The sequence below is a fragment of the Narcine bancroftii genome, chromosome 3 (assembly GCF_036971445.1).
Source record: "Narcine bancroftii isolate sNarBan1 chromosome 3, sNarBan1.hap1, whole genome shotgun sequence".
NCBI classification, from domain to species: domain Eukaryota; kingdom Metazoa; phylum Chordata; class Chondrichthyes; order Torpediniformes; family Narcinidae; genus Narcine; species Narcine bancroftii.
Window position 1 is genome coordinate 172,260,289 of NC_091471.1, and position 234,783 is coordinate 172,495,071.

The 234,783-nt window shown below is 40.5% G+C and overlaps 5 protein-coding genes across 9 annotated transcripts; 1 reads left to right on the top strand and 4 right to left on the bottom strand.

The window, feature by feature from the left end:
- Positions 1-10,414: 10,414 nt before the first annotated feature.
- On the bottom strand, positions 10,415-31,730 carry fnta (farnesyltransferase, CAAX box, subunit alpha). The gene is made up of 9 exons (XM_069925856.1): positions 31,164-31,730; positions 23,959-24,044; positions 21,261-21,375; positions 19,416-19,520; positions 19,195-19,321; positions 16,857-17,005; positions 15,387-15,449; positions 14,212-14,383; positions 10,415-13,068 (listed from the first exon to the last, which is right to left on the bottom strand). Exons 1-9 carry the CDS (start codon positions 31,352-31,354, stop codon positions 12,916-12,918), a joined length of 1,161 nt encoding a protein of 386 aa, XP_069781957.1. The 5' UTR covers positions 31,355-31,730; the 3' UTR covers positions 10,415-12,915.
- A 4,086-nt stretch (positions 31,731-35,816) lies between these two features.
- hpse (heparanase) lies at positions 35,817-77,816 on the bottom strand. Of its 2 annotated transcripts, XM_069925853.1 has the most exons (12): positions 76,774-77,806; positions 72,770-72,909; positions 55,041-55,127; positions 54,631-54,801; positions 53,415-53,589; positions 50,731-50,778; positions 50,423-50,516; positions 42,751-42,857; positions 40,746-40,860; positions 40,014-40,141; positions 37,226-37,369; positions 35,817-37,117 (listed from the first exon to the last, which is right to left on the bottom strand). In XM_069925853.1, exons 1-12 carry the CDS (start codon positions 76,962-76,964, stop codon positions 36,958-36,960), a joined length of 1,560 nt encoding a protein of 519 aa, XP_069781954.1. In that variant the 5' UTR covers positions 76,965-77,806; the 3' UTR covers positions 35,817-36,957. The 2 variants fall into 2 exon arrangements, with proteins under 2 accessions (XP_069781954.1, XP_069781955.1); XM_069925854.1 differs by lacking the exons at positions 35,817-37,117; positions 37,226-37,369 and adding an exon at positions 37,376-39,111 and having other exon boundaries at positions 76,774-77,816.
- Positions 77,817-78,786: 970 nt separating this feature from the next.
- helq (helicase, POLQ like) lies at positions 78,787-159,190 on the bottom strand. Of its 3 annotated transcripts, XM_069925852.1 has the most exons (20): positions 159,034-159,190; positions 158,147-158,338; positions 153,330-154,047; positions 150,991-151,169; positions 132,861-133,061; positions 129,216-129,251; positions 128,377-128,449; positions 118,086-118,183; positions 116,149-116,247; positions 115,682-115,827; positions 114,787-115,026; positions 110,468-110,609; positions 108,075-108,179; positions 106,455-106,680; positions 106,130-106,287; positions 104,085-104,183; positions 93,390-93,563; positions 91,715-91,828; positions 90,607-90,741; positions 78,787-79,148 (listed from the first exon to the last, which is right to left on the bottom strand). In XM_069925852.1, exons 2-20 carry the CDS (start codon positions 158,285-158,287, stop codon positions 79,071-79,073), a joined length of 3,162 nt encoding a protein of 1,053 aa, XP_069781953.1. In that variant the 5' UTR covers positions 158,288-158,338; positions 159,034-159,190; the 3' UTR covers positions 78,787-79,070. The 3 variants fall into 3 exon arrangements, with proteins under 3 accessions (XP_069781953.1, XP_069781950.1, XP_069781952.1); XM_069925849.1 differs by having other exon boundaries at positions 158,147-159,190; XM_069925851.1 differs by lacking the exon at positions 129,216-129,251 and having other exon boundaries at positions 158,147-159,190.
- Positions 159,191-159,290: 100 nt separating this feature from the next.
- On the top strand, positions 159,291-177,096 carry mrps18c (mitochondrial ribosomal protein S18C). Of its 2 annotated transcripts, none has more exons than XM_069925858.1 (6): positions 159,291-159,398; positions 162,908-162,957; positions 164,960-165,043; positions 171,388-171,445; positions 172,580-172,639; positions 176,948-177,096. In XM_069925858.1, the coding sequence occupies exons 1-6, from the start codon at positions 159,356-159,358 to the stop codon at positions 177,022-177,024; spliced, it is 372 nt and encodes a 123-aa protein (XP_069781959.1). In that variant the 5' UTR covers positions 159,291-159,355; the 3' UTR covers positions 177,025-177,096. The 2 variants fall into 2 exon arrangements, with proteins under 2 accessions (XP_069781959.1, XP_069781958.1); XM_069925857.1 differs by having other exon boundaries at positions 159,312-159,407.
- Positions 177,097-183,817: 6,721 nt separating this feature from the next.
- On the bottom strand, positions 183,818-212,318 carry abraxas1 (abraxas 1, BRCA1 A complex subunit). The gene is made up of 9 exons (XM_069925855.1): positions 212,162-212,318; positions 199,654-199,744; positions 197,585-197,621; positions 196,109-196,175; positions 194,162-194,355; positions 193,925-194,044; positions 190,094-190,178; positions 185,384-185,498; positions 183,818-184,519 (listed from the first exon to the last, which is right to left on the bottom strand). The coding sequence occupies exons 1-9, from the start codon at positions 212,264-212,266 to the stop codon at positions 184,077-184,079; spliced, it is 1,257 nt and encodes a 418-aa protein (XP_069781956.1). The 5' UTR covers positions 212,267-212,318; the 3' UTR covers positions 183,818-184,076.
- Positions 212,319-234,783: the final 22,465 nt, after the last annotated feature.

Genomic DNA, 234,783 nt, shown 5'->3' on the forward strand with positions numbered 1-234,783 from the left:
GTGCCTTGTGTTGGACTCTGGCTTTAATTTATTTACTCTTAATTTAGTCTATGTGTGAACTGAGTCCAGCGCGTTCGTTGAATGAAGTGATAGGAGAAGGTATTCGGTTCAACAGTCAGTTTATTACACCACACAGCACAGCACAGCACAAGAATAAAACTTAACAGAGCTCTGGGTCAGTCTGTTAGTTCATAGGTCACCTGCCAGTGAGCTACTCCCCGAGACTGACCCCTATTGTCCAGTTGGCACAGTTTATATAGGTCAATCTTATCACACAGAACAAAAGTTGTTTTCCCTGCTAGATCTTTTTGCATAAGGGTTATCACAAGTCATCTCCTGTTTTGCAGATTTCTGGGGTGTAGCATTCCCATGTTAATCCTCCAGGCCAGACTATCCTGTTGTTTAGATCTGAAATTAATTCATCCCCAGATATTTCTAATCACCATTCGGTCCCTGTCTGGCCAATTTCTGCTGTTCTCTTTAACACCTCCTCGTGCCTTAATCTTCCTCCTAGACTGGTTTTCCATTCCCTTTGATTCTTGCGGGCCATTCTTTGTTCTGATCTGGCCTGTGTCTCCTGTGCTACTTCCCACCTCCTTCAGTTGAGCATTCCTCCTAAATCGTTTTATGCATATCCTCTCCCTGTATCTTGGGAGCAGCCAATTTTGTTCAGCCAACTTTGCTCCATGCTGTGACAGCCACTTAGCCACATTCCTCTTTCCCTGACTCATGCAGTACAAATAAACTTATTGATTAATCATTTATTTCATACTGTTTTAACCCCTAGATTCCAACAGTCCCCCTTTTGGTCTCATGAAAATGAGACCAACCACCAGTTAACTTATTAGATAGAGAAATCCGGGTTACATGCCAGGGTTGGCATTTCTGATCCCTTGTAATCATTACACTCTTGAGAGGGCAGGAGGGACAAATACATGCCTTGGGGTCTGGGGATGTCTCTCTGTGACAGCGCTCGTTGAATGAGGCACTGGAGGCAGGGAAGGATGCATGGGATCAGAATCAACGCCAAAACCACAAATCCAGCAACTAGCACTATAGTATGTATCCATCCCCAGTCTCCAGAGAACAAATTTCCCAGCCATGCGCTGCCCAAGGGTCGCCAGGTCTGAACCGGGACGTGAGCTAATTTGCGAATACCTGAAGAAATCTCCTTTACTGCTTGCCCATTGTCATCGATTTTTAAACAACAATAGATTCTACCATCAACAGTCCCCGGAGTCCAATATGTTCTTTAAAGGGACCCGTTCAGAAAGTTCTGAGTCCGTAGTTGCTCACAGGTTCTCAGTCGCCGCCGTACGAATCTGTTCTAGTGTCCGTGCTGGTGGGTCCGTGGCTGCACACTGACTCCAATGATACCACGTCTCGCCTTTTCCCTGTAGTCGAACCGCGTGGGACGTCCTCTCCACCCCTCGGTAGGGTCCTGTCCACCTGGGCTCCGACCACTTTCTCTTGATGACCTTTAGCAGAATCCACTCCGCGACTGAAGGTATCGGTGTTTCCCCTTCTCTGTTGGGACTTGTGACCTGTTGTGAAAAATCTGACACCAGAGCCGTTAGTTTATCATAATACAGCTTGCATCCCATTGAACTTACCTCATTCTTCGTAGTCTGACTTCCGGCTCCCGGTCCCGGGAACTGGTGCCCCGTTCGTAGTTCATATGGAGTGAATCCTGTCACAGAACTTACCGAACTCCTTATTGACATTAATGCCAGAGGCAACGCATCCACCCAATTTAGTTTGGTCCGTGCCTGTACTTTCCCGATCTTACCTTTTATTGTTTGGTTCATCCTCTCCACTATTTTCTGCCATGTTAATGCCTTCATGGGTAAACGTAACATTTGGAGCATTCAGGATCTTTTCTAGTCTCGTCTGCCTTAACGAAGTCATTGTAAATGCTGTGGAGCTCACAAATGCTACGTGTTGTTAATACTGTCAGGCCATGTCCCATTACTATGTGTGCCACCTTTTGTAGAATCTTTGCTACTCCTGCTGCATGTCTTGTACATGGTGGGTGTCTGTCTTCCGTTGGGTCTAGTGTGATACTCCCATACATGAGCACACATCTTCCACCCCCTTTTTTCTGAAAAAGAACACCATCAATTGTGTGTGCTTTTTCAGAAACATCCAAAAAGAAAGGTAGTTTATAATTTGGAATCGCCAAATCTATAGCTGTTGTAAGAGCTTGCTTCAATAGAATAAAACTCATCTCAGCCTGTGCAGTCCAATCAAGTGTAGCTCCCAGATTCCTCATCCCCTGCTCATTCACCAAAGTTCGCAGTGGATGTGTCAACTCACCATACGATGGGATAAACTGCCTACTATAACCTGACAAACCCAAAAACAAAAGCATCTCCTTTACTGTCTTTGGTTTTGAATGATGTAGTATTAGTGTTTGATGTGCCGGGGAAATCCCTGTGCCTTTCGCTGAGACCATTCTCCCTAAAAAGGTGACCACCTGCCTGCAGCATTGCAGCTTTGAGCGAGAGACTTTAAAGCCTGCCTTAAACAGCTGCACTAGCAGGAGACAGGTGGCCTCCAAACAGGAAGCATGATCAGGTGCTGCTAATAGGATGTCATCTACATACTGGATCAGAACTACCCCACCTGGCAGTGCTAGCCCCCCCAGCTGTTCTTTCAATACCTGATTAAAAATTCCTGGAGATAAGATAAAGCCCTGCGGAAGCCTAGTATACCGCAACTTTCTTCCTCTATACGTGAATGAAAACACATCTCTTAATGGTTCTGCCAGCGGCAAGCAAAAGAAAGCATTCGCTAAATCAATGCAAGAGAACCACTTGTGGTTAGGGGTTAAAGCAGTCATGGCAGTATATGGGTTTGGTACTGGAACTGTGGGTGTTCTCACAATACCATTGATGCGCCTTAAGTCATGGGCCATCCGATATTTGCCCGTGTCTTGTTTAGGAACCGGTAAAATGGGTGTATTCCAACTAGAACGCGAATGTTCCAACACCCCTGAATACATAAGGCCATCAATGGTCTTTGCCAAACCTTCCTCAGCTTCAGGTTTGTGGGGATACTGCATCTGCCAAATAGGGGTGTAATCTGACAGTTCAAAGGTTATGGGATCAACCTGCTGACAAAAACCCACATCTGCTGATCCCACTGACCACAGGTTCTCAGGGAGAGAGTCTAGCATAGGGGCTGAGTCGGGGTGATCCATCTTCTCCCTACCATGAAATCGTTCAATCTGTCTATGCTCAAGGAGGACTTGATCATATGTAATGGACCAAATTCTGTATGCCTGAGCAGATGAGGAGAACTGCACTGTCGGTATTTGGGTGTCAGACCAGTCCCTTAGGGACTTCAAGTTCCGACACATCGGTCCCAAATCTTTTGCCTGATGAGTAGTGCCAATTGCAAGGGTGACATGAGGAATGGCCTCACCTGCCATCTCATACCATTCCAGCTGTTCAGATGTCAGTGCCACCGCAGCGGCCACTCCCTCCTTTCCTATCACTATGTAGTCCGAATTAATTTCCCATTGCCTGCCCTCTACCTCTTCATAAAAGGCATGCTGATACATTTCATCCCCATCCCTATCGTAAAAGAGGGTCATATGGGGAGGGTCCGAGGGAGGGGTATACGGGTGTAACGTCTGGATCCACGGCTTCCATTGATTATAAAGCTTTAGCAGCCCTCCCTTCTGTGGGTCCTCTGGTTGCAACAGCCCCCAGTAAATGTCAGCCCATAGTCCCTCCGATGCGGATCCTCCAGCTGCCGCCAACAACATCTGAGAACCGGAATGCAGTGTAGTTACTGAACAGTTCATAGAATATCCATTTGGAAAGGTGACCTCTATTCCGCTGGGTCCACAAAGGATCGATGCTCCGCACTTGACCAACAGGTCTCTGCCCAAGAGATTGGTAGGGCACCTGGCTGACAAAATGTACTGATGTGTAAAAGTCTGTCCTGCCACAGAAGTGACTAGTGGTGTAGAAAACGGCAGATGTTCTGGTGTACCCGAGAACCCTATCAGCTGGACGCTAGAGGATGATGTTTTATCTTGAAACTCAGCGCCAGTGAGTGTTGAAAACCTGGCTCCTGTATCCACTAAAAACGATACTTTCATGTCCATGACTTTCATCTGCAGGAAAGGGTCTGCCAACCTAGCCTGCTCGTGGGTACTCGGGCTCCGTCACTGTGGGCAATATTGCTCCTCCTCTGTCAGCAAAGGGAATTGTCTCCTCAGAGCTAGAGCCGCATAGGGTGCCTGATGTACCGGGGGTGGCACTGACGATCTCTGGGGCTGGACCCAAGGCTCCTGTTGTGGTGGTCCATAGCCCCTTGCCCCCGGGTCCCGAGGCTCCCAAACTAGGGGACAGTCTCTCTTCAAGTGTCCTGGCTGACCGCATCCAAAACATACGGCTGGCTGCCTTCGTGGAGCACTCCGAACTCTCCCTCTTACTCGGAATCCCCCCATTGGACCTCCCATTCTGCCCCCATCGGTGGGACCCGGTGCCCAATATGGGGCCGGGTGGCAATTAGTATCATTCCCTTGTGGTGGCTGCGGTGGCTGCTGAATCATCTGGTTCGCACCCTTTGAGGAAATCTTTTTTTCCTCATTTGCCTTTTGCCTAGCCTCTGCCAATTGAAGCTTAAGGAGTTGCCAGACTCCGTAGTTTGTTTGTCCTCCTTTTGCTTAGCCCTGTAACGTTTCAGGTGATGGGTCAAATATTTTTCCCATTGCTCATTCGAGCAGCCAGGAATATCAGGGTTATTATCTAACGTCTCCCTCACAACAGCTGGCAGTCCGCTTGTTACTGCAGCCCTAAAGAGATTAGTCTGCAAGGGATCTGCGGCCGGGTGTACTCCTGCTTTATTGGTCCAATTCTCCTTACACTGACTCAAAAAAGTAGAGATCTCCTCATCATCCTTTATGGAAAAAGTCAGGGACTGCATGACACCGGGGGGAACGGGAAACTTATCCCGCATTGCCCCTCCTATTGCCGTAGCATGGTTGGCAAATGGCTCAGCATCGAGGCACCTAGTGATTCCTGCGATCATTTCTACCTGCTGAATCTCCCACAGCCCAAGCTGTTTCCCCAATAATGCTCTCCAATCCCCTATGGCTATCTTATGTCCCATCGTAAATTGGCAGAACTTTCCCATCCACGCTCCACCTCCCTCAGTCGGAGGTGGCATTTTGTCCAAAATACAATTCATGTCAGTGAATGAGAAGGGTTGATACCTTTCCCCAATTTGCGGACCCTCATAAATTAGCGGCATCTGTCTATATCTTTCTGGAAGCCGTACTTCCCCCCTTTCCCGCAACGCATATCCCAAAGGGAAGCGAGGGTTCTCCTGACCCTGTCTTCTGTGTGTGATCATGCTTCCCTCTCTGCTTCTCCTAAGTACAGTAACAGCCGGATTTTTTCAAACCCTCGTGGTACCTTCCCCTGACTCTGCAGCTCTTTCCAAATCTGTTCGTACCGTTCCCTAGCCTGTCCTTCCTCTCCCTTCGGTCATCCTCCCAGTAATTGATTCCTTGTATTTTCCCACTGTCTGTCTACAGATGGGGGAACTCCTCTGTCTTCCCCGAACTCTTGCCCTACATCCCTTATTACTCCTTCCATCTCTGTTCCGATTTTTATCCCTTTAGACCTCGTACTCCCTGGCTCTCTCTCCTGGTAGGATTTTGACACCCTGCACTCTACTTCGCCCCTTTCCACGTTATATAACCACCAGATGACCAGCAGCTCCCTGAAAACAGGTGTTCCCCTTCAGGGATGATCAGAGAGAGAGAGCCAGGTGGGGGATTATGTGTCTCGTGGTTGTGTGAAGTGTCTATTGTTTGTTTTGCGGTTAGTCTGTGTACACTGATGCCTCACTGTGTGACTGCCTATCCCCACTGTGTTTCCCTGATCCATATTCTAAATACCTTGCCTCTATGCCCTCTCTACCCTGTAAAACAGTAAAATCTGTAACCTCTGCTACCCCTTTTTCAGAAGTACTTAAAACATCGAGAGTAATACAGTGATATACACAGCAACAATACCAGCGTGCATGAAAAAACAGTTAAATGCCGAACACCTTATACAGATACTTATTACTATTATGGTACACGATTCTTAAACAAATACTTATTACACACTATAGAAACAAATAACTATAACACAATACACCTTATACAGATACTTATTATACACTACTATGGTACACGATTCTTAAACAAATACTTATTACACACTATAGAAACAAATAACTATCACCCCATACACCTTATACTACTTGGCCAAGTGTCTAAATCTACCTCTCGAGATTGCTACAAGGGGCTCCAACCCCGTTCTACTAGAGGGACCTCAACCTCCTTAGAGGGATTCCAACCGGACCTCAACCTCCTTAGAGGGATTCCAACCTTTTCCTAGAGGGACCTCAACCTCCGTAGAGGGATTCCAACCTCCTTTTCCTAGAGGGACCTCAACCTCCGTAGAGGGATTCCAACCTCCTTTTCCTCGAGGGACCTCAACCTCCGTAGAGGGATTCCAACCTCCTTTTCCTAGAGGGACCTCAACCTCCGTAGAGGGATTCCAACCTCCTTTTCCTAGAGGGACCTCAACCTCCGTAGAGGGATTCCAACCTCCTTTTCCTAGAGGGACCTCAACCTCCGTAGAGGGATTCCAACCTCCTTTTCCTAGAGGGACCTCAACCTCCGTAGAGGGATTCCAACCTCCTTTTCCTAGAGGGACCTCAACCTCCGTAGAGGGATTCCAACCTCCTTTTGTTTTATTCTTGTCTTTAACTAGGTCTTTTGCAGAGTAGTGACAACACACAATTTTATCTTTGCCAATAGCAGAACTTCGTTTGAACAGGCGTCTGCTTACCTCACTCTGTTGAATGGTCACTTGTTGTTATCATCACACCACAATCGACCGGTGTTTCGTATCTTTTCTTCCGTCACTTCTCCATCTTCATCACGTCGGGGTCACCAAATAGTTGGACTCTGGCTTTAATTTATTTACTCTTAATTTAGTCTATGTGTGAACTGAGTCCAGCGCGTTCGTTGAATGAAGTGATAGGAGAAGGTATTCGGTTCAACAGTCAGTTTATTACACCACACAGCACAGCACAGCACAAGAATAAAACTTAACAGAGCTCTGGGTCAGTCTGTTAGTTCATAGGTCACCTGCCAGTGAGCTACTCCCCGAGACTGACCCCTATTGTCCAGTTGGCACAGTTTATATAGGTCAATCTTATCACACAGAACAAAAGTTGTTTTCCCTGCTAGATCTTTTTGCATAAGGGTTATCACAAGTCATCTCCTGTTTTGCAGATTTCTGGGGTGTAGCATTCCCATGTTAATCCTCCAGGCCAGACTATCCTGTTGTTTAGATCTGAAATTAATTCATCCCCAGATATTTCTAATCACCATTCGGTCCCTGTCTGGCCAATTTCTGCTGTTCTCTTTAACACCTCCTCGTGCCTTAATCTTCCTCCTAGACTGGTTTTCCATTCCCTTTGATTCTTGCGGGCCATTCTTTGTTCTGATCTGGCCTGTGTCTCCTGTGCTACTTCCCACCTCCTTCAGTTGAGCATTCCTCCTAAATCGTTTTATGCATATCCTCTCCCTGTATCTTGGGAGCAGCCAATTTTGTTCAGCCAACTTTGCTCCATGCTGTGACAGCCACTTAGCCACATTCCTCTTTCCCTGACTCATGCAGTACAAATAAACTTATTGATTAATCATTTATTTCATACTGTTTTAACCCCTAGATTCCAACACTTGCTATGTCCTCATTTTGCGACTTCAGATACTGAGCCTTCAAAGCCTCTGGCAGCGTCATATGTAGAGCAGTCCCTGATGACTGCATACCCTTTTGTTCCTACCGTCGAAACAAGTGCAGACTTCCCGAGTTCATCGGTGTGGAAGACGTCTCTGGTCACGTTTAGGTAGGCCTGGAAGCAATCTCCCAGTATGCGAACTCCTCAGTCACATCATGGGATAGAGGGTTATACTTGGCTTGAGTAGCACTTCCATCTTGTTAGAAATTAAAGTACCTTTAAAGAAATTGCTCGAGACAAAAATTGAGAACAAAGAACATTTATTACTACAACAATGCAAAGTTGGGTGCTTCCCCTTACCCTGGGAATACACACAGACACTGGGGCTCACCCAACTTTTATACAGTCGATTTCAGTGTAGGAATACCCTCCCCCTTACATTCTTCTGCCCCCTGGATGGGTTTGGCATAGGTAATCCTTCCTGCCTACGTGCAGTTTCAGTACACTTGGAGGACCAGGGGGTATCCTGTGGGTGCCCCATCATGTCATTGTCCTTATTCACACCTTCCTGATTCTCTGGGCTACAGTCTCTTGATATGCAGAGTTGACTCATTCTATCTAGGGTTGGCTAATTTCATATGTATAAATCTGTGTATGGTTAGCTAATTAGAAATGTATGACTTGGTACTTCTGTCCAGGGCTAGGAGACCCTTATCTGATCCAGACTACCTCAACTTCCTACATTCTATTGTACCTTACCATTCCTTATCTTAGTCCTATGGTCTTGTCACAAAGACTAGAAGATTCTTATGTTAATCGTGCTGACTCTGTTTTCCTGCATCCTAACCCCCAAGCTTATCCTGTTTGAACTGGTTACAGCCATTTTACTGATGAACTTTAGTTTCTTCCATGTTCATAATTTTAGATCAATTTTCCCATCTCTCACAATCTGAATAAACTAATAAAATTAAAGCATGAATAAAAGCTCTCAGAACTGGAGGGAGAACAAATGCTTTTATTAGCTTATAACGATGGGTAGGGTCTCACAGTAGTCATCAGAAGGGTTCTGGGTTTAGACGGGAAACCAGGGTATATGTGAGCAGATGGGGATGGAGCCAGGACGTGGGGTCATCCATCAGCACAACACACTACCGATGAATCCTTGTTCACTGCAGGATGAAAGTGTTAGCCATAAAATAATTGAAACATGAACGTCTGCTGACGTTGTGATTGCAGTAAAAAAAATCAGAAATGCTGGAGAAACTCAGCTGGTCATAAAATAAGCTGCAGCAATAGTGGGTGAGTGAAGTTCAATAAACCATGTGTTTATAAGCATGTGTTACAAGGATAAGGGATTACCTGTCCACAGTTAAAGACAAGAATCATACCATCAATAGCAAATACAGAAACTCCAATATTGAAATATTTAATTGAGCTTTGGAATAAGGTTGATAAGGAGATTGGAGGAGGAGCTTGTAATGGAAGATTCTAACCGTGTTTCTTACTTTTGCAGCCTTTGCTTCTGCAAGGCTGAGAACCTGCTTGTTTTTTAGAATCAGCAGATATAAGCTAAATTTCACCGAGGGGCCAGAGATGCAATTATCTGACGAAAGGACATCTATGTACCAAGAACATTTAATCTTCCTGCTTGTTTTGGTCACAGACTGTCAGAGGCCTAGCCTTGATGCAAAATAAACCATTGCATTCAAAGTGATAAGCTGAAAATTATGTTATTCGATAGAAGCCTAGCATGCTAGCTTGCTTGCTTATCTTTCTTGCTGTGCTGGGAATAGGTGCTTGGGTAAGCAGCTTTTGGGTATTATAAGCCATGGTCCCGCTGCTGAAGTTTGAGACTCTCCGAGAGGTGGCAACATCTCTCAGCAAGACGAACTACAAGAGTCCAGCCAACGTCCCGGTCGGGGGAGGTGGAGAAGCTGCTACCGGCGCCCTGACAACCTACTACAAGTGTGCAGTCGTTGCCTCGCTTCGGCAGTTGGGACCAGTCCAGGCGTTGATAAGTATAGTTGGGAAGGGCTTGCATATTGTAGTTTGAAATTAGCTTTTGAATTTGTAATAAACATTTGTATAAACTGAACTGCTCTCGGTGTGTGTGTCTATTTTCTTTCGGTAGCTCAAACACTGTGACCAATCTAAAATGAACAAAATGAGAGGTATAAGTTTACCCAAGACAGAGGTTTAATGTCTAGAAGAACACTCTTATTTCAAAACAGATTTCTTCCATTTTCTATGGGAAATAAATTTTTAAAGGTGTGGAAACATCATGGTATTAAGATGATTGAAGATTGTTTTGAAGTGGGGAAATTTATTACCTTTGATAGAATGAAAGAAGTTGAAACATGAAAATATAAGTATCTGAAAATACAAGGTTTTGTAATTACCAAGTTATGAACTTATTGTGTGAAAACTTTGGTCAAGATCCATTATTGCCAGAAGACAGAGGTGGAGTTATTGTGTAACGGAGACACAAATAAATTTATTTCATTAATGTATAAGTTGTTACAAAAGCTCGAAAAGTAGGGGAACATAAATCAAGACAAAGATGGGAAGAAGATTTGAATAAACAAATAAATGAATGTGATTGATGGAATTATGTAGAGAAAATAAGAAAAGTACACAATAAATGCGAGGTATATGTTAGTACAATATAATTTTATTCAACCTTTATATTTGACACCACAAAAGTTAAATAAATTGAACTATACTTCAGATTTATGTTTTAGATGTGGACAGGAAGTCGATACTTCTTTTGCATTCTACTTGGCAGCATCCTATCTTTTTGAATGGAAATTGGTAGTTTATTGGAAAGAATAATTCGAGTTAAATTCCCAAAGGATCCAATATTGGGTAATATTAAGGGGATTAAACCCAAATTGAAAATGAATATGTATCAAGTGAATAGCTAGAAAATGTATTGGAATAACTTGGAAGTCAGATATAAATTTGGGAATGGAGACATGGCATGCAGAAGTTTGGAGTTGCATACCACTTAAAATTACTTATAATTTAAGAGATAAATATTACATATTTTGCAAAATATGGAGCCTATATTTACAAAGTGTGGGTATGAATATTTAAATGAAACTCCGATGTTCTATTCCCTTTCTCCTAAAATAGATATTCGTATACTATAAGTTTTACAATATGGGATAGTTCTATTGAGGGCTTCTTGTCCTATATCTTCTTTTTCTTCTCTCTTTTTCTTTTGTAGGGGGTTAGAGGGAGGGAGGGGGAACTAATAGGAGGTCTTTTTTCTTTTTCTTCTCTTACATGTATTTGTAATGGATCTGTAATATTATAAAAATAATAAATAATTTTTTGTGGTTTTAAAATTTATAAATAAAATTTTTAAAACTCATATCATCAGGGGTCAAAATCACCAATATACAAGGGTTTAATCATTGCAAGAGGACTGGAGGATGCAAAATGTAAAATAATGTATGGAAACAATAGGCTCAGAAAGTGAATGAAACAATGAGGAGCACCGTACTTGCCCAAATTAACAGTCTGCAAGACCAAATCACAATCTGTAATCTCTTTCCAGTTAGCCCTTCTCTGCTTTGTCCTGCAAATAATTATTTTACAATTTAATACCTTCCTTTTTTGACAAGTTGCTGTTCAAAGGAAATTGGATATATTCATAAAGCAAATATTTGAAGATAATGGGAGGAAATGGGCGAGGGGGATGGTTTCAAACAGGCAGCACATCTTTATTGTATACAAGTTTTAATTTTTGCTCTTCCATTGATTCAAGTTCAATCCTGGCCTTCTGGGCTGTCTACAGTTTGCATATACTCCATTTGATGCTTTTTTCCCCTCTCATTACCCAAATACATGTGGTTTGGTAGCTTAATTGGCCAGTGCAAATTGACCCTTGCATTTAGCTGAATGGTAGAATCTGGGGACTGGTAATGGGAATGTGGAGTTTTGCCAGCTCCACAACACATTCTTCAGACCTCAGCCTCTTGGTTGCCATTGATGTTTCCTTATCATCACTGTACGTACTATTACCAAACAAACACAATTCACTGGAATTTATTCCTGAAATGCCTCGATAAGTTCCCATGAACTCTTCTCATAAAACAGGCTTTTGAACAAATGTTTTATCATTCCTCTTAAGATTTTTGGGAACTTTAACTTGGTATCCATTTTTGTTCGATTTCATGTATACAAAATTACTTCCTCCATTAAATGGAAATTTTGTTTTAAACAGTAATGTGTTTGGGTGTCCTGGTGGGCTGCATCATAGTGTGGTCATGGTAGGTGCAAATAATCAGATCAGAGTCCAGAGTGGAGGGTGATGAAAACTGCTGAGATCACTGGTGGATTTCCCTTTCCTCTACTGACAATATCCATATGGAGCAATGCTTAAAGAGGGCTCAGAGAATCATTGAGAATTCTTACTATTTATCCCGTATCCCTTTGAGACACTACCTTCAAGGAAGGTGTCCAGGAGCATAAAAAAAGAATGTCAAGTTGGGAATCAGCTTCTTCTTGCAGGTGGTGAGAATGTTGAATAAACTTAGAAACCTATGAATTATTTTTATATCTTTATTATGGATGACTATATATGTTGTTTGTGTGTAAGGGGTACTGTGTGTTTGTGCATGTGCACTATGGTCTAGAGATGTGCGTTTCATCAGATAACAATGAACTTGAACACAAGAATAAAAGTGAAAAAGAATATCTTTTTTTATCCAAAATGGAAATGCAGTCATGGCAGACTAAAATTTGCTGGGGTTTTTTTTTGTGCATTTTAATGAACAAGACTAATTAAACATTTAATACTTTCACAGAAGTTATTATTTCCAACAACTATATAATAGTGGCACAGCAGCTTTGAAATTGTATCTCCAGTTATGGCAGCTAAAAAAAGTAACATTTTAAATTAATTCCCTTACTTCCCTATTCTGTCCCCATGTGAGTAAAACTGACAGTTTCAATGGAATTCACCTGAATTATATTTTTGTAAGTATTGAAGTCCCAAGGGACTTTTGGATTTATTTCTAGTTTAACTTCAAATAATACATACATGTACAAAGAAATTGTATTATACATAAATACATGAGCTGAATGTTAACAGAAATTATTAATCACTATATTTTGTCCTGAATGCTAAAGAATATTATCCAGCCTTTAGTTATTACAGGATTCCTGTAGAGAATCTTCACCTCCTGTATGTGCCGATTCTTTCTGATCTGCACCATACTTGGCTTTCAAGCATCTTGAAAAGTATTTCCAGTATTCCTGGCGTATTGTATCTTGCTTCACAGCCAGTTGCTCACACAGCTGAATGAAAAGGAAAACCAATCTATCAACAACTAAATTGTGTCTTATTTTCTTTCCCCAATTTTTCCAAACTGATTTCAATAACGTATGCTAACACATCACTTTTATTAGAGAGAGAAAAAAATTAATGTACTTCACAAAAGATATTAGCAAAATAGTCATTGAACCAAAGGAGACATTGTGGGCAATGAAAAAAGGTGTTCTAAATCTATTTGGTTCACAAATGGCATCCTTCCTTAATCTTGTTTCCATTCGACTCCTAATTCAAAGAGATTGACTCTTACCTAGGCTCCATAGTGGGCTAGCAAGACAATGGGGGCCATTGGGGATGGACCACAAAAACTTGCTTTGCCAGCACTGTCTGCTGCATGAATAGAAATCCTATTAATTTGTTGGTCTGGACTACAATCCGTCATGGGAAATCCAGCATTGTCTGTAAAGAATTTGTAAGTTCTCTCCATGTCTGCATGGGTTTCCTCCCACTTTCCAAAAACATATGGGAGTAGAAGGTTAATTGATCACATGGGTATTGAGTGGTGTGGGCTCACATCTCGAAATTTTTTAAAAATTGAAGTGGATAACTTAAGGATTTCATATTGCTCCCAAGTTTCTTTCTCTTTTTGCCCTCTTCCTGAATCTTTTGTTCAAGGGAAATATTCAATCATGGATATAGGAGCACAGACAAAGAAGAATGTCCCTATCATCCCAAAGGCAAGAGGCTGGGAGAAACTTGATAGAAGGGAACAAAGGTAAATTTATAAATGATTACAATAACAATAGAGTAAATGTATACACCAAGCACTCCATTAAACTAAATCATTACAGTTGAGCCATGTCCAAATATGTGGAACATAAATTTAGGACTTGCATGGGAAAACTTTGTTTATAGATTGACCAACACATGAAATCAACTTCTGCTGAGATGGTGGGAAAAAAAAAGCCTAGATTAATTTTACGCATAGACAACATGATGGGGAAAATCGCAGTACTGTATTGTGAAAGGATGAATTGAAGTGGACTGAAATATATAGTGTATATATATTCACCTTATAATCAGATCTTATCTATTAATAAATTAGTTTCTGCTCCAGTGAACACCAAATTACAACATTGTGGAGACTTTAACCTGTTGCTGTGACTGACCTCCAAAGCTTTTTTTAAGATTTCTTCCTTCTCTTCACAGTTGTTTTCCAAGAAGTCTTCATACATGTCAATCAGGAAAGCAATCAAGTAGGGGGAACTAGATTTTTCCATCAACTGCAAAAGCTGCTCGAAAAGGTTAGGATGCTTGGAGAAACACTGATCCTGCAGTATTCTTGTGAAGGGAAAAGAATGTTGTGGGATAACTTTTTGAGCTTCAAATTAATACAGCACCTACTGATGTCAGATTTTCCTTCATTATCTAAACTTACATCAAGTTATCACATGTTTGCAGAAAAGAGTACATTCAAACCAAGAAGACACAATTTCCAGTCCATGGGAGGTAAATTCAAAAATAATTTCAATGAGCAAGTGACCAACTCTGAAACAAACTGTGGAGATGATGGAAGCTAATGATTAATTTCTCTCAAAAAGTATCATTTTGGGCTACATAAATAAATCACGAAACAATGTGCTGCGGTTCTTCTCAGGGCAGGATAAATGAACCAACTTCACCAACCTCTCCCAGGCCAATTGATGACTACATTCATTCCTACTCCTGATTCCAGCACTCCACTCAAAAAGTTCTCATTCAAAAGAATTACCAGAAAGAAAAAGGAATCTTAAAAAAAAATGTGTAATTCTCACCTATTAGTTAAAATCCCTGGCCTATGACCAATCAAAATAGAGCTTTGGGAACCTTGAGCCTCTTTAATAGCACCACTTGCCCACTTTTGACATGAGTCTGCACATTCCACATACAACTCTTTACCCACATCAGAATCCAGAGAAATGGAGAGTCATCCTCAACCCAAAGGGACTTCCCAAGAAGAAGGAGGATGATGTGTGATAAATGTGCAGTCTTCAGATTCCAAAAGGTGGTGTGTTCCTTGCCTCATGTCTGGATCTGGTGTAGTGTTTAATTACTTCGAGAATCTATGAATCCATCATCACTTTTTTTCAGCCAGGATAATTATGGAAAAGTTGGATGGATTTTAGTCTCTCTGTTAACTATTCTTGTGCTTTCGTTCAGAGTCACAATTACTTTTAAGACCACTTCTATCTTAATTGAATACAAACATTAAATTTATTCAAAACACAGAATCTTCAATTTGCAGTATATCTCGTTTTAAAATAATTTAATGTACGATTCTGGAAAACAGAAAACTGTACATTACCCTTTCAAGTAATTCCATGCACTTTCATTATGAGGAGCCTTTTTAATCAATTTCAGAGTATACCTGTAAAGTGATACATAATGTTGTTAGAGATGACTATGCCTGTATAGTATACCTGTATAGTAAAGATCAGGAAGGTGAGCAATCGGAGATCCGTATGCAGTTAGGGTTTAATAACCTGTTATTTCTGGAGTAATTAGCAGAATTAATTGATGGGATTGCTGGCAAAAGTAGGCTTTTAATATACGTAAATGATTTGGTTTATTTGGCTAAAAAATGCAAAATTTAAAATGGAGGCATAGCTTGGTCAGTGGTGATTGTTACATCAAACTAAAGGAAATGCTGTCAATCATCATTATATTGCTACTTTTCTGGGATGCATAATTAGTGTGTAACATCTTACAGGGAAAGCTTGGTGTATAAACAGTTTCAATATTTTCAATACTCATGTCTGAGCATTAATTACTAGTTAGAATCAGTTAATTATAGGTGTGATGATGCTCTCATGATCAATGTTTTTCATTCTCCAACATTTACAAGAATACACAGATTACACCTATTACTATGGAATCAAATTTGATGCAAACTACTGTCGCATTATCAGTCACTTGAAATGTCTAACTTTTTTTTGTCTTTCGTAAATATTTTAAAGAGAGTGAATTTACAATGGTGCATCCAGTTATCAGGATATGATACAGTAAGATCCCGGTTATTCAAGCAACCAGCAAAAAATTTGTGGAACATAAATAGATTAAAAAAATACAAATTGGCGCCTCCTAGTGGTTAATTCACCAATTTGGTAACATGCAGTTTCAAGCCAACCAGAAAATTCACTTATCCATCATCTACCAATCCCCATAGATGCCGCATACCAAGGGTTTTTACATCTGGGAACAGGAAATTCTGCTGCTGAGAATAGGCTACTGAGAATAGAGGTATAAGAGCTCTAATCCTAAATTTGATATATCCTCTCAAAGGAACTCTGCTCGGTGTTTAAGTATGTTGAATATACAAGAGTCCAAATCACAAAAGGAGAAGACATATTCAGGATTACATTTTGTCTTCCATGAATCACTTGCAAAACATTTTTGGGAGCTTGCTGAGCATTAATTAATTAATTGCCACTATAGTGATTTATGTCCATCCCGAGAGGGAGGATCACGTCTCCTTTACAGATCATGGTAGGTCAAGATCACTCTTCAAACATCTGTCCACTTCAGAGTTCTTTAGGGTGTGAAAATTATTTAATAAATGCAAGTTTTTTTTCCGGCATGAAGGTAAACTTTCTGACATCAGAAGTAATTCATTCCCTTATCTTTCTGAAAATATCATCAGAAATTCTGTTCAGTGTAAAGACAGAGTGAACAGCAGCTGTGCAATCATTTTAGTGAAACAGCTCTGAGCTACAGCAAGAAACTCAAAGAATTAAATGGATATGGCTAGAATTGAAATAAGTGGAGGAAAACTAACTCGACTTCACGACTGAGCAATGCAGGATCATCATATCCGGTGGTGTTTGAGATGACAAAATATCGCTGGTTCCATGCTGAGTTGTTTCGTACATCCTCTTCCAGCAGTTGATCCACATATTCGAGTTCATTGTTCCAAAGATTAAACTCCTGTTCCAAAAAGTTACAAAACTCAGCACTATTCACGGCAAAATCACCATCTTACATATGAAGCAATGTAAAATAACTTAGGCTTTACTGCCAACATCAAAGCTTATGACCAGCTGGTTCTCCAATGGTGACATGCTGAGGCCAACTATTGTAGATGTCCTCTCAGCACGGTATTTTAGAACCTCGAATATGAGCATCCTCCAGCTGTCATGGGACATACAGAGGACACTGATTCCAAATCATATGCACATATGTATATGGTTCTTGAATACATTTTAATTTCATCTCAGGGAGTTGTGCTCTGATATGAGGCAGGTGTTTATCCTTCCTCCAAAACCTTTCTCTTTTTAATTCATTTTTCAAGATTTCAGCATTTATTGCCCATCCCTAAATCGCTTTGAACCAAGTCATCTTTTCAGTCATTTCAGAAGACATTAAAGCCCACTGGTGGGTTTGGGATCACCTATTGACTGGACAGTGCAAGGGCATTGGTGAACTAAACTGGTTTTAACAGAATAGTTGTAAGACCACAAATCAAAGGAGCAGAATTAGACCATTCAGCCCATTGTGTTCTATCATCTGAATCATAACTGATGTATACTTTTACTCTCAACCCCATTCTCCTGCCTTCTACCTATAACCTTTGTCACTCTTACCAAAAAAAAAACCCATCAACCTCTGCTTTAAATATACTCAATGACTTGGTCTCCACAGCTATCTGTGACAACGAATTCCACAGATTCACCACCATCTGGCTGAAGAAATTTCTCATCTGTTCTAAAGGGGCATCATTTCAGTGAGGCTGTGCCCACTGACCCTTGACTATCCTACTCCTGAAAACATCTTCTCCACAACCATTCTATCCAGCCCCTTCAATATTCAGTAGATTTCAATGAGACTCCCCCTCATTCTTCTAATTTCAATGAGTAGATCCAGAGCCATCAAACTCTCCAAAGAACCATAGAACAAGGCCTTGGACCCTTCTAATCTGTGCCAAACTATTATTCTGCCTAGTTCCACTGACCTGCACCCAGACTATACCCCTCCATACACCTCCTATCCAGGTAACCTATTCAAATTTTAAATGTTAAAATTGAACCCACATTCACCAATTAAGCATGCAGCTCATTCCTCACTCCCACCACTCTTTGCATGAAGAAGTTCCCCATATGTTTCCTTTAAACTTTTCCCCTTAACCCACGTCCTCTAGTTTTTAGCTCATCTAACATCAGTGGAAAAAGTATTGTATTTACTCTATGAATAGCTATCATAATACCCCTCCTCATGCGTTAACTCTCCCATTCCCAGGGACATTCTCATAAACCTCCTATGGATCCTCTCCAATGCCAGCACATCCTTCCTTACATAAACCACTCACAATAATCCAAGTGTGGTGTGACCAACACATTATAAAGTCTCAACATTGAATCCTTGCTTTTATGTCTGGTCCTCTCAAAATCAATCAACCCTAACATTGCATTTACCTTCTTCAAACAACTCAACCGCAAGTAACCTTTAGGAAATCTTGCACTAGGAAATCCCAAGAACCTTTGGATCTCCACTTTATGAATTGTCTCCCCATTTAGAAAATAGTCTACCTCTATTCCTTCTACCAAAGTTCATGGCCAAGCACTTCCCACCACTGCACTCCATTTGTTACTTCATTGCCCATTTTCCCAACACGTCCAAGACTCTTTGCAGACTCTGTATTCTCAACACTAACTGTCCCTCCACCTATATGTATCATCTGCAAAGCCATCAATTCCTTTGTCCAAATTATCTACATATGTAACTTGAAAAGCAGCGGACACAACACTCTGTCAACACCGCTAGTCACTGGCAGCTAGCCAGAAAAGGCTTCATTCATTCCCACTCTTGGCCTTCTGCCAGTCAGCTAATCTATCCATACGATTATCTTTCCTATAATACCACACACTCCCATCTTGTTGAGAAGTCTCACATTGTCAAAGATTTCCAATGGATTTGTCAGGCAAGATCTCGCCTGAAGGAAACATGCTGACTTTGACCTGTACTTTGTACTGATCATTATGATTTACTTAAATTCCAGCTTATTATGTAATTAATTTCTATGCCAAGATTTGATCTGGGATCTCTGGGTTGCTTGCTATTTCCCAAAATTTCCATTTTTTATATTAGGTTTCCAGTATCCAGAATATTTTTCTTTTTACCTTAATCACCCATTGTCTGTGTTGCCAGGCATGGTAGTTTTTTGCATCTTGTTCAAGGATCCCAGAAATAAATCCTAGTTCCTGTGAGGGGTCTTTTAACCATTCTACAATCTTCTGTCTGTGATACCTAGAAGCCAAGAGTTGCAAAGACTAGTTATTTTAATTTCTCAGTTCCATCATCTAGTTTTATTAAATTGGTAAGCAACTATGTTTTTATATACCAAACTTGATAATTCTTTGGTTGGTCCTCAATAATTTCTGAAATATAAGCTAATTCTTCATTGAGGTCCTTGTTCAAAGACTGTAAAACTACTCTGCGGAAATGCCTAAAAAGAAGAAAAAAAACAAAAATACACAGATCAGATGAGGAAAATGCTTTAAATGGAACAAAAACAGGGCTTTTAATTCCTCAAGACTGTTCAAACAATTCATTGGAACTCAGCTTGTCTGCACTTCAATTGCATTTATTAGCCTTTCTCCCATATCCTTGGATACATTTTGTTGGTAAAAATGCTTCTATCTCATTCATAAGCCTTCAATTTGTTTTGGCATTCACCCTCAGTCTTTTGAGGGAAAATGAAGTCCAGGGTTGACTGGAGCATTAACAAACATTTCACAGAAATTACTTGCAAAATGAAATCATGACTGTAAATAGGTTTTACACTTGTGCACAACAGGATCTCACCAACTAATGATATTGCATATATTAGAGACACAAGAGACTGCAGATGCTGCCATGTAGAACAACAAAGTGTGATGTAAGAACTCAGTAGATCGAGCAGCATCAGTGGGAGAAAAAAAATGTTGAGGAAAATTGAGAGTCAAGACTGAATGCAAGTGAGATATCAGCCAGTAGAACAGATGAACTAAGGAGGGTTGAAAGATGATAGAGAGAAGAAATTGTAGGCCAGTGAGCCTGATTTCAATAATAAGTAAATTTTTGGAAGGTGTTCTAAGAGATTGGATGTACAATTATTTGGATAGCCATGGACTGATTAGGGATAGTCAATACGGCTTTGTGTGTGGTAGGTCGTGTTTAACCAATCTTTGAGTTTTTCGGGAGTGCGGTAGGACAGAGGGATCTGGGAATACAGATACATAATTCCCTGAAAGTGGCGTCACAGGCAGAGAGGGTTGTAAAAAAAGCTTTTGGCATATTGGCCATCATAAATCAAAGTATTGAGTACAGAAGTTGGGATGTTATGTAAAGCTGTATAAGACATTGGTGAGGCCAAATTTGGAGTATGTATGCAGTTTTGGTCACCTAACTACAGGAAGGATATCAATAAGATAGAAAGAGTGCAGAGAAGATTTACTAGGATGTTGCCCTGACTTAAGGAACTGAGTTACAGGGAAAGGTTAAACAGGTTAGGACTTTATTCCCTGGAGCGTAGAGAATGAAGGGAGATTTGATAGAGGAATTTAAAATTATGAGGGTGATAGACAGCGAAAATGTAGATAGGCTTTTTCTACTGAGAGTAGGTGAGATACAAACCAGAGGGCACGGGTTAAGAGTGAAAGACAAAAAGTTTAGGGGGAACATCTTCATACAGCGAGTAGTGGAGGTGTGGAACAAGCTTCTAGCTGAAGATCGGCTCAATTTTAACTTATAAGGGGAATTTGGACAGGTACATGGAAGGGAGAGGTACAGAGGGCCATGGACTGGGTGCAAATCAGTGATCTTCTGAATAAAAAGTCACCTACTAAGCAACTCAGACTAAATGACATCTCAATGCACACTGCATTATTGTTAACATTCCTTACTTTCTCCTAACAAGGACAATCAAATGCTCTGTGATATTAATTGCCTTTTATGCTTAAAATTAAACTGAGCAAACCAACATAAATCTAAAAGAGACATAACTGAACACAAAAGCTGAAATGCAGAGGTTGGTTTACTTTTCTCATGTGTGGCAGTTTAATACAAAAGACAATCACAAAAGGCACTCATCAGTTAGGTAATGATATAAAAATCAAAATGGGCCAAATTCAATTGAAAAATATTACTGAAAAATTTGCTGCTACTTTTCACAATAGGAAAAGTTTACCAACTTGAATTGCCCTACCATACAGTATAATTCGCAGCATTGAGCTCTATTGCATCTGTTGTCAGATTGAGTGCCCGTTCACTCCGTTCATCAAGCTTCAGGATGGCTCTGAAGTAGTCGTATACATCCTTAACTGGAAGAAGAAAAAAAGAACTTTAGCCATCTGGAAATCACAGCTCACATTTAACTTATTTGCAACAACCGACTTTATCCAGATTTATAAAAGTATTGCAAGCATTAAATAAAAAAAACATTTTTAAGCTAATATCCTGAGTAGCACTTCTACTGTTATTTATTCTTTGATATTATAGGCAGTCCCTAGTTCCCACAAGGGATCAATTCCTGAGATCTGTCCACAAAACTATTTTCTACAAGTCAGCAAATAGCTATTTCAATGAGGGTCTGTTAACATGAACATTTATTTAATGGTTTCCCATGTAGTTAGAATGGTACAGTATAAGAATGTCTTGGATCCAATGTTTAGATTCAATGGCTGTTACATTGCTTGATTATTCTACAAGGGTCAAAAGAAGAAAATGACATGAGTTTTCAAAGCAAAATCTCAAGTGGCTTCTGAGTATGTACTGGCAGTTGTGTTTTTAAAAACAATGATGCTGGTTTTATTTCTGTGGAGAGATTAATTTTTTTAAATAAATTGATTGTCTTTTCAAATAATTATTACCAATTGCATAACTCCTGAAGGTGTTGGGATTCGCGAAACTAACTTTCTTATTTTGAAAAGCACTTTAAAACTTAATGAGAGAATTTCAATAGTTGAATTTCCACAAATAAGGCCACCCATAACCTGGGGAGACCATTTACACATTTGTTTTAGGATAAAAGTGTCAATGGCAAGGTTAATATTTAATTTCCATCCCTAATTAGCCAAGAGTCTTCTTGAACCACTTAAGACTTCTTGGTGAAAGTATTTCCACAGTGCCAATAAACCCAGTGATGATGAAGGAATGATGATGTGATCCCAAAACAGAATGGTGTCTGACTTGGAGGGAAAAATAGAAGATGGTAAAGCTGCCATGCACCTGAGGTCTTCTTGGTGGCAGACGTTGGCTTAGCAGGTGCTATCAGGTAACTCCACTTGAAAACAGCATACTCTACACCCATTACGAGCCGAAAAATCAAAGACCTGATTTTTAAAGTGGTTGAGTAATGGATGTACAGGACAACTCCGATTATCCGAAATCGGATTCTCTGAAATCCTGTGTTTTCCAAATTAAAAAAAAAATTCAGATAAATTAGGATATCCAAAACAAATCAGAAATCTGAATATTTTCGGAGCCAAAGTGATCAGGGAGGTCAGGCCCTGTCACCCGCGGCAGTGGATCTCGGGCTCCCAGGCAGGAGAAGGACTCTCAGGCTCCCGGCACGAGCGAGGCCTCTGTGGGGAAGTGTCGATGATCACAGGTGGCCAGCATTTTTTTTGTGAGAATTAAAATGATTTTAATGCTTAAAAATCCTTACCTTGTTTTGGTTGATACAAATGATTTGCTGCGGCTACTGGACTGTTTTTAAAAAATGATCAGTTCTCCGAAAAAATGTTTATCCGACATAGGCCCAGTCCCAGCCATTTTTGATAATCGGAGTTGTACTGTGCCTTTAATCAATGACTGGTTAATTTTGTGATTGTAAAAAACTTTCTCATGATTTAAAATCCAAGTTTTCAAAGGCCATAATACTTGCAATGAAATGTAATGGCAGCAGCAACTATCCATGATAACATTTTCAAATGTGGAAAAAATCCACACATGCTTCAGAAAGTGGAAAGAATGGAAATGATAAGCAAGAGCTTTACCAAAGAGATCTTTAAAGAAAGACTCAATGGAATAAAGGAAGCTGGGGGAATATATGGAAGTAATTCCAGAATGTAAAATAAATGCTGATGCAATCACAATAAAACTGGGACTTGAGCAGAAAGGTCAGCATGGTTGTGGTGAGCTGTAGGACCTGCTTATGCTATGTACAAAAACTGAGTCATGGAGGTTATGTACAATGCAGGATAATACAGTAAAGGAGTTAAACAAGGCCTGGTCAGAGTGAATGTGGCAAAGTTGTTTCCCATGGTAAGGGAGTCTAGGACACAGGATTGAATGGTACCCATTTAAAACAGAGATGCGGAGGAATTTCTTTAGGCAGAGAATGGCGAACCTCTGGAATCTGCCATGGATGGGTCTGGAGGCCAGGTCGTTGGGTGCATCTAAGGAAGAGATTGATAGGGATCAGAAGAGTCAGGGTATCAAAGGTTATGGGGAGATGTGTGGGGTAGAGTGGGAGAATGGATCAGCTCATGATGTAATGGTGGAGCAGACTCAATGGGGCAAATGGTCTATTTATGCACCTCTTTCTTTTGGTCTCAAAGTCTGCAGATGCTGGGGTCGAGAGCAGTACACAAATGTGCTTGAGAAACCTGGTAGGTCACACAGCATCCTTAAGAAGTGAAAGGTAACCAGTGATTCAGAGTTGGGTCCTTTGTCAAGTACTTCCTATAGATATGTGAGTTTTTCCAGCATATTTGTATACTGTAATACAGTGAAGGAAATTGCATACAAGAATTTAAATTATTTTTAAACTGAAAGATGAGGATTGGAGTATTGTATGCCAGTTAAAGTATGGACTGTAACTTTTTGATGGAACAATAAGCTACCAAACTTCAGAATAAATTAAGCCACAAAACTAATTCCACCCATAATTAAATACTTACAGTTCTCAGAATAAGCTATCTGAACAACTGGATGAGGCCCATCATCCTGCGAGACCGGTTTAATATCAGCCCACTCCTTCCGGTCTCTAAAAAAAAAATGATGCCATTAATGCGCCTCACCACTACCTACGAAAAATGTTCCTAACATTCATTCATGTCACTATTCTAGTAAAATGTGTTTCGTGAATGATGTTTCACCTTTTAAACAGTCATACACAAGCTTTTCACAGTCTTTTACACCAGATATCTACATGGATATTTCTTGATAGAATTCATTAGATAGCTTTTCATAACCCATATCTTGAGGTTAAGTAAGATGTTATCTATGCCACATTTGTCCCGGTCCCCAGATGGTTCCCCATGTCCTTGCCTACCAGTCCATCAGCTTCTGCAATTTCTGCCATCTACAACAGGATCCAAAAACCAAACACATCTGTCCCTCCCTCCCCATCAATCGTCCCCCTGGTACCTTCCCCTGTGATCACAAGTAGAGCTACACATACATCTCCTCAGGACCCCAAACAGTGCTTCTCTTTCCCAACACCTCTGTCTTCCTTCCTCCAGCTCCCCACCCCTTTCCCTCCCTTCTCCTATCTCTCACATTATTTCTCAGCTTCTTTCTCTTCCATTCTCTCACCTGTACCATTTATTACCTCTTTCTCTTCCATCCTCTCACCTGTACCATTTATTACCTCTTTCTCTTCCATTCTCTCACCTGTACCATTTATTACCTCTTTCTCTTCCATCCTCTCACCTGTACCATTTATTACCTCTTTCTCTTCCATCCTCTCACCTGTACCATTTATTACCTCTTTCTCTTCCATCCTCTCACCTGTACCATTTATTGCCTGTTGGCTGTGCTCCTTCCCCTTTCTCCTATCCTCCCACACCTTTTTATTTCGGCGACTGCCTGGTTTTCCATATTCCTGAAAGAGTTCCTGCCCAAGGTGATTGCCTTTTACTTTCTAGTGATGCTGCGTGGCCTATTGAGATTGTCAAGCACATTTGTGCACCACTGTCTATACCAGTCAGTTTTTGAGGTCTTTCCTGCTAAACAAATTTGATTTCTATGGTCATATTGTATTTGAAGTAAAACTCAACAAAAATGAAGGGCACAGGCAGCACGATTAAATTTGGATTTTTCTAGCAAAGGGTTCCATTAAGAACGTGTTGAAACAACAACATCTTCTATGCTGTAAAATTCATAATTTGTGAACATTACATAATCTATTTTAAAAAAAACTACCTAAATTCACTGATTAGATCATGTGTCTAATAACAGTTAAAGTGAAAATGAAAGTTAGACATTCTGCTGAATATACTGAGCATTGGATTAGTCTAGAAAGAAAGGATAAATCAGGTTCCTCTTCACTGACAATGGAATATCTTAGTGTTGAAACTTTATCCTGATACTTGCAAGGGTTGTGAATGCCAAGCAATGCAAAAATGACCTCAGAATATCATCATATGAAAGAGAATATTGATTCTCAGGCAGGTATTAATTTGTAAATTATGTACATAACTTGATATGACCATGTTGCCAGGCATTGGAGAGTTTCAAAATTTATGGATTTTGAATTTCTATAACAGTATCAGTATAATTCACAAAGTTGTGGGGTTCTAATTACAAAATGCTGAACAGCAAAAAAATTCCATTACATCATACACAGTAACATAACTCTGTTTAATGGCATGACCCTGAAGAAGTCTGACAAACTACTACCAGCATGTCACCTGTGAGACTAGAGTAGCCAACACACTCGACCACTGCGACACCACCATGAAGGATGCCCACCAAGCCAACCCATGAGCGCACTCAGCAATTCTGATCACCTGCTGTACTTCTACACCTGACTTACAAGCAGCCACTGAGGACTACAGCACCAGTGGATTGCTTTGAATCAGTGGAGTGAACCATACTTAAGGATTCATCTTTAGACTTGAATGAATATGCAACATGTGTCACCAACTTGATCAAGACCTATATGGATGAATGTGTGCCCACACGCACATATTGGAAATTCCCCAATCAAAAGATTAGCAACCTGCTGAGGGAGAGATCAAGGGCATTTCAGGCTAGTGATCCTGATCTATACAAGAAGTCTAGGTATGACCAAGTATGACCTGCGGAAGGCTATTTCAGCCACAAGAAGCAGTTCTGGAGGAAGTTAGAGACAGAGATACTCGCCAGCTATGGCAGGTGTTGCAGGCCATTATATCCTACAAAGTGAGGGAAAATACCATAGATGGGTGTGATGCTTCATTACCAATGAGCTGAACACCTTCTATTCCCACTTTGAAAATGAGAAGTCAAACAATGTCTAGGACAGGGGTGTCAAACTCAAATTCACGGAGGGCCAAAATCAAAAACTTGGACTAAGTCGAGGGCCGAACTAAATATTTATTGAAAATTTTCAACAACATCTGCATGTTTTCTCTTCTTTCAACATATGTAATGTTAAACTTTTTCTTATTAAAATAAATGTTTAATAATAGTTTTGGATAAACTCTTTCCAGAAGCATTAACAAATGAGAAATAAAATATTCAATAAATTATATTTCTCTATAGAGGATTTGTCAAATGTTGCTAGTGTGCTGTCGAATAGTAAAATCTGAGGGCTATTGAGAATGTGGGAGAATAACATGATTCCTGAAACAATCAAATGGGTGACTGATTGTGGGCATGAACTCAAGCAGGGTTATTTGCCATGCCCTTTTTCCATTGGTACAGATATCCTTTGATTTACACACTTTTCAAGTTTTATGCCTAATGAGCTTGTATCCAGGCGCAGGACCATTTTTAACCAGGAATATATTTATCACTATGACATGAAACTATTGGAAGATCGTTTTATCCTGAGATTAAAGTTCATAATCCTTACTCAGGCCTGTGTGCGGGAGGGCGGGGTTTGCGGGCGATCGGGTTGGACAACGACAGTGCGGGGGCATCTGCTCTCGCTGCAGGGCGGCATCTCGGCAGATCAGCGGCCCCATCACCGTGAGTCGTGGGTCGGCCTGCGGCAGGGAGGGGGAGTGGGCAACGGTCCTGGCGAGGTCAGGCCCGAGGCCTCCGGTTCCGGGCGCTGGGAAGCGGCCTTGGCTTCCCCTGACACCGGCCAGGCCTCAAAACCAGAGTCCACGGTGAGCCCCTGCAACGTAAACAGAGGAGGTGGGGGCGATTAGCAGGCTGACGCCAATGCATTCTGGGATTTATAGTATTAGCTGTGCATGCGCTATACTGCCGCCGCGGCCAGCGGGCCACTTCTAATACATTTTTGAAATGATCTTGCGGGCCAAATATAATTATATTGCAGGCCAAATTTGGCCCGCGGGCCAGAGTTTGACATGTGTGGTCTAGGAGAATTCCCGCAAAGCCTGTGAACCCTGTGGTATCTGTCTCTAAGGATGTCGTCAAAACATCATTTAAAAGGGTGAACCCTCACAAGGTGTCAGGCCCTGATGGCATTCCAGACAAGGTACTGAATATGTGCCATTCAACTAGCCAGGGTGTTCATGTACATTTTCAACCTCTCACTGCTGTAATTTGGAGGTTTCCACCTGCTTCAATAGAGCATCAATCATCCCAGTTCCAAAGAAGAGTAGTGTGAGCTGTCTCAATGATTATCACCCAGTAGCACATCAACTGGGATGAAATGCTTTGAGAGGTTGATCGTGGCCAGAATTAACACGCACCTAAGGATTGAACACTGCAACTCACTTACCAGCACAATCGCTCCATAGCAGATGCAATATCACTGGCTCTCTCTCCACTTAGCTCTGGAACAGGCAGACAAAAATTCATACATAGAGCTGCTCTTCATCAACTACAGCTCAGCCTTCAACACCATTATTCCTTCAGTGTTGATCAGCAAGCTACAATCTCTAGGCCTTTGCATCCCCTTCTGGAACTGGATCTTTGACTTCCTTATCAGAAGACCACAGTCAGTATGAATCGGAAACATCGTTTCCTCAATAACTATCAACACAGGCATACCTCGAGGACGTATGCTTAGCTCACTAATTTACTCACTCTACACTAATGCTGCCACCCCCCCCCACCCCCGTGTGGAGTGGAAAGATCCAAGGGGGCATTCCGAACCTTCCGTCTTGTTATTATTCAGTCTGCTGCAAAGTTTAATGAAGAAGCCAGTGCAGTAATTTTCTAGCCAGACTCGGGGTGGCTGAAATGAGTACAATAAACGGCGACAAGGCGTACTCACGAGAGCAGGTCCAAGTGGCCCCCATGATGTACAGGTGTCACTACCCCCCACCTGGCATAACACTGCTACACAGCCCCCAGCAGCTACCCCACTCTTGCCGCCACCAACTCCCAGAATCAGCACCGCCACCAACTCCTACTCTCAGCACTGCTGCAACTAAACCCCCCAAGTGCCACCACTAACCTCCCAACTCAGCGCCGTCACTACACCCCCCCGCTCAGCGCCATCACTACACCCCCCCGCTCAGCGCCGTCACTACACCCCCCCGCTCAGCGCCGTCACTACACCCCCCCACCGCTCAGCGCCGTCTCTACACCCCCCCGCTCAGCGCCGTCACTACACCCCCCCACCGCTCAGCGCCGTCTCTACACCCCCCCGCTCAGCGCCGTCACTACACCCCCCCGCTCAGCGCCGTCACTACACCCCCCCGCTCAGCGCCGTCACTACACCCCCCCGCTCAGCGCCGTCACTACACCCCCCCGCTCAGCGCCGTCACTACACCCCCCCACCGCTCAGCGCCGTCTCTACACCCCCCCGCTCAGCGCCGTCACTACACCCCCCCGCTCAGCGCCGTCACTACACCCCCCCGCTCAGCGCTGTCACTACACCCCCCCGCTCAGCGCCGTCACTACACCCCCCCGCTCAGCGCCGTCACTACACCCCCCCGCTCAGCGCCGTCACTACACCCCCCCGCTCAGCACCGTCACTACACCCCCCCAACTCAGCACCGTCACAACACCCACCGCTCAGCGCCGTCACAACACCCCCCGCTCAGCGCCGTCACAACACCCCCCCGCTCAGCGCCATCACAACACCCCCCCACTCAGCGCCGTCACTACACCCCCCCCACTCAGTGCCGTCACTACACCCCCCGCTCAGCGCTGTCACTACACCCCCCCACTCAGCGCCGTCACTACACCCCCCCGCTCAGTGCCGTCACTACACCCCCCCGCTCAGTGCCGTCACTACACCCCCCCGCTCAGCGCTGTCACTACACCCCCCGCTCAGTGCCGCCACTACACCCCCCGCTCAGCGCCACCACTACATCCCCCGCTGCTCAGCACCGCCAGTAGCCCCCCGCTCAGTGCAGTCACTACTCCCCTTCCCTATTGCCATTGTATGGAGGGGGGAAACTCCGGATGTGGCCTGGAGGCCACGGGGGGAGCAGCCCTAAAAGGTTTGGGAACCACTGCTCTACACCCAAAACTGTGTGGCTAGGCACAATTCAATTTTGCTGATGACACTACAGTTGTCAGCAGATTCACAGGCAGCAGTGAAGAAGAGTAGAGGAGGGAGATAGATCAGCTAGTCAAGTGAAGTAACAACAACCTGGCACTCAACGTTAGCAAAACCAAGGAGATTATTGTGGACTTTATGAGGAAATTAGAACATTGAGGGGTCAGCAGTGGAGAGGGTCCAGAACTTCAAATCCCTGTGCGTCAACATCTGAGAATCTGATCATGTTAATGCAATCACAAATAATGCTTGCTAACAGCTATACTTTGAATGGAGTTTGAGGAGATTCAGTATGTCACTGAAGACTCTTGGGAAGTTCTACAGGTGCACCATGGAGAGCATTCTGATTGGTTGCATCACTGTCTGGTAATGGAAGTAACAATGTTCAGGACAAGAAAAATGTCCAGAGGGTTGTTAACTCAGCCTGCAACATCACAGGCACCAGTCTTCACGCCATCAAACATATCTACAAGAGCCAATGTCTTAAGAAAGCAGCCTCTATCCTCAAGGACCCCCACTATCCACGCCATGCCCGCTTCACTCTGCTACCATCGGGAAAAAGGTACAGGAGCCTGAAGACCAGCACTCAGAATCACAAGGACAGCTTCTTCTTCTCTGCCATCAGATTCCTGAATGAACAATGAACCACAGACACTAACTTTCTTTTTTCTTTTACTTGCACTATTTTATTTTTCTAAGGTGGTTTATTTAAATGTTTGCACTATTGATCCTGCTGCAAAACAACGAATTTTGTGTCATGTTTATGACAATAAATTCTGAAAACAAGAAATATAACAGGAACCCATGGACTAAAGGTAATGATTGCCTACTTTCCACAGCAAATCAAGATATATCCAATCCAAGTGACAAAATATATCAATATACAGGCCATTCTAGTAAAAGGCAACTGCTTCACTCCTTGAACTCCACAGACACAATCCAAAGTTGTGCTGGACTCACAACACTGTACAAACTTAACAATAAAACCAATACAAGTCACAACGATGAGTGCAAAGGATTCAGTCCCAGTTTTGTAAATTTTCTGAATTGATCAATGAGGGCAGCCGATAAACTGTCCTCATGTACATGGCAATAGCCTACAAATCAAACACATGCGCAAGGAATCTTCAGCTTCTCTAGTTATAGTGATTGCTCCAAGTTTTACAATCCCTCCAAATAAACACCCAACATATCCTTGAAACAGTAGTCACATGCAAATAATTTGATAAATCAGATGTGCCTCAAAGATAAACTTTGAGCTTCAAGCAGGTGCACTCAATAGGAATGGAAAGTCAACGAACTAGGCTGAGCAAGCCCAAAGTTGTCCATCCATTGGCCCAGTCATCCCTTGGTTTCTCCTCAGAATTAATTAAATGTCGGTTGTTGATGGGGTTACTCTAATATCCAGTTTCAAACAATTCCACGCCGTGCATAAGTATCAATATTGCAAGGACCAAATATAAAAACGCCTCCCCAAAATAGGAACTCACGAACCATTAAAACCTGCGCCCTGTGGAGGTGGGAAAGGGTTAAGGACCGATTTCACCTCCTGACAGTGTTGACAGGTGCAGAGCGGAACAGGGCCACCGGGCAACACCCGACCAAGACTCCGGGTCCTGGCTCAACTCGGGATCAAAGGTCGAAGCCAGGGCTCCGAGTTCACTGCCTCGAACCGGCTCCAGGTTCCTTGGCCCTGGCTCACGTCCCCACCCCCCCCACCCCACCCCCCGCCGGCTCCAGGTTGCCCACCTGTAGAAGGTGAAGCCATCGCTTCTCTTGCCGCCTCCCGAATCTCCGGAGGCCCGCCGCACCCCGTCCGGCTTCAGCTCCTCGGCTTCGGGCGGCACCCCTTCCCCGGACGTGTCGCCACCCTCCGTCTCCATGCCCACACCCGGCAAAGTCTGTCCGCGGGCCGCGCGCTCGGCCTCCCGCTCGCCCATCACTCGCCTCCGAGGACGTCACTTCCCGCGTCCGCCTGGCCCGCGGAGCCTCGCTGGATCCGGATCCGTTCTCCATCATGCTCCGGATCGCATCTCCCTCCATAATCCGGGCCTCGACCTGTGTCACCGGACCTGGAGTACCCTCAGGATGGGGGCATTAGTGTGCTCCTCCTGTTGGACATGGGGAACTGGTGACTGTACCTGTGGGAAGGGTGTGAGCTCTGCTTCTGATTGACCATAATCTCAGCTGCAATTGGACACTGGGAGCATTGGAGACCACCAAAGAAGCGGACCACCAAAGAGGCAGAGGGGAGTAGGGAGAGCGCGCAGGATTCCCCGTGTGCCCTCTCTCTTCATCAACACGTGTTGCATTCTGGATAATGAACACCTTTCAGGAGAGGGGTGTAGCAGCCAGGACACCACAGGTGCACAGCAGGGAAGGGTGGAAACAGGTAGAGCTTGTGACATCATAGAAGTAGTTAGAGGTTGTGATAGTACAGATCTATCACCAATGTATATAGTTACTGTATCTAGACTGTGCTTACAGCGATTGGCTGAGAGCTAAGCCACGCCCACTGTCTGGGCCTTAAAGGGTTGTGTCCTGAGCCAGGTTGGATCATTCCGGACTGGTCGGCCACCTGTGAAGAGCTCCTGTCTTTTGCTAATAAAAGCCTTGGTTTGGATCAACAAGTCTTTGGTTCTTTCGACGAGCTCTACAGAGGTACAGTCAGGAGATTCTGGAGTTTGCAAACAAGACTTCAGGAAGTTATTTTACCGCAGGGCAAAAGATGCCTTTGAGCAATTGCAGAACATTTTCAACAGGGAGGGTGAGCTCGCTGTACCCATTGGTACTGTCGCGCGATCAATAGCCACATGTAGACGAAGCGAGTGATTAAAGACTTTAATAACCTAAAACACAGTGCAGACCCGGTTCTAAGGCTGGTATGAAGGGAGGAGAGTAGGGCAGTTCAACCTTATTTGGGGAATCTTCTAGGGAGGAGTTGGAGTCGGAGGCAGGCCAACCTGTACAGTATTCAAGGCAATGCTGTATTCCACCACATTCTCCCCCTTCTTTTTAGATAAAGTCCGGTGGGGTGAAGTGCCACAGAGTCCATTGTAACAGTCCTTTTACAGTTCACAGATCCAGCCGGTCCGGTGGCTTTATTCGCCACTATTATCGCCACAGCATCGGTCAAATAGTTGTCTGCTCCTGCAGGGCAGTGACCTGTATAGCCGGATAAGTGTATGGGGGCTGCACTGTATTAGTCCGAACCAGTTCAGGGGGGTATGGGGGTTCAGTTCGTGGTGGTGGGGCCGGAGGCCTGAGGACTGGTGGTGGTGGGTTTGAAAACTCATTTGTTGGCAAGATACAAGGGACCAGCTGGTTGGTGGCTAGGGCTCCTGGGTGCACCTCCACTGATGGAGCCCCTGCATGAGCCAGGTCCCAGACGGACACTGTGTCTTCCCACCCATTCTGGGACTGCATATGGGTGTATTGGGGGTTTGCATGTAGGAGGTGCACCTCCTCAACCAGCAGGTCTGCCTTGTGATTCCTAATATGTCTGTGGAGTAGCACCGGCCCTGGGGTCATCAGCCAGACTGGCAGAGTGGTTCCCGATGCTGACCTCCTGGGGAAGGAGAACAGTTTTCATGTGGGGTGGCATAGGTTCGTAGCTGTACACAGTAGGGACCTGGTGGTAATGTAGTGCTTCCAGAAGGATCTCTTGCCACTGGGAGAAGGGGATCTCTTTTGATTTGAGGGCCAAGAGTATTGCCCTCCAGATCATGCCATTCTCCCTTTCCACCTTCCCATTCCTGCGGGGGTTGTAGCTGGTTGCCCTGCTTGTGGTTATGCCCTTGGTCAGGAAATATTGGCAGAACTCCTCACTCATGAATGGCTTCCTTGTTGGTAGAGTCTATAGTCCCCTGTAGTCAAAGGCATAATCTAATTTTTGTCCAAATTTACTTTATATCCTGAGTCCTTCCCATAATCCTTCACTGTGGTTCTCAGTTTGGCCAATGACCCCCTAGGGTCCATCAAATATACTAACACATCGCCAGGTGGATTTTATGTTCCACCTGGCCCACCTGGAACACCTTTATGTCTGGATCCTGCTGATTGGTTTCCGCCAGTGGCACAATGGCCAATATAAACAGATCTGGTGATAAATGATAGCCCTGGCTACAAGATCTACTTAGTGAGAACATCTGCCCGTTTTGATAATTTTGGCCTGGGGTTTGTGATACAACGTTCTCACCCAGTTTCTAAATGTTTGTCCCAGTCTAAATTTCCCCAGTACCTTAAACAGGAAACACCCCTCCAATATGTTGAAGGCCTTCTCTGCATCCAGAGATTCAGCCACCCCTGGGTCCAGCACTGACTGTGCCAGATGTATTATATTAAGCAATCCGGCTACATTATCTGCAGTTTGCCTTTTTCAAATTAATTCATCTGATTTGGATTTGTCAATTTTGGCAAATGTTTCTCCAACCTATTGGCCAATGCTTTTGCTATAATTTTATAATATGCATTCAATACTGATACAGGCATGTAGGAGGTGAGCTTCAATGGATCATATCTTTTTTTTGTGATCACTGCAATAATTGCTGCCGCAAAAGACTCCGGGAGGGTATGTGTTATTGCTGTTGGGTCCACCACCTTCATAAGAAGGGGCATTAAAAGGTCCTTAAAATCGCTATAAAATTCGATGGGAAACCCATCCTCTCCTAGGTATTTCCCCACCTGTAGAATACTTGGAGTGTGTTCAATCTCTTCTTTCAAGAAGGGGGCATCCAGCCCCTCTCTTTCTTCCTGATTCTGATTTATACAGTTCTTTATAGAACTGACTAAATTTATCATTTATTTCTTTTGATTTAATGCCTTCCCCCATTTGAATTGCATTAAATGTCCTCAAGGCCTCTTCTGCCCTCTCCTGCCTTTTACCCCAGCTCATAATACTGTTGCCTTGATCTTAGAATCAACCTTTCTGTTTTGTATATTTGCAATGTATTGTATCTGAGCTTTTTATTCACCAAATCCCTGTATTTGTCTTCAGATCCTGATCATTTATATTCTTTTCCATTTGACCTAGATCCTGTTCTAAATTATTAATTTCCTTCATTTACCACATTTTAAAAAATCCTTGCAATATATCCAATTACCTTGCCCCTTAAATAACCCTTCAATGTGTCCCAAAGTTTAAAAAAAATTGTCAATAATGGGGAAGGTCGTCTCGCAGTACTGTTCTATCTGAGTTCTAACAAAGCTACAAAATTCCGGTTTTCACAACAGCAATGAATTTTGGTGCCATATATACACAATATCCTGCTTATCTAGGATTATAATGGACAAATTCAGTGACGAATGGTCCGCCAGCAGTCCTGCCTTGTACTTGGACTCCACAATCCTACCTTCCAACTAGGCTGATGTCAAGGGAAAAAAAAACAATTTTAGTGTAGAAATTGTGTGGCCTTGAGTAGAAGGAGTAATTCCGTTCCCTTGGATTCAGCCTTCTCCAAGCATCTATAAGGTTTAGGTCTCTCCTTATAGAAAAGTGTGAACTTAGCCACCCTGGCTGATTTATCCATTGCTGGAGCCAGGCAAAAATTGAAACCCTCTCCAATCAATATATTCTCACTCCATTCAGCTACTTTCAAAAATATCTCCTGTATAAATTTATCATTATCGAAATTCGGGGCATATATATTTATGAGTGTCCAGGGCTCTAAGTTTATTTGACAAAGCATCATTACAAAACTCCTTGCTGGGTTAATGACCACCTTCTGAACTGACAATGGAACATTCTTTCCTATCAAGCTTGTCACTCCCCTGGCTCTGGAATTAAAGGAGGACACTACTACCTGGCCCACCCACCCCTCTTCAATTTGGCATGTTCCTGACTTGTAAGTTGGGTTTCTTGCAAGAATACTACATCGGTCTGAAGCTTCTTAAGGTGTGCCAAGACCCTTTTTCTTTTAATCTACCCATTTAGCCCAATGAGGTTAAAGCTTATAAACTTAACTGATTTATCCATTACCCCAGTGTCTTTCCATTCTCCTCTCTCCCTGTCCTTCCACACTTACCTTCCGTCCTTTTTGCCTTGTCGCGACTCTCCGCACAGACTTATGTGTGCAAAGCAAAACCTTAACAAATTAACAAAACCTAAACCAATAATTTGAAAAAATGTATAAAAAGCCCCAAAATTAACATAATTTACAAAATCAACCAGAAAAATTTGATAAGATTTGGAAACCTTGTATGGATTTTATTGCAATGATTTTACCTTCAGCGACCGCCATTTCCCCACCCAACCCACCCTAATTAGTTCATGGTTTAAGATTATTATGTAAATTTGCAATGAATCAATTTAAAAGATATATGTTCATTAGACAGGTTTTTCCTTTTTTTCTTTTTTCCTACTATTTTGGGGAGGGAGGGTGGGGCAAAAATGTGAAAAATGTATTCTTTTTGTGTCGTACTTTTTATTATTCTTATGATATGGATATAAATACTCTACAAGTATTAATACAAATGAAAAATAAAATTTGAAAAATTTGAAGGAGCTAGACCAGGACTAAGCAGGGCTTTTGGCCCAGAGCCATGTGGGGGGGGGGGTTGCTGGAGACCAGTGGGCCCCTCTCAATTTCCAAATGATCAATCTTGTTCCCTCCCAGCCCCTCTGGAATCCATTTTTTAAAGAAATCCACTGGATCTCCCCCTCTACACTCTCCCTCACCCCCACCATCTTTATATTAATGCATCTGTTATAATTTTCCAAAGTATCCTTCTTTTCCAAGATTATTTTCTTCTCTTTCTCCTCTCACTCACTCTCCTCTCCATACTCTCCTGCATTCTGTCCTCCACCATGGAAACTTGTGGTTAGTGTACTGACAATAACCACACCAGCAGTGCGAGTATAAGACAGCTTTCATAAACTAATATGTACACTAAGAGGTCTTGTCTCTCTGCAAGACAAACCTGGAAGGCTAGACTGTAGCTCTGGACTGTTTTATATACAAGGTCACTGGGATGACCCCTGGTGACCTAGTGGTGTAATTACATATTCACAGTTAGCCTATCCAAAAGTGGAAAGACTTTTAAACTAACAGCCCACTTAAAAGGTTTTCTAAAGGACTGCTTATTGAAGGGTCTTACATTCAACTTCTTTCAAAGCAAGAAGAAAAATGGTAAAATAAAACACAGAAAAATCAGAAGACAAGCGACATCAGCAACTTTCAGATTTCAACATCCAAAGACATCCCCCGAAATATCTTCCTTCATTCATAAAAATGTAGCTAGATGAACATAACACATGGGAACTTTTGATCTCAGATCATTTCAATCACATGATTATAAATTTTTTTAAAAGCAAAAAAAAATGCATGTGCTGGAAATATTAAAAAAAGAAACAAGAAATACTGGATATAAAAACTGGTCCACAGTATTTGTGGGGAGACAAATAGAATGAACATTTCCGTTACAAGGATCTCTCATTAGAACCAGTAAAGTATAATGCAGCTTTGAGAATCCACGAGGTTTTGCATAATTTGGTTACCACTCAAGACAAACCCAATGGTTTTTGTACTATTGTGTTGATGTTGTTTCATAGACATGCTGGAGCATTGGCATCTTGAATCACATAGAATGCATAAGAGTATGTTGGGAGAATTATTGGACTTCCTGCCTGAAGTGCTATACCCTTGATAACAGGCAAGGTCATGTTATCTTTCATCTTGAGAAGTTGATTGTTCAGTTTAACAGACCTGTAAAACAGACAGTATTTAGAATGCAGAAAGAACTGAAAAAGATGTTAAAATACAAACTGGACGATTCAGCTACTGTTGCTGTGGAAAGAAAAAAAGTTTTCTTACTGTGAATATAATCCTTTCTCACTGTCAGCAGGTTGCATCAAGAACTGGATAGTTTTGTTGAACAGACCCCAAAGATGAATCTTCATGTCTTGGGGACTCAAGTTTAAAGCAAACATTGTCACAGCTCCCTTTTGATAGATTTCACTGAAATGAGAAAAAGACCATTTGAAAAAAAGAAACACAAATGTGTAGATGCTGAAATCTTGAGCAAACAATGAGGGTCTTAGTGAGTCAGGCATTATCCATGGAGAGTAATGGTCAGTTAACATTTTGGATTGGGACCCTTTATCAAAACTAAAGTAGGAAGAAGTGATTTCAAAAAGGAAAGAAAGAAGAGGGGAAGAAACTTGGAAGGGCCAAAGAGGGTACTGGACAGAAAGTGGGAGAGGTGGAGAGACTGGTAGAGGGAGAGACCTCTGGGAAGGGGTAAAGTTAGAGAGAAAAGTAGAAAAGGGAATAGGAAAAGATGAGGTGCAAGCAATGGAACCAGAGAAGATGTGGGAATAACCTAGAACTGGAAGAATAAATGTTCATGACATTGTGTTTAAGGCTGTCGAGGAAGAATATGAGGTGTTGATCCTCAAGTTTCTGTTTGGTCTCAACCTGCGAATGGATGAGGCATAGCACAGACATGTCTGTGAGGGAATGGTTAGGGGAATTAAAATGGTTAGCAACTGGGAGTTGTAACCTGAACCTTCAGACAGAGCATTGATGTTCAATGAAACAGTTGGCCAATGTATTTTTAGCTTCAGCAATGTAGAGAAAGCTATGATGAATAGACTGAATGCAGTAGATTAAGTTGGATGCTCCGTATGTGAAGCTCTGACTCACGCAGAAGCTGTGTTTGTGTGGCTAGATGGAGGTGAGGGAGGAGATTTAGGGACAAAATTTGCACTTTCTTTGATAAGATTGGGAAGTACCTAAGGGGTAGATGGGGAGCAAAGAGTTTTGGAGAGGAAGGTGTGGCTGGTAGTGGGATTGTGCTCAATTTGGTGGAAGTGTCGATTGATAATGTGTCAGATCTGGATGTTGGTGGGGTAGAAAGTGAGAACCAGTGAGATCTGCCTGGGGGAGATTTGGTGAGGATGGAAGTATGAGAAGATGTAGGCATGTGCTTTATCATTGACAGCTGGGAGAATCCATGTTTTTTAGAAAAAAAGCACATTTTGGATGTTCTGGAGTGAAAGGTCTCATTCTGAAAACGTGGAATTTGGAGAAAAGCAGAGGGTCCTTAAAGAGACAAAATAGGAAAAGGGATAATGCAGGTAGTTTTTGGAGTCCGTTAGTTTGCATAGACGTGCAGGGATAGTTTGTCTTCTGAGATGGAGGCAGAGGTCTAAGAGAGGGAGAAAGGTAAATTTAAGGGCAGGGTGAAAGTTAGCAGTGAAATTTGAGAAATTGTCGAGTTCTGCGTGGATGCAAGAAGTAGCATCAATGCAGCCATTGAAGCAATGGAAGAAAAGTTGGGGAGTGGTACTCAAGTAGGATTGGAACAGGGATCATGCATTTGAGACTGCTTTCCCAAATTCTGCCGACCTACAGACACCATGATTCTCAGAGAGCACCAATAATTCATTAAGAAGAAACACACTAAGGCTCAATCTTTCATTCAAAGTTATACATCCATACAAGAAAAATGAAGCTTTCCTGTAAACTAAACATAAAAAAATAGTACTTAGTCATGGTTGCAAGCTATGTTCTTCAACAGTGAGAAGTTTGCAAAATATAATTTTCAGCCTGACTGAGTTCTTCTTTCCTGGAATCCTGGAGCACCTGAATAATACACTTGGCCTCGCCTCCTCAGTTGCAAAGACATGGAATAATCCAGCATCATTTGTGGTCATTTGGCAGTTTTGCTGGTTTTCACTTTTTAATCTCAGGTAGGCCTAGAAGATTCCAGGAATAACATGTTGTGAAAACAACAAAGGGCATTCTTGCAAGAGTTTGAACCATTTGTCCAACACCTAAATAGAAATGATCTTGTGACATTGCTGTTTGTGGGAGATTGCTGTGTACAGATTAGCTGCTGAATTTCCCACACTGTTGGGCCAAACTTCAAAATTATAATGACTCTAAATCCAAAAATAAAGGTGTTATAGAAGTGGATTGTTTTCCTTTTGGCATAGGCTTTTATAAATCTAGTTCTTCATAATTTGCTTTGAGCTTCACATCGCTCTGCATTCACAGAAACTGCCTGATCCAATAATATCTTTCAGTGGGGTTTTTTTTGCTCCAGATTGCAACATCAGTAGTCTCTGTTCATATTAGAGGTTTTTATGTGGAGCTCAGATCGCTGATGGTTAGACTGAAGACTGTGTGACTGTGGCTGGAGGCGAATCCATGAACACTCAATAACTCTTTTGCTTCTCTTTAACTGTTAGGGCTGCTGGGAAATTTCTGCTGATAGCAAATCTTTGTCGGCCTTTTGGTAAACTAAAGGAAATTTTGTTTAGCATAGAACCATAGAACATTACAGCTCAGAAACACCTCTTTGGCCCTTCTAGTCTGCACCAAACCATTTTTCTTTTGCCTAGTCCCACTGACCTGCACCCAGTCCTCCATACCTCTCTCATCCAGGTACCTGTCCAAATTCCTCTTAAATGTTAAAATTGATCGTAATATCACATTTTCTGTTTTATTACAGGACAATGATATTACTCCCTGATATTGATAATTTTGAACTTCAATGTGACAAGAGCATTACGAATTTAACATAATTGAAGTATGTCGTATCAATATCTAACAAAAAACCCAGGGCAGTAGAATTGTGCTCAGCTTCCTTCCTTACCTACTGGGGTTGGTACAATGCATGTACACACGCAGAGTTGTCTTGTTTTGTCCACCACCATGTGCTGCAGATGCATTCAGCACTTTGGTGCCCACCAGTTTTTTATAAATTAGGGAAAGCCAATAATCCTGCAGAAAAAAAGTAAACAAGAATTACACTATGCCTTAGTTGTGAATTTATAAAGGTTAGGATTAACTCTAAAATGCAACATGGGTTGTCAGTAGCTTTTGTTCCCATTTATTATTCTCCACCAGCTGTTTCCACCTTCATTCTCTCCTGTTCCATCTTGCTCACCTGCCTTTTCCCCCACTTTGGGAGCAATCAATCACCTGCCTCTGTTCATCAGCTCCAAACCAATCCCTCCCGACACCATCTGTTGCCCATTCTTCACTGCTCCCTGGTTCACCGATCCCCAACTAGCCCCGTTTCACCCCTCCTACCATCTGGTCTTTACATCAGCTATCTCCCCTCTCCACTGTCAGTCATAATGAAAAGTTTTGACCTGAAATATCATTAATTCCTTCCTCTTCCCCTGTCCCAAAAATCCATAGCTCCTTCAGCAGATTCTCTTTTTTGTTATAAAATGTAACACTGCATTAAATTCAGGGGAAAAATAAGTACAATCTCAAATCACTGGACTACAAAATCCAGTAAATGTTCGATTAAGTGGGATTTTAAGAACTTTATCCTTATGCAATGCCACCTCTTCATTAAGTACAGACCCATACGTACTGGCAAAGGATCAAGATGCCAATCCACCAGCTGGTAGTATGATGCACCAACCAAAACCTGTCTGATGACAACATCAATACCCAATTTTGCCGACAGTCCAAGTTTGTCCAACCATCTGTAAAAGAATACAGAGTAGCTAAGGATCACAACACCTACATTTGCAAAGATTTTTTTTAACTCTTTGGGAATTCAGCATACATTTTTTAAGTGTGAACAAAGAGGAACAATTTGAAGAACTATTTCAATTTAATTTTCTGTAGCTCTTTCTTCATTGGGTGCCACTCTGTGCAGCAAAGAGCCCAAATAGTTGTCCTTAATGTACTGAGGCCAAACTCTTTCCACAATTTGCTATGGGTTTGATGAGATCAAGATCATCATGTGATTGAAGGTCACACCCTCCAAATAGTGGTTTGACTGTTAGTACAATTCATCTCCTTTGAACAAGAATCATGGTTTAACAACCTTGAGCAGCCCCAATCTGTTCAATCAACTAGCAACCAGTACCTTGTTAATGGTAGTCATCAATTGCTAGTTATGACTACAGGAAATTATATCTATGACTCTCTAATGAGGGGAAATGGCTGCAAGTATCCTGGGTTGCAATTACTGATCACTAATTCAAGTTCAGGTTTATTTATCATCCAATTGCACAAGTACAACCTAATGAAACAGTGTTCTCCAGTCCTCAGTGCAAAACATGCAAACAACCAACCAGACATAACACATATACAGACAAGCAATATATATTCAGGACAAATACATATATAAAAATAAATAAATATTGTTCAATAATATAGAGGAGCCTCGGATGGTTAGTGTAAGCAGTTCAGCATTCTCACTAGCCAGCCACATCCTTGGATCTGGATTTTGGGGAAATGATAGATTGAGTTGCGATGTTTTGCTTTCCTGAGTGGAATAAATGTCCAACCCATTCAAGGTTTACACACAAGTAGTTTGCAGTAAACAAAACCCTAAAGATGAAACAGGACTTCAGCATTAAGCCAGGGACTGGAACCCTATAAATTAACTTCCAAAATCCCTTTGACAGTAGTTCAATTGAACTTTACTCTCAGTGAGGGAAAGAAATGACAACTATATATTAGAAGGATTTTGTTCAACATGGTGTGCTGTATAGTTATTTTGATGCTATTTCAAAAATAGTAATTTTGAAAATATTTAATGGAACTGAAGGGAGCAGAAACTTAAAATGATGACTTTATGAATTGGAAAAGCAACATTACACAAGTCTAATACAGTACTAATTAGTGAAGGAATGAATACATGTACAGATAAAATTAGAGTCTTACTTGGTGCAGATTCCCTGTTACATAAAGCACACTAACAACAATCTGGGTATAATTAACACATCAGATGTCACAAAAAGAAGAAAAAAAGATAAAGAAAAAATAACAAATATTCATAGTTGGCCAGTAATCCAAAAATAATTTTTTGTGTTTCTCTAATGCAAAAAAGGTGTTATGTCAGGAGAGCAGGAAGTCTTTTGTGGTTTGACTTTAGTGAAAAGGGGAGATCCAAGATCTAATAGGTGTTGGAAAAGAACTGTTCTTTAGCTGAGGGGCACTTCTGTACTCACTGCCTGAAGTTGGCAGTGAGAAAAGACCACACCACCTTGGCTGTGCTCTATTCATGACCAAGGTGATGGGGGTCTTTTATGAGTGTTAAAAATATTTCTGGTGATGGTGTGAAATTCACGCTGAACATCTGGAGCTTACAAAATCTGTAATTCGGTCCTCTGTTGGTTAGACTGGCACAATCCAGAGTCACTCGATGACAATTTGCTGGCCACTGCTCCTCCCTTTCTTGAATTTAGTCTTGGGGTCTGGACAAATGGAGGATTTGACTATTGCAGTGCAAAAGTACGCAAATGTTGCAAGGGAGATAGCATTATCTGAGGATGGTCAACAGTTATTGATCAGATTTAACTGCATCTGCTGTTTGATGTAAATGTGCTAAGTATTATACACAATGAATGTTTCCTACTCACAGAAAACCAGCCACAAAGGTGTCTGATAGATCAGGTGCTCCTCCTCCAAATGCTGAACTGGTCTCACCCAACCATACCTTCTTACCAGGTACAGTTTTAGCCACAACCTGTAGTGAGAGATAAAGTTCAACAATAAAGGGAAGATGGGAGGAGTCACGTGATGGAGTAGTGGCCGGACGGTGAACTCCAGCCCTCTCCAGAAAAGTCGGAAAAAACAAAGGAAAACACAAAGGCACAGAAATAAAAGTTAAAGAAAAGTGAGTATAAAGGTGGAAAGAAGATGGCGACAAAAAAAGAAAAATCGAAATCAACGGTAAGAAGAGAGGAAGAGAAGACAACGGAGGAAGAAGGAAAAGGCCTTACCTGTTCAAAGAGGCCGGCGGTGGAGAGAGAAACCCGCTCCCTCAGGTCGGTAGAAATTGGACTACAAAAATGAGCCGAGTAAAAGTGCGCAACCGCGCATGAAAAAAAACACACCGACGGGAGGGGTGACCAGCTGGGGAGTCGATCTCCACAGCCGGCAACGACAGCTGCAGAACACCTGCAGCAAGAAGAGAACACAGAAGACAATGGAAACAAGAAAGAAGAGAAGAAAAGGGCAACAAAGAAACAACAGATGGCCAACCCAGAGGAAGAAGAAGAGGAAGAGGAAGAGTAGAGTGAAATAGAAGAAGAAGGGAAAGGCAAGATAAAGGATTTACTTTCTCTTATTAAAGAATACATGGAGTCATTTAAAGAATGGCAAACACAGGAATTTAATGATTTAAGAAGAAGAATAAACAACACAGAAGAGAAAATGAATAAAATAGATATGACCTTAACAGAAATGGGAAAGAAAATGGACAAGATGGAAGAGCGGGCAGTAGCAGCAGAAATGGAGGTAGAGGACTTAAAAAAGAAATTAGAGGAATCTAATAAAAAAGTTATAGAGACACAAGAACTGTTAGCTCAGAAAATAGATATAATGGAAAATTATAACAGAAGAAATAACATAAAGATAGTGGGCCTTAAGGAAGATGAAGAAGGCAAGAATATGAGAGAGTTTATAAAAGATTGGATCCCTAGGATCCTAGGATGCCCAGAACTACAGCAAGAAATGGAAATAGAAAGGGCACATAGAGCATTGGCCTTTAAACCACAACCACAACAAAAACCAAGATCTATTTTAGTAAAATTCCTAAGATATACTACAAGAGAAAAGGTACTGGAGAAGACAATGGAAAAAGTAAGAGTGGGCAACAAGCCACTGGAGTATAAAGGGCAAAAAATCTTCATTTATCCAGATATAAGTTTTGAACTCCTAAAGAAGAGAAAGGAGTTCAATACAGCAAAGGCGATTTTATGGAAGAAAGGGTATAAATTTATACTAAAGCATCCAGCGGTATTGAAAATATTTATTCCAGGACAACAAAACAGACTATTCTCGGATTCAGAAGAAGCACGAAAATTTGCAGAACAATTACAAAATAGACTGAGGGATGAAGACGTGTAATGAGAGTAAAAATGATCACGATTGATATGTATGTGGGTAAAGAGGTATAAGAGTGTATAGGTATAATGTGCATACGTGAATGTATCTGTATTTAGAGGAAAATATAGATAGTATAGACAAGAATTAATAAGGGAAGGTAATGGAATAGAGAGAATAAGGAGGGAATTAAAAGAGTGACCTTTGTTACATATGAAAAGTGAAATCTTTTCTGGGAGGGGCTGGGTGGGGGGGAGTTGCGGTCACTGCAAAATCAGTTGACGCTTGCGAGTGAATTCGCAAACCCAAATGGAGAGGGGAGATGTGGTTGTCCGACAAGGGATAAAGGACAACTCAGGAGGAGAAGGGGAGATTGGGGCTAAAGAAGTTATAAATAGGAGAATAAGGAAAATGTTTGATGTTTTAGGAATGTTGTCTTATAAAGGGTTTAAAATAAGAAAACAGAAATGGAAAAGGAGGAAAGGTAATGATGGAAAAACGGAAAGGGAAGATAAACAAAGTATAAAATGGCTACGTTGAACTATATGACTTTAAATATTAATGGAATACATAACCAAATTAAAAAGAAGAAACTGCTAAATTTACTAAAAAAAAGAAAAAATTGATATAGCATTTGTCCAAGAAACACACTTAACTGAATTGGAGCACAAGAAATTAAAGAGAGATTGGGTAGGACATGTAACAGCAGCATCGTATAATTCAAAAGCAAGAGGAGTGGCTATATTAATTAGTAAAAATGTGCCATTTAAAATAGAAGAGGAAATAATAGATCCAGCAGGGAGATATGTAATGATAAAATGTCAGATATATTCGGAGTTTTGGAATTTTCTTCTTTGGCTTGGCTTCGCGGACGAAGATTTATGGAGGGGGTAAAAAGTCCACGTCAGCTGCAGGCTCGTTTGTGGCTGACAAGTCCGATGCGGGACAGGCAGACACGATTGCAGCGGTTGCAGGGGAAAATTGGTTGGTTGGGGTTGGGTGTTGGGTTTTTCCTCCTTTGCCTTTTGTCAAATAAAATGTCAGATATATTCGGAGTTTTGGAATCTACTCAATGTATATTCACCTAACGAAGAAGATCAAAAGTTTATGCAAGATATCTTTTTGAAGGTAGCTAATACGCAAGGGAACATACTAATAGGAGGGGATTTCAACCTGAATTTGGATTCAAATATGGATAAAACTGGGAAAAAAATTAACAGAAAGAACAAAGTAACCAAATTTATAATTAATCAATGCAAGAAATGCAACTTTTGGATATATGGAGGAAACAAAACCCAAAAGAAAAGGAATATTCATATTACTCGGCTAGACATAAAACATACTTGTTATCAGCTAGTATGCAAGATAGAGTAAGAAAAACAGAATATAAAGCTAGAATACTATCGGACCATTCACCCTTAATATTGACAGTAAAGCTAGAGGACATCCCTCCAAGAATGTATAGATGGAGATTAAACCCCATGCTACTTAAAAGGCAGGATTTTAGAGAATTTATTGAAAAACAATTAAAAATGTATTTTGAAATAAATACGGAATCAGTGGAAGATAAGTTTATACTATGGGATACAATGAAAGCATTCATTAGAGGGCAAATAATAAGTTATGTAACCAAGATGAAGAAGGACTATAATCAGGAAACAGAGCAGTTGGAAAGGGAAATAGTAAATATAGAAAAAAAAATAGCAATTTTAGCAACTAAAAGAAGAGAATTGGCGGATAAAAAAATAAAATATGAAACATTACAAACATATAAGGTAGAGAAGAATATAATGAAGACAAAACAGAAATATTATGAACTAGGTGAAAAAACGCACAAAATCCTAGCATGGCAGCTTAAGACAGAACAAGCTAAGAAAATGGTATTGGCATCAAGGAAAAAAGACAAACAAATTACATATAATCCAAAAGAAATTAAGGAAAACTTTAGAGAATTCTATGAACAATTATACCGAACTGAAAACGAAGAGAAAGAAGGGAAAATAGATGAATTTTTGACTAAAATTGAACTACCAAAACTACAAATAGAGGAACAAAATAAATTAACAGAACCATTTGGAACAGTAGAAATACAAGAGATAATAAAAAAATTACCAAATAATAAGACACCAGGAGAGGATGGATTTCCAATAGAATTCTACAAAACATTTAAAGACTTATTAATTCTGCCCCTCCTGGATGTAATCAACCAGATTGATGAAACACAAAGCTTACCAGATTCATGTAAAACAGCAATAATTACAGTAATACTAAAACAAGGGAAAGATCCACTCTCACCAGCGTCATATAGACCAATATCTTTACTAAACACAGATTATAAGATAATAGCTAAACTATTAGCAAACAGATTAGCAGAGCAGGTACCGAAAATGGTAAATTTAGACCAAACTGGATTTATCAAAAAAAGACTCACAACAGACAATATTTGTAAATTTATTAACTTAATTCATGCAGTAGAAGGAAATAAAGCACCTGCAGTAGCAGTTGCTTTAGACGCAGAGAAGGCCTTCGACAGAGTAGAATGGAATTATTTGTTCAAAGTATTGCAAAAATTCAGTTTACCGGAGAAGTATATTAATTGGATTAAAGCATTATATAAGGGACCGTTAGCGAAAGTGACAGTAAATGGACATGTATCAAAGCAATTTAACTTAAGCAGGTCAACGCGGCAGGGATGCCCACTATCACCTTTATTGTTCGCGTTAGCTATAGAACCACTAGCAGAATTGATAAGAATAGATAATAATATAAAAGGAATAAAAATAAAAGACAAGGAATATAAAATCAGTCTATTTGCGGATGATGTTATAGTGTACTTAACAGAACCAGAACTATCAATAAAAGAATTATATAAGAAATTGAAGGAATATGGAGAAGTGTCGGGTTACAAGATAAACGTAAATAAAAGTGAAGCAATGCCTATGAATAATGCGGATTTCTCAAAATTTAAGAAGGAATCTCCATTTAGATGGCAAATGCAGGCAATAAGATACCTAGGTGTACAAATAAACAAAAATCTCGGCCAATTATACAAACTCAATTATTATCCACTAATGAAAAAATTACAGGACGATTTAGAGCATTGGAAAGATTTACCACTAACACTAATAGGAAGGATAAACTGTATTAAAATGAACATTTTTCCAAGGATATTATACTTATTTCAGGCATTGCCAATACAACTGACAGAAAAATTCTTCAAAGAGTTAAAGAAAATAATAAGGAAATTTTTATGGAGAGGGGGGAAACCGAGGATAGCACTAGATAAATTAACAGAATGGTATAAACAAGGAGGCTTACAATTGCCAAACTTTAAAAATTATTATAGAGCCGCACAATTAAGATACCTATCAGATTTTTATCAAACAAGGGAAAAACCAGACTGGACGAGATTAGAATTAGATAAAATAGGGGAAAAGATACCTGAACACATATTATATAAATGGGATGAAAAATTGGTACAACATAGAACTTCTCCAGTATTACATCATCTCCTCAATATTTGGAAGAAGATTCATGTAGAAAGAAATAAAACAAATTATCAATTACCAAAACTAATATTGACGCAAAATAAGTTACTCCCTTTTACAATAGATAACCTTTCCTTTAGAGAATGGGAAAAAAAAGGGATTAAAAGAATAGAAAATTGTTTTTCAGGAAGTAGATTCTTATCCTTTGAACAAATGAGAGATAAGTACAATATAACTGGAGATACAGCGCTGGCATATTACCAATTGAGATCCTACTTGAAGGATAAATTAGGAAGCAGTTTGAGTTTGCCAGAGGGAAGTAACCTTGAATATGTGATTACAGATACAATGTTAATCAAAAGATTTATAACAAATATGTATATTAAACTGCAAGAAAAGGAGAATGAGGAAACAAATGGTAAAACTAAACAAAAGTGGGAACAAGATTTAAATATAAAGATAAAAAAGGAAACATGGGAGAAATTATGTTCTGGATCGATGAGAAATACAATAAATATGAGGCTACGTATGATACAATATAACTGGTTACACAGACTATACATTACACCTCAAAAGTTAAATAAATGGGACCCAACAGTATCTGATAGATGTTTTCGATGTAAAAAAAGAAATGGGAACAACAATTCATGCAATCTGGACATGTGAGAAAGTAGAAAAATTTTGGGAAGATCTAAATCAGATATTAAATAAAATAACAGAAAACAATATACCAAAGAATCCAGAGATCTTCCACCTAAGTAACATAAAAAACAAAGAATTTGGAATTGATTTGGAATGCACAAAAAAGATTTGTTAAGATAGCTCTAGCCGTAGCAAAAAAATGTATTATGTCAACCTGGAAATTGGAAGATAATTTGAAAATACAACAGTGGTATATAGAAATGAATAAATGTATTCCATTAGAAAAAATTACATATAGTTTAAGAAATAATATTGAAATATTCAAACAAATATGGGAGCCTTACATTAAATACAATAGCGAAAACCTACCAGGGACAATCATTACCTAAGTTGATGGAAGGAGAAGGAAAGAAAAGAATGGACTCAGTAGAATTTCTGGTGTATTTTTGTTGAATGACAACATTGTCTGACTGGTTTAATGTAACCTAGATTGTATATCTAAAATGGATGGGAGGGGGTGGGTGGAGGGGTGGCTTGGGAGGAGGGAGGGTGGGGGGATAAAAAGTCACTGTATATGTGTGAAAAAGAAAAGGTGTGTATCATGGCTAATGTGATTTATGGTGTGAAAAATAAAAAATTAAAAAAACAATAAAGGGAAGATTATGAGTAGCTCAGCAATATCTTGTCAGAAATGGTGAATCACGTGTCCCAAGGCTCAGTATCTCTGAAGCTGACAGGGTTAATCGTGGGAATTCTTCAGTGCAAGAAATTTTCCACAAAGACGTTTCATCTCTTCAGTCTCCTATTGGGGAATAAGTGGATCATGGAAATATCCCAGAGGAGGGCTGGAGTTCACTGTTAGGAAGGAGGGACAGGACCATCAAAATCAGGATTGCCAGATTGGGAAATAGCTTCTTCCCCCAGGCTGTGAGATTGAATAGTATCCTGTAATGGAGTAAATTATTCCTCTATCTTTATTTCATATTATATTTTTCTGCATATTTGTGATTATTATGTGTTGTGTATGTGTGCACTGTTGTCCGGAGGAATACTGTTTGGCCTGGTTGAATATAAACGATCAGGTGATGATAAACATGAACTTGAAGTTGGTCAGGATCTTGAGGGGCATGGGCCATCAAATGGGTTGAGGTAACTGTTGCATCAAGGTTAAGAGGATGGGTTAGTGGTATAATTGTATGGAAGAGCAATGGTGTAGAGGTCATGGTCCAAGGGAGTCCTACAACAGTCAAATGAATGTTTAAAAGAAGAGAATGACAGAACTCCACAAGCTTGGATCTGGCTAGAGTCCATTTTAAATATAGCTGCAGCAAGTGTCATGTGAATTGTGAATGCCTGCTTCTGCATGAATGCTTTGCATCTTCTCAGGCCTTGCATGGGTGACTGAATTTTCTCAAGTGGTATACAAGAAACATTGCATGGCTTTGCCTGCCACTAAGCATGCACAGATGCCTCAATGCATCAAATGTGAAAGACTTGAAAGCAGCTTTGCTAAGCAACCCAGTCACAAATATTGTTCTTATAAAATCCTATCACATGGCATATGTAAATATGATCACTACACTATTTATCTAGACTTAGGATTTGTAAACCATCCAGGCCACAATAGGCATGGAGCTACTGTTAACACTTGAGGAGCAATGAACACTTCCATCAGGTTCAATTATAATCTGGTATACAGTAATAGCAATGATGAGAACTCATTTCATGTAGTACCGTACAGGGGTTTATCTTAATTCCGATCAGTGGCCTTCAACCTGAAGTGTGAATTATTTTCTTTTCCCACATATTCTATCCAATCTGCAAAATGGTCCCAGCATTTTTCATGTTCATTTTGGATTTAAAGCATCTGCAGTTTAAAAAAAAATGTTCAGCCTACATTTTCCAGGTTTCCCCTGATTAGCTGTGGTGACAATTGGAAAAGAAAAGCCACTGCAAATTTTATGTCATTTACTTATTATCTGGAACTAATTTTATAAGTGGTTTCCATCATTAACCTCTGCCTAAAGATTTTCTCTGTTTGTGTTCAGTTATTGAATATGAATGTTTAACTTACTTTCAGAACTTGATTAATTTTCCTTGCAAGGCTGTTTAGCACCTGGGGGCTCAAGAAGTCCTTCAGGGAAGTATTCCTCCCATTCACATAGTAACTGAAAATAGAGAGATGCTTTATTGAAACAGTGTTCAATTCACTGTGCAGAGGTGAAGCTCAATAGGCCATACAGCAGCTATAGTAAGTAGAGGTAAACTAACATTTTGGGCCTGAGCCCCTTGCCAAGGCCACATGTGTTACCTTCTGCTTTTCTGAATCTTTTTTCAGGTGGTGACATCCAAGATATATCATTGTCAAAGATGAGTACTCACTGGTGCCAGGTGACTGCGTCAAGGACTTTTCCACCAGTATCCAGGAACCTAGGATAAGTGGGGGGGGGGGGGAAACATTTAATATCATTAGAAATAAATGATAAGTTAGGAAGCAAAACGTATAATTGCTAAATTTAAAAAAATCATGGATAATAAAGCAGGTTGAACTGATGAGGTGACTAAAATGCTGAATGTTTAAACTATTACAAATTAACAAATAAAAGGTTGGCTTTGAAATTTGTGCATTGGGTGGTGGTGGGGGCGGGGGGGGGGTGGTTTCAGGGATACAACTTTTTCCCAATAGACATGCAAAATAGACAATGGTAGAGAAAAAAGTAACTCAAAGAGAATCAGTGCACCATTTGAAAGTGCATTGTATCGACAGCACTGTAGATATAGACTGTTTGGTTCAATTGTATAGAGTATAATGGTGGTGTAGACAAGGATACATCCACCCCTCGTAATTCAACCCAAGTGGCATCTTCTTCTATTCTTTTCTCTCTCCCCTTCACTGCTGAAATGCATTTGTTATTCACTTCAGTGAGTTCTCAGTAGTCATGGATCAACAACATCTACCGATCTTTGGGAAAAAAAATTCTCTTCTATATTACACACTGCTCCTTACCTAATTGTGCATTCACATGTGGGTCGCAGAAGTTCTGGAAGACAGCATCCCACCACCATTTTCTCTGGGGAAATGGGAAAGGATAATAAACGTAGGCCTTGCCAGTGGTGTCCCCGAGTCACAAAAACAATAGAGAAAGAACAAAAGATCAGGATTTTAAGAGAAAGAGACACAGTCAAGGAAAGTGAATCAAGAAAATGAGAAGCGACAAGGAGCGAGAATTTCTGTTCCTGCAAGAATGGATCTGAGCTGTATTAACTTTATAGAGTGAGGTAGAGCCTTCTCCACCATACTGTTTAGTTTAAACATTCTGCAATAGAGAGAAATGGACATAAAAAGCTAATCTTTGAACACTGACTCCACTCTATCAGTTCAATGTGCTGCCAATCTAACTTGTCAGCTCATCTCCACACCCTAACACACAATCCTTACATCCTGGCAATGTTTTGTCTACCGCCTGTAACGCGCGTCAAAAGAACCAAAGACTTGTTGATCCAAACCAAAGCTTTTATTAACTAAAAGACTGGAACATATCACAAGTAGGTCGACCAGTCCAGAATGACCTGGTCTGGCTAGGAGCAATCCTTTAAGACTTGCCAGTAGGTGTGGCTACACTCTCAGCCAATCACAGTCATCCTACACTACCATCTGTACATATGTACATATACACATTCGTGATAGAATCCGTACTATCACACTGCCTGTATGCCCTATTGCATTGGTAGTGGAAACCATTCTAACATAACATGACCAAACATATCTACGATGTACCTTCTGTATTAAATAGAAATAACATGCAAGAAACCCACTACAGTGTTAGTCAGCTGGTTGTAAATGATGGATAAAAATTATTCCCTTCCCACCTTACATGCCTTCTCAGGTGGACATAAACAATTCTAGGGCACTCTTTGGAGCAGACCAGTTGTTTCCTCCAAAGAACTGGCCAGTCTGTTATCTTAGCTGGGCCTTGCTGTGTTACTGCATTTACATTACACCAGCAGGAATGCACGGATAACCTACAAGCATTTTGGCTGCTTTCTCATGCTTTCAGACCAACTGAACTGTAAACATTGTGGGAAACCCGTAACCAGTGGAGCATTTCAATGCAATAATAGCTAGCTTTGTCAATCTCTTGCATCTGTGCCTCCTGATTGCCATTCTCCCCATTCCCACACAAACCCATCTGGGTGTTCGGCCTAATCCATTGGTAGGGTGAGGCACACAGCCAACTTGAAGAACAGTAATTAATATCCTGCCTTGGAAATCTAATGGCATGAACAATGAAGTTTCCAATTTCAGGTAAACTACCCCTACTCTGATCTGGCTCCATTGTTTCCATCTGTCCTTTACCTGTTTCTATTTTTCAAGCCCATTCCAGGACTTAATTTAGACTCAACCTCTTACCTTGTCCCCACTGTCCTTTGTCATCTCCTTCCTTATCTGTCTTCCCATTTTTCCAGTTTCCTATCATTCCCTCCTTCAGCTTTCCACCCACTCCACCACGTTTTATGCTTTTTATCTCCCTATCCCACCTTAGACTCAACAAAAGGTCCTGACTAGAGACGTTGACTCTCCATTTTCTCTTTGTTTGCTCAAGATCTCAGCATTTCCAGCTTCCTGAGTCAGTAGCAATGGCAAGCAATGTTCACACAGTTGCAACCCAGACAATTTCATAAAATCTTTTTTTTGTTCACTCAAAGTCCTGAAACATATTGTCTTTGTTCACCCCCCACCCCCCACCCCAGTTATTGTGATCACTAAAGGTGTGCAGTATTTCGAAGAAGACTCAATGCAGTGGAGGATAAAGGGGATGAAAATGTGTTGCAAGTCAAAATGGCAAGCCCCTCAACATGACAATCAGGTGTTGCTTTTCCATGAAGAGAAGTAACACAGCACCTTGGAGGAACAATTTGTAAAGATGATGCTGGGCAACCTTCATGATTGGAGGCTGGAGTCCACACCTGGCAGCGGTGTACATCTACTTGGTAACTGGTCAAGATTTCCTCACCTTGTTGGTCAGGGCTCTACTTGATGTTGGCAAGACGGACAGCATACTCACCCTTTTAGCATGGAAATAATTGGGCGATTCCGGGGTTGTCCAATATCAGGCCCGTACAGCCCTGTATGGTTGAATGTCTTGTACTTGTGCAGCAGAATACTCAGGTGCTGGAAGTCCTTCCCAAGCTGGGTGCCAGAAATTTTTATACCTGCTTTCTTTCTAAAACTGTTGGGTTCTGTGATTGCAAGAGGGAGAAAGGGGGGGGGGGGGGAAAGACATTAAACACTTCCCATCTGACTGCTGCTTCTTCCTACTATCTGCTCACAGGTAGTGTCGATCTATGGTCCTCTCAATACACCCAACCTATTTCAGAGTTTCAGTCAAAGAACTATGGGTGCTCTTGAGCGTACGTTTGTCGGTCAACTCTGGATTTACTTTGTACAGAAATACTAACGTCCTGAGTGTTGTCAGGAGCAACAGTACTGATCCAGAGCAGCAGTGAGGAGCTGCTTTTAGAATTTATGGCTAGATGTCTTTTATTGTTTCAACTGAAGCGGAGGTGCTGACTGGTGTGATGCAAAGGAAACATTAAGTCACACAGCATAAGAACAGGCCCATCGACTCAGTGAAACATGCAAAGAAAACGTTAAGTCACACAGCATAAGAACAGGCCCATCGACTCAGTGAAACATGCAAAGGAAACATTAAGTCACACAGCATAAGAACAGGCCCATCGACTCAGTGAAACATGCAAAGGAAACATTAAGTCACACAGCATAAGAACAGGCCCATCGACTCAGTGAAACATGCAAAGAAAACATTAAGTCACACAGCATAAGAACAGGCCCATCGACTCAGTGAAACATGCAAAGGAAACATTAAGTCACACAGCATAAGAACAGGCCCATCGACTCAGTGAAACATGCAAAGGAAACATTAAGTCACACAGCATAAGAACAGGCCCATCGACTCAGTGAAACATGCAAAGAAAACATTAAGTCACACAGCATAAGAACAGGCCCATCGACTCAGTGAAACATGCAAAGAAAACATTAAGTCACACAGCATAAGAACAGGCCCATCGACTCAGTGAAACATTCATCAAGCACCCATTTACACTCATCTTACATTAATCTCCCCCATGTATTTTAATACATTGAATTACCGTGGTAAAATAGACTTTTACAGTTTATTCAAATAGATTTTAATTAAGTCATTCCCAATATAATTCCCAAAATAACTCTCACCTTCCCAATATAAGTCAGCTTTAACTTACCATTGCCAAGTTCCCAGGACATGTTATATTGTTTGGATGCACAGTACTGAAGGAGCATTTGAGCATTTGAACTGTCCCACGCATTATTTTTCCTTAATAAGGCGTTAAGACTATAGATTAAATGAAGCCCAGAACTATTTGCAAAATTGTACAGCATGTCCAAGGATCCTCCTGTGAGTAGACAAAAAGTTCTAGGTCAAATTAGATACTTAAGCATGTATACGTGAATGTGGGCACAGAAAACACCTGGATGATGGTATTTGCACAGTGTAACTATCAATTCCACCAGCAGGATGTGTCCAGTAACATTCTGGAGCTCAATAAAAAAGCTTAAAATATTAGGGAAATAAATTTTATACTATGAAAGTGATCATATTATTTTTAGATATAGTGGAAACCCCACCCATTACCTGAAATTGTAATATTCTTCAAGTTCTTTTTGAATTTATTCTTCAGCATGAGAGCTGCTTTCACACTCCAAAGATGTATCAGGTGCTCTTCCAGTTCCAAAAAAAAGGTAAAAATGCAAAAGTTCCATTATTGTCACGAAATACTACATTTTAGAATGTAACATACATGAAATTCTTTGTCTACCGTAAGGAAGACAGAGAGTCACCACTTTGTCAAATGCCCCTGGTAAGAAATTGGGGGTAAAGAGTTTTAATCTGATAGTACAGAATTTTGATTTGCAAGAGATCAATCTGTTTGCATCTCGTTTAAATGCCCAAGTACGGAGGTTGCCAGACCCCCAGCCAGAAGCCATAGACGCCTTTACGATTGATTGGGCAAAACTGAATTTCTATGCTTCCCCCCACCCCCCCCACCCCCCTTCTCATTAGTAGCTAAACTCCTGCACAAAATTTAGGAGGATGGGGCCATTGGACTCCTGGTGGTACCAAATTGGCCTTCCCAGTCTTGGTTCCTAATGCTGAATTGGATGCTGCTAGAATGGCCTTTATTGTTGAGAAGGAGCAAGGAACTGATAGTTCAACCAGTATCTCTCCTTCCCCAACATCTCACTCATCTCGATCTCTTATGTTGCAGAATTGGTGTGAAAAGTTCAGCGTAAAAAGATTGCAGCTGAAAACGGTGGACATTATTTGTACTTCATGGAGGAAGTCAACTCAGAAGCAAATGGCAACTGTTCTGTTTTAATTAGAGTTTAAATGTTAATTAAATTTCAATTTCAGATGATTTGCATTTCCTCATTGATTTGTTTTATGTTCACGTATCCAGTTATAGTGCTAACAATATGGCCAAGAATGCTTTGGTGGCTTTCCCGAGTCTATGAGACACCGAGCACTCTGTCAGGAATTATCCCCTGAGTTCAAGATTCATGAGGGGAGTATTACACTTATGTCTGCCTAGGCCATGTTATCACACTATCTGGGATGTTAAAGTTGTGTTGGGCTTGTTCCGACATTTGTCGCAGTGTACACTTTGGACTTATGTGACTTATCACGGAAATTACTCATGCTTGTGGCCTTGACTTTGGCTGAAAGAATACAGACTTTAACTTGTTTACACTTGGAATATTTAGGAAAATGATTTTGTTGAATTTCATGTTCATGACCTGTTGAAACATAATAAACATGGCAGTGTGGAACAAAGTTTAAATTGGACGCTTATCAAGAGGATGAAAGATTATGTATGGTGTGGTATCTGAGACAATATATTGAATATACTTGCAATATCAGAAGGGAAGAGAAATTCTTGTTTGTATGTTACAGGAAATCCCATCAGTGGGCATCCTTTCAGACCTTGGACAGATGGCGAAAGAGGACCATGAGGTTGGCTGGAGTTTGGGACTTACTCAACCAGAGCAGCAGCTACGTCTATTGCTAGTAGAGCAGAAGTCCCCATTTGGGATATCCTCCATCAGGTGGAGGATGAAAGAACATATAACAGGTTTTACAATAAACCCCTGAGGACAGAGGGGAAAATTTCGCTGCAGCCATTTTACAGTCTGCCGAATGAATTGTGCCACATACTGGAGGTCTATGGATCCACCCTATGGTCTTTCGGACCATGCAAAAAAGAGACCACTGACCTTTGAAATCTCATATTAGCGAACCAACAAACATTATGAAAAAATAATGGAGCATTAAACGAGAACTTACTAGTTCGAAGTTTGATAATGATTATTTGAGTAACGGGAGAGGTAAGATAATATGCCCTCTTCGCCCTCCCAAGATTACTTCGATCGATGTTAAGGTAGTTTCTAGTGTTGCATGGATGCCTCACATTAAAATGCTCTTTTGACAGAATGATGCCAGTGGTTGTCTTTTTCGAGATTCAAAGATTGGCTGCACATGTGCAGATGGGATCTCATATTATCTCATTACTCCCATTACTCAAATAATTATCATCAAACTTCGAACTGGTAAGCTCTTGTTTAATGCTCCACTATAACACGTGATTCTTTCATAATATACTTTCCAGACAATGAAATACTTTTGAAATTGTGGTTAAAATAACCACATATTCTGTTATGGAAATGTTGATTGAAGGATAAATATTTGTCAGTTCAGAGGGAGAATGCCAAAGTTCTTATTTGAAAAATTGTGATGGAATCTTTTACCAAGAGCATAGAGAGAACTTCAGTTTAACACCTTATTGCCCGTCTAGAATTTTTCTGCTCAGAAAGTGACCCCAAATATAAGTGTGCAAACAACTATCGGCTGAAGGAACTTATCAGGTTGAACAGCATCAGTGTGTGTCAATATTTCAAATAGGAATGGTTCATCAAGACTGAGAGTGTACAGGGGAAGTAGCTAGTATATTAATAAAACAAATGATATGGTTGTTAACTTCAGGAGGCCCCGGGGGATCACTGACCATTGATGGCTCGACTATTGAGGTCATCAAGAGCATCAAGTTCCTTGGAGTGTACTTGGCAGAGAATCTCACCTGGTCCCTTAACACCAGCTCCATAGCCAAGAAAGCCCAGCAGTGCCTTTACTTCCTGCGAAGTATGAGGAAAGTTTATCTGCCACCCTCCATCCTCACGACATTCTGCAGAGGATGTATTGAGAACATCCTGTGTAACTTCATCTCCGCCTGGTTTGGAAGCTGTAGCACCTCAGACCATAAGACCCTGAAGTCAGTGGAAAAGATCATTGGGGGCTCTATTCCTACCACGATGGACATCTACAACACTTAATGCACGTGGAAAGCAATAATCATTGTGAAGGACTTCTCACTCCCTCATTTAACTTTTCTCCCTTCTGTCATCTGGTAGGAGGTACTGTAACACTTGGGTCCTTAAGTCCAGATTGGGAAATAGTTTTCTCCCCCCAAGCCATCAGGCTCCTGAATCCCCAGAACTTATGTGGATAGTGTCTCATGGTCTTACTGTATACGTCTTAAAATTTTAACTTCAAACTTATAATTATGTAAATCTGCTCCATGGTCCTGGAGAAACACTATCTCATCTTTACTGTGCATGCATTGGTATGAATGACAAATAAAGGTGACTTGCCTTGAGTACTTTTTCATTTTAATGATACAGCACAGTAGAAAGCCATTCCAGCATATGAAACCCTTGCTTCCCAATAAACCTATCAACCCTGTATGTTTTGGAGGGTAGGAGGAAACCAAACCATCCAGAGAAAACATTCAGAGGACAGAGGGAGAATGTACAAATGCCTTACAGGTAGCGCTGGATTCAAACCCAAGTGGTGCTGAAATAGCGTGTCACTAACTGTATCTCTAACCGTACTGTCCTTGATGAGAACATGATGGGAGGAGCCAGATGGGGCCAGGAGAATATTGGGGAACTAGGAAGGGATAAAGGATGATGGTGAGATGGGGAGGTGCAGGCAGATGATTGGCAGGTGCCAGAAAAATGGAGAGAGAGGCAAAAGGAAAAAAAAAACAGGGATCAGGGAGGAAGACGAATCCTCCAGGGTGAAGTAGGAGACAGCTGCGGAGGTGCTGGAATCTGATGTGGAGACAGTTATAATGGGTGCTTTAAGGGGAGAAATAAAAGTCAAATTGGATCAGATAGAACTGAAAGGGTGGTGGGAGGAAACCCTGTAGATGAAAGTATACTGGATTTCTCCCACTGATGCTGCTCCAGACGCTGAGTTCTTCCAGCAAGTTGTTTTATTTTGCTGCAGATTCAAGCATCTGCAGTGACCTATGTGTCTTCAAAGGTGAGGGTGCAATGATTCCCCTGGGATAAACAAACAGGATACACATCTGAATACATGGTTTCCCCATCTTGTCTGTAAAACAACAACAAAGTGGAAGAGGAAAGATAGATTTTATTTTAAAACTCCTGGAGATTAAATTTAAACAATGGGAGCATTGTTCAGTCACACTCCAGTCACACACACCAGAAGTATGTCAAGTTCACACATTCCATCCAAATTACATATAAAGCTGAACATTCTGACTCCTCATCTATATTTATATTAGCCAGTTGTACTAACAACAGGACAATATTAATAAGTGGCAAGCAGATTTTCATGGTTGAATGTCCTATAATCTTAAACTAGTAAATGCCACTTAGTTAAATCATGATTTGCAGGTAATGAAATTTTCAAATCAAGGAAGCCATTATTTGTTGTTGTGAAATATATTTCTGAAATTGTGCTTCTGAGAAAATCTGCAGCATGTAGGAGTGTTCACCCTGCACCATCACTTATCACCAAGTGTCTTCAAAGATCTCCCATCTCACCACTCGATATACCATTTTATTTCCCTCCATTCACTTCCTTGGTTGCCATGGTCCTTTCAATAATTGGATGTAGCCATGACTGGGAATGCCTGGCATTTAAAGTTCACCACTGATTATCCTTGAGAAGGTCGAGGGAAGTCAGATGGATCAGGATCAAGAGTCCTGAATCCCTGATCCAATGTCACACATTCCATTCTAACAAGTGAATGCAGGTAATGAAACTTGTGATCAAATCAAAGAAGGCACAAGGAATGGTTTGTAAATTATTGGTGACATTATGCTTCAGTGAAAACTGGCAGAGCACAGCAGGGAATTTAAAACCAGTCAATAAAATTGATATTGTAGCAGTGGCTACACTGCTAACTGAAGGATCGCACAACCAAACGGGTTGAGTTCAGTGAGCAAAAACTGATTTTTTGCAGGCTGTCTGGCTGGTCTTATACTCCCAGCCCGGACCTGGCTGAGAACCACACTGGGGCCCCCCAACGTCACCGTGGAGTCACATGGGACCCCAACCGCGAGCTTCTGAGCCCAGTGTCGAGGTCGGGAGGAAACCCCCGACGGCGCCCTTTTGGCCGGCTGCCCCACCGCGTGCGTGACAAGCGGGGCCAGTTCACCTGCCTAATGGCGTACCGCCACATAGCCGCCCCCCCAGAAAAGGCGCCAATTTCCTTTTTTGCTGGGCAGCCTCACTTCTTGGGTTAGGCCACAACTACTAGTTCGGTGGGGTCAAGGTGGGCTGGCTTTAACCTGTCCACTGTAAGCAGTTCCCTCTTACCACCAATGGCCAGTGTGAAAGTGGATCCTGAATACTGGACAACTTTTTACGGCCCTTCGTATGGTCTTTGTAGAGGTGCTGAGGATGGGCCCCGCCTGATAAAAACGTACTCTGCAGAGTACAGCTCGCTGGGGATGTAAAAGGCCCTTGTGCCGTGTCTGGGCGGCAGTGGGGGTGTGAAGGAGTCCAACTGGGCCCGGAGGCAGGGAAGTAGACCGTGCAGTGACTGCTGGGGGTTGTGAGGTACATTGACGAACTCACCGGGTAGGGCTAGCGGAGCACAGTAGACCAGCTCGGCTGATGACGTCTGGGGTGTCGAGGCAGCTCGTCCACCCAGTTGGTGGACCATAAGTGCTGACTTAAGGTGGCGGTGTGATCGCTCGACTAGCCCATTGGCCTGTGGGTGATAGGCAGTGGTGAGATGTAGCTTGATCCCCAGCCTGTTGGCGAGCTGTGCTCAACAGTTCAAAAGCGCTCGGGAGCAGGAGTCCACGGAGGCATCTGGCATCAGGATCGCCTCGGGCCAATGAGTGGTGCAGTCTACCACTGTGAAAAGGTAATGGTTATCTCAGGAAATGGGTAAGGGTCCTTCACATGTATGTGGCTGAACTATTCACGGACGTGTTTGAAAATTTGTATGGGTGCTCTGGTGTAGCTGTGTATCTTAGAAAGCTGGCAATGGGTGCAGGTTCTGGCCCAGTCCACAATCTGCTTCCGAAGCCCGTGCCAGACGAAACGTTCTGCCACCATACGGACCGTGAACCTGATGAAAGGGTGGGAAAGGTCAAGGATATGGTGGAAGACTTGCCTGTACCACTGCTGGGGAACCACTGGTTGAGGGGTGCCCAATGAGACATCGCACAGGATGGTGCCCTCACCGTGAGCAGTAAGGAGGTCCTGGAACCGCAGTCCCATGATGGCAGTCCTGAAGGCCCGCGTCTCCTCGTTACACTTCTGGTCCCGGGTGAGCTGGTCGAAGTTGAGGCCGGGTGTCAGCGTGCAAATGGCTGGTCGTGAGAGTGCGTCGGCGACCACATTGTCTTTCCCCGCTTTGTGCCAAATGTCGGTGGTGAACTCCGACACGAAGGAGAGGTGTTGCTGTTGGTGGGCCGACCAGGGATCTCTTGCCATAGCAAGCACCTGAGTGAGGGGTTTGTGGTTGGTAAAAATGGTGAAAGGCCTCCCCTCCAAGAAATAGCGGAAATTACGCACAGCCAGGTACATGCCCAGCAACTCACGATCGAAAGCGTTATACTTGCACTCTGTTGGGCAAAGAAGTCGGCTAAAGAATGCCAGTGGTTTCCACTGTCCGTTCCCCTGCTGCTCCAGGACAGGACCGACGGCTGTTGCAGAGGCATTGACAGAGAGCACCATATGCAGGTCAGTGTGTGGGTGGATGAGCAGGGTAGCCTTCGTGAGGGCATCTTTCATGGCTTTGAATGTCCTACTGGCCTCTGGAGTCCACGCGAATGTCTTGTCTTTGGCCGTGATGAGGGCGAATAGTGGCTGCATGATGCGCGCAGCACCTGGAATGAAGCAGTTATAGAAATTGACCATACCCGTGAACTCCTGTAGCCCCTTGAGTTTGTCTGGGCGTGGGAACTCCCTGATAGCAGCGACCTTTGTAGCACCAAGTGTGGCTCCTTTGGCTGTGATGGTATGGCCCAGGAACTGCATGGACTTTTTCCCGAACTGGCACTTGGCTGAATTGATTGTTAGGCCAAAGTCGGCCAGTCAGGAGAAGAGGGTGTGCAGGTGAGACTTGTGCTGTGCCCAGTCTCTTCTGGAGACAAGGATGTCATTCAGGTAAATGAATATGAAATTCAAATCCCTGCCCACTGTGTCCATAGACGCTGGAAGGTCTGGGCGGCGTTCTTGAACCTGAACGGCATGCGTAGGAACTTGAATAAGCTGAAGGGGATGATGATGGCCGTTTTGGGTATGTTCTTGGGGTGCACCAGGATTTGGTGATACCTGTGCACCAGGATGACCTTGGAGAATAACCTTGTGCCATGCAGGTTGGCCGTAAAGTCCTGGATGTGAGGGATCGGGTAACAGTCAGGTACTGTTGCGTCATTAAGCCATCGATAATCTCTACAGGGGCACCAGCCGCCGGAGGCTTTCAGGACCAGGTGGAGTGGTGAGGCCCAAGGACTGTCGGAGCGTTGATTGATCCCCAGCTCCTGCAGATGCAAGAACTCTTCCTTCACTATCTGGAGCTTATTTGGCGGGAGCTGGCATGCCTTGGTGTGGACTGGAGGGCCTTGGGTGGGGATGTAATGAAACACCCCATGGTGTGGTGAGACGTCGGAGAACTGTGGCTTGAGGAGGGACGGGAACTCGCCCAGGATACGCTGAAACTCGTCCTTGGGCATGCTGACCTTGGCCATCTGTGGATGCTCTGTGTGGGAGGGATTGAGGTGAATGGATTGGAAGGTATGGGCATCTACCAGTCACCTACCTCGAATGTCGACCAGGAGTCTGTGGGCGAGGAGGAAGTCGACACCCAGGATGGCGGTTGGAAGGGACGAAACGGTGAACCTCCACGAGAACTTCTGCTGGCCGATTTGGAAGTGGATAAAATTGTTTCTGTATGTTCAGATCTCCGTCGAATTGGCTGCAGGGAGGGAAGATCCTCGAAGCCTGTTCTGGGACTCAATGGCTGTGGCCGGGATGATGCTGATCTGGGCCCCAGTGTCGAAGAAGAAGCGTCGACCGCTGACTGAATCCCACATGTAGAGAAGGCTGTATTCTTGGCCAGCCACCGCAGCCATTAACAGCGGCTGGCCTGCTCATTTCCCTGGAACGAGCAGGGCTGACGACACTTCCAAGCCTTGGCTCCCTAGCGCTGGTGGAAGAAGCAGAGGCCTGAAATGGATAACATGCTTCTGGCTGTGCACTTCGAGGCCCCTGCAGGGGAAAAATGTTCCTCCGCAGCACTAGAGGAAGGCTTGGCGTGGTCATGCCCATGACTCATAACCTGCTGGATTGCTGAGCCCTTCAGGAATCATTTGAGCCATAGCTCCTGAGCCTTTTGAGCGACCTTCCTAGGGTCAACAAAGCTTTCCTGGGACAGTAACGGCCGGATGTCTTCAGGCAGATGGTCGCAGAAGATGCGCTCGAAGAGTGGGCAGTTGGTGTGATCACCCATGAGCATGAGCATCTTGTCCATCAACTGGAGTTCTATCCCCCAAGGCGTCGAGACGCAGCATCCGAGCAGCATGCTGGTGCCTGGAGAGGCTGAGGGAGCCGGTGAGCACCCGCTTGATGGTCTCGTACTTATCTTCCGCGGGTGGGTGCTGAACGAGGTGCAGCACTCGTTTGGCAGTGCCCTGGTCCAGGGTGGCGACCACATGGTAAAACTTGGTCAAATCCAATGAAATCTGGCAGAGGTGAAACTGAGCCTCTGCGTGGCTGAATCAGGTCTCCGGCTCCTGAACCCAGAAGTCAGGAAGCTTGATGGCTATAGCGTTGATCAAAGGGTCGTTCTTGTTGGGTTCAAAGACGTTTGAACCTGTCGGGGTCACCAATTGTAGCAGCGGTTGCGCTGTTAACTGAAGGATCGCACAACCAGACGGGTTGAATTCAGTGAGCAAAAACTGATTTACTGCAGGCTGCCTGACTGGTCTTATACTCCCAGCCCGGACCTGGCTGAGAACCGCGCTGGGGGGCCCCGATGTCACCGGGGAGTCACGTGGGTCCCCAAGCGCGGGCTTCTGAGCCCAGTGCCGAGGTCAGGAGGAAACACCTGATGGCACCATTTTGTCCGGCTGCCCCACCGCGTGCGTGACAAGTGGGGCCGGTTCGCCTGCCTAATGGCGTATCGCCACAATATAAAATTAACAAGCTTGACACAATTATATCTTTTCAGTAAACTCATCTGATTTACTGATATCTTCTGGGAAGGAACTTTGATCTCCTTCAACACTCTGATGTAGAATTGTAGCAGCAATCCATTCAGTTCTGGGACCAATCGTGGATGAAGAATGCATGGCAATTACATCCATAGCTTGTGAAAGAATAAAAATTAAATCAGAAGGTGCTGTTCCACAGGGAGTGGCAATGATCTACATTGAAGGAATGTAATATCTTTCCACGTTGACATGGTGTGATTTAGAGATAGTCCCTGGTTCCTCCTAAACAATTAATTTATAGTTAGAGTTGAACATTCGAGAGGCAAAAATCAAATAATCCTTGTTGAGTTGTTGCTGTACTCTGAAGTTTGATTTATTAGGACCATCCAAGGTTAGTATTGCATAAGGTCCTTTATGGCATTTTTAAAATTTCAATTAAGCCTGCAGATTGAATAATCAAAATACAATATAGTTTAATTTAATCCATCCCAATATTATCAGTATTGTCAATGTTCCTGCATGGCTGCATCAAGCAAGAATTTTTTTTTAAATTTTATTTTTAATTTACATCAATAACAAACACAGGGCTTATTTGTAATCATACAGAATAATAAAAAATATGATGCAAGAAGAATACATCATTTTATATTTTCTCTCCCCTCCCTCCCCAAAAGAGTAAGAAAAAAAAGCCTGGCTAATTTAATCCTTCATTAATTAATTGAATTTCAAATTTACAAATATAATCTTAGAACTTAAATTAACTAGGGTGAGTTGGAGCGGGAGTAGTGGATGCCGTAGATAACTCTTTCCAATGTAATCCACACAATGTTTCCAAATCTTATAAAATTTTTCTGGTTGATTCTGTAAATTATACATTATTTTCTCTAACAGTACAAATTCTGTAATTCCATTTGCCATCTATTCAACCTCACATTATTATTTAGTTTCCACATTATGGCTACATATTTCTTTGCTATTGCTACATTTAAAAACTTCCTCTGATAAATATCTAATGATATAAATATCCCCTAACAAAAATATTTTTGGATCTTTCAAAACTTGCATTTTCATAACGTCCCAATAAAATACTTTTATCTTCCCAAAAGTTTTACTACCTTTTCACATTGCCAAACTGTATATAAAAATGTTCCTACCTCATTGTTACTTCTAAAACATTGATCAGAGCAATTTGAATTAAGTCTGTGTAATATAATTGATGTAAAAAATTAAATTATATCATTAGATATCTAACAATAATTGTGTTGGTTACACTTTCATAACATAGTTTTGACCTTATTCTTCCTGAATTTGTACATTTAAATCTCTTTCGCATCTCAATTTAGATTTAAATAGATTTTTTAAGCATAGTCCCTTGCAATTTTATATACATATTAGTAATAAATCTTTTGCTAAATGTATCAGTTATTAAATATTCAAATTGACTTTGTTCAGGTATCTAAAATTCTGTCCTAACTTTTTTTAAGTATGATTTAAGTTGATAAAATGAAAATAATAGTATTATTTGGTACATTTCAATTGGTCAAAGGATAAAAAAAATATCTAAAAAACAATCCTTTATCCTACAGTTATACCAAATATGAAAAAATGAATGATTAACTGTAAAGGGAATTAGGATTTTGCTTTAACAACATTCTAGCTAATTGATAATTCTTCATTCCTCTTTCTATATGGATTTCATTCCATACTTTAAGTATATGTTTCAAAATTTGTGTATCTCTTTTCCCTTTCAGCAGTTCTTCATGCCATTTATACAAAATGTGTTCAGAATTATTTCCCCCTATTTTACTCATTTCAATTTGTACCCATGCTGACTTTTCACAATCTGATAACAGGAGGGAGGACAAGAATCTAAGTTCAGTTGCTTTATAATAGTTTTTAAAATTAGGCATTTGTAGTCCCCCCCCAATCATATTTCCATGTAAAATTTTCCATTGCCACCCTAGGCATTTTGTCTTGCCAAATACATTTTCTTACATTTTTATTTAAATCTTGAAAAAACATTGTTGGTACAAAAATTGGTATGATTGAAATAGGTATTGTATTTTAGGAAAAATATTCATCTTCACACAATATATCCTTCCTATTACAGAAATTGATAAATCCTTCCATCTTATTAAATCTTCTTTAATTTTCTTCAGTAAAGATATATAATTTAAATAAATTATTCAAATTATTATCAATATTGATTCCTAAATATTTAACTGCATCCTTCTGTCATTTAAATTTTGGCATTTTCTTAGCTTGAGTATATTCAGTCTCTATCATTGGTGTCACTTTGCTTTTATCAATATTTACTTTATAACCTGATATTAACCCATACTCCACCAATTGAAAATTTACTTTTTTTAATGAAATTTCAGAGTTTGTAAGATATAATATTACATCATTTGCAAGAAGACTAATTTTATGTTCTTTATTTTTTTAAATCTTAAAGCTCTTAATCTCATTATCTCTTCTTATCATGTCTGCTAAAGGTTCTATAGCCAATGCAAATAAAAAGGGTGATAAAGGACAACCTTGTCCAGATGATCTTTCTGATTAAAAAAAAGTTCTGATATTTGTCTATTTGTAACTACTTTAGCCTTTGGGTCATTATATAATGCCCTTACCCAATTTATAAAATTTATTGGAATTCCACAAACCTTCAATAAATAAATAGTCCCATTCTAATCTGTCAAATGCTTTTTCTGCATCTAAAGCCAAAGCTACTGATGGTATTTTTCTTTTTTGAGCCACATTTAATAATTTTTTTTTTAAATTTAGCAATATTATCAGCTGATCTTCTATTCCTGATAAAACCTGTTTGGTACATATTAATCAATTTAGGTAAACTTTTAGCTAATCTATTAGATATTAATTTAGACCAAAATTTATAATCTGTATTCAATAATGATATTGGTGTGAATGAAGATGGAAGCAAAGGATCCTTCCTTTTTGTGGAATAAGTTATTAAATGCTGTTTTAAATGACTCTGGTAAATCACAGAAGTCATTCATTTGATCAAGCAATCCCATAAATATAGGAATGAATAACTTTAAATTCTTTGTAAAACTCTGGAGAGAAACCATTTTCTCCTGGAGCCCTATTATTTGGCAAAGTCATCAATAAGTCATCTAATTCTGTAATAGTAATAGAATTTATTAATTCAGTCTTTTCTTCAGTATTTAATTCCAGCAATATAATTTGTGACAAATATTCATTTATTTTATCTCCATCCTTCAAGGATTCTGATTGATATAATTTCTTATAAAATTTAATTAAAACATCATTAATACACTGTGCTTTATAAGTAAAATGACCTAATTCATCTTTTATAGCTATTATTGTTCTCAATAATTGTTCTGTCTTCAATTTCCATGCTAAAACTTTATGGGCTCGATCACCCAACTCGTAATATTTTTGTCGAGTTTCATTAAATTTCAATTTTTAAAAAATTTCAATATTCTTTGCTTCTCATCATTCAATTGATTCTGTAATTCCTTTTCCAACTTTGTTATTTCATTTCCCAAATTATTAACTTCAAACATTTTTTTTAAATCTTAGCTGTACAACGTATTATTTGCCCTCTTAAATAAGCCTTCACTGAGTCCCAAATCACAATTTTATTGGTTAGAGTGTTTATTGGAGTCTAAAAAAATTTGTCTGCTGTCTTATAAATTCACAAAAATCTTGCCTTTTTAACAATCCTTCATCTATTTTGCTCTTCTTACAATAAAACTGACATAACTAAAGGTGATTAATCTGACAATATTCTAGCTTGATATTCAATCTTTTGAACTTTTACTTGTAGTTGAGAGGAGATTAAAAACATATCTATACATGAATATGTCTTATGGCTAAAAGAATAAAATTAATAATCCCTAATACCAGAATGCATCTTCCTCCAACTATCAACAAGTTTCATTTCATTCATAAAATTAATCATAGTTTTAACTACCTTATTTTTAACCATAATTCCACCTGATCCATCCAACTTTGAATCAAAAGTAATATTAAAATCTCCTCCCATGATTATTTTGCCCTTTGCATTGACTAATAGCATAAAAGCATCTTTTATAAATTTTACATCATCTATATTTGGTGCATATATATTCAATGTCCAATATTCTGAATAAATTTTACAATCTCCCATCACATATATTGCCACTTTATCAATAAATATATCCAATATTTTAATTGGTAAACTTGTGGCAGATGTAAGTTGTGGACAAATGCCATCAAGTTGGAATAATATGAATAACGAGACCACACCTCAGGTTTCAGCCAGAGAAGAGTAAAAGAGTAATTTATTGACGTGCTGTCAGGCTAGATATAGACAAACAACAGGTGATCTGGCGTCATGACACTTGGAGTATGTACCACCTCATGACATTCACGTTGAGTAGGCCAGGGCTTCTCAGCAGACCTATGGGTGCTGCTGAGTCACTATGCTGTAGTGGCAAGTTGCCAACCTGTTATGTCTAGCTGTCATGAGTTTGGAGCTGTTAGTGCTGGTTCCGTCCATTCCACCCCCCACCAGCGAACTGCTACAAACTCTTATTTATTAATATCGCTACCCCTCTGGCTTTAGAGTTAAATGAATAAGACAATACCGTTCCTACCAAATCTCTCTTTAATTTTGCAGGTTCTATTTCCATTAAGTGAATTTCTTGTAAAAAAAAGCTACATCCACTTTAATTTATTTTCACATAACATTAATTTTTTTCTCTTTATCTGAATTCCGTTAACATTAATACTAATAAAAATTAAATACCAGTATTAAACCATATGTCCATCCAGCATCCTCACCCCAATACTCCTTGAGTAACATACTACATTCATAAACAATCCAAGCCTTGAACAAAAAAAGATAATGAAAAGAAGAAAGAAGAAGGTGAAGAAAAACTCCAGAGGCACGTGATGGTAAAACGACTCTAATCCTCTGATCTATTTAGGATGAAAAAAATATCACATTTGTGCCCATGAACTCACTCGATATACCATACCATTCCTTACTATAGTTTTTCCAATAAATCTAATAATCCATTGATCTTATCAAAGTATAATAAATCACATGCATTACAATTAAACCTTCCTCCCCATTAAACTCTCTAGAAACACAATGTAATTTCAATTACAGCAAAATTCTTTCAGTTATGTAATTAATTCAAATATCAACAGCCACCTGTTGTTCTTTATCTAAAAATAAGCATATACCTTTGCTTCATTAGGCTCAGTAAAAAAGCTATTTCTGGGACAAATACTTCCAGTATAGCTGGATATCTCAAAACAAAGGCATAGCCTTTTTTCCATAACACATCTTTAATCAGATTAAGCTCTTTTTCTTTTTTAAATAATCAAAACTTATGTCTGGATAAAAGAAAATCTTATTTCCATTATTAATCAAAGGTGATTGTCTTTCTTTGGCCAACTCCAATAACCTCTCTTACTTCATGTCAAAGGAACCTGACAAGTATTGGATGGGACCTCTGGTCAAGCTGAGGTTTAGGTCTCAGTGTCCTATGGACTCACTCAATCTCCAAATCTCCTTGAAATTCAATCTGACCCAAAGATTCTGGTATCAATCATTGCAAAATAATTTTCAAATCTTGACCTTCATCACCTTCTTTAAGTCCAACAATCTTGATATTATTCAGTCTACTAACATTTTCCAAAATATCTGTTTTTTGCATTAACTGATCATTCTTGGCAGCAGCTTCTGCTTGTGCTTTCTTCATTTGGTCTTTAATATTTTGAATCTCAAATTCATTTTCTTTAATTTTTCCCATCCACTATTTCAAATCTTGTGTCAACCTGTTGCATTAATCTTTCAATTTTATCACCATTCTTCCTTACCTCTTCAGTTAATACTTCCATATATTGTTGAAAAGAAGTCTAAAAATTGCTTAATTTCTCCACATGATAAAGAAGCTTCTGTGGCTTTCTCTGCTTTTTTCTTGATTGTAGATCGGTCTTGATCTTTCCTTTGCTTTTCCAGATTCTCTTCTTGATTGCTGGAGCTGAGTATCTTGCATCTTTTAAAAAATTTCCTCCATTTTTTTGTGTGCTCTGTGCATGCACAAGAAGTTACGCATGAGCCGAGTCACTTCTTCACTCAGTCTCAGTGCCCATTACCGGAGGAGACCTTGTGCAGCAGTATCCAAGGTTTCCCCAGCTTCTAGCCTCTCTCCTTTGGATATTACCTTGTGGACTGCTCCAGGATCCTTTCTCAAGGTAGGCCTCTCTTCTTTTTCTTGCTTCATTTCTGGTATTGCAGTAAAGCCTTTATCTTTCTTTGGTGGCATTATTAATGTCTTCTATACATCTTCAGGCAGTTCTTCTTATAGTTTCTGTAACTTTTATAGTCTTTTTTTTTAAATCACTTTTTCTCAACTTTTTCGAGGAGAAAAAGGATTACCAGTTTAACCCCACGCCACGTGGCACACCCCCCCCCCCCATCAAGTAAGAATGTTGATGCATTTGTACATTGAACTTACATATATGACAATAAACTCTCACACTCATATTCAGTTCTTCCAAAGTAATGGAATTAAAAATAGAAACTTGCAGTATTTTGAAATCCAAAATAAAAACAGAAAATACTAGAAATACTCAGCAGGTCAGGCATCTTATGTGGAAAGAGAAATAGTTAATATTTTAGATCAATAATCCTTCATCAGAACTCCTTGCCTTTTATGAGAATGAAGGTGGAGCTGCTTAAGGATAAAGGAGGCAACATGTGCCTGGAGGCAGAGGCAGAGGAGATGGGGGTGGGGGTGGGGGGGGGCGGTCCTAAATGAATACTTTGCTTCAGTATTCACCAGAGAAAAGGACCTGGTTCAGGGCAGGATCGGAATAGAACAGGTTTGTGTACTGTATGCTATTGAGATTAAGGAAGAGATAGTGCTTGATTTTCTTAAAAACATTAAGATTGATAATTCCCTGGAGTTGGACGTGATATACCCCAGTTTGCTATGGAAGGGAGGGAAGAGTAGTTTAGATGGGGTTTTAATAACAATTTTTTTTTTCTCTTTTTTGAATATTCCAAATTGAGTAGAAAGGGATAATATTGTTCAATATATTATAATGTTATACATTGTATTAAGTATTGCAATATATTGATGTTTCAGTTTTTGCTATTCGATTCTGTATTCTATTCTCCTCATGTATTGTTTACTTATAATATGTTTAATAAAAAGATTGAAAAAGAAAGGAAGGGAGGGAAGAGATAGATGGGGCATTGGCTATGATCTTTGAGTCTTCCTTGACCACAGGGGAGGTGCCAGAAGATTGGAGAATGGCAAATGTGGTGCCCTTTTTAAAAAAAGTTAATAGGGAGAATCATAGACCAGTGAGTTTTAGGATACTGATGTGCAAAGTATTGGAGAAGATTCTTAAGGATAGGATCTATGAGCATTTGGAGAAGTACAGTCTACTCAAGGATAGTCAGCATTGCTTTGTGATGGGAAGGTCATGTGTCACGAGCCTCTGAGTGTTTTGAGGAGGTATCAAAATAAGTTGATGAAGGTAGGGGAATAGATGTAGGGGAATAGATGTGGTCTATATGGATTTTAGCAAGGCATTTGACAAGGGCTCCCATGAGAAACTCGTTCAGAAAGTCATGAGGCATGGGATCATTAGAACCTTGGATTAAAAATTGACTTGTAGGTAGAAAACAGATTGATAGTTGATGGACAGTATTCTGCCTGGAGTTCAGTGACTAGTGAAATTTCACAATTTCGCAAGTTGTGGGACTCCTGCTCTTTGTGATTTTTATAAATGACCTGGATGAACAGGTGGAAGGATGGGTCAGTAACTTTGTGGATGATACAAAGGTTGGAGGAATTGTGAATGGAGCTGAAGATTGTAGTAGGTTACAAAATGATATAGACAGGCTGGAGATTTGAGCAGAAAAGTGGCAGATAGAGTTCAATCCGGATAAGTGTGAGGTAATACATTTTGGAAACTGAAGGCTGAGTACAGGGTTAATGGCCAGATACTTAACAGTGTGGAAGAACAGAGGGACCTTGGGGTCCAAATCCATGCACCTCTCAAGGTTGCTGCACAAGTTAATAGGATAGATTAGAAGGCCTATGGGATGCTAGGCTTCATTAGTTGAGGGAGAGTTCAAGAACCAAGAGGTGATGTTGTAGCTCTATAAATCTATGGTGAGACCACACTTCAAGTATTATGTTCAGTTTTGGTCACCTCATTATAGGAAGGGTGTGGAAGCTATGGACAGGGTGCAGAGATTTACCAGGATGTTGCCTGGATTGGAAAATGTTTTATGAGGCAAGGTTAGCAGAGCTGGGACTTTTCTCTTTGAAGCCAAGAAGAAGGAGAGGAGACTTAATTGAGATCTACAAAATTCTGAGATGCATAGATAAGGTGGACCGAGGGTAGGAATAATAAACACCAGGGGACATCACTACAAAAATGAAGGGTGGAAAGTATAGTGGAGATATCAGGGGCATTTTCTTTTCACAAAGAGAATTATGGGTGCCTAGAATGCCTTGCCAGAGATGGTGCTGGAGGCTGAAATATTAGGGGCATTTAAGAGACTCTTTGAAAGGCACATGGCTGGAAGAAAAATAGAGGGTTATGAGGTAGGAAGGGTTTAATATTTCTTTTGGTAGGTATAGGTCAGCACAACATCAAGGGCTGAAGGGCCTGTACTGTGCTGTAATGTTCTATGTACCACCTATATGTTTCCAGCAGTTCTGTTTGTATTACATTTCTTCCAAGGCCACAAACATCACACTTTCAATGCTGGGTTTACTTGGAACATAATTTGATTTATTTTTTAATCAAGCTGGACTTTACCTTCTGCATTTGGAGACTTCAAGCCATGTTTATATGATAAAAATAGGTTTGGATCAAATAGAATAAAATCAGCTTCAGTTCCGCCAAACCTCAGATATCCAGGTGACAAAGCACTCGCTAAAGTGATCAACTTCTGTGATCTATGTATAGAAGCAAACAGAATTACAAAACAAAGCAGACAATTTCACATTCTTTTCAGTTTACACAGGTCCATCCCAATTTAGCATCAGAATCAACATTCTGCAATAGATACATTTTCACACACTCCTGGTTGAAGTTACATAACAGGAGTAGGTGTGGGAGGGGTGTGGTGAAGTGTAGGGCATCTTTGCTTTACAACAAATTGTGAAAAGGACCCAAGTAGCACTAAATTTATAATGAGGACATCATTTAATGATTACTTATGGATGTGAATAGTACAAGGGTGGCATGAGGGTTGAGACATCAGCTATGTGCTCTACAAATTTAGATTCATATCAAATATTGATATTGCATTTTCATGACAAGTTGGCTAACATGGATAGAAGTTGGCCTTGACTCAATAGGCAAAATAGTTTTCTTTTGCATTGTTATGATTCTAAAGCAGTGGTTTTCAAACTTTTTCTTTACACACACATTGCACCTAAAGTAATCCCTATGCCATAGGTGCTGTGTGATTAATAGGGGATTATTTAAGGTGGTATGCCAGTGGGGAATAAAAAGGTTGAGAACCACTGCTCTAGACCCAATTGTTACTGAAATATTTTGCTCGAGAACAATAGACATGGGGGCGTGGCAAGATGGCGTAGAGGGAAGACGTGTGGTTCCACCTTCCCCCAGTTAGACTTCTAAATACCCGACTTTAAAATTTGTAAAAGTGGTTAAAAATAGTATCTACAGATTTTGGAATAGTGAAGGATTGGTATTAAGATAGTTCAGGACTGTTTTGAAGAAGGCCAGTTTCTTTCCTTAATCAACTGAGGGGAAATTTGATATATCTGTAAACTCTTTATTTGTGTATTATCAACTTAAAGCTTTGATAAAAAGATAATTATGGTAAAGAGACGAATCTACCCATGTTGACGAAATTTGAGTCTTTGATTTCCTCTGTACCTAAGAAAGGTTATATTTTGGGTATGTACCAATTGTTACTAGAAGCGATGGATAAACTGGATTGGGAGAAATCTAGACTTAAATGGGAAAGTGATTTAACTTATATTTTTCCCGAAGATAATTGGGAGGCTATGTGCCATGATAGTGTAACTAAAGTGACAAATGTAGGATATGGAATGGTTAATTATAATTTTTTGCATCAGTTATATTTGACTCCAGAAAAATTAAAACAATATGGGTTTAGTAATTTGGATTCTTGTTTTAGATGTGGATTATGTATTGGAACTTTTTTTACACGCTGTCTGGTCTTGTGTTAATGTACAATCATTTTGGGAAGGAATTAGATTGGGTTTGGAAAAATTATTTAACATTAAATTGCCATTAGACCCGTCGATTTTTTTGTTGGGATATATGGTTTCTTTGAAAGGACTAGGGTTGGGTAAATTTCAAATTGCTGATGTCTAGTGCTGTCTGTTGCACGAAAATGTGTAACTAGTACTTGGAAAGATAATGTGGAGATTAATATAACACCCTGGCATAATGAATTGAGAACTTATATTATTATGGAAAAGATTACATGTAATTTACATGATAATTATTTGTTTTTTGTTAAAATGTGGTCTCCTTATTTGGAGTATATGAATTTGGAAATACTTTGAAATATTTTTTTATATTAATTGTATTGTTTTATATTTGACTCCCCTCAAGGGAGCTGGGTGGGAAGGTGGGTGGGTTATTTTCTTATATATAAAAATTTGTACTTCACTTTTCTTTGTTATGTTTAAATCTATTTTGATTAAAGTCTTTAAATAAAGTTTTCAAAACAAAAGAACAGTAGTTATTGGGGCCCATTTAAAAAAAAATCTCTTGGACGTATAGCACAGTAACAATACATTTCAAACATGAGTCTGTGCCGCTCAATTTATATGCAATTAACCTACACCCCTAGCACATTTTAATGGTGGGAGGAAGCAGGAGCCCTTGGGGAAAACCTACACAGACATGGAAAATGAACAAACTCCTTACAGACAGCATGGAATTTGAACCCCAGTCCCAATCGCTGGCACTGTAAAAGTGTTACGCTAACAGCTACGCTAACCATGCTGCCCCATTCCTTTGGAGTTATGACAGGTTATATATTTTATATTATATATAAATACATCTTTAAAAGAGATAGATTGTGGGGGTTTAGAGAGTAGGTCACTTCACCCACGGACATTAACACTTCACAAAAGAGAACTCATTTAAAATGCAAGAGCTTTGCTCAAGGTGGACATTCAGGCACCAGTATCTTTGCAGACAATGAGACTTTGCTAAAGAATTTCAAAAGCAGGTGCAAATGGAAGAGTCCGGGCTCAAGAGGCTGATAAGATCTTTCAAAGATTGGGGGTCATGTGGTTTTGCAAGCAAAGAGGGAGAAAAACATGTGATTCTTTGAAGAGAGAAAATTCAGTTCTGCAGTGGTTTTTGAGTTTGCAACATGACAAGCTGGTAAGCTTGGTTGAAATCCCCATTTTGAAGGCGGGTTGTGAGTTCTGAGTTCAGCGTGTTTAAAGAGGAAATGGCTGGCTAGAGTGTTTCACCTGAAATAGGGGAAACAAGAGGAACTCTGTGGTGATGTGGAAGATGAGGTAATCATTTGCAAAAGCTTGATGGAGCAAATTTCTTTGGCAAGTCACTGAAGTGACTGATGGAAGTCAATCAGTTTGTGTGTGTCCAACCAGCAATAAATAACTCTCTGAAACCAACAAGAACCTTCCTGAGCAGAAACCATTTAACTTTAAGCTCTAGAACTTGGTGAAAATTCACAAATGTTAAATTCTGTGCAGTCTAAGAGTTGCCTGATACCGGTGAACTTGGAGGAGTGAGAAGTGAGATTGGACTGTGAATCAAAGAACTTTCCTGAACAGATACACATTATATATATATACATGTGCTTACAATTAGAAGGGGGTTGTTAATAGTAATAAGTTAGTTTGATCCTGTTTTTATGTTTGAAGAAAATTAAAAGTAACTTTTGTCTTGGTGAATTTCTATTGCTGCTGGGTTTTGGGGTCCTCTGGATCTGTAACTATACACATTAACAAGTCAATCAGGTACGATTAAAACAGTGGTTTTCACAGTTTTTCTTTCCATCCCACACTCCACCTTAAGCAATCTCTTACTAATCACACAGCACTTATGACAAAGGCATTATTTAAGGTGAGTGGAAAGAATTGGTGGTCGGTGCTGTGCAATTACTCAGCAAAAGGAGGTGTAAAGCATCCATTCTGTTTGATAGCCTAAAGGACACCCTTGGACAAGTTTTAGAACCTGTTTACCATCCCCCCCCCCCCGCCCCAATCTGTTCACGTGAAGCCATGCATTGCAGATGGTAGATGGTTTTTACAAGGTTCTAGAAATTGGAATTTATGGCTATGAAACTAAAAATGACCTCACATCTTAGTCATTTTGTTTACCCGATAAGTACTGAGTGGAAGAGCATCATGAGAATATACAGGAAACACTCTATGGCCAATCTTTACCAGGAGTTGAACGATTTGAGACAGTCCCAGAGGAATTGCACACCCATTCCCGCAATGAGAAATCGCTTCCCACTCCTCCCCTCCCCTCATCACCCTGATGAGGTTAACACAGCAGGCCTAAATGCCACAAAAAGAAACAAGTCGATGGAGAGGAAGCACAGACCCGGGAGGTTGTATAAATCCCTAAGGGAGGACAGACCGGGGATTTGTTTAAACCTCTCAGTGAGTACAGACCGGATGCTTGTTTAAACCCCTCAGTGAGTACAGACCTGGGGGTTGGATAAACCCCTCAGTGAGAACAGACTGGCGGGATTATATCAAACCTCATTGAGGACACTTATCCGGCAGTGCCCGCTTCTGAGCTGCCGCGACCATTGATCCCCTTACCGCAGTACGTCCAGGGCACGTTGCCGGAGAAGAGACGCGTCCAGCGCCACTGACAGGAACCGAGGGCTGACGGTGCGGACGGAGCGACAGAGCTCGGCTCCAACTTTCACCGAGAGCGGGGCAGAGGTGCAGAGTGCGGCCAGCAGGATGCAGCTGGTGACCCAGCGGAGCAGCAGGAGCGTGCAGCGCATCGTCTGGTTTCGGATCAGCCGACGACGTGCTCTCTCTCTCCCTGCCCGCTCTCTGTCATCCGCGCCTCCTCTCTCCTGCTCGCCCTTTTCCTGAGTGTCTACGAAGTACCCAATCAGCTTTCTATCGACACAGTGAAGCGAGGCACCTCCTGCGCGCAAACTCTTTCAAAGAACCTTTCGACTTTCAAAACACTTCTGCAAGGCGGCCGAGAGTTTGCGAACTTCATTTCCTTGTTGCCCCTCAGGTGAGTTGGACCTAACTACTGTGGCAAAAAGCCGGCAGTAAAATCGACCCTTGTCCTCCACTGCAAATCTGAAGCCGTTTCCAACAGCCTCGGGGCGAGGGAGCGTCTCGACCCACCATTTCGCAAGCAAGTCCGCAGAGACGCTGGGGTCCATCAGCAGCCGTAACCAGGAGAGAAGTCCATCAGTTGCGGTCTCCAGAGCTTCGGTGGCAAATCAACAGATCAAGAAAACAACAGCGGATCATTTTATTGTGAGAGCATCAAGTGAAATGAGACTGAAGAAGTTTCGGGCAATGCAGAAAGAGGCTGGAGAAACTCAGCAGATCTCGCAGCTTCTCGTCTCTAGGCAGTAAAGAGTTTCGGGCCTGAGCCCTTCGTCAGGCTACGAGAATTCCTTCGGGATAGGTATTCCTCTAAGAGACTTTGCAGAGTTTAGGGGAGCGCAGGAGGCACTGGCATCGGAGGAGGCGGTGGGATCCATGCCTTCGAAAAGGCTCTTCTTGGGAGGAGCCTGGGCTAGTGGTGCCCTTTGTGTGCATTTACAGGCAAACAAAAGTGGACTGACAATCACCACACCAGCAGTGCGAGTAGAAGACTGCTTTAATAAACTAATATGTGCTCTAAGAGGTCTTGTCTCTCTGCAAGACCAACCTGGAAGGCGAGACTGGAGCTCTGGACTCCTTTATAGACAAGGTCACCGGGATGCCCCCTCGTGACCTAGAGGTGTAATGACACATCACCCCAAAAAGTAAACACGTTTTGTGTCATTATGTATGACAATAAAATGATGGTGGCTTCCTAAAGGTTTGTCTCTCTGACAATGGAGGTTTCCTGGTGGTCTTTGAAAAGATTGGCTATTCTGGATCATATCATTCTAGAGCAGTGCACTCCATCATTCCAGTATTGAATCGCTATTCTTCTTTGGCTTGGCTTCGCGGACGAAGATTTATGGAGGGGGTAAAAGTCCACGTCAGCTGCAGGCTCGTTTGTGGCTGACAAGTCCGATGCGGGACAGGCTATTATGGCACCCTCAGACACAGGAGACTGCAGATGCTGGGGTCAGAGGAACTCAGCTGAACGAGCAGCATCAGTGGGAGAAAAATGGTGAAGGTTTTGGGTCTGAACCCTTCATCAAGGCAAACACTCCATTATCAAACAAAAGTCAGTTACAAACATTTCAAGCAAAATTAAATTATGTAAAAACTTTTAGCTAATCCCCTTTTGACTAAAATCTTTATCCTTGCTAGTTTCTTAGACCATTGAATTATTCAACTTTCTTTACAATCCACCTCCATGATGTTGCAATCATGAAGACGGCTCGCCAGTGGCTAAACTTTGTGAGGTGTTTGAGGAAATTTGGTATGCCACCAAAGACTCTCGAACACCTCTACAGGCGGAGGGCATTCTTGCTGGTTGGCTCGCTGTCTGATACAAAGGTGCCAACGTTCATGGACCGGAGGAATCATCTGCTTTAATTTCACATCACATGTATTTTCTCCCTTGGAACCTCATTCCAAAACCACTCATGGAAAATTTCAAGAAGCAATTACAGAAATTTCTAACATTTTATTGCACTTGCTTTTATGTACATTTATTTAAAAAGGCATGAATGCAGAAGTTTAAAATAATAACAAAATTGAATTTACTTCAACATTTTTATGTCTATAACTATATATACATTATAGTTAGAGGTTGCATTATAGTTAGAGGTTGCATTTTGTGCATTATATTCTAAAACAATGCAACAAAATAACAACCCCCATTTACTTCACAATATGTATAGTAGAGACATATCTATGTTCACTAGTAAGGGTGCCCATTATTAGCTGGAGATGGTAAGTTGAAGGCAAGACCCACGACTTTACGGAAAATTGGAAGGTTGTCTCATTAACTCTTCTAATTCTTCCAGTAAAGCTTCGGCTTTTTCATTCAGCAGCATCTGTAAACATACAAAAAAAAGAGTAATTTTAAAATAAAAAGAGATATGGGTTAGTCTGTATTTTGCAAAAAGGCTGATGTCTGAAGTCTTCTCTCCACATCACATTGCTGTGACTCATACTGTTTTTTTAAAAATTGTCTTTTTCAACCAGTGTGGAAGTGATTGTAAACTGGCCATTTCATAATCATACTTACACAATCAGACAGAAGCAAAGATCATTTTCTGAACAGGGAATAAAATAATTCTCTGTATATGCCACTGGGAATTCCTCCATTACAGTTCAGAAAACTGCGTGAATGAGTGAGTACAGATGTATATATTTTATTTTTAAAAATCATCCATTCATAAATGTCAATTCAGAGAATAGTTAAGAGTACATTGTTGGAGCTGGAGTTGCATCTGTCAGTGAATCTTAATCTTTTTCATTCCACTCACATACTCACAAGAGTATTCCCTAAGCCATTGGTACTCTGTGATTAGTAAGGGATTGCTTAAGGTGGTATGTGGGTGGAAAGAAAAAGTTTGAAAACACTGTTTTTATCGTACCTAATTGACTTATGTGCACAGTTTCGGAACTCCAAAGGAAATGGGCCAATGACAAATTTTCTCAAGCAAAATATTTCAGTAACAATTGGGTCTAGAGCAGTGATTCTCAACCTTCCCTTCCCACTCACATCCCACCTTAAACAATCCCTTACTAATCACAGAGCACTGATGGCATAGGGATTACTTAAAGTGGGATGTGAGTGGGAAGGAAAAAGGTTGAGAACCATTACTTTAGTCCAACTTTGATTAAGCAAAGGAAGTTGTTTGATGATGTAAAACAACAATTGCGGGCAAAGAGTTTAAAATACCATGATGATATACCCTGTGACCCTGAAGGTAGAAATAGTGGATGGCAACTGACATTTTATCAAGACTAAGGATGAAGTGGAAGAATTTCTATGAAGATTATGAAAAGATTGAAGATACTAAACAAGAAGAATGTTTACAATGGGACCAAGTAAAAAGTGTAGTTTTCTTTTTGAACCATCTTGTATTTACTGTTAAATTTTATTGGAATTTGCACCAAGAGCTCAAGAAAGAGCGAGAACTTGGTAAAAATAGTAGAGGGGTGGAGACTCCAGACTAAGGTGAATAATGGCGCCAGGAGAGGAGCAGCTTTGCAAGATGGTGCTAAAGGGAGTGTTCTTCTTCCTCGGACTATTCTGCAGGCTTTTGGGATTTTTTTTGTTTCCATCACCATCGGAGCTGGGGCACTATACATTATTTCTAAAGGGGAAAGATCACTATTACTTGAATAATCATAAAGGTTTTATGGCTGAACAATATTTGTTTAAGAAATGGTATGGATGGGGGGGAGTCACGTGATGAAGTAGTGGCCGGTAGGGGAACTCCAGCCCTCTCCAGAAAAGTTAAAAAAAGATAGAGAAAAAGCAAAGGCACAAACTTAAAAACCAAAACGAAGTGAAAGTAAAAGTGTGAAGAAAATGGCAGTGAAGAAATAAAAACCAAAAACAACGGGAAGAAAAGAAGGAAAGACGTCGGAAGAAGAAGGTGAAGGCCTTACCTGTCCAAAGAGGCCCGCCGCAGAGAGAGAGGCCCGCTCCCACAGGTCGGTGGAGGTCCCGGGCTCGGGACTACAAAAATGGCTCGCAGAGCCGAGTAAAAGTGCGCAACCGCGCATGCGCATGAAAAAAAACACACTGACGGGAGGGGGGAACAGCTGCGGAGTCGATCTCCACAGCTGAGAGAGACACCTGCAGCACAGCAGCAGGTGCAGAACACAGACAATAACGACAACAAGAAAGAAGAGGGTAAAAAGAAAACAAGGAAACAACAGATGGTAAACCCAGAGGAAGAAGAAGAAGAAGAAGAACAGAAAGAAGTGGAAGAAGAAGAGAAAAGCAAGACAATGGATGTATCTTTTTTTAAAGAATATATGGAATCAGTGAAAGAATGGCAATTACAAGAATTTGATGAGATAAAAAGAAGAATTAAGAATGCAGAAGAAAGAATGAATAAAATGGAAGTGGCCATATCAGAATTGGCAAAAAGAGTGGAAAATATGGAAAAATGAGAAACATTTGTAGATATGGAAGTAAAAGACTTAAAAGAGAAATTAAAAGAATCTAATAAAAAAGCTAAAGAAGCACAGGAGCTGTTAGCTCAGAAAATAGATATAATAGAAAACTATAATAGAAGAAATAATATAAAGATAGTGGGCCTTAAGGAAGATGAAGAAGGCAAGAATATGAGAGAATTTATAAAAGATTGGATCCCCAGGGTCCTGGGAAGACCAGAATTACAGGAAGAAATGGAAATAGAGAGGACACATAGAACTTTAGCCCTGAAACCACAACCGCAGCAAAAACCAAGATCCATTTTAGTAAAATTCTTAAGATATACAACAAGAGAAAATATATTGGAGAAAGCAATGAAGAAAGTAAGAGAGGACAAAAATCCACTGGAATATAAAGGTCAAAACATTTTTTTCTATTCAGACATAAGTTTTGAACTCCTGAAGAAGAGGAAGGAGTTCAATACAGCGAAAACGATCTTATGGAAAAAAGGATATAAATTTATGTTAAGGTACCCAGCGGTACTTAAAATAATTATTCCAGGGCAACAAAACAGACTATTCTCGGATCCAGAGGAAGCAAGGAAATTTGCAGAACAACTACAAAACAAGCAGAGAGATGAAGACATGTAATAAGAGTAAAAATGACCACGATCTATATGTATGTGTGTAAAGGGGTATATGTGTGTATATATTATATATATATAGTGTGCATACATGAATGTAGACAACAGACTCGCCAAGGCAAATAGCGCCTTTGGAAGACTACACAAAAGAGTCTGGAAAAACAACCAACTGAAAAACCTCACAAAGATAAGCGTATATAGAGCCGTTGTCATACCCACACTCCTGTTCGGCTCCGAATCATGGGTCCTCTACCGGCATCACCTACGGCTCCTAGAACGCTTCCACCAGCGTTGTCTCCGCTCCATCCTCAACATCCATTGGAGCGCTTTCATCCCTAACGTCGAAGTACTCGAGATGGCAGAGGTCGACAGCATTGAGTCCACGCTGCTGAAGATCCAGCTGCGCTGGGTGGGTCACGTCTCCAGAATGGAGGACCATCGCCTTCCCAAGATCGTGTTATATGGCGAGCTCTCCACTGGCCACCGTGACAGAGGTGCACCAAAGAAAAGGTACAAGGACTGCCTAAAGAAATCTCTTGGTGCCTGCCACATTGACCACCGCCAGTGGGCTGATATCGCCTCAAACTGTGCATCTTGGCGCCTCACAGTTTGGCGGGCAGCAACCTCCTTTGAAGAAGACCGCAGAGCCCACCTCACTGACAAAAGGCAAAGGAGGAAAAACCCAACACCCAAACCCAACCAACCAATTTTCCCCTGCAGCCGCTGCAACCGTGTCTGCCTGTCCCGCATCGGACTTGTCAGCCACAAACAAGCCTGCAGCTGACGTGGACTTTTACCCCCTCCATAAATCTTCGTCCGCAAAGCCAAGCCAAAGAAAAAAAAAGAACATGAATGTATCCGTATTTAGAGGAAAATATAGAGTATAGACAAGAATTAATAAGGGAGGGAAATGGAATAGAGGGAATAAGGAGGGAATTAAAAGAGTGACCTTTGTTACATATGAAAATTGAAATCTTTTCTGGGGGGGCTGGGTGGGGAGGAGTTACGGTCACTGCAAAATCAGCTGACGTTTGCGACTGAATTCGCAAATCCAAATGGAGGGGGAGATGTGGTTGTCCGACAAGGGATAAAGGACAACTCAGGAAGGGGAGGGGAGAATGGGGTTAAAGAAGTTTTAAATAGGAGAATAGGGAAAATGTTTGATGTTTTAGAAATGTCTTATAAAGTGTTCAAAACAAGAAAGGAGAAATGGATAAGAAGGAAAGGTAATGATGGAGAAACGGAAAGGGAAGATAAACAAAGTATAAAATGGCTACGCTGAACTATATGACTTTAAATATTAACGGAATACATAACCAAATTAAAAGGAAGAAACTGCTAAATTTACTGAAAAAAGAAAAAATTGATATAGCATTTGTGCAAGAAACACATTTAACTGAATTGGAGCACAAGAAATTAAAGAGAGATTGGGTAGGACACGTAACAGCAGCGTCGTATAATTCAAAAGCAAGAGGAGTAGCTATATTAATTAGTAAAAATGTGCCAATTAAAATAGAAGAGGAAATAATAGATCCAGCAGGGAGATATGTAATGATAAAATGTCAGATATATTCGGAGTTTTGGAATCTAATCAATGTATATTCACCTAACGAAGAAGATCAAAAGTTTATGCAAGATATTTTTTTGAAGATAGCAGCTACGCAAGGGAACATATTAATAAGAGGGGATTTCAACCTGAATTTGGATTCAAATATGGACAAAACTGGGAAAAAAATTAACAGAAAGAACAAAGTAACCAAATTTATAATTAAATTGATGGAAGAAATGCAACTTTTAGATATATGGAGAAAATAACACCCAAAGGAAAAGGAATATTCATATTACTCGGCTAGACATAAAACATACTCAAGAATAGACCTATTTTTGTTATCAGCTCGTATGCAAGATAGAGTAAGAAAAACAGAATATAAAGCTAGAATATTATCGGACCATTCACCCTTAATATTGACAATAAAGTTAGAGGACATCCCTCCAAGAATGTATAGATGGAGATTAAACTCCATGTTACTCAAAAGGCAGGATTGTAGAGAATTCATTGAAAGACAAATTAAAATGTATTTTGAAATAAATACGGAATCAGTGAAAGATAAGTTTATACTATGGGATGCAATGAAAGCATTCATTAGAGGGCAAATAATAAGTTATGTAACCAAGATGAAGAAGGACTATAATCAGGAAACAGAGCAGTTGGAAAGGGAAATAGTAAATATAGAAAAAGAATTAGCAATGAAGGAAGATACAATTAAAAGAAGAGAATTGGCAGATAAAAAAATAAAATATGAAACACTACAAACATATAAGGTGGAGAAGAATATAATGAAGACAAAACAGGAATATTGTGAACTAGGGGAAAAAACGCACAAAATTCTAGCATGGCAGCTTAACACAGAACAAGCTAAGAAAATGGTATTGGCATCAAGGAAAAAAGACAAACAAATCACATATAATTGAAAGGAGATCAAGGAAAACTTTAGAGAATTCTATGAACAATTATACCAAACTGAAAACAAAGGGAAAGAAGGGAAAATAGATGAATTTCTAATTAAAATTGAACTACCAAAACTACAAATAGAGGAACAAAATAAATTAACAGAACCATTTGGAACAGTAGAAATACAAGAGATAATAAAAAAATTACCAAATAATAAAACACCAGGAGAGGATGGATTCCCAATAGAATTCTATAAAACATTTAAAGATTTATTAATTCCTCCCCTCCTGGAAGTAATCAACCAGATTGATAAAACACAAAGCTTACCAGATTCATGTAAAACAGCAATAATTACAGTAATACTAAAGCAAGGGAAAGATCCACTCGCACCAGCGTCATATAGACCAATATCTTTACTTAACACAGATTATAAGATAATAGCTAAACTATTAGCAAACAGATTAGCAGAGTATGTACCGAAAATGGTAAATCTAGACCAAACTGGATTTATTAAAAAAAGATGCACAACAGACAATATTTGTAAATTTATTAACTTAATTCATGCAGTAGAAGGGAGTAATGCGCCAACAGAAGCAGTTGCTTTAGACACAGAGAAGGCCTTTGACAGAGTAGAATGGAATTATTTATTCAAAGTATTGCAAAAATTCAGTTTACCAGAGAAGTATATTCATTGGATTCTTCTTTTCTTTGGCTTGGCTTCGCGGACGAAGATTTATGGAGGGGGTAAAAAGTCCACGTCAGCTGCAGGCTCGTTTGTGCCTGACAAGTTCGATGCGGGACAGGCAGACACGATTGCAGCGGTTGCAGGGGAAAATTGGTTGGTTGGGGTTGGGTGTTGGGTTTTTCCTCCTTTGCCTTTTGTCAGTGAGGTGGGCTCTGCGGTCTTCTTCAAAGGAGGTTGCTGCCCGCCAAACTGTGAGGCGCCAAGATGCACGGTTTGAGGCGTTATCAGCCCACTGGCGGTGGTCAATGTGGCAGGCACCAAGTGATTTCTTTAGGCAGTCCTTGTACCTTTTCTTTGGTGCACCTCTGTCACGGTGGCCAGTGGAGAGCTCGCCATATAACACGATCTTGGGAAGGCGATGGTCCTCCATTCTGGAGACGTGACCCATCCAGCGCAGCTGGATCTTCAGCAGCGTGGACTCGATGCTGTCGACCTCTGCCATCTCGAGTACTTCGACGTTAGGGATGTAAGCGCTCCAATGGATGTTGAGGATTAAAGCATTATATAAGGGACCATTGGCGAAAGTGACAGTAAATGGATATATATCAAAGCAATTTAACTTAAGCAGGTCAACACGGCAGGGATGCCCACTATCACCTTTATTGTTCGCGTTAGCTATAGAACCACGAGCAGAATTGATAAGAACAGAAAATAATATAAAAGGGATAAAAATAAAAGACAAGGAATATAAAATCATTTTATTTGCGGATGATGTTATAGTATACTTAACAGAACCAGAACTATCAATAAAAGAATTATATAAGAAATTGAAGGAATATGGAGAAGTGTCAGGTTACAAGATTAACGTAAATAAAAGTGAAGCAATGCCTATGAATAATGCGGATTTCTCAAAATTTAAGAAGGAATCACCATTCAGATGGCAAATGCAAGCAATAAGATACCTAGGTATACAAATAAATAAAAATCTCGGCCAACTATATAAACTCAATTATTATCCACTAATGAAAAAATTACAGGACGATTTAGAGCATTGGAAAGATTTACCACTAACACTAATAGGAAGGATAAACTGTATTAAAATGAACATTTTTCCAAGGATATTATACCTATTTCAGGCATTGCCAATACACCTGACAGAGAAATTCTTCAAGGAGTTAAAGAAAATAATAAGGAAATTTTTATGGAAAGGGGGGAAACCCAGGATAGCACTAGATAAATTAACAGAATGGTATAAACAAGGAGGCTTACAACTGCCAAACTTTAAAAATCATTATAGAGCCGCACAATTAAGATACCTATCAGATTTTTATCAAACAACGGAAAAGCCAGATTGGACTAGATTAGAATTAGATAAAATAGGGGAAAAGATACCTGAACACATATCATATAAATGGGATGAAAAATTGGTACAACATAGAAGTTCTCCAGTATTACATCATCTACTCAATATTTGGAAGAAGGTTCATGTAGAAAGAAATAAAACAAATTATCAATTACCAAAACTAATATTGACGCAAAATAAGTTACTCCCTTTTACAATAGATAACCTTTCCTTTAGCGAATGGGAGAAAAAAGGATCAAAAGAATAGAAAATTGCTTTTCAGGAAATAGATTATTATCCTTTGAACAAATGAAAGATAAATACAATATAACTCAAGATACAGTGCTGGCATATTACCAATTGAGATCCTACTTGAAGGACAAATTAGGAAGCAGTCTGAGTTTACCAGAGGGAAGTAACTTTGAATATGTGATTACAGATACAATGATAATCAAAAAATTTATAACAAATATGTATATTAAACTGCAAGAAAAGGAGAATGAGGAAACAAATGGTAAAACTAAACAAAAATGGGAACAAGATTTAAATATAAAGATAAAAAAGGAAACATGGGAGAAGTTATGTTCTGGAACGATGAGAAATACAATAAATACGAGGTTACGTATGATACAATATAACTGGTTACACAGGCTATACATTACACCTCAAAAGTTAAATAAATGGGACCCAACAGTATCTGATAGATGTTTTCGATGTAAAAAAGAAATGGGAACAACAATTCATGCAATCTGGACATGTGAGAAAGTAGAAAAATTTTGGGAAGATCTAAACCAAATATTAAATAAAATTACAGAAAACAATATACCAAAGAATCCAGAGATCTTCCTCCTAAGTAACATAAAAAACAAAGAATTTGGATTTGATTTGGATGATGCACAAAAAAGATTTGTTAAGATAGCTCTAGCCGTAGCAAAAAAATCTATTATGAAAACCTGGAAATCGGAAGATAATTTGAAAATACAACAATGGTATATAGAAATGAATAAATGTATTCCATTAGAAAAAATAACATATAGTTTAAGAAATAATATTGAAATATTTGAACAAATATGGGAGCCTTACATGAAACATAATAGCAAAAACCTACCAGGGACATTCAATACCTAAATTAACGAAAGGAGAAGGAAATGAAAAGAATTGACTCAGTGGAATTTCTTGTTTATTTTTATTGAATGACAACATTGTTTAAATGGTTTAATGTATCCTAGATTTTGTACTTTAAATGGATGGGAGGGGGGAGGTAGGGAGGTGGGATGGGAGGAGGGAGGGGGGGGAGAAAATGGCATTGTATATATTTGAAAAGGAAAAAAGTATTATCATGGTTAACGTGGTTTATGGTGTGAAAAATAAAAAAATTTAAAAAAAAAGAAATGGTATGGATGGAATGTTAAATTTATTAGTCTAAAGGTTAAAAGGGTTATATGAGACAGCGAAGAAGAGTCTTGGCACACTTACAAAAAATTGGATGTAGTTTTTCTGCAGGAAACACAACTTACTAAATGGTATCATGCTAAATTAAAAAGAGGATGGATGGAGCAAGTAATATAGTCTTCTTTCAGTTTAAAGGGAAGAGGAGTAGCAATTTTAATTAATTAAAAATATTATTAGCAATAGTGAAAAATATATTGATTGATCATGCCGGAAGGTTTGTAATGGTACATTGTAAAATTTATGCAGAATCCTGGACATTTATGAATTCTTATGCACCAAATTATGATGAAGTCTTTATGAAGGATATGTTTTTAAAAAAAACACCAGAGGGTAGACAAATATATTGGTTGGGAGGGATTTTAATTTCTGTTTGGATTTGATATTGGATAAATCAGTAAGAACGGTAACTAGTGTGAAAGCAACGTTATCGTTCATGAAAGATTTAAATCTGATTAATATCTGGAGGCAGCTCAATCCTACAGAGAGAGACTACTCATTATACTCAAGGGTCCATGATTCACATACAAGGATTGATTTATTTTTAATGTCTGCACAGTTAAAAAGTAGAGAGATAAAAATGGAAATTTGGCGAGGCTATTAGAACATTAACCGACAATTTTAACTATTGTGATAGGGGTAAAACAAGAAAATATATCCAGATGGCATCTTGCTGCCATGTTGTTGAAAAGGACAGACTTCTATGAGTTTATTAGGAGACAGATAGAATCATTTTGTGAGACAAATCTCCCTTCCACTGATAACAGCTTTTTGTTATGAGATACGCTTAAAGCTTATCTAAGAGGGCAAATTATTTCTTACACAAAAAATCTCAAAAGAGAATACTGAATTGGATGGTTTGGAGAAAGATAACAGAACTGGAGAAAGAATATCAGAAAAACAGTAAGTCCGATTTACAAGAAAAACAGACTATTAGAGAATAAAAAAATTAAGATACAATATATTACAAATGTATAAAATGGAAAAAAATTTAAAAAACTAAACAAAAGTATTATGAATTAGGAGAATGAGCACAAAGTCTTGCCTTGGTAAGTCAGAAAAGTTGTCAAGGATAATAAATACAATTAAAACAGAAGCTGATATTCTAATGAATAATCAAAAACAGATTCATGATATTTTTAGACGCTATTATACTTATATAAATCAGAATTATTAGGAGATGAGATGGATAAGCTTCTCGCAAAAGTTGAGCTCCCAAAATTGGAGGTGAGAGAACAGATGGAGTTAGATGCTCCTTTTACAAGAGAATAAATTGAGAAGGCTTTTTGAATACTCTGCAGGTTACTAAGTCTCTGGGGGAGGATGGTTCCCACCTGAGTTCTTATGGACAATTTAAGGATTTGTTGATAACTCTTATAATGGATGTACTAGACCTGATGGTGGAGATCCAGACTCTCCTGGATTCTTTTTCAACAGCTATTATTAGTGTTACCAAGAAAAAAAAAACAAGACCCATTAAAAACTTCATCATATAGACCTATCTCACTTTTGAATGGTGATACAGTACAACTCCGATTATCCAAAATGGTTGGGACTGGGCCTATTTAGGATAAACGTTTTCTTCCCCCCCTTGGAGAACTGGTCATATTTTAAAAACAGCTCAGTAGGAACAGCAAATCAATTGTAACAGTGTTTATACAACAAACAATAAGGAAAGGCTTGCTAAGCATTAAAATAATTTTTAATTCTCACCAAAAAAAAATGCTGGCTACTGCTGATCACCAACACCTCCAAACCGAAGCCCCACTCGTGCTAGCAGCCTGAGATCCATTGCTGCCACCAGGACCCTGATGTTCCCTGTCAGTTCAGCTCTGAAAATTTTTTGGATAAATTAGGATTTCTGGTTTGTTTGGGATATCTTCATTTATCCAAATTTTTTTAAAAATTCAGATAAATTAGGATTTTGGAGAATCCGATTTTGGATAATCGGAGTTGTACTGTATTGACGAAGGAATTTGCTAATAGACTGGGACAAGATTTACCTAAATTAATACATACGGATCAGGTGGGAATTGTTAAAGGAAGATATTCTTCAGATAGTTTGGCTAGGCAATTTAATATAATATATATGGCCAAATCAAAATTGACTTCTAGTTTACTCATCTCCCTTGATGCAGGAAAGGCATTCGACCATTTAGAATTGCCATTTTTATTTAAAATATTGGAAAATTTTTGAATAGGTAGAATATTTATAAATTGGATAAAACTTTACATCATGCTTGATGGTCATAATTGTATTCCTTCAGGGCAACAGTAGACTTAGTATGCAGTCAATAATATCCACGTGATAAGGAGCAAACCTACCTTACAGATTACATTATCAATGTAGTCCAACCCATAATTTAAACCAGTTATTTTCAACCCTTTTTTTAAGCTAAGGGCCCCTGATGACTTATGGTCACCCTTCCCAGTGAAGGAGTCAAGTTTAATGAGTTTCTTCAGTACTTCTCTATGAGCAACGACATATATAAAAAAATTATGATTTCAGTCTGTGGCCCCCCCCCCCCCCCTTAAATATGCTGTGGTCCCAGGGGAGGCCTATGGCGCCCGCTGAGAATAGCTGATTTAAATATAATAAAAAAACAGAAAATGCTAGACACTCAGTAGATCAGGCAGCAACCACAGAAAGAATAACAGAGTTAATGTTTCAGGTCCAAGAGGCTGATGAAAGGTTTTAAAAGACATGAAACAGCAACTGTTTCTGTTTCCACTGATGTTGTCTGACCTGCTGACCATTAGCCATTTTATTTAAGACTTCCAGCTACTGCAATTTTTTTTCCTTCCCATATCAAGTGGTGCTTACCTTAGCAGAGGAAACAATTTGATTAGCTTGGCGTCTGGACATGTGTTCAATAGTTTTGACCAAAGTTTCAGGGCTTGAATTAGCCAGATGAGACAAAGATTTATAACCGGCATTGTATAACTGTTGAGCACGAGCCTGCAAATCAAAACAGGACAGAAATATATATTCTATCCTAAACAATGCTCACACTTTGGCAAAATTGAACAATAGTCAGAAATGTATATAAAGAGATGTCAAACTTAGAGGATTTGTGATTGTATAACTAAACAAATGTTAACATTTGGAGAAAGTTGAAAAGGTTTAGTATCAGGAGAGAAAAGACGAGTCAATGTCTTGAGTGCAAATCATTTTAAATTATGAAACTACCAGATTACACTGGAATGCATCGATTTGAAATATTATTTTGTTATTCATGTTATTATTCTACTTCAACTTGTCCTCCATTACTGTAATACTCCAATAAACTGAACTTTGGTGATGCTGGATAAATAGATTTTCAAAGTATATTGGATGTTACTCCTATTGATACCCCGAATACATTTTTATTTTCACCATTTATTATAATAAATTTTCCAGTAAAGTTTGTGAGTTTAAAAGATACAGGATAAATGTGCACTCTGAGTCCTGGTTTTGTTTGCAAACCTACTCTTATTCTTGACCCCTAACCCTAGTTTCATCTGCATGTCTGGTCCACAGTCTGGACCTCAGCTGCAGTCTGCATAGCTAGCTCAACTCGCGTTCCGTTTTGACTCTAGACTCCCAGCTCACAATGCAGACTAATGATGAGCCAAATGAACCATCAGGATTCCCGAACAATCAAAGACAAATTATTAGAGTTTTACCGTTATTTCCTTGTACTACATTGTGATTTTGATCAATACAATAAAGCCATTCATTTCTTTAAAGCTACGGTTAAGCAGCAAGTTTACATTGTTCATTCTTTCTCTTCTGAACCATCTAAAATTTTAAAATCTCATCTTGCAGACAGAGTAATCCACATCTTACAAGAACTGCATTCTCCTTCTTTACATCCAAATGTAGCAAAACGTTATCTTGCTCTTATATCTAACTGCAGGTTTTATAAAAAGATAAAATCCAATTTACAGACCTTGAGGACACCTGAGACTTCCATAAGAGGAATAAGTTCTGGTTTTACACAGTATGACAGTTTCTGAATAAGGTCTGCAAAGAGAGCCCGATATGACCAAAATTCCTCTAATTCCTATAAGCAATAAAACAAATGAGGTCAAATCAATGAAATTTTAAACATTCCTCTGTACATGCCAATGCACAACCCACAGTGGTTGAAATGAAATATATTGTTTAAGTAAGCAAAGCTATGACAGTGAAGTGCTTCATGTTGTTTCCCAACTAGATCCTAAGGACCACAGTAGTTAAAAATAAACGTACTATTGCAAAATAGGAACTGGAGGAGGTCATGAATCAACATTAGTACTGCTGCAGAAAGTGCAATTCTCTCACAACTCCAGCAATCTGGGTTCAATCCTGACCTTGTGTGTTGCATGGAGTTTGCATGTTCCCTTTGTGACAGTACCCCTGGGTACTCCAGATTCTTCCTACATTTCTGATAGTTGTTAGGTTAACTTGCAGCTAGTGGGTGGGGCTGCTGGGAGAATAAATGTGGTCGACAAAAGGTGGGGAAAATGAATTAAATGATCTCCTGGATTGTAAGGAAATATAGAAATAGAGATCATAGCTGGTTTGTGGACTAGAAAATAAAATAATGATCCAACGAGATTCTGCACGATAACTTAGAAGCTCTTAAATCATTGCTTAAACATTAAATGAAAAACAGTACTGACAAGATGATATTCAAGCTTGCTATATTTAAATACAGTAAACTATCTGGTATCCATCATCTATGGGGATTGGTAGATGGCGGATAAGTGTATTTTCTGGTTGCTTGAGAATGTATTCTTAATGCCTAATACACCTGCATTAAGAATAAACAGTTTAAAAAGATAAAAATACTGTACTTAAACTGAACAAACTTCACTGCACAAATATATAAACATTAAGCATTTTACTTTATTTTTAGTTACATTCTTTGAAAACATTAAACTGTTTCTGCATCTGCAGGTTCCTCCCCCTCCACAGAGCCACACAAAAGATGAACAATAACATTATAATTAATCTCCCCCCTCCCCCAAGATTATAAATAAAGCCTCTGATTGGGGTGATTCTTACTAAGTCGGGATAAGGAGACACTTTAGGAGAATCACCCCTTCGGTGAGCGGCATCAACCACTTCTTCATCCTGGATGACACACAACTTTTTTCCAAACAGCTGCTATGTGCAAAGTATGGCCAAGGCACTCGACTAGCTGAATATTTGCTCCAATCTTCACCAAAAATTTATGTGTTACTTCAGAGAACATTTGCTTTTACAATTTTCTCTCTTTTTCAATATTTTTATTAACATTGAATTTTCACATCCAAAAATTCAGTACATGTTAAAATTCAAAAAGATACATTACATCCAAATCATACAATTTCCATTTTAAGCATATGTATTTTTTTAATCTATTATTTTATTCTTATTTATTTTACTTTTAAAAATTTATTTTCCTCTATTTTTTCCCAGTTGCTTGAGTTCCAGATAGCAAAGGTTTTATTGTAGTTGCTTATAAAGTTATGTCGCCAATGTGACTCCTCATAAGTTTGCAACTCTTGTTTATCAATTAGAAATTCACTAGCTATATTATGAAACATTTACAATTACAGAATGAAACTGCTCTGAAATTATTAAAATTTTAGAAATACCTCACAAAAATGCAGGACACTGGAAGAGAAAGCAGCTGATGAACTTAACAAATTCTGCATGAAGCCACGGGGCAAATTAAACCTCTGCGCAACAGCCCACAAGTTCATCTCTTTGAAAAGGAAGTACAGCACCAAGGAGAGGTAGAACCGTCTGATCACAAACCCATTGACAGTCTAAAAAAAATGTTTGTATATTTTCAGTAGTCTGAAATGACATTCTACTAGTTAACAAGATTAATCAACAAGCTTGCATGCTCACAATATAAATACACAAAACGGTAAAATTAGGTGCAAGAAACACATTACAAATATAACAAGATTTTGATTATTTCAACTCAATTTTGATCTGAAATTCTCACTAAAAGATTGACCCTGGTTTAAAACTAGGGAAGCCCTATACTCAATTTACAAACAATTCATTTTAACAATAACAGATATTTTGGGTTGATTCCATTCCAGAACTTTTGTTCATGTTCAACATTATAAACTTATGTTGTTTTCTTATAAATGAGAAATTTTCAGGTCCTGTCACTGCAGATCTTTGTTGTGTATTGGAAGAGAGCAACTGGATACTGAACCCTTTTAGTGTGGAACATATTAATCAGGACTATATTGGTCAGGTCAGTCATCTGAGTGTTACTGGTGCCATGTAACCCTGTACTACCTGTCACATGATCGGGTGGTCAACTACTAAACGGGTTCCCGCACCAGGCTTGCCTAGTGCATAGGGTGGCTAGACACCCTGCAGGATGAAAAACATGTCCCGTCAAAGGATGGATGAATCCTCTTGTAGGCTCAATGGCCATCTAGCAAATATGAGCCGTGAAATGCGGAAAGGCATCCCTTGCAATAAAGCTTGAACAGAATTTCCCCCAGCCATCTTGGACCTCACTATGCCACTGCATCTGTGAGGGGATGTAGAGAGGTTGGATCTGTTCAATCCCTACTCACTTAAATCCATTCACACACACGCTGTTCCTTTCTGAGGATTGGGATATCCTCATATTAAACTCCACAAACTGACTGAAGGTAACCAGAATGGATTATAGACAACACTTTCCTTATTCTAATATATCCTAATTTCAAAGTATCATCTTCCAAAGAGTGAACTGTGCTATCACAAATTTAAATCTCTTTAATCCAATAAATTAAAACTACATAAAGTAACAGCCACAGAGTTTTAACCTTTGCGTTCCGAGCCCTAATTATTATAATAGAGAGTAACTATATATTAGGCATTAACATTACAGAAGCACAAAGTAAATATAGTAAGTGTAAGATTACAAATCAAAACTTTCAGCTTCCTGTAAAAGGCAGATTTTAGTAATAGGGCTATTTAAGTAACCAGTCTTGGCTTTAATCTGCACTTGCCTTTCTCGTCTGGAACTGTATCCACAATTTTCCCCAGCAACCAAGAATTTCTCAGGGAAGAATCATCCATGATAATTACAATGTCTCCACATACAAAATTGCACTTAGCTTTAGGCCATTTTTGTCATAATGGAAGATATTCTTTAATCCATCTTTTCCAAAATAAATCTGCAAGAAATTGCACTTGTTTCCATCTGCATTGTGCATAAATATCTTTTTGAAATTGGCCTATTGTAGCGGCTACTAAGGTAGATGCTACTAAATAAAGGCAAACACACACAAAGGTAGTCAACTCAAGACTGTTTTATTGCAGACATACACAGACCTTTTGTTCCCTGCCTGTTAATGAGCTTGTTAGTGAACAGCTGCTGGTCCACAGCAGGTTAACTATGAGCCATTAGCACCTCACACCTTTAGGCAGGGGCTTCATCTGATCCACTCGCTTTATTTTGGCACCCAGCACTGCTTGCTCGTGATGTGTCAGTTAAGTCTGTGAACTGACGGTGGCGGTTCACAATACACTGTTCTCTCATGCACATGTCGAACAATCAAATCAGAAATAAGAAATTCCTTAGCTAATATAATTCGATCTTTCACTTCTTCTGACATTATTGCTTTTTCCAATCTTCCTCCTACTCTCAATACACAACTTGCTTTTGTAATGTTCAGATTCTTAAATTTTGATATCATGTTATCAAAACACCTTTTCCTGACAAAACAAATTCTCTCTAATTCAGATTTACCAACTCATCAACTGTTAGATAACAGCTCTTTCGAGTCCAGGTTTTCTTTCTTGATATGATTTAAAAGCATAGTTTTAAACCCAAGAATCCATGCTACTGCCTTTTTCAAACAAAACCATAAAGAGTGATAGAAAATTAATTGTGATTGAATCATTTTCATTAGATATTTGAATAGTATTTACATTGGGGTTTTGGTTTTCAAATTCCTCCATTGAAATTTCTTTTAATTCTTCGGATTTTGAAACCACTCTATTTGAGATCACGAAGATCGCAAAAGTTGGCTCTTTTCAGAAAAGATTGAACTTTTGATCCTCGTGAAGCTATAATCAGATGGATTATCCACTATTTTAACATAATCGCCATTGATTTCATTAACTCTGTTAGTCACAAAAGTACAAAACCTTGTGGTTTTGTTATTAATGTATTTAAGTCCAAAACAGTGTTTGCTAACTCTATCTGTAATTCTCTTAACAGTACTTCCTGGATCAAGAAATGCTTAAGTCTTCAGTATGAAGCTCCCTTTTTAACTTTAACCTGCACAAGAACTATTGAGAGGGCTCTGTCAATGGCCCCAGTAGGACTGTGTCTGAACTGAAGCATTAGGCACTTTCAGGTGCAACAGGGAAGTTCATGCGCCGACAGTCGTGACTGGGGGAGTGCAGCTGGCACGTTCAGGTGGCCGCTTTTCTGTAAATTAAATGTGCCAGCTGATGGATAGCTGTCTACCAGTGATAGCTGGCTCCTCAGGACTGTGGCCTAGTCCAGCCCGTGCTGCCTTGGCGTCATTTACAGCGCGTCAAGGCATGATTCCCGGTTGCCTTACTCCCAGTCTCTTCCCCCCTCGCCCGCCTGACTCGCATTGCCAGTGCCTGCGACTCGTGCTGCCGGTGCCTGCGACTCGTGCTGCCGGTGCCTGCGACTCGTGCTGCCGGTGCCTGCGACTCGTGCTGCCGGTGCCTGCGACTCGTGCTGCCGGTGCCTCCCCCTTGTGCTGCCGGTCGTCTGCCCTCACCCGGCCAACTCGCGCTGTCGGTGCCTCTGACTCGCCCGTCTGACTTACGCTGCTGGTGCCTCCGACTTGTGCTGCTGGTCTCTCCCTTTCACTCACCTCACACTGCCGGTCTCCCGCCTGTCCGACTCGCTCTGCTGGTCTCCCGCCCCTTGCTTGCCCGACTTGTGCTGCTGGTGCTGTGCGTAAAAAAAAAACCCACTGAAACCCAGAGTCGATGGCTGACGACATCATCAGCCCACCCCCTGGCGGTCTGGCTGCTTTCTTGCTGCCACGGGGGATACTCCGAGCAGGATATTACACCTACTGGAGAAGGATTAGGTAAGTAGACCTCCTAGCCGGGGAATCCAGTTTCAGATGGCCACTCGACATCCACACAGGAGTAGAATGTGCAGCTTTACAGCCGGGTATTGTGGCTGTCTGAAAGTGCCTATTCTTTCTGACTGTCTCCTTAGTCTTGGATTCAGATTGTTGGACTTCCTTCTCAACTTTACTTTGTTGAATATGCAGTAACTTGGGACACTTTAAACTGCATACATCACAACTGAGTTGCTTATTACAAGTTTTGCAGATGTGTCCTTTACACTAGCAACCAAAACATATTCCATTCTTCTTTAAAATGATTAATTTCTCATACGACTTTTCCTCCAATTGTGAGTACCTTTTTAAAGCATGCTTATCTTTGCAATACACAGCTTTCCTGATCAGTCTAATCTTCCTTTTGCTTTCTTTCCTTGTTCTTTCCTGTACTTGTATCTGACACAGCAGTAACAAAGATACTTCCCTTTGGTTTCTGTTGAGACAATGACTTGGACTTCTTTACATCTTTAGGAACTACTGAAGTATTCTTAATATTTCCAAATACTCATGCACATGACATTCCAAAAATTGTACAATAATCCTCAAAAGTGGTGTCCCCTCCAGGAAGCATCTTAAGCTTTGCAACTTTGGTTTTCCATAAATCCTTCAGCTTATAAGGAAATTTGTTTATAATAATCAACAAATTAGCAAGCAAATTCAGCTCTTCCAAATGTACACTACTTCCCAGAAAGAGTCCATATGCTTGTAAAACCTTTGTGTCCTCTGATTTTATTGATGACCAAGATTCTTATCTATGTGGACCTCTTCGATTTTATGTTCATTGCTAATGAACACAAAATCGCCATAATGATGTTGCAATAATTCTTTCGCCCTTTTAAAACCCTGTTCTGGATTCATACATTAGTAACTTTTGACTAACTCCTTCGGCTGTCCTCCAGTATACGGTTCCAAGTAATAAAGACAATATTTATCATTTTTAGTATTACTTCCAATGTGATGTTCAAAAGATTTCATGATGTTATAATGGATCTCCATTAAAACTGGAATTTTCTTTTTGGGTAAACCATAGGATCCTTGTTGTTGCGCTAACATTACAGATTTCATTTTGTTTTGCCTTAAGCGATATTATATTGTCTTGTTCATCATGACTTACGACTGGTTGTCTTAAAGTGACTGGAGAAAACAGATCTTGAACTGGTGCCATAGGAGTAGGACCTGTAAGTGATGACATTGATGGGAATCCTTGGGTTGTGATGGCATTGGTGGAGATCCTTGACTTGTAGCTGGTTCTGCAGCGACATGATGAGACATCAATGGTTGAGTATGATCAACTCGCGTAGTTGAATTTAAAAAAAAATACCCTCCTTTTGGGAAGATCCATATATTGTGTGCTCTGGAGAGACTGAATGTCACTAGATCTTTCCATAGGATTGGTCATTGTCATTTGAGCACTAGTAGTAACACCCGTGGCTCTTTACTTGAGTAATATTTTTTTCTTGTGGTTGTGTTACCCATGTCTCTGCTGGAATGTTAGGTGCTAGCCCTTTGGGTATGCCACTTTGAGTGGCTAATCTTGCAGAAGCCTGAGATAATGCTTTCACTTTGGCCATATTCATAGCAAGTTGTTCCTCAAGCGCTAGTCTTTTTTTTATTCAATAATCTATTTTGTTCTTCACTAGCCATTTGTAACTTCAGTTGCTGATTCTTGATTTCAGCTTCTTCCCTCAGTTGCCAATTCTTAATTTGAACCTCTAAAGTTATTTTTCTCCAATTGTTGTTGTCCACTGAGAGTAGCCAAGAATGCTTACACCTTAGCTTGTGTAGTTGCTATGATTGAAGCATGCAAGGCTGTATTTGTTCTACATGCCTGTGCTTATTTTCTTTCTTCTTCTTTGGCTTGGCTTCGCGGACGAAGATTTATGGAGGGGGTAAAAAGTCCACGTCAGCTGCAGGCTCGTTTGTGGCTGACAAGTCCGATGCAGGACAGGCAGACACGGTTGCAGCGGTTGCAGGGGAAAATTGGTTGGTTGGGGTTGGGTGTTGGGTTTTTCCTCCTTTGCCTTTTGTCAGTGAGGTGGGCTCTGCGGTCTTCTTCAAAGGAGGTTGCTGCCCGCCAAACTGTGAGGCGCCAAGATGCACGGTTTGAGGCGTTATCAGCCCACTGGCGGTGGTCAATGTGGCAGGCACCAAGAGATTTCTTTAGGCAGTCCTTGTACCTTTTCTTTGGTGCACCTCTGTCACGGTGGCCAGTGGAGAGCTCGCCATATAACACGATCTTGGGAAGGCGATGGTCCTCCATTCTGGAGACGTGACCCATCCAGCGCAGCTGGATCTTCAGCAGCGTGGACTCGATGCTGTCGACCTCTGCCATCTCGAGTACTTCGACGTTAGGGATGAAAGCGCTCCAATGGATGTTGAGGATGGAGCGGAGACAACGCTGGTGGAAGCGTTCTAGGAGCCGTAGGTGGTGCCGGTAGAGGACCCATGATTCGGAGCCGAACAGGAGTGTGGGTATGACAACGGCTCTGTATACGCTTATCTTTGTGAGGTTTTTCAGTTGGTTGTTTTTCCAGACTCTTTTGTGTAGTCTTCCAAAGGCGCTATTTGCCTTGGCGAGTCTGTTGTCTATCTCATTGTCGATCCTTGCATCTGATGAAATGGTGCAGCCGAGATAGGTAAACTGGTTGACCGTTTTGAGTTTTGTGTGCCCGATGGAGATGTGGGGGGGCTGGTAGTCATGGTGGGGAGCTGGCTGATGGAGGACCTCAGTTTTCTTCAGGCTGACTTCCAGGCCAAACATTTTGGCAGTTTCCGCAAAGCAGGACGTCAAGCGCTGAAGAGCTGGCTCTGAATGGGCAACTAAAGCGGCATTGTCTGCAAAGAGTAGTTCACGGACAAGTTTCTCTTGTGTCTTGGTGTGAGCTTGCAGGCGCCTCAGATTGAAGAGACTGCCATCCGTGCGGTACCGGATGTAAACAGCGTCTTCATTGTTGGGGTCTTTCATGGCTTGGTTCAGCATCATGCTGAAGAAGATTGAAAAGAGGGTTGGTGCGAGAACACAGCCTTGCTTCACGCCATTGTTAATGGAGAAGGGTTCAGAGAGCTCATTGCTGTATCTGACCCGACCTTGTTGGTTTTCGTGCAGTTGGATAATCATGTTGAGGAACTTTGGGGGACATCCGATGTGCTCTAGTATTTGCCAAAGCCCTTTCCTGCTCACGGTGTCGAAGGCTTTGGTGAGGTCAACAAAGGTGATGTAGAGTCCTTTGTTTTGTTCTCTGCACTTTTCTTGGAGCTGTCTGAGGGCAAAGACCATGTCAGTAGTTCCTCTGTTTGCGCGAAAGCCGCACTGTGATTCTGGGAGAATATTCTCGGCGACACTAGGTATTATTCTATTTAGTAGAATCCTAGCGAAGATTTTACCTGCAATGGAGAGCAACGTGATTCCCCTGTAGTTTGAGCAGTCTGATTTCTCGCCTTTGTTTTTGTACAGGGTGATGATGGTGGCATCACAAAGGTCCTGAGGCAGTTTTCCTTGGTCCCAACAAAGCTTGAAAAATTCATGCAGTTTGACATGCAGAGTTTTGCCGCCAGCCTTCCAGACCTCTGGGGGGATTCCATCCATACCTGCTGCTTTGCCACTTTTCAGTTGTTCGATTGCCTTATATGTCTCATCCAGGGTGAGAACCTCATCCAGCTCTAGCCTTAGGGGCTGTTGAGGGAGCTGGAGCAGGGAGGAATCTTGGACTGAGCGGTTGGCACTGAAAAGAGATTGGAAGTGTTCTGACCATCGGTTGAGGATGGAGATCTTGTCGCTGAGGAGGACTTTGCCGTCTGAGCTGCGCAGCGGGCTTTGGACTTGGGGTGAGGGGCCGTACACAGCCTTTAGAGCCTCGTAGAAACCCCTGAAGTCGCCAATGTCCGCGCTGAGCTGGGTTCGTTTGGCGAGGCTAGTCCACCACTCATTTTGGATCTCCCGGAGTTTGCGCTGAAGATGGCTGCATGTGCGACGGAAGGCTTGTTTCTTCTCTGGACAGGACGGCTTTGTAAGGTGAGCCTGGTGGGCAGCTCGCTTCTTTGCCAGCAGCTCCTGGATTTCCTGGCTGTTTTCATCAAACCAGTCCTTGTTTTTTCCTGGAGGAGAAGCCCAGTACCTCTTCAGTGGATTGCAGTATGGTAGTCTTCAACTGATCCCAGAGGGTTTCAGGGGACGGGTCCGAGAGGCGGGTTGCATCGTGGAGTTTTGCTTTGAGGTTTGCCTGGAAGTTTCCTCTCGCTTCGTCTGACTGCAGGTTTCCAACATTGAACCTCTTTCTGGGGGCTTTATTGTTCCTGGGCTTTGGCTTGAAGTGAAGGTTGAGCTTGCAGCGAACCAGCCGGTGGTCAGTGTGGCATTCCGCGCTAGGCATGACCCTGGTGTGGAGCACATCTCGTTTGTCACTTTCTCGCACCAGGATGTAGTCCAGGAGGTGCCAGTGTTTGGATCGGGGATGTATCCAGGTGGTCTTAAGGCTGTCCCTCTGCTGAAAAAGGGTGTTTGTAATGACAAGCCGCTGTTCTGCGCAGAGCTCCAACAGGAGGCGCCCATTGTCGTTGCACTTGCCAACGCCATGCTTGCCCAGGATTCCTGGCCAGGTTTCTGAGTCTTTGCCGACACAAGCGTTGAAGTCGCCCAGGATGACAACCTTGTCGGCTGTAGGGGTGCGTTGGATGAGGTTGCGCAGGTCGGTGTAGAACTTGTCCTTTTCTGCTGGTTCTGCCTGGAGGGTTGGAGCATAGACACTGATGAGGGTGATGTGACGCTTGTTTTGAAGGGGGAGTCGCATGGACATGATTCGGTCCGAGAGGCCTGTCGGAAGGTTTTCGAGTTTGGAGGCAATGAAGCTCTTGACCATGAAACCTACACCAGATAGGCGTCATTCATCCGAAGGCTTGCCAGACCAGTAGAGTGTGTAGCCCGCGCCGCGTTCTTGGAGGCTGCCTACAGCTGCCAGGCAGACTTCACTGAGAGCGGCTATGTCGATGTCAAGTCTGAGGAGTTCATGTGCAATGAGGGCAGACCGACGTTCAGGTCGGTGGCTGTCAGCCTTGTCTAGCATGGTTCTGATGTTCCAGCATGCTAGCTTGAGTTTGTGAGCATCTTTTGAGGGGGAGGACGTGGAGTGGGGAGGACGTGGAGGGGGAGGACGTGGAGGGGGAGGACGTGGAGGGGGAGGACGTGGACCTGTCCTCGGGCCTGCGCAAAGGAGCTTTTAGGTGGAGTGCAGTGCACGCAGTACTGGCCCCACCCTTGGAAATACTATCATCAGGATTCACATCTGAACTTTCAGATACCGCTGATTGAGTCTATCTTCAGCATTTTGCTTGGTACAGCACCAATGGGACCAATGTAACATACATTCTTCCTGCTTGCTAGTTGAAGCCACTTCTTCTTTGGCTAACTGGCTCCAACCTCCTGCCAAGCATTGTTGGTCCACCTTGCTGGCTCAACTCACGATCAAACAATTATTTGAGAGGCTCTGTTTGCTCGAGATCTTTAGCCTGATGAAGTGACTTTTTATCCATCTTGGGTTCTTCACATTGCAATCTGGCTTCTCCTGGTACCTACTGGAACTATAATTGATTTTTGTATCTTATTTGGTCCCTTTAAGAGAGTTGCTACTGGCTGTATTGTCTGTAGTTCTGCACACAACTTTTCTTATCTCAATGCTTATGTTTACAAAAACATTTTCTGGACTTCCTGCCAATTCTGCTACCAAAGCTGTCGCTTATCTTTTTAAAGGACACAAGCTGTATGGCCAGCCTATGGCTCAATTTCAAACTGCACAATTCGCAGAAAGGTTCAGACACTTCTGGAATATTCTATTGTTACAGCGTGGATGTCTCTTGGCTGTAAATCAAGTTGTTAATTCTTTTAGACAAATTTTACAATCCTTTCTTCTGAATAAAAGTTCATAATTACATTTTTCTTTGAATTAAAATATAGATAACACTTTCCTTATTCTAATATATCCTAATTTCAAAGTATCATCTTCCAAAGCGTGAGCTGTGATATCCCAAATTTAGATCTCTTTAATTCAATAAATTAAACTCTGTGGCTGTCACTTTATGTAGTTTTAATTTGTTGATAGAACAGATAAACATTTTGCATAGCTTCACCACAAGACTTTCATACAGCAAGAATAACAAAGCATTTACTGTATAAAGATATGCAGTGATACAGATATGCAGCGATGCAAAAAAAACAAAGAAAAATTTCTCGTGCTCACACTTCCTTCAAGAGCAAGCGGTTAGCCTGGGTGGATATTATGACATATTACATCAGAGTCTCTATGGTAACACTGCAAACAATTTTTCTCTTAGAGAAAGGCACAACATTAACTAAGAATCAAAACATGAGGTTTTAACCTTAACACGGATGGCCAGAATATTAATCAGTTAAGAATATTAAATCTATTAGTGTTGTTATCTCATTGAAGCCTTCCATTAGTTTGATTCAAGTAATCATGCAGTCTATTGAGCAAAGTAGAATTGGAATGGTGTAACCTGGTGGTCAAGTATTGAAGAAAGTTCAATAATCCTCTTCAAACAGAAGCTGGATTTCTGGAGACTGAAACTTGTTGATAACAGTAATTTTCTATTTCATTTTCTTGAATTATACTGCTGAATGTGAGTGTTGGAGCAATTTACGTCACACAAAGTGAAGCCAAGTTTTGCTAAAGGAGAAATTAGGTCCTCTAAAATTTTTCACTTTACAAGGAGGTTTTGATGAAGGGATTAAAATTAATTTTGAAATGTATTCTGTTGCCAGACATTTGAGAATTGTGTGCTGTTTTAGTTTAGGAGAAATGTTGTTCTCAAAATGCAGTGAGATTTTTCCATGTCTAATTCTCATTGCAACATCGTACACAGCACAATGGTTTCAATGAGCGTGTGCAGCTACCCAGCCACTAGATAGAAGAATTATCCAAATAATGAATATGAAATTCTCTAAATGTCTATGTAATAACAGGAGTTGTACTGAGATACATCACAACAGGTGCAGAGATATTCACCTTTCCAAGTGGTTTAAACATGGAAGTTTAATGTTTCACTACAGTCTCTGCTTATATTGTATCATTAAAGTTGAAAGATATTCTACGCCCATAATCAATTATGAGAAAGCATGTAGAAAATTTCCTTTCGTACTTTCGAAACTCTAATTTTGATGGAATTCACAAATAATAAAGACTAATTCAGGTAAAATCTTACCTGCTTGACTGCTTGACCAGATGCTTTCTTTGTAAGGAAGCTCTCAGATACACCCACAGTGGTAAAGACATTTTGTTCAATGACATCCAACTGATGAAACTAGGATTAGAGTAAAACATTTACTGAAATTAAAAGTCAGGAAATGCTGCAGCATAAATGCATTTAGTCTGCACATTGATCTAAAAACATATTTTGAAGCAGTTATAATTGGCTTCATTAGGAGAATCGAGATAATTTGATAATGTGATAACTTTGCCAATTCTAAGAAATTAAGTGGAAAACATTATGTGCAAAAGTTATGAGCTCAACTGGATTTTTGGAATGTGGGAGTCACTGACATTGATCATTCCTAGTTTAAATTTAAATCAAAATTAAAGTTGACCAAAGTGGGGGGGAGGGAGCCTTCTCTTTGAAGTTTTATATTCAATGCACTGATGGACTTCACGTGGGCTACTTTATCAACAACGTACATTTCATCAGTGAGGTTGGTTGTTAGGATTGCATAATGTTCGGTTCAATTCCCATGTCCTTAGAAAATGAAGTTGTCGGTGCCTGGATACAGCAAGACCAAGGAAACATTCAAGGTGGAGATGGACAGACAATTAAATGTCAAGGGCTATGGAGTGCAAGTGATAGCAAGAATAATTTTTGCCTTTTATTTTCAAATTTTTGCAGTTATTTTTATACAGTCAGTCAATGGCAATCTAATTTCATCACCCAGATGGCTTTAATGCCTCAGCCAGATCGCAAAAGCCAAAATCATTGAGTGGTTGAGGCAGAAATATTGACAATATTTAAGATAAAACTGATTAGATGGATAAATAACTGATATTCCTGGGAAAAAAAAATGGGTAAATACAATTTGCTCACGAGGAGGGCATAATCAACATACAGTTGGATCAAATGCTTTAAGAGGGAACCATCAAAATAATTTTGTCAAGAATGAACAGTTGCAAAAATAGGACACAATGGACCCATAACAAAATATTTAAAAACTGGTGGTGCAAAGATAACTGCTGTCGCAAAATACTGTAGATGCCTGAATGTGGAGCAAAAAAAAACCCAAAAAACAAACAAAAAAAAACCAACAAATTATTAAGGGAACTCAGCAAGTTGTGCAGCATTTGTGGAGGTGGGAAGGGAAGAAATTGTTAACATTTTAGGTCAAGACTCTGCAATCAGGACTAAGAGTGGAGACGGGGAGCAGTGAGGCAGGGGCCAGTAGGTGATAGGCAGAGTGAGGTGGTGTGAAAACACACTGAAATGCTGGAGGAGTTCAGCCAGTCTTTGTGTCCATAGGAGACAAAGATATATTCTGACGTTTCTGGCCTAAGCCCTTCTTCATGGAATAAGCAGATGAACAGATAAAGCCACATGGAAGAGAAGGATGATGAAGGTGGAGACAATATTGAAATATTGTATTAGATCCACAAGATGGTTTAAACATTTTAAAGTTTATTATTTTGTGGACGTTAGATATCAGGTACCATATCTAACATTATTCCAGAACAGAACAATTTCTGCAAAAGTTATTGTGGCTATATTAGTTGGCCATTAATTATTTCCGCTGATCTTATTTGCATTATTTTTTTCTCCGTATACTTTAATATCTTTTAATTTTTCCCTAGATGCTTTTGATTTGGATTAAGCAGCTATGTTATGGTATTTCTGGTTCTAAAATAATCTTGACCCAACAAAGTTTCCTCTTTTTTTTATGCTTCTCAACCCAATTCTAATTTTTCATTCAAATGTTCTTAAATCAGAGAAAAACAATACTTTCTTTGTGCTCTCAAAATTGTATGTTTCAGCCAATGCAGACTCCCATTGACAGTAACTGAATAACAGACGTGTTCATTTGTAGTCTCAGACACCAGAGTATGTGTTAAACTAAATAGAGATGAAATGAAATAGGCTTATTGTCATAGACCAAAATTCTTACTTGCTGTAGCCAGATGCATAAGATACATATATTGCAGCATACAGTAAGTCATACATAGTGTTTATGTGGCTGCAAGTGTTCGGCAAATCTCCATAAAATTCCTTACCTGTCTAAAATAAATCATCCAGTCTGGAGTACATTGAGAAACCATATCATATGGTGTTACCAAATAGATCAGATGAAGGTAGTTATTAAGTACTAAACCCTCTAAACTTTTTTTCAAATCCATGTTCAAGGTATCACAGTAAGCCAAGTCGATTGATCCTTGAAGGAAATAAATATTGGTGAACCTATCACATGACATGTAATCTGTCCAATGAGAAGTCAAATAAGAGGGCAGCACATCTCTGAAAAACATTCCATTTTATTTCCTGGATTTAAAAGTTTCATGTCATCTTTATGAAAAGAAAGAAAATAAGTGCCTGGCTCACCTTTGTAGGTAGCATGACCCAGATTTGTGACTTCCAGCTGACAGCGCATCTTTTCATTTTCATTACCACTTGTTATTCTGCCTTTTATTAAACCTTTATCCATCAATGGTTGAAGAGCTTGCTCTATGACCTCCAAAAGGCTTTTTTCTTTTAAGTGGTGTTGCTGTTGTACACCAAGCAAAGTGCCTTCCATAAACTCAACAATTTTACCAAGTGTCTGAGCAAGCTGTAGGAGAAAATCAATACAAATTTCAGTAACAGGTAAATCTGAACTAACATTTATTTCACACGTCAAACACTTTCAAAATTTTTAGTTAACCTATTTAATTTTCTTTTCCTTGCTCCATCACAGCTTTTCATTCAATGACTAGAGATGCCACAAAAAACTGTAAACAGTTGCAGAGAGCAGTCCATGTGCTCACAATTTTCACATTTGTGCTAGAATCCTAAACACTCTGACTCTTTTCTTTCTTTGGCTTGGCTTCGCGGACGAAGATTTATGGAGGGGGTAAAAAAGTCCACGTCAGCTGCAGGCTCGTTTGTGGCTGACCAGTCCGATGCGGGACAGGCAGACACGATTGCAGCGGTTGCAAGGGAAAATTGGTTGGTTGGGGTTGGGTGTTGGGTTTTTCCTCCTTTGCCTTTTGTCAGTGAGGTGGGCTCTGCGGTCTTCTTCAAAGGAGGCTGCTGCCCGCCAAACTGTGAGGCGCCAAGATGCACGGTTTGAGGCGTTATCAGCCCACTGGCGGTGGTCAATGTGGCAGGCACCAAGAGATTTCTTTAGGCAGTCCTTGTACCTTTTCTTTGGTGCACCTCTGTCACGGTGGCCAGTGGAGAGCTCGCCATATAATACGATCTTGGGAAGGCGATGGTCCTCCATTCTGGAGACGTGACCCATCCAGCGCAGCTGGATCTTCAGCAGCGTGGACTCGATGCTGTCGACCTCTGCCATCTCGAGTACCTCGACGTTAGGGGTGTGAGCGCTCCAATGGATGTTGAGGATGGAGCGGAGACAACGCTGGTGGAAGCGTTCTAGGAGCCGTAGGTGGTGCCGGTAGAGGACCCATGATTCGGAGCCGAACAGGAGTGTGGGTATGACAACGGCTCTGTATACGCTTATCTTTGTGAGGTTTTTCAGTTGGTTGTTTTTCCAGACTCTTTTGTGTAGTCTTCCAAAGGCGCTAAATGCTGGTAGGTCAAGCACTTTATTGACTCTTGAGGAAACAACAAATGCTAATAATATTATTTCCCAATAATCAATCTTTAATTGTCAGTTGATCATTGAATCATTCAGCATGCATTTCATTTCATTGTACACTATTCAATCAATTGCAGCAATACTGCTATTCTGAGCAAAAGCCACCTCTGGAAGATAATTACACATTCACAAAAGTCTTAAAACAAATTTATCTGATATCCCTCATGAGTTTAGCAGTGAAAGTAATCCGATTAATAGGAAAACAATATCTCTGTTAAAATACCACAATGAGAACTTTGAAGAAGATGTGCAAATGATTTGTACACAAGTAATCTTATCCAACTACTTTAGTCACAACCCATCATTTAAATGAACAGTGCCAATGCATGATTAGATTTTATTTATACCATGTGATTAAATACCTTCAGTCCAATTAGGGACAGCAGCAGATCTTTAATTCCTTTTTCATTGCCTTGTATAAGATTGCTATAGCAAGACTCCATTGGGCTACTTATTAAGTCGGCAACCTGTAGATAAAGATGTAAAATCATAATTTTAATCTGGTCAGTGTGGAAGTGCATATAAAATATATAAGGCTTCATGTGCAATACTCCCAGGGAATTTCTAATTCCCACCTTGGTGAGGTTGCTTGCACATCTTTAGCAGAACGGAAAATGTGGACAAAATGGTAAGTGCCCACTTTAGATTGACTCAGTTTACCCAAATATGTGATGTACTGAGAAGTGCTTTTTTCCCTTCAAGTTTCCACTCAAATTTATCTGCATATTGCTGAACATAAAAATCTGCCATGAACCAATGCAATCAGACATCATTTCAGTATGCAATTTAGAAAAACATCCCTCAAAAGTGTACCTTAGATGAACTGACCAACATAGTTAAAAATCTTTAACTCTACTTGTGAGCAACCTAAATTAAGTCTTTAAAACAAATTAAAAATGAGTACATAACGATTTCCAGTTATATTGGTCATGGCAAAAATATTTTTTAAAAATCATTCAATGAAAACCCTAGCCTCCGTGAAACCCTGTAATTTTTCTGCTGAAGGTACTCCCTCAATGCTATTTGGGAGAGACTTCCAGGATTTAGAATAGACAGAGTAAGGAAATTATATATTTCCAAGCCAGGATGTGGTGCAACTTGGAGGAAGACCTGAAGATTGTGATTCCCCAGCACCTGTAGACCTTGTCCATTTTTCTGTTCATGGAGGTCGGTTAAGTTGGTCCTGTAAAGCACTCATGTGGGCCATTCCCTTTAGTGAGTGGTCCAGGCAAGTGCAGTTGCTTCACAAAGCTCTTTTTTAAAATTCTCACTAATAAAAAAAGGACCATGCTGCTTCCCTGGTCATTCAACATTCCTGATTTGATGAGAATAACAACCCGAGTCTCAACGTCGACAAGATGAAGGAGATGGTTGTGGACTTCAGGAGGACCAGGAACAACTACCCACCACTCTCAAGAACTCTGTAGTAGAGAGTGGAGAGCACCAAGTTCCTTGCAGTTCACTTAACTAGTGACCTATCGTGGACACTCAACATCTTCTCACTTGTCAGGAAGGTGCAACAGCATCTCCACTTTCTGAGAAGACTGAAGCAGGCAAGGCTACTGGCCACCATTATGTCAACCTTCTATAGGAGCTCTATCGAGAGCATCCTGGTCGGATGCATCACAGTGTGGTATGGTTGCTGCAGAGAAATGGATTGGAGGTCAATCCATTTCTGCAGAGAGGATCACTGGAGTCTCCCTCCCACCAATGACATGGTCTACTGGGATCATTGTCTGAAGAGCGCACGCAAAATCATTGAGGACCCCTTCCACCCTGTGCAGGGAGTATTTCAGCTGCCCCCATTGGGGAAGAGATACAGGAGTTTCAGAACCAGTACCACCAGGCTGAGAACAGTTTCTTCCCACGGGCAGTGAGAATGCTGAACAACCAAAGGAACTGCTCACACTAACCATCCAAAACTCTCAATTGCACAAAACAATATTTATTTGTTTATTTTATAGCTATAATACTTGTTCTGCATATATATTATTTGTCTGTATGTGTGTGTGTTATGTCTGGTTGTACATCTGCATGTTTTTGCACTGAGAACCGGAGATTGCTGTTCCGTCGGATTGTACTTGTACAATCAGATGACAATAAACTTGACATTACTTTCAATGCTCTGAAACTAAACACAATAATCTTGATACTGTTTCACTTTTCAAATAAGAGCTCCTTGAAATTAAAAAAAATTCCATTTGCATGTTTGCCTCATTTTCCACTGATGGACTAGTTCTCAACAATTTGTGGAAACCCAAATCCTATTGTTATTGCATACATACAATGAGCTTGTTCCTCCCAGATTCAAAATGGAAATCTCATCCTTTTCCTCACTTCAACAGCTTAATTCATTTACTTCATCTTTTTCACTGTAGCTTCCGGTGACTCATGATTTTACATAATTTCCAAACTCAAACATCCAAATTTCTTCTGTTTCTTTCACTACTAATAAATGTAATGTAAAGGAATAAATCTTTCATTTCTGCTCATCTCCAAACCAATTACTGAACATTTCTTCACACAGTGACAATTTAAAAACATATAAACCATTCAAGGAAGAGTCTGGGTTTCTCCTATAGTGAGTGAGATTTTAAAAAAATTAGTTTCACTCAATTGACTATTTTCAACCATGTTCCCTAGACTCTACGAACATAACCAAAGATGTGAAATAATATGCAAGATCAAAATAATCCCACTGTGTTCAGCAGACCTGCCCAACATATATTTAAAAAATTGCAATTGATGACATTACCAGCTTCTTATCATGTTCCTGTGCGATCAGAATGCTCTCTCCTTCTGTATCAATACCAGCACGGCCAGCTCTACCAACCATCTGTTTGTACTGAGATCGTTTTAGGAAATCCTTGGCAACGTAAGGTGATCTTAGAATAACCCTAGGTGGTTAGGAAAAACAGAGCACAAGTCAAATCAGTAAAAAATTAGATCCCCAACAGTAGATCTTGGCAAGTGACTTGTAGATTTCGCAGCCCATTGGATCCCCTTCCCTAATCCCTCACAATAAACTTTGGACTGAATTTCAGACATAACTCGAGTTTAGATTCAAAAGAAATTCACTACAATTTCTACACAAACGGCAAAGGCATTATTTTTTTCTTCCTGAAGTGTGGATATTGTTATAAAAATTGCAGCTCTTGAAAGGGGCTGATGAGTTTGCTTCACTCAATGAATAAAAGGTATGCACAGTAATAGAACAGGAAGTTACAGTACCTGATTGGCACTGAAACACATGGGGCTTAACAGGAGATGCACTTACTTAATATCCACAACCTCTTCCTTTATCTGAGCAGAGAATATTGGCAATGTCCACAGGATTTACTATAGGGAATCTTAAATAAATACCATTTTCTAAGGTGCCTACAAAATAATAGTTTCCTTTGCAAACCATGTAACCCTCCAACACACCATCAATTATCAACCAGCGGGAAGCTTAGACCACACTTAATATTCTCTCACACCATCATTATACCACATGAACTAATCCCTCATACAACTATAGAAATGGATCCTTGGATCCTTGTGGTCGCCAAATGAATTTATTGTCTGAAACTGATTTTGAGAAATACGTGCTCTCATTTCCAAAAAAGGGTTATATATCAGGCTTGTATCGTATTTTGTTGGAATGTGAAAGTAAAATAGATTGGGATAAAGATAAAATGAAATGGGAAAAAGATTTAAGCTTAACAATAACTGAAGAAAATTGGTCTGAAATTTGTCGTAACAGTGTTTGAAAATTGATCAATGCTAGATTGGCGATGATTAATTATAGTTTTATACATCAATTATATTTAACACCCGAAAAATTTAAAAAATTTGGTTTTAGTAAGTCAGATCTTTGTTTTCGTTGTGATCAGGTTTCTGGTACTTTTTTACATGCTGTTTGGTTGTGTGATCGGTTACAACAATTTTGGAAAGGTATTCAATCTGTATTTAATAATCTATATAATCTTCATATTGTATTAGACCCTGATATATTTTTATTAGGGAATATGCAACCATTGATTGATTTAGAATTAGATAATTACCAGATTTCTTTTATTTATTTAGCGTTGGCAGTGGCTAAGAAATGTATAGCGATTACTTGGAAGAATAGAAATGTATTGTCTTTAGATAGGTGGTATTCAGAGAGGAAGTTTTGTTTGGTCATGGAAAAAATATCATTTTCTATACAAGATAAGATGTCTTTTTATGAGTTAAAGTCGACCCCATTTATTGATTATATACAATTTAAATGTTTGAATTAATCATTTTTTTTCTTCTAAAAAAACTTTTCATCTATATATATATATTTTTTCTATATATATGTTTTTTTCTTTCCTTTTTTTAGTTTTTTTTATTAGTTGGCTTTTTTTTCGTTTTAAGTTTTTTTTGTTTGTTTTTGTTTTTTTTTATATATAGTTTTATATAATAAAAATTTTGTGGACTAATAATTAATACTTAATTAATATTTTTTAAAATATATATATTGATTTTCTTTTTAAGATATATATTTTTTAATTTTTTTTTCTCTTATTATACTAACTATTAATTCTTCACTCTTTATTGTGGGGGTGGGGAGGGGGCAGTTTAGGGGTTAAAAATAGTTTCTTTTCTTTTAGTCTTAGTTTTTAGTTGTCAGGGGGAGATTTTGAGATTGGTATTGTATTAATTATGTTACTTTGTATTTGTATTACTTTGTTTTGTATTCTTTTTGTATGTGAATTACTGACATTCTTTATATGTTAAAATTAATAAATAAAGTTTCCAAAAAAAAAAGAAATGGATCCTTGGAGAACATCCAATTCCTCAAGAGTGACAACACTCTTAATCTACTCAGTTTGCCACCCAAATACTAGTTGAGAGTTTGAATCCTTTGGACTGCTATCCAACAACAAATAATCAATATTGCAGCCAACAAAGCTGATAATAATGCACACTGGAATTTACTAATCAGATTAGGATAAAATAAAAAAGAACATGAATTTAAACTAACATTTCAAGCTAATTCAACAACAACAGATCTCTCTTGGAACTCTCAGTGAGAATGCTTTTAAGACATAGACATAATTTTTTTTAAACGTTTTACTTTGACTTTTTATAGACTCAAAGAAATTTCACATCAATACAATCTTTTTTAACATTCATAGAATGTAGAGACTGTTTTTTCCCCCCTCTCCCTTACCCCCAAACACATAACCATACCGATTATACATTATACTGTGACGGATTATGTTATATTTTGTATTGTATATATGTTTTAAAAGGAGATAAATTGTGTGGGTTTTTTTTTAGTTAGGTCACACAGATACAAGTACTTCAAAACAGATCTCATTTAAAATGCCAGAGCTCTGCTCAAGCCAGACAGTCCAGGCTCTGGGTACCTTTGCAAAAACTTTGAAGGATGCCTATAAGGATTTCACAAGTAGGTGTTAATTGGACATGCTGTAGAGTAATGGATTATTGTTTAGGAAAACAACAGATGAACGAACTTGGAAGATTAGGTCCGGAGCTGCAGTCTGTCTGAGTGCAGTTGGCTGTTCTAAGGTCATGTGGTTTTCTCTGAGAGAGAGAGAGAGAGAGAGAGAGAGAGAGAGAGAATTCAGTTCTACAGTTCAATAGCAGCAGCTGGAACTGGAACATGACAAGCTGGCAAACTTCTGGAAAAAAACCATTTTGAAGACGGGTTGTGAGTTCTACGTTCAGCCTGGTCAAAGCCCTTGTGGTCCATAAAAGAGGAGATGGCTGGCTGTATAATGTTTCACTTGAACTCTGTGGTGACCTGAAAGAAAGAGGTTATCATATGGAATACCCTGATGGGGCAAGTTTCTTCAGCAAGACACTGACATGGCTGATCAGAAGGAATCAGTTTGTGCCCAACGAGCAAAAAAATCTCTTTGTAAAAACCGACAAGAACCTTCCTGAGTGGTAACCATTTACCTTTCAAGCACCAAAGCCTGGTGAAATTCATAAATGTTAAATTCTGTGCACCTTATAAGAATTGCCTGCAACCAGTAAACTTGGAGGTGAGATTGGACTGTGAATCAAAGAACTTTTCTGAACTTACACACACATTACATACACGTGCGCTTAGAATTAGAAGGGAGTTAAGTTAAGTTTATTTAATAGTAATAAGTTAAAGTTTGATCCTGTTTTTATGTTTAAAGAAAATTAAAAGAAACTTTTGTTTAAGTAACCATTTGTCTTGGTGAATTTCTATTGCTGCTGGGCTTTGCGATCCTCTGGGCCCATACATTGGTTATAAAATCTCATCCCTCACCTCCATCCAGGGACAAAAGCAGACCTTCCATGTGATCCAAACTAATCCACTGCATTTGGTGCACTCGGTGTGACCTCCTCCACATCGGTGAAACCAAAAGCAGATCAGGAGACCGCCTCACTGAATACCTAACCTCTGTGGATCTAACTTGATCTTCCTGTACCCAACCATTTCAGCTTCCCCAATCATTCCTGTGGTGACATGTCTGTTCATGACCTCATTCATTGTCAGGGTAAAATTGAGGAACAACACTAGTTTTCTCCTGGATTGCTTTAATCCTAATGGCAAGAGCACTGATTTAAAAAAAAAATTAAGTAACCCCCACCCCCATCTTAATCCACTGTTTCCATCTCATCTTTACTTACCGGTACTTCTGTACTTAATATTTTTCTCTCTAACTTTTCTCTCCCCTTCTTCCTAATAGTTTTTTCCTCTATAGTTAACATATTCAACAGTTTTGTTATCATTTGCTAAAATTCATCTTGTGTCAAGAAGTATAACAAGCTAATATAAAAGAAGAACTGGAGCAGTCAAACTTTATGTCCATTCTCTTTTTTTTAAATTTCCTTTTCCTCCTGTCACTGATCACAATTCTGGGTGCAGTTCTCTGATTTAATTCACATATATTCATCCAGCTGAAATGTGGAGATATGCAGTACATCCTTCTGATGTAGTTCTTAAATTGTGAGTTGATCGGAGTGAAGAAAATCAATCAATGAAAATTAGACACTCACCCAAGGCTTTGAAAATGATTAAAAGGTCTTTCTCTGACGGACTAGTAATGATGTGGCACTAACCTCCGAGCTGGTAAGTTAACACCAGCAGCGAGGGTTGATGTACAGGTTAGCAGGCAGAGTATTCCTGAAGAGTAGGCCTGTTCTATAACCTTTCTTTCATCATTTATTAGTCCGCTGTGATGATAAGCTAATCCATACGGCACAGTTCCTTGCAAAATGGGGCATATTGCACCATTTCCGATGTCTTTCAATTCCTGAATAAGAGCATACTTTTCTTTCTCCTTTACTGAAAGGAATGACCTGGGAAAAGCAGACAGTTAAGAGGATTAACATAATGAGCACTTGAATGTGAAGCTAATTAAAAATATAAATATAGCTGTAGAATTTATACTTGGAAATACCAAGTCACAACACAGAAAAAAACTAAGGTTTATGCGCACACACGCTATTTATACCGACGGAGTTTGTGACTATCCCTTCAACCCTTTCCTTTTATTGCCTCATTCAATCTAATTTTAGAACATTAAGTATCCCTATCTCAAACAACAGCCATTAATTAGATGAACTCTTGGTGTAAAGATGGAAATATTATTATAACAATAATTAATCCATCTCTATTTTGGGCCTTTATTTTGTTTGGTAAGTTATTAGTGAGGATATTGGTTACCATTTTCATTCTTACTTTTTGGATTAACATTTGAAATCTTATTATTTCCAGGCAGTTACTGAATTGAGATGTGTTTACACCAGGGATGGTGTAAGATGATTTCCTACCTGATTGGAATCAAGAGAGAAGTAATGCAAAAACCATTAACTGTGGAATTAAATATCTGAATGCAAAATCAGCAAGGCTGATATCTATTATTAATAATTTATTCACACATGTGCTTGCCTAAAAATGCAACAGATGTAATTCAAAAATGTGAATGTGAATGTGCAGTGATTGAGTGCATACTTGCTTAAATATTTGCAGAGCATCTTGCTCACATTTTCACAATTTTTTTTTGTTGGACAGAACAAAAGACAGGAATGCTGAGGGATAACTTCAGTGACCAGTGCAATTATATGATCTGGATCAATCTTCTCCATATTACTTGAATACTGGAGGAAAAAACAAAACAAAGAAACTATAAACATCTTGTCCCATGATAATGTTCCAATAAATATCGTAATTCTTCTTAATTATTTACATTACCCACTCTATTATAAAAATACTAATATTGTTGGTCTTGACGGCCTAGTATCTGTTCACATGGCTCTGTATCAAGATTTTCTTAGAGCACTTTGGGATGCTTTAACAAATTAATAATTATGATACAGAAATACTCCTAAGTATTTAAACAATTTTCTTTAGAACTGCATTTAAGTATCAGCTTGGACATCTTGGCTTTAGAAAGAATATCAGTTTCGATTGTACTGTACCTTGTAGTTCAAAAGACGAGCAAATGTGAAACAGTCTTCTGATTTGTTGTCCACTTCATAAATACAATCACGAATTTTAACATATTCTTTTAACTGAACCTAAAAAAAGTAAAGTTTGAAAAAAATCATAAAAGTATGAAATATAATAAATGTATCAGAATTTTTCTTTAACAATTTTTGCTCATTAATGGAAATAATAGGAATGAACATTTTCTACATTTCAAACATGCCATCTCAAGAGCAAGCACACCAAGATGTAAAAGAAAGCCAAACACAAAATTAACCCCGGAGACTGAGAACCAAAGCCCCCCACACCCCCCATCAACTCTCATCTGGCCGCTTCTCCATATCCAATTATCACCAGTAAAACATGAAAATCTGCAGACACTGTGGTTGAAATAAAATCACAACACTGGAGAAATTCAGCAGGTCAAACAGTGCCCTTTATATAATAAAGATAAAAATACAGAACCAATGTTTTGGGCTTGAGCCCTTCATTGAGGTGTGGAAAAGTGTTGGTAGGTGTCCAAATGAAAAGGAGGGAGGGAGGAGCTCGCAAAGGAGGTAATAGGTGGAGAAGGGAGGAGGGCACAACACCAATCAAGGGGAGGAGAGATGGCTTGGTGAATATAGAGGGAAGGGGATGGAGAGCTGAGAGAAACAAGGCAGGGGAAGGGAAGGGAGGGGAAAAAGAGAGCAGATTAGCAGAAACTGGAAAAGTCAATGTTAAAGCCATTCGACTGGAGAGTGCCCAGACGGAAAATCATGTGTTGTGGTCTTGGTGGGATAGTACATGAGGCCATGAACAGATAAGTGAGTATGGGAGTGGGGCACAGAACTGAAATGGTGGGCCACTGGGAGGCCCCTTTCACTGGTGCAGACAGACCGAAGGTGCTCAGTGAAGCGATCTCCCAATCTGTTCCCAGTCTCTCCAATGTAGAGAAGGCCACCAGCATTTCTGTGTTTTAACAAAATTAAAAGCACACATTTTGGAATGTGGGAGGAAACCCACACAGACACGGGGAGAAAGTACCACGCCTTACAGAGAGTGCCAGATTCAAACCCAGGTTGATGGTACTGTAATAGCATTGTGCTAACCACTGCTCTAACCATGCCACTGATCTTAAAACAAAACTCAGATCTACTGCTGAAAGATCTATGCAGATCTGTTCAGATCCAATTTTTCTTATTTTTTTTGTCACACATTCGAATCAATAAACCTTGGGATACAGGTGATGACAGAAAGGAATGGAGTGGAACTTATTTCCCCATTTATCAAGTTAGAAAAACACCTCATCTTCCATCTGGGCACCCTCCAACTGAAAGGCATTAACATTGTCATATCTGGTTTCTGTTAGAAACTGCCCCCCCCCCCAACTTCTTCTCCCTCTCTCCTTTCCTCTGTCTCTCTCTCCTCTTTTCCCTCTGTCTCCTTTCACAGAGCCAAAATCAATTCTCACCTCTCTTCTTATCATATTCATTTAACATCTTTTGTTTGTTGATCTGTACTTCTCCCCTTCCCATTCTTTCTCCAGCCTTTATTAATACAGATATCCTTTTTCATACCTTGAGGAAGGGCTTAGGTCTGAAATGTCAGTAATATATCTTTACCTCCTATGGAAGCTGCGAGACCGGCTCAGTTCCTTCTCCATTTCTGTGTTTTGATCACAATCATAGACTCTACAAACTTTCATGCTTCACTTCATTTAATACACTTTAAAAAATAACCCAAATTATATTTTACGACCTGCAAGTTACCTCACCAATTATAATACAGGGTAGTGAAATATTAACTGTTGACACAGATGTAGCTTGCAAGCTTTAATTTTGGATCAAAAACGGAAACGTTTAGTTCAAATATGGAATGGAACTGGTGTTCAAAATACAATTTAAATATGGAACATGCTTGCATTGTTATTACTTTTTATCTCACTCACAGGTCGAAAGTTACTGCTGTAATGTTCTGCCTTCAGAAAACGCTGCAAATCGCTAACATTATTCAGAGTTGCACTCATTCCAATGATTTGTGTGGTTTCTGGATAAGGAAACAAAACAATAAAGTTAAATGTCAAACATGCCTGCAGTCATTTATTTGTAAATGGGCAAACTAAGGTTTCTAGTAAAATAGTTATTTACTGTGGCGGCTCACCAACACAACAGGTGAACTGACTCACGGAGTTGCCAGCAAGGCCGCGGCAGATGACTGTGAAAGCTCCAGATGCAGGGCAAGCCCAAAGCCTGGCAGCTGACGTCATTTCCGCCCCACAGGTCACAGGGGCTGCTGAGAGAGGGTTCTTAACCGCTTGGCTTTTGAGTCAGTAAAGCAGTTGGTTCAACTCACTTTCAGCTCTGCGTGGTTTTATCGCTCGCTGCGTGGCTACTACAACTACATTGGTGACCCGACAGTCCAAACGGCATTTGGACCCAACTATGACTGACCCAAGCACGCAGAATGCAGTTTCATTGAAACTGCCAACTTTCTGGACTTCGCTGGTCTGGTTTGAACAGGCCGAAACCCAATTCAAGGTCAGGTAAATCGTCTTGGACGCCACAAAGTATTCTGTGGTTGGTTCACTCAACCAGGAAACAGCATCAACTTCCTACACCAGCCACAGGTTGTGGACAGGTATGATACAATCGAGGCGCTCCTGATCCGTAATTTCGGCCTCTCCTGCCGTGAGTGGGCAGTGCAGTTGCTCCACATGGATGGCCGAGGTGACCAGGCGCCATCGGCCTTAATGAACAAGATGCTGGGACTAATAGACAGCTATAAGCCATGTTTACTGTTCGAGCAGGTGCCAGAAGATACCTGCCTCCTCATCGCTGACGATGATTTCAGTGACCATGCAAAGTAGCGTCCCATGAAGATATCTTGTGGCACACCGAGCAGCATAGTGGGTCATGGACCAAGTTGCTGTGTCACGTCCTAAGGCTCAGGACTTCCCCACACTACCAACGAAGCCAGTGTCACCTGCAGCAGGGAGCAACCCCAGTTTGGACCATTAATGATTTTAACCACCAAAAGTGGGGTTCAAGAGCCCACCATGGCCGCCCACCCTGTCCTTTTCTGTGAAATGCTGGGGCCGGCTGTCGCTAATGGCTACAGTGGCTGGCCACTGTGATAGCCTCTTTTATTTATGGGACCAACACTCCGGGTGAAAATTCCTCGTAGACACAGGGATGAAGGTTCGTGTCTTGCCCCCCTCGAGCCACGACATCCGCACTGGAAAGTCAGGACCGGTGCTCACTACTGCCAACAACAGAAGTATTTGTACATACAGCATGTGAACCATCCCATTACAGCTGTTTCTCCTGGTTGTTTATGCTGGCAGTAGTGTTGCAGCCTTTATTAGGTCCAGATTTCCTCTGGACCTCAAGGAATGGCGCCTCGTGAATGGCAAGACTTTCCATTACTTGGTGAACCCAAGTTACCAGCCCCACGCCTGGACTCTGTGACTTTGCCAGGCAACAAATTTGCTAGAGTACTAGCGGAGTTCTAGAGCATTATTATGCTGCAGTTCTCCACTGATGCCCCTAAACATGGTGTACATTCCCACTCAAGGACCACCACAACATGCCCAGGAATGCATGCTCCCACCCAACAAACTCCACCTAACCAAGGAGGAGTTCAGGAAAATGGAGATGAGGATCATCCAGCGCTCAGACAACCTGTGGGCCTCTCCACTGTACATGGTGCGCAAGTCAGATGCAGGATGGAAACCATGTGGTGAATACAGAAGGCTTAACAATGCCACCATTGCTGACGGCTATCCCGTGCTCCACATTCAGGACTTTACAACCAACTTGCATGGGACATGCATCTTCTCCAAGGTTGACCTGGTGCGCGGGTATCACCAGATTCCCGATCACCTCAACAATGTCCCCAAGATGGCCCTCATCACCCCGTTCAGCTTATTCAAGATCCTGCGGATGTCTTTTGGACTCAAGAACATGGGACAGACGTTCTAGCAGCTCATGGACTCGATGGTGTGCAGCTTGGATTTTGTCTTCATCTACTTAGGTGATATCCTGATCGCCAGCAGCTCGCACCAAGAGCATTTGATCACCTGTGCCAACTCTGCCACTGCCTGAGTGAATACGGCCTGGCCATCAAGCCCGCAAAGTGCCAGTTCAGGCTGTTGGCCATTAATTTCCTTGGGCACCTCATCGACCGGCACGGAGCGGTTCGCTTGCCATATGCCAGTTTGCCAGGCCCAAAACAGTCAAGGGCCAAAAGAAGTTTGTGGACGTGATCAACCTTTACCACCTATTCCTCCCATCAGCGGCCTGCATCATGAGACCCCTGCTCAGCCTGAGGTCCAGCAAGGCCAAGGATATCACCTGGGACACAAAGTCAGCATGGCTTTTGAGCAGGCCAAGGACGCCCTTGTGAACACCACCCTCCTGGTGGATGTGCCCACAGCCATCACGTTTGACGTTTCCAACTCAGCAGTAAGCAGTGTGCTGGACAAATAATTGAGGGTCAGTGGAAATCACTTGTATTCTTCAACTGGCACCTGTGAACCCCAGAACTGAAATACAGCGCCTTTGACAAGTGGTCAGAAGCCGTACCACTTGCCAACATGTCCAGGGTCTACCATGCGCAATTTTGGTATTTCTTGGAGGAGCGGGAATTCATGGACCACAAATCCCTCACCTTCGCTTTTGCCAAAGTGTTGGATCCATGGTCGGAGTGGCAGCAACACCACCTGTCATATATCTCTGAGTATATCACCACTATAAAACACGTCTCCAGGAAAAGCAATGTTGTAGCCGATGGACTGTCTTGCACCTCCATCCACTTGGTGCATTTTCTGTCCCCAGATTGGACTACATGATGCTCACCGAGGCACAGCAGCTGAATGAAGAAATGCCGGCCTACCACACTGCAGTCTCATGCCTGCAACTTGAGGATCCATTGGCCCAACAGGCAGCAAACTCCTCTGTGATGTGTCCACTGGTCAATCCTGGCCCATCGTTCCAGCGGCTTGGACACAGTTGGGCCACCTGTCCATTCGGGCAACTATCCAACTGGTGGCAGATAGATTTGCTTGCCACGGCCTATGCAAGCAGGTTGGGAACTGGGCCAGGACATACATAAACTGCCAGACCTCTGAAGTCTAAAGGTATGTGAAGGCGCCCCTTCAACCCTTCCATCCGATGCCCAGGATGTTGGAGCATGTCCATGTTGTCATCGTCGGTCCACTGCTGGTCTCCCTGGGGGCATGGTACCTGTTCACCATGGTCAACAGGTTCATCAGGTGGTCAGAAGCCGTTCCACTTGCCAACATGTCCAGGGTCTTCATAGTAAGCTAGGTTGCACGTTTCAGCCTGCCTACCAACATCACCTCAGACAGGGGGTCGAAATTCACGTCCAGCCTATGGTTGGCATAGCTACTTGGGACCCAGCTGCACCAAACCACGTCCTATCATTCACAGTCCAATGGCTTGGTAGAGCATTTCCACCGGCACCTGAATTCAGCCCTGATGCTTCTTTGCATTCACACGGCTCCCAGAGAAGTCTTAGCCACATCTTTAGCAGAGTTGGTATATGACGTCCCACTGACAGTTCCAGGCGAGTTTGTGTTAGTGGCCCGTGGGACAGAGGAGACACCCGTGGCAGTGCTCACAAGACTCCAAGAGAAGATAGGAACACTAGCTCCTGTCCCAACCTTGTGTCACAGCCCGATACCTTCCTTTGTCCCTAAGGACCACCGGGACTGCGACTACGTCTTCATTTGCAGGGGCATGCAATCCACTCCAACGGCCGTACGAGGGCCTGTACAGAATGGAACCTCGTGCGTCCTCGATGTGAGTGACTGTGAAACACCTTCATCATTGATTATCTCAAGCCGGCTTATCTAGACCTGGAGCACCCTGTGACTGTGCCACCCCAATGCCAACGAGGTCAGCCACCCAAACAAACTAAAGACATATTGGCTGTGGACTCCACACTTCCTAATGTCATTTCTGGGGAGGGGTCATGTGGCAGCTCGCCCACACAACAGGCTGAGACAGATTATGTTGTGCCTGTATTGTTTATAGATATGTTTTTGGGAGAAAAATTGGGTTTTTCTTTAGTGTAGATCACATACAAACATTTTATAACAGATCTTATTTAAAATGCTGGAGTGGTTTTGCAAGCAGAGAGAGAAAAACAGGCTTTCTCTCTAAGAGAGAGGGAATTCAGTTCTGCAGTGTTATAGTCAGCAGCAGCAGCTGGGACTGGAACAGGACAAGCTGCCAAGCGTGTGGAAAACCATTTGGAAGACGGGTTGTGACTGCTTAGTTCAGCCTGGTCAAAGCCCTTGTGGTTCATACAAGACACTGAAGTGGCTGATTACAAGGAATCAGTTGTGGATGTCCAGTCAACAACAAATCTCTCTCTGAAAACCGACAAGAACCTTCCTGGGCAATAGCCATTTACCTTTCAAGCACCAAAGCCTGGTGAACTTCATAAATGTTAAATTGTGTGCACGGTATAAGAATTGCCTGCAACTAGTAAACATGGAAGAATGAGAAGTGAGACTGGACTATAAATCAAAGAACTTTTCTGAATTTACATACACATTACATGCGCTTAGAATTAGAAGGGGGTTAAGTTAGATTAGTTAAGTTAATAAGATAAAGTTTTGATCCCGTTTTTGTGTTTAAAGATAATTAAAAGCAACTTTTGTTTCAGTAACCATTTGTTTTGATGAATATCTATTGCTGCTGGGCTTTGGGGTCCTCTGGGCTCGTAACACAGTGAACTGGCTCACGGTGTGGCGGGCAAATCCACAGCAAATTTTACTGTGAGAGCTTTTGGTGCGGAGCAAGCCCACAGCCTGCAGGTCGCAGGGGCTAGTGGCAGAGGGTTTTTAAACGTGCAGTTTTTAAATCAGTAAAGCAGTTGGTTCAGCTCACTTTCGACACATTTAAGCTTGCTCTGATGGTTAATGTCAATAATTCATAATCAATATGCATATGAAATCACTCAGAAGACTTCCATTTGTGAGATAGCTTGCTTGATTTAAAAAGTTATTTTTATTATTAAAATAAACAAGTCTTTCATTGCATGATCGAACAAATAGTTTACAAAAAAAATTACCAATGGAAAATATTCTGGGTCATAATGTTGAAGAGAAGGAAAGAATTTAATCTGGTGAAGATTACTTTGTGGAAAAAAGGTTACAGTTTTATCTTATGTCATCCTACAACTTAAGATTATGTCCAAGGAGGACCGAACAAGTTTTATTACAGACCTGGATGCGTATAAAAGTACGCACATGTTTTACCAGATATTCATCAAGAAGTTGATAAGAGAGCAGCCCAGCAAAGAGGAGTGTGAAATTCTTCTTGAAACACAATAGATGACTAAGATTATGTTAATATGTCTAAAAGATATGGATTGAAGTAGAGCGAGAGGAAAATGGACTGCCATCTGCAAAATCATGCGTGTATTTGTGGCTTTGGCCATTACCTTCATAGTAGTGGGGGATAATGTTGTGTGTATTATCGTACTAACATTAATTGGTTTCTTTTTGTCTATTTAACATTGTTTCTTTATTCCTTTTTCTTTCTTTTTTATCTGGATTGGTTAGTGATAGTTGCCTTGATTTAAGACTTATAAGAGAATTGAAACACCAAGGAGTTGAAAGGAGAGAGGTAAAGGGAGCTTAATAGCATGGTGATGGGGAAAAAGATATAGGCACATATTAATAAAATGAAAGTAGACAGGTTTTTCACAAGAAACTCATTTAACTGAAAAAGAACATCAGAAATTAAAAAGGGACTGGGTTGCAGCTTTTTCATTTATTTCAAACTCAAGGGGAGTAGCTATTTTAATTGATAAGAAACTTGCTGTTAAAATACAAGAAGTAATTACAGACCCTGCAGGTAGATATATCATGATACAATGACAATTTTTATCAGAGTATTGAACACTTATGAATATATATGGACCGAATGTGGATGATGACAAATTAATACAAGAAACTTTTTTGAATCTAGAAAATGTTAATGAAAATATGCTAACAGGAAGAGACTTTAATTTTTGTTTAGATCCAATTTTAGATAGGTCAACCAGAGCTATAGTAAGGACAAAGCTACACTGTCATTCATGAAAGATTTAAATTTGGTAGATGCTTGAAGAAGATTTCATCCAAGAGAAAGAGACTATTCTTTTTATTCTTGCAGACATGATTCTTACTCTGAAATTGATTTATTTTTAATATCTGCACAATTTTAAGGTAGCATACAACAAGCAGAGTATAAAGCAAGAATTTTATCTGACCATTCTTCCTTGTTGTTGCCAATAAAAATGATAGACAAGAATCAGTTTATAGATGGAGGTTTAATTCTATGTTATTAAAAAAGAAAGATTTCCGTGTATTTATTAGAACACAGATAAGAATCTTTTTTGAAACTAATTCTAATTTGGTCGTCATAAATAAATTACTTTATGGGATGTGATGAAGCCGAATAATAAGTTATACCTCTAAAATTAAGAAGGATTATATGAAAAAATTAGAACAATTAGAGGTAGATATAATGAATTTAGAAAAAAAATTACAGCGGCAAGTAAGTGAGGATAAATGAAGATCCCTTGTAAATAAAAAGCTCAATATAGTACTTTACAAACATACAGAACAGAGAAAGTGATAATAAGAAGCAAACAGAAAGAGTATGAATTAGATGAAAGAGCACATAAGATTCTTGCATGGCAATTAAAGACAGAAAAAGCATCGAGAATTATTATTACAACCAAGAATTATTTAAATTTAATTTCTTATAAATCGCAACAAATTAATGATAATTTTTAAAAAATTTACTTAAAACTGTATCAATTGGAGTCTTTAAAAGATGATAATAAATACATATTTTTTAAATTTCAAATTAATTTACCTGAATTATATTTGAATGACCAAAGAAAGTTGGCTGCCCCTTTAATAGAGGTTAGAGAAGCACTGAGCTCTTTACAAAGTAATAAATCTCTGGGAGAGGATGGTTCCGCCCTGAATTTTTTAAAGAGTTTAAGGATTTATTAATTCCTCCATTTATAGAAGTATTAAATTAGGCAGATGAAACACCTACTTTACCAGAATCTTTTAAAACAGCAGTAATAACAGTGATTCTGAAGAAAGATAGAGATCCTTTAAAGCCATCTTCATATAAACCTATATATTTGTTAAATGCAGATTATAAAATAGTAGCAAAAAGGTTGGAAAAATACTTACCGAAGTTAATAAATATGGATCAAACTGGATTTGTTTAAAAAAAGAAAGTCAGCATATAATGTGTCTACTGTAGATTGATGAGTATAATTCACTTGTAACAGAAAAGAGGAGATATAAGTGTAGCAATGGCTTTAAATGCAGAAAAAGGTTTGATAGGTTAGAATTGGACTTTTTATTTGAAGTGCTTTAAAAGTTTAGTCTGGGACAAACATTTATTAACTGGATTAAAGCGCTGTACAATGGAACAAAAGCTAAGGTGGTAACAAATGGACAAGTTGCTGACTTTTTCAATTAACTAGATCTAGTAGTCAAGGGTGTCCATTGTCGTCAGCCTTATTTATTTTAGAAATAGAACCTTTGTCAGAATTGATTAGGTCTGATCTTGATATTAAAGGCTTTAGAGTTGGGAGAGAGGAGCATAAGATTAGTTTATTTGCAGATGATACAATAGTTTATCTGACTGAACCGTAAAGATCATTGCGTAAATTATATTCAAGATTAAAAGAATATGGAATAGTATCTTGTTACAAAGTAAATTGGAATAAAAGTGACATTATGCCTCTTACTCTGGGTGATTATACACAGTGGAAGAGGGATACTCAATTTAAATGGCCAGTCAATGGAATAAAATATTTAGGGATACAAATAGATAATAATTAAAAAATATATATATTTAAATTGAATTATAACCCCTTAAGAAAATTGATGAAGATTCTAAAATTGGATGAAATTACCTATAACTTTATTGGGAAGAGATAATTGTATAAAAATGAATTTTTTTCCAAGGTTACAATATCTTGTTCAAACGATGCCTATATTTATTCCACAGAAATTTTATCAGGAACTGAATTAATATGTAAGAAATTTTCTTTGGAAGGGTAAAATGTCGAGAGTCTTGTTAGAAAAAATAACTTGGAAATTTGAATTGGGAGGTATACAACTTACAAATTTTAAAAATTATTATAAAGCAGCACAAATGAGATTTCTCTCTTCCTTTGTAGAGGGAGAGAAACCAGCATGGATTAAGATAGAGATGGATAAAATAGGGGAAACAATGCCTGCATACAAATAGGGTAAGAGATGAATAATTGGAGATAGGGATACTCCATTGTTGAAACATTTGATTAATACATGGAATATGGTAAATGTTGAAATGGGAAAGAGGAATTATGAGATACCTAAAATGCCATTGACACAAAATAGATTATACCTTTTTCAATGAACAACTGACTTTTTAAATACATGGTCTAGTAAAGGAATTAGGAGAATAGTGGATTCTTTTAAAGGGAGAGCTTAATGTCATTTCATCAATTGAAACAATAAATGTGGTATTAAAAAATACAATATTTTGTTATTAGCAAATAAAGGCATATTTGCAGGATAAATGGGGTCTAACAATCTCATTACCTGAAAGAGTGAAATGGAAAGTTTGATTTGTAATACATCTATTAAAAAATTTACTTCAGTTATGTATGCATTATTGCAAAAGGCAATACAAAAACAAGGAATTTACAGATCAAGGCAAAGATGGGAAACTGATTCAAATGTTAGTATTGGGGAGAAAAATTGGTTGGAACTGAGTCATGATAGTATGACAAAGACAATAAATGTTAAATATAGATTGGTTCAATATAACTTTTTACATCAATTATATCTTACCCCACAGAAATTAAATAGACTAAAATCAGACTTATCAGATAAATGTTTCAGGTGTAATCAAGAGATAGGTACTTTTTTACACTCCACTTGGCCATATTCAAAATTGAGACCATGTTGGACAGAATTAGGAGTATTTTTAGAATGGGTTAGTAATGTTAAATACCTTCAAGATTTTTTCTTACTGGGTAACAAATTTGGGATAAGGCCAAAACTGAAATTAAAATGTATAGCAATGACATAGAAATCAGATTCAAATTTGGGAATGGATAGATGGCATTCTGAAATTCGTAGTTGTATACCTCGTGAGAAAATTACATATAATTTAAGAAATAAATATAATATTTTCTTTAAAATTTGGATCCCATATTTACATATTGTAGATATTACATTATGAAAATTATTCCCAAAACCTCACGAACCTTATCAACTCCTTGGAATTAATATATGTTTAATACTGTAAAGGCAAAATTTGATTGCATGTGTTATCTTCAGTATCAATTGTGTTCCTTCTTTCTCTTTATTCCTTTTTCTTGTATCTTTTCTTTTTTTTAATGATTTGGAGCGAAGGGGAGAGAGGAGTTGGAGATATAAGACTATGTATTACTGATTTGAGACATATGGGGATATTTTCTGTATCTAGATATCAATGCATGTATGAAATTTAAATAAAATATTTAAAAAAAATTATTAAACTAGGAAATACATGTCAAAAGATATGCATTTCATCAACACTAGCACGCAGAGGCCAGTTAAATGATTTGCTTCACTCTTGTAAAGAGGTGCACTCCCTCTGCCAGAAACATGTATATTTGAGTTTAAGTTGTTCAATTAATCACTTTAATTTAAATATAGATTGACAGCAGTACAGCTTATTTGGTACCTTATCTGCCATTCAGTATGCTCTAAAACGAGAGTACAAACTATTTCAGGTTATCAGTTCTTTTTAACTTCAGGGCAAAAAAGACAATTACCTCGCTTTTTATTGTAAATTAGGTAATTTAATAGAGTAAAACACAAACAAGGTGCTGTTTATCAGCGGTAAGAGGGAGTCTGACCAATTATTAGTAGTATAGCATAACTGTAACTGAGGGAAAAACCAACATCAGAGAAATTTTATAGCAAATATTCTGATGTGCCGTAAAATAGGATAATGCTTCCCCATACCCCAACTCCTTTGTCCTAAAAAATTGTTGCGTTTAGCTGAAGGAAGTGATAACTGCCATATTGGAAGCAATTTTGACCCAATCTTATGCTCAGCAAATGGCAGCAGCTGAAAGGCTAAGAGGAAGGAGAGAGAACATAGAGATTTGAACAATAGCAAACAGCAGAATGTTGCTAAAATGTTACTTACTGCTCATGAAGAGGATTTTAGACAATGCCATTTCCAATACTGCTCCACGGCTCCCTTCACCGAGCATGTGCAGCTACGATAGAATAGATAAAGACTAATCATAACTAAGAATGCATTTATTTGGCATATTAACTTAGAAAAGCGGCTCTCAACCTTTTTCTTTCCACTCACACACCACTTTAAGTAATCCCTATACCATAAGTGCTCTGTGATTAGTAAGGGATTGCTTAAAGTAGGTGGGAAGAGAAGGGTGAGAATCACTGCTCTAGACCCAATTATAACTGAAATATTTCGCTTGAGAAAAATTGTCATTGGCCCATTTCCTTTGGAGTTATGAAACTTTGCACATAACGAGTCAATTTGGTATGATTAAAACCCACATATCACCTTAAGGAATCCCTTACTAATCACAGAGCACCTATGGCATAGGGAATACTTAAAGTGGTATGTGAGTGGAAAGAAAAAGGTTGAGAACCACTGTCTTAGAACAGTGTAATGGGCACTTTAAAAAAAAGGACAATTTGCTATCATCCAATCATAGGGATAGAGGTAAAATGAGAAATTGAAAAGACAGAGGGTATGTTGGGTATGTGGGGGGGGGGGGGGGGAGGGGAATGTGGTGGGAGGAGGAACTGACAGTAATTGTGGGGGTTATTTGAAGTAGTCTCTCCCAGGAAAATGCGTGGATGGAAAGAGCAAGGGTGATGCTCACTAATAACATGACAGATAAATGCAGTTTGACCAAGTCATCAGCTCCCAACCAATAAGACTACATCATAATAACAATCAAACTCTAATACATAAAAAGTAATATAACTATAAAACTTTGAAAGACGTACAGTGGGAAGTATATGGACTGGTTGCATCATGGGTGCCTAGGAATACAGAAAATAATCAAAGAAAATTACATGAACTGATAGAAAAATAAGTTATTCCATCCAATCCTGCTCTAAAATATGCTGTAAATTGTTTGTCTTTCTGAAATGGCAATGATGCATAGTGTCATAATTACTAATGTATCATAATGTCCCATAGATTGTAATTATTTTGTCAATATATCTAGAGATTGTCTGCACTTTTTGGAAAAAAAAAGCATACTTTTGTTTTTCTCAGCTATTTTAATCACTTGCTTCAACATTTATCTGGCAATATTTAAGTAGTTCATGAAAAAACACAACATGATGGGTTAAGAGAAATCTTTACAGTGCTGGGCAACTCAGCCAGCCAGACGATTTTACAACTTTCTTTTTTAAAACTTAGATGTAGAGCATGGTAACAGGCCCTTTGGCTCATAAGCCATGTTGCCAAATTTCACCCAATTGACCTACAAACCCTAGTATGTTTTGAACAGACAGAGGAAACTGGGGCATCTGGAGGAGACCCACACAGACATGGGGAGAAGGTTCAAACTCCTTACAGACAACACAGGAATTGAACCCTGGACCTGACTGCTGGTGCTGTAACAGCATTGCGCTAACCGTGCCCCCAAAAACTGCTTGACTCCATCACCCTCTTTAAAGTAACACTAGTCGCAGCACCACTAGATCATTCTGTGAAACCTTCCAGAGAAGCAGCAGCAAGTCATAGAGCATGATCCAAAGAGTCCACACCAAGTATCAAGCACCCACTTAGGCTAATCCTTTATCCATTGTATTTTCTCCACATCCCATCAACTACTTTAGAGGCAGGACTAAGCCATTTGGTTCTTTGAGCCAGCTCCATCATTCAATCACAGATTGTTTTTTTTAAACCTCAGTTAGACTTTCCTGAACATATCCCTTGATTTTCTTAGTGGGCAGAATCTTGATATCCGTCTTGAAATTATTCAATGAGCCTTCATAGCCTTCTTGGGTAGAGAATTCCAAAAGATTCACTAGTTCCTAGTCAAAGAAATTTCTCTTCATTCCAATCCTGACCTAATTATGAGATGGTCATTAATGGTTCGAGACACGCTAATACAGAGAAATGTTATACCTGCCTTTACCTTATCAAACCCTGGAAGAATTTTCTGCATTTCACCTCTCATTCTTCTAAACTCTAGACAGTTAGTCCCATTCTAAACTCAAGACAGTCAGACCACAGGATAGAGTACCCATGCCAAGAATCAATCTGGCTGCACTCCAGTATTGCAAGCACATCATTCCTTAGGCTGGGAGACCAAACCTTTCAACACAATATTTCTGGTGTCATCTTACCAGGCCTCTATATAAATGCATTAAAACATCTTAAATTCTTGTCATTATTAATCATGTGGAATGATAATGACAGGTGGCACAATTAGCACAACACTGTTATAGCACCAACGACCAGAGTTCAAATCTGGAACTGTCTGAAAGGAGTTTAGACATTCTCCCCGTTTCTGCATGGGTTTCCTCCAGCTGCTCTGGTTTCTTCCCACCGTTCAAAAACATACCAGTGTTGTAGGTAATTGGCGGCACAGATTCGTGAACCGAAAGGACTTGTTACCATACAAAAAGAAATTACATATTGACGACATGGGCAAAATTAGCTGATCAGCATAGTAGCTAGCAGATCCAGCTTTCAAGAAGCCTGCTTACTGGAGGTCTAAAGCTGCTAATTGTACAGTTTCCCTGAGAAAATATAACATAGAAACATAGAAGATAGGAGCTGGAGTAGGTCATTCAACCCTTCGAGCCTGCTCCGCCATTCAACGAGATCATGGCTGATCTTAAAGTTCAGTACCCCATCCCCGCCTTCTCTCCGTAACCTTTAATAGCCTTATACTGAAGAAATATATCTAATTCCCTCTTAAATATATTTAATGAACCTGCCTCTACTGCCACAGAATTCCACAGATTCACCACCCTCTGGGTAAAGAAATTCCTCCTCATCTCGGTCCTAAATGGTTTGCCTATTATCCTCAAACCATGGCCCCGGGTTCTGGATTTTCCCATCATTGGAAACATCCCATCTGCATCCATTCTGTTCAGTCCTGCCAGAATTTTATATGTCTCTATGAGATCCCCTCTCAATCTTCTAAACTCCAGCGAGTACAATCCCAATTTGCGCAATCTTTCCTCATAAGTCATTCCTGCCATTCCAGGTATCAGCCTGGTGAATCGCCTCTGCACTCCCTCCATTGCAAGAACATCCTTCCTTAGATAAGGTGACCAAAACTGCACACAATACTCCAGGTGGGGTCTCACCAAGGCCCTGTACAGCTGCAGTAAGGTATCCTTGTTCCTATACTCAAACCCTCTTGATATGAAGGCCAACATACCATTTTCCTTTTTAACCGCCAGCTGTACCTGCATGCTCGCCTTCAGAGACTGGTGTACAAGTACCCCTAGGTCTCTCTGCACTTCCCCATCTCTTAATCTATTGCCATTCAAATAGTAATCTGCCCTCCGGTTTGTATTACCAAAGTGGATAACCTCACATTTATCCACATTGTAGTGCATTTGCCATGTATCTGTCCAGTCCCTCAATTTATCCAAATCACACTGGAGCTTCCTGACCCCCTCTTCTTTGCACACAACCCCTCTTAGCTTAGTGTCATCTGCAAACTTGGAGATATTACATCCAATCCCCTCATCCAGATCATTAATGTAAATTGTGAACAGCTGGGGTCCCAGTACAGATCCCTGTGGCACCCCACTGGTCACCGCCTGCCACTCAGAAAATGGGCCATTTATCCCAACTCTCTGTCTTCTACCTGCCAGCCAGTTCTCAATCCACATCAATACTTTGCCCCCAATCCCATGAGCCTTGATTTTGGAAGCCAGTCGTTTATGCGGGACCTTATCGAAGGCCTTTTGGAAGTCCAGGTACACCACATCCACTGGCTCTCCCCCATCTATTTTACCTGTCACCATCTCAAAGAATTCCAATAGATTTGTCAAGCACGATTGTAAATCCATGTTGACTCCATCCGATCCCTTCTCTGCTAGTCATATGCTCCGCTATTACATCCTTAATAATGGATTCCATCATTTTGCCCACTACTGATGTAAGGCTCACCTGCCTATAATTCCCCGCTTTTTCTCTACCCCCCTTTTTAAATAGTGGGGTAACATTAGCTACCCTCCAATCCATGGGTACTGATCCTGAGTCTATTGAGTTCTGGAAAATAATTCTTAAAGCATCTGCTATCTGAATGGCCACTTCCTTAAGTACCCTAGGATGTAGATTATCAGGCCCTTGGGATTTATCTGCCTTCAATTCCATCAATTTCCCCAAGACCATGTCCTTAGAGATACTGATTTCTTTCAGTTCCTCCCTTGCATTAGTCTCTATGTTTCCCAACGTCCTTGGGAGGTTATTTGTATCCTCTCTTGTAAAAACAGAACTAAAGTAAGAATTTAATTGGTCTGCCATTTGCTTATTCCCCATTATATAAGGTTGACGGTCCTGTTAATTTTCTACAGAGTGCAGTTGGATTGACTGGAGAACTACACTACATTTTCGTTTTTAGAAGAAATACAAGTTAAATCAACATGGTGATTATCAATCAGTAAACTTACCTCATCAACCACAACAACACCCAAACTATTAATCCTTTCTGTTTCTATTAGGGAATTCACTAAACTGTGGGCCTTCTCAATGGTGGCAACATATAGACAATTCTTCTTTCTGCGCTTGATTGGAGGGAATTTGCCTCTGCTTCCAGCATACTCTTCCACTAAGAAATTACATTCTATTCCAAAAGCTGAAAGATCTCGCACCTAAAGGAAAGAAACAAAAAAAATTGCAAGTGCTTGTTTTAATTTAATGGATTATTAAAAACAGCATTCCTTTCTCCAATTCTCTTTCAGCTTGGTGACCTGAATACATGGGTTCGATGATCAATGTATAGGTTTAAGATTATTTGTCTCAGACAAATTTCTCAGATATGTTCGAAATACTTGGGAGAGCTCAGCAAGTGAATAATCTTCAACTTGCATCTGAACAAGAGATTATATTGATATAGAAACACAAAGGATGTGGTTGTGCATCCACTGTTCTCCAACCTACTCTGGTGACACTATCACCCCAATAATCCTATTAAGATGTTCTACCTCAATTAGGCAGAAACATTGCTGGCCCTAATTTATCTCTCAAATATGCCCTTAATTGAAATTAACAAAAAAGATAGCACGTGGTATATCATATTTGCTCCTTAATTGTTCAAATGACATTAATTGTCCTCTCTCATAGCAGATTTCCACATTGACAATCCCTTTAAGATACCATGTATTTAAGAATTGATTATTTCTTGAAAATACCAAAAGAGGATTTTAGGTGATAAAGACACCAATATCTTGATTCATTTTATTCCAAACATTGAGCTTCAATAGTGGTGTGTCTTTATCAGCAATCAATAATTTTGATTCCAACTTGTATATAAATTCTTCTCATTTATTTTCTCCGATTTTATTCAGTTCTATGTTAAACCTTGCTGGTTTCACATTTTTATATAAAGAAGCAAGGAATCTCATCTGTGCCGCTCAAATAATATTTCTTAAAATTAAGGTGCTGTAATCCTCCTAATTCATATCTCCACGTTAACTTTTCTATTAGAAACTCTCACCATTTTACCTTTCTAAAGAAATTTGTTTATTTAATTCTTGATTTTTTTTGAGATATTAGTATTGGTAACATCTGAAAAGATATTGAATCCTTGGAAATATATTCATCTTTATACAATTCACCCTTCCAACTAAAGTTATAGTGTAGTGGCCTGTGAATGGCCTCACAAAATGGCTAGTGAACATGGCGATCGTGAGAGCCCCGCAGGGAACAACGACCTCCCACACAGCGGGTAACAGTAGGCAATGGCGGGAATGCCGGTCGGTCAGAAGCCGGCGCTGCAATGATATCACTCTTATCATCAAAGGCAGGGAGTGAATATGAGCAGAACTGGCGTGCAGTAAATCAGTCTTCGACCTCGACTTGACTGTGTGTGTGTGTGCGTGTTGTTCTTACTCCACACTTCGTGTATGCTCATGCTACATTGGTGACCCTGACTGGCCAGCTGCCAGTTGGACCTGAAGATGACGGACCAAGCAGCTCTCCACAAGGACTTGATAAAGCTGCCAATGTTCTTGGTGTTGCAGCCACACGTGTGGTTTGAACAGGGTGACATATGACTGCCGATAACACTCGCTACTATTACATAGTGAGCTCGTTCGACTAGGACACAGCAGCAGCGAGGGTCGTTGATTTCCTATGGCAGGCTCTGGAGCAAGGCAAATATGATGCCCTTAAAGAGCTACTAACCCACACTTTCAGGCTATCATGACGTGAGTGCGCCACCTGTTTGCTGAACATGGACTGTTTGGGGGACAGGGCCCCATCTACCCTCATGAGTGATATGCTCGCAGTCGCCAAGGGGTACAGCCTTGCCTGCTCCTTGAGCAGATTTTCCTGGTGCAGCTGCCCAAGGATATCTGACACTTCTTCACTGACAAGGACTTCAGTGACCTGAGGAAGGTCGGGCAGATGTGCTCTGGAGAGCGAAGAAAGAAAATGGTGCCTCGGTGGAACAGATTGCCAGACCCCGACACTAGCCAGAAGCAAGCGGACTCCCTACCCAGCCATATTGTTATTATCATCAACAATGGTGTGTGGGGGCCCACTGATGCCACCCACCTACACCATGACCAACCGTTGTTAATGGCTGTGGTGGTTGGCCAACATGACAGCCTCCTCCACTTGTGGAACTCTCATCGGGAAGGCAGTTCCTCATGGACACCAGTGCCGAAATAAGTGTCCTTCACCCCCCCCACGGCCTTTAACACTTGGAACGCAAAGCCGGGACCAGCACTGAAGGCAGTGAACAGTGAATTTATGGCACTCGCACCATGCCCCTATGATTTGCTGGCCACCAATGTAAATGGATTTTTATTGTTGTGCCAGTGGCACAACTGCTCCCGGAAGCTGATTTTCTATGCGCCCACTGCCTGCTGGTAGACTTAAAAGGTCAGCGTTTGGTGCACGCCAGAACTTTTCAGGTGATGTTCTTGAGGGAAGCCAAACTACTGCCCCCCCCCCCACCTCAACTCCGTCACGCTGTCCCATGACATCTACATACGCATCATGGTGGAGTTCCCCTCAATTGTGGTGCCACAATTCTCCTCCACATAACCAAAGCACGGGGTAAGTTACCACATCCTCACCAGGGTGTGCTGCCTTCCCTCGAAAAATCTGCCCTCACCAAAGAGGAATGTAAGAAAATGGAGGAATTGGCGGTCGGAGAGCTGTGGGCCTACCCCTGCACATGGTCCCAAAGGCAACAGGAGGGTGGAGGCCGTATGGTGATTATCAACACCTTAATTAGGTGTCTGCTCCAGATAGATACCCCATGCCCAGCCAACTTACAAGGGGCATGGGTGTTTTCAAAGGTCGATTTAATTAGGGGTTATCTTCAAATCCCAGTGCACCCCAAAGACATATCCAAAAACATCATAATCATCCCCTTTGGCCTGGTCGAATTCATGAGGATGCCCTGAGAGCATAAGAACACCACTCAGACTTTTCAGCGGCTGATGGATGCGGTGGTTCTTGACCTCCCATTTGTGTTCATCTACTTAGACGATATCCTTATTGCCAACTGCAACCATACAGAGCACATGGCCCATCTCAGACAACTATTCACCTGGCTGCAGGAGTTCAGGCTGACCATTAACCCCGCCAAGTGTCTGTTCAGGCAAGACACAATTGGCTTCCTGGGGCATCAGATCGACAGATACGCAGCAAAACCAATGCCCGAGAAGGTGAAGGTCGTTCAGTGGTTCACAAAACCTCGCAACATGAAGGGGCTGCAGGAGTTCACTGGCATGATCAACTTCTACCATCGATGCATACCGGCCACAGCTTAGATCATGTGTCCCCTTTTCGCGCTCATGGCAGGGAAAAATAAAGATGTTCCCTGGGATGAGGAGGCCTTGGAGGCATTCCAGAAGGCTAAGGATGCTCTGGTTAATACCACCCTTCTGGTTCACCCCAGGCTGGAGGCGCTGACCACCCTCACGGTGGATGCCTCCGGCACAGTGGTCAGAGGGGTCCTCGAATGCTAATTTACGGGCTCCAGCCACCTAAACTTAAATACAGCGCCTTTGACCGGGAAATATTGGCGCTGTACCTGGCAGTCTGGAACTGATATTTTCTGGAAGGAAGACAATTCAAGGTCTTCACAGACCACAAACCATCGCCATCCACAAAGTGTCTGACCCGTGGTCAGCTAGGTAGCAGAGGCACCTTTCCCACGTGTCCGAATTCACCACGTATATCCAACATATCACCAGCAAGAACGACTTGGTGGCCAATGCACTCTCCCATCTCACCATCAAATCCATCAACGCCCTTTCCCAGGTCATAGATTATTCAGCCCTAGCCTGGACATAACATGGACCCTGAGATCCCGGCGTACAGGACGGGATTTTCTGGACTGCAGCTGGAAGATGTCATAATCTCCCACTTCAACCAGATGCTTCTCTGCGATATTTCTACCAGCAAATCGCACCCCATTGTATTGGCAGCATGGAGACGGAAGGTCTTTGATGTGGTGCACAACCTGGCATACCTGGCCATCAGAACAAAGGTAAATATCGTGGCTAGCAGGTTTGTCTGGCACCACAAGCAGGTCAATCAGTGGGCCAAGACCTGCACGCTCTGCCAGGTGTCCAAGGTGCAAACTAAAGCACCACCCCAGTCTTTTGAGCCAGTGCAGCATAGGTTCAACCATGTCCACGTTGACATCATGGGCCGAGACACCACTTCACTATGGTTGACCGCTCCATGACGTGGCCGGAGGCAGTCCTGATGGCCGACACGACCATGGAGACTTGCGCCAAGGCACTAATCAACACTTGGATGTCCAGGTTCGGAATTCTAAAACATCTCATCTTCAACAGGGGAGCGCAGTTTACCTTGGGGCTCTGGGCAGTGCTAGCCAAACTTCTGGGAACCCAACTTCACAATACCACAACATATCACCCAGAGGCCAACGGGTTGGTGGAGCAGTTCCACAGACAAACAAAAGCAACCCTGATGGCCTGCCTCAAGGGACCCAACTGGGTAGATGAACTGCCTTAGGTCCTGTGGATACACATCACGCCAAAAGAGGACTTTAATGGCTCAATAGCAGAAATGGCCTATGGTGCACCCTTAGTAATCACAGGGAAGTTCTTTGCTGCTGCCAAGGATACAGAAACCCCCACGGTTGTTCTGAAACAGTTGAGAGAAAGACTGGGTATCCTAGTCCCTCCACAGTCCCTGCTGCATGCCAGCCCAAATCTTTCATCCCCAAGGACTTGAACATCTGTGAATATTTTTTGTGCAAAGGGGAGTGCAACAGGCTCCCCTCCAAAGGCTATACGTGGGGCTATACAGAGTCGTCAGGCATAATGGGTTGATCTATATGTATTGGACATTACCGGCAAAGTGGAAACCTTTACTCTTGACCACATGAAACCAGCCCATGTAGACGTTAGCCACGCAGGTGAGACTCAGCCCCTGCGACGTAGAGGTAAGTCACTCAAAGCGGCAGTGGGCACTCTGATTGCTGGTTCTGGGGGGTAGGGGTCGTGTAATGGCCCGTGAACCGAGTCACGACCTGGCTCACAAAATGGCCAGTGAATATGGCAATCGCGAGGGCCCCACAAGGACCAATGGCGTCGTCCCGTTTGACCTCCCACATGGCGGGCAATGGTGGGAATGCCAGCCAGTTGGAGGCCAGCGCTGTGATGATGTCACTCCCATCGACAGAGCTAGTAGTGCAATAAATCAGTTTTCAACCTCGACTCAATTGCGATAAATAATTCAATTTATATAAATTCTTCAAATTGTTATCTGTAAGTATTCCTAAGTATTTAATACCTTCCTTTGATCATTTAAGCTGCGTATCTCTCTGACACTGGGTATAGTCACCTACTGTCATAAGCGTTATTTCACTTTTATTCCAATTTATTTAATAACCCGAAACTTTCCCATATTCTTCCAGTTGGGCATACAATACACATAAAGAAGGCTCTGGTTCTGTCAAATATATTGAGACATCATCTGCAAATAAACTGATTTTGTGTTCCTCTTGATCTACCCTAAATCCCTTAATTTGTAAATCTGAGCAAATCATCTGAGCAAGCAGTTCTATAGCTAAAACAAGTAAAGCTGGTGACAAGGGACATCCTTGTCTTCTTGATCTTGTTAAATGAAATGGCATAGACTCCTGTCCATTTGTTACTACTTTAGCTTTAGGACTATTATATAATGCTTTAATCCAATTTAAAATAATTAATCCAAATCCAAACTTTTCTAATACCCTAAACAAAAAAATCCCATTCTCATCTATCAAATGCCTTTTCTGCATCTGAAGCCACTGCAACACACAGGTCACCTCTTTATTGTGGTAAATGAGTTATGCTAAACAATCTAGCTACATTTTCCAGCGATTATCTTTTTTTTAACAAATGCTGTCTGATCCATATTAATTAATTTAGGTAACAAATTATTCATTCTATTTGCCAAAATTTTTGATACTAGTTTATAATTTGTAGTCACGCGCTCCTCGAAAGATGACACACACACACACACACACACACAGTTTAGTCAGGTAAGCTCTGAGTTTTATTAAGGCTCAGGCCCGACTTTAATACTTGTATTTTTCCCACTGTGGCCCCCCTTAGCTGATGTCACAACATGCATAACAAATGCAAGTTTCCTGCATGAGGGTACTTTCCTTCATAAAAACGCCTTTCTTTCCCACACGCTGTCTCTGTCTGTTGGGGCCAGAGCCATTTTGGGGTCATTGGCCTTTAAGCTACCCTCGCCATTCACCCCCCTTGTTCGCTTGTTGGGGTCTTTGGTTGTGCTCACTGCCCAGAGCATTGACTTGATCACTGTTGCGGGGCCGCCACATGACCTCCCACCCACAGAACCGGCAGTATTGTCCTTGTAATTGTCCTTGGTGCCCAGAAACAAAGTCTCTGCACCCTTTTGTGGCCTGCCTCTTTGGCATGGTGCTGATGTCTCAACCGGGCGTGCCGGGTCCAGGTGTACCGGCTTCAGCCTGTGGTGAAGACCTCCGTCTTGACTCCAACCTCCAGCTTGAATGTGGCCCCGTTGCTGTGGATGACCCTGAATGAACCCTCATATGGACCCCTGCGAATAAAAACATACTCACAGTCCTGCAGGTCTTTGGGTTCATTAGTCCTTGCCTGGAAGGTGGAATCGGGCCCAGGTTGCTGACTCTTTCCCTTAGCCTGCTGAGGAATGCTGCAGGGTCATCCTGCTGTCCACCTGGGGATGGTATGAAATCTCCTGGGACCACCAGTGAAGGTCTGTAGATGAGTTCGGCTGAAGAGGTGTTGACGTTCTCCTTGGGTGCTGTGCGGATGGCCAACAGTGCTTAAGGTAGCTCATCCAACCAGTTATGTCCTTGGAGTCTGGCCATGAGTTTTGATGTGCCCGTGAAAGCGCTCCACCAACCTATTGCTGTTGTGTGATGCAGCTGAGCACTCCATAGGCTGGTGAGGTCAGACCACAGACTGGAAGTGAATTGGGCCCCTCTGTGGGATGTGATGTGGGATGGTAACCCGAACCGTGCCACTCAGGATGAGGTGAAGGCCCTCGCACACGAGATAGTGGATGTGTCTGCCAGCGGGACTGCTTCTGGCCACCTGGTGAAGCGGTCGACCATCGTGAACAGATAGCGGAAACCCTGGGATATCGGCAATGGTCCTGTTAGGTCTACATGGATGTGGTTGAACCTTCATTCTGCGGGCTTGAAGTGCTGAGGTGGGGTCTTGATATGCTGCTGTATCTTGGTTGTTTGGCACTGTGTGCACACCTGCTGACCTGTTTCCACAATCCAAGCCAAACGAGTTTTGTTGACCACCAGCTGGACCGTGGTCTAGATGGATGGGTGAGCCAGTCCATGGATGAAATCGAAAGCCTGTCATCTCCAAGCTGCCGGGACAATGGGTCTAACCTGACCGGTGAACACGTCACACAGAAGGGTGGTGTTGCCATTCCAGAATGGCATGTCCTGGAGCTGCAGTCCCGATATGGCAGTCCTGTACTGGGATATCTCCTCATCTTTCTACTGCGCCTCTGTCCAGTCCCCTTGGATACTTTGCTTGGACAGTGCGTCGGCCACCACGTTGTCCTTACTGGAGATATGCCTTACATCTGTGGTGCACTCTGAAATGTTAGACAGGTGTCATTGCTGGTGGCCGACCAGGGGTCCAAGATCTTAGCCAAAGCGAAAGGCAAAGGGTTGTGATCTGTGAAAGCCGTGAAGGACCTGCCCTCTAGGAAGTACCTAAAGTGGCAGATAGCTAAGTATAGCACCAGTAGCTCTGTCGAAAGTGCTGTACTTCAGTTCTGCAGATGATTGCTGAAGAAAGCCAGTGGCCCCCAACATCCTTCGATCTCCTGAACTCCGCCGATCACCATTCCTGAGGCATCCCCTGTCAGGATCGTTGAAGCATCTGACCTGGGATGTGCCAGGAGAGCGGCATCCGCCAGGGCTTCCTTGGTCTTCATGAAGGCTTCTGCTGACTCCTTGTCCCAGGTGAAGTCCTTCACCAAACAAGGGCCGCAAGATCCGGGCAGCTGAGGGAATGAACCTATGATAGAAATTGATCATTCCCACAAACTCCTATAGTCCCTTGGTCATGTTGGGTCTGGGGAACTTCCGGATAGCTTCCACTTTACTGGGTAGCGAGGTGGGTCCTTCCCTGGTTATCCTGTGTCCCAGAAAGTCGATGGCCTACAATCCAAACTGGCATTTAGCTGGGTTGATCATCAGGCTGAACTTGCTCAGTCAGGTGTAGAGGTTGCGGGGGTGCACCATATGCTCCTGTTGGTTCCTACTTGCCACCAGGATGTCATCCAGGTACACGAAGGTGACATCCAGGTCTCGATCCAATGCCTCTATGAATCGCTGGAAAGTCTGTGTGGCATTCTTTAGCCCCAACACCATTCAGAGGAATTCAAAGAGGCCGAATGGGGTGAGGAAGGTAGTCTTGGGGATATCATCAGGGTGTACTGGGATCTGATGATATCCCTGCATGAGGTCCACCTTGGAGAAGGTCTTCAGCCCCCAATTGCTTTGGGTACCATGTGCAGGGGAAAAGCCCATGGGCTGTCCGACCGCCATATGATGCCGAGCTTCTTCAGCTTCCTGAATTCCTCTTTCACCAGCTGGAGCTTCTCTGGAGGAAGGCATCTTTCCCTTGCGTGGATCGGCAGGCCCTAGGTGAGGATGTGGTGTTATATACCCTGTCGGGGCATCACCATGGTAAATTGGGGGGTGAGCACTGCAGGGGACTCGTCTGATCTCTGTACGGAGTTCAGCTGGAGTGCTGGGAGCCTGGCATCTTTGAGGGGGAAAGTTTGAAAACTCTTGGCAAGGACCAATCTCCTTTCCTTGAGGTCCACTAGCAGGTTGTGAGCATGCAGGAAGTCTGCCCCAAGGAGTGGCTGTTCCACTGCGGCCAGTGTGAACACCCACAAGAAGAGGGTGCCTCCCAACTGCATTCGGACCTTGCTAGTATCGTAGGTCTGAATCGTGCAGCTGTTGGCAGCCCTCAGCGTGGGGCCTGGCTGCCTGTTCCTGGTACTAGTGGCCCTAAACGTACAGGAGGCTGTCTTGGTGGTCAGCCATCGTGGCCGTTAGCAACAGTTGGCCCCGGCATTTCTCTGAAACATGCACAACAGTCTGCACCAGTGGGCTCTGGCGCCCCATCTCTGGTGGTAGAAACACCACTAGTTGTCTGGATCACCTCCTCTGGGGCACTGCTGTTCTCTCAACTGTGGGGTTTAGTGATGAGCCCCATGGACATGGAGCACTCTCTCTTCTGTTTTAACAGAACGTATGCTCGAGCTGCGACTTTCTGGGGGTCGCTGAAATCCACGCCAGCCAGGAGTTGGATGTCCTCAGGAAGTTGCTGCAGGAATGCTTGCTCAAACATGATGGAGAGCTCATGTTTGCCCAGGAGGGCAAGCATCTTGTTAATGAGGGCTGAGGGGGGCCTGTCCCCTAGCCCGTCCAGGTGGAACAGATGTGCCCCTCTCTCACGCCATGGGAACCCGAAAGTCTCAATCAGCAAGTCCTTGAAGGCAGTGTACATGCCTTCCAATGGGGGCTTCTGAATGAAGTTGGCCACCTGGCCTGCTGTGTTCTGGTCCAGGGCGCTCACAACGTGGTAGTACCGGGTGGATTCTGCTGTGATCTGCGGATCTGGAACTGTGCCTCAGCCTGGTCAAACCACACACGTGGTTGATTCGTCCAGAAGGTCTGCAGCTTGAGAGTGACTGCATTGATTGCTGCCTGTTTGCTCATCGCTGGGTTTAGATGCCGTCTAAACCATCGAGGTCATCAATTGTAGTCACACGCTACTTGAAAGAAGACTCACACACACACAGCGCAGTCAGGTTAATTTCTGAGTTTTATTTGGGCTCAGGCCTGACTTTTATACTTGCACTGTTCCTGCCTTGCCCCCCTTGGCTGATGTCACAACACGCATAACAAAAGAGGGTTTCCCACGCACGGGTACTTTCCTGCATAACAATGCCATTCTTCCCCACGCGCTGTTTGTCTGTTGGCTGCACAGCAAAGTCAGCGCCATTTTGGCGTTTCTGGCCTTTAAGCTGTCCTTGCCATTCACCTGCCAGTTTGCTTGTTGGGGCCAGTGCTGCTGCGCGGGCACCTGGCCTTTGATTGTGCTTGCCGCCTAGAGTTCCGGCTTGATCGCTGTGGCGGCATGCTGCCACAAATCTACATTTAATAATGAAATAGGTCTATATGATGAAGGTTTCAAAGGATCTCTCCCTTTTTTAGGAATCACAGTAATTATTACCATTGAAAATGATTCTGGAAGAGTACAAATTTGTGAAGCTTGATCCAATACTTGCATAAATATAGGAATTAATAAATCCTGAAATTCTTTATAAAATTCAGATGGGAAATCATCTTCTCCTGGAGATTTATTACTATGTAAAGAATTCATTGCTTCTCTTACTTCTGCCTCAGTAAATGGTGCATCAAGTTCAGTTTGTTCTTCTAAACTTAGTCGAGGCAATACTATCTGTGATTAAATAATCATTTATTTTAGTTTCATCTCTTAAAGATTCTGAAGTATATAATTTCATTTAAAAATTCCTAAAAGATTCATTTATTTCTTGAGGTTTATATGTAATTATTTTAGTATTCTTTTTTATTGAATTAATTATTCTCAAAGCTTGCTCTGCTTTTAATGGCCAAGCCAAAACTTTATGTGATCTCTCACCCAATTCATGATATCTTTACCTCATCCTAATTATAACTTTTCTCAGCCCTATAAATTTTCAATGATTATGATTAAGCTTTTTATCAATCAATTGTCTGCGTTTGTCTTTAGAAACCGACTTCTAAAGATCTTTTTCTAAAACTGTAATTTCTTTTTATAATTTGTTATATATAGAGAATTTAGGTTAAAATGGCTTAAGTTAAAATGTGATGATTAATCATAAAAAGGGAAGCCAGAACGGACAGGGAGCTTACTAGCAGCCAAGGACAAAAGGTTCAGCTGGATATGTTTTTTTAAACATATCTTTTCATGGTCATAGTGAGAGACATGCAGGAGACAAAAGATTGATAAGAAGGGTGAGAAACAGAATTTAGTGTATGTAGAGTTCGCAGCGTATGTAACGAACGTGATAATTAAAAATGCAGTTATACTTAGAATGCTTTTGCAATACTAACCAATTAAAACAGTATTAATAAGAAGGGGAAGGGCAAACAATAAGGGTATAAAAATCAATGCACTGTATGTATCGGGGCTTAACTGGTGAGAAGCCAGTTGAGTCCAACTCTGCAGACTTGTAAATAAAGCTTGTCGTGTCATCAGTTTTAAAGAGACTCATGTGTGAGAAGTTTTATTTCTGACATAATTGGTCTACTTCTTTCATATAATCCTTTGTAATTTTATATGTAAAATAAATAATTTGCCCTCACAAATATGCTTTTAAAGCATCCCATGTAATAAATTTATCATTTTCAAATTTGCATCACAAAATATTCTAATATGATTTCGAACAAAATCACAAAAAAATTTATTTTTCAACAATGGAGAATTTAATCTTTACCTATATATCGATTTCTCTTTATCAGGCATTTCCATAATTATTAACAAAGGCGAATGATCAGATAAAATCCTTGACTTATAATCTGCATCAAGGATCCTATCTTGTACTTGAGCCAAAACCAAAAGTAAATCAATTCTATAATAAGAATTGAACCTACTAGAGTAAACTGAATAATTTTTCTCTCTAGGGTGAATTCTTCTCCATACATCAATCAAATTCAAATTTCTCATCAGGCCCAATGTAGCTTTAGCAGCTTTCGTTCTTGTTACACAAGTAGATCTATCTAACAAAGGATCTTAACAAAAATTAAAATCTCCTCCTGTTAAAATATTTTCATATGCCTCTGCTAAATTTTAAAAAGTACCTTGAATAAATTTCTTATCAACAATATTTGGAGGAGGAATCACATGATGGAGTAGTGGCCGGTAGGAGAATACCAGCCCTCTCCAGAAAAGAAGAAAAAAGTGAAGGAAGCACAAAGCTCAAGAAACACAAAACACAACAAATAAAAGATAAAGGTGTGGAGAAAAGAAAGAAAATGGCACCTAAGAAAAACCAAAAACAACGGGAAAAAAAGAAGGAAAGTCGCCGGAAGAGAAAGGAGAAGTATTATGAGCTAGGAGAAAAAATGCACAAAATACTAGCATGGCAAATTAAAACAGAACAAGCTAAAAGAACAGTATTGGCATCAAGGAAAAAGGACAAATTATATACAACCTAACAGAGATCAATGAAAACTTCAAGGAATTCTACGAACAATTATACCGAACTGAGAACGAAGGGAAAGAAGACAAAATAGATGAGATTTTAGCTAAAATTGAACTACCGAAATTGGAAGAAGAGGGGCAAAACAATTTGATAAAACCATTTGAAATAGAGGAAATACAGGATATATTAAAAAAGCTACCGAACAATAAAACGCCTGGAGAGGACGGACTCCCAATAGAATTCCATAAAACATTTAAAGAGTTATTAATTCCTCCTCTCCTGGAAGTAATGAACCAGATAGAAGAAACACAAAGCTTCCCAGATTCATGTAAGACAGCAATAATTACAGTAATACCAAAGATGGGGAAGGATCCACTAACACCAGCATCATATAGACCAATATCTCTACTTAATTCAGATTATAAAATAATAGCAAAATTATTAGCAAACAGATTGGCTGACTGTGTACCAAAAATAGTAAAACTAGATCAAACTGGATTTATTAAGAAAAGACGAACAGCGGATAATGTCTTTAAGTTCATTAATTTAATCCATGCAGTTCAAGGAAATAAGACACCAACAATGGTGGTTGCTTTAGATGCAGAGAAATGGTTTGACAGGGTAGAATGGAATTATTTATTCAAAGTAAAAAAAGGAAAAAAAAAACAAATTACCAACTACCAAAATTATTATTGATGCAAAATCAACTAATCCCTTTCACAATAGATAACCTTTCCTTTAGAGAATGGGAGAGAAAAGGAATTAAAAGAATAGAAAATTGTTTTTTGGGAAATAATTTATTATCATTTGAACAAATGAAGTACAAATATGGAATAACTCATGGTACAATGTTTGCATACCACCAACTGAAAACCTACTTAAAGGACAAATTGGGAAGCAGACTGAGATTACCAGAAGGAAGTAGCTTTGAATATGTGATTACAGACACAATGATAATTAAAGGATTTATAACGAACATGTACATCAAGCTGCAAGAGAAAGAAAATGATGAAATAAGCTATAAACCCAAACAAAAGTGGGAAAAAGATCTAAACATAAAGATAAAAAATGAAATATGGGAAAAGTTATGCTCCGGAACTATGAGAAATATAATAAATACGAGGTTACGAGTGATACAATATAATCGGTTCTTCTTCTTTGGCTTGGCTTCGCGGACGAAGATTTATGGAGGGGGTAAATGTCCACGTCAGCTGCAGGCTCGTTTGTGGCTGATAAGTCCGATGCGGGACAGGCAGACACGGTTGCAGCGGTTGCAGGGGAAAATTGGTTGGTTGGGGTTGGGTGTTGGGTTTTTCCTCCTTTGCCTTTTGTCAGTGAGGTGGGCTCTGCGGTCTTCTTCAAAGGAGGTTGCTGCCCGCCAAACTGTGAGGCGCCAAGATGCACGGTTTGAGGCGATATCAGCCCACTGGCGGTGGTCAATGTGGCAGGCACCAAGAGATTTCTTTAGGCCTTCCTTGTACCTTTTCTTTGGTGCACCTCTGTCACAGTGGCCAGTGGAGAGATCGCCATATAACACGATCTTGGGAAGGCGATGGTCCTCCATTCTGGAGACGTGACCCACCCAGCGCAGCTGGATCTTCAGCAGCGTGGACTCGATGCTGTCGACCTCTGCCATCTCGAGTACTTCGACGTTAGGGATGTAAGCGCTCCAATGAATGTTGAGGATGGAGCGGAGACAACGCTGGTGGAAGCGTTCTAGGAGCCGTAGGTGATGCCGGTAGAGGACCCATGATTCGGAGCCGAACAGGAGTGTGGGTATGACAATGGCTCTGTATACGCTTATCTTTGTGAGGTTTTTCAGTTGGTTGTTTTTCCAGACTCTTCTGTGTAGTCTTCCAAAGGCGCTGTTTGCCTTGGCGAGTCTGTTGTCTATCTCGTTGTCGATCCTTGCATCTGATGAAATGGTGCAGCCAAGATAGGTAAACTGGTTGACCGTTTTGAGTTCTGTGTGCCCGATGGAGATGTGGGGGGGCTGGTAGTCATGGTGGGGAGCTGGCTGATGGAGGACCTTAGTTTTCTTCAGGCTGACTTCCAGGCCAAACATTTTGGCAGTTTCCGCAAAACAGGACGTCAAGCGCTGAAGAGCTGGCTCTGAATGGGCAACTAAAGCGGCATCGTCTGCAAAGAGTAGTTCACGGACAAGTTTCTCTTGTGTCTTGGTGTGAGCTTGCAGGCGCCTCAGATTGAAGAGACTGCCATCCGTGCGGTACCGGATGTAAACAGCGTCTTCATTGTTGAGGTCTTTCATGGCTTGGTTCAGCATCATGCTGAAGAAGATTGAAAAGAGGGTTACACAGGCTATATATCACGCCTCAAAAGTTAAATAAATGTGATCCAACATTATCAGATAGATGTTTTCACTTTAAGAAGGAAACAGGAACAACAGAATATGCAATTTGGGCACGTGAGAAAGCGAAAAAGTTTTGGGAAGATCTAAATCAGGTATTAAATAAAATCACAAAAAGCAACATACCAAAAAATCCAGAGATCTTTCTTCTAAGTAATATAAGAAGTAAAGAATTAGGCCTCAAACTGGATGAAGCGCAAAAAAGATTTATTATGATAGCCTTAGCTGCAGCAAAAAAAAATGTATAATGTCAACTTGGAAATCAAGAGACCCTGAGAGTACAGCAATGGTACATGGAAATTAATAAATGTATTCCATTGGAAAAAATAACATATAATTTAAAGAATAAAGTCACATTATTTGAGCAAATTAGGGATCCGTACATGGAACACAACAGAGAGGGCCTACCGCGGACCTCCACCCCCTAAAATTATAGAATGAGAAGAAGACGAAATGAACTGATCCAGTGTGTAAAAGTAGATGATACAATTTTCTTGTTTATTTTCATTGTGTGATGATATTGTTTAATGGGTTTATTGTATTGTATATGTTGAACTTTTAATGGGCTTTGAAAGGGGTGGGAAGGAGGGAGGGAAAAGAGGGGGGAAAAAAGGGGAGAAAATGCCATTGTGTATATTCAAGAGGGAAATGTTTGTGTGTATTTTGATTAATATGGTTCATAGTGTGAAAAACAAAAATAAAAAAAAAATATTTGGAGCAAACAAATTCAAAAGTGTCCACATTTCTGAACAAATTTAACAATGTATCATTACATATCTACCTCTAGGATTTGTAATAATGTTTTGAACCTTAATAGGAAGATTTTTTTAAAATCAAAATTGCTACCCCTCTTGCTTTAGAATTAAATGAAGAAGACATCGCACATATCACCCAATCTCTTTTTAATTTCAAATGTTCTTTTTTTGATTAAGTGTGTTTCTTGTATATGTATTTAAAAAAATCCCAATTTTTAAATATATAACTCGTTCTCCTTTTTATTCCATTTAACCCTTTAACATTAAAATTTACAAATTTAATTACTTTACTCATCAAACCAAATATTAATTAATCCCTCCTTCTCACTCTGTTCTGCAGACTTCCCTACAATCCAACAAAAGGAATGTATGCATCTGCATACACCTCCTCTCCAGCAACCCAAAGAAGATAGAAAAATAATACAAAGATATTATACACACACACACACTCTCACATATATATATTATATGTACATACACACGTACATTATATATGCATAACTGTATTTATAATAATACATAGAAAAACCCTCCCAACGTGTTGTCTAAAACAACACTGATTCCCTCCATTTTATGGGTTGTGACCAAGGTCATAAACATACACATAATCTCACAGAAACCAACACCTCCCACTCCTCCCAACTCCCTTGGTATATTCAATAAGTAAGCTTAAATGCTTAATTCAATTGATTAATATAAAGGAAGAAATAAATCACCAAATTCTTCCATCCCATTTAGGAAATCAGGATAAAAGAAAGAAAAAAGAACTAATTATTTGCTTTAGATCCGTAGTAATTAAGGGTTGAGCTTGAGGAAGACTCAACATATTTTTCCACTTGAGCAAAATTTTTTAAAAGTATATTCTGTTGTCCTGGAACAAAGATCTTCAAAGTAGCTGGGTATTGAAGAACAAACGTAACAGTTTTCATGTAACATATTCTTAGCAACATTAAATTCTTTCCTTCTCTTCAACAAATTCTCACTCAAATCAGGATAAAACAAGATCCTACCCCCTTCCCATATCATTGTAGTTCCTTCGCTCTTTTCACAGCCAAACTCAAAACTTTCTCTCTATCTTGATAAGGCAGAAACATTATTAGTATGGAATGTGGTTTCCGATTTGGAGAGGGTTTAGGTCTGAGGGCCCTATGAGCTCTCTCAATTTCAATCTTATTCTCAAAATGATCTTCTCCAAATATTTCAGGAATCCAATCTTGAAAAAAAAACGAGCCGCATTTGGCCCTCTTTCCCTTCTGACAGACCCACTATTTCAATATTATTTCTTCTGCTAAACTTCTCCAAGATATCCACTTTATCAGAAAGTTTTTCATTTACTGTAATTAAACCAGTAGTTGTATCTTCCACATTATCCACCCTGTCTTCAACATGTTGTACATCATCTTGCAGTTTAGCAATTATTTCTTCTATTTTCTCTAATTTCTTCATTTTATTTACTACATCCAATATTTTATCAGTTTCTTCTTTTGTCTTAATCTACTTTAATTGTTCCTTCATTTCCCCTTTCATTACATTTAATTGTTCCACTAACATTATGGATAAATCCTCTTTTTTAATATAAGATCAAATTTAATTTCCTCTACTTCATCTTCTTTATCCCTTCTTCCTCTTCTTCAGCTGAAGAACCTCCTTTTGAGCCTGATTCGTTCTCCTTCTGTGCAGAAGTCGGTCCCCGATTTTTCTCCAAGAGACTGCTGCACTCTCAGTCGAGCTCTGGGTTTTGACACACCACGCATGAGTGAGAAGTCGTGCATATGCAGTTCACTCATGGGTTCTCCACGGATACACTAGTGGTGGAGAGGCGTCAACAGGAGGCACCTCCAGCAGCTCACCAGGTCGGGAGGCAGAAGGAAGTCCAGCACCCTGCTTCATCGTCAAGGTAGGCCCAAGTTCTTTTTTTTTCTTGTCTTCCTGTTGGGTACCCGATGTTGGTATGACTTTTTCTTTTATTTTGGAGGCATCATGGATGTAGAGTGAGGAAGTTTAGATAGACTTTAAAATATATTTTAAGCTTAAAACAGTACTTATTTACAACTTTGTTTAGCTGATTTCCCAAGGGAGTCGGGAGCCTACATGTCGATCCTATGGCATCATGAGACGTTTCTCCCCCCCCCCATTTACATAAATGTTTAGATCAACTTCCGGAAATGATAAAAACCAAGAGATGCAAGATTACCCCAGACTAGTATAATAATCAATTGGAAAAAAATCTGGGTTATATATGGTGATTTTAATTTCCATTCTCTCTCATTATTAACTTTGTGCAGTGGAATAAAATACTATCACTGTTATTCAGGTCAGAGAGCTAAACTATTGTTTACTTTCTTTGTATTGGACTATAGCGTCAAAGATTTGTACACACAATGTACGGTATAATTCACAATTACACAACAGGTAAAATATAAATTTACTGATCAATCAATTTAATACAAATATTTAAAATCAAAATAGGTCTCTTCTTTAATATTATGAATCCTTGAATATAGTTTCATAACATTGGAGAGCCTAATATCCACCAATTCCCCATGGACTATGCTTTTAGAGGTAAAAATTCAGAGTATGCAATGATTTGCAAAGAGTATTATTCGTACAACTACCACAAACTGAATAGATTTCTGAATAACCAATTTTTAACCTTCCTCTTTGGTATCTTAATTACACATTTAAAAACATTTTACAAAAAAAATTCCTCACCTTCTCCTGGACAATAGCCACATATGGCAAAATAAAGAGTGCATCTCTTTTCCTACACAGTAGCTCCTGCATGATCAAAATCTCAGCAACCAGTGTCTTCCCACCACTTGTTGGCAGTGAATAAATAAGGTTTTTTCTTTCTTGCACAGACTTCAATGTCAGGCAAACATGTTGCCACTCTGTGAAGTATGACAAAAAAAATTTTTTTAGCCAAAAATAATAAATCATGAAATTAACAAATGTTAAAACAAAGTTAGTATTAAGTCTTGACAAAGGTCTTTGCATTCTCACTGGCAGCAGGCAAAGTCCCAAAGGAACTGAACATGGCTAATGTACCTAGGTTAAGAAGGGAAATAATAATCCAGGAATTTATAGGATGGTAACCTCATCTCAGGGGTAGGGAAACTATTGAGAAGGATAGTTATGGGCAGCATTTACTCACACAGAAAATTATGGCCAGATTACAGACAGCCAACCTGACTTTGTAAGGATTGGATCAAGTCCAGGTTTCTTTATTGTCGTGTACATAATACACAAAATGTGTTTACTTTTTTTGCCCATAAAGACTAGATGCCATTAGTCCAGCAGCACTATAAGAAAAAGAGAAGTAAAGGAGAATCACTTCATAGACGGAGTGTCTGTCAGATCCTCTGATGCGACTGCATCTTGAGCTTCTGTGACCTAACATCTTTGATTTTTCTTGAGGATGATCATTGAGGATATGACAGTTGATGTTGACTGTATGGACTTCAGTAAGGGATCTGACAATGTCCCTCAAGATAGGCTGATCCAGGAGGTACAGACACATGGGATCCACAGTGTATTGATAGTTTGGATATATGATTGGCCAGACCATAGAAGGGAAGGGAACTTAGGGAAAGGTGCCATGTTGAGTGGTATTCCGCAGGTATCGGTATTTTATATATACAGTGTGTATGCATATATGACAAATTAAAAATGTGACTAGGTTAGTAGGTTTGCAGATGACAAAAAGATTGATGGAATGGCACTCAATATAGAATGCAAGAGGATTCCAATATGGACAGAAACATGGCAAATTGAATTTAATCTGGACAAGTATGAAGTGTTGCACTTTGAAAGGTCTAATATGTGAGGAAACATACAGCCTCTTAAAAGCACTGAGATTCAGAGGGAACTGAGGGTCCAGGTACATAGCTCATTGAAAGTGGCCATGCAAGTGGATAGGGTGGTAAAGAAAGCATATGGTATGCTTGGATTTGTTGGGCAAGGCTTTGAGTACAATAGCGAGGAAGTCCTGTTGCAGCTGTATAGAAATTTGGTTAGGCCGCATTTGGAATATTGTTTGCAATTCTAGTTGCCCCATTACTGGAAGAATGTGAAGGTTTTGGAAAAGGTATGGAAGAGGTTTACCTTCTAAACCAGGCAATATCCTGACTTGAGTTCTGGGGAGAGATTAGACAAATTCAGGACATTTCTTTGGAGCATAGAAGGCTAAATGGCCTGATAAAAGCTTATAGAATCATGAGAATCATTGATAGGGTTGCAATCAGAATTATCTCTCCAGGGTAAAGGCACACTACAGGATGTGAATTTGAGATGAGGGGAAGGAGATATGAGGGAAAAAAAAATCTATTTATATATTTACACAGAGTGGTGGGTGCCTGGAACAGGCTGCTAGGAGTAGTGGTGTTAAGCTACAATAGAAACACATGAATGGGATGGAAAGATATTGATTAAGCGTAAGCAGTTTTAGTTTGAGTTGGACATTGTATTCAGCACTGACATGTGGACCGAAGGGCTTGTGCTGTACTGTTCTAACTTGTACTCTTATGCAAGAGAACTTACAGCTGCACAAGGCTGATCACAGTTGCATTTGATTTTTATTGGAAGTATTTTTATTGTGTTGAGTTCAAAATTAGAAAATAAAACAGAATTTTCCCAAATATTGCGATAAAAAATGTTAAGGAATACATCATGAAATACAACTAAATGCCACCACTTTCAGAGATGTACTTGTACCCATAAGTCTCTGTTCTACAACAATCTCCATGTCCTAAAACTGTGAAAATAAAAAAAAATTATAAACAAATTCACAAGACAGGCAAATCTGACAAAATACTCCCATCTATTACAGTAAAAGCAGACTTCAATGGCATGCAACATATATGGCACAGATTTAACCCCTCTCTAAATTGCAGCATATCACAAAAGCTGTTTGGCATTATTTTGCCAATCTAGCCAGTTTGCCTACACTCCTTGGATTTTAACTCTAATAGAGTAAGTTCTAGATCTTCACTTGTATATATGCATTTTCTTTAAACTACACTTCAAATTCAAAATTAGTTATTTATCATTACCGTAAACTTTTTTAATGCCTTTGAACTGGAAAATCAAATCCTGAACTTTGCTTGGAAGTCCATAAAAAGGGCCCATATCTATGTCTGATGTAGCTTCAATAGTTTTCATTGCAACAGTTATTTCCTCAGATAGGACAGTCTCTTTCACCTGTTTACTTCTTGATGTGTGTGGTATAGGCGACTTAGCATTTTCAGCCATTGCATTTTTTATCTGATCTTTGAGGCTCAGCTGCTTGTGTGTTTCAGAATTTGTGATCCTTGATTGGTTTTGAACATTAAGATTTTGCATTCTTTGATTCAAAACTGGGCGATTGCCAGAAAAGTCATGTTTTACCAGAGGAGAATTAAATTCCTCCATTAGTGCAAGCTGTGAGCTTGGTAGTTCATCGGGTTCATCCATATTTGCATCATGCAACACAGAAGTCTTTGAACAATAATGTTCAGTTTCAATATTACTTTTACTACTGAAATGTTTATTTGATTCAACATCTTCTGCAAGAAGCTTGTGTGTTTCATTCTCAGCATTTTGTAAACAATTAATTTTGTCAGAATTCTTATATGAGAGACAATTCACAGCTTTTTCTCTGTCATTTTCCTTTGGGCTTGAAGTACAAACAGAATGCTTTCTTTCTGTATCTTCTAACTGTGCCAGTAACCAACTATCATCTCCGAAGCTATCGTAGTCCCCAAAGAGGTCCTCTTGACTGTCACCATCAACCTGAAATAACACAAGGCCTTATTAAGATTTTTGTTACATGAAGCATATCAAATAATACAAAAATAACACAATCTTAGACCCTGAAATTTGTGTTTGCCAAATACAAACATAATAGGACGTCCTTCAGCTTATGAAGTCTACATAAGTAATATTTGTGTTGCAAAGAGTCCAGGGTGTTACATGGCGGTGCGCACGGTCGCAGCGGCTAGCAGCAAGCACTTCCACAGCAGGCACACCGAACCCGATAAAATAAACGGGAAAGTTAAAAAAAGCTATCGTTACCACAGCAGATATCCACAGTGGCGCCGACAGCAGCAGCAGTGGCGTAGCGGCGGACAGACAGGATTCCTCCCGAGGTGATCCTCCTCCGCATCCGCGGAGGTTCAGGACCTTGAAAGCCGTGCCCAAGTTGCGCGAAAGCCCGGTCCGGCCCGGCATCAGTCACCTCCACGTTTTCGGGTCCCACATCACAGAGCCAGTCACAAATACAACAGATCCGCCGCCCAGCTCCATGAGGCCAGACGCGGTGAGTCAATTGGCCTCGGCATCCGTGCCTGTGTTGCGCGAGAGCCCGGCCCGGTATCGGTCACCTCCATGTCTCCTTGAACTTCAACAGCAGACAAGTGCTGCTAGACATCGGACTTTCCGCTAGGATAGAGGTCACGGACGAGTTCCACCGCTCTCACAGCATTCCCAGTGAGATAGTGAGACCAGCGGGAGCTCCTTGGATTGTTGATGGCGGTTGCAGCAGGCGGAGGCGGAGACGGAGGAGGGAGAGGAAGCAAAAGCGGGGTTGCCACTCAGGCCTGCTAGCTAGGCTGAGGAAGGCTCCCCACAGACCTCCGCTCCCTAGCATGCTTCTCAGCAACGTGCGATCCTTGGCAAGCAAAATGGACGAGCTGGAACTTCGGGTAGCTGATGACCGTTATGTTAAGAACTGTGGCGTTATGATGATTACCGAAACATGGCTTCATCCAAGAATACCGAGCGAGGCCATACAGCTACCTGGCCGCACTGTTCATCGTAGCGACCGGAGCAAAGAGGAGTCGGGTAAGAGCAGGGGAGGTGGTTTAAGCGTCTATGTAAATAATGACTGGTGCAAGGATAGTTCAACCATATCCACTACCTGTTCACCGTTGTTAGAAACTATCTCTATCAAATGCCATCCATTCTTTCTGCCGAGAGAGCTAACAGCTGTCCTAATCACGGCTGTCTACATACCACCAGAGGCAAATGACGGCTCAGCCCTCTCACTTCTTTCGGACATAATCCACAAACAGCAGCAGGCTCATCCGGACGGTGCACACATAATTGCAGGCGACTTCAATCAAGCAAACCTGAAGTCTGTCCTGCCAAAGTTTTATCAACATGTTAAGTGCCCGACCAGGAAAGGAAACACATTAGACCATGTGTATACCAACATCAAGCATGCTTACAGAGCCAAACAACTCCCTCACATAGGCCAGTCAGACCACCTCTCCCTGTTCCTTATCCCTGCTTATACCCCTCTGAGAAGAAGCTCAGCTCCTGTGAGAAAGACCATTACCACCTGGCCCGTTGATGCTCTCTCCCAGCGCCAGGACTGCTTCGAACTCAATGACTGGAGAATATTTGACTTGTCAGCGTATACAGAGTCTGTGTTGGAGTACATCAGGTTCTGCATGGAGACTGTCACTGTCATCAAACACATCCGGGTGTTCCCAAACCAGAAACCCTGGATGTCCAGGGAGGTTAAATCACTCCTCAGGAGCTGCAACACTGCCTTTAGATCCAGTGATAATAAATTGTATAGCGCTGCCAGAGCTGAACTAAAGAAGGGCATCAGGAAAGCCAAGCTAGATTATAAGTACTGGAAGGCCATCTCACCGACAACAATCCCAGGCAAGTGTGGCAAGGGTTACAACAGCTGACCAACTTCAGGGGTCAGCCCAGTAAAATTGTGGACTCAAGCACTGCATTGGCGGAGGAGTTAAATACCTTCTTCGCATGCTTTGAGTCCACCGCCCGGCAGCCTACAGCTGCACCCCCTCTACCCAGTCCACCCCTAGCTACGAGCCACTGACTGTGCAGTCATTCGAGGTGGAACGAACCCTCGCCAGGATAAACCCAAGAAAAGCGGCTGGTCCAGACGGCGTACCGGGGAAGGTACTTAGGGCCTGTGCAAATCAGCTGTCCCAGGTCTTCACCACAATCTTCAACCTTTCTTTGTCAAAAGCCATTATACCAGCTTGTCTGAAGGCCTCCACCGTCATACCCATACCAAAGAAACCACAAATAACCGGCCTAAATGACTACCGTCCAGTAGCACTCACACCTGTCATCACCAAGTGCCTGGAACGACTGGTCCTAGGCCACATCCAGGACTGTCTGCCTCCCTCCTTCGACCCACACCAGTTCGCTTATAAAGCGAACAGATCGACGGAAGACACCATATCCATCATCCTCCACACTGTGCTGAGCCATCTGGAACACAGGAACACCTATGCAAGGGTACTTTTCGTGGACTTCAGCTCAGCCTTTAACACCATCATCCCCGATAGCCTAGTCAGCAAACTGTCTGCTCTGGGCCTTCATCCTCTCACCTGTTCATGGATCAAAGATTTCCTTACAGATAGACCACAGACAGTCAAACTTGGAACCCACCTGTCCTCCACCTGCACATTGAGCACGGGCTCCCCATAAGGCTGTGTGCTGAGCCCTTTGCTCTTCACTCTTTACACCGCCGACTGCAGACCTGTCCACGCCAGTAACACCATGGTGAAGTTTGCAGATGACACCACGGTGGTGGGGTTGATCACAGGGGGAGATGAGTCTGCCTACAGGAATGAAATCCTGAATCTGACCGAGTGGTGCCGGGATTCATAACCTGATCCTAAACACCACAAAAACAAAGGAAATCATTCTGGACTTCAGGAAGCACAGGTCTGACCCGCTCCCCCTCTACATAGATGGTGACTGTGTGACGAGGGTCCACAGCTTCACCCTCCTGGGCATCAATATCTCAGACGACCTCTCCTGGACTGTAAACACTTCAGCAGTCATCAAAAAGGCCCAGAGGCGCCTGTTCTTTCTGAGAATGCTCAAAAAGAGCAAGGTGGGTCAGAAGCTGCTGATTACCTTCTACAGTTCCACCATACAGAGCATCCTGCTGTACTGCAGCACAGTATGGTTCTCCCATTGCACTGAAGAAGAGCGGCAAAGCAACGGGTGATGAGGGCAGCAGAAAAGATAATTGGATGTCCCCTACCCTCCCTGAAGGATCTCAACACCTCTCGTTGCCTCAGTAGAGCACAAGCAATAATAAAGGATCCTACCCACCCTGCCCTGCATCTGTTTAACCTACTACCCTCTGGCAGACGCTACAGGTCAATCAAGACAAGAACAAACAGACTCAGAAACAGCTTTTTCCCCCAGGCTGTCACTACACTGAACACACATATCCACAAATTCCTCTCTCTGTCCTCCACATCTATTATACATACAGCCAACACCCCCCGTCCATTCACATAAATGACATATACGGCACTGTAAATTAAATTTTTTATTTAACTTCTGTGGTGCTGTTTGTGATTGCGTCGCTGCATTGGTAACCTTGTACTGCTGTCATAAATCTCGATGTATAACTTGTACAATGACAATAAAAAGCTATTTGATTTGATTTCATTTCATTAGTTGTCAAAACTCCAGTTCTTTGTAACCAATTATCTCACACATGCCTACCAACTCTCCCATCCACCCATACCAGTGGTAATTTACAATATCCATTAATCCACCCATTAAGCATCCCTGGGATGTGGGAGGAAGCAGCAGTAGTAAGGCCAAACCCATGCCGTTACACTGTAAATGTACAAACTCCTTAGTGATAGCACATGCAATCAGGATCAAACTTGGGTCACTAGAGCAGTGAGGCTACAGGAATAACCACTATACCACATTGTTACCTGAAACATACCTGCATTTCTATTGTGTTCCTCTCTTTAACATTCAATTAGTTATTATCATCATCCCATCATTCTGTATCTGTATTTCATAGCCCATAATCATGCAAATCCAAATCACTCATGTATATCTGATAAAATTCTGCAATGTGCTGTGATACCTGGTCCATTTTGTCCTGGGTTTCTGAAGCTGTATTTTGTGTCTCCTCCTCTCTCTTCAGTGTTATCTCAGAAACACTCATGTGGTTTTTGTTCTTTTTCTTGCAAGGTGGTGGAGTCTCAAAACTGTTCTTAATTTCCATAACTCGCTTTTGGATACAAATCCATTGACTATTGTCCTTTCTCTCATCAGCCTGGTCCAAATCCATTTTAGGGCATACGTAAAATTACATTAGTTCTATCTTGTTCTAAGTTCTATCTTGAGCTAAGAGACCTGGTTAAGTACAATTTATTTTGCAGCATTGCCTCTGAAAACCCAATGTTAAAAATTTACCAAGCATTAAAAGTCACAACAATCACCTCTCCCTTTGACCTGTATTACAGCCAGGTGTTCATTAAAAATCCCCTTGCACTTAGGTAACACCTTTTATTCAATTTATCAAACAGAGTAATTTTTGATCAAAATACTTTCAGTGTTGTCGGTCTTAATACAGGAATGTCATCATCCAATTTTTTGTAACATATTTCTGGAAAATGCAAATAATTCATCAGCACCCCAAAGCTGAATCAGTCACACTGGCATGCCCCACTCGCACCCCAAAATTGATTCAATGTCACTGGCGTGCCCCACTTGCATCCCAAAGCTGAATCAGTCACACTGTTGTGCCCCACTTGCATCCCAAAGTTGATTTAATGACACTAGCAATATCCTTCACACCCCCAAATTCACGCGAACAAAGGACATCACATTCACTCGCTGCATTTCGCACACGCACGAATATGCAAAATCACGCTTGAGGAATCAAACCACTCCTGTAATCTGGTCCCTGCGCCAACAGTTTGAATGGGCGTTCGCTGTGCAGGACAGCGAGGTTTGTTGTTCACCCACAATTGCAACCCTCCATTATCCTGCTCCCACCACGAAGTGTGAGCTGCGCAGCGTGAAACATCATCATCATGGTCATTTCCGGGTTGAAACTTCACGAGGCCCCGCGAATAGGCGGTGGCCGATTCAAATCATCGGATCCAGCGAACCGCCAGTGGATTGGCCATAAACCGTTGCGCATGCGTGTAACGGGCTACGCGCATTCGCCTGAAAAGGGGGTGAGTGGATTGGCGCATTTGCAGCAAGGAGGGGGGACGCGTTTGGGTGCTGGTGCGCATGCGTCGATGTGCGGCCGGCGTGCCTCCTTTTCCGGTTGGCAGCTGGGATGCTGCGGGTGGTGAGGCTATGGCGTTCAGGAAGACAAGTTGGTAGGGGAGGTATTACTAGATCGCTTTGTAAAGAATGATGAGGCACTTCACAATTTAGAGGATTTGTTAAAGTGTCATCAAAACGCTGATTTGTAACCCCGGCCTAGTGGCAACATGTTTGAGGCGATTTCGTGGTGAGGTTCGGGGTTGAGAGTCTGCAAGTAAACTGATATTATTTTCCTTGGCCTTTTAAATAAAAGTGTATAGTGTAATAGTGAGGCTCAAATTTGTTGTGCTAGTTCAAATTACTTGTCAGACTAAAGGCCGCACGTTTAGTTGACAGCATGAGATGACTATGTCTTTGGAATCTGGAAGTTTATTTAAGAAAAAGTTTTTCATTCACTATGGGGTGTTAGTTTAAACACTAATATCTGGGCGCATTGCCGTGAGATGATTGTAAATGTGCACCTTGAATCTAGTTATCTTTTTGTATTTTTATTACATAATAAATTCCACAATTTTTTTTACATGGCAATCTAACTTTTCTGTATACCTTGTACTTTGTAACATCATACTGTATACTCTGACTCCAATGCTACGTTTGATTTATTATTGCACTACTGGGTTGATTTCTTTTGACTTGTTTTCTATGACGGGTGAGTCTAGGACAAGGGAGCATAACTTCAGGATAAAAGGGTGTCAATTTAAAACGGATGTGGAGAAGTTTCTTTAGTCAGAGGGTCATGAATCTGTAGAACTTGTTGCCACAGGTAACTGTGGAAGTGAGATTGTTGGGTGCATTTAAGGCAGAGATTGACAGGTTTTTGATTATTTGATTGGTTAGGGTATCAAGGGTTATGGGGAGAAGGCCAGGGAGTGAGGCTAAGTGGGAAGGTAGATTAGTTTGTGAGAAAATGGCAGAATACATGATGGGCTGATTGACCTACTTCTGCTCCTATATCTTGTGACTTCTCTGGATAACCTGCAGTGCAAAGCTTTTTCACTGCATCTTGGTAAAGATGACATTGAATATGCTCAATTTGTAAGGTCAAGATTGTATGTGAAATTGTAGAAAATTAGAAGTTCAACCAGTGGAACAGATGGCAGTTGTTATTAGCCTTTTTACACTGAGAAGCTGCATTATCATATACACAACCTGTCTCTAGAAGCTGGCTTGCTTGTTCACACATCAGAAAAGAGAAGTCAAATATGCCCCACTGCTGAGACTACCTACTTAGGTGGATTGAAGTGGGTAAATCTAGATCCCTCAATTCATCTTGAAATTTCACATAGCATTTGAAAGGCAGACAAAACCTGGCTTTCAAGCTTTGTGCAAATGATGTGAGGTCAAAGTCTCATGAGTCATTGCACTGCATCATAAAATGGAGTGCAATGTTATCGAAGTGATTGATTTGCCAGTCAGGGGACTTGATTTAACCTAATTTAGTGTTCAAATTCTTTTGTATTCTCAGGTAAGTACTCCAGCATACTACTAACTTGCATCTTGTAAATGGTGAAAAGGGATTGACAAATCAGAAGATTAATTGTATGCAGTAAGATTCTGAACTTCACATGTGATCTTGAACCCACATTTTAACATCATTGTTCTTGCATTTATATTTTAATTGTAATTTCCAAAATATTAATAATTGTCATTGAATATTAGAGAAATGGTTGTTAGGTGCAATGTTTGATGCTTAAGCCTTCTAATCATGCATACAAGCGTAATACGTTTTGACAGTTGAACATTGCTTCTGATTTCTGCAATGTGTAGATTCACCAATTTGCTCCTCAAATTTAGATATGCATTGCATTAGATATATAGTGTTCGTTGGAACTAATTTGTCTCCTTGCTTGATAATGACATTAGATTTGTGTGCTGTAACCTGAAATAACTTTGTCACAGAATTTTAAATGCACTGTTCTATCATATTGTACTTGCATTTGGACTTCTATTGCTGAATTGACTCAAATTTTAGTGCCTTCAGAAATGTGTGTAATTATCAAGTGATGATGGCAAATCCATTGATGTGAAGACTTTTATCTTCCACAAGTCTGACCTAAAATAGAAACTACACTGGCCACTATGAAAAGTTATCAAAATAGGTTTATTAAATGAGCATTTTAATATCAATTTGCATTGGAGTGACAGTAGAAATTGTTCAAAAATGTCTTGCATAAGAACATAAATAGGAGCAGCAAACTACTCTGCCATTTAATAATGTCATGGCTGGGCAGAGAATACCTCATCTCTATTCCAAACTTTCTCCCTTGAATCTTGAGATTCCCCCCGAATTCTAGCCTTTCCTTCCAGTGAAAACCACTTTCAAGCCTTTATCTTGTCACTTTCAAAATTTTGTTTCTCTAAGATCCCCTCTTATTCTTTTGAATTCCAGTGAGTACAGTCCCAGGTGACTCTCTCCTTATAGGCTAACCCCTCATATTTGCAATCAAAATGGTGAACCACTGTCAAAGCCAGTATATCTATTCTCAAGCAAAGAGACTAGAGCTGGATGCAGTACTCCAGCAGTGGCCTCAACAGCACCCTGTGCAGTTGCAGCAGAACCTCCCTGCTCTGAAATGAATGCTGGTATTTAATTTGCTTTTAATAACTGTTGCACCTGCAAACTAACCTTTGGTGATTCATGCCCAAGTCCCTCTGCACAACAGCATGCTGCAATCTTTCCACATTTAAAAGTGGATGACCTTGCATTTACTGCAACAACATTATACTCCATCTGCCAGACCCTCACTCACTCACTCACTGAACCAATCTATAGACTAGTGGAGGTCACTTAAATCGGTGCGGACTAGAAGGGCTGATATAGCCTGTTTTCGTACTGTAATTGTAATGTGGTTATCTGCAGACTTTGCATTTTTTTTCAACTCCATGTCATTAGTAAATTTAGATACACAACACTGTTCTCTCTTCCAAATCATCGATGATCTTGTGAACAGTAATGGCCCAGCACAGACCTCTGACACTCCATTCACAGTTTTCTAATCAGGGAAATGTCCATTTATCCCAAATCTTTGTCTTCTGTCTGTTAACCAGACCTCTGACAATGCAAATACATTGCCCCCAGCTTCATGCATTCTCATGGATTAGTGCCAGTGTTCTCAACTTTTGTCTAAGGCCCACCTGACTTGCTTCCAGCCTAATGTGCTATGACCCACTAGTGGCAATAACTGAGCAATATTTTCAAGTCCAAGAGAGCGCTAAGAAACCCATCTTTAATTTATTTAACATTTTTAAAGACTCACATGGAAACGTGCCATGGCCCACTGGTTGAGAACCACTGGATTAGTCCTATTTGATGCCTTATCAAACAGCTTCTGGAAATTCAATTACTTAACGTCACTTGTTCTCCTCTATCCACTGTAGTCATTATATCCTCCAAAAACTCCAGTATGTTTGTCAAACAAGACCTGCCCTTCCTGAATCTTGACATGTGGAATCTTGCATTGAACTCCTACTCCTTTGTGAATTGATTAAGCATTTGCAATTTAACAAAATATAAAAACCATCTGAAAGATGGCTCCTTATCCAGATTTCCAATTGATTGCAGGATACTGGCAAAGGGAGGTCAGCACTCAGCATTCAAGTTCTTCTGATCTGGTAAGAAACATAATCTGATACAAAACTCATTCAAATTAAAAACAGCAGATGCTGGAAATCTGAAATCAAAACATGATAACTGAAACACTCAGCAGGCCAGGCAGCAAGTCGGGCAACATCTGTGGAAAGAGAAACTGAGTTAATTCTTCAATGTTGTCAAAGGATTTTAGTCCTGAAAGATTTAACTTTTTTTCTTTTTCCAAAGGTGACAACTGACCTGTTGAGTGTTTCCTGTTTAAACCTGATGTGAAGTGATATGCTGCATTTTTAGATCCAGTATTTCACAATATTATGTGATTTCCTAGGGTGGAAAAAGAATAAAGTTTGGTGAACTCTGTATATTCTAGATAAATTGTGGTTTTATGGTGGATCAGTGGGCATGAAAATATTCTAAAATTTCTATAAATTAGAAAAGTTGTAGTACTATTGAAATTAATTGCTGGTTACAGAATTGCTCCATTATTTTAAAAGGTAATTTTATTGTTTTTCCTAATGACCAATATGCAAATACATTGAATGTTTTAGTAATTCATGCCAAAAAGGTCTTGGTTTCATTTACTTGCTGATGTGGATCCTGTTTCCAACAATGTTTCTTTATTTAAAAAGAGAAAAGCCAGAGACCTTCAATGCAAGATCATATTCAAAAATTTAAATAGTAATGTGGAAGAAAGCTCTATTCAGTGAACAGTGAGAACATGGGGCTTGGGGCAGACAGTATAAATGCATTGTAAAAGAAACTAAGAATACTGTGAAAGGAAGGTAAATTTATCCAGATGGTTGGATGATGGGTAGAAGGTGGTGGTAGCTCATAAAAAGTAGTTCAGCTGAAAAGTCAATATCTTGGGTGTATTTTGTGTAGCTTTGCATCCAAAGCATTTAAAGGAAGAGCAGTTAATTTTAAAAAAAAAATTATGTCAAAGCCTATTCATTGTCTGTGAAAGCTTTTGGTTTTCAGTGTATTTCAAAATCCCATCACTCCTTTCAGTTTAGTCTGTTTTCTCTAGTTTTTCTCATTGTCATTTTTGTCCATACTATATTCATCAAATGCTAATCTGTCTTGCCACTATTATAAACTTTTTCTTTTGTATAAATTTTTTTTTATGATGGGTATAGATGAGTAAATGCAAGTAGGCTTTTCTCATTGAGGTTATGTGAGATACCAACAAGAGGACATGGGTTAAGGGTGAGAGAAGTTTAGGGGAACATTAGGGAGAATTTCTTCACAGGGAGTGAAATAAGCTGCCATCTAAAGTGGTGAATCAGGGCTCAATTTTAATGTTTTTAAAAATTGGACAGGTATATGGATGGGAAGACTGAATTGGGTGCAGATCATTGGGACGAGGCAGAATAATTTGGCATAAACTAGAAGGGCTGAAGGGCCTATTTCTGCGCTGCAGTGTTATATGGTTCCCATTTATCTTCACCTTGAGTCTTAGCCTGTCAAAGCTCTATTCATGCCTTCATCACCTCAAGCTCTTTTATTTCTGGGACCCTACGCCCAGTTCTATTTACCACAATGCTTGTTCTTGTGGGTCTGCAATGAAATTTAAATAGTAATGTGGAATAAAACTCTTGTTCAGAGAATATGGAGAATGGTGGTGATGTTCATAAATTCCTTCTAGATTTGGCCCTCACAATTACTCATTTTGCAGCCCACAGATTGTCTACTGCTTATGTTGTCTGTTTGGCCCTGACTTCCTGTCTGTGACCCTTCATTTGCTGTTTGTCTTGGGCCATTATGTCTCTCACATAAAACTTCATTGAAGGCCTTCATGACCAGTCCTCCATTTACTGTCCATTCCTTGAAGGAAAATGTGCCATTTTGCCCTTTACCCTGTAAATTTCCCCTAATGCAGAAAACATAAAAGGAAAATTGCAAACTTTCTTTGCAATTTTATCTTAATATGAGTGATTGTAGTTTTAATTGTATTAAAGTGGTGGTGGAAAAATGAGTTGGGGATTAATGTCTTTCAAGTTCTCATGTTTTCCACTTTCTTTATAGCCAATAAAATTAGAAAATCCTTACAAAGTACCTCCTAAGAAGTGTGTTTTGTGTGGTGTTTCAGTGGATTACAAGAACATACAGGTTGGTCCATTTCACTTGTTAAAGCTGGGGAAGTCTTGAATTAAATTTAATCAATAACTGAAGAAACATGCCTGTTACCTATGAGCCTTGAAGGATATTGGCATCCTAATTATGTGTAATTAACTTCTATTACTTTAGGTCAACACTACTGCTTTACTGTACTGGAATGGAATTGTGTAGAACAATTTGATTGTACTAAGAATATTTGGATATTGCATTTTCACATGACAATTTTCACATGACACCAGAAATAAAAATCTAAATTGGGTGAATGCCTATTATGGGAACAAATGTTATAAATTTGGGTGGATCTCATTATATTTTTCATTAGGTGTCAAGTCATTTACTCTTAATAGAACCGCATGTGGCTTTTTATCTGATATATAAAATACCCAGTCTTGTGTACAGTTTGTAAAGATTATAAAATAATGGGCTAAATTTTGTGAAGTGATATTCTCCCATCACTGCACCAACATTTATCTGCAGATCTTGCAGGCTTTTGAGAAGTCTTCCTGTCATTGTCTGTTCTAGTGCTACTTTGTCTATAGGGAAATCATTGTGTGTTTAAAATCGGGGGGAAAACATGTAATGGAACAGGAGATGTGAAAGTCAGTAATTTTGAAAGAATGTGATTCCACACTTGGAAAAATTAAATGTTCATAAATGATCACATTGCTAAAATTGGTTTGCCCTCTAAATGTGCCAAAAAGATAAGTTTGAACTAGGTATTGATGGAGTAACCTGCACATACTAACATTGGTTTTTTGGTCTGGTACTGTTGTGGCTTGCCCGTTGAGTTGCAGCACAACTCTATTGTTTTGAATATTTTGATTTTACAGACTCGGGCATTTCTAACAGCACAGGAGAACATTTGTCCTTTTTTTAAAGAGTATAATAGACCATGTCTTTTATTTTTCCCCTTTTCCCCATCCCAAAACAATAGACAACAGGAGCTGGAGTAGGCCCTTCGGCCCGTCGAGCGAGCACCACCATTTTACAGATCATGGCTGATCACTACCATCAGAACCCCTTTCCAGCCTTATCCCCATAACCCTTAACTCCTTTGCCCACTAGTCTTATCTAACTCTCTTTTGAACATAATCAGTGAATCTGCCTCTACCACCCTCTGTGGCAGAGCATTCCACAGATTCACACTTCTCTGGGTAAAAAAATGTTTTCTCATCTCCGTCCTAAAGGGCCTACCCTGTATTCTTAAATTATGCCTTCTAGTCCTCGTCTCCCCCATCATTGGGAACAAGTCATCCAACTTCAGCCTGTCTATCCCCCTGATAATTTTGTATACCTCAATCATGTCCCCCCTCATCCTTCTAAACTCCATCGGATACAAGTCCAGTTTTTCTAGCCTTTCAGCATATGTCAACCCCGCCCGCCATCCCTGGAACTAACCTTGTAAATCTGCGCTGCACACCCTCTATAGCTAGTATGTCCTTCCTCAAAATTGGAGACCAGAACTGGACGCAATACTCCAGGTGGGGTCTCACCAGGGCCCTGAACAACTGCAGAAGGGTGTCTCTGTTCCTATACTCCAATCCCCTCTTTATGAAAGCCAACATGCCATTAGCCTTCTTCACAGCTTTCTGAACCTGCATGCTAGTCTCCAGTGAATAAGTACTCCCAGATCCACTTGCTCCTCCCCACTCCCTAGCTTGTCTCCATTTAAATAATACTCAGCTTTCCTATTATTGCCCCCAAAATGGATAACCTCATATTTGCTTACATTGAACGTCATCTTCCATTCAGCAGCCCACTCCCCCAACCTGTCCAAGTCCCTCTGCATTTTCCTGACATCCTCCTCACACCCCACACCGCCACCCAGTTTCGTGTCATCTGCAAATCAACAAAAACATTTTTTTATAAAAAAGGAAATAAAACACAACAAAATAACAATGATTACAAATGGGTCACAGAAATAATTCCAGAATTATAGCAAGAAGTTACCTGAACCACCTAAAGTACACAAGAAAAAACAGACAATATTGGGTCTCAGTCACTTCCAACCTGGCATTTCAGGACTGGTGTGAACTTGCCATCCACTGCTCCTTTTAAAGAAAGGGCATGGAGGTTGTAATCATACCTGTGTTTCAATATTCAGCAAATACAACTGCCACACTTCAATGTACATGATATACTTCTCTTCCCATCCCCCCCCCCCTCAGATTATAGGTGATTTTTTTCTTGGGGAACACAGCTCTGCATCTCCATGGTGCTCAGCTGTGAGTCAGACTCCCTTTGTATTTTGTGTGTGTTTGTACTTTGGAATTTACAATCAGCCTTTAATTTTCCTCATGAAATCAATTCTGAGTAAAAGTTTTCAGGGTTCTGGTGATTTTTTTTTTCCAAATAAACTATTTGCTGGCTTTGAATATCAATGGACACAATCGCATAGTGATTTTGATTGGCATGAAATTCTATTTAGCTCCTGTTTCTTTTGTATTCTTCCAATAGAAGAAACACTGGTTGAATGCCATGGCATATGGTCTAAAATATTTGGAGTCTGTTCCTCTTTATTAGCCCATTTTGACTGTAGTGTGGCATATTTCAAAATTATGTAGCAGTTCTCCAAAATGTGTAGTTAGCATTTCAAAATTGTAGTGTTGCACAGAATTGGGCAACTATATGCCAGTGAACTTGACATCAATAGTTGCGAAATTGCTGGAGGGGCAGAATCTTTCAGCATTTGGATTTGCAGACTGATTGCAGGGAGAGAGACCTGGAGATACAGCACAGAGTAACCTGAAAGTAGCAACTCAGGAATAGAGCTGGTGAAGAAGGCTATCATTGGGTAGGCTATTGAGTACAAAAGTTAGTACATCACAATTTGGCTGTCCAAGGCATTATTTGAAATCATGTAAGTGTACTCTGTCATGAATCTTCTCTGTATCCCTTCTGCTTTATTGATGTCTTTCCTACAACCAGTGACTAGAACTGCAATGTTGCTGTGAATAGAGTTGAATGAAATTGAGAGGCAGGGTCTTTATTCTCTTGTGTAGGAAGGTGATATTTTAACTATTCTCTTCATAATTTTATAAATGAACACTTTATTTTTTCCCCAGGGTAGATGATTCTCTATAAAATTAGAGGCAAAGGCAAGAGGTGAAATTTAAGGGGAACCTGAGGGGAAACTTTCATTCTGAGGGTTTAGATTGAGTTTGTTACAACATACCTAGTATTGAGAGAGGTTCTTCTGCATTTCATCCAGCTGTGTAAAGAGCACAATTTTTCAGTCGAGGATTGCAATGAAAAGAAAAATTAGCCCTCAGCAAGGGCAGTATGATGTTGTTCATTCAGGAGTCTGATACTGCAGGGAAGAAACTACCTTGAAGGCTGTTTGTTGGTGCATGCTTTTACTCTTGAGCCTCTCTAATCTGGGGTGTGATGGGTCTTTCAGCACGTTAGCTGCCTTTCTTTGGCAATGGGCGATGGAGATCAGAGAAAGTTTCAGTGTTCTGAGCTGCATGCTGTAATGGAGGATTCTAACCTGTTTTGTTAAACTTGCAGTTTTGGGTTCTGCAAGGCTGAGAACCTAATTGTTTTTAGAATCAGCAGACATAAGCTAAATTCCACCGAGGGGCCAGAGATGCTGTTATCTGACTAAAGGACATCTGTGTACCGAGAACATTTAATCTTCCTGCTTGTTTTGGTCACAGACTGTCAGAGGCCTAGCCTTGACGCAATGTTTTGGTCACAGACTGTCAGAGGCCTAGCCTTGACGCAATGTTTTGGTCACAGACTGTCAGAGGCCTAGCCTTGACGCAATGTTTTGGTCACAGACTGTCAGAGGCCTAGCCTTGACGCAATGTTTTGGTCACAGACTGTCAGAGGCCTAGCCTTGACGCAATGTTTTGGTCACAGACTGTCAGAGGCCTAGCCTTGACGCAATGTTTTGGTCACAGACTGTCAGAGGCCTAGCCTTGACGCAATGTTTTGGTCACAGACTGTCAGAGGCCTAGCCTTGACGCAATGTTTTGGTCACAGACTGTCAGAGGCCTAGCCTTGACGCAATGTTTTGGTCACAGACTGTCAGAGGCCTAGCCTTGACGCAATGTTTTGGTCACAGACTGTCAGAGGCCTAGCCTTGACGCAATGTTTTGGTCACAGACTGTCAGAGGCCTAGCCTTGACGCAATGTTTTGGTCACAGACTGTCAGAGGCCTAGCCTTGACGCAATGTTTTGGTCACAGACTGTCAGAGGCCTAGCCTTGACGCAATGTTTTGGTCACAGACTGTCAGAGGCCTAGCCTTGACGCAATGTTTTGGTCACAGACTGTCAGAGGCCTAGCCTTGACGCAATGTTTTGGTCACAGACTGTCAGAGGCCTAGCCTTGACGCAATGTTTTGGTCACAGACTGTCAGAGGCCTAGCCTTGACGCAATGTTTTGGTCACAGACTGTCAGAGGCCTAGCCTTGACGCAATGTTTTGGTCACAGACTGTCAGAGGCCTAGCCTTGACGCAATGTTTTGGTCACAGACTGTCAGAGGCCTAGCCTTGACGCAATGTTTTGGTCACAGACTGTCAGAGGCCTAGCCTTGACGCAATGTTTTGGTCACAGACTGTCAGAGGCCTAGCCTTGACGCAATGTTTTGGTCACAGACTGTCAGAGGCCTAGCCTTGACGCAATGTTTTGGTCACAGACTGTCAGAGGCCTAGCCTTGACGCAATGTTTTGGTCACAGACTGTCAGAGGCCTAGCCTTGACGCAATGTTTTGGTCACAGACTGTCAGAGGCCTAGCCTTGACGCAATGTTTTGGTCACAGACTGTCAGAGGCCTAGCCTTGACGCAATGTTTTGGTCACAGACTGTCAGAGGCCTAGCCTTGACGCAATGTTTTGGTCACAGACTGTCAGAGGCCTAGCCTTGACGCAATGTTTTGGTCACAGACTGTCAGAGGCCTAGCCTTGACGCAATGTTTTGGTCACAGACTGTCAGAGGCCTAGCCTTGACGCAATGTTTTGGTCACAGACTGTCAGAGGCCTAGCCTTGACGCAATGTTTTGGTCACAGACTGTCAGAGGCCTAGCCTTGACGCAATGTTTTGGTCACAGACTGTCAGAGGCCTAGCCTTGACGCAATGTTTTGGTCACAGACTGTCAGAGGCCTAGCCTTGATGCAAAATAAACCATTTATTCAAAGTGATAAGCTATGAGTAAGCAGTTTTTGGGTAATATAAGCCATAGTCCCGCTGCTGAAGAGAGAGACTCTCCGAGAGGTGGCAACATCTCTCAGCAAGAAGAAGAACTTCTGGAGTCCAGCCAACATCCCGGTCAGGGGAGGTGGAGAAGCTGCTACCGGCGCCCTGACAACCTACTACAAGTGTGCAGTCGTTGCCTCGCTTCGGCAGTTGGGACCAGTCCAAGCGTTGATAAGTATAGTTGGGAAGGGCTTGCATATTGTAGTGTGAAATCAGCTTTTGAATTTGTAATAAACATTTGTATAATCTGAAATGCTCTCTGTGTGTGTGTCTATTTTCTTTCGGTAGTTCAAACACTGTGACCAATCTAAAACGAACAAAATGAGAGGTACAAGTTTACCCAAGTCACATGCACTGCCTTCTGTAGTTTCTGATCTTGAGGAGGTCAGGTCCTATACCATGGTGTGGTGCAATCGGCAATTAAGTTTTTGATAGTGTATCTGTAGAAATTGTTGAGGGTCAAAATGGACATGCTCAACTTCATTGTCTTCTCACATCTGGAATGAGCTGTCTGAGAAACTGGAGATGGGTGCACAATTTTTACATTCTGAGAGATGTGGATAGGAAGGGCTTAGGATGTGGACTAAATGCAGGCAAATGGGACTAGTCCAGAATGACCAGTTGGGTGAAAGGGCTTATTTCATGCTATGACTCGAGTTGTATTTGGCTGAATTGTTTGAACTTTAGTTGCCCTGACTACATTGTGAATGCACTTCTGCTGCTTGATATGTTGCTTTATTATCAGTGATTAAAGAAACATTATTGATGTAGGTTTTCGAGTTATCAACTCTATTTTGGCAACTACAATAGGCTTAGTTTGCATTCCTTGTACTTTTACAGTTGGTGCAGAAAGACAGGATACTTTTTGTATTGCTCAACAGAAAATGTTTCCAAGTTCAATATGAAGCAGGCTTTGTGAAAAATGAATCTTTCTCTATTCAGGCTTAATGTACTTTAAATTTCCATAAGCATTCAAAACAAAATTTGCATACATGAAACTCATTCTTCATAGAAACTTGAAGTCTTTTTTTTATTTGTTTGATTAGAATTGAAAATAAAAGTTTTAAATTTTAAACTGGTGAATATACTCTGACATTAACACAAGTTTCAATTTTTATTCCTTTTTAAACAAAAAGCTTTTGTCCCAGTTCGTATCTCCATATACAGGTCGGATTTTTGGCAGACACCTAACAGGTAAGACAGTGAAATCTGTACTTATTTTAGAACTCCAATTAGAAAATGTTGGGGTTTTCACATTAACTGATGTCTGTTTTTGTGTGTATTTTGAAATGGAGGAGAAAATGTATAGTTTGCACAATTTTAAATTGAATGCTATGCAATGGTCAAAATTCAGACTTGGGTCTGGAACATGGGTATAATTAATTAGTCAAAATATAGTTAATTCTAAATTCTTTATATCAGTCAAGCTAACTGTTTTATCCAGGCAGTGGTTTTTGCAGCAAGTATATGCTCAAAACATTACAGTTGATTCTTAAAAACCCTATTGCATATCGTTACAAGTATGTAACTGTAAAATTGGCAAGAGGATACTGATGACACCAGCATTATGACTGCATGGGATATGGAAATTCTCCCTTCCACAATATCCACAAATTGAGATGCAGAATAAACTATGCTCTGCAATTAATTGGGGGGGGGGGGGGTGTGGGGGGAAAAGGATACAAACTTTTTTTTTTGGTTACATGCACAGGCTTCATGTTATGGAAAAATTGCAATTCTTCCATTTTTTTTAGGAACAGTCCCCTGCCCCACTCTCCCCAACTCTTTAATATGAAGGATGCTTGAAAAAGCAAAGATACGAATGAATTAAACAAAGGAGAAAAAATAAATGGTTTTTTGCACTATGAAAAATATTGATGAAATTTTGCTTCCAGGTTTAAAACTGAAATGTATACAATTTCCTTTCTAACATTGCTGGAACAGATTGTGTTTTAAACATTCACAAAGAACAATGTAAAATACAAGATTGCTGTTAGAATATCAACTGTCCTTCATGGTGCAAATAGGGAGGCAAAACACATGCAAACTGATTCCTTAAAAAAAAATTTGCAGAAAACCTGTTGATTAGCATAAACAGGAATTAGAAATCAGCTTTACAATTCATCATCTAATTTTAAAGTAGTAATGGAGTAACCTCTATTAAGGCAATGGAGGTATTGATTTCTACTTTTGAGAATATCCAGGTTAAAATAAATGTTTTAACCTGTCAATTATAATTTGTTGGACAAGTTCTTAAGATCTAGTCCACTTGAGATAAAATGAAGCCTGTGGCAACCCTTAAATCAGTTGGTTATAATTCTCTTCTAGGTTTATGTGGAAAGAAGCAAAAGGAAATTTCTAAGAGCATCAAAAAAGCCCAGCGGATGGGTATGTTTGGATTTTTAAAATGCATCCTTGATTTTAAAATTCAGCTGATTTCAACTTGTCTTGATAGTTAAGGGAATAGACAAAATTCTCTGTTGCAGATAGAGCATCTTGAAGGTTGTGTTGTTTGCCTGGTGCCTGGATTCAGGGTATCTTATCTGACCTGCAGAGGAATTTGCAGTGGGAGAGGAAAGATTCAGTTGTTGAGGTCTATGTGGGTACCAACTACATAGGTAGAACCAGGAAAGAGGTTCTGTGGACCAAATTAATAAGCAGACCTAAAAAGGTGGTAATCTCTGGGTTACTACCTGAGCCTCATGCAAATTGGCACAGGGTCCAGAAGATTAGATGAATGTGTGGCTCAAGGATCGGTGTGGGAGAAGTGGGTTCTAATTCATGTGAAATTGGCACCAGTGTTGGGGAAGGTAAAACTGTTCAAAGGGATAGGCTTCATCTGAACCATGATGGGACCTGGATCCTGGCAAATGCCATCATGGGCTATGAACAGGGCTTTTTAAACTAAAGATTGGGGGTGGCTCAACAGACTAGAGAGGGATGGATGAAAAAAAAGTGTGGATATGGTAAAAGCAAAAGGTAAAAAAGAGAAAAGGAGAGGGGATAAAAGTCGAGTGCAAAAGAGGCAAAGATTACCATATTAAAGACAATGGGTATGAGGCAACTTTGAAAGCCTGTAGTATTCAAAATAAGGTCAGTGAACTTGTGGCACAAATCAATAAAAGGAATATGATTTGGTGGTGTTGAGAAATAATATCTGGTTCAGTGGGTTCAAAGAGAGAGAAGTCTGGACACTGGTTTGCAATCACACATAGCTTTTATTAATACAACAATTTATAGAAGAGCATGAAAATTGTAACAGGAATAAACGTGTTATAAACAGGAATAAAAGTGTGGGTAAAATCTTAATGGGACTAAAACATGCATGCACAATTTAAGTGTGGGAAACATTAAACTCTACACAATTATTAATTCACATAGGTGGCACTGACATTTGCACACTAAGCAGGGGTTCTACGTACCCTTCCATACCCATGATCATTGAGAGGCAGCTCTAGTACACGCAAGGGTATACACACACTCCCGGACCCCTGATCGTTGGGAGGTGCAGCTCTACTGAAAGTATTGATCTATAGCGATCCTATGGCTCTGCTTCAGTGAAGTTCACACCTTACCAGCAACCCTTCCAAGTGACATCCACAGTAGTGACCTGGCATGGAGCAGTGTCTGGGGCTTGAACCATGAGGCAGAGAAATGTGCTGGTGCTAAATAGTGCTAATCTGTGTCTAGCTAATGGAGATGCTGAGTGATTTGAATTGACCAATGGCAAGGTGTGCATTAATTAGTGGCTGGAGTCCAAAATTGACTGACAGGTGATGGGACTTCTGAATATATTCTAGATAGGGAGGACATGTGACCATGTGTTCCAGACAGGCAGGGAGGCTACATTTCCTCCACATACAACAGGTGGCCATCACAGAAATGTGGTTGCAAGGTGGATAGGATTGGGAATTTAATATTCAAGGATGTCAGACAATAAGGAAGGACAGGCAGGAAGGTAAGGGAGGTGGCTTAGCAGTTTTATGGATGAGATGAGGGTAATAGTGAGGGGGTAGTAAGATTATATTTCAGTAGAAATTGGGAAGAGGTTTTAAAAATAAAATATCACTTGTTGGAGTTGTCTATAGGCCACCCAGTAAACATTAGTGGTACAGAAATGTTAGAGATGGAACACCAGTTATGAGGGATTTTAACATGAGTGAATGGGTTGGTTGAGGCAACCTTGAAGAGGACTTCATAGAATGCATTTGTGGCTTTCTTGAATAGCATGTTACTGAACCTACAAGGGAACATGCTATTGTGGATCTAGTCCTGTCCAATGAGTCAAGTAAAATTAGTAATCTTGTAGTTGGGGATCCTCTTGGAAAGAGCGATCACAATATGATTTGAGTTTATACAAATGGAGGGTACAATAGTTCAGTCTAAAGGGAAACTACAAGGGTATGAGGGAGGAGTTGGTAGACTGGGAGTGCAGGTTATAATGGAAGGACTGTTGAACAGTGGAGGACATTCAGAGATTTTCACAGTTCTCAACAAAAGTATATTCCAGTTAAAAGCAAAGACAGTTGGGGTGGGGGCAGCCACCCATGGATAACTAAGGAAATGAAGGAATTAATTAGGCTAAAGGCAGGTGCATACAAAGTTGCCAAGAGCAATGGGAAGTTAATGTTGGGAAAACTTTAAGCACCAAAGAACCACTAAGTGAGCAATAACAAAAAGGGAAGGTTGACTGAGAAAAGATTAGTGCAAATATAAAAATGGACAGTAAAAGTTTTATGATTAAAGTGCAAATGGGTGACTAAAGTGAAGATTGGTCCCTTGAAAGGGTCATTTATATTGGTTAATGAGGAAGTGGCTGAGGCTTTGAATAACTATTATGTTGCTCTTCAGTGAAGGACACATCGAGCATGTTAAAGACAGTTATAGATGTGATAGTAGGTGAGGACATGGATATAATGGCTACAGGTTATACTCAGAAAACTTGAAAGTCTAAAGATAAATTCCTGGCCATCGTGGAATGCATCCCAGGGTACTGAAAGAAATGGCAGAAGTTGTTCTTTGGTGATAATTTACCAAACTTCTCTGGACTCATCAGGTTATGATAAATGGAAGATAGCAAATGTCACACCACTATACAAAAAAAATGTAGACAAAAGGCAGGGAACTATCGGCTAGTTAGTTTAATATCAATGGTTGGGAAAATGCTTGAAGCTATGATTAAAGAATAATGAGGCATTTGGAGAAAAGTGGATCTATCAGGCAGATGCAGCATAATTAAATAAGGACAGGCCGTTTCCCAAATTTACTAGGGTTATTTGAGGATATAATGAAAGCATCAAATTGGGGAGCGGGTGTATGTTTATCTGGATTTCCAGGTGTTTGCTAAGGTGACAAGACTTGTACAGAAGGATACATGGAGTTGGGGTAGATGTATTAGCATGGATAGAGAATTGGTTAACCAGAAAGCAGATTTGGGGTACAGGGGTGCTTTTTTTCTGGTTGGCAATTAATTGAGTGGAAAAACATCCTCTGCTGAGGATACATGACAGACTGAATAGAGATATGGATAGGTTGACTGGGCAAGGGTCTGGCAGTTACAGAACAATGTTGCAAATGTGAGATTATCCACTTTGGAAGGAAAAATTGAAAATTTAAATAGCAAGCAATTGGAGCTTGTTGATGTGCAAAAGGACTTGGGAGTGCTTGTCCATGAATCATTAAAGCTTGGTTTGCAGTTGAAGACAAATGGAATGTTATTCTTCATTGCTAGAGGGATCGAATTTGAGCAGGGAGGTTATGCTGCAACTGTATGAAGTACTGCATGCAGTTCTGGCTTTAGAGCCATTGCAGAGAAGGTTGACTAGGTTGAATCCAGGGCCTATGTGGAGAAATTGAGTCATCTGGGTCTGTACTTTGTGGAATTTAGAAGAATGAGGGGATCTTAAAGGAACATGTAAAATTTATGAAAGATGAATGATATTTAGAAGATGGAGGTAGGTAAGTTGTTTACATTGGCAGTGGAGACCAGAATTAGGAGACATAGCCTCAAAATTCAGGATAGCAGAACTGCTCTTCCAAGAAGGTAATGAATTTGTGGAATTAACTGCCCATCGAAGCAGTGGAGGTGAACTCAGTAAATAGATTTTTAACATAGTAAGGGAATTAAAGGATATGGGGTAAATGCAGGTTGGTGGAGATGAGCCTATCATGAGATCAGTCATTGAAGGGCAGAGCCAGTTCGATGGGCTGTATAGCCTACTCTTGTTCCTATTTCTTGTGTTTTAATTTTGAATTTGAATAGAAAATATGGTGAAGAGAGGTCAGACTTGGATCCTGCAAAAAAAGTGATTTTATTTCCTGATGGCACAAATCCTTTAAAGTACACTTTGACATTGACCAGCTATGATTGAGATGTCCAAAGTATTAAAGAAAAAAGTTGTATTGCCTTAATGTGCAGGAAGCATGAGGATTGGGGAAAAATTTTAAATTCAAAAATTGACAACTACAGGGAAAGCCGAATAAAAGAATAGTCTAGTAAGAAACATGTTTGAAGAGCTTCTCTAAATGTGTTAAAATGAAAATATTGGCAAATCTTTGAGCCCTAAAGATTAGAGGAAAAAATGTAATGGGAGAGATGAGCTAATTCAAAAATTTTTGAACAGCATATGGAGAACAAAATACATATGTTCCTTAAATATTTCACCTATAATTGTTTTTATCATTTGTTTATTTTAGGATTTATGCCAGTCATTTTGAAGGACCCTGTTTTCATAAAGGATCCAAATATTTGTGATTTCAAACTATGGGAATAGTCATTAATCTATCAATGGTTTAATGTATCTCAATTGTATTCCAAAAACAAATAAACTGGATTAAATGAAAAATTTGTTTGTAAATTTGTCACTTTTTTTGTTACTTCAGGATGCATTATTGCATTTTTATGGTTTGGATTTTGCCGTTTGATATGCAAATATGAAGCTATTCACTTTGGAAATAAAAATGGAAGACCAGATTATAATTTAAATGGCAAGCAATTGCATCTTAATTTTAAAAATTAAGATGTAAATTTTCAGCTTTTAGTACAGTAAAAGTTTTAGTACAAGCAAAGCCAAGATTGATTTATGCAATACACAAAAATGCTGGAGAAACTCCGGTCACGCAGTGTCTATGGAAGCAAAAGGGAAACAACATTTTCCAAAAGTCCAGCATTTTTGTATAATACATTCAACTGGGTTTCTGCAGACTTTAACTGAAGACTGATTTATGCCAACTAGTCCATTGCATCGAGTTGGAATGAAGTATTTTAAAAGTGAGCAGCCTGGTAGAAACAAGTAGAAAATAAATCGTTGAATACATAATAACCAAAATGTAAAAGTTTAATTTTTGTGAATACCATGCATTTGGTTTTGCATTACAATATATTTTCAACAGCTTTAAGTTTACAGGAAGGCACATCAGTGGCATAACTATATACATTTCCCTTCAGGATCAAATACAAGAACACCTTTTTTCAAAATAAGGGGGATACATTTTGTGCAATTGGGGAATTAATTATGGTAAACTCAGACAAGTGTAGGTTTTAAGGAATGGTTAAAGTTTGCTGAAATAGAAGTGCTACCTTGCAGCAGCAGGATCTTGATTAAATCCTAGAGTTTATACTTGGGAGTTTTAAACATGTTCAGCACGAGCCCCTTGTTCCTCAATGTTTATCATTACATCACAAGTATACTTGCTGGATGTATCACAGCATGGTATGAGTTGCTCTGTTGAAGACCAGAGGCTACAGCTGTATGACCTGAGTTTCTCCAGCATTGTATTTTTACTTCAGTCTGCAGACTTTGTATTTTACTCCGAGGTAATGAATGTAGTTCATAATACAATACAAACGTCACTCCTCCAAACTACATTGACATTTCCCTCTGCCTAGAAAGCCAGTAAATGCATTGAAGGAACCATCATGCCATTTGCTCTTCTCACATTACACAATGTAATTGAAGATAAACTAATAAAACAAAGTTTTAATAGTTCTGGTGCAAGGCTGTCCAAAAAAGTGATCTATCCACTTAAAGCACTACATCAATTGAAATGGGAATTTGAACTTTGTCTTGGGAAAGTTGAAATGTAAATGAGAAAATTGTTTAATGTGGCCTTGCATGAAATACTGCCCCTAGTTCAGGTTCCATCCCTCAGCAATGATCCAGGTTCATCAGAATAACATGTTACTTAACTATAGTTTATATCCTTGAATTTAGAAGGTATAATTTAAACAAGACTAAATAAACAACATTTGGATTTAACCTATTGAATGCTTTGGTTACTTCTGTGGGGAATCAGAACAAAATTCTGAAAGACAAAATGGTAATAAGCACTTAAGATTCAATTTTCAAAAAAAAACTGGTCAGGGGATTTTGAAATTCTATCCCCCAAAATCTGTGTGGATTCTGGGATCATTTAATTTGACAGTATTTGTAAGAATATGATGTATACAATCATAGATTACAGCACAAAGAGGCCCTTTAACCCTCCTAGTCTACTGAAGTATTTTTCTGTCTAGTCCAACTGATCTGCATCCAGTCCATAGCCCTCCATATTATATAGATTATAAAATTGTACTGGAGTTCCAGACAAGCTAATATTTGATTCAATGAAAAGCACATGGCTGATCTGTTGTATCATTAATCAATCATGCCTTGTACAAACTGGGATAAAGGTTTGCCATGTTTCAATGACTAACAGATGGATTTTATTCAATGCCAAGGGACAGCCACATTATATTGTTTACATATGGGCTACTGTAACTATCCTCAATTTATTATTCAATGGAACTATTCCAGTTGCCATTGTTATTCTGTCTGCCTTCATCTTTCCTCACCAATTTATTTCCCTGCAGAGATTGAACATGATACAAGTGACATAACTGCTCGAATCTGAGTTATCATTCCAATTTAATGCTATATGGACAATGATGAATATAGACACCATGATGTCTCTGGGTCTGCTGACAAACCCAGTGCTTATTACAAAACAATTTATCTTGTCAGGCCAAATGACCCAAGATATTCCCCCCCCAAATAATCAGGAAGACGGAATTTGTTGTAGGATCAGTTAATGAATTCAATCTCTTTCTGGCCATTGTCTCAAAGTAAACCTACATCTTATTTGACTTGGAACTGAATTCTTACACAAATACTCTCCATGTCTCAACCCATCTTTTGAATCCTTGAAACAGATGTTGGATAAACAGGATTAACTCTACAGATTGGTGATCTTTCAAGTGGGATGGTACATGGACAGAAAAGAGGAAGTATAATTGAGCAGAAGGTAGGAAAGACCAATGATGCTAGGAATGTTGGGAAGCAGACGTAGTGACAAGTTGAATTTCTGGAAAATAAATTGATGCTTGACAAACAACAGATGAGACAACATATGTGCAAGAACAATGGTTCATGTTGGAGATCCAAGATGACAGAGGGGCCTGTAGGGTGACCCAAGAGCACCCTAAGGAAAAGAGGATAAAGATCCCCAAAAAATAAAAAAAAAAACAAAAGGAAGACTGAATATAAATAGAAGAAAGTGAGAAGGGAAAGGAAAAAGAATGGACAGAGACTCGCCACATGGTGGAGGTGCCGACACCGACCCAGGGCCTAGCATGACTTTGGCACCAATGGTAGTGTCAACAGAACCCTAAAGCTTCCCAACAGAATGGAACTTGCCTGGGAGGGAGACACAAGATAGCCCCAATAAGGTTGGATCTCTAGGGGGCCAGGGAAGGATGCGACTAAAGTGGCAGGAGTGCTGTTGGGCATGGACGGTTTGGGGACTCGAGGTCTGGGGAACTGAACTGAGGAGCTGACAGCAATGCAGGCTGTGGTGAGGGTGCTGTTAGGCAGGGAGAGGCAGAGATCGGAGGTTCCAGGGGCATAGTCAAGTTAAAAGTGGTGGGAACACTGTTGGGTTCACTGTTCAGGGACCCGAACAGATGAGAAGAAGACAGTGACGTGGGTAGTGACAGGAGCACTGTCGGGCACTGGAGATTCATGGACCCTGTCAGCAGCAGAGGAAGACACTGTGGGCTGGAAGAAAAAGTAAAGTTGACAACAAAGACTTAACTGGTAAGGCCGCTCCAACGAGCTGGCACAAAGAGGTCTGGTCTGAGGCATTGGTGGGTATTCGAGGTGTTGGGTTTGGAGGACTCCAAGAGCAGCACAGCCAGAGGGGATTTTGTGGGAAAATAGCATGGTGATGGCCTGGAGTTGTCAGAAAGCAAGGAACGACAAGGGAATAAAAGGACATTACAAGGAGGTAAAAGATAGATTAAAGGGGGCAGAGGGCCTGATGCCCTTTGCCAAAGATACTGGAGGTCATTGGCCAGATAAAAAAACTTTGACGATACTGGTGGCAGGGCAGGGGGCAATCAAAGAAAGGCTGGAAGACCTGATTTTACAAAGGGTATCTGAAACAGAAGAGAAAATAGAGAGTGGAAGAAAGATTGGATAAGAGAATGAAATTGATGCATGGAAAAGGGATAGGGTAAGATGTGGGAGAAGGTAGATATCTTAGAAAACATCAACAGGAGGAATTGTGGGGTTGAGAGTAGAGTCATGGAGTTCCTGAAAAAGTGGATCCCAGAAACACTAGGGAGGGAACAAATTGGAAATAAGAATAGAATGGGCCCATTGGTTTCTTGCTCCACTGTGTGGGGCCAAACCAATGGCCACACTTTATCCTGGTAAGGCTCCTTTACTACCAAGAGAGGATTTTACGGGCAGCAGTGGTGGGTGCAAAGACTAGGGGGGGGTCCAGTGGAATAGGAGGGAGAGAAGGATTTGGTATTGAAATGCAGGAAAGAATTTCACATGGTTAAAAAGCCTTAAACCAAAAGGAATAGAGTTTACCTTCCTTCACCTGGAAATGCTGAAGAAAGTTAGGGCAGGAGGGGAAATAGTTTTTAAGGATCCAAGGGAGGCAATGGACTTTAAGATCCCTGCCACTGCTTTGGGCTTAAATGTAAATAAGATGGAAAGAGGGAATCAGGAAAGTTGGCCTGTAAATATTGTAATTGAGGAATACAAGAGGGTATGTTTTTTCATAATAATGTTTAAAGATGAATGTATATTAAGAATGAATATGGGGAGCTCAAGGAAAGGGAGAGAGATACAAAGTGGTAGATAGGTGCATTAGGCAGTGGGGAGCTCAAGGAAAGGGAGAGAGATACAAAGTGGTAGATAGGTGCATTAGGCAGTCTCAAAATGGCAGGGGGATTGGCACCAATAGCTTGGTTATTGGTGCTGAGGGGGTTGGGTAAAGATAAATTGGGAAGGGGGGAAGAGGAGGGGTTGTTTTTCATTTTGCTGTTGAGGTAATTCATTTAATGGTTCTTTCAGTTGTATGAGGGTGGGTGGGGGGGAAATCAATACAGACTAAGATTATATGTTAATTGAATGTTAAAAAATTGTTTGACAGTCTATGAAAGTTGAAATAAAATATTCAAAAAACACAATGTTTCAAGTTTATGGACCTTTATCAGTTGCTATTTCTTAAGATAAGTGACTTTTATTGGAGTGAAAAGCAAAGGATGCAAGTTGAGAGTAACTGGAACAAGAATTAAGGTGTTAGGTGTCCAGAAATGCCAACTGAACATAAAGGATTGGATCTGTGTGAAATAAGGGAAGAGGACTGTTGTTGGAACTGGCTTGAGTGTCATGGAGGGAATGGTTCCATTAGAATGCTACAAATGCCAAGGGAAGATTTTCTTGGGATAACCTCAGTACAATTTCAAAAATAACAGGGTTACTTTTGAATACTGTGGTTAATGGGTTAAAAGTTGATACAAGGGAAACTGTTCTGGAAGGAAATTGAGTGATGAAGGGAAGCAAATAGGGAAAAAAAATCAAAGGCTGAGTAACAGAAAAGTGGCATTATTAGAGATAGAGAAACTGAATAAATAGAATGGAGAAAAGTGGAATGGGAGTATGAACAAGTTAGTTGGAGAAATCAGTGGATTGTGGTTGGTTGTTTTTTTGCCAAAGTTAGAGATGGATCACAAAGGATGAATGAAAATTGACTGCAAATTTGAAGACATTTTCTTGTTTGGTTGGGGGGGGGAGGGAAGAAAAATGTTGTTGATCGCTGGAGATTCGAGCTGAAGGAGTTGTTAAGACTGTATATCTATGATATATAACCGGACATCATTGACAATTGTCATGACTCTGAACAAGGTATAAGAGAAAACCTGGGCTAGGTCCTGAACAAAGAATGCTCTTTGTATACTTCAAAATGACTAGAACTGGATAGGCTCTCAACCCTTTACATGGCTGAAATGGAACCAAAAATTAATACCTGTAACTGGAAGAACATGTGGAGATAGAAAAGATGAGAAGCAAAATGATTCGACATCCATTCAAGGAAAAAGCAGAGGGCTTTCATGTAAATTGATGGGCTGTTGTCAGATTGGTTAGCCATTGTTTATAAAAACATTAGACAAATCAAGAATGTTAAAATGATAAAGGATTTGTGGATGAAGGTGACAAGAATAGGTTGCAATGAAAAACTACAAAGGGAGAATTGCTTATGGATTGTTGGGAGGTAAAAATAGGCTTAGATTAAAAATCTAGAAGTATCTCCAAAGGACACATCTGCTTAATTTAATCTGCAGCATTCCATGCCACATTTTGTTTCAACCTCCCTTTCTCTACCTTTCAAGTTGCTTAATCTCAAATTTAATTGGGGTCTACAAAATGGCATCAACCTGAAAACTCATCTCCCCACCCAAGGTTTTAATCTGTTGCGTTTTAATTTCAAATTTTGTTTGCTTTTAAGATCTGTAACATTCAGACAGAGCTGGCTGCGATAAAGCTCCAAAATTATTCCCAGTATCTCCTCTCATCTGCTGTAGATTTCAATTGATTCTGAAACTTCATGTTGTTAAGTGATGCACAAATCCATCCTCGTCCCACCTGTTTAACAATAACATACCCTGGCTTCTGCTGCAACAATGCTTTGGTTTTATCAAACCTCGTGTCCAATCACTGCGTGGCTTTAAAATCAATTTATCACTGCAACATTTTACAATGCCACCTTGGAAAATAACATTCCTTGCAGTTTGGTCTCTTCTATTTGCCCTACCTCTGTTGGCTGAGTCATCAACTTTCCAGCCTTGAGCTGTGGAATTCCTTCTCTGAAATGTTCTCACTGCCTTCTAACTACCTCTTTAGTTTTAGTACACATTTCTCCCCTGGCTCAGTCTTTGGAAGAGCTTCACTTTAATCAGCAGCCATTCTTAGTCTTTGAAAGGTTTGTCGAATCCTAATCAAATAATGCTGTTTCCATATTTAACAATTAACCAGAAATAAGATTATTTCATTACTTTTCATATCTGTAACTTGGTTCTCATAATGAAGAGCATGGATTTTAACTTGCATCCACATTGACTATTAACTAGTGTATCCCCATTACCTGTAGATGGAGAAACAGCTGACTTGGATGTTCTTTCTCGGGGTGCTTCATTAAAGGCTCCAACAGAAGTTCATTCTGAGTTACCAGGCGTGCATAACACGAAAACTGGGTATTCAAGTGGGAGAACCAAAAGAATCAGAAAAACGACGCTTCAAAATTTAAGAACTGGAGAGATTTAATCTCTTTAGGCACTCATCACAAAAAGACAAATCTTTCATTATTCAGTAGATCATGAAAATTCTTCTTAATGCCTCCAGTTTTACCTGTGAGGCATTTCAAACAATTTGGTCACCATGATGAAAACAAAGTACATACTTCTCAATTGTTGCGTCCTTTTCAAAAGGTACAGATAAAACGCTTTGTTTTTCTTGAATAAAAAATGGCTTAATAACTTTCAGGCGAGGTGCGTTTAAAATGTTGGTGAAGCTGCAGATATTACATCATTCATGTATTCATCCACCTCATCTTCATTCTCTGATCCCGTGATCACCAATTCAGTTTTACTGTCCTTATTGACTCTGTTTGCGAACTGTCTCGCCCGTGTCCGAACTGCTTTTCGTTTTTTACTCCAGTTGGGACGATTATGACAATTTTTTGCCTTCCGTTTGCATGACATCCCAGAAGCATTAGCCCTCTCCGTGGGAGATATGTGAATGTTTTTTGAAGTCTCACTGATAGTGTTCTTTGAGTTCAATTGATCAGCTTCACTGTAACAATTAACTGGCAGAACTTGACCACTTCTTGTAATTGTCATAGACTGTAAAAGTTTGGAGTGTGGAAAGGCTTTCTTCAAAGCCTCAGATAAGTATTCATTTTTTTCTGTGTGGTCAGATGTCCACTTTTCCTTTACATCTAAAAATAAATTGGGTTACTAGCAAAGTAATTCTGGATATTTTGAGGACTAACAGATAAAAAGAGAACTCCCACCAACATTATGGAAAATGCAGCTTAAGGAGTCACATAGGTTTACAAAATTATGAGGAATACATCAGGTCTTCAAACAATTTGAAGACTAGTCTTCTGGCTAGAGTAGGAGAAATGTGTAACCAGACGACATAGGTTTAAGATGAGAGGAAGAGGGTAACCTTATTTACTTTACACAGAGGGTGGTGGGAGGTAGTTGAGATGGGTACTATTGAAACTTTTAAGAAACATTTAAATAGATACATGGATAATATAGATTTATTGGAATAAGGACCAAGCACAACAAGATGAGAATAATGTGGGTGGGATGCTTTGGTTGGCATGACAAGTTGGGCCAAAGGGCCTGTGTTTTTCCATTTTTAATGAATAGAAAAATATTTGCAATATTTGTGCAGAAATGTGCTTTTTCCTGTGCACAATGTAATGGCTGGTCAAAGGTGGACCAATTAGAATAAAGCACAGACAATTTATTCCACATTTTAAAGTTTAAAAAAAAATCAATCCTTATATTTACATTCGGAGTTTTTCATAACAATCTTGAATTACTGAAAATCTTGACTTCTAATAATTATGAATAAGCTATCATGAGCTGCTCTTGGGAAACAATACTATACCCCTTCTTTTACAATAACATATTCAAACATTAGTTTCAGATCCCAGATCTTTATTCTGATCTTCTATTTGAGGGATTAAATTTCCTCCAGTTCTTCTAAGGTAAAAATAAATATCCTATAATAATGCATTTATTCCAGTAATATTTTATAAAAATAATTTATGATAATATGCTCATACCTCGATTCGCTGTGTGCAACCTTTTCTTTTCTGATAACTTCTCCCTCAGTCCACATACCTCAGCAAGTAAACATTCTACTGAGCGTTCACTTTCCTCTACCTTTAAACAAGTGGTCTGTGACAAGGTAGGATTTGAAGCAATTAACACAGAAATTATTATTACATATTCTGAGTCTATGAATGAAATACTTTTCTATTACAAACATGTCTTACTTTGACAGTTTATATAATGGAACTTCTCATGATCTCTCACACTCTGAAGTCTCTCAATGCTTGGCACATTTTCTGTTTATGTTGTGAATTCTGAGAGGGGTTCTATGTATTTGGGATCACAAGGATTGATATGGGATAATTAGCTTGGCTTTATGTACAGGAAATTTTGTCTCATGAATGTGATTTTTTTTTGAAGAGAAGATTGATGATGGCAGATGGTAGATCTGGTCTTCATGGGCCTTGGCAAGAGCTTTGACAAGGTCCTGGTTAGTAAGCTGCTAACATGGAATCCAGGTTGAGCTGCCCAATTAGATATAAATTGGCCTGATGGTGTCGGAGAGCTGTTACTCAGAATGGAGATGTGCAGTTGGGATGTGTGGTTTGTAATCTTTCTTAATAATTCAGATGACAGAGTAGTTAGCCTGGTTCAGTAAAATTACCACACATGGAATAATCTCCATGGTTCTGGTCACCCAACTATTGAAAATATATAATTAAGCTGTAAAAAGTGCAGAAAAGATTTGAGAATGTTACCAGGACTGGTGGGCTTGAGTTATAAGGAGAGTCTGGATAGACTGGGAATTTTCTCCCTGGAGCACAGTAGGCAGAGAGAGGATCTTAGCAAGGTTTATCATATCACTAGGGGCATAGTTACCATCTTTTTCTGAGGGTAGGGAAATTAAAAGGGCATAAACTTAAGGTGAGATTTAAAATATGGGGAAGATTTAAAACAGACCTGAGGGGTACTTTTACCCCTCCCCAAAAGAGGGTGGCAGGTAAATGGAATGACCTGGCAGAGGCAGTAGTACAGGTGGGTACAAATGTAAGTTTAAATGAAACATTTAGACATAAATGGATAGACAGGGTTTAGGATATGGGCCAAGCACAGGCAAATAGACTAACTTAGATAGGCAACAATTCGATGTGGATATGATGGCCCATGGGTCCTGTTTCTGGCTGTAAAATTGTACAACTCTAAACCTAGAGAGGAAAGCAGGTTGTGGTTGTGGATAATGTTATTTCAAATAGGGGACAAGGCAAGAATGAAGGTCTGTCTAGGTAGTCAAAGATTGGTGTTTTCTGGGAGCAGGGAAATAGCCTGAGCAATAATCCATTATTTGTCAAGTGATTAACAATTAATCAGATCTCTGGGGAAAATCTGTAAAAAGTTAATAAACAAAAACAAATTTTAAATGGTTTTGAAAATAAGTACAAATGTTACAAGAGTTTTGGCAAAGAATGAACAGATTTGCAAAAGGGGTTAAATGCGATAGTGAAAGTGGCACACTAATGTAAATTATGTGGAGGTACCTCTGAGATGCAAATCATGAAATGGGAAAATACATTCAGCAGGAAAATCTATAGACAAAAAACTGCAGATGCTGGAAATCTAAAATAAAACCAAAACTTTAAAAATATTCTGCATAGCCGTGAGAGAAACAGTTAACATTTCAAGTCTATAACCTTTCATCAGTAGGCACAGGGCCTCACAGAATGGGAATACATTTGGTCCAGTTCTTTTAAAGAATTATTCACTTAGTCACCAACTCTCTGATCTTTCTCTGCAGTGTGTCTTTCCCTTTCCAATTCCATTTTGAAGAATATTATTGAATATACAACACTGACCATTTATGAAGTATATTACAATTAATAAGAACCATCTATATCATGCCCTGGGACTTGAAGATGGGTCTTTAACTTGCAGTTAGAATGACACAACCAGCGTCATTCTTGTTTGGTGACAATTTTTCCTAATTTGGTGACAAGTGGAAAATAGAATTTTATCACCTGACACCATAATCAAACTCCGGAATGGAGGATGGCAATTCATATTTTGAGAGCAGAGTAAGAAAAATAATATGCATCCTAAGTCTCTAATGCAAAATAGTTGAAGATTCAAAGATATGTTAATGGAATGCTCATTTCTCTTGTTAACAATGAAAATATCATTTAATTGTACACATGTACACAAATTCACTTAGCAGATCTGTCGGGGCACTGTGACTCCCAGTCAGTGCAAAAGTCTACTCAATTTTTTACTTCACAATTTAGTAACAATAAATAACTTAAACATGACATCTTTCTGATGGGATTTTGGGTTCCAAGATGCATTTCTATATGCCTAAAATCAACAACAATTTGGTAGCAAATTGTGGAACATAAGCAGGTGGAATAACAGAAACTGCAATCCAAGACCAAACAGATGGGCTACCATGGATACACATTTAGAAATATACATGACACACAAACTGAAGGAATTCCAGAACAGCTATGGATTCCACATTTCATTTCTAAGATCCAAATTAATAATGTTTTAAAGAACATTTCTAATGGTCTCTTCTATCTGTTACATGTTCTGAGTGCATCACCCACAAGTTTTTCCAACACTGGCTTTGTTCTTTTGCAGCCAAACATGTCTTGATATACAAAACAATAAATAACATTTTGTTCAAACACTGTAGCCACTTTGTAGAGAATTGTATTTTGCTAGCATCTAATTTGTAAAGGCTGAAAATTATCATGATGCAATACTAGCAATTGCATCAGGATTTCACCAGCGTTTAATCTTCAATGAGCTGGCATTTCATTCGAATGCACCACGCTTCTTTCCCACCCTCACTAGCGCCTGTGATATTGTGGAGGGATACCTGCTGGGCACTTGCAAACCACACTGGGAATAAAGATATAGAATTCCCTGAAAGTGACATCACAGGTAGGTAGGTAGGGTCGTAAAGACAACTTTTGAAAATTGGCCTTCCCAACTCCTGTACTCTATACTTTGATTTATGATGTTATGTAAAATTGCATAAGACACTGGTAAGGCCAAATTTGGAGTATTGTGTGCAGTTTTGGTCATCTAACTACAGAAAAAATATCAATAAGATAGAAAAAGTGCTGAGAAAATTTACTAGGATGTTGCCCTGACTTAAGGAACTGAGTTACAGGGAAAGGTTAAACAGGCTAGGACTTTATTCCCTGGAGTGTAGAAGAATGAAGGGAGATTTGATAGAGGTATTTAAAATTATGAGGGGGATAGTAAATATAGATATGCTTTTTCTACTGAGGGGGAGATATAACCAGTGGACATGGGTTAAGAGTGAAAGGGAAAAGTTGAGGGGAACTTCTTCACAGAGTGATGGGAATGTGGAACGAGCTTCCAGCTGAAGTGGTGAACACTGGTTCAATTTTTACATTTAAGAGGAATTTGGACAGGTGAATGGATGGGAGAGGTATGGAGGGCAATGGACTGGGTACAGTTCAGTGGGACTAGGCAAAACAATGGTTTGGCACAGACTAGAAGGGCCAAAGAGGCCTATTTCTGTGCTGTAATGTTCTATGGAAGACCCAACTCTTGCTTGTACATTCATCACGAGGAACACTGCACAAATTAACTTAGCAGATCTGTCGGGGCACTATGTGACTCCCAGTCAGTGCAAAAGTCTACTCAATTTTTTACTTCACAATATAACAAAGCAATCCTTGAGTTTATTGGATTCCCACTTTCTACATCCTTGACTCGGGTCATATTGTGATCCCAGGAACTGTTTAACATCAGCCCTTCATTTACTGCACATCAACAACATATACTTAGTACTTTATTTCACCATCTGCTCCTGCTTTACTTCATTTGAGTCCAACTCTACATTACTCATTCCTAGGCAAGTGCCGGATAACTACCTCAGCTGCTGAACTATGCAATCACAGTTGTAAATGACATCAGCTAACCTTGGGCATCAAATTCAGGAATTCTCTGATATATCAGGCTGACGACAGAATCTAGATCAAGGATTCAAGCCAAAAATCAGATCCAGGACATTGGAAAGTCAAGTAGTTCTCGCAAATTGTGATAGACATTAGGAAATTATCCAGAAGAATACTAGGTAGGTCAATTAATTTTAAATCCAAGGTAAATCTTAGATTGCGCTGGAGCCAAAGATAGTGAATGGAGTTAAGATGCAGATCAGGCACAATCATAGTGAATGGTTGCAATACCTTGAACAGACTGAACAGCCAACTTCTGTTCCGATTTTTAGACTGAGTGAGCCATTCTTCACATGTAGGTCTCTCTAATTCTGTACTACAGTAACAATTTCCCTTGACAATGTGGAAGTTATCACCCTTATTCTACTAATATATTTGAAAAAGATGAATTACCAGAGGTTATATTTCAGTTACTTAGGAATTTGTCAATTAGAAAGATTGGGAAGGAGCTGATCTCTACAATGAAGATTAAAATTCTAATAATCATATAATTTGTACTGAATAATGAATACAAAGAAGTTGTTTATACTTTGAAAATCTTCAACAAATTTTAAATAATTAAAGAATGGCATAATTCACATGTTACCATCTACTGGTAATCATGAAGAAAGTACAAGAATGTTGACCCAGCTAGTGCTGCTACAAAAAAAACAGTAAAATGACTAAGAGTGAAAAGTGAAATACTGATATCAGAATAACAGAGTTGAATAAATTCATGATATGCATTCCAGTTACCTTCAGTTCCTCTTGCAGTGTATTATACATGCATTTAATTCTCTCAACCTCTTTTAAGGACCCTTCCTGATCAAAAAATGCGAGTCTGAGGGGTTTAAAAAAAAGTTAAATAAATTTATGCTATTTTCAATTTATCCTATTCATCTTCATTTTGCAATCAAATTGACAAAATAATGAAGGTATCTTACTTCAGGAAGAAGGGTCTTAAAGACCAAATATCATAACCTACCCAGGGAAATGCTGTTAGTGTATCTGACAGTGCACTTATAAAATCAATTATTTCAAACTGATTTGGTTTACAGAAATAATTTACCATTTTGTTTGGTTCCAGTTTATGGTTATAATTTGGATTTTAAAATATTAATCAAAACCTTGTGCACTAAGTTTAAAATCAATAAGAACATCTTAATGTATATTAGTATGAAATCTCCACTAAACCCAAAAAAATGTTTAAAATTCCACATCTCGCAAATCCATCTTGAATTGTGAAGCAACAGACAACTTGTATCAACACTAATCAGTATTCTCAATTCCTTGAATAATCCAATAAATTCTCTGCATGAAATCATTTGACTAATCTAGCTATTGTAATGTATCAAATTAATTTATTACAACAGACAATTCATTTATCCACTATCCTGTTGATCCATCAGGATATATATTTTTTAAATGATAAATCTTAGCATTAAATATATCCTTACTGAGTAACTTTTATTCATGTGCCATTTTACTTTAAACAAACCAATGTTTTGTGTTTTATTTGAATCATCCCCATGTTTGGTTCAGTGCTAAATGATGTAAATTCAGGGAACTCACTTATTCAGTTTTAGCTTATTTAAGCTTACTTTGAAGTTAAGGCAATTTCACTACTATTGCTGCCATTTCTTTAATATGGAACCATTAACCAACCTACCATCAACTATATTACAAGACTTGACAGGTAAATCTCCATTTGTTTCTCACTTCAACTGTGTATGAAGTTTCACTTTTATGAATCTTCATTGCAAGATTTACAATTTAAATTTAAAATGTGTATAATCAAATTTATTTTCTGCAAGCTTAATACGGTAATATTTTCTATTGTATGAATATAAATAGGAGTGAGGCCATCCCCAAATTTACCTTGTCAAGTCCTACATGAACTTTACACATTTCTAGGAGGTCACGTATCAATCTTTCAAACTTGTAGAAGTGGCCAGCCATCCTAGGAACCAATCTGGTGAATCTTTGGTGCACACTTTCTATCTTTTAAGTAGGAGATCAAAATTGTGCATAATATTCCACGACTGGTCTTTTCAAGGCACTATTTAAAATGTAGCAAGACTTCTTTACTCTTGCACTCAAATCCACTTGCAATAAATAAAGGCCATTGCCCTACTTGCTTTCCTAATAGTTAATCACCCCTGCATATTGGCTGTGATTTATGTGCACAAACAGCCAGTTAGTTTCCCTTCAGCATAAACACTTTCCAAACTGTCACCATTTAAAAAAAAAATCTGTATTTCTGTTATATTCCATGGAAATGAATAACCTCACATTTTCCCCAATGTACTCTATTTGCCATGCTGCTGTTCACTCACACAGCTATCCTTGTTTCCTTGAAATCTTTTTCACACCCTACTTGCGTTCTCACCAAGTTTTGTATCATTCGCAAACTTTTCTAGCAACTTTAGAATTTTCCTTGGGTTTAATATGATCTTTATTTTTCCTGTTGTGCTTTAGTATATTCAATTGCAAATATATTTAACAATTTTTAAATAATCTATGTTAAAAGTATCAAGCAGTTTGTTCATGTCTGGCTGCTTAAGAAATTAAAGCTTCATCATCATTTTATTATCTCAGAACTTCAATAAAAGGAATTAAAATTCACTGAAGAGCTATTTGACTACTTATAAATGATGGCATGGTTGCAATAATTAAAATTATTGCAATATATGAAAAAGACAAGAAAGATAAATTATTTGCATGCCTATTAAAATTCAGTCGCCAAGGAATGGAAATAGATGGACTCTGTGTTTCCAAACTCTAAAACTGCAACAGACATTTCCTGACGTAGAAGGATCTGTGATTACTCACTTAGGTAGAAAAAAAATGGTAAAGCAGTGTATTTTACATTTGTGAGATCCAAATGTTCAGAGGGACCTGGGTATCACGATATATAAAGCAATGGAAGGTGCAGCATGCATTTAGGGGAAAACAATATGTTTATAAAAGGAGTTGAACACAAAACATTTTGCCACAATTGTCTCGGACTCAGTGAATCCCCATCTGAAAATCCTCTACAGGTGTGGCCTCCAGGTCTCCCTACCCGAAGAAGGATAGGCTGGCAATAGAGGGAGTGTAATGATAGTCACCAGAACAATTGCTGTGATGGGGAATTGTTCCAAGGAGTGATTTAGCAGAAGGGGCATATGAAGTATAGAATTTCAAAATCCTTTCAGGGCTAGACAAAGTAAATATAAAGATAATGCATTCTCTTGCAGGGATGTGCAGAAACAGGGGGTTTGATTACTGATGAATGGTTACTTGAAGTGTTAACTCTGTTTCTCTCTCTCTCTCTTTCCACAGATGCTACCAATCTGCTGAGCAATACCAGAGCATTTACTGTTTTGCTTCAAATTTATAGCACCCTCAGTATTTTGCTTTTCAACATGCGAATCTGAGATTGAGGAAATCAAGTGGAACTTTCTTTCCCACTAAGTTATGGAATGGCAAAGCAGATGCAAGGAGGACCTTCTCCTATTTCTGAGGTTCTGAAAAGGACTCTGAACCATAGCCATTTCTAGTTACCATACATTCTGTGCTGTAATTCCCCCTCCCCCACACACAAGATTGAAATCTGCTTGTAATGCAACAGGATAACACTATTTTGTAAGCTGGACCAGTTACAAAGTTTTATAGATTACTTTATTATTCCTTTTATATAAAACAGTTAAGTAACACATTATGATTATGTGACCTTTGTTTTAACATTCACTCACCTCTATACAAACAGTTGGTGAGAAATGCAATCGAAAACAAATGTAATCTTCTACTAAACATTCTGCTGGTTGGCAACTCGCAGTTCAACTATTGGTGACTGCTTGAAGCAGTTACTTGATGTGGAACAATACCCCAGCTGCTTTTAAACTGTGGAATTCCTTCAAAATCTCCAATTTTTAAACAAACTTGGCTGATTTTTTTAATGTATGGAAAGTTTCATGGATCTTATTTTTTTCAAGAAAAATTGTAACAGGAATTAAGATTTAAATTAGCCAAATAATCAAATGTGTTTTTATAACTTTGAATAAACTTCGAACTCTACAAATTTGCTCATAAATGGACAAAAGGAGTAGGTCACTTGACCCCTGAACCCTGCCTGGCTGATTTTGATTCCACATTCCCGCCTGCTCTCAGTAATCCAATACATTACTCATGGAATCACTTTCTGTTGACTTAAACCAGGTAATATCATCAGATTTCAACTTTTCAAAACAATTAAGTTACTTGGTAAATGCAAATCTTTAAAATGTCAGAATGATGTTTATCCAGCAGGTGGCAGCAAATGAACTTCAGGTTTACCAATGGCTGATAAAAGAAACTGCTAATGTCCATACACCCTTTAGGTTCAAAACAAGAAAAAAGCCTTTGAGTGCAGTACCTGTTAATCAGAACCTATACAGAATTTATTCTCATTAGCAAGCATAAGAGTCTCTGTATCTCTTCACTCTCTATTCCTAGCCCTAACCCCCAAAAAAGGACAAGGTAGTTGGAACATTCATAACAATTCAGTTTATGGTCCAGTGAAAGCCGCATAGAGGGAATAGAGGGAAATCCAACTGAAATTTCTACCTGTGCTTCTTCATTGCTCGACAATAGCCCCCAGCAGTACTTGGCCCAGAGAATGTTTTGTAGTCTTGTTGTTCAGACATTCCTAGATTGGTTACAGAAACAGGTATTGGCTGAACAAAACTATAATTGGGAAATAAAAATAAAGATTAGTTACAAATATTAAAAAAAGAACAACAAAAATATTTCACAAACTTTCACCTGCTGACCAGACTGCTTAAAGGAATGTGAGAAACTCACCTTTCTAGTGGTTTATACAATGTATACTCCAGATTGTGAGTGGAACCATTCTCTCTGCTTAACTTGGTTGTAAGGAGAAAGAACACCAACTGTTGGTTTTTCAGATGCTTCTGAAGGGTCCTGTGAAGGAGACGTTCTCGGAATGTCATGGTCTGATTTGTGTTACGTCTGAACTTATACCAACCAATAATATTCTAAGGGGGAAAAAGTATAAGTAGATTTAGATCTAGATCCAGGTTAAAAAAAAGGTGGGACAGTCTGGAAGACCAACATTACTTGAAATTTAAGGGTTTCAGCAAATAAGCTATGAATACTAAGCTTGTGCCATGAATACACATGACCTGACAGTTAGCTGACTCTATGCAAGTCAGCCAAAAGTACCTGCACACATATTGCACAACATACACAAACACAGTACAATTCAACAGATCATAATTTAAACTCTTAATAGCAGCTAATAACCATAACCTTGTTCAAACTATTAAAATCTTCCTCATTTTGGGACCAAAACATAATAGTCAACTCTGCCAGGTCAACTCCAATGTCTGTCATGAAGTAAAACTCTTCTACTCCATTGTAACTTTTGCAAACTCTCTAGTCTTTGAGATGTTGGGTGCTGTTCAGTACCATGCCTCTGGCTGTCTTGTGCTCTGGATCCATGAACAATCAAAAGCTCTTTAGAAACTTCTCCCATTTAAGAACATGAACATAAATATGGAAACATACAGACAGGAACAGCCCCTTCTATCCACCATGGGTGTTCCAACCATGATGCCAAATTAAACTGCCTCTAATCCTTGCCTGTCCAAATCCATCTATTATGTCCTCTTCCACCACCTGCCCTGGGATGTCTTCTAGGCACCACTTTATGAAAACCTGCCATAAATCACCCTTAAGCTTTCCCCCTCACCTTTATCCATTCCCTTTAGTATTTAACATTTCCATCATGGGAAAAAGACTATCAACACCTCTCAAAATTTTCTGTATTTTCTATCAGAACACTCTTCAGCCTTCAACACTCTACCTTTCTTTGTAGTTAATATTCTCTATTCCAGGCAACATAATGATGAACCATCACCAAAGCCTCAACAACCTTCCTGTAATATGACAGCTAAAATTGCACACAATCCATATTTGGATGGACCAACAAAAAATTTTTTTATACAGGTGTAATTTTTTCTACACAATGCCATGAACAATGAAGGCAAGAATGCCGTATTCCTTCTTTACCACCACTATCTACTTGTGTACCATCTTCAGGGAGAAATGGACTTGCACTTCAAGATCCCTCTGTACATCAATCTCCCAAGGGTTCTGCCATTTACTGTAGCCTTTCTCTGTCCCCTTCTACAACTGCTCTCAACAAGACAGCTTCCTCCAGGTTATCTAAAGCATCCTTTTTTATTTTGTTCTGAATGTTGTGAGTTTTTGCTTTTAAAGATAGGTTGATCCAACAAATTGCCACTAACAAATATAGTCCTTCATCTATTCCTGAGCAAAACAAGTTTGGCCATTTCAAGCTTAGACTGGTTGCAAAGAAATTTGATTCACATTGCATGCTACTTAAAAATGGTTGATGAAAACAGCTTTCTGGAATTATGAACCCACCGTTCATTACCGTACAACTAAATGGTATTTTAGAACCTGGTATTATTGTTGCCATATCCAACACCACTGGGAGAGGTGGCTAGTGTTGCTCTAAATAGAAAACCATCAGTATTAGAATTCACAGCTATCATTTCATTGCAATTCCTTCAGCACTTGTCATAGTAAATCAGTCTAAAAATTAAATTGGAACTTCATATTACACTTTTTCAAAACATCACCCTGATGGTGTTACCTGCTGTATTATCAGAAAATTCTTAAAAGAAAATATATTTCCACCATCAACAAAGGTCAGTCAGTTCTAACTTTTTATTTGCTTCTTGTTGTTGCTCTTGACAATACCTTTTCCTGATTTATCAATATTTTCTGCAACTTCGTCTCATCCACTTCACCAGCAGTATTGTAAAAACTGTAAAACACATACAGAACATTAGCAATATGATTTTAATTCACAGAATGATACAAGTCTTGGCTTCTGCTTTCCAACTATGATTTTATATCCTATCTTGGAACCATGCCCTCACTTACAATATTGGGACAGATTGTTTGATAATCCACTACTTTCCATAATAACAGATTTGGCACACCAATGTGACTGTAACACCCATTAGTGGGCAAACAGATCTTCATACCTGCAGGTTGAAGTAATTCAGTAAGTGGGTAAATAGTTGGATTAATAAGGAATAGGACAATTGGAACACAGGTCACACACGGACAGGACAGCATTTCTTGAAATTATGTCTGTAATTAGTACATTCTGTTGTCAAGATTTGGTAACTTTTTTTTAAAATCAAGAAGATCCTTTTGAAAGTTGCACCAATACCTTCTTTACAATCTCTTTACCACAAGTGGTAGTAGGCTTCATGTTGCTGATGTCCAGTTTTAAGCACGTTACAATAAACATGGACAGACTCTTAATTTTCTCCATCTAACAGTCACAGATATTGGAATGCTGAGGAATGGAATTGGATCACAAACCTAAAGCTTACAGGTTTTTTTTAAACCATGGAAAGCTGAAAAACTGAATTCAGCAAACCTGACACTAAATAATTAAAGCTGTCAAATTATTGCAAAAACAAAAGATGTTCACTAACTTTCTGACATTCTGTGTGTCAACATGAAACCCAAAGATATGTACAAAGAATATTAAAAGGCCTTTTGGATCCTCCAGCTGCTGTGCTATTCAATGTGATCCAATCTTGGCCCTAATTCCACTTTTCTCCCTGCTCTCCACAGCTCTTGAGTACCTTAAGTTAACATAATGACTTCATGGCAACCCAGATATATTCTTCCAAGTAAAGTTTGAGAAAAATTGTTTCATTTTAAGTAACAGTATAAGAGGAACAGAGAATGACTTTCCTATCTTTTACCTCATTCTCTCAAATTCTCTGCCTCCACTGACACCTTACCTTGATATGCAAGAATATTAACACAAACTCTACCAAAGCCCCAAGAATTTTCTTGATCTGAGATTAACCTTTACTGTCAGAGTTCAAATTATTAATTTTATTTCAGAAATGAAACAATACTAAATGGAAATTATCCAGTTTTCAGGATTTCCTGTTTCAGAACACAATGATGTATTCAAATAACAAGCTGTTTCCAGAGTAGAGAATTCATTTACTCATGAAGTACAAGAACTCTCCACAGACTCAGCCTGAAATTACAAATAAACTTAAACATAAAACATAGAAGGAGTAGTGTTTCCAATAACCTTTTATGCAAGAATCAAGTGAAAACTGACTCAGCAATTCCCACTGGAATCGAAAGTTGTAAAATTCTTAGGAGTGAGAGTAGCTATCAACTGAGCTCACGTACCTGAATAGCCAGTAACATGGAATATGTTTCTGTATATCTAGAGGGGAAAAATACACATCAAAGTTCAGAGGGGAATAATTATTTTCACATGTAATACCAACTTCCAGGAGGGAAATTGTACATTAAGATCAGAGGGGATTCATGTATTCATTTCCAGAATTGCTTCCTTTACCCTTTCAAGGCCATTCACAGTTGTATTATGAGGGAGCTCAATTAATACCAGCAAATTACACCACATACATTACAGAGAACCCTTTGGTGGTTTTGGTGTTCCAAACCTTTTCTTTGAAAAGAACATTAGCATTAATTAAATGAAAAAGTCACAATAGATAAATATGCTCAAATGTTAGTATTATAGAAGGTCTACTCTTTAATCATTGCCCATCTGTGAGAGTAAAATCACAACTAAACCACAAAAACATGAAAAGTGGACCCAAAATGTTTGTGACTTAATGGAAACCATTGACATAGTATGGAGATTTGAAATTAATTATTTATTGTCACATTTACTGAGATACAGTATAACAACAAAAGTTCAGTTAAATCAAGACAACATAATTTTACGAATACGAGGTTCATTCAATATTACTGATAACAGCAAGGTGGTACACAATTTCAAATTCACACAACTTCCCTTAAAAGGAAGGAGGAAAAACTGTCTACAAATATTCATAAGCAACATAACCTTCATGTGAACTGACATGCACGTGAACATGCAAATCAGGAGGCCACTAGGACCTCTCAAACCTTCCCCATCATTTATTAAATTTGCCTCAAAATTCCAATCTTCCTCTTAATTATCATCCATCTACCTTTACCCCAAAAGGGTATAAACTTTGCATCCCATGTAAGAGTTCAAAAATTTTATTAACCACAGAGAAAAATTTTCCTTATTACCATCTTGGATTCTTTCTAGATACATGCTGAAGAGACAATTCAAGATGTTATTTGCTTCAATCAAGTCCTCCTTCAATCTTTTCCGTTTAAATTTATTTTTGCTTAAAAGAGCCACAAAAATATACATTCCCCCTCAAGCACAAGGCTCAGAAATGTCAAACGTTTAGTAAAATAATTAATTGCGATAAAAATATTCACCATGAGAAGTATTTCATATGATCAATAATATCAGATTTGCGTTTAATACAAGACAAATATAAAAGAGAAATGCCATTTCTTTTTAGCTCTCCATTGTGAGTTAAACAAAATCAAAACTCATTGATAGCTTTCATCAATATTAGTTAGGCTGGCGGCTGTAACTCCACTTCCACCCACCTCATCTAAATCTCCTCCAACAAAAGCTCATTGAACTCCAGTCTTCCAAGCTAGCTACATCGCCAATACCGAGCCTTTGTTTACAAATTCTTCCCATGGCCTCACACACCATTCCTTTCATCCTTGTTTGCTCCCTCCAAGATCTTCTTCCAATTCTGACTCTTGCCCATCCCAATTTATATTTCTTCACTTCTGGCACTGTTCCATGCCCGATTGTGGGATTTGCTCTCTGAATTTGTTTATCATTGAACCACCTTTGAATCTTTTCTTTGATTTTAATTTCCATCAGATCTCCCAATATCTTTGGATACCATCTTGATCCTGTCCTTGGATGATTACAGATATCGAGCCTATGCGTAGATGTCAACAGTTAGATTCTATGCCAGTTCAGAAATGATGAAAGGCACATAATCTGGCAATACAGACAAAGAAACATTGATAGCACTAGTAGGATTCATACAGTACCCAGATGAGGTCAGTTAATTCTGTAAAGAACAACAATCTGTATTTACATTGTGCACTTACCCATTAAGTCATCAGGGAAACTTAATTATGGAATTATTTAAGTCAAGCCACATGGCTTAGTTTCCTCTTCAATGGACTTGTAAGTACACTTGCATTCATATTTAGCATATTTGGATTCTAGTATGCCTCTGGTCAAAGTACCACATTTTAAAAAAAATAATAAAAAAAATCACATTAAAATGCAATGAATTATAGTTGCAGGATTTACATACTTTCTGAAAGTTAAAAAAAACTCATTCAAGGGAGTTCACACTATAGATGAAGTAACTTACCTATAGTATAGACTAACTCAACATCATCCATCTGAAAATCTGTAATACTGTTTTTTGCTTCAGCTTTAATTTCACCAAGAAGAAACCCCTCCTGTTGAAGAAAAACAAAAGATGGATTTCATTAGTCTTCTATTAAAGTACGTCTTTGTTTCAATGTAGCACATATTATTAAAGACAAAAGAGAATGTAAGCAGCACAACTGTGCTATTCAGTAGAGCAATGCACATTGTATTCAGTCACTCATGTTCTTTCAGAGAGCATGCCATTTTTCACCACCACTGCATCTTCTGAGGACACTGGCATATTTCTCAATCTCTCTATCAATTAATCCAAGCACAATAGCTAAAACGATACAAGTATTTTTGTTCAACAAAAAGTTCTTGGTTTCAATCTCCATCTAAAGCATGTGGAAGATCGGGAGTTCATTCTTGACTACAACCTTAATTGCAATCCTATTTACAAATTCAAATAATCAAAATGTCCTTTATCCGGACATCTAAAATCTGGAAAGCACCAAGATCCGACAAGTGGGGACCGGTGGTTGGGGGAGGCGGCCGAGGGACCGGCGGCTGGGGGACCACAGTCGGGGGAGACGTCCAGGCGACCTACCTTATCAATTTCAAAATGCCTACACCACTTATAATGCTGCAGGCCAAATTTTAGTGGATGTAAAGTGACAAAATAACTGCTTAATCGTCCTAAATAAATTTCTAATGAACACAAAGTCTTTAAACAGGGTTGGTACAAAGAAAAATAAAAACATAATTGCATATTCCATTCAATGCCTTTAGATGTACCAAAGTGATTTACAGTAAACCAAATACTTTGAGATCCAACTGTATTGTACTGTCAAACAATTAGCACCATATACTGGTATGTCATACAAACATTAGGGAATAATGAGGACAGCAAGATGGTGGGAACTGTACTCCAAAGCTCTTCTGGTTAAATTTTGTCCCTTACCAACTGACGATTGTTTCATTTTCTTCAAAATATCTCTGAATTCCTGTTGGGTACAAGCCCACCCTCTGATGGACATCATGACCCCCACGTCATGATGTCACCCTTCCATATACATAACCCTGTGTGTCAATAGCCCTGTTAGTCTAAAAGAAGTAAAGGACAAGAAAGCATCACGTCTCCGAGTCTTAATTGTGTGAGTGCATACATAATAGTGCGACGAGGAACGAAACGAACCCTACACATACTCCATGCACCAAATGTGAGAAGGAAAACAACAGAAGAAAGGTAAAAAAACTGACTACCGAACAACCCCAACAAATTCCCGCCAAAACATCAAGGTGAAAGCGGAGGGAAATTTCGGGGAATTCAATGAAGTAGAAGAAAGTTGGGATAACTACATAGAATGGTTTAACCACTACTGTGTGGCCCACAATATTGTGGAAGGTCCAGTAAACCGCCTTCTTCCTCAGATAGACAACAGACTCGCCAAGGCAAATAGCGCCTTTGGAAGACTACACAAAAGAGTCTGGAAAAACAACCAACTGAAAAACCTCACAAAGATAAGCGTATACAGAGCCGTTGTCATACCCACACTCCTGTTCGGCTCTGAATCATGGGTCCTCTACCGGCACCACCTATGGCTCCTAGAACGCTTCCACCAGCGTTGTCTCCGCTCCATCCTCAACATCCATTGGAGCGCTTTCATCCCTAACGTCGAAGTACTCGAGATGGCAGAGGTCGACAGCATCGAGTCCACGCTGCTGAAGATCCAGCTGCGCTGGATGGGTCATGTCTCCAGAATGGAGGACCATCGCCTTCCCAAGATCGTGTTATATGGCGAGCTCTCCACTGGCCACCGTGACAGAGGTGCACCAAAGAAAAGGTACAAGGACTGCCTAAAGAAATCTCTTGGTGCCTGCCACATTGACCACCGCCAGTGGGCTGATAACGCCTCAAACCGTGCATCTTGGCGCCTCACAGTTTGGCGGGCAGCAACCTCCTTTGAAGTAGACTGCAGAGCCCACCTCACTGACAAAAGGCAAAGGAGGAAAAACCCAACACCCAACCCCAACCAACCAATTTTCCCCTGCAACCGCTGCAATCGTGTCTGCCTGTCCCGCATCGGACTTGTCAGCCACAAACGAGCCTGAAGCTGACGTGGACTTTTTACCCCCTCCATAAATCTTCGTCCGCGAAGCCAAGCCAAAGAAAGTGGGCAGCAAAACATTCGACCTCTTTAAGAACTTGTTGGCCCCGGAGGATCCAGGGACGAAGACATTCAACGAATTATGCACAGCTCGAAGGAACCATTTAAGCCCCAAACCACCAGTTATGGCAGAAAGGCAACAATTCTATGAAAGGAGACAAGGTTCAGGAGAGACAGTAAGTGAATACCTGGCATCGTTGCGCAAACTGGTGTAGCACTGTCATTTCGAGCAGTTTCTAAATCAGACACTGCGAGACAGATAAGTGACGGGGCTGGCAAGTTGCCAAGCAAGGCAAAAATTATTAGCAATGGATGAAGACGTTACATGACATATTGCATACAGGGTTGCCTGCAGCTCTTAAATGGCAGATAAGAACTTGGATGTGGGTCAACCAGACCTACTGGTCGGGAGGTCTTTCTGCCAACAATGCTTCCATTGTGGGAAATACAACCACTGACCAGAAAACTGTTTCTTCAAAAATTTTAAATGTAACCATTGCAAAACCAAAGGACATATCAAAGCTAAATGTTCACTTCTAAAGTGCAAGTAGCCTGCAAATAAACAGGCAGCTAAAGTCAAAACAATTGCAGAGAGAGTGAGGCAACCCAGCAACGATATTGATAACAGTCCGACTGACCTTGACTGGCGGAGCATTCAAGCTCCTGAAATTTCAGTTCCTGAGATATTGCACATTCAAGAAATAAATGGAGGAAACACTGCAATCTTTATACAGCTAAAAATAAAGAGATACCCCTTGAAGGTGGAGTTAGACACAGGGGCAGAGGTGTCCCTAATGCCGTTACATGTAAAGGAAAGTTTGCTACCACACCTCCTGGTTAAAAACAACTGAAATAACTCTAAGATCTGTTACAGGAGACAGAATCAATGTGTTTGGAAAATGTATGGTCCAAGTACAATACCAACAACAGCAATCATTCCATGGACCAGCACTTTTTGGAAGAAACTGGCTACAACACATTCTCCTAGACTGCCTGGAAATCAGTTCAATACTGAATGTAAACCACACAGACACCTCCTAGCCACTCGACCAACAAGAATTGGGGAAAATCAAAGGTGTTCAAGCCAAACTGCAATTAAAAGATAACACAGTACTAAAATTCTTCAAAGCCAGAACAGTCCCATTTGCAATGAAAGGAAAAATTGAGGCTGAATTAAACAGATTAAAACATGAAAGCATATTAGAACCAATACAATGCAGCAATTGGGCAGAGCCTATTGTACCGTATGAAAAGCAAATGGTGAGATTCACATTTGTGGCGATTAATAAGTCACCATTAATCCATCACTGAAAATACCCAAACACCTAATGCCCAAGGCAGAAGAATTGTTCCAAGCACTAAACAGAGAGCAAAAAAATTCAGAAAACTAGATAGAATTGGACAAAAAAAATCAAGGGAATACTTGACAATCAATACCCATCTGGAACTATTCACCTAAACATGCATGCCTTATAGAATTTCGCAACAATGGACAAATTACTACATGGACTCTCAGTTGGGTGTGACCTAAATGACATCATTATCATGGGCCAAAACAACAGTGAACACTTACAAAACCTTGAAAAGGTTTTAACCAGACTATAACAAGCTAATATACGATTACGAAAGGACAAATGTGTCTTCATGCGCCCATCAGTAACATATCTTGGGTTTACAATCGACAACGTGGGTGCGAATGAATCTAGCAGGAACAGAAGCCATTCGCAAAGCCACACACCCAACCATCAAATCGGAATTACAGTCCTTCTTAATCAGTACCGAAAACATATCCCTAATAGGTCGACACTATGCAGCCCGCTGAACCAATTACTCAATAAAGATCAAACATGCTATTGGAACACAGAAACTAAGAACACAATCAACTAAAAGAAATACTAACGTCAACAAGTAAGGTGCTGATCCACTACGACCCTAGTAAAGAAGTTACACTAGCCATGGATGCTTCACCAGTGGGACTAGGAGCAGTACTATCCCAAATCACAGAAAAAGATGAGCAACTAGTAGCATATGCTTCTCAAACATTAAGCACAAGTGAACACAATTGTGCCTGACTAGAAAAAGAGGAATGGCAATAATTGTTGGTTTAAAAAAAATTCCACCAATATCCTTAAGGATATTGATCACAGACAACAAGCCTCTTAGCTTAATCTTGGGGCCACACAAAGGTATACCAGTATTAGCTGCAGCCAGAATTCAAAGATGGGCCATGCTACTAGAGGTGTATAACTATGATATAAGACATAAACCAGGAACACTCAACAGCCATGCAGATGCCTCACCATGCATGCCGCTACCCGAGACACAGAACAACGAGAAGAAATTATTAAATGGACAGCAGAAGCAGCAGCCAACAAACAAGAACAACTTCAACAACTGCCCATTACAGCCCAGATGATCGAAAAGGAAACCTGAAAAGAGGCAACATTAAGCAAGATTTTATACTTCACCCTTAATGGGTGGCCCGAATCTGAAGTAATTCCAGAAGATCTAAAACCTTACAACACTCGCTGCCATGAACTATCAGTCAAAGAAGGATGTTTACTATGGGGTACCTGTTCAATTATTCCAGCCAAATGGCAATCTACCATATTATTAGAACTATACCACAACTATCCAGGAATGGTACGAATGAAGGCACTGGCCTGAATGCACGTCTGGTGGCCCTCCATATACAGAGACATTGAAACAATGGTAAGAGAATGCAAAGTATGTCAGTCAATGCAACCAAAAATGCCACAAGCCGAAGCTAACCCATGGAAATGGCCATTGTAATGGAATATTTCAGAATGTTTTTGGGAGATAAATTGGTAAAAATTAGAGTAGGTTATATGTACACACTTTAAAACAGATCTTATTTGAAATACTGAAGAATTCATATTCAGTGACTTTACAGAAACTATGGAGAATGCTATGCACAATTCACAAGTACTAATTGAAATTATGTCATGAAATGAATGGACTATTGTCTTGAAGAACAACCAGAGCCAGGTTGTCGGTTTTGGACCTTTATGCAAGGCTTTTGACCTCTCTGCAAAGTGCTCATTCAGAGGTTATTGTTTACCTAAAACAACAGATGGACTAGAAGACTAACTCCTATTGTTTGCTGGAGAAAGTCAGGGGTTTTGCAAGTGAGAGAGAGAGAGAAAAGGACATGCTGCTGGCAATTTGAATCAGAGAGAGAGAGAGAGAGAGAGAGAGAAAGAGAAGGGAGTATTTGACAGAGTGTGACACAGAAAAGCTGTAACAAGCAGAAGAAGCTTGTTGTGAAACAGAGTCTCCAGAGTGGTGGATGGCTGGAAGTGCTATCTGTCTGATGTTTCTCTTGGAATAAGCGGAACAGAAAGAAACTCTGTGATAACCTGAAAGAAAGAGGTTATCATCTGGAGAACCCTGATGGGGAAAGTTTCATCAGCAAGACATTGAGGTGACTAATGGTGGTACCTCAGTTGTGGAAATCCTGGAACAACACATCTCTCTCTGTAAACATACAAGAACTTTCCTGAGCGGTAACCATTTACCTTTCGAACACCAAAGCCTGGTGAACTTTATACATGCTAAATTCTGTGCACAGAATAAGAATTGCCTGCAGCCAGAGAATTTGGAAGAATGGGAAGTGAGATTGAACTGTGAATCAAAGAACTTGTCTTAAATGTACACACACATGACATACATGTGCGCTTAGAATTAGAAGGGGGTTAAGTTGGGTTAGTTAATAATGATGTTAAAGTTTGATTCTGTTTTCATGTTTAAAGATAATTAAAAACAACTTTTGTTTAAGTAACTACTTATTGTGGTGAATATCTATTGCTTTTGGGTTTTGGGGTCCTTTGGGCTCGTAACACCATCCAAACCCTGGCATCAGATTCATGTAGTCTTCGCTGGACCATTCATGGGTGAGATTTTCCTAATAGCTGTGGATGCACACTCCAAATGGCCAGTAGTTTCACAGCTGAAAAGCAGATCCCACGATTGATGAGCTATTTTTGCCACATACGGATTAACTCATGAATTAGTTATGGGCAATGGGCCCCAATTTATATCAATTTTTTTTTTAAATTTATGCACGACAACAATATCATACATATTTTGTCTGCATCCTATCACGCAAGTACTAAAGGGAAGGCAGAACGTTTTGTACAAACATTCAAAAAAGCAATGAAAACCATGAAACTTCTAACTGCCACCTGGACACACAAAATCGCAGATTTCCTATTGGGATACAGAAACACGCCACATTCTACCACAAAATGCACCCCAGCATAACTAATGTTTGGCCACAACCTGCGGACCAGGTTGTCCATAGTTCAACCAGATCTAGGTCTCCGATTGCAAAAAACAACAAACCTCACCTAGAACATTGGAAGTGGGTGTGAGTGTTCTGGAACAAGATTATAGACAATATAAAAGACCCATGGGTGGTAGGAGTAACCTTACAAAAATTGAGCACATGCTCAAACTCTGTTCTAGTGGGGACCGATTGTTGAAGCCACACATTGACCAATTACAAGCAATGATTGACACTAAGGTCCATGAACTGTCTCATGAGCTGGAGGAGGTAGAAAGAGACAAGTCGTGGCCTGCCCCGACAATCCCACCCCCTCAGGCCAAGTTGGGGGGGGGGGGTGCAGAAACAGTCATGGAGCCGAGGAGTCCAATGAGGAGTCCAGTAACTGAGACATGCAGCCAGGAGGGCAGCAAAGATGGGCAATCGTTGCCGACTCGTCTATCTGTGGGTCCCGAGCAAAGACCGGCCCAGCAAACCACCCTGATGCGGTCCAAAAGAGAAAGAAGACCATCTGAACACTTTAGGACTATGTGCCCTGATCATTATTAAATACTTTCCCTTTTATAATTATAATTACTCACTTGTAGTATTCTAATTCTCACTGTAGTCCTGGGCCTGATGTAATCTTATTAGTTCAAAGGGGGCCAGCCAGTATTTATCACATGGAGGGGAAGAGTGTTGGGTATAAGCCCACCCACATCATGATGCCACCCTTTCATATAAATATAACCCTGTGTGTCAGTAGCCACGTTAGTCTAATAGAAGTAAAGGATGAGAAAGCATCATGTCTCCAAGTCTTAATTGTGTGAGTGCATACACAACACTCACTCTCTTAAGCACTGTTAAGACGAAAAGAAAATATTTCCATGAGTCTCCTGCCTTCCAATTTTCACTGGTAACCCTACTTCACCAGATCAACTTCCAGCTGTAGGCATGATGGTCGTCACACAATAAACAGAAAAATATAATAAATTGAAGGCCTGGACACCAATGCTGGGCAATAAAAACTGGAGAATACACAGGGTCAGATCTAAATTTCAACAATTTCTTGGAAAATTCTTATCTAGGGAATAGCGAGGCCAGGATGGATCATATCAATACACCTATCATTTACTACTATTGGAAGCAATTTTCGTATAAGTAGATTTATAATGGGTTTTCATTTTTAAGTTCTTCATAAAAGCGAACATGGGTTTCTTCATACAAGCAAATTTTTGTGATTCAAATATCCATAAAGCGGGGTTTACCTGTATACAAATTAAAAGCACCGTTTACTGGATCATGGCTAATCTGACTATAACCTCAACTACGCATTCCCATTTAATCATGGAAACCTTTTAGTACCTTGCTTATCAATTATTGATCCAACTTGGTCTTAAAATTAATCAAACACTTTGCTCTTTGAGGAATAGAGCTCCAAAGACTCATGACCTTCAGGCCACAAAACTGAAACTCCTCTCATAAATCCAAAATCCATTAATTTTTGAAGTAGGGATTCTTAGTTCTAGATTCTCCAACAGGTAGAAACATCTTTTCCCCATGAACTTTATCAAGGCCACTCACAATCTCAATTTCAAGTAAGTTCCTGTGACACTTGTGTCCCAAAATTTTACCGTAAATAAAACTTTGAGATCTAACTTCATTGTACTGTCAAACAATTAGCACCAAATACCAAACAGCAGACATCAACCTAGCCTATCCCAATTTTCTCTCACAAGATAACCTGGCTTTTCCAGTTATTAGTCAAGTAAACCCTCACTGAACTGCTTCAAAACATGAATAATCTTCCTTGAAAAAAATACTATACACAGTACTCAAGAGGTGGACTCAACCAACATGTAAGTAACTGCAACAATACCTAGAGAGATGGTAAAGGCAGGAGGAGAGAATGAGTCACTGTTAGGGCCAGAGGTTTATGGTCCAAGTAATGGCAAGGATTTGTAGTTGAAGAGTAGAGGTTGTGTATCAAAAATAGGTTTTTGAGCTAGGCAGTGGAGAATATGATGGAGGTGCAACCAAGGGCAACAGTGATGCCTTTTACCTCTGTGTACTACCCTTATTGTAATGATACCTGTAAATTATTTCAAACACAGCATTTCTGCAAATTTGAGGAACACCTCACCTTTTCTCTGTGCACTCTCCAACCAGATAACATTAACATTGACCTTCTGGTTTCTGTTAAACCTCTCCCTCCCCACCTTCTTCTCACTATTGCCTTGCCCCCAGTTCTGTCTCCCTCCCTCTCTTCTCTATTTCCTCTGTCTCCTTTCACAGAGCCAAAATCATTTCTCATCTCTTATCATTTCCAATTAACATCTTTTGCTAGTTGGAACTCCTTCCCCAGCTAGTCTTCAGTCTTTTTTATTCATATGCCTTCCTTCTTTTTAAAATACTTATTCCTTGAAGAAGAGCTCAGGCCCAAAACGTTGGCAATATATCTCTTCGTCCGCGAAGCCAAGCCAAAGAAGAAGAAGAATATCTTTGCCTCCAATGGAAGCTGTGAGACTGGCTGAGTTACGCCAGCATTTCTGTGTGATTTTATTCTAATGTCAACAGCTACTTTAAAAATCTTTGAAGCTATCTGGAATGGTTTTGCTTTGCAGATCATATTGAACAACGTTCTCTCCAAATGGTGAACTACTCTTCCAGTTTCAGAACTTATTTCCTTTGCCCTTCAGTTTTCTGCATGATTGTTGTAAGGATCCCACAGGTTAAGAACCAGGCCAAAGTTGAAGTACAAAGCACACACTTATTTTGGGGATGCAAACAGGGCAAAATGCTAAACAAATCTATACACACTTACACAATAGGCAAGAGGTAATGTACGCTTTGGAAAACGAGGGAGAAATTGACAGAAACTGGAGAAATTACTTAAATACATACATTCAACAGTCAGAATCAAGGTGATACTGCATGCCCCATCCCTTGACCGCTACGGACACGGCTTTTGCTGCCTAACCTCAGGACTCACCCCAACCCAGTGCAAAAGGTGATATGTGCCACGAGGAGTCCAAAGAGGCAGAACAAAGGGGCACATGGTCCTTTATAGTTCTGCAGGTAGTATTGGGGGGCCAATCACTCAGGGAAGGCTGGGCCCGATTGGCTGCTGTGGCCACTGGCTTGAAACCAAGTGCAGGGGTCAGCCGAGGTGATTCACCTGGGCCAATTGGGTGAAGGTCAGGGCTGAGTCCAGGTGGGCTGTCTGGACTGCAGCACCTTGTGATTTAGGTGGGCCAATCGCAAGGGTCACCTTGATGGCTTGAGCGGAGTCCTGACCTTGACTGACAAGCAATAGGAGCACCATTCTCCATTACAATGATCAAACTTCAGGTTGACTGTCAGTTACACCTACCAGAATAGCAGTTTTCCTTAAGGATCGTTCAGTGTCTTCCTTAGCTCCTTGTGGTGCTCAAATTTCCCAAGAATAATTAAAAGGTAGGAGTACCTACCCTTTGCCTTCTAGATAGACTCACACCTTCTTATTCCTGGTCTCTTAAATTTAGTTTCAATCTTTCACAAGTTATCTTACAAGTGACATCCCCAAGGCTTTTAACTAATCCTCTATGAAAACCAACCCAATCTGTTATGAAGTTTCTTGTCCTGATATTCTCTAGTACAAGTGCCCAAGGCATCCAATAGTGTAGAGGAAAATATTATCAGATTTTTAATGTAGATTTTTGAGTATGTGTCTATTGAGCAGTCTATTATGGACCAGAAAATTTACCTTAACCCTCAATGACAAGACTGTTCTTGTCTTTGGGTATGTGAAAGTTGAGCAATTTTATCTTGTCATCTGCTACAATGTGCATACACATCTGGGTTACTTGTGCTACAAATTGTCTTCCATTTGTAATTGCTGCTGAGACCTTCATTCTTGCCTTTTATTTTTCAACCTGCACAAGAACGTAATTGCCCTATTTTCAGGCACACCAAATACTTGGATGTTCAGAAGGTACAAATATTACAATGGTGGTTCCTTGGCTGATACAAAAACATACAGAAATGCTGGAGGAACTCAGCCAGTCTTGCAGTGTTCATTGGAGGTAAAGACATATTACTGACATTTCAGGCTTGAGCCCTTCTTCAAGGAATAAGCAAAGAACATGCCGTTATTTCCTCTGGACACTGCAAGACTGGCCAGGTTCCTCCAGCAATTCTGTGTGTTTTTACTACAATCACAGCATTTGCAGGCTTTCATGTTTCACTTCCTGGCTGATGACATTACCGTTTTGGAAGAACCTGAGAAGGTAATTGACTGCGATAGGACATCATCTTAAGCCATCACATGAAGCTAAACTGGTATTCTTTACTCTGTTACTCAACACACTGTACTGAACGCAAGGTCTCTAACGAGGTGTAATTTTGATTTAGTTCTCCCATTCAGAGAATGGAGATAAAATGCATTCTATACAATAATTGTCCTAATTCGGCAGCATTTGGCTAATATTCTATTGAGATGGTTATTAAGATTTTCTCAACCTTTTGATTGCAGGTTTCAAATTTGTGTTAGTTTACAATAACAGATCTTTGAATGCTGCAGCATGAACCATTTTTTTTTATATAGAACATCTCGAGTTGCTTGGAGCAGTCCATGTGGTTTCTCCAATCAAATTTTGACAGCTAGATTGTTTTCTTCCTTTCACCAATGGTTTGATTATGACTCGCACTGTCACCAGGTTGTTGGCAGAAAGCCATCTCTATTTTTTTTCCTCAATGTTTCAGACACCCTCATAATGGCCTCTAATCTTCCAGTGTGGGATGCCATCATCTCAACTTCTCCCTCAACCTGCATGACATTGTGTTGTTTACTTACTCCCAGTGAGTTCTGACCCACACTCTCTGCCCACTTCAGTAGCAACATACTCCACATCTTGAATGCAAAGGAAGTGTCACTCAATGTCTGTATTTTGACTCCTAAATAATGAACCAGGCTCCTCATTGGGCACAATTCCATGAACTGTCCAGAATTGAGCACCACAGAAGTTGTTGTCAAAGTTGTTGACAGTGTAACATTCTTAATGCAAATACCAGGCACCCAAAAGTTAGACAATTATACACAGAATTCAGCTTGATTCTACCCAGTCTACATGTAATCAGCTCAAGAATCATGACTGCACAAAAGCATTCAAGGAACTAACTTTATTAACAATTTACACATTTTATTTTTCCTTATTTCCATATGCCATCTAGTGACAATTTAACATTTTTCATGAAATGATCAGAATTCTCATCAAGCCAATTATTAGCCCTCAATCTTTAACAGTTTTCGATTGTGCCATTTAATTTAAAAAAGACAGATGGCTGGAACTAATCGCATGAAACAGTTCAAGTAGTAATGGAGTGGATAGAAAAAGGAAAAAGAGGAATGGGAAATGAGAATGGGGGATTGTCAGAGTGGGGAGCACAGAACTGGAGGAGAAAGAGGATAAATGATCTCAGAAGGAGGCGTGGATGGGGGGAGGAGGGTGGGCTTCAGGGATTGAAGAGGTTTGGAAGATTGGAACTTTGAGGAGTGGGGTGGAACAGATGTTGGATGAATAGATACCAGGAGGAGGGATGAAGGGTGCAGAGAGGAGATGGAAGGGGATGACATCTATTCTCTAGGAAGGGGCAAAAATTTTTGCCCAGGGCAAAAATGGGTGATGTTTAGGTAGCGACAAAGATTCCCTGGAGTAGGATAGGAGTGATCTCCTGCGGGTGGGGGTAGGAAAGATTCCCTATTGATGGGCCCAAGGCAGAGTAGCTGGAGGAACTCCAGGAAGTGGTCCCCCTGGGGCGTGCTGATCTCCAGCGAGCAGGGTAAAGACCCAGGTGAGATCCTCTAGTGGTGGGGCAGATTCCCAAGGCAGTGGGTGGGGGAAAATATCTCTAGAGAATGGGGCTGGGGTGCAGGAACGGACCTGAGGAGGAGGGATGGAGACACAGGGATGTCCGAGTAGAGGGTGCCGGGGCCGGGTGGCACAGTGCGGGACCTCGTCAACTCCGGCAACGCCCCTGAGAGAGGTCGAGCGCCCCGGCCCCCCGGTACTCACCGCGTCCGAGTCCACACTGCACAGCTGGAAGGCTAGGGATCCGAACACAAAGCCGGATACGGAGGCCCCGGACACGCCATCCGACTGAACCCAATCCACCGACATGGCACTCTCCGGCCTCGGGGACGAGCGCGTCCACAAATGGCGACCCCAGCGGACGGGATTGAACGTGCGTGCACTCCACGCACGGCGTCATTCGCGCACGCGCACGGCATCATTCGCGCACGTCTCCACGCCGCGGTTCGCTCGCGCTGCACTGCCACCTGACCGCAGAGAAACATAAAGGCTGCAGATGCTTGGACTCCTTGAGCGGACAAAGAATAGGTGCAGGTTCGACAGTATCCATGAATAGAATTGTTTAAAAAACGTTATTCACAATAATACTCTGCACAAAGGAAAGCTGCATTCTTTTCACATTCATACCTTCCCTTTCTGTTCATCGTTACATTCGTTGTCTAATTTGCTACCTTGTGTCCCATTGTTGTTATTCCTCCCTCAGGTCTCAGCCCCTCAGTAACTAAGTTACAGAAGGGCTCTAGGCCGAGGTCCTTCCCTACGAAACCCACACATAGGCTGCGCCAATCCTCAGTGCGTCCCTCAGCATGTCCTCCTGCAGCCTGGAACGTGTCGGTTGGCAGCATTCCCTCTCTGACATCTCAGTGTACTGAACCAACAAGTTTTGGGCAGACCAAAGGGTGTGTTTCACAGAGTTGATGGACTTCCATCAGTTTTGGATACCTATCTTTGCATGTGTCTCCAATATTACGAGCTCCCGTTTTAGTAAAAATGGATTATCACTGTAAGGGATAGTATAGACAGGAGGAACTGAATGGTCATGGTTAGCATTTAACATTTCACACGAGAACCATTACAATGCAAGTCACAGTCCAGCGACAGTTGATACATTGGAAGAACTGATGGAAAGTTTGTCACAGTCTTTTCCAGATTCGATACATTTGCAAAGGCATTGTGATTTTGCAAGGGGAGAACCATTCTGACTGCTGAAGAGAAGGCAGCTCTTTTGGCAGCCATTTTGTAGAATTCAGAGCAAAGCATGCTCTGTGAATGACTGGACCTTTACAGTAGATTGACCTCTGCCAGGAGGTTCTTTTGGGAAGCAAAGTACTTCATTTTGATTGTGACTAACAGTGAAGGTCACTTGGTGAGATTGCTTCATTTTGAGTGTGAGTAACAGTGAATGTCGCTTGGAGAGACTGTCTTGCAAGCTTTGCGGAGGCCATCCAGTTCAAGTCTCACAAAAGGACCAGGAGTATTATGACCACAGCTCATGTGGATGGACATTTCTTCAAAGTCAACACAAGGAGAACTTGTGAATGTGTAGCAGCCACAACTCCAGTCTTCCCATCAGTTCATCATTAATTCTGGGCATCAAATTTCAAAGGCCAAAGCTTCAACACTGAATTTAAGAGACTGAAGTTTGAGGTAACTTTCTAGATTTTGGTTTGTGTATATCTCTCTCTCACACACACACACACACACACACACACACACACACACACACACACACACACACACACACACACACACAGTTAGGAATAGATTTAGTGTTAAGGATATATTAAGAGTTAAGACTATAAGAGTTAGAAGTAAAATTAGTGTTTTAAAATTAAACACTTGCTGGTTCATTGTCTATTGCTGCTCATTCTGCAGTTTTGTAACACCAGGAACGGATGGTAAATCAGAGAGTTCTCTGACACGCTGGTGCTGGGGATGAACCGTGACAAAGACTCCTCTCACACTCAAATTTGGATTTTGAAAAGAGGTAGGTGGATGACTGCCTCCACACCACCTCAATAATCTGGGGGGCAACAGGCCAAGTCTTGGTGCTTGTTTTTGAGCACTGGTGATGAGGCATTCTGCTAGATGTCCTGGATAGTCTGCTCAGGAACCACAGTATCCATTGAATTCTTATCCCTCAGTGTCTGTAGGACATTCTGTGCTGACAACTGCTTGAAGGATGTGGTCAAAGGAAAAACTTTCCCAAGAATGACAGGTAATAAGGCAATGTCCAACTGTTATATGAGGACTGCAGAGAATTGTGTGGTTTCCCTGTATGGAACATTGTGGATTGTGGAGGCTCTTGTGAATTCCTTGTCTGAAACCTAGTTGGAAGTCGCATCATCTGCCTATCAAGGTTGGACTCTGGCCACCCATTAGTGCACACCTTACCATTGGCTCATTTAAATGATTCAGGCTCATCATTGGGCAGACGCCCAGTCCAGAACAGTATAAACTTCAACACATGGGACAGTTCACTCTCTCTCTGCCTCTTGGTCCAAGTCCCCGGACATCACTCCATGTCAGGTCACTACTGTGAACATTGATGGAGGAGTCGTGGGTAAGCTACAGTAGATCAGTGCTAGTATTGAGCCCCACCCCCCTTGGCACAGGGAACTTGGAATGTATTTGGAAGTGTGTGTATGTGCATATGCAGGAGAATGGTCGGGTAAGCAACCATTGGTATTGAGGACCCTTGTGTCTGATGTGCCTGCTTACACTGATACAACTTTTAGTTATATACCATGTAGAAGATAGGTGGCCACTGGTATCGGAGTCCAATCTGGGTCCGATGTGAATGTCTACATAGTTATTAAGTAGTAAGAATGATTAAGTACAATACAACTCTGATTATTAAAAATGGTCGGGATCGACCCATTTTGGATAAATGTTTTTTTTTGGAGAATAGGTCATTTTTTTAAAAACAGCCAAGTAGCAACAGTGAATCACTTGTAATGTGTTTATACAACAACAAACAACAATGGAAGGCTTTTAAGCATTAAAATAATGTTTAATTCTCACCAAAATAAAATGCTGGCCACCGCCAATCACCAACACCTCCCTAACGAGGCCCCGCTCATTCCAGGAGCCCGAGGTCTGCTGCTGCCGGTGCCAGGAGCCCGAGGTCTGCTGCTGCCGGTGCCAGGAGCCCGAGGTCTGCTGCTGCCGGTGCCAGGAGCCCGAGGTCTGCTGCTGCCGGTGCCAGGAGCCCGAGGTCTGCTGCTGCCGGTGCCAGGAGCCCGAGGTCTGCTGCTGCTGGAGCTGGCAGCCCAAGGTCTGACATCCCAGTCAATTTGGCTCTGAAAAAACTTTGGATAAATGAGGATTTCAGATATTCTCGTTTATCCAAAAAAAATTTTTTTAATTCAGATAACTGAGGATTTTGGATAATCGGAGTTGTACTGTATCATATGATGTCTTCCCCTGTTTATTTCCTGTGTACAATAATGTTACCTTTGTGACACTTGTGTCTAGACTTGACTCTCTGTGAACCCACAGAAACTGATACTATTGTCTTGGGTAAACTTATACCTCTCATTTTGATCGTTTTAGATTGGTCACAGTGTTTGAACTACCGAAAGAAAATAGACACACACTCACACCGAGAACAGTTCAGTTTATACAAGTCTTTATTACTAAATAGCTAGCTGAATTCACACTACAATATGCAAGCCCATCCCAATTATACTTATCAATGCCTGGACTGGTCCCAACTGCCGAAGCGAGGCAATGACTGACATTGTAATAGGTTGTCGGGGCGCCGGTAGCAGCTTCTCTACCTCCCTTGACCGGGACGTTAGCTGGATTCTTCTTGCTGAGAGATGTTTCCACCTCTTGGAGAGTCTCAAACTTCAGCAGTGGGACCATGGCTTATATTACCCAAAAGTTGTTTACTTCAGATCTTATCTCTGAACAAATGATTTAATTCTCTTCAAGGTCTCCTGACAGTCTGCGACCAACAAAAGAAAATGCATCTCTGGGCCTCATGGTGGAAGTTGGATATGTCTACTGATTCATATGCATCCCTGGGCCCCATAGTGTAAATTTAGATTATGTCTTCTGATTCAACTGCATCCTGGGCCCCATGGTGGAATTTAGGTGTGTCTACTAAATATGCATCCTGGGCCTCATGGTGTAAATTAGATTATGTCTGCTCTGCTGATTCTAAAAAAAACAAACAGGTTCTCAGCCTTGCAGCTGCAGAAGTAAAAAAAAAACACAGTTTAAATCTTCCATTACAACTATTCCCAACACAACATCATTGTGAGCCATGGGGCTAGGCCCTTCTTTCACAATACCTCAGCACATAGCTGCTCTTGGTGCCCTTGTATTTTGGTTCCATACACAGCCTGATGCAGCCAAACAAGAAAATGGTCATCAGGATAAGGGCCAGGGTGAATATGCCTTGCCCTCATCTGGTGACCTTTTGGACCCTTTCCATTTTGGATCTCCATATGAACCTGATGACTGCTCTGATGATCGCTCAGGCAGAGGTGTGGGGGATGGGCCATATCTACGCCACGTAGACAAAAGTTAAAGAATTTCATGTATGTTACATAATAAATGTAGTATTACATGACAATAATGGAATCTTTATTTACCTTTTACAGCAGTACCCAGAGCACCTCACACCTGATGACCACGTTCTTGTTATTGAGAAGGATCATGGCTCCCACAGACCCAATTTCTCGTGGACCTTTGCAATCTGCTCTGACTAATTTTTGTTACATTTTGGCCCTTCTAAATTAGATCCCCAAAACATTCAGATAGTCAGATCTGACGGTAAAAGGGATGGCGAACCAGTAAGATCAGTTATCAAAGAGCATTGCCCTGCTCTTCTACCCATTAACACTTGGCACCTGTGCCAACTCAAACAGCAGAAGATGCTGATCAGATTGTGGACTATTGGTGTGTATGAACAGAACAACATGAGTAGAAATGGTCAGTTGATATCTCGGGTGTGCACATTTTATCAAGTCTAACAGAATAAGTGCAATTACAGTTATAAATGGGGAGAGAAGCTGGAGGAGGGTCCTGGGAGGGACAGAATGTGTGGGAAGTGGAGAGATAAGAAGTAGAAACTATTTAGAAGAGGGATAGAGAAATAAAAAATAAGTACAGGTATAGGTAAAGAAGAGATGGGAACAGTGGAAACACATGGGGGTAGGGGGTTACCTAAAATTACAGAAATCAAAATTCATGCCATTAGGTTATAGTCTGTCAAGGATGTAAATGATAAGTTGTTCCTCAACTTTACTGTACCTTGCCAGGCCCTGACAATGGATGAGGCCAAGAACAGATGTGTTACTGTAGGAATGCTTTGGGGAGATAAAAGGGTGGCTATAGGAAGCTCATTTAAACCCACAGAATGCAGGTGTTCGGCGAAGTAGTCACCCAATCTGTGTTTTTTCTCTCAAATCAACCTTCCCCTCTCCCTCCATATCCACTTATAGTTAGAGCTAAATCTTTGAGACTTACTTGTCCTCTCTTCCCTGCTCACCCCCTTAAGCACTTCCCACTGTATCTGCAGAAAATGCAAAATTTGTCCCTACAACTCCTGCCTCACCTCCATCCAGGGTCACAAACAGACTTCCAGGTGAGGCAGAGCTTCACATGCACATTATCCAACCTAATCCACTGCATTTGGTGTACTCTGCCTGGCCTCCTCGACATGGCAGGTAAGGCCAGCATTTATTGCACACCCTTAATTACTCTTGAGTAGCTGGTAATGAATCAAGTTCTTGAACTGCATTTCTTCTGATGACGATGCTCCCACAGTGCTGTTGAGGAGTAAGTACCAGGGTTTATACCTACTGATTATGAAGGATTGCTAGGGATTATTCAGATGATAGACAAATCTGTGGGCCTGCTCAGATATATCAGATATATTAATTACACAATGAATAGTAGGGATCTGGGGAGTATTGGAGAGCAGACTGAGGGATCTAGGAGTTCCTTGAAAGTGATGTGACAAGTAGATAGGGTGGTCAAAAAGGCTTTTGGCACATTGGCCTTCATCAGTCAGAGAACTAAGTATAGACGTTAGGAGGTCATGTTTCAGTTATATAAAATGCCGAGGAGGCCCCATTTGCAGTATTGCTTTTAGTTTCAGTCACCATGCTATCAGAATGATATTGTCAAGCTGGAGTTGGGTCAGAGAAGATTCACTGCTGAATCCTCTGGAGGTGTCATGGGTCTATCAGTGAAACACTGAGGAAGGAGGGTGCCCACTTGATAAACCAGAAGATGCCACCATTCACCGCTACCCCTCCCCCCCACCCCAGAGTCTAGGTAGCAAGTCTCAGGAGTCTAATAAGGGATATTAACATCTAATCCTACATAACATACCGGTGCTGACTTTCTGTTTTTTTGTATGAAGAAATCACAATCACTTTGAATACCAAAATTAAATAGTACAGAGTACACATATTTTCTACTTTCATTCACATTTATTCTCATTATGTTTTATCTGCCCCATTTATATCAGTGCAGACTTTTTGTGCCCATTGCATTAATTACATGCCAGGAATTTTCTATGGTGGTATTGCAGGTAGTGGAGCAGATGCAAACACCTGTCCACATAATTCTCCCTGTGAATGCATGGGTTTTTCTTGCGTCCTCCACATTCCTCCAACACCCAAATGCTGCTTGTTTTGGATTCCTATCAGAAAGCTGCCGTTATTGTTGATTTAAAATTCAAATTAGAATTCTGTGAATTTTTTTTGTAGATCTAAAATAGCACTGCAAGCTGCTTGTATAAACCTTTCAATGCATCTCTGTACATGTGACAATAAAAAATAATAATTCTGAAAAAAAAATAATTGGGGACCTGGATTAATGGATTTGCTATGAAATCCTGCAAAACTGCAAAGGGCCAAATGATCTCCTATGTCATAATGAAATATGGAGCCATGATGATTCAAGACAATTTGGGAATTCCCTCTCAACATTTGTATAATTAAAATCCCAACCGCTGAGGAGAAAAAATTGTAACCTTGGAAAGAAAAACTGCTCATCGTGACACCTCATCATACCCCCTTTCCATTGAGTTACCTCTTGAACCAAAGCCTTTTGTTGTGCATAGGCAGGAGCCATTTGTACATAAAGTCTTTTTTTGTGCATATCGCTTAAGAAAATGTACAAAATGTTCTCTTTTCCAAACCACAATGTTATTTCTCTGAGAAAGCGCACAAGCTTATCTATCCATATTTTAAATTATTATTATCGATCAACATTTGTAACAAGAATTTGGAAAGCTGCTTAACCATTGCTTTGGGAAAGTACATTGAATATGAGCCAGACCTTAATACTTCTCCTTAAGAATTGTATATTTAAATACATACAGTACATTGTATGTTAAGTCTAAACCACTGTATCAGACACAGTTTGCTTGCATTGGGTCAGTCCATGCCAATAACTACTTTATTTTGCACTATAAATGCAGAGTGATCATGAAAGAGGAACAACATTCCATTTGGAATTGAGTAAGAAACCAAAAGAAAGGAAGCTGTGGGGGAGAGGGGAAAAAAGAGGTAGTAATCTTGAGAACTATTTCAGACACACTGTGGAAAGAACAACTACAAGAAATTCAAACTAAAAATAAATAAATTGTACTAATGTAGGATTAGTGTAAATGGTTGGCCAATGGTAGCATGCACTCGATGGACCATAGGGCCTGTTGTGTGTTGTATGATACTGTGACTCTACCAGAGGGTCAGTGCAGAGAAGACCTACCTCAGGTCCTGACCCTTGACATTGTGCCTACTAGTCGATGACAGCTTGTAAAGACACTGACTCACGGTTCTGGAGACCTAGGTTTAACCTTGACCTCAAGTACATTCTTCCTAACTCCATGAGGGTTTTCTCTAGCTTCCTAAAATATTCCAAAGACGTGTATAATGGCCACTAAACAATGAGTGCCCCATGTCGTAAACAATCTACTCTGTAATTAACTGGGATTAAAAGGGTTTGGACAGTGAAAGGCTACAACTACCTTCAACAAATTCTATTGTGACAACAGAAACACTAAAAATGTTTGGAAACATGCTGGGTTCATTGCAGGTAATAGGTCGCTAAACATGCACAATTAGAGATGGCTGGTATTTTGCAAATCCAAGTTGCTTTTTATGTCACAATGGGCTCCAGACATAGAGGGCCCTGTCATTCACTCCAACAATGACTTTTTGATCGAATGAATAAATTGCTCAGTTAAAATGGTTTGTCTTTAGCCTCATGACCCATATGTATTAAATTTATTTTTATATCATTACCATACCATACTCTGAACCCTTCTCCATTAACAATGGTGTGAAGCAAGGCTGTGTTCTCGAACCAACCCTCTTTTCAATCTTCTTCAGCATGATGCTGAACCAAGCCATGAAAGACCTCAACAATGAAGACGCTGTTTACATCCGGTACCGCATGGATGGCAGTCTCTTCAATCTGAGGCGCCTGCAAGCTCACACCAAGACACAAGAGAAACTTGTCCGTGAACTACTCTTTGCAGACGATGCCGCTTTAGTTGCCCATTCAGAGCCAGCTCTTCAGCGCTTGACGTCCTGTTTTGCGGAAACTGCCAAAATGTTTGGCCTGGAAGTCAGCCTGAAGAAAACTGAGGTCCTCCATCAGCCAGCTCCCCACCATGACTACCAGCCCCCTCACATCTCCATCGGGCACACAAAACTCAAAACGGTCAACCAGTTTACCTATCTCGGCTGCACCATTCCATCAGATGCAAGGATCGACAACGAGATAGACAACAGACTCGCCAAGGCAAATAGCGCCTTTGGAAGACTACACAAAAGAGTCTGGAAAAACAACCAACTGAAAAACCTCACAAAGATAAGTGTATACAGAGACATTGTCATACCCACACTCCTGTTCGGCTCCGAATCATGGGTCCTCTACCGGCATCACCTACGGCTCCTAGAACGCTTCCACCAGCGTTGTCTCCGCTCCATCCTCAACATTCATTGGAGCGCTTTCATCCCTAATGTCGAAGTACTCGAGATGGCAGAGGTCGACAGCATCGAGTCCACGCTGCTGAAGATCCAGCTGCGCTGGGTGGGTCACGTCTCCAGAATTGGAGGACCATTGCCTTCCCAAGATCGTGTTATATGGCGAGCTCTCCACTGGACACCGTGACAGAGGTGCAGCAAAGAAAAGGTACAAGGACTGCCTAAAGAAATCTCTTGGTGCCTGCCACATTGACCACCGCCAGTGGGCTGATAACGCCTCAAACCGTGCATCTTGGCACCTCACAGTTTGGCGGGCAGCAACCTCCTTTGAAGAAGACCGCAGAGCCCACCTCACTGACAAAAGGCAAAGGAGGAAAAACCCAACACCCAACCCCAACCAACCAATTTTCCCTTGCAACCGCTGCAATCGTGTCTGCCTGTCCCGCATCGGACTTGTCAGCCACAAACGAGCCTGCAGCTGACGTGGACATTTTACCCCCTCCATAAATCTTCGTCCGCGAAGCCAAGCCAAAGATATCATTACCATCAAGGTAAGCACCAATGACACAAGTACAGTTGAATGCTCAGGTAAAGGTAGGTTCATGTATCCACAGTAAAAGTTTAATTTCTCAACAACATGGCCAATTGCCCATCCAACTGATAAGTCTGGCACTTAGTTTAGGATGTTAGTGATTTTTGGTATCTGGTAAATCTGAGAGACTATAAAATAGCTGGTGAGCTAAAGAGAAATTGGTATTTCTCTTATAATTCTTAAATTGTTAGTTCTATAATTTGAATGTTTTACTCTCTCTTCTGACTTTAAAGTAATCGCCTTAAGTTTCATGGTTCAAAACAACTCTTAAGAATGATTTTAAAAATTCCATTCATAGGAATTTCAGTGGGTAATCTTGAACTCTGCAGTCTGTGAAGCAACCATGTAGTGATGGTCCAGGATTTTAAACTAATGTTAAGACACACTGTTAGTTCCAAGGCAACATGCTTTGTGATTTAGGAGCTGCTGCAGTTGTGGATTATCCTTCCAGGTAGCAGAGGCTGCTGGTTTGCAAATGGTGATGATGATCAATCCAATTGCTGCAGTCACCACGGAGACTGCCTTACTGAGCTGGTAGTGAGGAGAGTGAATAATTGAATTGCTTGTACAGTTATAATCAATTAGATTAATTTCTTGTGCACGATCTCTTCCCATATTGAAGCAAACCATAGCCACACATAGAATGTCATGAATAATGGTAGAGGCAGGGACTGCCTCAATGTTTGTGTGCACTTACAAGGTTTAATAACTGAGCATCCAACTTTAACAGCAGGGATCACAAGAAAGCAAGTCATCATTTTGGTATTCTACATTGTGACCCTGAGCTTCTGATTTCCCAAAGCCTTTTCATCAATTGCAGAGAACAACATGGGAGAGTGAATCTTTACTTTCCACTCACTAGCCCAGTGTTTCTCAACCTTTTTATTTCCACTCACATACCACTTTAAGTATTCCCTATGCCATAGGTGCTTTGTGATTTGTAAGGAATTGCTTTAGGTGGTACGTGGGTGGTTTGAAAACCACTGTTTTAATCATACCTAATTGACTCGTTATGTGCACGGTTTCATAACTAGAAAGGAAGTGGGCCAATGACAATTTTTCTCAAGGAAAATATTTCAGTAACAATTGGGTCTAGGGCAGTGATTCTCAACCTTCCCTTCCCACCCACATACCACCTTAAGCAATCCCTTACTAACCACAGAGCACTTATGGCATAGGGATTACTTAAAATGGTATGTGAGTGGAAAGAAAAAAGTTGAGAATCACTCGGCTTGCCCCTTTTCTACTGGTGACCCATTTAATTGGCTGTGCAGTGTCCCGGGATAGGAAGCCCTTTCCTATGTGCCATTTCCACTGGGCCACCCTTAATTGGGACACTAATTGCTTTTCCACTGAACACACTCATCCCCAGGGATCGGAGTGTTCTACCTTCAACTGAAAATGGGTGACTTTCTGCTGTCCCTTTTCCACTGGTTATATCAGCACACCGGCATCAGCAAATGGCGGGGATATGAGTAGGGGTAGAGGCGGTTAATCCCCGGCGTGAAATGATGTCATTTGACTCTGGCGTTTGAACAACGTTTCTTTTCCACTGGTCTCTGTCCCAGTAAATTCCTGGTGTAACACTATTAATATTTGGGGAGAATTTACAAGATTTAGAGTAGGTCACATACATACACACATTTTAAAACAGATCTTATTTGAAAGACTGAAGAATTCACATTGCAGGATCTCTTGGAGAATGGAAGCACCTTTCACAAGTAGGTGTTAATTGAACTGACATCATAAAATGCTTGACCGAGGAGTCACGTGATGGAGTAGTGGCCGGACGGTGAACTCCAGCCCTCTCCAAAAAAGTCGGGAAAAACAAAGGAAAACACAAAGGCACAGAAATAAAAGTTAAAGAAAAGTGAGTGTAAAGGTGGAAAGAAGATGGCGACAAAAAAAGAAAAATCGAAAGCAACGGTAAGAAGAGAGGAAGAGAAGACAACAGAGGAAGAAGGTGAAGGCCTTACCTGTTCGAAGAGGCCCGCGGTGGAGAGAGAAACCCGCTCCCTCAGTTCGGTAGATAGTGGACTACAAAAATGGCTCGCTGAGCCGAGTAAAAGTGCGCAACCGCGCATGAAAAAAAACACACCAACGGGAGGGGGGACCAGCTGGGGAGTCGATCTCCACAGCCGGCAACGACAGCTGCAGAACACCTGCAGCAAGAAGAGAACACAGAAGACAATGGAAACAAGAAAGAAGAGAAGAAAAGGGCAACAAAGAAACAACAGATGGCCAACCCAGAGGAAGAGGAAGAGGAAGAGGACAGTGAAATAGAAGAAGAGGGGAAAGGCAAGATAAAGGTGGTACTTTCTCTTATTAAAGGATACATGGAGTCATTTAAAGAATGGCAAACACAGGAATTTAATGATTTAAGAAGAAGAATAAACAACAGAAGAGAAAATGAACAAAATAGATATGACCTTAACAGAAATGGGAAAGAAAATGGACAAGATGGAAGAGCGGGCAGTAGCAGCAGAAATGGAGGTAGAAGACTTAAAAAAGAAATTGGAGGAATCTAATAAAAAAGCGATAGAGACACAAGAACTGTTAGCTCAAAAAATAGATATAATGGAAAATTATAACAGAAGAAATAACATAAAGATAGTGGGCCTTAAGGAAGATGAAGAAGGCAAGAATATGAGGGAGTTTATAAAAGATTGGATCCCTAAGACCCTAGGATGTTCAGAACTACAGCAAGAAATGGAAATAGAAAGGGCACATAGAGCATTGGCCTCTAAACCACAACCACAACAAAAACCAAGATCTATTGTAGTAAAATTCCTAAGATATACTACAAGAGAAAAGGTACTGGAGAAGACAATGGAAAAAGTAAGAGAGGGCAACAAACCACTGGAGTATAAAGGGCAAAAAATCTTCATTTATCCAGATATAAGTTTTGAACTCCTAAAGAAGAGAAAGGAGTTCAATACAGCAAAGGCGATTTTATGGAAGAAAGGGTATAAATTTATACAAAAGCATCCAGCGGTATTGAAAATATTTATTCCAGGACAACAAAACAGACTATTCTCGGACCCAGAAGAAGCACGAAAATTTGCAGAACAATTACAAAAATAGACTGAGGGATGAAGACGGGGAATGAGAGTAAAAATGATCATGATTGATATGTATGTGGGTAAAGAGGTATAAGAGTGAATAGATACAATGTGCATACGTGAATGTATCTGTACTTAGAGGAAAATATAGATAGTATAGACAAGAATTAATAAGGGAAGGTAATGGAATAGAGAGAATAAGGAGAGAATTAAAAGAGTGACCTTTGTTACATATGAAAAGTGAAATCTTTTCTGGGGGGGCTGGGTGGGGGGAAATAGCGGTCACTGCAAAATCAGTTGATGCTTGTGAGTGGATTCGCAAACCCAAATGGAGAGGGGAGATGTGGTTGTCCGACAAGGGATAAAGGACAACTCAGGAGGGGAAGGGGAGATTGGGGATAAAGAAGATATAAATAGGAGAATAAGGAAAATGTTGGATGTTGTAGGAATGTTGTCTTATAAAGAGTTGAAAATAAGAAAACAGAAATGGAAAAGGAGGAAAGGTAATGATGGAAAAACGGAAAGAGAAGATAAACAAAGTATAAAATGGCTACGCTGAACTATATAACTTTAAATATTAATGGAATACATAACCAAATTAAAAGGAAGAAACTACTAAATTTACTGAAAAAGGAAAAAAATTGATATAGCATTTGTCCAAGAAACACACTTAACTGAATTGGAGCACAAGAAATTAAAGAGAGATTGGGTAGGACATGTAACAGCAGCATCGTATAATTCAAAAGCAAGAGGAGTGGCTATATTAATTAGTAAAAATGTGCCATTTAAAATAGAAGAGGAAATAATAGATCCAGCAGGGAGATATGTTATGATAAAATGTCAGATATATTCAGAGTTTTGGAATCTACTTAATTTATATTCACCTAACGAAGAAGATCAAAAGTTTATGCAAGATATCTTTTTGAAGGTAGTTAATACACAAGGGAACATACTAATAGGAGGGGATTTCAACCTGAATTTGGATCCAAATATGGATAAAACGGGGAAAAAAATTAACAGAAAGAACAAAGTAACCAAATTTATAATTAAATCAATGCAAGAAATGAAACTTTTGGATATATGGAGGAAACAAAACCCAAAAGAAAAGGAATACTCATACTACTCGGCTAGACATAAAACATACTCAAGAATAGACCTATTTTTGTTATCAGCTAGTATGCAGGATAGAGTAAGAAAAACAGAATATAAAGCGAGAATACTATCGGACCATTCACCCTTAATATTGACAGTAAAGCTAGAGGACATCCCTCCAAGAATGTATAGATGGAGATTAAACCCCATGCTACTTAAAAGACAGGATTTTAGAGAATTTATTGAAAAACAATTAAAAATGTATTTTGAAGTAAATACGGAATCAGTGGAAGATAAGTTTATACTATGGGATGCAATGAAAGCATTCATTAGAGGGCAAATAATAAGTTATGTAACCAAGATGAAGAAGGACTATAATCAGGAAACCGAGCAGTTGGAAAGGGAAATAGTAAACATAGAAAAAAAATTAGCAATGAAGGAAGATACAACTAAAAGAAGAGAATTGGCGGATAAAAAAAATAAAATATGAAACATTACAAACATATAAGGTAGAGAAGAATATAATGAAGACAAAACAGAAATATTATGAACTAGGTGAAAAAACGCACAAAATCCTAGCATGGCAGCTTAAGACAGAACAAGCTAAGAAAATGGTATTGGCATCAAGGAAAAAAGACAAACAAATTACATATAATCCAAAAGAAATTAAGGAAAACTTTAGAGAATTCTATGAACAATTATACCGAACTGAAAACGAAGGGAAAGAAGGGAAAATAGATGAATTTTTGACTAAAATTGAACTACCAAAACTACAAATAGAGGAACAAAATAAATTAACAGAACCATTTGGAACAGTAGAAATACAAGAGATAATAAAAAAATTACCAAATAATAAGACACCAGGAGAGGATGGATTTCCAATAGAATTCTACAAAACATTTAAAGACTTATTAATACCGCCCCTCCTGGATGTTATCAACCAGATTGATGAAACGCAAAGCTTACCAGATTCATGTAAAACAGCAATAATTACAGTAATACTAAAACAAGGGAAAGATCCACTCTCACCAGCGTCATATAGACCAATATCTTTGCTAAACACAGATTATAAGATAATAGCTAAACTATTAGCAAACAGATTAGCAGAACAGGTACCGAAAATGGTAAATTTAGACCAAACTGGATTTATCAAAAAAAGACGCACAACAGACAATATTTGTAAATTTATTAACTTAATTCATGCAGTAGAAGGAAATAAAGCACCTGCAGTAGCAGTTGCTTTAGACGCAGAGAAGGCCTTCGACAGAGTAGAATGGAATTATTTGTTCAAAGTATTGGAAAAATTCAGTTTACCGGAGAAGTATATTAATTGGATTAAAGCATTATATAAGGGACCGTTAGCGAAAGTGACAGTAAATGGACATGTATCAAAGCAATTTAACTTAAGCAGGTCAACGCGGCAGGGATGCCCACTATCACCTTTATTGTTTGCGCTAGCTATAGAACCACTAGCAGAATTGATAAGAATAGATAATAATATAAAAGGAATAAAAATAAAAGACAGGGAATATAAAATCAGTCTATTTGCGGATGATGTTATAGTGTACTTAACAGAACCAGAACTATCAATAAAAGAATTATATAAGAAATTGAAGGAATATGGAGAAGTGTCGGGTTACAAGATAAACGTAAATAAAAGTGAAGCAATGCCTATGAATAATGCGGATTTCTCAAAATTTAAGAAGGAATCTCCAGTCAGATGGCAAATGCAGGCAATAAGATACCTAGGTGTACAAATAAACAAAAATCTAGGCCAATTATATAAACTCAATTATAATCCACTAATGAAAAAATTACAGGACGATTTAGAGCATTGGAAAGATCTACCACTAACACTGATAGGAAGGATAAACTGTATTAAAATGAACATTTTTCCAAGGATATTATACTTATTTCAGGCATTGCCAATACAACTGACAGAAAAATTCTTCAAAGAGTTAAAGAAAATAATAAGGAAATTTTTATGGAAAGGGGGGAAACTGAGGATAGCACTAGATAAATTAACAGAATGGTATAAACAAGGAGGCTTACAATTGCCAAACTTTAAAAATTATTATAGAGCCGCACAATTAAGATACCTATCAGATTTTTATCAAACAAGGGAAAAACCAGACTGGATGAGATTAGAATTAGATAAAATAGGGGAAAAGATACCTGAACACATATTATATAAATGGGATGAAAAATTGGTACAACATAGAACTTCTCCAGTATTACATCATCTCCTCAATATTTGGAAGAAGATTCATGTAGAAAGAAATAAAACAAATTATCAATTACCAAAACTAATATTGACGCAAAATAAGCTACTCCCTTTTACAATAGATAACCTTTCCTTTAGAGAATGGGAAAAAAAGGGATTAAAAGAATAGAAAATTGTTTTTCAGGAAGTAGATTCTTATCCTTTGAACAAATGAGAGATAAGTACAATATAACTGGAGATACAGCGCTGGCATATTACCAACTGAGATCCTACTTGAAGGATAAATTAGGAAGCAATTTGAGTTTACCAGAGGGAAGTAACCTTGAATATGTGATTACAGATACAATGTTAATCAAAAGATTTATAACAAATATGTATATTAAACTGCAAGAAAAGGAGAATGAGGAAACAAATGGTAAAACTAAACAAAAATGGGAACAAGATTTAAATATAAAGATAAAAAAGGAAACATGGGAGAAATTATGTTCTGGAACGATGAGAAATACAATAAATACGAGGCTACGTATGATACAATATAATTGGTTACACAGACTATACATTACACTGCAAAAGTTAAATAAATGGGACCCAACAGTATCTGATAGATGTTTTCGATGTAAAAAAGAAATGGGAACAACAATTCATGCAATCTGGACATGTGAGAAAGTAGAAAAATTTTGGGATGATCTCAATCAGATATTAAATAAAATAACAGAAAACAATATACCAAAGAATCCAGAGATCTTTCTCCTAAGTAACATAAAAAACAAAGAATTTGGAATTGATTTGGAGGATGCACAAAAAAGATTTGTTAAGATAGCCCTAGCCGTAGCAAAAAAATGTATTATGTCAACCTGGAAATTGGAAGATAATTTGAAAATACAACAATGGTATATAGAAATGAATAAATGTATTCCATTAGAAAAAATAACATATAGTTTAAGAAATAATATTGAAATATTCGAACAAATATGGGAGCCTTACATTAAATACAATAGCGAAAACCTACCCCGGGGACAAATATTACCTAAGTTGATGGAAGGAGAAGGAAAGAAAAGAATGGACTCAGTAGAATTTCTGGTGTATTTTTGTTGAATGACAACATTGTCTGACTGGTTTAATGCAACCTAGATTGTATACCTAAAATGGATGAGAGGGGGGGGGTGGGGGGGGGTGGGGGGGGGTGGCTTGGGAGGAGGGAGGGGGGGGAGGAAAAGTCACTGTATATGTGTGAAAAAGAAAAAGTGTATATCATGGCTAATGTGATTTATGGTGTGAAAAATAAAAAATTTAAAAAAAAATAAAATGCTTGACCATTGTCTTGCTGGAGTCATGCTGTCTATCAGTACCCTTTCTGCAAAATGCTCATGCTCACAGAAAGGTCAATTCTGGATTGTTTACCTTGTGGCGGCTCACCACAAGGCAGGCGAACCGGCCCTGCTTGTAAGCCATGCGGCGGGGCAGCTGGCCAAAATGGCACCTTCCTTCCAGCACAGGGCTCAGAAACCCTTACTAACCACAGAGCCCGGGTGATGTCAGCGCCCTCCAGCGCGGTTCTCAGCCAGGTTCCAGGCTGGGAGTATAAATGCAGCCCAGCAGCCTGCAATAAACTAGTCTGCTCACTGAGCTCAACCCATTTGGTTGTGTGTTATTGCAGGAACCCATCATGAGCAAGCCTGGGATCAGTGCTATAGCCGTAAAACTGCCTGAATTCTGGGTTCAGGAGCCGGAGATCTGGTTCGGCCACATGGAGGCCCAGTTTCACCTCTGCCAGATTTCATCCGGCACGACCAAATTCTACCATGTGGTCGCTGCCCTGGACCAGACTACCGCTAGATGCATGCTGCACTTTGTTCAGCACCCACCCGCCGAGGACAAGTACAAGACCATCAAGTGAGTGCTTACCGGGTCCCTCGGACTATCCAGACAGCAGCGTGCCACTTGGATGCTGCACCTCGACGCCCTGGGGGACAAGTCCCCAATGGAACTGATGGACGAGATGCTCGCGCTCATGGGTGAGCATACCAATTGCCCACTCTTTGAGTGCATCTTCCTCGAACCATATGCCCAGGGACATCCGGCCACTGCTGGTCCAGGAGAGCTTCACCAACCCGAGGAAGGTCGCCCAGAAGGCCCAAGTGCTATGGCTCGCATGATATCAGAAGGCTCAGTGGTCCAGCAGGTCACGAGGCACGGGCACGACCACACCAAGCCCGCCCCTAGTGCTGCGGTAGAGCACCCAGCCCCTCCAGGGGCCCCCAAGAGTATAACCAAGGCCACAGCATACGCTTCAGGCCTCTGCTTCTACCACCAGTGCTGGGGAGCCAAGGCTCGGAAGTGTCATCAGCCCTGCTCATTCCAGGGAAATGACCAGGCTGGCCGCTGTTAATGGCTGTGGCGGCTGGCCAGGGACACAGCCTCTACCTGCAGGACTCTGTCAGCGGCCGGCGGTACCTCGTTGACACTGGAGCCCAGATCAGCATCATCCCGGCCACGGCCATCAAATCCAGGAACCGACCTTGTGGACCTCCCCTCTGTGCAGCCAACGCAATGGCAATCCAGACGTATGGAGACAAGACAGTCCACTTCCAGATCGGCAAATGGAATTTTGTGTGGAGTTTCACCTTCTCGTCCCTCCCGACTGCCATCCTTGATGCAGACTTCCTCCACGCATATGGGCCTTCTGGTGGATATTCAAGGTAGGCGCCTGGTAGACACCCGTACCTTCCAAGCAGTTCGCCTTGACGCCTCCCACTTGGATCAACCATAGAGGGCCATGATCAGCACACCCAGAGAGCTCCAGTGGATCCTGGACAAGTTCCCGGCACTCTTCAAGCCACAGTTCTCTGCTGCCTTGCTGCGCCATTAAATATTCCACCACATCCCCACTCAGAGTCCACCGGTTCCTGCCAGACAAGCTCCAGGTAGCGAAGGAGGAGTTTTCGTATCTGTTTGAGCTGGGGATCATTTGGCGGTCTGACAGCCCGTGGGCCTCGCTACTCCACCTGGTCCTGAAAGCCTCCTGCGGCTGGCGTCCCTGCGGAGACTATCGACGGCTCAATGAGGCAACTGTTCATGACCGTTACCCCATCCCTCACCTCCATGACTTTACAGCCAACCTGCACGGCACGAGGGTTTACTCTAAGGTTGACCTGGTGCGCGGATATCACCAGATCCTGGTGCACCCTGAGGATATACTCAAGATGGCTTTGGCTTGTTCGAATTCCTGCGCATGCCGTTTGGGCTCAAGAATGCCGCTCAGACCTTCCAGCGCCTCATGGACTCTGTGGGCAGGGACTTGGATTTTGTCTTTATTTATTTGGATGATATCCTCATCGCCAGCAAGGACCGGGCACAACACAAGGCCCAGATACGTGCACTTTTCTCCCGGCTGGCTGACTTTGGCCTTACCATCAACCCGGCCAAGTGCCAGTTCGGGAAAGAGTCCATACAGTTCCTGGGCCATACCTTCACGGCTGAAGGAGCCACGCCCGCTGCTGTGAATGTCGCCACTATCAGGGAGTTCCCACGCCCGGGCAGCCTCAAGGGGCTGCAGGAGTTCGAGGGTATGGTCAACTTTTACAATTGCTTCATCCCGGGAGCTGCACACATCATGCAGCCACTGTTCGCCCTCATCGCAGCCAAGCACAAGATGCTCGCTTGAAACCCAGAGGCCTGCACTGCATTCGAGGCCACCAACGATACCCTTGCAAAGGCTGCCATGTTCGCCCACCTGCACGCTTGCACACCGACCCGGATATGACACTCTCTGTCGATGCCTCTGCCACAGCCGTCGGTGCCATCCTGGAACAGCAGGTGAATGGACACTGGAAGCCACTGGCATTCTTCAGCCGCCTGCTCCGCCCGCCAGAACGCAAGTATCATGCCTTCGACTGCGAGTTACTGGGCATGTACCTGGCGATGTGGCATTTCTGCTATTTTTTGGAGGGTAGGCCTTTTACCATTTTCACCAACCTCAAGCCCCTCACCCAGGTGCTTGCAATGGCAAAGGATCCCTGGTCAGTCCGCCAATAGCATCACCTCTCCTTCGTGTTGGAGTTTACCACCGGCACAAGGAAGGGAAGGACAATGTGGATGCACTCTTGTGACTGGCCATCTGCGCGCTGTCGCCCGGCCTCGACTTTGACCACCTCGCCCGAGACCAGGAAGCTGATGAGGAGACGAGGGCCTTCAAGACCGCCATCACCGGCCTGCGGTTCCGAGACCTCCCAACTCCGAGTGGCGAAAGCACCATCCTGTGCGATATCTCCTTCAGCACCCTGTGGCCAGTGGTTCCCCAGCAGTGGCGCAGGCATGTCTTCCGTCACATCCATGACCTTTCACATCCGTCCATCAGGTCCACAGTCCGGATGGTGGCAGAACGGTTCATATGGCATGGGCTGCGGAAGCAGATCGCGGGCTGGGCCAGATCATGCACCCATTGCCAGACATCCAAGGTGCACAGGCACACCAGGGTGCCCGTACAGGAGTTCGAGCACGTCTGAATGGTTCAGCCACATTCACGTGGACATTTTCGGGCCCTTATCCATTTTCCGGGGCAACCATTACCTGTTTATGTTGATGGACCACACCACTCACTGGCCCAAGGCAATCCTGATGTCAGACGCCTCCACCGACTTCTGCTCCGAAGCACTATTCCATGGTTGGGTTGCCTGGTTCGGCTTCCCGGCTCACCTCACCAGTGATCAGGGCGCCCAGTTCACATCTGCGCTCTGGGCACAACTTGCCAACAGGTTGGGGATCCAGCTACACTGCACCATGGCCTACCACCCACAGGCCAATGGACTGGTCGAACGTCTGACCGCTACCTTAAGTCGGCACTCATGGCCCGCCTCACTGGTCCCGACTGGATAGATGAACTGCCTTGGGTGCTCCTGGACATCTGCTCTACTCCCAAGGAAGATCTGTAGGCGTCATCAGCTGAGCTGGTCTACGGTGCGCCGCTGGCACTACCTGGTGAGTTCGTCAGTGCACCTCACAATCCCCAGCAGTCGCTGCATGAACTACTTCCTCACCTCAGGGCACGCTTGGACTCCTTCGAACCCCCACCGCCGCCCAGGCATGGCACCTGCCCGTCTCACGTTCCCAGTGAACTGCTTTCTGCGGAGTACGTTTTCGTTTGGCGGGGGCCGACTGCAGCACCTCTGCAGTGACTGAATGAGGGGCCGTACAGGGTTGTACGGAGTTCAGGCTCGACATTCACGCTGGACATGGGCGGCAGGCAGGAGCTGTTTACCATGGACAGGCTGAAGCCAGCGCACCTCGATCCCACTGAGCCCATGGTGGTTGCCCAGCCCAAGAAGCGAGGCCGCCCGGCAAAAAAAGACATTGGTGCCAGTTCTGGGGGGGCAGCTGTGTGGCGGCTCACCACAAGACAGGCGAACTGGCCCCTCTTGTAAACCGTACGGTGGGGTAGCCAGCCAAAATGGCGCTGTCGGGGGTGGGGGTTTCCCTTCCTTCCAGCACAGGGCTCAGAAACCCGCACTGGGGGACCGCGTTACGCCCGGGTAATGTCAGCGCCCTCCAGCATGGTTCTCAGCCAGGTCCGGGCAGCCTGCTCACTGAGCTCAACCCAAACAACTTGAGAAGAAGAAAGAACTCCTGTTGTTTTGCTCAGGAAGGTGGGCGTTTTGTAAGACATGAGTCACATGCTCTCTTTGGAGTTTCAGTTTGAAGAGAGAGTCTTGAGTTAACAGCTGTCAGTCAGTCAGTGTGTGGGACACTGACAAGTAACTGAAAAGTGCATCCAGGGAAAACTGTTTGAAACTGATGAATGCAAGTTCCAGAGCAGTAGATGGCTGGAAGTGCTACCTGTCTGATGTTTCTCTTGAAATAGAGGAAGGAATGGAACTCTGTGGTAGCTTGAAGAAAGAGGTTACCATCTAGAAGACCCTGATGGGGCAAGTTTCATCAGCAAGACCCTGAGGTGACTAGTGGTGATACCTCAGTTGTGGAAATCCTGGAGCAACAAATATCTCTCTCTGCAAACCTTACAAGAACCTTCCTGAACAGTAAACATTTACCTTTCATGCACCAAGCCTGGTGAACTTTATACATGTTGAATTCTGTGCACAGTATGGTGATTGCCTGCAACCAGAGAACTTGGAAGAAGGAGAAGTGAGATTGAACTGTGATCCAAATAACTTTTCTTGAATTTACACACACACTGCATACACATGAGCTTAGAATTAGAAGAGAGTTAATTTGGGCAAGTTAAGTATAGAGTTAAGTTAATATTTGATTCTATTTTCATGTTTGAAGTTGATTAAAAATAACTTTTGCTTGGTGAATGTCTATTGCTGCTGGGTTTCGGGGTTCGTTGGGCTCGTAACACTGGCACAGGTGCCAGTGGAAAAGGGGCTACTGAAGCCCAACCACATTCAAGGTGTTCAGCACCATCCAATACAAAACAACGTGAAAGTACGCTCCTTCTCATCACAATGGTTGTAACATGCATTATCTTCAACATGCACGACCACTCACCAAAGGTTGTTTAATAGCTTCTTCTAAACCTGCAATCTCCACCACCTCGAAGTACAAAACTATTGGGAGCAAGTCGATGCCAACATCTACATGGCACTTCATCTTGAGTAAAATGCCCAATATTCCTTACAAGGTGATGAGTTTTTTTTTGCCTCGTACTTTTGTGCTGGGAATCGATGTTTGTAAGGAAAGCGCAAAAGTGTCTCTATTTTTTCAGTGGGATCCTAACCAAACTGTATGGGGTTCCTTATTAATATTTAATGATGTCCCGTGAACGGAGTTTGCCTTAATACCGCATCTTACTGTACATGCCAATTGTTCCGAGAAAGGGAAATGAAATGGCTACGTACAGCAAGATATCTGGTGTTGAATGGAGAAAGAAAACAATCAAT

Bases quoted from the DNA above. Each gene is read 5' to 3' on its own strand.
- fnta (XM_069925856.1), bottom strand. From the start codon at position 31,354: ATGGGCGAGCGGGAGGCCGAGCGCGCGGCCCGCGGACAGACTTTGCCG. The intron at 19,521-21,260 runs GTAGGGCAATTC...TCTTCTTTTTAG, and splicing joins GCTGCGAATTATACTGTATG to GCATTTCCGCAGAGTAGTTT. The intron at 13,069-14,211 runs GTCAGTCACAGC...CTTTTCATTCAG, and splicing joins TCTTAAAAAAAGCTTTGGAG to CTGTGTGAGCAACTGGCTGT.
- hpse (XM_069925853.1), bottom strand. From the start codon at position 76,964: ATGCGCTGCACGCTCCTGCTGCTCCGCTGGGTCACCAGCTGCATCCTG. The intron at 55,128-72,769 runs GTAAAGTCCAGC...TGGAACTGGAAG, and splicing joins GAAGTCTCCAAATGCAGAAG to AGCACCTGATACATCTTTGG. The intron at 37,370-40,013 runs GTAAGGAAGGAA...TTCTCATTTCAG, and splicing joins CATTGTACCAACCCCAGTAG to TGAAATCTATCAAAAGGGAG.
- helq (XM_069925849.1), bottom strand. From the start codon at position 158,353: ATGGATTTGGACCAGGCTGATGAGAGAAAGGACAATAGTCAATGGATT. The intron at 128,450-129,215 runs GTACGTCTTTCA...ATTCTATCGTAG, and splicing joins CAGTCCATATACTTCCCACT to CTGCACATGCTCGGTGAAGG. The intron at 79,149-90,606 runs GTAAGCACCACT...GTATGTTTACAG, and splicing joins AAATTGTTTCCTCTGCTAAG to ATGCTGCTGAATGAAAAAGC.
- mrps18c (XM_069925857.1), top strand. From the start codon at position 159,356: ATGCTGCGGGTGGTGAGGCTATGGCGTTCAGGAAGACAAGTTGGTAGG. The intron at 162,958-164,959 runs GTAAGAAACATA...CTTTCTTTATAG, and splicing joins ATTCAAGTTCTTCTGATCTG to CCAATAAAATTAGAAAATCC. The intron at 165,044-171,387 runs GTTGGTCCATTT...TTAAACAAAAAG, and splicing joins TGGATTACAAGAACATACAG to CTTTTGTCCCAGTTCGTATC.
- abraxas1 (XM_069925855.1), bottom strand. From the start codon at position 212,266: ATGTCGGTGGATTGGGTTCAGTCGGATGGCGTGTCCGGGGCCTCCGTA. The intron at 197,622-199,653 runs GTAAGTTACTTC...TTTCCCCTCTAG, and splicing joins TGAGTTAGTCTATACTATAG to ATATACAGAAACATATTCCA. The intron at 194,045-194,161 runs GTGAGTTTCTCA...TCCCAATTATAG, and splicing joins TTGTATAAACCACTAGAAAG to TTTTGTTCAGCCAATACCTG.